The sequence below is a fragment of the Arvicola amphibius genome, chromosome 14 (assembly GCF_903992535.2).
Source record: "Arvicola amphibius chromosome 14, mArvAmp1.2, whole genome shotgun sequence".
Lineage (NCBI taxonomy): Eukaryota > Metazoa > Chordata > Mammalia > Rodentia > Cricetidae > Arvicola > Arvicola amphibius.
This window is the reverse complement of record NC_052060.1, coordinates 14,305,577-14,588,076: the sequence shown is the minus strand read 5'-3', so window position 1 is coordinate 14,588,076 and position 282,500 is coordinate 14,305,577. Positions and strand designations below refer to the sequence as shown.

General features: G+C 43.6%; 6 protein-coding genes and 1 pseudogene across 10 annotated transcripts; 1 reads left to right on the top strand and 6 right to left on the bottom strand.

The window, feature by feature from the left end:
• Nucleotides 1-813: 813 nt before the first annotated feature.
• LOC119801456 lies at nucleotides 814-1,118 on the top strand (annotated as a pseudogene).
• A 57,337-nt stretch (nucleotides 1,119-58,455) lies between these two features.
• Bcas2 (BCAS2 pre-mRNA processing factor) lies at nucleotides 58,456-67,703 on the bottom strand. Its single transcript, XM_038311953.2, has 7 exons — nucleotides 67,564-67,703; nucleotides 67,389-67,481; nucleotides 64,381-64,451; nucleotides 63,741-63,902; nucleotides 61,477-61,527; nucleotides 59,784-59,864; nucleotides 58,456-58,741 (listed from the first exon to the last, which is right to left on the bottom strand). Exons 1-7 carry the CDS (start codon nucleotides 67,654-67,656, stop codon nucleotides 58,615-58,617), a joined length of 678 nt encoding a protein of 225 aa, XP_038167881.1. The 5' UTR covers nucleotides 67,657-67,703; the 3' UTR covers nucleotides 58,456-58,614.
• A 1,366-nt stretch (nucleotides 67,704-69,069) lies between these two features.
• On the bottom strand, nucleotides 69,070-144,889 carry Dennd2c (DENN domain containing 2C). The gene is made up of 19 exons (XM_038312004.1): nucleotides 144,822-144,889; nucleotides 108,396-109,399; nucleotides 107,334-107,464; nucleotides 106,840-106,952; nucleotides 104,389-104,559; nucleotides 100,792-100,888; nucleotides 92,861-92,905; nucleotides 90,443-90,630; nucleotides 87,235-87,344; nucleotides 84,044-84,113; nucleotides 83,170-83,247; nucleotides 81,202-81,342; nucleotides 79,765-79,913; nucleotides 78,608-78,785; nucleotides 76,626-76,667; nucleotides 75,571-75,676; nucleotides 73,453-73,689; nucleotides 72,671-72,757; nucleotides 69,070-71,031 (listed from the first exon to the last, which is right to left on the bottom strand). The coding sequence occupies exons 2-19, from the start codon at nucleotides 109,205-109,207 to the stop codon at nucleotides 71,000-71,002; spliced, it is 2,787 nt and encodes a 928-aa protein (XP_038167932.1). The 5' UTR covers nucleotides 109,208-109,399; nucleotides 144,822-144,889; the 3' UTR covers nucleotides 69,070-70,999.
• Nucleotides 144,890-147,413: 2,524 nt separating this feature from the next.
• Ampd1 (adenosine monophosphate deaminase 1) lies at nucleotides 147,414-174,274 on the bottom strand. Of its 2 annotated transcripts, XM_038311450.2 has the most exons (16): nucleotides 174,238-174,274; nucleotides 172,659-172,670; nucleotides 169,016-169,196; nucleotides 167,003-167,168; nucleotides 161,762-161,927; nucleotides 159,580-159,799; nucleotides 157,870-157,999; nucleotides 155,781-155,975; nucleotides 155,375-155,506; nucleotides 154,274-154,437; nucleotides 151,683-151,809; nucleotides 151,362-151,525; nucleotides 150,502-150,622; nucleotides 148,419-148,592; nucleotides 148,145-148,255; nucleotides 147,414-147,572 (listed from the first exon to the last, which is right to left on the bottom strand). In XM_038311450.2, exons 1-16 carry the CDS (start codon nucleotides 174,257-174,259, stop codon nucleotides 147,414-147,416), a joined length of 2,244 nt encoding a protein of 747 aa, XP_038167378.2. In that variant the 5' UTR covers nucleotides 174,260-174,274. The 2 variants fall into 2 exon arrangements, with proteins under 2 accessions (XP_038167378.2, XP_041910096.1); XM_042054162.1 differs by lacking the exon at nucleotides 172,659-172,670 and having other exon boundaries at nucleotides 174,238-174,259.
• A 7,711-nt stretch (nucleotides 174,275-181,985) lies between these two features.
• Nucleotides 181,986-193,135, bottom strand: Nras (NRAS proto-oncogene, GTPase). The gene is made up of 7 exons (XM_038312133.1): nucleotides 193,004-193,135; nucleotides 192,406-192,533; nucleotides 191,049-191,227; nucleotides 187,363-187,522; nucleotides 186,112-186,235; nucleotides 185,573-185,614; nucleotides 181,986-185,498 (listed from the first exon to the last, which is right to left on the bottom strand). Exons 2-5 carry the CDS (start codon nucleotides 192,514-192,516, stop codon nucleotides 186,116-186,118), a joined length of 570 nt encoding a protein of 189 aa, XP_038168061.1. The 5' UTR covers nucleotides 192,517-192,533; nucleotides 193,004-193,135; the 3' UTR covers nucleotides 181,986-185,498; nucleotides 185,573-185,614; nucleotides 186,112-186,115.
• Nucleotides 193,136-193,258: 123 nt separating this feature from the next.
• On the bottom strand, nucleotides 193,259-234,248 carry Csde1 (cold shock domain containing E1). 3 transcript variants are annotated; one of them, XM_038312130.2, is made up of 20 exons: nucleotides 234,094-234,248; nucleotides 224,773-225,187; nucleotides 213,930-214,128; nucleotides 212,811-212,920; nucleotides 212,324-212,416; nucleotides 211,631-211,728; nucleotides 208,870-208,951; nucleotides 208,415-208,543; nucleotides 208,187-208,312; nucleotides 207,325-207,537; nucleotides 205,413-205,553; nucleotides 205,162-205,326; nucleotides 202,075-202,182; nucleotides 201,257-201,432; nucleotides 200,449-200,561; nucleotides 198,638-198,757; nucleotides 196,682-196,860; nucleotides 196,066-196,229; nucleotides 194,900-195,032; nucleotides 193,259-194,523 (listed from the first exon to the last, which is right to left on the bottom strand). In XM_038312130.2, exons 3-20 carry the CDS (start codon nucleotides 214,126-214,128, stop codon nucleotides 194,476-194,478), a joined length of 2,397 nt encoding a protein of 798 aa, XP_038168058.1. In that variant the 5' UTR covers nucleotides 224,773-225,187; nucleotides 234,094-234,248; the 3' UTR covers nucleotides 193,259-194,475. The 3 variants fall into 3 exon arrangements, with proteins under 3 accessions (XP_038168058.1, XP_038168060.1, XP_038168059.1); XM_038312132.2 differs by lacking the exon at nucleotides 212,324-212,416; XM_038312131.2 differs by lacking the exons at nucleotides 224,773-225,187; nucleotides 234,094-234,248 and adding an exon at nucleotides 223,704-223,769.
• Nucleotides 234,249-248,471: 14,223 nt separating this feature from the next.
• Sike1 (suppressor of IKBKE 1) lies at nucleotides 248,472-260,405 on the bottom strand. Of its 2 annotated transcripts, none has more exons than XM_038311524.1 (5): nucleotides 259,935-260,405; nucleotides 259,646-259,751; nucleotides 258,498-258,640; nucleotides 257,187-257,300; nucleotides 248,472-249,419 (listed from the first exon to the last, which is right to left on the bottom strand). In XM_038311524.1, exons 1-5 carry the CDS (start codon nucleotides 260,091-260,093, stop codon nucleotides 249,315-249,317), a joined length of 627 nt encoding a protein of 208 aa, XP_038167452.1. In that variant the 5' UTR covers nucleotides 260,094-260,405; the 3' UTR covers nucleotides 248,472-249,314. The 2 variants fall into 2 exon arrangements, with proteins under 2 accessions (XP_038167452.1, XP_038167453.1); XM_038311525.2 differs by lacking the exon at nucleotides 248,472-249,419 and adding an exon at nucleotides 254,060-255,381 and having other exon boundaries at nucleotides 259,935-260,392.
• Nucleotides 260,406-282,500: the final 22,095 nt, after the last annotated feature.

Here is a 282,500-nt window from a genome sequence, read left to right as displayed (position 1 = left end):
GGCTACAGCCCATAATAGCAGGGACAGACTGGAGGCAGGTGGCAGGCATGTTTTGCAGATCTGGAAGCTGAGAGCTCACATACCCAAAGAGTGAGCTGGAAACGTCACAAGGCAATTCATCTCAAAGCCTGGCCTCAATGACATACTTCCTCTAGCCAAGGCTGTGCATCACCTAAACCTCCCCTAAACAAGTGTTACCAACTGGGACCAAGTCTTCAAAGTCTTAAGACTATGGGGGAAATTTTTCACTCAAACCATGATAGCACCCTATTCCAAGTGGCCAGTGTCATGAAGCATAAGTAGTGTTAGGAAAATTTTGACTGCGAGGTGGTGGTGGTGCACGCCCTTAATCCCAGTACTCTGGAGGGCAGAAGCAGGCAGATCTTTGAGATCCAGGACAGCCGGTCTACAGAACAAGCTCCAGGACAGCCAGGGCTACACAGAGAAACCTTGTTTCAAAAAAAAAAAAAAAAAAAAAAAAGAGAGAGAAAGAGAGAGGGGGAGAGAGGGAGGGAGGGAGGGAGGGGGAGAAAAAAGGGAGGGAGGGGGGGGAAAAAGGGAAGGAGGGAGGGAAGGAGGGAGGAGGAAGGAAGGTTTTTGACCCTAACAAGATAATAAGCTGTCCGCCCCTTATGTACTTAAAGATGAATGGCCCCACAAGTGGTCCAGGAGATAAGATGCAGCCACTTCTCTCAACTGATATAAAAGCCCCATTTCCCTCTCAGGGTGTGGCTCTCTTTCTGTGGGAGCTCTCCCACTGTCTTTCTGTGCACTGCGTATATTTTTATTAAAACTTATATATCTCTCTCATGCATGAGGCCTGTCTGCTGATCTCTGCAAGCTGCCCTAGGGGGCAGCTCCTCTCCCAGCACCACAGACATCACAGCGTGGGCATGGAGACAGATAGGGACTGCTTAACAAGGTCATCAGAGAGCTGAATGGAAAAGACATTGAGGATGTCACGGCCCAGGGTGTCGGCCAGCTTGCCAGTAGGCCTGCTGGCAGGGCCATGGCTGATTCTGCTGCCCCTGGCGCTGCAGCTCCTGTGGCTGGGTCTGCCCCCCCTGCAGCAGAGAAGTCAGGAATCAGATGACATGGGATTTGGCTTGTTTGATTAAATTCCTGCTCCCATGCAAATAAAGCTTTTTATGTATCTTGAAAGAAAAGAGAACTTATATCTCTCTTTAATTCCACTCCTTGGGCTCATCGTGCCTGCTGCAACACTCACCAGACATGAAAACCATAAGCTGGTGCCATAATGAAGGTTTTCTACAATTGGCTGCTTTCCAAACGAGTCCCATATCTTTGTGCTTTGTAAATTGAGAAAGTAATTATGCATTCTTACACATTTTATAAATTCATTTTATGCAGATTTGAAAACACTGTATGTTTCTGTGGAAACTGTATAAATATCCAGAATTTTATTTGGGTAAATTTTTTTTTGTTTTTGTTTTTCAAGACAGGGTTTCTCTGTAGCCTTGGAGCCGGCCCTGGAACTCTCTGTAGACCAGGCTGACCTCGAATTCAGAGATCTACCTGTCTCTGCCTCCCAAATGCTGGGATTAAAGACATGCACCACCACTGCCTACTTATTTGGGTAAATTTGAGAAGTTTGTGTATACTTTAATTCCAAATTGTTTAATTTAATTTAATTTATTTATCATTTGGGGGGAGATTTCGAGACAGAGTTTCTCAGTAGCTATGGAGCCAGTCCTGGAACTTGCTCTGTTAGACCAGGCTAACCTCAAACTCACAGAGATCCACCTGTCTCTGCCTCCCAAGTGCTGGGATTAAAGGCTGTACCCACCACTGCCTGGCCCAAATTGTTTAATTTTTAAGTAAGAGAAAATATTGTATATTTTGTGGCTTGCTTTCATAACGTGATGTAAATTCTCTTGGCAACAAGCATTAATAATAAAATGTTCTCACAAACCCTGAAATACTGGTATTTCTTCTGTGGTCGGAAAATAGTGACGGAAACTAAAGGCTGGTGACGTAACTATATTGGCAGGATTCCAAGGAGACCCTGTGCCCTCCTGGTAGCTACCAGACTATCCAAACAATGGACCCCAAGAAATTGAAATTTCCATGGAAACTGTAAGCAAGGGGAGGAAAAGGAGGAAGCCTGGTGCTGGCCAGTGGAGGAAAGAAAGGCCTCCCAGGAAGAGATTTCACACAGTTCCGACAATCCGTGGTGGGTAGCCCTACCCAGTGACCAGCTATCCCGTGACCAGCCTGCTTCATTATACATAGTTCTTCCCCTTGTTTTAAAACAAACCTGATGTCAGGACCCTAAAATCGGATTGGGCGAATAACTGGACTGGTGCCCAATGTGGGGCCCCTGAGAAAGCAGGAAGCAGGGGTGGGGTGGAGGGGGGGACACGAGCAGAGAAGGGGCGGGGTCAAACAACAACAACAAAAACCGGATACAGCTCCTTTAAGAGGGCCTGCTGCGCAGGGAGCATTTGAGCAGTGGGCAGGCTAAGAAGAAACAGCAAGCTAAGTGAAAACACCTGCCGCGGTGCAGGCACTAGCTTCGTAGAGCTGGGTGCTTAAATACAGCTCCCAGTTAAACACAGCTTTCAGCCAGGCCAGGGATTAAGGTTCGACTCTGATGGACCCGAGGAGGGGGCAGAGCCAACTGCCAAGGCCAGACAGTGGAGGATCTAGGTGCCACTTAGCAGTTGAAGTTTATGGTTAGAGAGCGCTACAGGTGCACAAGAGATTTTTGAGGAATGCTTGTTTAACTCTGCAAAGATGTGTTGCATTTTTTGTTTAATTATGTAAACCTGTGTTGCTGCTTTACCTTGCCTGACTGAGGCTCCCGATTGGTCTAATAAAAAAGCTGAATGGTCAATAGGGAGAGAGGAGATAGAGGTTGGACTCTGGGCAGGGAGAGTAAACAGGAGAATGAATTTAGGCTCAGGAAGAAAGAGCAAGCTAGCTGGAGAGATGACTCAGCAGTTAAGAGCACTGGCTCCTCTTCCAGAGATCCTGAGTTCAATTACCAGCAGCCACATGATGGTTTACAACCATTTATAATGTGGTCTGATGACCTCTTTTGGCCTGTAGGCAGAAAAAACACTGTATACAAAATAAATAAATCTTAAGAACCCCTGTGTGGTGATACTTTGTTTTTTAAAAAAAGAAAGAAAAAGAGACGCCAGGGAGGCACCAGGGCAGTCACAGAGGAAGCAGGAAAGTAGGGCACACAATAAAAGAAAGGTAAAAAGCCCAGAGGCAAAATGTGGATGAACAGAAACATGTTAAATTAAAAGAGCTAATGGGACAAACCTAAGCGGAGAGCAAGTATTCATAATTAATAATATGTCTCCCTGTTTTTATTTGGGAGCAGGTTGGTGGCCCAAGAAAAATTCAAACTACACAGAACCTCTTTATTTTTCTTCCCAATGGAGCCACATTGAATTAGCCTCCTTTCTTTGATTTGCTCACGCGTCTCTTTAACTGTCCCATTGCAGACTGGAGACAGAGTGCTCATGATGCCAGCCGGGGCATGCGTTCTGAGCCTAACAGCTCGGGCTAATAGTAATATCACAGCCTATGTTAGCCAGTGACTAAAGATTTGTTGAGGCCGTTTCATGGGCAACTCCAGGGGAAGAAGCTGAATACGGAATCTTTAAATCCTGCAAACCTATTGTATACGTGTGGATGTTTTGTCTGGATGTGTGTCTGCTCATCACGTGTGCTCTTGGTGCCTATAGAGAGCAGAAGAGTGTGTCAGGATATCAGCTCCCCTGGAACTGGAGTTACGGATGCTTGTGAGCAGCCCCTAGTTTTAGGAATTCAACCGGGTCCTCTGGCCAGTGCTAATGGCAGCGTCATCTCTCCAAACCCCTCTTCACGGTGAGACAGGACCCCATGTAATTCTGTCTGGCCTGGAATTTGTTCTGTAGACCAGGCTGGCCTCAAACTCACAAGGATTTACCTGCCTTTGACTCTCAATTGCTGGGATTAAAAGCGTGTTCCACTTCCCCTGGGTGAATATAAGATCTTAAAAGATATTACAAGACAGAGATGAATTCATAGAAGCATCAGCTAATTTATGTGTAGAAATTATAGAGATTCCAGGTAATATAAATTACTGGACCATAAGCCAAAGAGATGACATTTTAAAAAGCTTTGGGTGTGCTGGGCGTGGTGGTGCATGCCTTTGGTCTCAGCACTGGTGAGGCAGGGGCGGAGGTGGATCTATGTTAGTTAATTCAAGGCCAGCCTGGTTTACAAAGCAACTTCCAGGACCGCCAGGGTTACACAGAGAAACTCTGTCTTAAAAAAGAAACAGACAAACAAATAAAAAAGCTTTGGGTGAAAATTACCTAGTAAAAACTGGTGGGGTTTTTTTTTTAATGTCTTTATGTAAAGATCACATTAAGAGGGTGTCTTTATATATTTTTATATATTATCTATATCCATTGCTTTTGGGGGGATTCAAGACAAGGTTTCTCTGTAGCTTTGGTGCCTGTCCTGGAACTAGCTCTTATAGACCAGGCTGGCCTCCAACTCACAGAGATCCGCCTGCCTCTGCCTCCCGAGTGCTGGGATTAAAGACTTGTGCCATCACCGCCCAGCCATATCTATTGTCTTAGTTTGAGAAATAGCCTCAATAGGTAGATCAGATTGTTCTCGAGCATGTGATCCTTCTGCCTCAGTGTCCTGCCTTCTGGCGTGACTGGTTATGCGTATTATTAATGTCTCCAGTGATGGGCTGGGGATGTGGCTCAGCTGTTAGAGTGCTTGCCTAGTGCGCATGAACATGCTGGGGCCATCCTCGGGACCAGCACGAGGGCTGAGGTGGCACAGCACTTGGGAGGAGACGCAGAGGACCAACAGTTCAAGGTCATCCTCTGATACCCAGAGAATTTGGGCCTGGCCTCCGACAATCACCTGAAATCTCCAATGCTTCAAATGCTTCGAGGTAGAAGCGAAATGAAAACCGGAGTGCCCCATAAAATCAGTCATTTGGAAAAAACTCATCAGAGCACAAATTGGTTAGACTGTTTAGCAAAATACTAAGCAAGTGTTCCGATGGCAAGAGACATCCCCGGCCCTAATACTAATACTTTTGTTTTTAATTTCAGAGACAGTCTCTTTTGCATTGTTAGGCAGCTAGAGGGCATTAGCAGTTCTGGACGCCGTTAAAGACGGCCCCTTCCCTCGCCCTCAGCTTTGAGCCTCACCCCCTCTTCCTCTGTCAGCACTAGTGTGACAGCTAGTCTTGGGTGTCACCTTGACTACATCTGGATCAGCTGAAACTCAAGCCGCAGGGCACATCTGCAAGGCATTTTTCTTGGCTGAATTCTTTGAAGTGGAAGGCCCGCCTTATTTCCAGAGCTTCTGAGGTCAGAAGACCCACCCTAAATCTGGACTACACCTGCTGGTGGCAGCCCACAGAAGGGGACATGGAGGAAAGAAGCTTTTGCTTTTTATCTGCTTGCCTTTGCTCTCGATGGTTAAGTCATTTATCCTGTAGCTGAAGCGTCCTTTCGCTGCGTTAGAACCAGCTTCAGAATTCCAATGGAGCCTGAACATCAGGCACTCTCTAGGACTTCCCAGGGACCCCAGCACCAGATTAGGATGGCCAAAGGATCGAGCAGTGTCTGGATTATTGTCCCTCCTTATAGCAGATAGTCATTGTTGAACTACTTGGACCACAACCTGTAAGCTGTTTTAACAAGTCCCCTTTAAACATATAGTCAGTCACTCCTGTTCCTTTAGAGAGCCCTGATTAATAAAACCAGAAAGGAAGGATCAACTTTACCTCTAGCGCCTGGCTGGGCGTGGTGACACACGCCTTTAATCCCAGACTCCAGAGGCCTGGGCAAGTGGATGTCAGGGAGTTCCAGGACAGCCAGGTCTATAGAATGACAGTTTATCTCAAAAATAAATAAGTAGCCAGTAATTAGTAAGTGGTGGTGCATGCCTTTAGTCCCAGCACTTGGGAGGCAGAGGCAGACAGATCACAGTTAGACCCTGTCTCAAAAACTAAAGAAACAAATAATTAATAAAATAGGACCTGGTAAGATGGCTCAGCAATTCATAGCCCTTGCTGCCCTTGCAGAGGACCTGAATTTGATTCCCAGCATCCATGTCAAGTTCCCACAAACACCTGCAAGTCCAACTCCAGGGGATCCAACATCTTCTGGCTTCTTGCTACCTCCTGGCACACCCACGTGAACAAGTGAACAAGTGCATACGTAACACTTTAAAATATATATCTGAAGTATGGAAAGATGGTGTCTGGGCTTTGTTCGGGCTCAGTAAGTGAAAGTGGCTTCCTCCTGGTCAGTAGAATCTAAATTCTACTTCTGGCTGCTGTCTCCTCCTTTTAGAGTTAATCCAGCCAGCCCCGTCAATCACCTGGCCAGGAAACTGCCCCCACCCCCAGAAAAGTGATTCATCTGAAGACAGGCTAAGGAGATAGTAGCAATAATTATCTTCTTAATGAGATAATATACCTATCTCCCAGAAGCCCCTCCCCTGATGCAGTCGTTTATATAACTTGACTGCTAAGTCTACCTGTTTTCGGGGAGGGTTTTTGTGTGTGTGGAGGGGGGGAGAGGATCCTGCATGGCACGGTGCCATGTGGAAGTCAGAGGACAATTTGTGGTCCTCTCTTACTGCATGGGTCCCAGGACCGAACTCCGGTCCCTAGGCTCAACGGCAGATGTCTTAAAGCCTTTACCCCCTGAACCATCTCACCGTTCTCCCGAGTCCTCTTTAAAGTTCTTTCATTATGAGACTGAGAGTCCACAAGAGGAAACCCTGATTCCCCCAAAACTGTAACTTTCCAGGAACAGCGAATATCATCTACTCACCCCAGGAAGGGAGAGCACATGGAGGCAAAGGGAAGGGTTCCAGCCACGTCCAGACTGGTGAACCAATCAATTGACTGGGATTACTTACAGGAGCGTGGGTGACTCACAGGCAGCTGCACTGCCAAGAAATTCCATTCCCAGCCATCCTTGCACTTCCATATGCCATAGCACCCCCAAGATATATTCCTTATGCCACAGGATTACCTGAGCCAGGAAGGCGGTGGTGGCGGCGGGGGTAGGAGGGGGAGTGGGGAGGGTAAGGGGGTGGGGAGGGTGGGGTGCGGAGGGAGGGCACTGGAATCTCAGGTGAGGGTCTTAAAAAGGAACTGAGCTTCTTAACCACAACCCTAGACTAAGCTACTGGCCATATTGTGTTGACTTGTTTCATAGCTAGAACTGCAGGCCAATGACTTCTGTAGGTTATTATAATAGTTCCCTTTATTAAAGATGGAGACATCGGCCGGGCGGTGGTGGCGCACGCCTTTAATCCCAGCACTCGGGAGGCAGAGGCAGGCGGATCTCTGTGAGTTCGAGACCAGCCTGGTCTACAAGAGCTAGTTCCAGGATAGGCTTCAAAGCTACAGAGAAACCCTGTCTCGAAAAACCAAAAAAAAAAAAAAAAAAAAAAAAAAAAAAAAAAAAGATGGAGACATCGGATCATACCCAGAGGAAATGGATATACCAGGGATTCATTAAGTTGTCCAAGCTGGTCTTGATTCCTTCCTCCTAGTCTAACTCCTCAAATAGCTTGGACTATAGACACATTGAAAAACCTGCACCTACTTCTTATTTCTGATAGATTATAGGTATTTGCCACCCCTTTGCACATTTAATATTGTAAAAATAAATGTATAGGAAAGTTTCAATAGTGAAACAAATGCTTATATACTTAAACTTTTTTTTTAAAAAAAAAAGCTTAAGGACTGTTTCATTATAATTTGAAAAACAAAACAAAACAAAACAGGGCAGGCAACCTGAAAACCCCAGAAGGGAGATGGAGAAAAACCTTTGTCTTCTAAGATAGGCACGGAGGTCAGAGAAATGCTAGGAAAGCCTGGGCTTTCACAGAAAGGATGCTTAGGCTTTGGGCAAGTATTTGAAAAAGGATTGAAGAGAAGGGAAAGGAAAAGTCACCCTTTTCCGACTTAAGAAAAGTGGACTGGCTGGGTGGAGGAGGCTTCTTTTTTTTTTTTTTTTTTTATTTTTATTTTTTATTTTTTTTTTTATTTTTTTTTTTTTTTTTTTTTTTCGAGACAGGGTTTCTCTGTAGCTTTAGAGCCTGTCCTGGAGCTAGCTCTTGTAGACCAGGCTGGCCTCGAACTCACAGAGATCCGCCTGCCTCTGCCTCCCGAGTGCTGGGATTAAAGGCGTGCGCCACCACCGCCCGGCTCTGGAGGAGGCTTCTTAGGCAGCTGTCTGTTTACCCTTGAACCAGATTCTCAGCTACTAACAGTTTGACGCATTTCCTTCCTCTCAGTCAACAGGTGAGAGACTTAGTTGCCTCTCCTTTTAGCTAGCGATCACCTTTTTTCTTTGCAAAATTAGTGTGTTTAACAAGAATGTAGACATCAGGAACTAAAGGTGACCTCCAAAGGCAAGATAATTCTCCACTTATCAAAGGAACGGGTTTACAGGAAAGGATCAATGGGCTGGGGAGAAGGCTCGGAGGTTAGAGAGCCTACTCTACAAGCACAAGTACATAAGTTCAAATCTCCAGAATCCAAGTAAATATCCAGACATGGCTGTGCCCACCTACAATCCCAGCATAGCAGAGGGAGATACAGAGGTGGGTGATAGAGGGATCCTGAGAGTTGGCTCTCCAACCAGCCTGAGTCCTTCAGTAAGAGACCCTGTCTCAAGACAGTAAGGCAGAGGGTAATAGAGAAGACACCAAGCTGGGTGGTGGGTGGCACACACCTTTGATCCCAGTACTTGGAAGGCAGAGACAGGTTGAGTGCTAGGATTAAAGGCATGCACTACCATCACCCAACCTGAACAACTGTTTTTAGAGACCTCTACTCAGATAAAAATGGGATGCTCTACCACAGAAAATAATTTCAGGACCAGCAGGTTTGAAGCAGAGTTGGAATTTATTTATTATTTTTGTTTTTTTCAAGATAGGGTTTCTCTGTAGCTTTGAAGCCTGTCCTGGAACTAGCTCTTGTAGACCAGGCTGGCCTCGAACTCACAGAGATCCGTCTGCCTCTGCCTCCCGAGTGTTTAGAAGACTTTTTGACAATGATTTAAGTGTGGGGGTTATAAGAATGAGAAGTGATCAAGGAAAGGGTAGGACACCCAAGTAAGAGCCCCCGCCCCATAATAAGTTTCTCTGTTGACACAGTAAGTCATATCAAGTCTAGTGGAAAAAGTATGACAAGTATACTGAGCAATGCAACTTCCGGGTGGGTTCTCCAGTCCCTGAGATTGAGGCCAGAGGAGTCACGCCCCCAAACTAAAGCAGGGAGATTTTATAGATGGTAGGTGAGTGGTGATGGCGTGTCTATCACAAGCTGGGGTTGCACCCAAGTGTGATCAAAAGCTGAGTGCTTAGGTGGCAGCTTCAGGGTGAGAAACTGCAGTCGCCACCGAGAACTCAGAACAGGCTTCTTGATGCCTTTCCTTTGTTTGGATACTCTTTGAGTGTTCAGGGTTTGGAGAGATAGTGTTAATGGGGCTTTCTGGACCATTCGTGGATAAGTTAGAGGCTTCAACCAAACCCCAAGTATGAGTGTGGGCTTTTCAAGAGATTCATACTTAAACAAACAATTGAGTGGCATAAAAACAGACAGGAGGCCCAGTGGAACTGAATAGAAGACCCGGATATCAATCCACACATCTTTGAACACCTGATCTTTGATAAAGAAATAAAAAATATCAAATGGAAAAAAGAAAGCATATTTAACAAGTGGTGCTGGCATAATTGGATATCGACATGTAGAAGAATGAAAATAGACCCGTATCTATCACCATGAACAAAACTCAAGTCCAAATGGATCAAAGACCTCAACATAAAGCCAGCCACACTGAACTTCATAGAAGAGAAAGTGGGAAATACACTTGAACGCATCGGCACAGGGAACCACTTCCTAAATAGAACCCCAGCAGCACAGACAATGAGAGAAACAATTAATAAATGGGACCTCCTGAAACTGAAAAGCTTCTGTAAAGCAAAGGACATGGTCAACAAGACAAAACGACAGCCTACAGAATGGGAAAAGATCTTCACCAACCCCACATTAGACAGACGTCTGATCTCCAAAATATACAAAGAACTCAAGAAATTGGACACCAAAAGATCACATAATCCAATTAAAAAAAAAAAAGAATACAGGCCTAAACAGAGAACTCTCAACAAAGGAATCTAAAGTGGCTGAAAGACACTTAAGGAAATGTTTGACATCCTTAGTCATCAGAGAAATGCAAATCCAAACAACTCTGAGATTCCATCTTACACCTGAAAGAATGGCCAAGATGAAAAACACTGATGACAACTAATGCTGGAGAGGTTGTGAGGTAAAGGGAACACTCCCGCATTGCTGGTGGAAATGCAAGCTGGTACAAGCCCTATGGATATCAGTGGGGCGATTTCTCAGAAAATTAAGAAACAACCTTCCTCAAGACCCAATAATGCCACTTTTGGGCATATATCCAAAGGATGCTCAATCTTGCCACAAGGACATGTGCTCAACTATGTTCATAGCAGTTTTGTTTGTCATAGCCAGAACCTGGAAACAGCCTAAATGCCCCTTGATCAAAGAATGGATAAGGAAAATGTGGTACGTTTACACAATAGAGTACTACACAGCAGAAAAAAATAACGACAGCTTGAATTTTGCAGGAAAATGGATGGAGCTAGAAAACATTATTTTGAGTGAGGTGACCCAGACACAGAAAGACAATTATCACATGCACTCACTCATAGGTGGGTTTTTATTTTATTTATTTATTTATTTATTTATTTTTTATTGATATTTATTGAGCTCTACATTTTTCTCTGATCCCCTCCCTGTCTCTTCCATTCCCCCTTCAACCCTCCCCCAAGGTCCCCATGCTCCCAATTTACTCAGGAGATCTTGTCTTTTTCTATTTTCTACTTCCCATGTAGATTAGCTCTATGTAAGTCTCTCTTAGTGTCCTCATTGTGGTCTAAGTTCTCTAGGATTGTGGTTTGTAGGCTGGCTTTTCCATATGAAGTTGAGTACTGTTCTTTCGAGGTCTTTGAAGAAATTTTGCTGGGATTTTGATGGACATTGCATTGAATCTGTAGATTGCTTTTGGTAAGATTGCCATTTTACTATATTAATTCTGTCTGCCCAAGAGCATGGGAGGTTTTTTCACTTTCTGGTGTCTTCTTCAATTTCTTTCTTCAAAGATTTAAAGTTTTTATCATACAAGGTTTGCTGTTGTAGGGTCTTTTGGTTTTACTGGTATGTGTTGCTCTTTGTGGTGTACTCATCTTTCCCTCTAAGATTGTGGGGATTCTGTTGAATAATCTTCTAGGTGCCAGCAAATCCAAAGCTCAGATGGTTGTTCCTTGTGGTACAGTTAGTGTCACAGTTCTAGTTACCCCATTGGTTATTCCTGTTCCAGGAGGTAGCCCAGTGCTCCTGTGCTTTGGTCTGCTCCCTTGGAGTTTGCTGTCTCAGGCCTACTTTGGCCTAGGCTGCTGGCTTTGATCTGTTTCTGTAAATCTTGGTCCTCCTGCAGAAGTCCCTGGCTTGGAGTTGGACCTGTTGCATTGGCAATTGCTGACTCTGGATCTGGTTGCTGGCTCAGTCCTGTTCTGTCCATGTCCCAGGACTGGGTTTGCTCCTGGCCTCTGCTCCTGGTGGAGCTTGTTCTATCTGTGTCTTAGGTAACTGGTTCAGTCTCACTCCAGTCCTGGTTGCAGACTCTGAGTCAGGTCGTTGGCTCAATCCTGGTCTGCCAGTGTCCCAGGACTGGGTTGGCTCCCAGGGATGGATTTGCTCCTGGCTTCTGCTCCTGGTGGAGCTTGTTTCTTCCAGCTCTGTCTGTCCTAGGAGTCTAGTTCAATTCCACTCCTGTGGAATTTGTTGCCCAAGGCGGAGTTCCTTGCCTCAGGGCAACTTTGGTTTAGGTTACCGGCTTTGACCTGTAAATCCTGGTCTGGATTCCCTCCTGCAGAAGTCCCTGGGTTAGAGTTGGACCTGGAAAGGTTTCTGGTTCTGGTCTGCTGCCTTGGAGGTCCCAGGTTCGGGTGCACCAGGATCCGCTTGCAGAGGACCTGCTTACTCCCTCAGAGGTCTCAGACTCACACTGGGACCCTCAGGGGTTCCAGGTTCCTGCCTATTCCCTTTGATGTCCCAAACCAATGCCTGAACCCACAGAGGACCTGGCTCAGGCCTACCCTCTCTGAGATCCCAGCCTTGTGCCTGGCCCCACCAAGATCTCTGGTTCCTGCCTATTCCCTCAGAGGACCCAGGTTCACTCATGCCCAGGCTGGCAGAGGTCCTGGCTCCGGCCTAGTTCCTAGAAGGTCCTAGACTCTTGCCCAGACCCACTAGGGTGTTGGCTTAGGTCTACTCCCTTGAAGGTCCCGAATTCACATCCGGACCCTCAGCAGTCTCTGGCTCTGACTCACTCAATAAGCGGTTACTACCTTGTACCTGTTCCGGTGGAGATCGCTCACTCTGGATCTGGTCGCTGGCTTAGGACTGGGTTTGCTCCTGGCTTCTGCTCCTGGTGGAGCTTGTTCTCTCTGTGTCTTAGGTAACTGGTTCAGTCTCACTCCAGTCCCGGTCGCAGACTCTGAGTCAGGTCGTTGGCTCAATCCTGGTCTGTCAGTGTCCCAGGACTGGGTTTTCTCCCAGGGCTGGATTTGCTCCTGGCTTCTGCTCCCTCTGGAGCTTGTTTCCTCAGGTTCTCTCTGTCCTAGGTGTCCACAGGTGGTTTTTAAACATAAAGCAAAGAACGGCAGCCTACAAACCACGATCCCAGAGAACCTAGACAATAAGGAGGACACTAAGAGAGACTTACAGAGATATAATCTACGTGGGAAGTATAAAGTAGAAAAAGACAAGATCCCTTGAGTAAATTGGGAGCATGGGGACCTTGGGGGAGGGTTGAAGGGGAGAGGGGACAGACAGGGAGGGGAGCAGAGAAAAATGTAGAGCTCAATAAATATCAATAAAAAAAACAGACCCTCCTAAACAAAACAAAAACAAACAAACAAACAAAAAAGAAACAAACAATTCTGGTGGGTTCTGAAGTTAAATCTCAGTGCAACGCGAGGGAAATTAGAAAAAAATCACAGGTTGCTCCTCAGGTAAGGTGGGTAGAACCACAAAAGACAATCCCCCTGTGTCATGAGTGGGCTATTTCTGAAACACAGACCCACATTTTTGTGTCTTTTCACAATGTCAAAATTATTTGAATAATCAGTTTATAAGCATGGGGGTTTCAGTAGGAACAATTTGCTAGATAATGTTCCCATGTTACCTTGGTAAGCCCAGCAAGGTGAACACAGGCTCTTCCGTTCCAGTGTTAGCTCTTGGGTCATGTAACACACAGTAAGTACATTTACATATGTAAATATGTAGCTCACAGGATCATCACCAAGGATTAAAACAAGAGATGTCAAAATTGGCTGATGAAGGGCAAGAGAGATGGCTCAATGGTTTAGAACACTGGTTGCTCTTCTAAAGGACCCAGGTTCAAGACCCTGTACCACATGGAGGCTCACAACCATCTCTAATTCCAGTTCAGGGCATCTGATACCTTCTTCCGCCCTCCGCAGGCACCAGACATAGACTTGGTGCACAGACATTCATGCATGCAAAGTACTCATAAAATAGAGTAATCTAAAAATAATTTTAAGTTGGCTGATAGAAATGCAAATAGAGTCTGTGTTGATAAGATTACCAATCTGAGCCACGAGGAAGAAAACGGAAAGGTGAAGGTATCTGCTGAGTGTGACAGGTTTGAGAACTGAACTGCAGTGATAAACCCAGTCACATAGGTGGAAGGGCGAGAGCAGGGCCAGACAGATGGACAGACAGTCAAATAGACAGCTGGTCCAGACGGGTGAGCAGGCAACAGAAAGACAGCATTTGGGGAGACTCCATCAACTGCGGGTACAAAGTTGAGCTGAAGCACTGGTGACAGTCAAGAAATCTCTGCCTGTCGGTCCTGCGTGCACAGACCAAATACTCAGATGACAGGTAGTGGAGATGGAGGGACATCTCCATTGCAGGGCTGGGTAGCTGCCGCTTTATGAGACCCAGGTGTGTCTGGTACGTTCTTGGAGCCCCGCTTCTCTAATATGATTTTAACATGCCCATATGTCCGCAACTCTCAGTGCCTGCTGATAAATTCCCAGAGTGTCACTCTGTTCCCAGGAATATGTCGCTATCAGTCTATGCTGCATGGCTGGTTCCAGACAGATTGCGCTGTTTGCGTGTCCTCCCAGATAAACACTCACCCTCCACCCTCAACATGGACTCAAAAGCTACTTGTAAAATGGAGTCTCTCAGAGCAAGGCCAATTCCGGGAAACCACAGCTTGATAGAATACAGAGTAACTTGGGGTGTGGCACAGGCTAATCTCAACAGACACCACGGTTGTAGGGACAGTTAAGATGTATTTTTATCATAAACAAAATTTTATAGTCATGTTTGTGAGATTCTCTGACAATTTCAGATTTTCATCTGGAAAAGAAACAAACTCGTATTTCAGTGTCACACACGTAATTAGGCCCTAAGCATAGTTTGTTGCTATTTTAACATGCTGATTTGAAATTATCTCTTAGATAAGGGGACTATTTTCTCTGTGTAGTGAACCTTAACAGCAAATGTCAATTGTGCTGGAATTCAGGATCCTTAGCTAACGAGAGGTTCCGAGGTGATCGGCTCTTCTCTTCTCATAGCACTTAAAGCTTTTGTTTGTTTGGTTTGTTTGTTAGTTATTTTTATTTATTTATTTATTTTGAGACGGGCTTTCTCTCTGTGTTACAGCTCTGGCTGTCCTTGAGCTTGATTTGTAGACCAGGCTGATCTCGAACTCAGAGATTCACCTGCCTTTAAACATTTAGTTTTGAGAAAGTGTCTCTCTACATAGTCCTGGTTGTCCTGGAACTCACTCTGTAGACCAGGCTGGCCTCGAACTCACAGGGATCTGCTTGCCTCTGCTTCCTAAGTGCTAGAATTAAAGGCGTGCATCACCACCACCTGGCTTTATGTAACATTTAATCATAAAACACTTTGAAATTTTTGTTCATGTTTTAATGTATAGCTTCATATAAGTTTATATACTTCATGTATTCTATACTTTAAGCAAACTATGGATGTCATTTATATGCAGGCATTGTATATTGATTAAAAACAAATCTTGAGTCTGGACTATTAATGTTTAAGTTTCAAAATGCTTTGACTATGATGCCATTTAATTCAAATATTTGTGTTTATTTTTGGTGAGAGAGGGGTATAGGAATCACCCACTACTATTGCATGGGGGTTAATCTGTTAGTTTATATCTAGCAATATTATTTTATGAGACTGTGTACACTTGTGTTCAGGGTATGTATGTTTGCAATCTTCACGTCTTCTTGATGGACTGTTCCCTTAATCACTAGTTTGGGTTTAAGTCTACTTTGTTAGACATTAAGACAGTGACACCTACTTGTTCCCCAGGTCCATGTTCCTCAATACTGTTGTTCTTTAAAAAAATGCTATGAGTCCCAGGCGGCAGCTGTAGGCAAGCAGCAAATGCTATAAAGTCCCAAATGGTGGTAGCAGGCCATGTGGCGGCAGACAGCAGGCCCTGCGAGCAGCCAGTCCCAGGCAGAAATGGCTGCCGGTCCCCGAGCAGTGGCTGGTCCCAGGCAGGGAGACACATGGTGGGTGGGCAGAAGACACAGACAGAGACATGGGTAGACATGACTTACAGAATGAGGCTGAATATTTATTCAAAGGGGTTATGAAGGGGGAAGGGAGGGGAGAGAGAGAGAGAGAGAGAGAGAGAGAGAGAGAGAGAGAGAGAGAGAGAGAGAGAGAGAGAGAGAGAGACTGGGGAAGCTGAGAAGTGGGGAGAGAGGCAGAAGCGAAGCCACCTCTCCAAGAGGAAGATGAAAAAGAGAGAGAGCTCAGGCTGGAAGCTGAAGATCAGCCTGCCTCAGCGGATAGGGAGGGAATGAATGGGCGTGGCTTGTCTCTTAAAGGGACAGGGACCAAAACCATAACAAATACCCTTTTGGATCTGTCCTATTTTGCTGTAACTGTCAACTCAACACAGCCTAAAGTAACCCGAGCAAAGGAGTCTCAACTGCGAGACTGCCAAGATCAGATTGGCCTGTGAGCGTGTATATGGAAGACTCCCTTAATGATTAACGTAGGTGGGCCCAACCCTCTGTAGGCAGCACCATTCCCTGGACAGGTGTCTGAGGCTATATAAGCACGCTCTGAGAATGAGCCTGCAATCAGCATCCTCCACGACTTCTGCCTTCGAGTTCCTCCCCTGCCCTCCCTCAGTGATTGACAGTGACCAGGAAGTATAAGCCAAATAAACCCTTTCCTCCCCTACGTTGCTTGGGTCAGGGTATTTTAGCACAGCAACAGAAAGGAAACTGGATCATAAATTGATTCTAAAGTGGGTTGTTGCTGTGACAGACCTGACCACGTGGCTTTTCAGGTCTTTGGGCTGTTTTGTTGGAGGATTGTGGAGGTATTTGCAACTATAAAAAGGGTGCCTTCCATCCCAGCACAAGGGGCAGCAGAGGCAGGCAGATCTCTGGTCTACAACATGACTTTCAGGATAACAGACCCCCACAGAGAAACCCTGTGCGGTAGTTTGAATATAATTGCCCCTATATACCCAGATGGAGTGGCACTATTAGGAGGTGTGGCCTTGTTGAAGGAAGTGTGTCAATGTGGGGGCGGGCTTTGAGGTCTCTTTTGCTAACCGTCACTCCGTATATCAGCAATAGAAACCCTAACTAAGACACCCTGCCTTGAAAAATCAAAAACAAAGAAAATGTTACTTAAAACATGTCAGAATTTTTAAACTCAAAAGATCTACATTGATTTAATCTTTCTTTTTCTCATTTTAAGCCAAGAGTTTTAAAAGAAAAACCAATTGATTTTAAAAAAATCCACTATTACGTATTTGGATTCTGATTTCTGAGATAACATCATTTTATAGCAATCTAAAGAATTTATTAATATATTTGAGCTGGGAAGTTGTGGCGCAGGCCTTTAATCTCAGCCCTCAGGAGGCAGAAGCAGGGGGATCTCTGAGTTTGAGACCAGCCTGGTCTACAAAGCGAATCCCAAGACAGCCAGGGCTGTTCCACACAGAAATCCCTTCTCAAAAAATAAAAACAAACAAATAAAATATTTGGGGCTGGGGAGAATGTTCAGTGTTTAAGGGCATTTGTTGTTCTTCCTGAGAATGCAGCTCCATTCCCAACGCCCACATGGCAGCTCAGTCATGTTTACAGTGTGCAACCCCAGTTCCAGGATCGGACGCCCTCTTCTGGCATCTTCGGTCACTGCATGTATATAACGCACAGACATACAGATATAGGCAACACGCCCATGACAGAAAATAATAAAAATAATCTTAAAAAAGATTGAAAAAAAAAAAAAGGGCCGGGCGGTGGTGGCGCACACCTTTAATCCCAGCACTTGGGAGGCAGAGGCAGGCGGATCTCTGTGAGTTCGAGACCAGCCTGGTCTACAAGAGCGAGTTCCAGGACAGGCTCCAAAGCTACAGAGAAACCCTGTCTCGAAAATCAAAAACAAAAAAAGGGGGGGGGGCTAACTGCTATATGGTTACCCGACACCCGCATCTCTTGTTTCTTGTGGACACGTGATTTTCAGGCACAACACATTCCAGGAATTTCCACAAGTGTTAGACCTTGGGCCTGCCACTTTAAGATGCTGGTCACACTAGCAGATAAAATCTGCAGCCTGGAAAGCCAGGCTGTTCCTCCCCTGCTGCCTGATTCCTATCTCCTCTGGAGGCTGCTGGAATTCATAAACAGACGTGCTCACTTATCTCTCCCTCTTCAGACCCATAGCTCTGATAATGCTTGCCCCAAAACTGGCTTTGGGCTAGGGCCAGGCTCCACACCCCTTGAGGAGAGCTGGAGAAGGGCGTTCCCCTCTTTGGCTAGCTCCCTCTCTTTCAGTCTTTCAGGTCTGTGTCCTCCCAACCATCCCCACCACGTTATCCATGATAGCCTCTTTTACTTTAACACTCTTTTTAAAAAGGTGTGTGTGTGTGTGTGTGTGTGTGTGTCACATACACATAGGTGCCCACGAAAGCCGGATGGGGGCAATGAATCCCTTGGAGCTGGAGGTACAGCTGGTTGTGAGTCACCTGACGTGCGTGCGTGGGAACTGAACTCAGGTCCTCTGAAAGGGGAGCCGGTGCTCTTAACTGCTGAATTCTTTCTCCAGCTCCCTAAGCTGACACTGTTAATGAAGTTCCTATCTAGGTTATTGTTTTAGACGTCTTTATTTTATGCGCATGACTGTTTGTCTACACGTGTCTGTGCACCCCATGTGTGTCTAGTGCTCAAGGAGGCCAGAGAAAGGTGCCAGATTTCCTGGAACTGGGGGTGTGGAACTGGTGGGTGTGAGTCCCCCCCCCCCCCCATATGGATGCTGGAAACCAAATCCGGGTCTTCTGCAAGAGCAGCAAGCGATTTTAACCATTGCGCCATCTCTTTGCCCCCCCCACCCCAGGTTTTAAAGGGATGCCTATTTTTCCTCAAAGGCCTCACTACACCGCCTCCGACATGAAGTACAGTCTTTTATTATGCTCTCCGGCCTCCAGGTCCACTTCATCAGCCATCACCACTGCTGCCCCGCGCCGGCCCCATGATCGGGGGTCTGTGCCAGCTCCTTTGCGGAATGGGAGGGGCTCTGGTTTCTAACAAGTCTAATGTATCACTCAAAACTCCTCCAGATGGAGCTATGGGGAAAGATCCAGGAAAACGTAACTGCGGCCCTGTGGTGAAGCCCTGCAGCCCCAGCGAGAGAGGGGAGTGTAGATGGACACTGGGGGCCGGAGAGAGAGCGCAGCACAGAAAAAGGAGCCCTTGCTGCTCTTGTAACGGATCTGATTCCATTTCCAGCGGCCATCCAGAACTCTAGTTCATGCCTGGCGTCCTGTTAAACACAGTAACTTGGAAAGTGAAAAAATAAAGATAATCTGATCACCCAAGGCATCAGTAGCTGAAGGTGCCATCTGATCACCCAAGGCATCAGTAGCTGAAGGTGCCATCTGAAGAACAGATACTAACGGCTTCCACTTTCTACCCATCAAAGGAACCCACTTATGAACAAAGACCTCTCTCAGCCCAGGATCTCTGCCAGGCATAGGGTGGATGGGGGTGTTGTATACCACACTGACCCAAGATTAGTTTCTCTTTCAAAAGTTGGGAAAGGGACTGGAGAGATGGCTCAATGGCTAAGAACATGTGCTGCTCTTCCAGAGAACCCGAGCTCAGTTTCCAACACCGTACCAGGCTGATCAACGCCGTATGTAGCTCCAGGGAGCACAGATGCCTCTGGCCTTGGCTGGCACCTGGACTCACAAGACATACCCACAAAAAGACACATGCACACACACATACATGTAACTAAAAGTTATCCTCTGTGGGCTGGGAAAATGGCTCTATAGTTACAAGCACAGCCTGCTCTTCCAGAAAACGCAGGTTCAACTCCCAGCACCCACATGGCAGCTCATGGTAACTCCAGGCCCAGGCAATCTGGTACCCTCACACTGTTATTTATACAAGCAGGTGTAGTAAGAAACATAGACAGATAACTCTCCTCCATCATGCAGGCAAAACACCAATGCACATAAAAATAAATATTAAAAAAAGTTATCCTCTGGTCCGTCACATATGCCACGACATGCATGTGTACAAGTACGCTCATGTGCACACACACGTGCACTAAATAAATGAATTTAGTTAACAAATTTAAATCTGGGGGGCTAGAGAGATGGCTCAGTGGTTAAGAGCACCGCCTGCTCTTCCAAAGGTCCTGAGTTCAATTCCCAGCAACCACATGGTGGCTCACAACCATCTGTAATGAGATCTGGTGCCCTCTTCTGGCCTGCAGGCAGAGTACTGAGAATACTGTATACATAATAAATAAATACATCTTTTTAAAAAATTTAAATCTGCTTTTGTAACAGATAAAGACAACCTGGATACAAGATCTACTTTGCCCAGAAAAGAACCAATCAGTTTGTTTTCTAGTTAGATTTTCACATGTGTTAGCCTTTATTTCATGCCTTCTCTAAGTTGCAAGATTGCCACAAGCACCATGGGGAAATACTTAGATTACTTTTCCTTCCTCCCTCCCTCCCTCCCTCCCTCCCTCCCTCCCTCCCTCTCTCCCTCTCTCTCTCTCTTTCTTTCTTCCTTCCTTTCTGTGTGTGTTGGCTCCATGACTTAGCCAAACTAGAATACATCTATTTCCTTTGCCAATTTTGTTTCCTAATTTCTTTTTATCTCAACTTTTACATGCACGTGTTTGTGTATGTGTATCAGCGTGTAGGGCATTTGAGTGCACCCCGCAGCTCATGTGCAGAGGTCAGAGGACAGCTTTTGAGAGTTGCTTCCTCCTTCCACCATTTGAATCCTGAGACTCAAACTCAGTTCACCATTCTTAGCAGCAAACTTTGAAAAAATAAAATAAAAATAGTCTCAGGGGTTCCAGGTATGGCTCAGGGGCTCAGGGCACTGACTGACCTTGTATGGGGCTCTGGTTTAGTTCCCAGTGTTACAGAAAGCCCACCAGAGATGGCCACTCAGACACAGTTAACAGCCAATTTAGAGTTTTTCTTCTAGTTGATAGGGACCACACTCAGGTACTTGGGACCCAAGTGTAGCCCAGAGAGTTTAAGGCAAGGGGTTTTTAAAGGCCAAAACCACATCCTGGTATCTTGATTGGCATCTGCAGGAAGAGGTTTACACAAGCAGGCAGTTCAGCAGAAGCTAAGGTAAGTTAGTTGGGGCATCTTGATGTTAGGTTTCTCTAACAGAGTTGGGTAATTTTCCAAGGGATTCTCCATCAAGGAGATCAAGTTCTAGTTAAACCCCAAGTGGCATCAGCAAGAATACCAGATGGAGGAACCTCTGCACTCTCTTGCACTGTCACATTGGGCACTTACAGCGGAGGGCTCACAACCACCCACTGATGTGGGATGTGTTGTTCTCATTGGTTGATAAATAAAGCTGCCTTGGCCCATAGCAAGACAGGATAGAGCCAGGCTGGAAACCCAAGCAGAGATACAGGTGAAGAAGAGAGGAGTCTGGAAGATGCCAGCCAGCCACGGAGGAAACGAGGTAATGCCATGGCTACGTGGCAATACATAGATTAATAGAAATGGATTGACTTAAATGTAAGAGCTAGCTAGCAATAAGCCTGAACCATCAGCCAAACATTTATAAATTTTTAAGTTTTTTTTCTTTTTTGTTTATTCATGCATTTTGTGTATATGGGTATTTTCTCTGCATGTACATCTGCGCTGCACACCAGAAGAAAGTGTCAGACAGTTGTGAGCTACCATGTGGGTACTGGGAATTGAACTCAGGACTTTCAGAAGAGCAGCAAGTGCTCTTAAGCACCGAGCCCTCTCTCCAACTCCACATTTATAATTAGTACTAAATCTCTGAGCGATTATTTAGAAACAGCTGCAGGACCAGGTGGGACAGAAGAGCCTCCAGTTACGACCCATAGCTTCAGTTCTTGGGGAGCCAACATCCCCTGCAGCCTTCAGGCATATGTGGTGCACTTTGACCCATACAGGTACACACTTACATAGAATTAAATACAGTTTTTTAAAAAGGAACAAAATTTCAGATAACATCTTCCTCCTGTTGCATGTGCCAAAGGTACATAGCATTATACTGCATATATTACAAGAATATTTTGTTACAAACATAAATTTTGAGTTTAATGATTTCACGAACAGTCACCCTAAACCTAACATTGACCCAAATTTGATCCCCAAGACCCACATAATAAAAGGAGAGGATAGACTCCTCTGAGCCATCTTGGAACCCACACGCACACTGTGGCACATACACACACTCTCATGCACATGCATACAATAGTTAATAAGTAAAAATGTAATGCAAAACAAACCAAACAAATGCACAAAACCACCTGGCAAGATGGGCCAGCAGATAAAGGACTTGTTTCACAGCCTGAAGAACTGAGTTCAGTTGCTGGGCTGCCCAAAAAGTCCGTTGTGGTTTTGAGCATCTCCAATCCCAGCACTCCTATGAGGAAAAGACCGGTGGCCAAGCCTGGCTTGTTAGGGGTGCTCAGCCCCCGGAATGACCTAAACAATTCCTATTGTTATTTGGTGATTCGTGACCAGAAGAAAAGACATATAACAGAGGCAGGCAGATGTCTGAGAGTTTGAGGCTAGCCTGGTCTACAGAGCAGGTTCCAAAACAGTCAGGAGTACACAGAGAAACCCTGTCTTGAAAAACGAGAGAGAGAGAGAGAGAGAGAGAGAGACAGAGAGAGACAGAGAGAGACAGAGAGAGAGACAGAGACAGAGAGACAGAGACAGAGAGAGAGAGAGAGAGAGAGAGAGAGAGAGAGAGAGAGAAGAAAAGAAGGAAGAATGGAAGGAGGGAAGCAAGGAAGGAAAGAAGGAAGGAAGGGAGGAAGGAAAGGAGGGAGGGAGGGAGGGAGGAAATAAACACATAAAATGTGTCTTCGTTTAGTGAGAACCAGTCCTCAACAGGCTAATTAAACAAATAAAACTGCTGCCAGATGGTAGTGGCGCACGCCTTTACTCCCAGCACTCGGGAGGCAGAGGCAGGTGAACCTCTGTGAGTTCAAAGCCAGTCTGGTCTACAAGAGCTAGTTCCATGACAGGCTCCAAAGCTACAGAGAAACCCTATCTCGAAAACAAACAAACAAACAAAACAAAACAAACAACAACAACAACAAAACAAGTAACGGTGCAAAGCAGGAAAAGGAGATGGAATCAATGTGGCTAAGTTGGGAAAATAGAAAGTAAGAGTCCCAGTGCCTTTCTGTGCCTACGAACACCTGACATGGGACCTAGATTTATGCAGAGGTCAGGGATGTGCATAACTGAGCAGTTCTGGTCCAGGATGCAGTCCTGCCCACTCTCACCATCTGTGGTCCAGGATGCAGTCCTGTCCTTTATCACCATTTGTGGTCCAGGATGTCCAGGATGCAGTCCTGCCCATTCTCCCCATCTCTGGTCCAGGATGCAGTCCTGCCCATTCTCCCCATCTCTGGTCCAGGACGCAGTCCTGCCCATTCTCACCATCTCTGGTCCAGGATGCAGTCCTGTCCTTTATCATCGTGTCTGGTGATCTGATATGTTTGTGGAACTGTTTAAATTTTATTTGTAGAAAACAAGTCTCCCATCTGGCTAGCGCCAGAGCGCCCAGACAGTCCTTCTCCCAGTATGAGCCTTCCGGAGAAATTATAATTTCATGGGGCCTATTGTTTTAATCAATTTATCAATTAAACTATCATTGTGTGTGAGAGTGTGTGAACATGTGTGGCAGGCCAAAGGACAGTTTCCAGGAATTGTTTTTCCCCGTTTGTAGGAGGTTCCGGGATGAAATGTGTGCGGGTCAGGCTTGTGTAGCAAGCACTTCTACACGCTGACACACCACACTGGCCCCGAGCACTTCTACCCGCTGACACACCACACTGGCCCCGAGCTCCCTGCTTCAGTATTCTCATAGCCAAACAGAGAAAGAAAACTATCAGCTGAGACTGAGAGAGAATTGGTTCTGGTAGAAAAGAAATCACAAGATTTATGTGGATCACTTGGATTCAGAGCTTGATTGTATTCTGATTATTTTACCTTCTATGCCTTCTCCCACGGGAATTCTTATGTAGAGAGAATATCTTTTTTTTTTTTTTTTGTTTTTCGAGACAGGGTTTCTCTGCAGCTTTAGAGCTAGCTCTTGTAGACCAGGCTGGCCTCGAACTCACAGAGATCTGTCTGCCTCTGCCTCCCGAGTGCTGGGATTAAAGGTGTGCGCTACCACCACCCGGCTAGAGAGAATATCTTAAAATGGATATTTTTAACACACAGAGTAAAAAGTGAAAGACCTATGTAGAAAAGTTTTCTGAATTGATTCTGAAAGGAAAATTGAGATTTCGTCAATTAGCAGGAATAGACTCAGCAGAAATTGTGATATCTTTTACTAATGCTGAAATTTCCTCATTATGGACAGAAAAGGAACATTGGCAAAGAGCATACAATAATTTCTTGGGTTAGATTAGCAACAAATATCCCAAAAAGCAAGAGACTCCAGCTTATAAAAATAACTAATTGAATCCCCTCTCACATAGTAAAAGGAACACCAATTTCTGGAGCCCCTACATTCCATACTGATGCAAATAAATCAGGAAAGGCAGGTTATAAATCGGAAAAAAATATGTAAAGTGCCTCAGAGCCCTTAAGATTCCATTCAAAATTCATAATTCTATGCCACTGTCATGGTATAATTATATTTTTCAGAACCTTTTAATATAGTTACTGACTCTCAATAAGCAGAAAAAGCTGTTTTACATACTACACTAATGAGAAAGGAAAGACAGCTGCAGGGAGACATGAGAACTACTGAATTAACTCAGCCTGTATAGTTTACAGATGTGTTGACTTCAGAATGGAAACAAGAATATGTGTTACATTGGGAAAGAGGTTTTGCTTTTGTTTACACAGGAGAAGACAAACTATGAATACCACCAAGATTGATAAGGATTAGATTTGAACAGTAGAGACCTCTTGATTAGGAGAGGCAGAAGTTTATCAAACAGCTTGGTCATCCAATCCAAACTAATTTATAAGAGTAACAAATGCAGCCGGGCGGTGGTGGCGTACGCCTTTAATCCCAGCACTCGGGAGGCAGAGGCAGGTGGATCTCTGAGTTCGAGGCCAGCCAGGTCTACAAGAGCTAGTTCCAGGACAGGCTCTAGAAACTACAGGGAAACCCTGTCTCGAAAAAAAAAAAAAAAGAGTAACAAATGCCTTTCAATTGATCAGGTATGAAAAAAATTATTAAAAGATAATATTTTTTCTGTTGCTAAAAAGACATTTTGCTTTAACAAAGATATAACCTGCCAGAAAAGGAGTTCTCCAAAGTTAGGGTTGGGGCAGGGTTTTGTTTTTGTCTTTCTGGGAGAATAAAAGCATCCAACTAAAGACTCTAAAGACCAGTGGACAAATGAGACATCTGAAGAAGAAGGACAAATCATCAAGAGAAAATGTTCCAAGAAAAAATGTAAATTGGCCTAAATGGTACAGCACACCACACCTCCAATAGGGTAGAATTTCATAAATCTTCTCAAATGCCTGTTTCTATTTCTCTCCACCAAGATAAAGGGCAAATGACCTTTTTGTGGTCACAATTCAAATAAAATTCAAAACTAGCTTTGGAGTTGGATCATGGCTCTCTCCTTCTCTAAGCTCAAGCATGCTTGTTAAAGGAAAATCCAAAATCGCTGTCTCGTGCCAGAAGAGCCACACAGTATGGAACAGAAAAAAAATAAAGAGACTATTCTATTGCTACTAATCTCATAATCCTTTGGTTTTATTTTCATTCTTTAAAATTTTTCTTAAGATATAAATATCTCAAAATCTGTAAGATTATATATATATATCTTATGCATATATTTATAAAGTATATATATATATATATATACACTTTCTGTTGTGATATTAATGATTATATAGAGTACTTAATCTAGCTTCCTGTACATATTTTCAGGTTTGAGACTGAAGCAAGTAACTAGGAATTAAGTTTGTGTACTTCAGGTGTATTTAACAGATTGTGGTCCTTTAACCTCTTGGAAATCTGCTGCATATGAGATTTAAAATGTTTGACTTTTCTGCAGTGAATTGTGACCATTCCTGATAGTGACTTTTGAGGTCTCCAAAAAGATGATGGGGCCCCACAACAACAAATCTACCTGGACTATAGTAACACCACTAAGCTGACAGACACCATCCAAAGATCAGCTTTGGACTACAAACTGTTCAGTGCAGCTTCAAAGTAGGTACTAACATGGTTCAGTACTGCTTTATATTAATTCAATGGCTGCCCCTTAAGCAACTACTGCGCTAATCAGCAATTGCAATCCCACAACTACCAGCAACAGTTCAGCTGCTCTGGCTGGAGGGAGGTGGAAATTCTGTTCCCTCAGGAACCAGCTCTATCTCTGCAACTAAAGGAAACTTTATTATCTAGATCTCTATCCCTCTATAGAATCCAGGATTCCAAGGCTGGGGTGAAATTCTGCTTGCTCGGAGAAGCTGAAGAGCAAGTAGCTAACCTTCTTCACTAACCCACATCTCACAAAAAGCAGGGCATCCTTCTGCTCAGCCCCCACTTAAGAGCCCTAGCTCTTAACACATGGGTCCTCCCTACCACTTCCTGTCAGCTAGCTGCAGCCTCAGCCTCCTGACCCCAGGTTAATTTATTTAATCAAACAAATATAACATGTCATTGCATCATTAAACAAATATCCCACATCATAAACAAATGTATAACATCTTAAATTAGTATTCCACAACAGTCCAATCTCACAGACTACTCCAGCCAGAACTGCAGATAAGCCCTGCAAATTCCCATCACACAGAGACTGGGCAATAAATGGTATAGCTAGCTCTCCCAGGACTTGATCATTATCTGGATTTTCTCAGTCTCTCAACAATATCATCACCCACAGACAACAGGAAGTAATTTTAAGAACATGACACCCACATTCCTGAGAGGTAGAGTGGGTAGTTTTTGATCATTGATAGGTTATGAATGTTTGTCATTGTTTAGGGGGTTTGTTACAAGTTGTTATTGGTCATGGTCAGGGAGAAAATTAACCAGAGGAGGTTAGATTCAGGGATCTCTTTCTGAAAAGAAAAAAGGGGGATGTGCGAATGATAGGATAAAAGAGTAGATTAGTAAATATACTTTTAGATTAAAGAACAACTATAGTCACAAATATTTTACATTGGTATGGATTTTTGTATATTGATACAAATTTAAGGGTATTTTTTTTATCACAATACACTGTAAGGTATTGCACCCATGCAACACATTTAAAATTATGTAAAGTTCTAGTCCTAAAAGGGCACTATCACAAACTGTTTAGAATAGTTAAGATAACAATCAAACTTGTAGTAAGTATTTAGATGTAAACAGAAATAAGCTTTATTTAGCTTCTTGTGTTTTAGATAGGTAGTCTTCAAATCAGAGAGCTAGAAAATATTGCATTTAAGATGTTTTAATAACATAAGGCTTTTCATGACAGTGAGACATGTCTTCTAGCAGCACCAATCTACTTCAAAAATGGATGACGGGCATCAAGAACCTCCATATGGCGTTTGCTTTCATTGTGGTAAAGTTAGTCACTTGGCAAAAATCTGCCCTTTTTCTTGACTGTCAACACTATGCTGTCCAAACTGGACAAGCAGGACACAAAAGAAGGTGACTACAGAACTTTGCCAAGACAAGGTAGGTCAGTCTTCAAAATTCCTGCCTCACAGAAGTCTGTTAAATATTCTAGACCTGTACAATGAAGGTGGATGCCCCAACGTTGCAGAGGAAGGCTTGAATGACAATCCAGGCAGCCAGCTGTTTCTGTCATTTCTATAGTTTTGGAAGTTGCTTGCCCTGCACTTCCTGCTTATTCAGGTAATATTTTATTCTTCTTGAGTCTGATAAGGGTTGAAGACTAGATAGTTATACCATTTTCTTTGTTACCAAATTCAAAAAAGAAACTTACAAAAGAGATATAAAGTTTATAAGGTTGAGAGACATAAAAGCTTAAGTTGTTTATCTAAGAAAATGCTTTAAGGTCTAAAAGGGTATTTTTAGGTTGTAATGCAAGTTATGATAGGAAGTGGTTTAGGTATAAAACCTTGATCTTACCAAGATGGGATGGACAATAGAGTATCTTCTCTGAATTTGCCAAATACAAATGGACTGGACATTGTAAACGTAATTCTTACTTGATAATTATTCTTATTATGTATACTTTTACCATATTAGAATTAAAACCTTTACTTTTTATTTAGACAATATCTGTTGGGGGCCAGCCTCGACAAGAGTGGAGGAGTGGGAATTTAGAAATATAGTATAGAATACAAAGATGCAAATGAAAATAATAAAATGCAGAAACATGTAGGATAGTATCGGGAGGAAATTTTTCATTGAGTACTTAAAATTCACCCGTGTTTAATTTCCAACTGGTTAATATACTCCTGATCCTAAAACATGCGAGTAAAACAAAAGACTGCATTAACATACAAATGTAGTTAAATGTAGTCACAGGTTACATTCATCTCTCATGCCCTAGACTCGGGCCCTAGACCAAACACTCTGTAGACAAACCACTCCCTGGGTGGAATCCCAAATTATTTCCATAAAGGGAACAGGAACTTAGTTGGATCCTTAGACTTTTGTTTTAGGTAGGAACCAACTACTTCCCTGTTTCAGGAGCAGGAGGTCTGGCAACTAGCCACACCTGTTGACAATAGCCTTGAGAGAGCAGAACTCTGATTCACAACTGGGTGGGACCTTCATTAGAAACACAATAACCTTGAAAGAATTAGAAACAAGTCCCAGACTCTCTGACCTTTGGCCTCTTGGGCCTCCACAAATATCTGATAATTGTTCTTATTTGTATATAGTTTTACTGTGTTGAGTTAAAATCTTTCCTTGTTATTTAGACAAAAAGGGTGAAATGTTGTAGGATATTTCATTGCACTGTGAAACTCCAAGGCTTGTTAATAAAATTAACGTTGGATCAGGGGGTGGAACCAGTGACTAGCTGACAAGAATTATCTGTAAAGAATATGTAGGACTGGGATGATAGAGAGATGCACAGGAAGGAGTAGGGAGGGACTTAACAGTCATTTTTGGTTTGGGACAGATGGAAAGATGCTCTCTTGCTGGGTCTCCTGCCAAAAAGAAGGGTCAGCTGGTTGCTTCTCAGCTTCTCTAATCTAGGAGGTTTTCACCCCAACATCTGACTCCAGAGTCTTTATTGGTAAATAGAACAACTTAGATTAAAAAAAAAAAAAACACAAGGGCAAAAGCAAACATAGTCTTTATCAAAATGTAAGAATGGTCCTAGGCAACACACCAAAATTCTCCTTTGAAACTACTCAAGCCAGCAAATCCCCCTCCCCCAGTTCAAATAACATTCAACACCACTGTCTTCCATGCTCCTACCAGAATGGCCTATTAAGCAGCACTTAAACTGTTCAATTGCTTTTCTAATCCACAGCCCTAAGGCCAATATTCCTCCAAACAAAAGCATGTTCATACTTATCACAACAATACCCCATTTCAGGCACCAACTTCTTTTTTTTAATATTTATTTATTTATTATGTATGCAATATTCTGTCTCTGTGTATGCCTGAAGGCCAGAAGAGGGCACCAGACCTCATTACAGATGGTTGTGAGCCACCATGTGGTTGCTGGGAATTGAACTCAGGACCTTTGGAAGAGCAGGCAATGCTCTTAACCGCTGAGCCATCTCTCCAGCCCCCCAGGCACCAACTTCTATCTTAGGGTTTCTATTTCTGTGAAGAGACACCATGGCCACAGTAACTCTTATAAAGGAAAACATTTAATTGAGTTGACTTACATTTTCAGAGATGTAGTCAGCTGTCATCATGGTGCAGCATGGTAGCATACAGGCAGGCATGGCGTTGGAGCCAAGAGTCCTGTATCTTGATATGCAGGCACCAGGAAGTGGTCTGAGACACTGGGCAGTATCTTGAGTATATATGAGACCTCAAAGCCCACCCACCTCCACAGTGACACACTTTCTCCAACAATACCACACCTACTCTAACAAGGCCACACCTCCTAATAGTGCCACTCCCTATGGGGGCCTTTTGTCCTTATGTACTTAATTATGAAGCAGGGTGATGGTGACACTGAAACAATGGAGCCCATAACCTAAATGTCCTGCCACCTATGATGGCTCATGCCTGTTCCCAGGAACCTGAGGCAGGTTTGTCTTGAGTTTTTTTTTATTTATGTGTATATGTATGTATGTGCATGTGTATATATAAATACATATACATATATACATATGCATGTGTGTGTGTGTTTGAGGGGAGTGTCATGGTGCACATGTGAGAGTCAATAGCCAACCTGTGGGAATCTGTTCTCTCCTTCCACTATGTGGGTTCCGAGGCTCAAAATCACATCATCAGGGTAGGTGGATGCCTTTGCCTCCCTGCCTTGAGTTTGAAGCCAATGCATGTTATATGATGAGGTCTAGTCTACCCCTGGCTATGCACGGTGACAGAGTGAGATTCTATCTTTAAAAAACAAAAGAACTGAAAAAGCACGGGATAAAACCGGACTCCCTGAATATGGCGGACAATGAGGGCTGCTGAGAAACCAAGGACAATGGCACTGGATTTGGCTCCTATTACACATTTTGGCTTTGGGGGAGCCTAGCCTGTTTGGATGCTCACCTTCCTAGACCTGGATGGAGGGGGGAGGAACTTGGACTTCCCATAGGGCAGGGAACCCTTACTGCTCTTCGGACAGGAGAGAGAGGGGGAGTGGAGGGGGGAAGGGGAGGTAAATGGGAGGCGGGGAGGAGGCGGAAATTTTTAATAAAGAAAATAAAGAAAAAAGAAAAAATGAAAAAAATAAAAAATAAAGATAAAATTAAAAAAAGAAAAAAAAAGAAAAAAATTAAATTTCCTTAGGAATCTCACACTAAGGGAAGGAAAACATGAGCCCATGGAGCCAGAAGAAGAACTTCCAGGAAGAGAGCCACATGGTTCTGACGGCTTGTCTCACAGAGAGATCAGCATGCACATTTCCTGAATTTTATATATATAAAATTTTGACAGTGATACAGAAAAAGTAGATACTCTCTAGAACAGCGGCTCTCAACCTGTGGGATGAGACACAGGACCCACGTAAGACTATTGTAAAAAAAACACAGGTATTTACATTATAATTCATAGCAGTAACAAGATTACAGTTATAAAGTAGCAACAAAAATAATTTTATGGTTGAGGGTCACCACAACACGAGGAGCTGTTCTAAAGGGTCACAGCATCAGGAAGGCTGAGAACCTCCACTCTATAACCTTCTCTCCCTGGTATAGCCTGCTGAAACATGGTGGGTTTAGTTCCTAGATTCTTCTTTATCTTCTTGTTGAGTCATGAAAGCCATTTGGATTCATCTTGGGTCAGTTTGCTTCATCAGCTAGAACCTCCCCTGCCCCTGCCAACTGTCCGAAGCTTGAGTTACCATTTGGTCCCATCACTGTGGATTAAGAAAGAATCAGAGGGCTAAGATTGTCAGGAAACTTATTGGCTGGCATTTGATTTTGAACAAAATTTGAGGTGGTCGCTATTGTAATTTGAGCGGCAAAGGGAATACCAAGTGTGTGTGATGAGATAGAGATGGTGCTCAGGTGGGTTAGGGACCGGGTTCTTGTCCTTCGTTCTGTTGCAGCAAAGTCCAGAGATGCTGAGAGGTTGGCTCTGTTTCCAGCTCTGATTTCTTATCTCTCTTTCTTTTATACAACCAAAGATCCCCACTACCCGGAAAGTATACAGGAGGAGACAGCAGAAACTAAACAGCAGCTGGGTGCATCCAGAGCAGGACACCTGAACTGCCTCTCCTCCCTCTGCCTCACCCTAGCTTCTTCTATAAGCCCTGCACAACACACACAGACCAACAAACCACTCACTGGTACCCTGTTTCTGAGACCCAGTCCTGCCACACAGGAACTCTGCATTCTTTCTCTCCAGCTCCCACTTGTAATAAATGCCTTTCTAAACTCGCCCTCCTGTTGCCCATGAAATTTAGTCTTTGAGAGACAAAGGACCTGGAAGCCATTGGCTTTGGTTGCTTTGGTAACTGCTGATTTGTCCAGCATCTTGGCTATCTGAGTTCTGCACACCTAAGATGGTGCTGCAGCCAGCGCAGCCTGGATAGCAGAGACTGGCTGGGGGTGCAGGGATTGAGACAAGGCGGCTTCTTTTCAGGTGGAAGAACAGCAACCTTTATTTTGCCTAGCAACCTTTTATACCTCTACTCCTTCTGTGGTGACCCACCGGCCAGAAAGAACACAAACATCCTTGTCAATTACAGACCACAAGGAAGTTCTGCTGTCCGTTGGGGGGGAGGGGGGCGGGATGAGGGCAGCTGGATCACAACAAGAAGGGAAAGCCTCCATTGTTCTCAAGGACCCCATACAGTCTCTTGATAGCCTCTGGGTTCTCTAGGTTCTCAGTCCCTGGAACGTAACCCTTTGGGGGTCACATATCAAATACTTATACAATTCACAATAGTAGCAGAATTATAGTTATGAAGTAGCAACAAAATAATTTTATGGTTGGTGGTCACCACAACATGAGGAACTGTATTAAAAGGTCCCAGCACTAGGGAGGTCGGGAACCCTGCTCTAGAGTGTCCATGCATGGTGAGTATTTGCAGTCCCAGAACTGGGGAGGGCGAGAGGGATGATCTCTAGGACACACTGGGGAGCTTTGCCCTGACTATACCTCACTTGACTCTAACTGGTGAGTTCTAGGTAAAAATTGATGAGGCCCTGTATGGAAGACGGTGGGTGGAGTTCCCGAGGCTGTCCTCTGATCTCCACACGTATGGACACACATATGTGCACCTGCATACACATGAATATGCACACACGTATTGAAAAAAAAAAAACAACGAAACCCAAAGCTTTGCTTCTGGAATAGAGGCAGATAATCCTCATTTCTTCTGCCCTGTCATAAGTGTAGTCTGGATTTGATTAACTGTTCACAGACACGAAAAACTGTACTGCTTTACTTTATACTCTTCTTTAAATTTGGGTATATTAAGGAAGCCATATAGGTTGCAGTATATTTTAAATCCATCATTAAAAATGTCTGATTTTGCCGGGCGGTGGTGGCGCACGCCTTTAATCCTAGCACTCGGGAGGCAGAGGCAGGTGGATCTCTGTGAGTTTGAGGCCAGCCTGGTCTCGAACAGAACAGGCCCCAAGGCTACAGAGAAACCTTGTCTTGAAAAACAAAACAAAAACAGAAAAAGAGAGAGAGAGAGAGAGAATGAAGAAAGAAGTAAGAATGGATGACAGAGAAGTGTAGGAGGAACAGGAAGAGCAGCAGGAACTCCATAAAAGTAGACTGGATGGACAAACCAGTGTTTTAAGACCCAGCGAAGCAATAGACGAACTTAAGTAAGACCATTAGAAGGTATTTATGCAAGAGTGAAGATTAAAAAACAAAATAGCTATTAAATAAATAACAAAAAAAAGCGTGACAAAGTATATTAGTTTTAAAACTACTTCATCAGACAGTCCTTGTTCCTCAGTGGGGGCACTCGGAACTCTTTCCTTCCCTGGGATGCTCAGTGTACAACTCGGTTGGCAGGGCGGCAGTGATTTGCAGTCCAGTTCAAATCTGGGGAACCTAGTATGTGCTAGCCCAGTGGGCTTTAGAACAGTTACCCTTTGGATTGCGATTCTGGCCCAGCTTTGCTGAGTGGGGTGGCGTGCTTCTCCATTCCCTCCCTAGTGCTCTCTTCAGCTTGCTGCTGACTTGGCAAGGAAGGGTGTGAGCCCTTGCTGACTCGGCAGCAGCCTTGGCATGGAGAATGTCTCCATCTCTCACTGCCACACTGTGGCCTTTCCCACAGAGGCGCGTCTGGTCTCTGGTTCCATCACAGTGCAGCTCTCCCCTTGGAAGTAGTTGTGTGTGTGTGCGTGTGTGTCTGTGTGTGTGTGTGTATGTGTGTGCGCGTGTGTATGTGTGTATATGTGTATATGTGTGTGCGTGTGTATGTGTGTGTATGTGTGTATGCGTGTGTGTGTCTGTGTGTGTGTATGTGTGTGTGTCTGTGTGTGTATATGTGTGTGTGTGTTTGTGGTGGTGTGAGCCATTGTCTGGTGGTTCTCACTGACCTCAGCTGAGCTACCTGCTTAGTTAGATTCAACACCTTTAGTTCTTAGACTTCACTGCACTTATAGATCTGGTCTTTGGTCGTCCTGCTGTTGCTAAGGGCTGGCATGAGTGAGTGGAAGTACTTCTCCGCCAGATTTCATCGATCTCACCAGACCCCTTGATGTGTCTAGGTTTGTAGTCATTTTTTTTTGTTTTGTTTTGTTTTTTGGTTTTTTGGTTTTTCGAGACAGAGTTTCTCTGTGGCTTTTGGAGCCTGTCCTGGAACTAGCTCTTGTAGACCAGGCTGGCCTCGAACTCACAGAGATCTGTCTGCCTCTGCCTCCCGAGTGCTGGGATTAAAGGCGTGCGCCACCACCACCCGGCATGTAGTCATTTCTGCCTGCTTCCCCTGGGAATCTCACTTGCCTTGATGTTTGTTCCAGAGATTACTGCGTATTATTTAGCTGCTTCCTTGGGCTGGATCATCAACTGGGCTTCCGCTCTGCCATTCCACTGCTCCTGGCTTGGAAATCTTGGCTGTTAAATTGTAATACTGCTTCAGGACAGGTAGAGAGAATATAAAAACCTTTGTAATTTCACATCTTAAGGTTTTTATTGTTCTGAAGAGACACCATGACTGCTGTGGCTCTTACAAAGGAAAATATCTAATTGGGTGCCAGGGACCATTGTCCTAAAAAATAAAAAGATAGCAGGGATCATTGTCCTAGGGATGTTTGTGGAGAACCCACCCCACATTCCAACTATCTTGAGAACTATTTGTTTAAGCAACCTGCCCCATACTCCAAGTATCTTGAAAAATGTTTGTTAATGGAATCACATGTTTCATTTTACACCAGGGGTGCTGACTGGTGACCTTTGCTACCCCGGCAAAGTTCCTTCCTACCCCTACCCCCACCCCACGCCAAGTTCCTCATTCAAGGGCTATATAAGCGCTGTAACCATCACCCTAATAAAGAGAGACCTTGACAACAGAATCTTGCTTGGTATCCTTTCTCTCTCCCGCCCATGATTCTTCCAGGTAGCGCCCCTTCAGACCCTGAATAGCTGGACCTGCTGGACGGATACAATTGGGTGGCTTACAGTTTAAGAGGTTTAGTCCATTATAGTCATGGCAAGACATGTTGGTACACAGGCAGATGTGGAACTGGAGAAGGAAGTGAGAGTTCTACATCTTTATCTGCAGGCAACAGGAAGTGAACTGTGTCACTGGACACAGCTGGAGCATAGGAGACCTCAAAGTCGTCCCCCCCACACACACATACGCTTCCTCCAACAGGCCAAACCCACTCCAACATAGTCACACTCCTAATGGTGCCACTCTCTTTGGGGAACATTTTCTTTCAAACCACCACACTGATGGAGGAGTGTCTATGTGTTACTTTCATTGGTTAATAAAGAAACTGCATTGGTCCCTTTAATAGGACAGAAAACTAGGTAGGCGGAGTAGACAGAACAGAATTCTGGGAGAGAGAAGGCAGACGCTTCAGGCAGTTGCCATAGTCAGTTACCATGCTTCTCCTCTCCAAGACAAACGCAGGTTAAGATCTCTCCTGGTAAGCCACCCCTCGTGGTGCTACATAGATTATTAAATATGGGTTAAAGCAAGATGTGAGAATTAGTCAATAAGAGGCTAGAACTAATGGGCCAGGCAGTGTTTAAATGAATACAGTTTTCGTGTAATTATTTGGGTAGAGCTAGCTAGGTGGCGGGACACAGCCCGCCGTTCCATCTACACCACACTCCAGTTCTGGCCCAACTGTCAATCAATCCTTTTCTTCTATGCATTTCTGTTGCTTCATTTCCTTTGAAATACAGAGATGCTAAGTGTGGGGGTTTAAAAGAAAATTGCCCCCAAAGGGAGCTGTGGCTTTGTTAGAGTAGGTATGGCCTTATTGGAGGAAGTGTCACAGTGGAGGTGAGCTTTGAAGTCTCATATATGCTCAAGCTACACTCGGTATCTCAGACCACTTCCTGTTGCCTGTGAGTTAAGATGTAAGAATTCTTCAGCTCCTTCTCTATCACCATGTCTGCCTGCATACTGCCTTGCTTCCCACCATGACAATAATGAACTCAACCTCTGAACTGTAAGCAAGCCACCACAGTAGATGTTTTCCTTTATAAGAGTTCCCTGTTCATGGTATCTCTTCAGAGCAATAGACACCCTAACCAAGACAGAAAGGCAATGGGTTTATGGATGTATACTCCTGGTAATAGTCCCATTTTTTTGGTGTTTTTTGTTGTTTGTTTTTCTTTTCTTTTTTTACTTCTGTGTTGGGTTTGGTCCCCATTGCAATGTTCAGAGGTAGGGCTTTGGGGAAGTGACTGTCATGAGGAGTCTGATCTCATCAGTGAGTTAATCCATTGGTAGAGTCATAATTTGGCAGAAACTAGGAAGTAGGACCTGGCTAGAGGAAGTGTTACCTGAATTGTTAGGGCCAAGGCACATAGATTAATAGAGATTTAATTTTAAGCTAAATTTAAGTTAAAATTTGTTAATTTAAGTTAAAGAAAAAAATTAGCTAGAAACAAGCCTAAGCTAAGGTCAAGCATTCATGATTAATAATGTCTCCATGTCATGATTTGGGAACTGGGGGGATCTAAGAAAGCCTGCTACGTGGCACATGCACTAACATGCCCTAATGTACATGCCCCCCACAGGCATACCATAATTAAAGATAGATATTTTTCCAGACAGTGGTGGCACATGCTTTTAATCCCAGCGCTCGGGAGGCAGAGGCACACAAACCTCGAGGCCAGCCTGGTTTACAGAGCAAGTTCTGGGATAAGCTCCAAAGCTACACAGAGAAAGAACCCCTACTTCTCAAAACACAAAACAAAACCAAGTTTTTTTTTTAAATCCTATTAAATTGGTAGACTGACTATGCTCATTTTTGATATAGAAAACAGAGAAGTAAAAAAATTTGCCCATGTTTGCATAATGACTCAGTGACAACGGATATCTATCTGCAACAAGGGTGTCCCAACACCAGGGAGGAAGAGGGAGGTAGAGTAGAGGACTGGGAGTACCAGGTCAGCTAAGGCTACAGAGTGAGACAATGTCTCTACAGCAAACGCCTTCTGGGAATGTAATTTAAGCACTAGACTTTCTGCTTTTCTTGTAAACGCTTTGGACACCATTATAACAAGTGAACTTATTTATTTCCTTATTTCCTTATTGCTTGTTCCTCTACCGGGGCTTACTCATCTTCCGCCAGTGTTCAACCACCAGTTCTGGGCATTTAGTCACGGCTGACAGAGAGCCAGAGATGGTTTTTAAACCAATGTGGTGCCTTGTTAGATTAATTCTGAAGCACGATTATTTTGGTAGCAGTGTCAAGGATAAGGCAGTAAGGGGAAGAGAGCTTAGAGAAGAGGGCAGAGGGTCTGTCTGTCAGTGGGAGATGAGTTCTGAACTCATGACAAGACGGGGTACGGAAATGGGATCCAGTGGCATTTGCAAAGTAAGTGAATCTGACCTGATGACCTAGTTGGGAGAAATTACTGACTCAGAGAATCTTCAGGGCGTTCAGGTGGAAGTGTCACCTCCCATTGAACAAAAGATGCAGAGAATGAGTCACCGAGGATTGTGGGAATGGACAGCTCAGGTTAGCTGACCAAGACAGAGCCTGAGGACCAGGCCACTCAAGCACGAGTAAAGGAAGAGTGGCCTATAAAATTTCATAGACCGGTAAAACAGGTAAGAAGATCATTAACACGCAGAGTAGAAAGCAATAAACGCAATAAATACAGAAGTACAAAGTTCCGTGGGAGTTCAGAGGGAGAGTTCCACTTAAGAGTTCTGAGTCTCGGTTAACTCATCTGTAAAATCTGGCTGAACTCAATGATCTCTGAAGTCCTTTGTCTCAAAACCTCTTGATCTATTGAGTTTGACCTGTACTCATTAATATGACATCTCATAGGACACAAGGGACAACCTCTTCTCTAAGAAGTCTACACTGCCACACACACACACACACACACACAAACACACACATGTGCTATGGGATAATCCTCTTGTCCACTGTAAAGATTTCTTACTCATATTGGTTTAATAAAACACTGATTGGCCAGTAGCCAGGCAGGAAGTATAGGTGGGGCAACCATACCAGGAGAATTCTGGGAAGAGGAAGACAGAGATGCAGTCACAAGCCAGAGACAGAGGAAACAAGATGAGAATGCCTCACTGAGAAAAGGTACCAAGCTGCGTAGTTAAACATAGACAGGAATTATGGGTTAATTTAAGTTGTAAGAATTAGTTAATAAGCCTGAGCTAATAGGCCAACCAGTTTATAATTAATATAAGCCTCTGTGTGTTTCTTTGGGACTGAACAGCTGCAGGACTGGGCAGGACAGAAACTTCTGTCTACACACATGTAAATACACACACACACACACACACACACCTGAATGCACACATGTACACACGTACACACACACACACACCCTGCTGGAGATGGAGATAACTTATGACAAAGGGATGAATTTGGGGACACAATCTGTGGGTAGTAAATCCAGAGTAGAAGGCCGAGCACTGAGCATACAATGCTCCATGAAGGAGAGACTTGACATAGGCTGAGGTAAGAGAGAAGAGCAGAGGCAAAGTTCTGTGTTTACTTACTGACTGAACTTGAAGGTCTTAGCTGGGAATTCATGAGAAGTTGGGTTTTAGATAGGCTACTTGTTACAGGGTATGTCTTCTGCCTTCCGCCCTGAACTCTGCAGCCCAGAGGCTGGGCTGCCCTTTCCCCGGAGGCTTTTCCCTATGTAATCCAGCCATTTTGATTACCTGCCCCTTTCACCTTTGGCCTCCTGGCTGCTGCACCTGATTCTCCTCTCTCCCTTCTGTAGCACGGATTCTAATTGTTCTTAATAATAAAAACCTGGAGTCAGACATGGGGTGAAAGCTGAGATCAGAGAAACAGTGCAGCCACCCACTAGAAAGACCTTTAACCTCTACTGAATCCTCAGACTAACTGCTGTCTCTACAAAACCTCAGACTGCCACTGAGCTCCTGTAGTACAAATAATAAAAACTCAGAGATAGATATTGAGGTTCAACCTGAAAACCAGAAAAACAAAGCAGTCAAGCCACTAGAGAAGTCGTACCTCTACCAAGGCTGGACAACTGCAGACTAAGCAGACTAAGCCACCTAAACCTCTCTCTCCTCTCATTTTATATTCTAAGCAGACTAAGCCACCTAAACCTCTCTCTCCTCTCATTTTATATTCTAAGCAGACTAAGCCACCTAAACCTCTCTCTCCTCTCATTTTATATTCTCTCTAATGCTGGGATTAAAGGTGTAATTCCCTAGTACTGGGATTAAAGGTATACGCCACCACTGCCTGACCTCTAGTAGTTTAGGTTTGTCCTTCTTATCTTTAGACAAGCTTTATTTATTAAAACATAAATAATATCACTATAAATTCCTGTCTCCCCTTGCCCAGTGCTGGGATTAAAGGTGTGTGATTCTCAAGTACTGGGATTAAAGGTGTGAGCCACAACTGCCCATCTGTTTCTCTTTTAGACTAGATCAAGCTTGTGTAGCCCAGGGTGTCCTTGAACTCACAGAGGTCTGCCTGCCTCTGTCTCCCGAGTATGGGGATTAAATGTGTATGCCACCACTACCTGGCCTCTATGGCTAACTAGTAGTTTAGCTCTGAACTCTGATCCTCTTGATTCCACTTCCCCAGTGCTGGGATAACAGGTAAGTGTCCCAGTTGCTGGCTATTGCTATTATTAGTGTTGGTAGCTGAATCCAGGGCCTTGTGTATACCAGGCAATGCTCCACCACCTAGCTACACGCCTCTTAAAGATTTTGTTTTGTTTTGTTTTGGTTTTGCTTTTATTTAGCCCAACAGGGTCCCATGTAGGCTGGGCTGGCCTTGAACGCTTTCCCTCCTTGGCTTTACTTCTCAAGTATTAGGTTGAGGACCCCCAGCTACCACCTTTTGTTTTTGGTTTGTTTTTTGGTGTTTTTGTTTTTGTTTTGCTTTTGAGACAGGGTCTTTTTACATAATCCTGGCTGTCCTGGAACTCACTAGGTAGAACAGGCTGGTCTGCCTCTGCTCCCAAGTGCTAGGATTGTTAAAGATGTCTGCCTCCAAGCCCCGTAGAAGACACCATTTACAGAAAACACTCAGAAATAAGAATTGTTTGGGTTTTTTTGATTTTTTTTTTTTCCGAGACAGAGTTTCTCTGTGTAGTTTTGGAGTCTGTCCTGGATTTTGCTCTGTAGACCAGGCTGGCCTCGAATTTTCAGAAATCCGCCTGCCTCTGGCTTCCAAGTGCTGGGATTAAAGGCGATGCCACCACCGCTTCTACCACCCCCACCCCACCCCTTATCTCCAGGCAGGAAATCAGAATTGTTAACCACACACGCTTTCCTCTTCAGTGGAAGAGATGCATAAGCCTGTTTTCCATCTAGAAGGCTTTGAATGGAAGGAAGTGTTAATGAATACCTGGTGATCTTTTGCTATTCTGTGGAAGCAGCCTTCACCAGAATCCCCCAAATCCTAAGCAATCCTCTCAGGATTCAATAGAACCCAATCTTTAGGCAATCACAAATCCTTCCTCACTAGGCCTTATTCTTACGTTTAAGGGCACTGGTGCTTCGCCAGAGAGCCGTACTTCCAACTCCGCAAAGGAGTTCCACGCAGTCACAGCCTTTGTTGTGATAATTGTGATGTGGAAGCCTCTTTCCAAAGTTTAAATGTGTAAGAAAAACAGCTGCCTGGTCAGACTCCAGACGCCCAGATGTTTTGGACCCAGCACCGGCTAAGTCATGCTGACCCAAGTTTCATTTTTAACCTCACTCCGATGGGTTCCCTGCCTGCAGGGAACCCCACAACGCTTAGCTACCACAGTTGTTTTTAAATGTGTGTGTTTGACCCACGTCAGAGTATGTGTGTAGAGGTCAGAAGATAACTTGTGGGAGCACGGTCTCTCTTTTCACCTGTGAATTCCAGAAACTGGACTCAGGTTTCCATTCTTGGTGACAACCACCTCACCTTTGAACTAATCCTCAACCCAATAAACCCCCCCAAAAAATTGATTTTATTTTATGTGGATGAATATTCTACCTACATCTTTTTATGTATTCCACATGTGTGCCTGGTGTCCACGAGGTCAGACGAGGGTGTGGGATCTCCCGGGACTGGACTTACACATGGCTGTAAGCTACCATGGAGGTCTGGAAACTGAACCCAGGTCCTCTGAAAGAGCAGCCAGAGAGAGCTCCTAACTGCTGAGCCATCTCTCTAGCCCCCACTTTCCCCAGCTATTTCTAACGCACCAGTGTCTTACTGTTGTTATCCTGGCTGTCGCTTCCAGGTTCCCCACTACTGGCTGGTGTGGGGTTGCCCCTAGATCTGAGGCATTCACGCACCAGTTTCCCTGATCCAGACTAGTCCTCAGCGGAGGAAAGCCACCTTGCTGCCCTCCAGCTGCCTCAGTCTCTGTGAGAGCCAACGTTACATTTTAAGTTTTAATTACTACGCCTAAGAGATCTACAAAACAAAAATGCCTGTTCTGCAAGCCCCTTGCCCAAGGAAAGACAGTTCCTGAAATGCTGGAGGCTGTTGTTTATGGGGGATGACAAGCCACATGTTTTTCACATGTGAACTCCTATACAAGTTCATTTGACACATCTGTACCAGATGTGCTTGATCACATGTGGGCAGGAGGTTCACAGGCAGGAAATATGTCAGGATGTAATGTCAGGATATACACTTGCCCTGACTGGATGTAGGCTGGGAATATGGCAGGATGTCTGCTTGCCCCTGGTGGGACCCGATGGGAAATGCAATGAATATTGGGAAATACAATGAATATTGTGTAGTGAGGAGCAGACAGGCTGCGTTCCTGCCGCCCTGGCTCCTGCACGGCTAGCTTAAAACCCGAAATAACAACACACAAGCAGAGAATTTTCAAAGACAGTTCAGTCACTATCTGCTGTGTCCTTCAGAATGTCTCACAGACTCTTTCTTGAATGAGGAACCCCGAAAAACCATCTCACCTAAAGGCAAGTTCAGCAGTCCTCTCTCTGAGGGTTCTCTGTGTCCAGTTTATGCAACAGTCCAGGCAAGAGCAGTTTCTTGCCCAAATGGCTATCAAACTCCATAAGGAGCCTCTTCGATGCCCATTTTCCTCTTGAAGTAGCTGGTGCTGCCAGGAGCAGATGTGTCTCATTGTCATGAAAAGTCCTAAGTTATTAAGACATTTAAAATGCCATATTCTGTAGTCTTTGGAAGATATGAAGTATGCCTATCTAACTGAAATATATCTCTCTCTATATAGAAAATCTAACTAACATGACTATAAGCTTTACTATTATCGATGATTATCCATTAACAACCTATATTTCTTAATTATACATTACATTTTTAAAATGAACTACACAATCACAATACCTTAATCAGTATCAGAAATACATACAACCTTAAATCTCTATCAATAAAGCAAAATCTATACCAATGCAAATTATTCATATCTATATCATATCCCCCTTTAAATGTAAAAGAACATTTATAAACAATATTTGGGAACATGGGCGCAGTTATTTCTCTCCAAACTGCTTCCTGCTGAATGGGGGTGCTGTTAATCAGATCTTTCATGGTATGACCTGTGTGCCAGGTTCATCTCGGTCATCAGTTGGGTGAAGTAATTTTCTGAAGGTGTTCAGAGCTGCAATCTTTCAGGAGGGCGTGGTCTATCATACCATATTGGGATAGAAACAATCCATAGGGTCTCATTTTCTGTAAAAACAAAAGAAGAAACTCTTTTCCAAAGTATCATATCCTTAGATCCAAATTCTGAAGTCAAGGTATTTTCAAAATGTCTACCTTGGATTAGTTCAGCAGCATTTATAAACAAATATCTTTTAGCAGCTGTTGCTCCTTCCTCAGCATTCAAACAATTCAAAGAGAGCATAATAGTATACAGCATCAAGATTCTTTGTGTATTTTCCATCTTTGTACAGCTTTATTTTAACCTCTATTTCATTTATTTTTACTTTTATTTTTTTATTTTTTGACAAGTTCTCTGTATATCTTTGACCTGGAATAACTCTCCAGACCAGGCTGTCCTTGAACTCTCAGAGATCCACTTGCCTTTGTACTCCAAGTGCTGGGATTAAAGGCGTATGCTACCACACCTAGAACTCACAGAGATCTGTCTGTCTCTGCCTCCCAGGCATTGGGATTAAAGGTGTGTGCTGCCACACCTTGAAGTCACAGAGGTCAATCTACCTCTGCCTCCCAAGTGTTGGGATTAAAGGTGTGTACCACCACAACAAACTACTTCCTTTTTTTTTTCTTTTTCTTTTTTTTTTTTACTTTTAAAAACTTTAACCTTTAGCCTGCATATATTTTTAACACAGTGTAAACCACTTAGACATTTTCTTCGACTTTGAATTTTTCTTTTACTGTATATCTCTCTTTCTGACTACATGAGTCTTTACTTTACCAAACAATATCAGTAGGACTAAAGCCGGGACTTTGGCAGCTAGATCCAGCCCATTCCCTAGCTTTCCAGCCTCATGGCAGAGGTACCACAACTCTTTGGCGGTTCAAGGTCCCTGCCAGCAAGCAAGCTGCAACAGTGTTAAACAACACTCAAAAGCTCCGTAGTCAGGACTGCCTGCTTGAAAGAGTCAGAGTTTGCCCTGGAAGGACGGCCCAGAAAGCCGGCATTTTAAAACGACACAGCTTTTTTCCTGCTACGGCTGAAAACCGAAAAGCATGCAGTTAATTTTCATCAACAGCATTCAAGTGTTTCGTAGCCGAACCTCTTAAAAGAGCTGCAATGTTTTGCAGCTGAAGCTGAGTCAGGAAGCCTCACTTAGATGAGAGTGCTTGCTTGCCAGACCCGAAAAATAGAGCTTTACTCTATTCTTTCCCAAGCTTTCTCAAGCTTTCTGCGGATTCAGTTATCCACGTGGGCGCCATTCTGTAGTGAGGAGCAGACGGGCTGCGTTCCTGCCGCCCTGGCTCCTGCACGGCTAGCTTAAAACCCGAAATAACAACACACAAATTGTATTCTTTTAAACACTGCCTGGCCCATTAATTCCAACCTCTTACTCATCTTGACTAACCCATATCTAATAATCTGTGTAACACCACGAAGTGGTGCCTTACCGGGAAGTTTCTAGCTTACGTCCATCGTGGGCTGGAGCTTCATTGCGTCTGTCTCCCTGAGGAGAGGCATGGCGGTCTGTCTAACTTAGGAAAGGCATAGCATCTGACTGAGCCATCTACCTCACTTCCTTCTTCCTGTTTGTCTATTCCGCCCACCTAAGGGCTGGCCAATCAAATGGGCCAGGCAGTTTCTTTATTAGCCAATGAGAGTCCTCCATCAATATTGGGCTTTCCTTCTTAGGATGCTATAAACTGTGATTCGTGATTCTGGGCCATTTTCTAGGAACCTGGGTATGGACCTGGCCAGAGCCCATCCATGTGGCCTGTGTTTAATTAAACCTTGCTTCAGTTTTTGACTTTAAATTGCAGTGGTGGGGGCTGGAGAGATGGCTCAGTGGTTAAGAGCATTGCCTGTTCTTCCAAAGGTCCTGAGTTCAATTCCCAGCAACCACATGGTGGCTCACAACCATCTGTAATGAGGTCTGGTGCCCTCTTCTGGCCTGCAGACATACACACAGACAGAATATTGTATAATGAATAAATTTAAAAAAAAAATTGCAGTGGTGGTCTTAATCTCAATCAGTGGGATTAACATCCAGTGGATTAACAGTAGCTTAATCCCCAAAAGATCACCATATCTAAGATTGCATATACGCCTTTTTTGCAAGACACATCAGGTTAGATGCGTGTAGAGGAGCAGCTGCAATCAGTCCGTTCCTAATGCAGGCCAATCGAAAGGAAATGATGAACGGGTAACTACAGTTTGGGAGGCTATACCCCTGGTTAGCAGAGCACTTTGCTCGGTATCTGTGTAGCCATCACATGAGGCCACAGTACACTAAGAGGGAGTCTACAACTGAACTCACAAAGCTGGGCACTTCACATAGTCTCATTTAGGGTCAAAAAATGAATTGTGACATAATTTGCTTTTTATCTTTGTACCAAGTTTTGGTTTTGAGACAGGGTCTCACATAGCCTAGGCTGTCCTTGAATTGGCTCTGGGGCTAAAGATGACCTTGAACTTCTCTGATCCCTTGGCCTCTACTTTCTGAGGCCTAGAATTACACTCAGCATCACCATGCCCCGTTAGTGGTGGGTGTGGAACCTAGGCTTTATGCATGCCGGGCAAGCACTCTATTGAGATATGTTTCCAGCCCCCAACTAGCTCAGTGATACACACTTTGCACTTAGCACTCCTTATGGTAAACCACTCACTATAGCAGTAGCAGACAGCACTCACCTCAGGACTCTACTGTCTTTCAGTTTAAACATTCTGTGAAGGCTGACAGGTACACACCTGTCACCCCAGCCACTAAGGCATGAGGACGACAGGTGTGAAGCCAGCCTGGGCTACAAGGAAAACTCCATGAACAAAGTTGTGAGATAAAACAGGCACCAGGTCCTTGCCAGATTACAGGTGGTGGATTTTCAGAGAGAAAGAAGGGGATGAAGCTGGGCGGTGATGGCGCATGCCTTTAATCCCAGCACTTGGGAGGCAGAGGCATGCGGATCTCTGCGAGTTCGAGGCCAGCCTGGTCTACAAGAGCTAGTTCCAGGACAGGCTCTAAAACTACAGTGAAACCCTGTCTCAAAAAACCAAAAAAAAAAAAAAAAAAAAAAAAAAGAAGGGGATGAAAGCAGCACAATTGCTCATCAATATTGCCAGTGTTATTCATTTTTCTTGGTTTCTAAACTGTCCTTCCTTCCAAAACATAAATAGATGTAACTGGAAGAACAAATAACATTCAGTGTTCATGGAAATGATCACGTTTCTTTAATATATATATTATATAATATATAATTATAATATATATATAATACACACACACACACACACACACACACACATATATATATATATTTGAGACAAGGTTTCTCTGACTGTCCTAGAACTCACTATGTAGACCAGGCTTTCCTTGAAATCCAGAGATCCTCCTACCTCCGTCTCCCAAATGCTGGGTTAAAGGCATGCACCCCTATGTCTGGCTTTTATCATCATTTCTAATACTGAAGCAGATGCAATTACATTTTATTCTTACTTGAACGTTGTATAAAAGGAAACATACTGATCGTGCTGGGTCTGTCACTGGCATGCTGCTAAAGAAGAGATTATATTTGATGCTGTAATTGTGTATTCAGCAGTAATGAACCCTAGAAGAAGATAGCAAAGTAATGATCATACTAATTACAATTGATTAGCAACATTAACATAAAAAGATGCTTTCATTGTACTATACTTGTATGCCACAAGTAAGCTCTAACAAGCAGATGGAGAAATGGCCCAGTGGCTAAGCGTGCATAGTGTTCTTAAAGAGGGTGGGAGTTTGGCTGCCAGCACCAATATTGGGTGGCTCATAACTAACTGCCTGTAATTCTAGCTCTTGGGAAATTCGGCGCCCTCTTCTGGACACAACAGGTAACTACACTCACATATGCACATACCCATATGCAGACACGTACATATATTGATATTTTACTTTTGTTTTAATAAATAAACCTTGTCTAAAGATCAGAATGCAAAGCTATCCAATTAGTCAGTCATACAGGCCAGGAAGTGGTGGCACACACCTTTAATCCTAGCAGCCATACTAGATAGCCATAGAAGCCAGATGGTAGTAGTGTACTCCTTTAATCCCAGCACTAGAAAGGAATAAATGGCAAGAGGAGACAGGAGCCCAGGGTCTCAGTCTGCAGTCAGTTGGCAGGACAGGACCTTCCAGCCTTGGTAGTGAAAGACCCCCAGTGTGGGGAGACTCTCACTCAAGTCTCGGGATAACATGACCCCCCTCCCCAGTAACTCACGAGAAACCGTCCTTGCTGCAATCACACGAGGTTTAATGATGAGATGAGACGGGAACCAGTGCACTGGAGCCGAGACTCATAATCCACGCAGGGGAAGAGTTCGACCCCGAGTGACCGGGAGAAGGAGTTTTTAAGGGAAGAGACCACAGCCCAGTGATCTGAAAGGGGCAGCGAGGGTGTCACAGAAAATTCCAAAAATACCAGTGATGATCACAAGGGGGCAACTCCCTGCTTCTCAAGATTACAATCTAACTTTATCTTCAACTAGTTCCTGAAACACAGTCACTGAACCGACTAATCCTAGATTTCTGATTCTTCTCTTCTTCTTTTCCTGCTTAGGTTTGTGGCTATTTTCTTCCTGCTGGAAGTGGGGCAGGGAACCTGGATTTATCCAGGCTTTCTTTGGGGAGACCTGGATTTATCCAGGTCTTTCAGTAGAGGTCAGAACTCTCTAGTGGTTGACTACTTTGCTTTTCTGATCTTTAACTTGAACCCTAATATCTGTCTCTGAGTTTTTATTATTCATGCAACATCTGGTACCCAACTTTTGGGGTACAAATTCACGAAAAAAAGCCGTTTGCCTGTGGCTTTGCAGCTACCAGCCAAGGCTGAAGTCACCACTGGACTGGGGTCACCACTGTATTGCTTAGGTTTTCCTTTCTTCCATCCTGGTGGGCTTTCCCTGAACCCCCTTCTTGGCTTGTTCCCAAACTCGGTATCTGCCTTGAGATCCAGCCAGGAAAGAATTAGTAAAAAGGGAGAGGTTTTCCTCAAACTAAAAAAATGGGAAATACAATTACAATAGAGAAAGTTAGGTCTCTGTATGATTATGTAATGTATGATAACCAACTTAACTGGGATTGATGTACCATTAATTGTCATTTTGACAATCCTTGTTATTGTTTGGATAATCCTCGGTTTATGTATCAAAAGTTGTCTGGTTTATTGCCAAGATACATGCCTTAGGAAAACTTAATAAAACAGATCATTAGATATATCCAAATTCAGACAGAGGAAATTAAAGATGAAACCAATTTCAGCATTGTATTATAAGGTTAGAGAGGAACAGCCTAAAGTATTCGAACAATCAACCTTAATATATCCAGTAACCTTACAGAAATTGCCAGATGACAGAGGCTCTGAAAGAGCTGATTGGACTCCTATGCCAGTGTTAGATGTAAGGAGAGTCATGGAAACAATAGTCTCATACAGCATGCATTCACATTTGTGAAGTAAATGTTAAACTTGTGCCAGTTTGTAATAGAATTATCCCTAAAGACTTGGTTAAAGCTATTTTAGAGCCTGTTCTACAATGACAGTGGAGAACCTGGTTCAGAAAAGAGGCTGACCATTGAGTGAAGACAGAGTAAAGCTAGAGGTATGGCAATCTCCCAAGATCAACTTCTTGGAGAAGGAGATTATGCTACTAAAGAAAGGCAACCTTGCATGGAGGTGGTGGACATTGTAAATATAATTTTTATCTGATAATTGTTCTTATTGTATATAGTTATACTATGTTAGAGTTAAATTTTTTCATTTTTTTATTTTATTAATATTACTGAGCTCTACATTTTTCTTTACTCCCCTCCCTACCTCTTCCCTCCACACTTCAATCCTCCCCCAAGGTCCCCATTGTTGTTCTTTTAAAAAATGCTGCAAGATCCCCGGTGGCAGTAGGCAGCAGAAATGCTGTAGGTCCCAAATGGTAGTAGCGGGCCATGTGGCAGCAGACAGCTGGCCCTGGGAACAGCCAGTCCCAGGCAGAGATGGCTGCCATCCCCGAGCAGTGGCTGGTCCCAGGCAGGGAGACACATGGCCGGCGGGCAGGAAACAGAGACATGGATAGACACAACATGGAGAGTGAGGTTGAAGATTTATTCAGGTTATGAAGGGGGAAGAGAGAAGGGGGGAGAGACAGAGAGAGAGAGAGAGAGAGAGAGAGAGAGAGAGAGAGAGAGAGAGAGAGAAGAGGAGAGAGGAGAGAGACGGGGAAGCCGAGAAGTCGGGAGAGATCCAAGAGGAAGATGGAAAAGAGAGCGAGCTCAGGCTGGAAGCTGAAGATCAGCCTACCTCAGCGGATGGGGGAGGGAGTGGGCGTGGCTTGTCTCTTAAAGGGACCAGGCACCAAAACTATAACACCCATGCTCCCAATTTACTCAGGAGATCTTGTCTTTTTCTACTTTCTATTTCCCATGTAGACTAGATCTATGTAAGTCTCTCTTAGTATCCTTATTGTTGTCTAAGTTTTCTGGGATTGTGGTTTGTAGGCTGACTTTCTTTGCTTTATGTTTAAAAACCACCTATGAGTGAGTACATATGATAATTGTCTTTCTGTGTCTGGGTTACCTCACTCAAAATAATGTCAGTCATCTATAATAATCAAACTTGTAGTTATATTAGGTATGTTTTTAAGGTCATACAGAGATATATTTTAGATAGACAGTCTTCAAATATTTCAGAGACTGACAGAATGTGGCATTAAAGATGTTTTAATAACATAAGACTTTTTATGACTGAGACACGTCTGCTCCTGGCATCAAAAAAGGGTGATGGGTATCAAATAATCTTCATAGGAAGCTTTTATTGTGGCTAAGTTAGCCCCTGGGCAAGAAAGTGCCCTTGCCTCAACTGCTTACAGTATGCTACCCAAACTGGACGAGCAGGACACAAAAGAAGGTGACTGTCAAACTTTGCCAAGACAAGGTAGGCCAGTCCTTCAAAATTCCTGCTTCACAGAAAAGTCTGTCAGATATTCTAGACCTGTACACTGAAGATGAATACCCCAACATTTCAGAGTAAACTTGGGTAACTGTCCAGGCACCCAGCTGTCTCAGCCATTTCTATAGTTTTAGAAGTTGTTGCCGGGCGATGGTGGCGCATGCCTTTAATCCCAGCACTCGGGAGGCAGAGGCAGGCGGATCTCTGTGAGTTCAAGACCATCCTGGTCTACAGAGCTAGTTCCAGGACAGGCTCCAAAGCCACAGAGAAACCCTGTCTCGAAAAATCAAAAAAAAAGAAAAGAAAAATAGAAGTTGTTTGCTCAAGCAACTATGTTTCAGAGTCTGTCTATTTTCATCTACTGGGCTTTAGACCTTTGAATCTGGAGGTTCATGATGGAGAGTTTGTAATACTCCCAGAAAAGGCCACACCCATGTTCAAGATCTCCGAGGCTAAATGACTCACTAGAGCATGGAGACTGTGAATGTAGCAGATCCTGGGTCAAATCACCTTGGGCTGCTCTGGGTTCCCTTTATAGCAACTCACTGTCTACCTCCATGTCTGACCTGATGTTCTGTCAACTATTGGGCAGAACTTTAAAGGCCACACGCTTCCACCAACCCAAAGTCAAGAGTGTCATCAGGTCAGGTCACTACTAACACCTCTCAGGCTTTCCCCACTCCATGAAAACTCAGTTATGTGACGTCCCCACCAAGGCAGGCAGTAAATTCCCTGATTTACGTCTTTGTCTTTGCTCTGTCACTTAAGAAGTTCGCGTTGTCACTTCCTCATTGGGACATTCAAGGCAACTTGAATCCGTGTTTCTGGTCCGTTCTCACTCACCCATGACTCAGAAAAATACTCACTTATTACCTTTGAAGTTAGACCTGTGTTTTACATCAGGAGGTCCTGAAAGTTTTGAAGCTGTCTTGTGCATGAGTTCCTCTCCTCTGCTTCCTCTTTCCTGGAACCCAGAGTCTTCTGGATACTGACATTCTAGATTTGATTCTATTTTTTTATCTTTGCTCTCTTTCCCATTTTGCATTTCAGTTCGATCTTTCAGAAGTCTGCTAAGATTTTTTGTTGTTGTATGTTTGAGACAAGGTGTTAGCTTTAGCCACGTATATGGCAACTGCCTCCAACGTGTTGGGATGATCGGCAAGCCCTTTTTCATCTGTGTTTCTTTTAGACAGTCTTTCTGACATAGAATAGCACAGAGAGTGAAGTCCCCAAGGCCTGACAGGAGACTGCAAAGTTAGCCTGGGAGGTGATGCTCCATGCTCATCAAGTACCTTGTAAGTTGCTCTTTGGAAATATGACTAACAGGTATCTTTGTTACAGGCAGCTGGATGGAATATTTCCTGGGATAGATTAAATATGATCTATATTTCATCATCATAAAAATTAAAACATGTACATTGGTTTTGGAGACAGGGTTTAGGGTTTCTCTGTATAACTCTGGCTATTGTGGAACTTGCTCCACAGACCAGGCTGGCCTCAAACTCACAGATCTGGCTCTGCCTCTCTAGTGCTAGGATTGAAGGCATGTGCCACCACCACGTAGCTAAAACATAAATTTCTACCAAAAAAAAAAGCACATGAGAGAAACAGTTGGCAAACAGTTGATGGTGACTAGGAATGGCTGGGAACTCCTAACATAGGTGCAGAGGCATTGCAGAGTCTGTGTCTGAAGGTGGCCTGTGGCTCATTGTAATAAAAAGAAATCCTCCTCGGGGCTGGAGAGATGGCTCAGAGGTTAAGAGCACTGCCTGCTCTTCCAAAGGTCCTGAGTTCAATTCCCAGCAACCACATGGTGGCTCACAACCATCTGTAATGAGGTCTGGTGCCCTCTTCTGGCCTGCACGCATACACACAGACAGAATATTGTATATGTAATAAATAAATATTTAAAAAAGAAATCCTCCTGATTGGTGATTTAATATGCTGAGATGCAATTTATGATGGTGTGTGTACCAACTACACATAATAAAACAAAAGACATGACCCCAAAAGCCATAGAAACCTGACATAAAAGTCCCTGCCCTTTGTACAATGTGAGTGCTGACCTAAATCTCGGACCCACCTCCTTCTTTAGAAGAGCATTTCTTTTTTTTTTTTTAAATTTATTTATTTATTATGTATACAGTGTTCTGCCTTCATGTTAGAAGAGGGCACCAGATCTCATTATAGATGGTTGTGAGCCACCATGTGGTTGATGGGAATTGAACTCAGGACCTTTGAAAAGCAGCCAGTGCTCTTAACCTCTAAGCCATCTCTCCAGCCCAAAGAGCATTTTTTCTTTCTTTCTTTCTTTCTTTCTTTCTTTCTTTCTTTTTTTCTTTTTTTTTTTGTTTTTTTTTTTTTGGTTTTTGAGACAAGGTTTCCCTGTAGTTTCTAGAGCCTGTCCTGGAACTAGCTCTTGTAAACCAGGCTGGCCTCGAACTCAGAGATCCGCCTGCCTCTGCCTGCCGAGTGCTGGGATTAAAGGCGTGCGCCACCACCACTCGGCTGAGAGCATTCTTTCTTAATATATATTTAAAAAAACTTTACTTACATTTTATATTTTTGAATGTTTGCCTGCAGGTATGTTTGTGTACCACATGGGTACAGAGCCAATGGAGGTCAGAAGGGGCCATCAGATCACCTGGGACCGGAGTTACAGGCAGTTGTGGATGCTAGGGATCGAACCCTGGTCTTCTGGACGAGCAGCCAGAGCTCTTATCTACTGAGCCACCCTCTAGCCCCTTAATAAATATCCTTGTTCTCCTGGCTATTATCCATGTATCTCATCCAGTTCCTTGTTCCTGGGCAGAAGAATCTGGAACCCTTCAGGAGGTTCCCACCGAGCCCTGTTATGATTGCTGCTGCTGGCCTTAAAATCCTGAGTTCAGCACTCGGGAGGCAGAGGCAGGCAGATCTCTGTGAGTTTGAGGCCAGCCTGGTCTACAAGAGCTAGTTCCAGGACAGGCTCTAGAAACTACAGGGAAACCCTGTCTCACAAAACCAAAAAAAAAAAAAAAAAAAAAAATCCTGAGTTCAAGTAATCCACCTGTCTCAGCCTGGTTATCCACTAATTTATGTTTAGTTTGGCATATGTTAAGCAAATGCTCTACCAACAACTACATCCACAACTTCCACACGTCCTTTACAGTTTCCCTTGCGGCATCTTGTTCAGTTGCTTACTCTGGCCTCTAACCTGTGGTGTTCCTTCCTCAGCCTCTGGGGTAGCTGTGACCACAGGCGTATGCCGCCACACTTTGTTTGGTTAAGTTTAATTTCAACGCTGATGTAAAGTTCTGCCACTGAAACAGGGTCTTGCTATATAACTCAAGCTGGCCTCAAAATTGTGATCCTCCTGCCTCAGTTTTCCCAGTGCCAGGGTTTCTTTGTGTAGCCCTGGTTGTACTGGAGCTTACTCTGTAGACCAGACTGACCTCAAACTCCCAAACTGTCTCTGCCTCCTGAGCACTGGGATTAAAGACATGTGCCACCACCCTCCATTGCCCATCTAGAATTCTCTCCTTTCCCTCCCCCCCCCCCGATATTTCTTAGTGATCTTAAGAGAGAACAGCAAGGGCTGGAGAGATGGCTCAGTGGTTAAGAGCACTGGCCGCTCTTCCAAAGGTCCTGAGTTCAATTCCCAACAACCACATGGTGGCTCACAACCATCTGTAATGGGGTCTGGTGCCCTCTTCTGGCCTGCAGGCATACACACAGACAGAATATTGTATACATAATAAATAAATATTTGAAAAAGATAAAATGTTCCTCCCTTTCCTATTAAAAAAAAAAAAGAACAGCTTATGGCTGTAATCACAATAAATTGATGTAGGTGTGTCTTCTATCTATCTGATGATTTCATTGGTTAATTAATAAAGAAACTGCTTGGCCCGATAGTTTAAAACAGGTGGGTGGAATAGACAGAACTGAATGCTGGGAAGAGGGAAGTGGGGGAGACACTTCAGGCAGTCGCCATAGGCAGTCGCCATGCTTCTCCTTTCTGAGATGGACACAGGTTAAGACCTCTCCTGGTAAGCCACCCCTCATGGTGCTATATAAATTACTAAATATGGGTTAAAGCAAGATATGAGAGTTAACCAATAAGAGGCTACAGATAATGGGCCAGGCAGTATTTAAAAGAATACAGTTTCCGTGTAATTATTTTGGGTAAAGCTAGCCGGGTGGTGGGACACAGCCCGCCTTTCCTTCTACAATAAATGGTTTTCTCTCCAGGACCTATTTTAAAGAAAAAGAACAGCTTATATCTGTAATCACAATAAATGGTTTTCTCTCCATATTTCCTGTTTGATTTGTTTCTTCTTTCAAGATGGAGGCTTGTGGCAGCTATCTATCCAGCAATCTTCAGTTTCCCATTAACACTTTAAAGGGGGGACCCAAAAGAGGCTGGACGCCCTGTGAACGTGGATATGGGCCTTTACCCACAGAGTCTTCTCATTGGCCTGACTGTGTCATTCGATTAAGGATACTTGTAAGCTGTGTCCCATTGATTGGCATGCCTCTTCTCTAGAAAAATGCCTGTAAGAATAGTTAGGAGGTGAATTCAGGGCCAGCCCAGGCAACTTAGAGATCATCCCTTCGTCTCTGAGCATAAACAGGAAGTGGGTTGGGGTTATGGCTCAATGCGTGTTCACTTTGGTGTGCTACTTGTGACAGTAACAATGGTATACAACAGAACCACTAGCTTTCCCACCTTGTTTGGTTTGTTAGTCGGCTTCCTGTCGCCCTGATAAGTACCTGAGACAAAAGCTCGTAAGAAGGAGTGCGTTTATTTTGGCTCATAGTTTCCACCACTTCAGTCCACAGCTGGCTCAGTTGATAAGGAAAGTATAGGAGGCTGCTCACCTCACAGATGCCAGGAAGCAAAAAAAGAAAGGGAAGGGGTTATAGCCCTAATATCTCCATCAAGCACATGCCCCTAATGACCTAATGTTTATATACTAGGCCCCGCCCACTAAAGGTTCCACTAACCCCTGAGAGCCAGGGCAATGAACCTCTGACCCGTGGACTTCTGGAGGGAACATTTAAGATTCATGCGCATTCAGACACATTTGCGTCTGGCTCCAGATGTCTACTTCATAATGCAAAATGCATTCAGTTCATCTCCAAGAGTCCCCGGAGTCTTAAGAGTTCCCTTGCTCCAAAGTCCAGGTTCAAAGTTCCCTCCGGCAGTCAGCACTGCCAGTTCTGAGACACTGTGAAAATCAACAGTTACCTACTTCCAAGACACAGCCGCACAGGCTAAACATTCCCATTTCCGACCGCAATAGGAGCCAGAAAGGGAGGATTTGACTAGAATCCTCAGAAACAGAAACTCAGTAGCGCTAACATTAACTCACTGCTCGGTGACTCGTAATGGGGTTCCCCTTGGTGTGACGTGAATTCCCAAGGACTTGGATAGTTGTGCTCCCTGGCTTTGCTGGTAGCAGTCCACACAGCCAGTCTCTGATTCTGCGGCTGCCTCTGTTTCCACGTGGCAGGCATTCTTCCTCTATGGCAATTCTGGCCTGGCTCCCAGCTTCATGCTTCACCACCAGGGGATGATGAGGGATGAGACCCAGTGACAGCGGAGGGCCTCAGCCTTTCCTTTGAAATCTCTAACAACCCCTAACTCTAGCATTCTTCAGCAAAACTGGCAGGATGAGGACAAGAGCAAGTGGCAGTGGCACTCGGGGTTGGGGGTGGGGCTAGTGGACTGGGGCCCATGGCAACCTCGACAGTCTCTGAATGCCGTGGTGACTGAATATGGAGGAAAACCCCAGAGAAACAACTTCCTAGATGACTCAGTGCAACCAGTGCCCAAGGACCTTTCCTAAAGTCTTCTAAACTAATATACTGTGTTTCCACTGAGCCCATGATGGTCTTGCTAACAATGGGAAATCGCTTCCAAGTTTACTACTGTCCTTTTCTAAGCACTTTCTTTGAGACAGGGTCTCACTCTGTAATCTAGGCCGGTCCCTCAAGTGCTGGGACCTCACACTGAGCAACCACACCTAAACTTTTTTTTTTTTTTTTTTTAACTCTTCCTGAATAGCTCTGATCTCTAGTATCTGTGCATTCCTTGGCAGTATTTTTCAACATGCTTTCTGGCCAAACTACAGGGTTTCCCATTATTTCTGCTCCAGTATGTTGTTCCTGATTCTTACTGTAAAAAACAAAACAAAACAAAAAAACGGCTTCAAGGAGTTGGAAACACCTGTAACACTGTTGCCTTGACTTTTGCCTACATTAGTCTGTTACCTTTACACCTCCACAAAGCTGCCCCGGTGGCCTTTGGTCCGGTTCCTAACAGTCCTTATCCCCACCTCAAACTCCGTAAAGATCTTTACAGTGCCGGCTGTGTAAACCCTCATCAGGATTGCTCATGGAGTTCGGCTTCCAGTGTTCTGATCCCCTCTTGATTGCTTTTCCAAAGTCCCCAGTTCCTACCATCAGAATGGTCACTCCATGATCAGGGGTAGGTTTTTATTGTGGATAAGAGAGAATGGCCAGAGGCATTTGGAGGAGTCCAGAGCAGACTAGAGGTGGCCAGGGCCAAGAAAGCTGGATGTGGAAAAATCAGGAGGGTGAGTGGCTGGGGGAGGGAAGCTGGAGGGAGTTTAGGGTAGAGGAGGTGGTGAGGTCAGGACGGGGTTTGATGTGTGTGTAACAAGTATGCATGACTAGGGGGCTGAGGGTAGCTGGGAGCCAGCATGGGCTTTGACATGCAACCTCAGGATATGTCACGAATAGCCGTATGTCTCTTCTGCCAGAGGTAAGGGAAATGACTTTTTCTCCTCCCCCCAACCTCCCCAGGAAGGGTTTCCTCTGTGTATACCTTGCTGTCCTGGAACTCACAAAGATCCGCCTGCCTTTGCTTCCAAGTGCTGGGATTGAAGGTGTGTGCCACCACAGTCCAGCAGAAACTTTTTTTTTTTTTTTGGCTAAACCTGTTTCACAAATCACTGAGGAACGCTGGCTTTTACCTGCCAGAAATCCTTCTACAGTCCAGCTTGATCTAAGTCAAGGCTGTCTTCTGAACATACGCACTGCCCTGTGGAGTTTGGGGAATCAGTTTCCTTTGGCCCTGACACCGTCACAAATCAACTCCAGGGCCTGAACTGTCCATGTTGTCAAGAGGTCACTGCCACCTCAAGCCATAGCTTTCTAGGTGCCACACGGACAAGTCAGGTTGACATCAAAAATGGACTAAAACATTTGCTGATAAAGAAAATGCTTAGGTCCTCTGCTCTTCCCCATTCCAGACAGCATTTTCTTGTGCAGTCCAGCCTAGTTCCTAATTTGGCTGTACTGAACACACCTAGTTATCAGGGCTGCCTTGAACTCGAGGCGAAGTGGATATTGTGGCCATCAATGACCCCTTCATTGACTACAAACACGTGGTGTACACGTTCCAGTACGAGTCTACCCATGGCAAATCCCATAGCAGTCGAAATTCAGACATCAACGGGAAGGCCATCTCCATCCTCCAGCAGTGATGCCACCACCAAATGCCGAGTATGTTGTGGGGTCTACTGGCATCTGTACCACCACGGAGAACAAGGGTGGAGCTTCAAGTGTCACCTCTGCCCCTTGTTTGTAATGGGTGTGAACCAGAAGTAGGACCACTAGCTCAGTGTCAGCAAGGTCTCTTAAACCACTAACAGCTTAGCTCCCCTCCCCCGCCCCACAAAGGTCATCTATAACAATTTTAGTACCAAGAAGGGACTTTCGACTACAGTTCATGCCACCACCACCACTCTGTACTGCAGATGGCCTCTCTGGGAAACACAGGGCTGCCTGAAACATCCTTGCACCCAACGACACTAAGGCTGTGGGCATGGTCATCCCAGACCTAACTGGGAAACTCATTAGTATCGCCTTCCGCGTTCCTACCCACGTGTCCGCTGTGGATTTGACACAGTACCTGAAGTTGCCAAGCATGACAAGAGGCATCCAGGGTTATGCTGAGGAGCAGGCTGCCCGCCACACCTTTAACAGCGATGCCAACTCTTAGAAGCCTTTTTTGTTTTGTTTTGCTTGAGACAGGTTTCTCTGTGCAGCTCTGGTTGTTCTGGACCTCCCTTTCTAGATCAGGCTGGCCTGATCACCTGTTTCTGCCTAAGAGTTGTTTGTTTTGTTGGAGGTACTTAGACCTTGAAGAAATCACAGTACAGAACAGGGGCTGTTTTCTATGATTCAGAGTGGTTTTTCTGAATGGGGTTTTCCATTCATTGCATGACTGGTCACAAGTCGTCCTGGTACACCTGGAGCATCTTGCATGTCAGGCACTGCGAACACTACACAGTAAGGACTGAAGTTGCAGGAGTGCAATGTTTTTCTTTAGAGAACATACAGATCAAAAGGGCTTCGGTATGAGGAACTTGTTTTACAATCAGTAAGTATTTCTGAAGGGGCTGAAGGTTCAGTCCATCAGAGGCCGGCTTCCCCTCTGCTGCCAGAGCCTGGATTACACTCTGGAGTGACCCCCTTTCTCTGATGGTCTAGTGCATCACAGAACACCAGCGGCTGGGGCTGCATCACTTCAGCATCTTCGTCAAGCTCATTTCCTGGTGTGACACTGACTAAGGCTGTGCATCAGGGTGGTGAGCCTCATGGCCTACACGGTCTTCAAGGAGTATGAAGCCCTGAACCACACACCACAGCAAGGAGAGAGAGGAAGACAGAAGCCATCGGTTGCTGAGGAGGTTCTGTCCCAACTCATCCCATAACGCCAAGCACGTCCTGTTTCTATCATAGAACCCCAGAGGGGAGCCCCACACTCATGAGTACCATTAATACAGTTCACTGTACCCACCCACAAAAATGCTTACAACGGTACTTTATTTAACAAAAACATACATTCAAAGTGCCCAGTTTCCCGAACACGTTGGAAGCCTTAAATAAAGCTTCATTACAAAATTTGAAGCCTTAAAAAAAGGACTTCTGCTATAAAATATGACAAGATCATTCTAAAGTCATACTCATTTTGAAAACTCAGATTTTTATAGCTAAAAAAAAAAGCAACGTGTGGCAAACCTTTATTTTGCTAAGACGCACACATATGAAGCAACACAACAGCATACACAGCCCAGGCTCTAAACACCTAAGCATGACAGTGGCTTGGAGGAAGTCCATAGGCCTCAGGTTTGCCGAAGCCTCTTCTCTGCCCTTTCGCCCAAGGTCAGAAGTCTTGGCGGATGTTCTCCTTGTTTGCCTCCCCATGCTGCTGCTTGATTTGATAGATCTCGTTCTCCAGCTGCACAATAGTCCGTTCAATCTCATAGTTCTTACTTACTAAGGATACCCAACTAGGAGAGGGAAAAAAAACCAAAAAGGAGAAGAAAAAAGGAAAAATGACAATGCAAAATTTCCTTCAGCTCATCTTAGACAGTCTCACTCAGGGCACTGGCTTTTTAACTTTCTGTTTAACAATGTGAAGCCCACTTATGGGAGAGCAGCAAAAGGTACACAGGATGTCTGCATTATTTTTATCATAAGTGAATCTACAATTGTCTCATGACAACTTTTCCTTAGGAAATAGCAAAACAGGAGAGAATTCAGACAGAAGAGACAGGAAGGGGTAATGGAAGACGGCATAAGACTAACGGAAAACAGGACAGAGGCTCAGAAAATGGAGGTCAAGATTCCAGAACTGAGAGAAAAACAAACAAAACTCATAGACTCAAGGAGGTCACTATTTCCTGTCAATAATCTCAAGGGCAAATGTAAAAGCGCGAGCCTGAAGAAAAATGTGGACATCCCCCCACCCGACACTGATGGCACTAAAGACGGGAAGAGGGACAAGGGGATGGTGTGGGTGAGGAAGGGGAACGGAGAAAAACAGAATGACACATAAACATCACTAGGTGTAGGGTATTATTTAATTGCTCTTTTTGGAAACGGGGTTTCTCTCACTCTGTAGCCAAGGCTGGCCTTAAACTCAAATCCTTCTTCCTTAATTTCTCACATGCTGGAGTAAGGTGCTCATGGCCATACACAGCTTAGTTAGGCCTTTCTATAAACGATATATGTATGCATATGTAGAAGAATATTTTAAAAATAATATGCATTAGCAGAGATAAACAAATTAAAGCACAAACAAGTTAGGCAAAGTATGGGATTCCCTTCCAACAAGAATACCGGCCTAAGGCTGGGGGCTGAGACTGCACCACTCAGCAGCAGCTCAGCCCTGTCTGCAGTCCCGGCTGCTCTGTGTGGCCTTCCCCAGCAACCGGCAGACACACAAACAACCTTTCTTTGACTCCCGTAGCACCCACATGAATATTACTGTAATCTTAGTTCTTGCTCTTAGATTTAAACCACTTAAGACATGATGAATTATACACTCACTTTGACTCCATTTCTCTCAATTTAGATCCTGCTGTGAGCTGCATGTTTTTTCGTTGCCAGTTTAAATCTTGAATATGTTTCCTGTAAAAATATTTTATACAACCCAATGACATTATAACATGATAAAAACCAACAATTTAATAATAAACAATAATAAACCAACAAAATAATACAAAAAGTATCTTTAAACTCTTCAGGGTTCACATACACAATTATAGGCTAATCCTAGAAACTAACTTTCTGTTAATTAGTTTTCAATTACAAATTTCAGAAAATATGCTTATTGTGGGAGAAAATACAAAATACCAACCAACTCACAAACGTGTGTGCAGATACGAATTCCTCCTTCCACGCACTTTCCCTGGCAATGGCTGTGGGAGTTTCAGTGAGTACTGCACTGCAAATGTCCCCTGTCTAACATGCACACCGGAGCGTAACTGCCACTGAGTGCTAGGGGGTGGAAGCTGGTCCAATTACTGGTGCTCAGAGGCGGACTTCACAGAGGTGTTTGGATTAGAGAGGGCTATCAGAACAGAACTCCAAGAACAGAACACTAGTGGCTTTAGAGACTGGAACACACACATGCAGCCACCTTGTCTCTTATCATGTGATCCTTTGGACCACGCTGGCATCTGTCCCTAATGGGGTTGTCAACAGATACACTCCTTCAGCCTTGGCTCTCCACAACTGTGAGCCAAAATAAAGACCTTCTCTTTCAGACTTATCTAGGTTGTTCCCTGTATGTGCACGTGTGTGCAGAGTGTGCTACCCTGCACTGTCCTAATTCCCAAGGTGTTCTTTCTAGGTTTGCAGATTTATGAGTTACAGAACACAAACACGCTTTCAGGTTTCAAGCTTACTCTTACCTCCACTTCGGTACAGCAAACTCAGTGCCAGATGCTGGCCCCAGCAGATCAGTTAATACATATTAAATGGCTAACTGTTAAATGGTCTATTGTCTAAAACCAAAACCAACTTAAAAATAAAAATTCAAAATGAAGACAATTTCTTGCACTTGTATTATATTCAGAAATATATCACGGTGTATGTGAAGCTCTGTGCTACCCAGCCATTTGGTCCCTCCAATCCAGTCTACCAGCCCTTTGACCAAAGAGCAGACTCTCCGGTGCGGCACGTCCAGTTCTTCCAAGTTCTAACTATGAAGGAGCTCGGCAGCTCTGGCTGGAGGCCAGGCCGATTTCCCAGGCTTCCCTGCCAACTGTTCCACGTGACCTCAGGTACAAACCTCTTAGGCTACAGGTATATGTCCCCTGGGTGTTGTAAGACAGCGTCTTACCATGTAGCCCAGGCTGTGAGCTCTGAGGCACTGGGGCTACAGTTGTGTTCCACATTTCCGGCTCAGTCTATGAACTGTTCAGGGGCTCCCCACCCACTTCTCATAAAACAGCAAGCATTCAGGAAAGAGTAACCCAAGTTTCCCTTCAATACACACGACATATAAACTTTGACTTTTGCTACTCCTTGCTAGCTATCTACCATTTAGAATTTATGAATTTCTATTTCTCAAAGGTAATTATTTTACCTACACCGATAGCAATACACAATTAAAAATTAACTGCTTAACCAAAGTGGATTAGCTATTTACTTTTACAGGACTATAGTCTTAGTGGTTTTCTTCTCCCGCTCTATCAGGGCTCACCTAAATCTTATTCAAATACAAAAAACAACTTACCTTAACTTCTGAAGCTCTTTCTGTGCGTGCTCAATCATATGAACAAGGTTTCTAAGGAAGGAAGAGCACATACACTCTGAAGTCTGGTTAGCACCAATGAAAACTAAACTACCTATTTTATTATACAAAGTTTTTTTTGTTGTTGTTTTGCTAAAAATACTACATCCTGGGATCTCTGTGTCTAGTATGTCAGATAATTCATAAATAAAGCTTGTTTAACCCAGCACTTCACTGACAGCTTGATTCTGGATACCGATGTTAGTAACAAAAGTCAGGGTTTTTCTGTTTAACAGCCCTGGACATTCTGGAACTCACTCTATAGACCAGGCTGGCCTTGAACTCAGAGGTTCACCTGCCTCTGTCTCTCAAGTGCTGAGATTAAAAGAGTGTGCCACCACCACCCATGATGTTACTTCTTAAATTCTCAGGACTTTTGGAGGCGGTGTCCCACTATGCGTATCGGGATGGCCTTGAACCCCTGCACTTGGGAAACCCTCTTGCCTCAGCCTCTGTTCAGGCAGCTGCCAAGTTAAGAAATGTGTCACGAGACGCACATGCCACATCATACCTGCTGACAGCAGATCATCCTCCAGGTGTCCTGGAGCAACCCTGGCTGGGCTGGGCTGCTGGCACTGACCAAGGCTCCTCACCCGTGCTTCCTGGCTTCTACCCTCGGACTTCCTGTTTCCTCTGATGGCTTGTTTCATCACACCGCTGTTCCTCTCCTGCTTTCCCCTCAGCTCCTCACTTTCTGAAGCTTCACCGCACCCCTCATGCTAAAGGGGCCTTTTTAATGCTCTACTCTGCCCTCTGATCATCAAAAAGGATTTTTTCCTTTGTTTGAACTTCCTCCTTGATAACATACGCTTCCTCTGGAAAAGTAACTACTGTGTTGGGAGGAGGGAGAATAAGTGAGTGCTCAACAGAGTGCTGTGAGCGCAAGCAAGGCCCGCAGCAGGCAGGGAAGAGAGAGCACAAGCAGACAGAGTTGAGAAGACAGGCAGACTAGAGCCTCGCTTTCCCCTTGTTCTCCAGTCTCTGTCCGAGGGAAGGTCCCACTACTAGCTGAGGCTGACCTTCAGTTTAGATTCTCGTCTCCACCTCCTACATGCTGGAGTTTCAGTTGAGTCACCATGCTGACTTTCCCCTTGCTGTTTTGACTCCAAATCTCACTTTTGTGCGTGGGTCCGGGTGTTAGGGATCAAACCCACAGCTTGAGTGTGCTGGGTGGGCACTGTGCCGTCACTACCGTCTGACTCCACCATCCCTTTAAAGCCCAGCGTGGCACTCAACTTCTAATCTCTCCAAATGCTTGGGTTAGAGGTACTAAGTCCAGCTTCTACCATCGTTTTTAATGTTTCTCTGTCTCTCTCTCGACAGGGTCTACCCATGTGGACTAGGCTGGCTTGGAACTCACACAGATCTGTCCACCTGCCTCTGCCTCCCAAGTACTGAGCTTATAGACACATAGGCATGAATGCACCACCATACCTGTGCTAAACTGCTGTTCACCACTGCAGCAGGACACAGGCACGTGCACAGCACTGAACAGTCTGTGTTGCTGGCCTGGTTGTGCCACTTTTTAACTTTTTTGAGACAGGGTCTCTCTGTGCAGCTCTGGCTGTCCTGGAGCTCTCTCTGTAGACCAGACTGGCCTCAGACTCTGAGATCTGCCTGCCTGTCTCCCAAGTCCTGGGATTAAAGGTGTGTACCACTACCATCTAGCTTTTTTTTTTTTTTTTTTTTTTTCGGCAAGACTTTACTTTTTTATAGCTCAAGCTGGCTGGGAATTCATGGTGATCCCCCTATCTCAGCCTCCTGAGCATTGCTAGGCTACAGGTGAGGGACCATCCTGACCAGGACTCTAAAGAACACGACACATAAATATGAAAATCAGACTGCATTGTATGGTACTGTCAATCACCCTCCGAGCTCATTTTCTTATACCGTCAGTGAACACGGTTAGTTATGTGAATGAGACTAGCTCAGCACTAGTGAACTATAGGACTCCAGCATCTCACTGGTGGAGCTGACACATTCCCAAGTCAAATCTAGCATAATTGTTGTTGTTGTTGTTATTTTGGATCCAGGGTTTTGCTATATAAGCCTAGGATAACCTCAAGCTCAATATATAAATCAGGCAGGCCCCGACTTTGTGGTAGCCCCCACCTCAGCTTTCCAAGTGCTGGGAAGTACTTAGAATGTATGTACGTAGCACACTTATCAAAAGACACTGAAAACTCAGGAGAACCAACGCTTCTTACTCATTGTACACTTTCCAGGCGTTACACCCGTGCTGTGACATCAGCTCCAGATTCTCGATTCGAACTGCCTGGTGCTCTAACTGGGCCATGGAATTGTTTACACACTCCTGCCATGCAGTGATGTCATTTTTTTGACCCGAGGAAGGGGCTGGAAGTTCATATCTGAAATTATACAACAAATAAATAAACCAACATATCTTGCCAAGCCTTAATCACTCCTTCCACTAGACTCCCCATGGATATACACCTGCTACACGAAGACAAAGAAACCAATTACCGACCCCTACCCACACATGGACAAAAGTGACTGAGGCAGTAAAGAAACCCATTACCCTGGAAACTAATTTACAGATAAAACACAGCTGCATATTGTAACAAAAATATTTCCATAAATATGAACTAGTTAAATAACCTATAACGTCTCAGAGACTCTGATGTCTCTCACCCCTGCTTGTCACCATGATCCATCTTGGGTAAAGTCTGTCTTATGAGCTTTTTAAAAAGTTGCTAAAAATATTATATTTGCTAACATTTTGGTTTAAAAAGGGTGGCAGTCATGTCTACAGCACACAGCACTCTCTTCTCCCCCACTGCCTACACAGATGGACTCCCCCCAACCTCAGCCACCTTCCTCACTCACCGTTTCATGCTAAGTAATTCGATTGGTTGTCGGGCAGCCAGTCTTTCAAATTCATTTCTCATTATGTCCGTCTGGTGCACAAACAACAAATTAGTGCCAGGATCATGCTGAAGATAAAGTTTACTGAGACTTGATACTTTACATTATAATGGATCTTTTTGCTTCTCTCAATTACTATCTCCCCCCCCCCCCCTTTAACTAAGTTTTTTTGAGACAGGGTTTCTTTGTATAGCCCTGGCTGTCCTGGAACTCACTCTGTAGACCAGGCTGGCCTTGAACTCACAAAGATCTGCCTGTCTCTGCCTCCCTAGTGCTGGGATTAAAGGTGTGTGCCACCACCGCTCGGCTTCCCCATCTGTTTTTAAAGAATAGCAATATTTGCACACAAGTATACCACTGCCTACCTGCTAGGAAGTCTGGGACTTGTGCCCTGGCATTCCTTTTTCCTAAATTAGGGGTGGTACCTGGTGAAGAACCCTTGCCAGTTCCCACCACTGAGTTTATAGCAGTCCAGATTTCAGCCCTCTGTCAGCACTAGGCACAACTGCAGGAGTAGCCATGGACTAACTACTTCCCTAACTATTTACCATTGGCTTTCCTCGCAATTCACCCAGGATTTCCAACTGGTAGCTCAGACCATCCTCACCCTTCAGGGTCAGATAAGACTCACTGGCCACTGCAGTACTATAAAATTGGAGAGGATTAGATTTACTAACAGCAGAGAGGGGGGTCTTTGCCTCTTTCTTGGGGAAGAATGTGGTTTCTATGTTAACCAATCAAGTATAGATGGTAAAGGATAAAATCCAACAACTTCAGACAGACCTTCAAAAACATAAGGAACAGTTTGCTGCCTCTGGCCAGAGTCACTGACAGTGCAATAAAGATCTGGGTACCACCTTCATAACTCCTCTTCTCCCTCTGTTCTTAATCCTACTGAATCTGCCAAACATTTCAGGAAGCCTCTGGTGCCGTGGGGTCTGTCTGACAGTGTAAATCTAAATCCCACATGCTCCAGTTTAAAAAAGTAGCTTTGAGTGCGCGGGGAAGTGGCGCAGGCCTTTAATCCCAGCACTGGGGAGGCAGAGGAAGGTGGATCTTTGCAAGTTCAAGGCCACCCTGGTCTACAGAGCTAGTTCCAGGACTGGCTCCTTAGCTACTGAGAAACCTGTCTCGAAAAACAAAATAAACAAAAAAGCAACCCAGCAGCTTCAACAAAATCACACGATGCAACATGTACCAGCACTGCCAGGATCTTGGATCTGGGACTTGATTTCTGAACTAGCCACACTAGTTATAGGACTGCCATGAGGGGTCACAACACATTTAAGGTCCTGAGTTCTAGATGAAGAAGGTATCACAACTAACTCAGCACAGGGAGCCGTCTTGTTCTCAGCTGCAAAGGCCTCTCTCAACCATTAATTAATGTATGACAGCCACTTCCCATCGCATCTCTGTGTAGCCCTGGCTGTCCTGGAACTTGCTCTGTAGACCAGGCTGGCCTCAAACTCAGTGATCTGCCTGCCTCTCTTTCTTAAAAGTGTGCAATGTCATTAATTTTCTATACAGCATTTATCAAAAAATCTCAGACTTTTAAATTTACCTGCCCAGGTCAAACTAGACTCTAAGTTCTGTGAGGAGGTGGACTGTACCCAGTCTGTTAGGCAATATATTCTGTTCAGCGTGCATAGATAGCACTTCTATGAAGAACAGATGCTTCAAAATACAGACACAGGTAAGCACTCGCTGATAGGAGTCCAGTAGTCTAGGAAGAAACAAGAATCCATGTGTGTAAGCCGGGCAGTGGTGCACACCTTTAATCCCAGCGCTCGGAAGGCAGAGAGGTAGGTGGATCTGTGTGTTCGAGGCTAGCCTGGTCTACTGAGCTAGTTCCAGGATGGCTAGGGCTGTTACACAGAGAAACCCTATGTCGAAAAACCAAAGAGAGAGAGAGAGAGAGAGAGAGAGAGAGAGAGAGAGAGAGAGAGAGAGAGAGAGAGAGAGAGAGAGAGAGAGAGAGCGCGCGAGCGAGAGAGCCAACACGTAGGAGGTAGGGACAGGCGGAGCTCTGTGAGTTTGAGGCCAGCCTGGTCTATAAAGGGAGTTCCAGGACAGCCAGGTTATTATTACAAAGAAACCGTGTGTGTGTGTGTGCTCCAAAACAAAACAATTACCAGAGTGAAGAGACCTTACAGAATGAAAGCCTTTGCCAGCTATTTATCTTACATGGGATTAATATCCATAATAAATAGAGACTAGGAAAAACCTAAACATCAAAGGACAAGTACCATAATAAGCAGACAGGCAAATCAGCCAGTTATCACGTTGCATTTTAAAAGGGTAGAAAGTTTGTAACTGATATGTGATTAGGAGCTAAGCGGCATTTTGGTTGCACCTGTCGCATTTAAAATGGTATGCAGTTCGACATGTTTGCTCGGGATTCACACACCCACTAACTACCTGAGTTTTGGTACAAAAATCTCCCTCCAGTGGCTGCAAAGAGTACAAGTAGTTAAGATTATAAATATTAAAATCCCGTGATTCCTACCTGTTTGGAGTGGATGTTGGACAATAAAGGGTAAAGGATGCTTTTGTGAAATCTACTAGGGGCTCTACTAAACATAAAAAACCCAAAATATTAAAAAAACCCAAAATATTTCTTTTTTTTTTTTTTTTTTTTTTTTTTTTTTGGTTTTTCGAGACAAGGTTTCTCTGTGGCTTTAGAGCCTGTCCTGGAACTAGCTCTTGTAGACCAGGCTGGCCTCGAACTCACAGACAAGTCTGTAGAGAGAAATCAATAAAGCATTTCTGGGGTTAATGTAATACGAACCCTGCGGAAAGCTCATCTGGCTATTTTGAACCAACTGTAGGGATCTACATGACATGCAATATGAGCATCAAGTAGCAGTAAACCTGGAAGATGTCCATTTTACACAGCTAAAGCCCTCAATCCGAAATCTAAGTCGGCAGGAAGCCTGGTCGGGGCCCGGGGCTCAGGACACCGCACTTACTTCAAAGGCGGAGTAATCCGGGGCTGTCAGGTAGCTCAGGTAGTTCTTGGTCGGCCGGTACCTGCGCGTTTCCTCCTCCACCAGGGCCGCAGCCTAAGAACGAGAAGAGGCCGGGGTCGCGGCGGGAAAGGGCAGCGTGCCTCGGGCGGCCCCGCTGCACACATCCCGCACTCACCGCTTCCCGCACGCCGGGCGCCTCGTAGCCTTGGTCAAAGTACGGCAGCGCATCCACCACCACCTCCCCGGCTACCAAGCCCGTCCCCGCCATTGCGCGGCACTCGGCTCCACGAGCGCCGCCTGAGTCTGCGCAGGCTCAGTTTCGTTCCACGGCGCCTGCGCCCACAGCTGACGTCATACACGTCGCTGACTCTTCAGGGCGGGCGCGTGCACATTTGGAAATTCTGTATCCGCCGGGCCTTTAGGACTGTGTCGGGTGGGCGAACTCTCACCCACTGACGTTCCTGCAGGCCTGGCACCTTGCCTGTCTTTTCATGGGTACCGTGTGGTTCTTTTTTTTTTTTTTCCCCTGAAGCTCCGACGACAATTTTATTAGCGTTTAAGAGAAAAACAATAGTCAATAGTGCAGGTATGAGGCAAGACATGGGGGAAAGGGAGAGGAAGCCAGGTCTTCCGAGTTAGGCATGGAGGTTAGCAATGCAGATGAGACTTAGCAGCCGCGTAGCAGAAGCGAGAGGGATTTAAGAGGGAGAAAGCACGAAACATTCGGGGCGTGGGGACTTCGCAAGAGTCTGGACTTGACTAAAGGAGAGAAACATATATTTCCCACACCATTTAACCTCCCACCTTCTAAACTGACATAATACTGAACTTCTAGCATTCTTTGCTTTATCCTCATTTTGCAGGCCCTTTAAGAATGTTTTTTTATAGACACTAGAAATGGGAGCCTGTTTCCAATGAAAATAATGAGTCTTCAGATCTAACCACCTTAAAGCCCCATTTCAATCACCAGCGCTGCAAACGCCTCTTCCCTTCCAGGACTGGAATTACATCTACAGGATGCCTCGTTTAAAAAGCTGTCATGTTTTTTGTCTTTAGGGCCTACGTAAAACCTAATCATTTGTCTTTAGAATTTGTGGTAATAGCGATCCTCATTGGCTCCCAAGCCCTTGATTGTTGCTGGTATACATTCTCTGTTAAGTATCTCCCAGACTAAGAGGTAAATGAAAAAAAAAGTGGGACTATATATCCTGCCTAATGTGCATTCAACCAAGGCTCGTTTGTTAAGGGCTTTGGGAAAGCTGCTCTCAGCTATAAGCCTGGTTAGGCTAAGAGGGATATAGGATGTAAATGTGCGGCTTCACAACTTGTGGTTTGATGAGAACTGCCTTTCCTAGACTTAGGTGTGTGAACACTCGGTCCCCAGTTGGTGGCGCTGTTGCGGTGGTTTAGGAGGCGCAGCCTGGCAGAGGCCAGTCAGTCACTAGGGGTAGGAGAGTTTAAAGCCTCACACTGTTTTAAATGCACTGTTTCCAAATTGCTGTTTGAAGACCTGAGCTCTCAGCTCCCCACCCCTGCCTCCATGCCTTTGGCTTGGTGCCATGCTTCCTCACTACGATGGGCTCTTCTCCCGCGGACCTGTCAGCCAAACAAGCTTTCTTCAAGTTGCTTGTTTTATCACTGCAGCAGGAACATAAGTAATACACATCCTAAGTGGATTTAGTTTAAATTCTCCAGGAGATCGGTGGGACTTTTAAAATGTCTTTATTCATTAAAAGATCTGTAAACATTTGATAGAAATCTTGAACAATTCTTTTTACAAACATGTCCAGTATTCACAACATTTTACAAAAACAAAACACAACAAACTCAAGGAAAGGAAGCAGCTTTGGATTGTAAGAAGGTAAGATTCTTATCCCCAATGCACAGTCATGACCAACCACAGCAAACACTCCTATTCCCATCTGATAAACAACCAAAGGTTCCTTCAGGACTGGAGTGTGAGAAGAGAACAGTACCACAGGGGAAAGTGGCACCAGCATTTAAAGACACAGGCCCAGGTCTTTCCCTGGACCCACACTTAGGAACCATATTGCACGGCACCAACCTGCCTGCATTCATTCAGACACGCGTGGACTGGACCGTCAGCCAGCCGTATCCCAGCACAATGTACAACACTTAAGTCTGAGTGAATCGTCTCCATTCTAGGGAACACTGTTACCAAAGCCTAAAGACAACAACTGACATTTGCCACAACAATTATCATCTGTCAATGAAAACCACACCTTCATTGACAAACTCCTTTTTCCCAGGCACTAGTCACACTTTAGATGTTCAGCATCTGGATGATGAAGAGGTATAGGCTTAGGAAATACTGAGTCTAATTAGAACAAAAACTTACAACAACATAGAAATAAAAGTGTGGCAGAGCACACAGCAAGCCCTGGGTTCTATTCCCAGCACCAAAGACAAACAAAGAACAGTGTCTCATCAAGACACCCGGAGCTTGAAGTCTCAACAAAGCTTAGAGGCGGCTCTGGGATACTCCACGGAGAGCTTTAAACATTGCTATAACACTAAAGAGCCCCAGCTTCCATCTGTAGGACTCACTAGCTTTCTCTGTGTTCGTAAGTCAAGTGTTTTTGCTCAGCTCTGTCTGAAGGGCATAACTGGCCAAAGCACTTAACCTTTCGGAACTCCAGTTTCTTGCAAAATATCACGAAGCTGATGGAAGACTTGAATAAAATGACATAGGGAAATGTAGCACAGCGCAGCAAATTGTGAACACCAAAAGCCAACAAACAGGTAGCTTACGTCCTTGAAGGGACATCTTCACATTGGCTCCATTCCACAAAGTCTAAGAATGCTGACAGGTGAGAGGCGACCTACTCTGCAGGACACATGGTCTGATGAAGACCAGCATGCTGTCTGCCTTTTTTAAAGGTACTAACATGAGTGAAATTCTCCAAGATAGGGTCAGGGGGTTATCAACAGTGGAACACTGGAATCCGAAAGCCCAAGCAGCCCCTGGTTAAAGCAGCTCGATGCTCTCCTGACGAGAACCGCATAAGGTGTACCCAATGCTCTCCATTTCTACCGAGTCTCTCTAGCGCCTGGAACTCAGCATTTTTCTCTTAGTCTCATCTCTGCGCTGTTCTCAAAAAATGCAACACCGAGTATTTCCAAGTCTTTTTCTTGTAAAGAACGACTGCTTTCGTAGACTAAGCACAAACTGAGCTTCTTGTAGCCACCAATAACTAAAGAGAAACACCACAGTAAAAATAATTTGGCTAGGCATGGTGATACTTGCCTTTAATCCCAGCACTTGGGAGTCAGAGGCAGGCAGATCTCTGTGAGTTTGAGGCCAGTCTGGTCTATAGAGTGAGGTCCAGGACACCCAGGGCTACATAGACAGACCCTGTCTCAGAAAACAAAACCACCAACCAACCAACCAAACAAACAAAAAGTTCCCAAATTAGAAGCAGAAGAGAGTGCACTGGCTCTCAGGTTGGTCTGTAGCAACAGAGAGTCCTCCTCCGACAGCCTTTCTCCTTTCACAATCTCAAGGACTCTACAGGACTCTTCAATGCGTCCAGACCCTTGGAGACATGCTGTCTTTGGCACTTTCCATTATGTTGAGAATGGAAACACATTCACTTCTTGTGGAGAAATCTCATTTTGCTTCCTGGAAGGAGGAGAAGAGCGTGAGTACCTTGTTTTTTTATTTTAAAATATTTATTTATTTATTTATTATGTATACAATATTCTGACTGCATGTGTGTCTGCAGGCCAGAAGAGGGTGCCAGACCTCATTACAGATGGTTGTGAGCCACCATGTGGTTGCTGGGAATTGAACTCAGGACCTTTGGAAGAGCAGGCAATGCTCTTAACCTCTGAGCCATCTCTCCAGCCCCGTGAGTACCTTGTTTGATCTTTACCCGTTGTACATCTGAGCCAAGTGACTAACAAGCTGGCCACTCAGAACCACTCACTAGCTCAGTGGTCTTGACAAGAGCTGTGGTTGGGAGAAGTGTCCCCCAAATCCTACATGTAAAAGCTTGGAAATGGAACCTTAAGGAGGTGCAGCCCAGAGGGGGGACGGCTGGTCATGAGTGTGCCCTTTCTCATCACTGCTTCCTGGCAGCCATGACACAAACAGCTTCTTCTGCCTTCTACCCACATCTTGCCAAAATGTATTACCATGCCACAGGCCCAAAAGCATCAGGGTCAATCAGCTACGGGCTGAAACTCCCCTAACTAGGAACCAAATAAGCCTCCAGAGTCTAAGGCCTCGTTCTTACCACCTTCAGCGTTCTGTTGCACTAATGGAAAGCGATCAGGTGATGTGTTTAGCCACTAAAAAGCCCATGAGTGTCTAATTGCAGAGGTGGAAAAGAACTCAAGACATAATCTAATACAGGTGGTTTTCACCTCGAACTGTAGTCTCAAATTACCTGGCCCACTCTGGAGATTTCCCAGAGCTCAAGGGAAACTTTTTTTTTTTAAATTTTTATTTTTTGGTTTTTCGAGACAGGGTTTCTCTGCAGCTTTAGAGCCTGTCCTGGAGCTAGCTCTTGTAGACCAGGCTGGTCTCGAACTCACAGAGATCCGTCTGCCTCTGCCTCCCGAGTGCTGGGATTAAAGGCGTGCGCCACCACCGCCGGGCTAAGGGAAACTTTTTTAAAGTCCCTAAAGATTATCATCTGATCGAATCTAGCCCCCAGGTACAGATGAAATCATAACCTGCGGCATTTGCCTGTGGCCTTTCAGCTAGTGAGGGACAGGGTCTAACCAGAGGCACACATGCCAAAGCTCAGAGTGTAAGCCATTGTTTGGATGGACACACCGCTGTTCTCATGTCGTACTGGAATTTAAACATCACAAGGAAATGCAAAATCAGAGTGAGGCACCCTCTCTGCTTCTCAGTCCCCCAGATCGGGTACTTTATAAGTCAGGGGTCGATGGACATCCTAAAATTATATGTAAAATTTATCTGTAAGAAATTTTCTGATAAATAGGACCACTTTTAAAAAAGCATGCCCAAAGGATGTAACCTGGAAAAGCTTCGTGATCATGAAATGGAAAGTTTTACCATAAGGTTAGTTAGGGGTTTCATGAAGGGAGACAGCCCAGGCCCACCCTGCTGGGGAATTCCCAGCATTTGAGGTGACCGGCTTTCTGAAACATCAGGACCCAGGGTCACAGTGTCCAGTCAGTCAGCTAGAGGTCACACTGCTGATTGACTATGAGTCTTCGGGATGAGGTCTGTTGACTGCAAAGGTCTTTTACAGCCATTTATCCAACAGAAGAACAAAGCAACTCACCAAGACTCCGCAAAATTCTATTCACCCCACTGGGTTCCGACTCAGGAATTGTTTCCAAATACTGGAGAGCCCGGACTTCAAATAAACCTATGACGAAGACATAGCGGTGAGACTGTCCAGCACTCCATCCTGACAACCAGTTAGATAAAACCTTCCTTTTCTTTTGCTTTTTGGCGGTGCTGTGGGCAGACTCTGGCCTTTGCACACGCTAGGCATGCTCTACTACTGAGTACTGAGCTATACCCCTTTTTACTTGCTTAATTTGTGTATGTTCATGCCTTTATGTATGTGTATGGGGTTGGCATATGCATACCACAGCACACATGTAGAGGTCAGAGGTCAGGGAGTGGTGTCTGTTCTCTTCTTCCAACACACTGAGCCAGGGATGGAACTCAGGTTGCCTTTACCAGATGACCCATCTCCCTAGCCCTAATCTTGTTCTTACTACCAATGATGTATCAGTGTAGTTAAACAGTACTACAGATAATTCCTGTAGTAACTCAGATGTGCCCTTGTAAGTCTACACATATTCTTTTATTAAGATTTATTTATTTATTATGTATACAACTTTCCTTCCATGTCTGCCTGCATGCCAGAAGAGGACACCAGATCTCATTATAGCTGGCTGTGAGCCAACATGTGGTTGTTGGGAATTGAACTCAGGACCTTTGGAAGAGCGTCGGTGCTCTTAACTTCTGAGACATCTCTCCAGCCCTTGTCTATTAGTCAATCCTTCTAAGTATTCACCAACTAAGAAGATACTGGTTTATGGTAGAACCCACCTTTAACTCCGCTTTGCCGAAGCTCCCGGTCCTGGACAAATCCCGCAAACATCTGTGTCTCCATGAAGAGATCTAGAAAGTGGCGAACACTCCGGGAAGTGTGGGACTTTCGGAATGGCTCCCTCAGGAAAACACGCTCCCCGCGCTCTGTGACAGTCATATTCAGAGAATAATGTCCTACGAGCTCCACAAAAAACCTCACAAATGCTTCAGACACCAGAGAATTGAGGGTCACATCTGTTTGAAAAGGAAAGAAACGAAGAGAAGGATCTATGTTTTGTGAACTCTGACAGTGGTTATGGAAGCCATGTTTAAGAGCCATGGAAACTGAGGATAAACACTGGAGCGTGCATTTCTAGCTTGCTGCACAGCCCGTGCCGTGCGCAAAGCAAATGGCTGCTGTCGCGTCCCAGGCTTTCCTCCCGGTACTCTTACTGCGCCTGGCAGCCTGGCTTCCACACTATGGTTTCACCACTCAAGCAAATGCAGCCTGTTTTCCGACTTGTCCGCTCCTCTCCCTTCTGTGCTGCCTCTGAGCCCCCGTCCTCCCCTGGCCTCCCAATTCCTGTCTTGCCTGTGTCACCGACAATTTGGATTTCTCTTGCCCCTTCTTCCTCCCCTGAGTGTGGTCCCAGGACCACTTCTCTTCTCCAGTCTACGCCTTAAAAAGCTGATTGGCAGCCGGAGCTGGTGGCTCACGTCTGTAATCCTCGCACTTGGGAGATGCAGTCAGGAGGATCAGGAGTTCAAGATCATCCTACATAATATAGCTACACACTATAAAGCTAGACAGTGAGCTTTGAGGCCAGTTTGGGCTGCATGAGATCCTGTCTCAAACAACAGCAGCAGCAGCAGCCAACAAACAAAGCCAGCTGGCACAGAGACAGAGCTGGCTATGCAATTCCAATCTTCATCTCCAGATCAGTATCTCACCCTTTCCACTCTCAGGCTGTCTATGGAGGTCATTATTTGGCTGTCTCATTATTCATTGCCTAATTTATAAAGTGCAGAAATTCCATTTGTCTAGAGGTTACCATATCCAGATCCTTTACAAAACTCGGTAGGCTATGAGCCAATTAAAATAAGATATATCAAAACACAAACGCACTATATTCTTCTACAAATCACTTGCCACTTCAACTTTCTCACCTTCTACTGCACTAAGATTTAATTCTAATAAAAGTAATTTATTGAGTATTAAGTGCATGTCAGGCACTCCACCAGGCACTCTTACAGAGACAACAAATAATCAGACATGCTTCCATTGCTCTCTGTCTGCCTGTCCGTCCACCCATCCATTTCGACTCCAGCACACACCTCTCGCTTTAGGATCTTTTACCTAGGCTGGTCTCAAACTTAGGTTCTCTTCCTACCTCCTGGTGCTGAGACTACAAGAATGAACTACTGTGCCTGGGGAATAATACTTGAGTTTGTGGTTTGTTTTTTTTTTTTTTTTTTTTTTTTTAAAGATGAGGTCTCTCCAGGCTGGCCTGGAACTCACAGTGTAGACCACCTCAGAATACTGGAATTAAAGGCCCATGTTACACACCCTGCCTCAAGCCGATGCTTTACGGCCCCTTTAGGTCTCTTCCCTTCCTCATGATCCATCCCACCAGGAAACAGCTTTGCTTTCCCCTCTGAAATGTTGATGATGACACTGCTTTTCGTTGCTTTGGTTTTTGAGACAGAATCTCATTATGTAGTCTTTGCTGGCCTGGCACTGTGTCGATCAGGCTGGCCTTGAACTCATAGGAATCCAAAGGCTCTGCCTTCTAAGTGCTGAGGTTAAAGGCAAGTGTCACCGTGACCACTGACACCTACTTTATATAGAGTCATGGGAAGGGAAGGGGGAAAGTCAGTAAATACTGGTAAGAAGGGGACTTTTTTTTTTTTTTTTTTTAAAGACAGGACGAAGAACTCAAAGAGACAGACCTATGGGGAGAAAGCAGTCTACAAATGTAACTTTCCAGCAGTCCCGTGGCAGAAGCGGGCAGACTGGGGATCATTAAGGAAGGGCGTGAGAGTCTCGAGACGCGCTCCTTTGGCGCACCGCGAGCCAGTGCTGGACCTGCAGTGTGTGCACTGCCTTCACCTCCACCCTCTGCCCGCCTCCCACACCTTGTGAGAACTGCTGCTCCTGGGCCAGGACTTCGTCTCGGTCTTCCAGAATCTGGGCCAGGGCAGCCTGCAGCTTAGGCGGCAGGATTTCATCCTCATCGGATACCTTGGGGGAAGCACACTGCGTGAGCCTTCGGCAAGCACAGACATGCACAGCTAACAGCCCCCAGCCCCCAGGTGGCTCTGTGGAAACTCTGCCTGACGAGTCATTTGAGATTCTATCATCTACATAGACTCAGAACACACGATGTTCACAGTGTACCGTAACTTTACTTTTAAAAATTACGTGACACCTTATCAAACTCTCAGGGACTTTTTTCTTTTTTACAAATTCTCTCATCTATAAGCTTCATTCTTTGTCTCCAACGCCATCTCCAATAAATGGCAGTTCAAATGTGAGAAGCCAACTGATTTAAAAGAGAAAGATTTGCTTTCCATGCTTAGTTTACACCCAGAGAGCTGCTGTGAGACTCATCGCTGTCTCCCCTCTCCCTTGAGCATCCATCAGAAAGGACCATGTCTTCCCGCCCCAGGATGCCTTGTTAGGATTGCTGTAAACCTTCTCTGAAGCACTGCATAAACACCCACTGCCCTCAGTCTCTGAGACTCCTGTTTAGATCCTAACTGCCTAACCGAGCACAGACTAACAACTCCGGCTAACTGCTCTTCTCTTCCTTCCGTGGCGCTGACTTGGACACGGCAGCTTGTGATCAGATGGGTACTCTACCACTGAGCTGCATCCTCAGCCCAATAAACTTAATTAACCTAGAGGCTTATATGTCAACCCTTCTGGAGTCAAAGGGATGGTTACTTCTTTTGGGAATAACATTTATGCTGTTTCCTCCTTCCTCCTTTGGGGTGGACACCTATAAGTGCAAGCCAAAGTTTTCAGGCCAATCTTGTATGGCTAGCTACAGTGTCAACTTGGAGATGGGTATGAACCAGAAATCCTTTCTGAGTCACTTCTCTAGGCACTTTCGCCTATTTTCTGTCTAATTGCCTACAGAGACACCTATCCTCCCAAGCATTATGTAAGCATCTCCTTTGTCACTCACCTCCTGCAGGAACTTGTCCGCACAGAGATCAACGATCAGCACCTGAGAAATAAAGGAGACGGGCAGGTTCAACCAGAGACATCCACAGACACACCAGGCGCTGCTGCCTCGGGATGGGCGCTCGATTCTTTCAGGCCATGGGAATAGTTTCAAACAAAATCAACTCAAAGCCGCAGTCAATTTAAAAGTTACTCCATGAAAACAACAAATGAGTTGGAAAAAGAAAAAGGTATGCACAATCATATATCCCTCAGCTCTCCCGGTCCATGTGGCGGGGCAGTGGGGAGACAGCCTTTCAGCAAGCGACACTGAACAAGTGGGCAGCTGCACAGAGGGGAAATCCCCAAACATCTCTACACCACACTGCTTGCAAACAAATGAAGTTCTAGGTGGAGTCAGAAAAAAGTCAAACGCAGTGAGATGCCAGGAGGAAGTCTTCCTCTTCATTAAACTAATGTGAAAATGTAAGCAGCTCATGAAAATGCCAGTCACAAAAGAGAAGATTGGCATCTCAACCACATTACAATGAGCAACTCTCCTGCATTAAAAAGTGTCATTTTAGGCTGGGTGTGGTGACGCAAGATACAATACCAGCAGTCTGGAGGCTGTGACAGGACGGTTGCCAAGCCCCAGCCCTGGAGGCGTAGTGAGACCCTGTATCAAAACCAGACACGTGACCTTTACCCTGAAACCCAACAACACCCACTCCCCCACGCCCCGAAAACAAGTTCAGAACATGGTTTTGAAAAATGAAAGGCCAAGCCCCAGGGATGGTGATGTAGCCCAGTTGGCAGAGGGCTTGCCTCGTGGGAACAAAGCCCCCAGTCTGGTCCTCTGCACTGGATGGGTCAGGCCGTATGTCTGGAGCACCAGGACTGGGGACAGCAGGTGGACAGCGGGAAGTTCAAACTCATCCAGGGCTACAAAGTGAATCTGAGGCCAGTCTGGGCTTCCTGAGAGCCTCTCCCTCCAAAAAGGACCTCCAAAAAAAGACACCCCCTCCAAAAAAAAAAAACACACAGAGGCTTTTGGGTTGGGCTGTAGTTCAGGGTTAGAGCAGTCATCTAAGTAAGCACCCTGGATAGAATATGATTTATAATAGATGATATCCAATGGCCAATAAATGTACCTCAAAAGCAACCAGGAAACACAAACTCAACTACAGTGAGATACACACAGCTCCACAGCCACCAGTCTGGACGGCTAAACCACACGACACATGGCGCTGGTGCCGTGCAAGGCAGCAGCTGTTCCCCTGCGCTGATGGGAGAAGCCGAAACTAGTGTTCCCTGAAGAACCTGGATTTGATTTTCTGAAGTGGAAGGTGTGCTCGTCCTAGCACTCAGAACTCGATCTGGAAGCGTATACTCCCAGAGCTCAAGCTGCAGGGATCGAGTGTGATGGATAAAAATATTTACAGCAGGATTACTGATAAAAACCTCAAGTTGGAGGCAGGTGGAACTCTGAGTTCAAGGCCAGCCTTGAATATAGAGCAAGTTCCAGGACAGCCAGGGTTACATAGAGAAAACCTATCTCAAAATAAAATAAAACCTCCTTTTTATGCATAGATGGGTCCACCACTCACTACTGCAAAAAGAGCATTAGATGCAAACGTACCATGGAATTGCTTCCACTTTCAGAAAGATATAGAATATGACAGTGCAATAAATTGTCAATTATTGTATTCTTAAAACATTTAGATTTATTCATTTTTATTTCATGCATATGAGTGTTTTGCTCACACATCTGTCAGTATCATGTGCACCCTGGAACTGGAGCTATGGGGAGCTGTGAATCACCAAGAGGGAACTGGGAATCGAACTGGATCTTTTGCAAGAACAAAAGGTCTTAACTCCTAAGCCATTTCTGAAGCCTACATGATAACATTATATTAATAACAATTCTACCCCTCTTAAAAGACTGTTTGGTTTCCTTCCCCAGTGCACTAGTATCGCCCAAAGGTGCAATGTATTCCCTCTTACCTCTTCAATGGGAAGGTCCTGGAGGTGGGGTAAGGAACAAGACAAGATTCCAATAAGAAATGGAGTAGGGGAGCACACTATGTCAATCATGGACGCTGGTAACACGGGGATGTAGGTGTGCTGCCAGGTGAATGGGTACAGTGTAGCTACCACAGCATGGCCACACTTTGACAGGGTGCTGGATAGAGTAGAAAGCACATGGAACGAAACATTATGCTAAAGAATTACACAGTGACCTCGCTGGTCTTCACAGATCAACAACCCTGTGAATATGTATTAAATGCTAGCAAATTCATCTCAGTCTGGTTCACCATAATTTATCATGCTAAAAAATAAACAAACAAACAAAATCAATGTTTGACAGGTGATGGTGGTTCATTCAGGCCTTTAATCCCAGCATTCAGAAGGCAGAGGCAGGCAGACCTCTGTGACATCAGCCTGGTCTACAGAGTAAGTTCCAAGACAGCCAACGCAACACAGAGAAACCCTGTCTCAAAAAACCAAAAACAACAACAAAACCAAAAAAACCAATGTTCACATAGAAAGGCAATACTGACATTTCTAGAAGATGTGGGGATCTCACTCTGTTGCCCAGGCTGTCCTTGAACTCCTGGGCTCAAGTGATTCTTCTGCCTCCTGAGTAGATGGGACACAAGTGGGACCCATTCAGCCCTGTGAGCTATACCAATTTTTAAAATTTCTTCTTGTTTTGCTGGCTAGTTGGTTGGTTTTCTGTTTGTTTTGAGACAGGGTCTCTGCAGCTGTGGATGGCTCTGCCTCCTGAGTACTGGGATTAAAGGTGTATACCATGACAACTATATAAAGGTGTATACCATGACAACTATATAAAGGTGTATACCATGACAACTATATAAAGGTGTATACCATGACAACTATATAAAGGTGTATACCATGACAAGTAGTCATCTCTGTAATCTTCTCATACAAGTCTTTACAACTTCTGTCTGCTCCATCTGGATGCCGGGGACTGAACCTGGGCTCCTTGTAAGAGTAACAAGTGCTCCAATAATTACTGAGCCAGCTCTCCGGCTCCAGTTCTAGCTATTTTAAATAGAGTCCCATTGTAAAAGACAGAACAAAACAAAAAACGCAAGCTAAACACCACCATGAAGTAACCTATTCCACTAATTTCTTACCTTAGGCTGTTGGCAACAAAGATTACCCTCCGCTCTAAAAGGAGAGAGGCACAGACCCGGATGAGATGACACACACTCAAGCACTTGAAGAGACACTCAAAATCCACGTGTTCCAGCCGCGAATCGAGTGGTCGGCAGAGCTCAACAGACTGAAGCGCAAGAGAAAATCAGAGAGCTGATGTTGGACAGCACCCCTAATGGCCACAGTAACAGAACTTCTTGCTCCTTCGAGTCTGAAAAAGGTCTGCTACTTAGGTCAGGTGTAGTGATCCTAGCACTCAGGAAATAGAAGCAGGTGCATCTCTATGGGTTCAAGGCCGGCCTGGCCTACACAGAGATCCAGGCCAGCCGGAGCAACACAGTGATACCCTGTCTTGAGGGGAAAGTCCACTACAAATAGTTTATGAAATTGCTGCAAAGTTTGGGTAAAATCATTCCATTTGATACATACGTACACACATGATGGAGGACTCTCATTGGTTAATAAACAGCCTTGGATTTTTGATACGGCAGGATTTAGATAGGTGGAATAGACAGAACAGAATGCTGGGAAGAGGGAAGTTAGTCAATCGCCACGCCTCTCCTCTCTGAGCCAGTCGCCATGGAGCCAGCCACCAGGTCAGACATGCTGAATCTTTTCCGGTAAGCCACCACCTTGTAGTGCTACACACATTACTAAATATGGGTTAAAGCAAGATGTGAGGATTAGCCAATAAGAGGCTGAAACTAATAGGTCAGGCAATGTTTAAATGAATACAGTTTCCGTGTAATTATTTCGGGACATAAGCTAGCCAGGAGGCTGGGATTAGGGTGGCAGGAACGCAGCCTGCCGGTCCCGCTGCTCCTTCTACATACACATCTAGCATTTATCACATTTAGACTGCTACTACAGAGGAGCCCAATCTATACCAGGGAAGAAGCCTAGGGCCAAGGATCAACTATCTCACATATTCATTCAGTGTTTCTTAAGAGTTTCAAGGAAATAAAACATATTACCTTGAAAAGGTAAAAGTATTCCTCCCCACATATGGGTTTCTGGAAACCGTGCCTTGCTGTGAGATATTTGTACACTGTGTGAAGATACATTGCCGTGATTGGTTTAATAAAGAGCTAAACGGCCAATAGCTAGACAGGAGGTAGGTGGGACTTCCGGGCAGAGAGAGAGGGGAAGTAGATGAATTGAGGTGTGCAAAGGAGCCAGGAGGAAATAGGAGGTGCAAGATAGAAGAGAGACAACACCGCTTGATAGAATGGATTAATTTAAGTTTTAAGAGCTAGTTGAGAACAAGCCTAAACTACAGGCTGAACTTTCATAATTAATGGTCTGTGTTATTATTTGTGAGCTGGTGTCCTGAAGAAAAATCTGTGTACAGTCCCCAAGTAGTACAAGGCTTGCTTTTAGGTGGCCCCAAACCTCAGTCAGATGAATTAACTTACCCCATCTCCAGCCCCAGGGAGGTAGCTTTTAACTGTGATGGTGCGCCCGGGAGCTGGGAACGGGGCTTCCATGACACTTCGCATGAATGGGTAAACAAGGGCTGGAGACATTTCTCTTCTCTTCTCTACTTCATCCAGGATCTGAACGGGGACACAGACACAAACACAAACAAACAAATCCCATGGTAATTTATTAAGATTTCAGTTCAGAAACATAAAGAAATCCTACTATCAATAAATAACAGCAATAGATTCAAGACCAACAAGCTGTGCAACTGATAAAAGCTCAGAGCACACCCCGAGGCTATCTTTACACCCAGAAGTTATGGGAGTCAACTTATGTTTAGAAACTACTTTTTTAAAAAAAGCATTTTTTCTTCCGTGTGTGTGTGTATGTGTGTGTGTGTGTGTGTGTGTAGATGTGGGTATGCTATGGCTCAAGTGTGAAAGTCAGAAAACCCGTGGGAGCTGTCAGTTCTCTACTTCCACTATGTGGGTCCTGGGGGTCGAACTCTGGTTTCCAGACTTTACCAGTGCTGCCTTTTACAGCGCCTTTACCACTGTGCCATCTCACAACCCTGAAGACCATTTTCACTTCACAAGAGGGTGAAATACACACACACACACACACACACACACACACACACACCACTAACAATGATATACTGCATTTTTCTAGTTGTGTCTAGAAAAAAGCAAGAGGCAAGACATGTTTCAGATATGTTCACCTTTTAAAACTGCTGAGTTTTGGGGCTGGAGAGCTGACTCTGGTTAAGAGCACTTATTACTTATAGAAGCCTGGGTTCAATTCCCAGCACCTACGTGGCAGCCACAACCAGTTGTAACCATACTACCAGGGGATCTGATGCCTTCTTCTGGCCCTCATGGGCAGCAGGCATACATGTTATACACAGACACATATACATGCAAAACACCATACACACAAAATAAACATAAATAAATCTTTAAAAGGAAAATCTCAAACCTGGGAATTTTAGCAAGCCAAAACCATCACAGAGCATCAGTGACAACTTGATCGGGGGTCTCAAGCCTATGGGTTTTTTTTTTTTTTTCATTTTTAAATTCACTGGGGAGATGACTGTGTGTCAGAGACTGTGAGCCAGACCAATAACTCATTGCAATGAACCTTTTGCGGTGGGGCTAACTGGACAAAAGGGTCTATTGTACGTCACACCATTGCTCCCAATACCACTAGGATGAATGAAGAGGTCTTGGAAAGAGAGGAGGTAAGGTTTTTTGTTGTTGTTTGTTTTGCTTTTAATTAAATTTTGGGAGGAAGTCCTTTTGGGGGTTGCTGCAGGGTGAGGGCGGATATGGAAGGACGAGGAGATAAGCAGGATTGGTGTATGATGTGAGATTCCCTAAGAATCAATAAAAGGGGGAGGGGCACACAACTGTCACAGCACAGATACGCAGGCCAGAGGACGACAACATGTGGGGCTCACTTCTCTCCTACCACGTGGGTGTCAAGAATCACATTCAGGTCATCAGCCTACATGGAGCGCGCCTTTACCTGCTGAGCCATTTTGAGAGTCTGAGTCTGCGGTTCTTAACCTACTTGTGGGGTTGTTTTCTCAAAAAGTATGTACAAGCCTATGCCACTCAGTATTCTCCAGTGAAATCACCAGCAACGACAATCACCTCAACCCTAGAAGGTCTCCCCAGCAACGAGTCACCTCAGCCCTAGAAGATTTTCCCAGCAGTGACAGCCACCTTAGCCCTAGCCCACCCCCCAGCAGTGACAGTCACCTCAGCCCTAGAAGGTCCTCCCCAGCAGTGACAGTCACCTCGGCTCTAGAAGGTCGTCCCCCCCCATAGCAGGGACAGTCACTTTGGTCCTAGAAGGTCCCCCCCAGCAGTGACAGCCACCTCGGCTCTAGAAGGTCCCCCCCAGCAGTGACAGTCACCTCAGCCCAAGAAGGTCCTCCAGAGCCCACACTCACTCACCTTTGAGAAAAGATTGAAGCAGCCTAAGCGACTGACCATGCAGTACACCTCAGGGAGACGCTTTCCTTTGCCTTCTGGCTGGAAAAACAAACCAAGAAGAGCAGGGATTTACTCATTTTAACTATTAATTATTTAACAGACCCCCTCCTATGTGGCAGATGCTCGCCCCAAACTTCTAGGCTCAAGCGTGTGCTTTAGACACCAAAGTTGACGGACTACAAGTATGCGCAGGCTTCTTCCAGTGTTGTTGTGTCAGAGCAGGAGGGAGGCTTTCCTCCTCAGGGAGCACATACAGTGGGGAGCACTAAGGAGGAAGGCATGTTTTACTCAGGCTTCTTGCCTAAACAAAAAGGACACCTCAAGCAGGTGGTGACGAGCTGGCTTCTTCCACTGTGCCACACGGACACTCAATCTCTGTGTCGGGGGTTCCTTTCTCTACTGCACAGAAACAGCTCAGTGAAACCCGCAGACTTTCTAAGTCTGACCTTCACCTCGTTCTTGCGATGTGAACTAACATAGCTTCTTTTTTAAAAATTTTATTTTTGTTTTCTGTGTATAGGTGTTTTGCCTGTATGTATGTTTGTGCACCACGTGTGTGCAGTGCCCATGAAGTATCAGAAGAGGGCATAAGATCCCCTGGAACTGGAACCACAGACAGCTGTAAGTCACATTTCCTGTGGATGCTGGGAGTCAAACCTGGGTCTTCTGGAAGACCAACCAGTGTTCTTAACCACTGAGCCATGCCGGGCCTAATGCAGCTTCTTGGATGTGTACATAATTAAGTAGCCCTTAAAGTCATGGAGAGACAGTGCTTCTCAAGTTCCTATTGGCCTTTCCTCTTCCTCAATGGCTCCGGCACCAGTTTGTCACTCACCAAGAGCTTCTTACAGTAACCAAACCACCGACTTCCATCCTCGCCAGTCAACACAAAGGAGAATGTTTCGCTGAAAACAAAGAAACAGCTGCGTAAGACATTACTCACAGAACAGGTAAGAGGAGTCACTCTGCGGTCTAAGAGGAAGCACAACTATTTATTCATTTATTTCACGTCACGTTCCCACAGAGTACCCCAGGCCTTGTCCTGGAGTGAGTGGATACGACGCAAGCTGTGGTATTGCTGTCCCCTTTCACACAGGCAATCAAGCTAGAAAGGATTTTGGCAATGTCATTTCTTCCTTGCAAATTCTTGCGTCTAACTCCGAGAGGCCATATCGAACAGTGATAGAAGAACAACTACACCCTGGGCTGGAGAGACGGCTCACCGGAGAAAGTGCTGGCTGCACAACATGGCCTGGACACCGTCCAACAGTCTGCAGAGCTGGACGCAATAGCATGCATCTGCAATCTTGGCATTCCTACTGTGAGATGGGAGGCAGAGACAGGAGGACCCCAGATTCCTACTGTGAGATGGGAGGCGGAGACAGGAGGACCCCAGCATTCCTACTGTGAGATGGGAGGCAGAGACAGGAGGACCCCAGGAGTTCTAGGGCCAGCTAGCTTGATATAAACCACAGACACTAAGAGAGAGAGCCTATCTTCCAACAAGGCAGAGGCAAGGACTGAACTATGTTGTCCTTTAACGTCCTCACGTGAACATGCATGCCAATTCTCTTCCTCATACATACACAGAGATAAAAAAACCTTACACCCTTTTCATTGTTGTTGTTGGAGACAGGGTTTCTCTTGTAGCCTTGGCTGTCCTGGAACTCACTCTGTAGACCAGACTCACCACCATTGCCCAGCTAGACTATATCCTCAACATATACAAATCAATATGAAAAATATTAACTCCCCATTATAATAGGGGCCAAAAATGAACATCATAGCTGGATGTGGTGGCACACGCCTTTAAACCCAGCACTTGGGAGGCAGAGGCAAGTGGATTTCTGTGAGTTCAAGGCCAGCCTGGTCTACAGAGTGAGTTCTGGGATAGCCAAGGCTACACGGAGAAACCTTGTCTCAACAAAACAAAAATCAATCAAACAACAACAACAACAAAATAAAAAATCACTTACAAAATACCCAAAGAGGATCCCAAAAGAAACTCACTTAATAACCAAAGAACCTCAAATATGAACACTGAATTTGGATGTATCTGTATTCTCCATGTATGAGTGTTCTATTTGCATGCATATCTGTGCAGCACTATGTAGAGCACCCACGGAGACCGAAAGGAGCTTTAGATTCCGAGACTGGACTGTTAGCTGGTTGTGAGCTGCTATACTGCTGGAGTCAAACCCAGGTGCTGTGGAAGAGCAGCCGGTGCTCTTTACCCTAAGCCATCCATGCAGCACTGATGAATCTGCATTCAAATACGGCCAGACGTTAACAGAAAGGAGTATTTACAGTGCTGACTCTGAGCAGTCACACCGCCTTTGCTTTTTATTTACTCTTCTGCGTTTTCTAAGTATTCTAGAACATTCGCAATGCCGGAGGAAGAAGTCAACCTTGGAGCCAGCCAAAAGGAGAGACTGCACCCAGAGCTAGCAGTGCACGTGACGGCACAGGACACCAATGCTAAGAGGTGAAGAGCTGCAATCAGGCTCAGCTGGTTATGGGAGGAGGCGGTTAGGTCGAGGGTGAGGCGGGTCCATAGGACAGTAGCTGAGACTATCATCTGATAGGTCATCAACACATGACATGGTTCAGCTACACAAGCTTTTTTCACCTAAGAGGCATAATTAATAATTATAATTTAGTTTTCTGTGCCTTTTTTTACGTGTATAGATGTTTTGCCCCAATAAGTGTCTGCGCCCCACATCTATGCAGTGCCCAGAGAGGCCAGAAGAGGGCCTAGAGTTACAGCTGAGTGTGGTCGCTGGGAATCCAACCCGGGTCCTCTGGAAGGGCAGCCAGTGCTCTTAACCGCTGAGCCATCTTTTCTGCCCCTTGTCTGTCTGTTTTTCACACAAAGATTCACCGTTTCCCAGCCTGGCCTTCAGCTCTTGGGCCAAGTGAACCTCCTGTCTTAGGACCCCTGAGTAACTGAGAGCACAGACTTATTTTAATATACCCAGATTAAGTGTGAATAACGAAGATACCTATTTACAAAAACAGGATTTGAGGCAAGCTTGGTGGTGCACACCTCTAATCCCAGTGTTCAGGAGGCACAGGCCAGTGGATCTCTGAGTTCAAAGCCACCCTGGTCTTCACATCAAGTTCTGAGACAGGCAGGGATACATTTTCAGTCTCAAAAAAAAAAAAAAAAAAAAAAAAACCCAAAAACAAAAGCAGGATTTGGAAGTGATAATGCTTTTAGAAGCTAAAATTGGTATTTTCCTCTAGATACCTTAATTCCTTTTTAAAGATTTGTTTTTATTATTTTTAAGTGTGTGCATGCACACACACACACACACACAGAGAGAGAGAGAGAGAGAGAGAGAGAGAGAGAGAGAGAGAGAGAGAGAGACAGAGAGAGACAGAGACAGAGACAGAGACAGAATATATGCCCATGGAGAACTGAGGTGTGGGGTCCTTCAGGAGCTGGGATTACAGGCAGCTGTGAGGCACCAGATCATAGGAACTGGGATCTGGGAACTACACTCAGGTCCTCTGCAATAGTAGCACTTGCTCTTCACTACTGAGCCATCCTTCTAGCCCCACGAAACTCTCTAATGCTCAGGTACCCACAGTATCAAGCTGGAGTCTCCCTTTGTACAAAGCCCACAAGGGAGCACAGAATCCAGGCTGGGCCTTCTTCTATCAACTTGGAGGAGAATTAAGATGATGACAGTTGTTCTATTTTGTTTCTAGGTTTAACCCCCAAGGTATAAGTGTAGTCATTGTTATCTCTTTCCCGTTCCCTGTCTGCTTTGGGCCATTTTGCTCTACAGAACCAGTAAACTAAGTAAGGAGATGCACAAACTTGTGTTCTCTTTGACAATGAAACTACTGTTTCCTGAGTGCTCATGGGAAACGTTGTCATTCTGCCCCAGCCCACTCAGCCACTGCGGCTCGAGGTGCTCATGTCCACTCACGGAGACCCACTCCTGACCCTACCCACCCATCACAAACTACGATTCTAGGCACAGGTCCAGCAGACTGAAATCAGAGAAGCTGATTTACCTCTTCAGTTCTGAGGTGGGCACCCAGTTCTTTGAATCAGGAAAACAAAATTTGGGGATGACTTTGAGCCTCTCTTCAGTGTCTTTGGATTGCTTGTAGCTGTGATCACCCTGAAAACAACAGCACAGAACGTCAACCTATGAAAACAGGGAAGAGAAGTCTGGTCTTGGGGAAGCTGGACAGGTCATGCAGAGGTTTCCCCAGCGTGGCTCAGTGCTGCTGGACAGCGGAAGGAGAAAACGGGAGAATCCATGCGTGTGCACCGTGGACAGACGCTGCATACAAAGAATCCCATTGACACAGAAAGGAAGGGTGAAGCCCCTGTGATCTATAGGAGGGAGGCAGTGCTGAAGAGCTTCTCACCCAGAGAAGGACCTAGACTTGGATCTAGACTAGTTTAGAAGGATCTAGACTCAAACTGGTGGGAGTCCAGTGTTTTATGAATCACAGAATTGAAGATAAATAAAAATCCCTTCTACTATATAGCAAAAAAACTAGCCGCTCAAAACATTCTCTGATTAATAATCAAGGATGCTTTAAAAAGGCAGATGAATGTTTTTTAGAAAAGATACTATTTTTAAGTGTTACCCTGTATATAATTATTCCCTTCGCTTTTGCTACCTAATTATAGGCTTGCCACTTCCTGTAAAATTTTAGCATGGAAGACACAAAAGTGTGGTGTAAGCCAGGCATGGTGCTGTCCACCTATAACCCCAGCTCTTGGGAGATGGGGGCAGGAGAGTTAGGAATTCAAAGCCAACCTTGGTTACGTAAGACCCTGCCTCAAAATAACAACAAACAAAAAAAGGTATTGTATTTCAAAATGTAGTCTAAATTTAGTTCAATGAAAAGACATTCAGAATTTGAATAGGTGGGCCTATCTATAAAAACCAGCATAAAAGTATCATTAGTATATTGCTTTTCAGAGAATTAACCAAAGTTCTCTGTACATTTATTTCTTTTAAAAATATGCACCAAGGCTGGAGAGATGGCTCAGCCATTAAAGGCTAGGCTAACAACCAAATATATATATTTGCACCTAAACTATGCCTTTAATCCCAGCACCCAAAAGGCAGAGGAAGGTGGATCCCTGTGAGTTGGAGGCCAGCCTGTTCTACAGTGTGAGTTCTAGGACAGCCAGAGCTACTCAGTGAGACCCTATCTGGAAAAACAAAACAAGACAACAAAATGCACCTATTCTGTGTCACAGGGATGTCCCACTCAGCAGGACAGCATCAGGATGGGGAGTTTAGCTCCCAGAGCAGCTGCCTAGAAATCAGGTGGCCTTGATCCAAGCGCTGGATGTGAAAAAAAGCACCCAACACATTTTGTTAGTTGTAACATGGTGTGTTCACAATCATCTTCAGCCAAGGGTTCCACACCAATCCAGACAGGGCTCGGCTCACCCCCTAATTGATGGGTATCTGAGGCACTAACACAGCAAGCAATTCACCTGGAGGTATTCTTTTTCATTTATTTGTTTTACTTTTAACTGTATGTGTGCCTGTGTATCTTGTGAGGGTATGTGAATATGACTGCAGTTGTCTGTGGAGGCCAGAAGAGGGCACTGGACTGCCATCTGACACCCGTGCTGGGAGCTGACCTCCGGTCTCTGCAAGAGCAGTAGTTGCTTTTAACCACTGAGCCATACTTCCAGCCCTACTGGAGGCATTCTTGATTCATCTGCTGGGGTAAATGCGCCCTCCTCTGGTACTATACCTATCCATTCAAGCTTAGCTTAGCTGTATCTCTCTCTCTCTCTCTCTCTCTCTCTCTCTCTCTCTCTCTCTCTCTCTCTCGTAGGTCTTCTTAACTGGACATGGTAGCACATGTGTGTAATCTTAATACTCGAGAGGCTGAAGCAAAAGGTGATGAGGTTAGAGCCCACCTGAGCTACCTATGGAGTTGAAGGCTCACCTAGACTACAGTGTAAGAATGTTTAAAAAGAGGCCAGGCAAGGTGGTACATGCCTTTATTCCCAGTACTCAGGAGGCAGAGGCAGGTGGATCTCTGTGAGTTCAAGGCCAGCCTGGTCTATAAGAGACAGGCTCCAAAGCTACAGAGAAACCCTGTCTTGAAAAACCAAAAAAAGAATGTTTAAAAGAAAAAAAATCATCTCACCACAAATTGCTGAAAGCACTCCTAGGTGACACTGAAATTTTTCATGAGAAATTTGATTTATACAGTTACTCACTGTTGGGATGTTTCTAAGATTCTCCTCTTCCCTGCCCCTGGATCTTCTTTGAAACACACTCTTCCTACATAGCCCAGGCTGGCCTCTACCTCCTAAGTGCTGGGGTTACAGGCATATCCCCACACTAGCTGAGTTGAGGCCATTTAAAAATGGGAACACAGGCAGGAAACATCTCTTAGGTCCCGAGACAGTGGTGCTTCAGTGACTCTGGAGAAACGTGCAGTTCAGGGTTACGGATCCACAGTCCTAGAGTGACCACGTGCTTACGAGGAACAAGAGGTATTACCTGGCCATGGTGGCTCATGGGCACCATGAGGCATGAGGCAGCCTAGGCTACATAGTGAGTTCCAGGCCAGCCTAGGCTACACAACAAAACTTCATCCCTAAAAACCCGAAGAAGTGATACGGTGCAGGCAACAGAACAGAGAGTGAGTTCGCCCCTAAGGGCCCATCGTAGCCATGCTGAATGTGTAACTCAGAGAATAGGGCTCTTCATGCAATAAATGAGGAAAATCAAGTATAAAATAAATAAATTCATGGGGCCAAGGAGAGGGCTCAGCAGGTAAAGGTATTTACCGCCAAGCCTGATGACTAGAAACCACACGATAGAGAACTAACTCTCATCTCAGATGCAAAGGGACAATAAAAAGTCTTCTCAAACTAGGCAAACAAACAAGAAACCAACAAAACCAAACAGACGAACAAAGAACACCAAATGTAACTAATTAAAATGAAGACCTTTTCCCTTTCATGTGAACCTGCAAAGGGTTTTATTTGCTATTTAATGTCACGCTGCCCAGAGTTCAAGGGGGTCGAGTGCAGAGCTACAGACAGCGCTTCTGTGAGACAGGCAGGATGGGCTTGGTGGCTCCCAGCACCTGGGAAGCTGAGGCAGGAGGATTGCCCATTCAAGGAGAACTTGGGTAAGAGCCTGTTCAATGTTGGTAAACCTGGCAGCGACAACAGTCACCGTGAGGCACAAACAGGAACTCTGGGCGCGTGTTGGCCACCTACCTTGCTGGGGAACTGTTGTATGACCTGGGGGACGTAGTTTGTCCCCGACGCCTTCTTCTGTAGAGAAACCACCACGAAGAGCTCAAACAGCTGCTGCTCCTGCAGTTCGATGAGATCGCGCTCCAGGGTCTGGTAGTGGGGGTTCCTCTTGCAGGGCTGCTGCAGCTGTGCCAAGCGTTTGTGGCGATCTGCAACGAGGTCGCATTTCAGGTTCCTGTGCCCTTCCCTCTAGGCCCATGGTTCTCACAGGGAGAACCCTTTGCAGCCGTGTGCTAGATGAATGCAGCCAAGTCACAAGTACTCCTGCTTGGGCTATGGCATGTGAGAGGGTAGTGCTCGGGAGTCCTATTCCACCTCTAGCAAGCACGAGGACGGACATCTGTGTCCTACCTGATGTACTGCAGACTTACAACACACTCTACGCACATGCTACATGTATTCTTCATGGCCGTGCACCGGGACACAAATAGAACGTCTAGGAAAGATTTCTAGACTGACCATTTTTTCTGGCAATGTTGTAAAGACATAGAAGAGGGGAAGATTTAATAGAAGAATGGAGTCCTACACAGAGATTAAGTACAGGCAGGGCAAATCAAAACCAAAGTCAACCTCACATCAAAAAACCCATCCTTTTCCTTCTCCTTGGCATGGATTACTAATAAGAGATGGCTCAGTGGTTAAGAGCATGTACTGTTCTTCCAGAGGACCTGAGTTTGTTTCCCCACACATCAGGTGGTTCATCACTGCCAGGGACTGCAGCTCCAGGGACACCTGACCCCTCCGGCCTCTGCAGGAACCTGCACTCACATGCACAGACTCCCATGCTGATAACACTTAGCTAAAAATAAAAATATTTGAAATCATTTTTAAAAAACTAAACATGTAGATCTCGAAACAGAAGATCTAACAATAAAGCCAAGAAGCTACAACCACATGATTCTTGACAAAAGAACTAAAATACACACTGGATGAGAAGGTTGGGGGAGACCAGCCTCTTTAAACGATGCTGAGAAATCAGGATACCCATCACCTAAGAAAGGCCGAAGATGGACCCCTGTCACTCCATAAAAACCAACTGGAATGGATCAAAGACCTTAATGTAAGACAGAATGTGAACCTGCTGGGTGAAGTCACAGGGGAAACACTTCCAGATACAGACACAGACGATGACTTTTGAATAGGACACGGGGTTAGGAAGTAAGAGCAAGATGGATAAAGGGGGCTGCAGGAAATTAAAAAGTGTCTGAGCAGCAAAAGAAAAAGTGAAGAGGCAGCCACAGAAGAGAAAAGCTCTGCTGAATTTCACTGGACAGAAGATGAATACCTAGAGCACATAACAACAACAAAATAGATAATAGCTCAACTGCTAAGCAGGCAACAGACCAAACAGACGCTTTTCAAACCAAGAGATACGCGTGGCCAAAAAGTTCGTGAAAGGACACTCTACACCCTTGGCCATCGGAAACAGGCAAATCACAACCACATTGAGACTGTCATCCCCTCCCCACACATGATGACGTTTGCCACTAAACAAGTTACACTGTGGATCAAAATGCTAAGAACTCCAGGAATGGTTCTTGGAAATGCCCAGTTTCGCGGATGTGCTGGGAAAGGGTGGGCTGACCCTCCAAAGGGCTGAGTTCAAGTCAAGACTCATGCGGGTCTTGCTTCTCATTAGCAACGGCAGTAAATTAGTCACCCTTACACCTCAGCGCTGAACCCCGTGACGCTCTCAAGTTTCATCTTTAGTCAGGCTACAGAATCCAAAACCTGGAGCTATTTAGGTCAGTGGAGAAGCACATGGCTATTACTCATGCGATTGGTGCCAGGGCTGCCCTCCGTTCAGCTTTGGTAACTTGTGACTCCGGCTCTGTGTGTTGCTGTGTGTCAGCCAGTTAAACACGAAATAAAACAAAGCCTGCTGTGGCAATCCGTGTGAGGAGGACTCGGAGCTCATGAGGTGCTTGTACAGGAAAAGCCAGAAACGCACGGCTTCTGAGCCCTGCCCTGAACCGCGTCCTGCTCTGGACTAGAAGTACCTACATGTAAACATCATCTCCTTTCTTGATGGTCACACTTGGGTTACTAGAGAAAAGCCAGCTCTTTGGGGCTAAGTGTTTGCTGTGAGGATGACACGCGCTCTTTCGGCTGCTACAAACCGCACGTGTCTGGGCATGCGGAGCTGCCCTGCCCCCTCAGAACCATCCTGGTTTACCTCACTCCTAGGAGAGGTTTGTCATGCTGTCAAACAGCTGAATGTACTACTTAGCTCCGCCGATCTCGGCAGGGTCTGGGAATGAAGCAATGGCCTACAAAGTGAACTCCACATGGGGAAAAACACGCTTAATCACAAGGGCAGGCCTTGCTCCACCCGAAGCCAGCAGCCAGGATCACGGACGGAGCAGCCAGCTGACTCACGCTTTGGCAGGTTCTCGGCATCGCTCTCGTTCCCACTCGCTTCACCTGGAAGAAAGGGAGAGCGGAGAGTTTCCGTTTGTATTGTCCACAACGAGAACAATGGAAAACTGCCACACTCTGGGGCCTCGAGTGAGGGATGAGGGTCGGGTTAGGAAAGGTCAAATTAGCACAGCTGTTGAAAGAGAGGCAAGGCCCAGGAGATCCCCCTTGTCTGCAGAGGATCTGAAACAGGCAGTATTGAATTTTACACTACTATTGGGATTTTTCAGTACTGAGTCTGTAACAGCATTTTTATAAATTAAACACAGTAAAAGATTAATAACTAATGTCAAAATACAGAATTATATTAATACATAAGTAAAAGTAATGTGAATATGGCTCTCCCGGTACTTTAATATTGTACCTAGCCTAGTTTGGGGACGACATCGGAACTGCAGCCTGTGTGCTGGAAGGAAGGGGACGATGAAGGCACTGTGACCGCACTTGGCTATTACGTATGGGAGCCTTGAACACAGCTCTGTGACTCAGTGAAGCTCAGCTGAAGGCTGCGTGCCGGCCGACAGGTGGGCGGCACAGTCTAGCGAGCACACAGGACACAGGCTGATTCACATCCCGGGCAAAGGAGAAGGGCAGATGGCAGCTCCACCATGCTGCTCAGAACAGTGCCCGGCCTCAAGGTTTTCAGACTGTTTCTGGAATTTTCCATTCGATACTTTCACACCTCAGCTGATCACAGAGAGCTGCAGCTACAGAAAGTGTCCCTGGAAGCAGAGGAGGAAATTCGCCTCTACCTCTGTCCATGCCGCAGGGACTCTTCGCTTTAGCTCTAAGATCAGCCGGCCTTCTGGATAATTCTAAATCTAGTTCAGAATGAGGTCTACTTTTTATTCAAATAACTGTCTGCACAGCTTTAAATAAAGTACTAACACTAGGATGAAGAACAAAAATCTGGATACCGTGAATTTAGAGCATGAGATGTGGCCACTGTGAGACAACCGAGAGTCTGGGAAGCGACACGCTGCCTTGGCCATGGTCCCGCTAAACACTGCACCCACACCGCCTGCTCTCTGGCCCTCCAGTCTACAGCAACAGCACTGCTCTGAACTGTTCTTATTTTCCCCACGCACATTTTAGGACTTTTGTGGGTGGGGGGCTACGCTCTTTTCACACGGGAATGTTAGGTGTGTATGTGTCTGTGTGTCTTTTAAAGGGATTGAATGTAGGGGCTGTGCACCCTGGCTACCAACAGAGTGCTCTGGACCTAATTCTGAAAACATACCGAAAAAGAGTTTTTAAAAAGGCGAGGGTCTCAGAGGTAGAGCACTACTCTTACACAGTGTATGCAGCGCCTCAAAAAGGGCTTTGAAATAAGCAAATTAAACACTCCAGTGGGCAGATAGCTCCTGCCCTTAGTCCCGGCACCAGAGAGGCAAAGGCAGTAGATGTCTGTGAACTGGAGGCCAGCCTGATCTACATAAAGAGTTCCAGGCCAGGCAGGGGGCTACATAGTGAGGTTTCTCAGAGAGAGAGAGAGAGAGAGAGAGAGAGGGGCTGGTGAGTTTAATCCTAGAAACCATATTGATAACCAACTCTCAAAAACTGTCCTCTGACCTCTAAATTCACATCAAGGCATTTCAACCTCCCCACACAAAACAACAAACAAAATATAATAAATAGGTTTTTTTTAAAGGAACTTTCTAGATTAGGACTAAAAAATTAAAGCCAACTAAAAACTGCAAAACAAGAGAAAAATCTTTAAATGTATTAGGAAAATCAGAGCCTAACATTCATAGATCAAAAATATTTGTGAATTTGACAATGTACCATTTTGAAATGTAGCCGGGCCTGCTGGCCACACCTGTAACCAGAACTTGAAGGCTGGCACAAGAGGATCAGGTTTAGTAACAGCATCAGCTACGCATAGTGAGTTCAGGACAGCCTGAGCTACGCAGCCTCCTGTTTCAAAGACCAGAAAGAAAACCCTGAAATTTTCTATCTAATAAAAAACTGAGCAAACTCAAAAACTGAAAAATAAATAGGGAAAATATTTGTAAGTGTACTGAAGACACAAGACCTTTTTTCTTCTTTATTGTGTTTTTTAAGACAGCTCTCTCTCTGTAGCCCAGACTAGCATGGAACTTCACTGTGTAGCACAGGCTGGCCTCAGCTTGGAGTAACCCTCCTGCTGCTTCAGCCTTCTGAGTGCTGGGATTACGGATTGTACCACCATGCTCAGCAGCTTAAAACTAAGTTTCTTCCTTATTCTTCTTTTTTCTTTTTTTTTCTTTCTTCCTTTTTTTAAGCAGGGTATCTCTGTTCTCTGTGTAGAATCTATCTCCATTCTAGCCCCAACCTACAGAGATACTCCTGCCTCTGCCTTCTGAGTGCTGGGATTAAAAGTATGCAGCACTATGTTTGGATCAAAACTACGTTTCTTAATATTGGACTAGCTATTACAAATCAAATGGACAAGAGCACACGGGCTAGGAAAATAGCTCAGCTCATAAAGTCCACGCAGCACAAACATGAGGGGGGCTGAGTTTGATCCCCAGAATCCACGTAAAAAGCCAGCTATAGCTGGGCAGTGGTAGCTCACACCTTTAATCCCAGTACTTGGGAGGCAGAGACAGGTGGATCTCTATAAGAGCTAGTTCCAAGACAGCTAGGGCTGTTACACAGGGAAACCCTGTCTCAAAAAATAAAAATTAAAAAAAAAGCAAAAATAAAAAAGGTCAGCTACAGCGGTAAGAGCTCACAGCCTACTTGGAGAGGTCTAGGCCAAGAAACAAGATAGACTGGACCATCTGGCCTCCACATCTATGTGCACAAATGTTCACGCACACAGACGCATACACATATGTACACACACTTGTGGAATGTTACTTTAACTAGGCAAAGATGTGTTGCATTTGTTTCTGCTGCAGAGTATTGCTTGAACTGTGTGAAGGTGTGTTCCATCTGCTTCTGCTGCATTTATTTAATGATGTAAGGATGTGTGCTTAATTATGTAAACATATGTTGCATTTGTTTCACCTTGCCTGCCTAAGGCACCTGATTGTTTTAATAAAAGGCGAACAAGCTATTAGCTAGGTAGAGAAAGGACAGGTGGGGCTGGCGCACAGAGACAATAGACAGGAGGAGAAATCTAGGCTCAGGAAGAACCAGAGATGAGAAGAGAGAACAAGGAAGATGCCCAGGGCAAGTTAGGCAGCTGCCAAGCAGCAGACACGAGCAGCAATAAAAGTAAGATAGAAAGAAAGAAAGGGGGGAGGGAAAGAGGGAAGGAAGGAGGGAGGGAGGGAGGGAGGGAGGGAAAGAAAGAAAGAAAGAAAAGTAAAAAGTCTCGAGGCAAAAAGTAGATAGAGAGAAACAGGTTAAATTAAGTTAAAAGAGCTAGTCAGAAATGAGCCTAAGCTAGGCCAAGCATTCAAAACTAATACTAAGTCTCCACGTCATGATCTGGGAGCTGGTGGCCCAAAGAAAAGAAGAGCACAAGGTAGAAAAAAAGGATAAAAACTTAGGAAAAGGCAATATACAGAAAAGATATATAAATTACTGATAAATATGAAAACTTTCCCAAGTTCATAATGAAAATAAGTAAATTTAAAAAATAAGATAATACATTTTAGGCTGGGCAGTGGTGGTGCATGCTTTTAATCCCAGCACTTGGGAGGCAAAGTCAGGCATATCTCTGTGAGTTCAAGGCCAGCCTAGTCTACAGAGTGAGTTCCAGGACTGCTAGGGCTACACAGAGAAACCCTGTCTCCAAAAAACAAAAACAAAACAAAGCAAAGAAAGGTTAATACATTTTAACCATTAACAAAAAAATTATTAATCTACTTGATGAGGATTACGGGACAGTATGTTCAAATGTTGTTTGTAGAAAGAGGCTATTACCAGCTGTCTGAGACAATTTGGCAATAGCTATAAAAACATTTAATATTAGTTTTTTGATATGGGGTCTCACTCTGTAGCTCAGGCTGTTCTGAAACTCACTACATAACCCAGGGTGGCCTTGAATTCACACAATCCTCTTACCTCAGTCTCTCAACTAGAATTAAAACTAGAATTGTTTTAAGTCCATATATTCTTTGACCCAAGGAGTCTACTACAAGGAACTTAGTTTGTAAGTACAATACACGAAAATAAGTAAAAGAATGAGCACCACAATATTATTTGAATATGTGTATATTTTTATAGACAGTTTGTCTCCAGAGGTTACGTATGTTAGAAACAACTAAAATGTCTACCGACTATATTTTAAAAACTTGAGGTGCTGGGGACAGAATGAGTCTCGCTGATGGGCCCACCACCCACAACAGAGACTTTCATTTCTAGAGCACAAAGTTCAGCAGAGCTTGCCGGGCTCTATGTGTTGATCCTGAAAGAGCTCTGAGGTACATTAATTGTCTTTTTAAAAGGAAAACACAGAATAAAGTCTGAATAACATAAAACTACTTATACAAGAAAAGTCATTAGGGGCTGGAGAGACAGCTCAAGGGTTAAGAGAACTTTCTGCTCTTTCAAAGGCTCCGAGTTTGATCTGACTCCAAGTACCCATGTCAGGTGACTCACAACCACCTATAACTCTAGCTCCAAGGAGCTTACACCCACTTTGGCCTCCTTAGGCACCTGAATATATGTAACACACATACACATAATTAAAAATAATTTTTTTGTTTTGCTTTTGTTTTTTTGAGACAGGGTCTCACTATACAGACTTGGCTGTCCTGGAACTCGCTCTGTAGACCAGGCTGCCCTCAGACTCACAGAGATTCGCCTACCCCTGCCTCTAGAGTGCTGGGATTAAAGGTCTGTGTTACGTCACCCAATTTAAAAATAAAATGTGTTGAGACTCTGCAGGAATATGGAAAGCCCTGGGTTGTCTCTCTGGTTTCAACGCAGGAAACTGTAATGATGAAGCTGAAGAAAGGCAATGTCATTGTGTAACAACTGAGGCTGGAAGTTAAGAAACGCTCGGGCTGGAGGAATCAAGAGCAGAGCGGGCACAGGTAAGCACCAGGCCATCAGGCATTGCTGACGTATGGACAAAGCAGAGGAACAAAAACCTGAGTGCCGTGCTGAGTCAGCTCCTCAGACAGGATCCAAACCTACTCAGAGTGTTGTCTGCACAAAGGAGTTACCAATTTTAGGCTATTGCTAATCAGAATAGCAATTATTTTATGCTTTTTTATACTTAAAAGCCTTCATCTTGTGTGTGGCAGAGGCAGCCAGCCTGGTCTAAACTGTGAGTTCCAGGGCAGCCGGGGCTATGTAGAGACCCTGTCTTTAATATATGCTTAGTCAGTTTCTAGCACCAGTTTTTTCTGTGGGCTCAGGGTTCACACTCAGGCCATCAGGCGTGTGTGACTAGCACTTTTTCCCCCGCTAAGACATTTCCCTGGGCCAGGGCAATACCGACGTTTTGCAAGCACTCATTCTTGCCCCAGCTTCTTGGCATTTTAAATAATTTGCAGCTTAAAGTTTACTTCCTTATCTATAAATCAATAGTATCTGTCACACAGGATTTAGAAAGTCAGTAGTAAAGCATTGGAGCTGGAGAGATGGCTCAGCGGTTAAGAGCACTAGCTGCTTTTCCAGAGGTCCTGAGTTCAATTCCCAGCAACCACATGGTGGCTCACAACCATCTATAATGAGATCTAGTACCCGCTCCTGGTGTGCAGGCACACATGCAGACAGAACACTGTATACATAGTAAATAAATAAATCTTTAAAAAAGTCAATAGCAATGTATTGGAAAGACTCTAACACAATATGTCTGGTACCAGTTTTCATTTTCTGCATCTCGTTCTGAATTCTACTAAGGTGAAACCCTCTGGGGGTGCCTTTGCTGGAGATAAGGAAACACAGAGGAGGCAAATGTCCAAAATTCAGCGTTAACGGGAACATTTAAGAGAGTGTGAGAGAGGAGAGTAAGATCTATGGTCATGGCTCTGGACTCAGATCCACACTTCCTCCTCTGGCTCAGCTTCTTCAGCTGTGAGAAAGGGAAGCCCCTTACCCTTGATGTGGCATTACAAATGAGATGAAATATTCAAACAATTATTTTATTCAATAAATATCAGTTGTTATTGCTAATAACAGCTAAAGGCATTTCATTCCCAGAGGAAAATGAAACATGTCTAAATATTTCTCTTTGCAAATGGGATAACATGGGCTGGGGCTGGGGCTGGGGCAGGCCAGTAGTTAAAGTACTCGTCTTACGAGCAAGAGGACGGGAGTTTGGGTCCCCAGAACCCATGTAAACACCAGGTGGTTGTGACAGACTCTAGCCTCAGAGTGGAGACAGGGACATAGAGCCGTGTGTGTGTGTGTGTGTGTGTGTGTGTGTGTGTGTGCGTGCGTGCGTGTATCCCTCACCTAGTGAGACTATCTGCATCGGAGAGCTCTGGGCTTGATTAAGAGCTCCTGCCTCAAACGAGTAAGGTTTCTACCTTTGATAGCAGAAAATCATCAATCTCGGGCCTTCGCTGGAGCGTTCACATGTACACCCACACACACGAGCACACACGGACACATACACATCACATAGAAAAGAGGAAAAAGAAAAGAAACTTGGAAAACACATTAAACATGGCAACCAGCTCACTGTGTTGTTCTGTATGCAAGACTGGATCAAAACCAGTCTTCACAGTAAGAACAGGGTCTTTGGAACCAGATGATTTTAATTTTACATAAGTTGTTTCAACATAAGAGTCGACTTGTAAAGGAAATTAAGACATTTCTCTTTGTGAATCTGTAAAAATAAGAAACAGTGTCCTCTGGCAGGGCTTGCTCACTTAGGAACTTTCTATCTCTTAGACAGCCGAGCGAAGCTCTCATGAGGCTGTCCTGTAGATGCAGCATTGGAGTTGGACCAGGGTCACACAGTAAGGCGGGCGGAACGCTTCATCTATACCGCATCCCAGCCCTCAGGGGGGTTGTAAGAAATAATGTCTCCCCAGAGAGCCTAGGCTGGCCTGGAACTTCAATCTTCCTGCCTCTGTCTCCCTAGGGCAGGGTTACAAGTGTGCACCACCACACCCAGCCCTTTCCACAGGAGTTTTTAGGAAAACACTTATAATTTGTTGTGACTGTTCCAAGTTTCTTACCTAGGCTAGAGTAAGTTTTATCTAGCCATCTGCATGATAAATTACGGAGGTCCAGAGATGTGGTACAAGTTGGGTACCACATGTCTGTGGTCACGGTGGTGAATGTCTGTACCCTGGCACCTGGGAGGTTAAGGCAAGGGACTCCAAGAGCAAGACTCTATCTCAAAAAAGGACAAACCAGAGAGCAAAGTGGAATTACAAAATAATTACTCAGACTTTAAGAAATTTAGTCTCATTGGCTTACAATTGTTTATTTATTCACACAGTATTTTTTACTTTGAATTAAATCAGAAGGAATTGGAAGATGGCCCTTGAAGAGCCGAGTGTGAATGTGGTGGCTCATGTCTGTACTCCCACAGGCTGGAAGGCTGAGGCAGAAGGCTCATCACAAGTACATGGCCAGTCTGGGATATACAGTGAGTTCCAGGCCAACTGGAACTAGCGAGGGAGACCGTGAGACACTACGTTACAGAACAATGCTCCCTTCAGATGCTCTTATGGTTTGAACGTAGAATGTCCCCAGAAGCTCATGTTTTGAATGCTTGCTCCCAGCTGGCACTATTCAGGGCAGCTGTGGAAACTCGAGGAGGTGGGGTCTGATTGGCAGAAGCAGGATGTGACACCAGCCCTGGCTTCTTCCTTGCTGTTTCCTAGTCTGTTGCCTGCTCCGCCACCATGAACCAACATGATGGACCGAGTCCTCTGAAACTGTGGGCCAAACAAATCTCCCCATCCTTAACTTGTGCCTGCAGCTGGTCACAGCAGCAGGAGACTCACACACACAAACACTACAAACAGACGAGCAAACACGGCTCCTACCTTTGGAGGAGGGTGCTTCTTTTCCAGTGTAAGGCTGTAACTTTACCCTCTTCTTCCCTCTCTTAGATTCAAAAGTATCATTTATTTTCAAAACAAGCTGGAAAAAAAAAGACAAGAAAATGACAAAGCTGATCTAATTACAAAATTACAAAGATGGTGGCCAAAGCCACCACCACGGCTCTCTGCACGACTGGCATTAGTACAGTAAATGTTTTATAATGTAAAATTCTCTTTGAATAATAAAAACCTTAACATTTTTCAATTTTGCACTAAAATGGTCTCATTAGATGAAGTGTGTTCTCAGACTGTCTACAAAGCAGGGAAGGAAACTGCAGGACCCTGTCCTTCCGGAAGAACCCAGCGATTCTGTGTCACTCCATGTCACAACACGCAGGGAATGTGTGCTGCACTCCCTACGGTGATTAAGACTTTGCTCAAGTTTTCGCTTGCTCAGAGCAGGAAGGGAAGCAGTCACCCACTGCAGGGTGGGGCTTCGTTATTTCTGCTCCCAGGAGTTTCTCCCAAGAGGAGACAATCGCGCTGATGGAGATTTTGCCAAAAGGAGTACACTCTTTGCCACTGTGGGCGCAAATTATTTTAGAGAAGTCATAAAATTGGGAGACTCTCAAATTACTCCACACCAAGCTGCTTTCCTCCAACTGCAATCAGATAGTTATTTCTAAATCGTTCTATAGCTATTTCTATTTAGTAAGCATTACTAAGAATTTTTTCCTAATATTGCGGAAGGCAAGTGTGTGGAAGAGAGTCAGAGAGACATATAGACATTTTAAAACAAGAAGCTGGTTAGCTTTTCCATGCATAATTTTCTCTTTTCTTAAGACTCTAAGCTTAAGTAATGGTCTTGCTTTATCACACTGCCTAAATAGACCTGTTAAGAGACACTGTAAGATGAGGAGGGCGCTCATGTTCTCATTTGTCCTTGTAGACTTAGCAATCCTGAGGGCGACAAGCTGAATCAATCCACTACAAGCAAAAGCACGCAAGAAACACGTGCAGGTCTTCACTCTCTAGACGAAATTGCTCTCTTTGAAGATTTCTGTAGCTGCCGTTCAAGTGAAAAATCGCCAGTGTTCTTCAGCGTTGCTTTTATGAAAAAGTAAGCAGGAGACTCCGAAAGAGAAAGGTATTGCTACGGACTACAGAAAAGATTTATGGGAGTAAGCAAGTTTTAGGTGCAGTAACACCTAAGACAGGGTAAATATTAATGTGGACTTACAGAGCAGAATCAAAAGTGTGTCCACATATTTGGAGGAAACAACTGTTCTGGGAACATCAGATTAAGTGGCAACCTAGAATTCTGGCTATGTGCTAGGACGAGGAGCCTACATCGACTTTGCCGCGGTGGCAAACACTGCAGAGCAGCAGAAATGACAGCAGCTGCTTACTTGCCGGCCACAACACCAAAGCACCAGGGAAGGCACTAGCAACCCCAACCCCACACACAGGCTTCCACAGCAGGGAAGGAAGGAAGGGTGGGGACCAGGCATGTGCACGAGATCAGAAGGCAATTTCCCTTCCAGGGAAGCTGCAGTCATCAAAGACAACATAAATGAAAAGTCCCTGAAGATACCAAAAAAAAAAAAAAAATTATTGAATCTGGGATACCTTAAAAGGACTTAAATTTTTTTGTAATATTTATTCTTATTATGTTTAAATGTATGTGTGCAAGCACTTATAGGTTTACACACGTGAGTGCGGCTGCCCGAGGAGGCCAGAAGTGTTAAATCCTCTGTGAACTGCCCAATGTGGGCGCTGGAACGTGAACTTGGGTCGTCTGAATGAGCAAAATGACTCCCAACTGCTGAGCCATCTCTCCAAACCCTTAAGGGATTTACTCTGGAGAGTCATGGGTAGCGCTAAGGGCTTGTTTCTGCCCAGCACTCAGAAGTACACCACCAGTGTGGGGAACGGCGGCAGACACCGACCTACAGTCTCATCAGTGAGCTAGGGAGGCTAAAGCAGGAGGATGGCAGTTCACAGACAGTCCGGGCTACACAGTGAGTGTCTTTAAAACAAAGCAAACCAAAGTCAACACCATTTTCTTTTTCTTCACTTCCCAAAAACCTTTGGGGAAAATTCCATAACACAGGTCTGGGGATATAGCCCGGCGGTGGTGGTGCTCGCCTTTAATCCCAGCACTCGAGACAGAGGCAAGTGGATCTCTGTGAGTTCGAGGACAGTCTGGTCTAGAAAGCGAGTTCCAGGACAGCCAGGGCTACACAGAGAAACCTTGTCATAAAAACACAAAATCCCACCCACAAAAAGTTCAAGGTCATCTTCAGCTACAGACATGAGTTCAAGACCAGCCTGAGATACATGAGACCTTGTCTCAACTTTTTTTTTTTTTTTTTTTTTTTTAGAAAAGAAAGAGTTGGTCCTATCATCTGTTATTAGAAAGTGTATCAGACTTGGCAGTGCATAAAACAGCCCAAACCTGAAGAGGATGAGAAGGAAGCGGAAGCAGGAAACACCACAGGCTCTCCTGCTCAGCTCTCTCTTGCTTGTTCTTTTGAGGTGCAGAGGACAGAAGCCAGGGCCCCACACGGTTAGGACAACTGCTTTAACACTGAGCCACAGACTAGCTCTCCTGGCTCCCGTAACCCTACTGTGCGCTAGCCAGCTGCTCAGGCGGGGCTAGCGATCTCAGGCAGAATCCCTCAGGCTGCATCCTTGCTCTATAGACACAACTTTGCTGCTCTGGAATCACACGGCAGGCTTCAGGGTGCCAGAGCCATCTTCCTGAGGAGAAAGCTCCTGCAGGATGCCTACCCAAAGGCAGGGGCAGGAAACAGACCAGAAGAATTAAATTAATTCTGGAACACACGATTTTCCACGGAACCAATCAGCAGCCCCTAACCAATAAACAGCTGTGACTTTTGTTTAATGTTAAAGTCAGGAAAAATATTTTGATGATCCGATTTCTCCATTATGTTTATTGTCTGCTTCTGTATGTGTCAATCCCAAAACCATCTTAATTAAACGTAGTTTAAAAATATTTTCATGTAACCTCATAAATGTCTCTCCCAAAAGAAGGCATGGCTACAAGTTATCTTTTTAAAATACCCTGCTTGTATTTTTGACGGTCTGGTCAAAATGGCACTGCCTTTCCCCTCCCTTGAGGGCAAGGTTGTTTATTTCGTATGTTTTTTGATAATGTCTAGTACCAAGCTATAGTCTGGTTTTCTTTTTTCCCACCTCTGAATGGACATTTTAATCCTAATAAATGGCATATACTTCATCATTACTGAAAATCTGTAAACTCTGGCACAAGAAATGAATGGGAATAAACAGACCCCCTTTTGTTTGAGTCTGGCATTTCCTTGAGATAGGCAGCCGATTTTCAACAAGAGCCAGGATAACCGAAGTGCGGCTGAAGTTTCTAATCCACAGAGAACGTCAAAAAAAGCCACGTGTGCGATTCCTTGAATGAGTAGAAACTAAATCCAAGCTGCTCTCCAGATCTACTGAAAGCAGGGAAGGTCTAGCCTATTATTCTGCTCGTTGTAATGTTTATTTATTCTCCTCTACTAAGACGCTGGGGTAAAATTTCAAGAATGAATGTACTGGACTCCTCACCCTTGGGAGATTCCTCGCCTTCCTGTTAGCCACTTCTCCAGCTCGGAAAAGCTTCCATTCGGTTAAGGTGACAGGCAAGGTGGTGTCCTTTGTGAGCTTGGACCGCAAGTAAGCTTGAGAGTTCTTCAGGTCCATGGTCTTCTGCTGAAAGAACTGGGGCTTGGGAGGAAGCTAAGACAGGAGACACACTGGTAAGATAAGATCATCTCTGGTAATGTCTATGTCTTCATACGCTTATCTTTCTTTTCTTTCTTTCTTTCTTTCTTTTTTTTTTTTTTTTTTTTTTTTGTTTTTCGAGACAGGGTTTCCCTGTAGTTTCTAGAGCCTTTCCTGGAACTAGCTCTTGTAGACCAGGCTGGCCTCGAACTCAGAGATCCGCCTGCCTCTGCCTGCCGAGTGCTGGGATTAAAGGCGTGCACCACCACCGCCCGGCTTTATCTTTCTTTTAAAGCCATCCCAAACAGGGATTCTGCAATTCCTTCTCGTCTTGTGAGTCGCGTCTTCGTTTTCTAACGCAAACCTCTACCCCTGTGATCCAATCCATTTCCCAAGGGATAACAGTGCCCCATCTCCAACTCAACAGTCCCAATGCTTTCAGGAAATGGGTGGGTAAACTGAGGCCACAGGCTGAGATGAACTTAACACAGAGAGCACTGGGACCAACCGAGCACTGAACAGCTCACGGCCTGTCTAAAGCACAGCTGCTTAAACCGTGGGTTGTTGGCCTGATAGTGTAACTGAATGAGGGGAGACACAAATAAAACTCAGCAACAGGAAAAGGTTTCTGAGCAGCAGCGACCAACAATTGAAATCCACGCCACGCAGAATCTGAGGTCTGAGGTGGTTTTCGGCAGAGCTCATGTGCGCTGCATGGCGTGACCTCACTGCGGCCTGCCTTCAACACACAGCACATGCCTTCTACACTCACACGCTGTCATGTCATACGACAGCACTACACGCTTGGTTCAGATGTGAGACTCCTGCATGTTAGAAACGGCGGTGTTTTCATCTCACACGCTCAGGGTTCTGTCTGTGCAAACACGATGGTTTAATTACAGAAAGTAAAGATTTCCTATTTCCCTGCTCTGTGCCTCAGCACGGGTCAAACTAGCGGATTTTACTGTTAGAATGTTTGATTTTAAAATTGCTATTTGAGTCGATAATTTGAGTTTAACAAAAGTCATTAAATGAAGCTGAGCAGTGGTGTTGCATGTCTTTAATCCCAACACTTGGGAGGTAGAAGTAGGTGGATCTTGGAGTTTGAGGTCAGCCTGATCTACAGAGCAAGTTCCAAGAGAGTCAGGGCTATACAGAGAAACCCTGTCACCCCATCACAAAAAACAAAAAACAAAAAAAAAAAGAAAGAAAAAATTTATTAAATGACGGGACTGGAGAAATGTCTCAATGGCTAAGAGTGTTACTGCTCTTAAGAGGACCTGAGTTGGGCAGCTCTCGACAGTCTGTAACTTGGCTACAAGCAATCAGATCCTGCTGGCATTCAAGGGCACCTGCATTCATGTGCACATACCCACAGGCAGATGGTGCACACCCATATACATAAAAAAAGTAAGCATCATTAAATGAACTTTGGCTTTGGATTGGGACAGAATTTCCAATTTCCAAAACAACCATAACTCTGTCATTCTATACTACACATCAAATATGCTGCAAAGATTCAATCCTTTTCGGGGGGTCTAGGTAGAGGTAGGGTTGAGATGGAGTCTCCCCGTGTAGCCTTGGCTAGTCTGGAGCTCCCTAAAAAACCCAGGCTGACCTCAAATGCACAGGTATCCACCTACCACACACCCAGCCAGGATTCAATTCTTATGTGAAAACAAGCACACCCATCTCATTACTATGCATATTTGCTTTTGTCTTTAATAATGGTAAAATTATATGCTATGTATAAAACTGTTGTAAAATAAATCTCTTTATGATTTACTGTCAGCAAAGGTTTCATCTGTACACCGATTACATACCTATATTATCTGTGGTCATGTGAAATTTCCTGGGTGGATGGGTGTGGTGGCCCAGAAGTTTAACCCCAGCACTCTGGAGGTCAAGGCAGGCGATCTCTGTGAGTTCACGGATAGCCTGGTCTACGTAGTGAGCTCCAGACCAGCTGAGGTTACACAGTGAGACCCTATCTCAAAATACATTTTTCCTTGGGTGAAAAGGGGCTGCCAATAGAAAAGCTTAAGGAGCTCTGATCTAAACTTATTTATATCAAATTATTTTTGAAACACTAAGATTAACCAACCAATAGCAAAAGCAAAGCAATTTTAAAAAGAAGCTTGCATGCCTAATCTCTAAAACAAAACACTCCCACTGACAATAAAATCTACATTTCAGAGCCAAGTAATCTGGGCCCAGGTCAAAGCAGCACAACCTTCCACAGGGCCACCCACACACAGGAGTCTGGAGAGCTCTGCCGTGAAGCCTCTCTTGTACCTTGGGTGTTCTGAAGGCACTCTTAGCAGGCGGCAGCCTCCATGCTGACGGGGATCTCCAAATGGGGAATGGCTGCACTGGAATATCTTCGTAGGGATTTTCCTTGGCTGGATCTTTAAAAACCAGACGAACACTGCTTAGAGGAACACGATCAAGTGGGAACAGTGGCTATCGCTAAAGAGCCAAATGATTTTCTTGACATTTTTGTCGGGGTGTAAGGTTGCTAAGAGCAATGGCATTTTAAGCATATACATCTCTGCAATGTCTGACCAAGCTGAAGAACTGTAGAAACACTATCTACAAATATCTACTTCTCAACTGAGCCATCCGTTACACTAGCTGTAAAACTCATTAATTAATGCTGAATGTTTCTATATTAGAAAACCAAAGTTAAATTAAAACAAGATATGTTTGATTGTAAAGAAAAGCCCACCGTACAATGAGGGGCATCACCAAATGCACAGTAAATTTGACTGCGAAGCACGGACACCTACATATGATATCCTCGTAGATGTTATCCTCAGACTGTGTGTAATAAAGTGCTGAGCCAGCGTTTCTTCCAAGTTCTTCATGAATCTTCCGTGAGTTCCGAAAGTGCTGAATGTCTTCAAATTCAAAGGATTTCCTTAAGAAAGGAGATACATCTTAAGGTTACACCTTCAAAAACTGTGATCTCTAAATGATAAGACAGAAATGGAAAAGACTTGTGTGTAAAATTACAAAAAATGGTCAGGTGTGGTGGTGCATGCCTTTAGTCCCAGCACTAAGGAGGCAGAAAAAAGCAGGTGAATCTCTGTGAGTTCGAGGCCAGCCTGGTCTATACAACTCCAGTGCAGCCAAAGTTATACAGAGAGACCTGTCCTGAAGAACCATAGCTAGCTAGCTAACTAACTAACTAACTAACAAATAGTTTTTACTTTATATGTATGTGTTCTGCCTACATGCATGTCTGAACAACACTTGTGTCCCTGGTGCCCATAGACACCAGAACAGGGTGTCAGGTCTCCTGGAACTGGAGTCACAGACAGTTGTAAGACGCCATGTGAGCGCTGGGAATAAAACCTGGGTCCCCTGGAAGAGCAGTCAGTGCTCTTACCTGCTGAGTCATCTCTTCAGCCCTAATTACTCCCTAATTAAAAGCGAGGCTGAGACCATCATATCCTAAATGAAGTAAGTAACCAGCCTGTTTATCTGAAAGCTCCTTTAGAGGTTGGGCAAGGGGGATAGGACAATCTCTGGCTATGGAATCCACGATGATTTCTAAGTCACTATGTAGCTCAGGCTAGCCTCAAAATATGGTGATCCTCCTGCCTCAGGAGCCTTCCTGGCAATGGAAACACAGTATGCTCCACCCTACCCAGCTTCGGAATTCTTGAAGATGGCACTTGGTGCTCCTAGGTGGTAGAATGTCACCTGTAATCTCCACACTTCTGCTGCCCCTCCACTGCCCCCCATGCTATCAGCAACCCTTTGCTCAACGGAAGGCCTGGACTGAGTTGGGGGGGCAGCTCAAGAACCACAGGTCACAAACCATGGCCTGTAACGGGAAGGCGTACCTCTTGGATCTCCCTCTGATCTTCCCACCGTATGTCTTTGGCTCGGGATCCTGAGAAGAGGCCAAAGCAGCCTCCGCGCAGGGACTCCCCTCACAGTTCCTTTGGTCACAGTTTCTTCCTTTATGTGGCACACCACCAGATTCAGACAAATACCTGAATGTCCTACGGGGTTTGGGCAAAGGATTTATAGAGGGTCCGTACTCTTGCCCCTCGGGTTCACAATAAATATTTTCCAAGCTCTTGGTTATTCCATAAGAACTATCCAGAACTCTGAAACTCGGTTCTTTTCCTGTAGAGTCACAAGGTGCTAAAGCCAAATTTAAGACTTTCTCCGAGGGAAGCGCTTCGATTCTTTTCCACAGTATCTGTGAGGTATAGAAGTTTCCCGGAGGCAACGAAGCCTCTGGGTCCACAGTGACGTCGTTGCGGCTCTCAATCTGCTTGACCCGAGCACACACCCAGTTGGAGTCTGGTCCAGGTTCTGAGGGGTGGGCGTCTTTACACTCTTGCTGTTCACCTTCATGCTCACTGTGACCATGGCTTTTGGCGTCTGCACCCCTGGGGGGTAAAGCCCCATTCTGAGAGTCGCTCCCACCATCACCAGAAGGATGCTTATGAGGAGGAAGCGCTGCGTGGCAGTTATTATACCTCACGCCAAAGTCCTTCGGGTGGGACCTAGCTGCCTTAGTCACACCGTTAGCCCTTCCTTCCCACTGGGAGATCTTCTGTTTGATGTTTCTGCAGTGGCTTCGGGACAAGGTCTGAAGAGCGGACCGGGTAAATCCAGCATCCATGTTCCCGGTGGGGTGCATGACAAGTGACGGACCTCAGAAAGGTGCCATTCATTACACGTTAGCTGGAGAATGCTGTATTCCTTATCTTGTCAGAACAGAAAGGATCCCAGTCATTTCCTCTCATGTTTAACTTGGAGGTATCTTGTTAAAAACAACAATTTTCTTCACTAATCTTTGTTGAAAACAGTTACAACTGTACCGTGAACGATCCTATTAAAATGAGACAGGAATATTAACACAGCCTCATGACTTTAAACTCCACTCAACACTGCCCACCTGGCACTAAATAGTTAATTTACATTGAATTTGTAAAAATAAAAAATGTGCCTGTAATTCAACTCCATAAAGCTAATGCTACTAAGAAAATATTCCTGATACTATTTCTTCAGCTGTCAGCTTTAATACTCTGCTATATTTAATACTTTGCAAAATACATACATTATTCTGTAACGAGTCAATTCTTTTTTTGTGGTACTAGATGTTATAACTTAAAAAATGGTGAGAGACACCATCATGCAACAGTGGGTTTTATTATTGGGGGAAGGGAATCGGAAAGGAGGGATGTGAGGGGGGAGATCAGCAGTGGGGGACAGGGACAGGGACGGAGGCAGATATGCGCACAGAGTACTGGCAAATGCATCCTGCCAGGTGACAGGCCGGCATAACGCCTGAATGCTAACACTAGGGTCTTGTGCTCGCTAGGCAAAGCACTCTTACTGAGCAACATACAGTCAGCTCATAGATCTGTTCTTTATGGAATGCTCTCTTAATGAAACAGGGGCCAGTGTAATATTGCAAAAATCACACATAAGGCTAAGTATGGTGGTGCAGGCCTTTAATTCCAGCATTCAGGAGGTAGAGGACCTCTGTGAGCTTGAGGCCAGCCTGGTCTACATAGTGAGTTCCAGGACAACCAGGGCTACATAGTGAGATCCTGTCTCAAAACCAACCAACCAACCAACCACACAGAAGCAGAACTGCACCTAGTAATTAAAAAGTGTATTTATACGTCTAGACAGGAACCGATTCACAAACACATCGGCAGCTAACTTCCTCCTCCTGTCTTCTGTTACTACGTAGTATCAGCCCATCACCCACCCTTACTGCAGCTGAACTGTTAGCAACACAGGATTTCACACAGACTGCTGAAGAGACGCAACCCAAAGGCACCCATTATCTTGTCCCTGGCAGCATTTCCCACGTCTTGGCCACTGAGCCCTGGACTCAGCTCAGCAGTCACCATTCCCATCCTTCCTTTCCCAGAGGTGGCACCCCCCTCCAGCCCCACAAACCGCTTCCTCAAATGTGAAGGAAGGCTGGCCGAAACTTTTCCTGCCACTAAGCAGAGACCTGCTCTCAAGTTCCCGCTGCACAGTGGTTATAAATAGCATCCATTCAGAACTTCCTGAGGTAGGGTCATCCTTCCTCCTGCTTCATCTGCGTGGCCCTGATTAACAAGCAGGAAACTATCTTAGCCTGGCTCTGCCGGTACAGCTGACCAAGCTGGACTGGTGTACACTGCCCCCCACCCTCCGCCCTCCCCCCACTTTATTCTTGCCATAGAAACCGCTCTTCAGAACTTCCACAACTTTCATTTAAACCATGTCCACAGTTTTTAAAATCACTTTTCCTGCTGTATGTATACTTGGGAGTTCCTTGTGGCATCCCCATACATGCTTATAAGGTACCTGAATCTCCTCCCTCCCTCTACCACTCTTTCTTATTCGACTCCCCTCTCCCCTATTTTAGTTTCATGCCCTTCTTTCCCCCTCTAGTGTCCACATTAAGGAAGTCACGTGACGTTTGTCTTTGTGTTCATTCTGATTTGTGTGCATTCTTACAAGTTTGTAGGAAATTTAGCTTTGCAAGAAAAGAAACTCTGGCCTAATACCAAAATTAATTTTTTTAATTGAGAAATTAAACACATATGGGTGAGAAAAACCATAAAAAGCTCACAGAAGTTGTGTGCGCGCACATGTGCATACTGTGTGTGTGTGTTTATGTGTGTGTGTGTGTGCATATGCGCGTACTTATGCTTGTTTTTGTTTTTTTTTTCCTAAGGCCAAATCTCACTCTGGAGCCCAGACTGGCCTCAAACTAGTCGCAATCCTCCCATCTTGGCCTGCCGAGCGCTGGCTGACTGCACCCAGCAAGAACGCCTGACGGAGCACTGCAGTATGACAGTGCATGACAGTGCATCCAGCTGCCGCTGAGCAAGACTCCAAACACCTTCTGCTTACTACTGACACTTGCGAGTGTCTTTGGCAAGACGGATTTGGCTTCTGAAAGGCTCCATCTTGTTAACAAAGCTTTCCCTGACATTCCCCTGGCCCACATGGGTAAAACTGAGGGGGAGAAAGGGAAAACTTTCAGAGCTACGAAAATCATTTAAACCTGAAAATCTAACTGGCAAAAAATGGCTCAATCTGCAGACTTCCACCCAAATATAAACGACGTATACTTGGTGTTCAGGCGGCAGCAGGCAGCTTAGTTACGGGAGAGAAATCCTGTTTGTTCTCACTGCATTCTGTCAAAAGGTGAACCAAGTTTAGACAGGTTGTAGTGATACATGCCTACAGTCCCAGCACTCGGGCAGAGGCAGGAGGATTGTGAATTTGAGGCCAATCTCTTATGTACAGAAAGAGATCCTGTCTCAAAACCCACAAGTTTTGATGGCTTTCAACCACATTTACAACTGTATGGTAATAAACAACACATTTACGACTGTCCGGTAATACAACAACACCGTTAGAGCAGATTTCACACTTTTTTTCATTTTGCAAAACTGAAGGTTCTGTATTTTTCTTTTTGAGACAGGGTCTCATTGTATAGCCCAGGCTGGCCTAGATAGGGCCTGCAGGTGCAAGCCACCTGGTTTCCAAATCAGTTCATTCCTTTGTAAAATGTCTTGCCTGATATGGTCTCATAAAAAAAAAAAAAGAAGGGAAAAAAAAGAACAAAAAAACCCCATAACTTGTCAAACAAAACTTACCTCAGAAATCCTCTTCCCCATGTCCCATGTCTCCCTTGACCTTCAAACCCCACTCCTGATCCCCCAGACTTCTGTCCTGACCTGCAACCCATAAATGCCTGTCAGTTTTCAAGGTTTCTGCCAACCTTCATCTTCTTAAAAGCTCCCTGAGTGAGGCCACCGTATTCACATTTACCACAGATTGCTTTTGCAAGCTGCTCAGAGAGTTCTCGCAGAAGCACACCTCACAGTTTAAACACGGCGTCTTCTCTTAAAACCACAAGAGCCAAGGCCTTCTGTGCTATGAAAGACCTCTGAAGTCGGGTTAGACTCAAAGGAGAAGGCAGGAACATGGACGGTCCCAGTGGGTGACTGTAGTGGGAGACACAGCGGTGGCCAACAGGACGTTGGGAATGGGAGACACAGCGGTGGCCAGTAGGATGTGAGGAGAGCAGAGATACACAGATTCAGCACTCGGGTTAAAATATGACACAGAATGATTGCAGGGGATTCTAAACCAGGCTTCTTTGCTTTTATTTTCTGTTGTTCTCCAGTGTATTTGTGTTCATCAAATAAATACACCAGGTGCAGCTATCAGCTGAACACGTCACGCATGTTCACCACATTACAGGAACCAATGTGACTCCCGTCAGGTGACAATTTCTCTTTGGACAGGAGAGCACGGATGCTCAGTTTCCCAACACCCCACACAGAGCGAGTTTCTTCAGATCCTTTACGACAACAGAATTAAATGGATGAATTTGCCATAATAATTTAGACCTTTCTTCTTTTCTTATTTTTTGCATGTATACATCCATAGAGTAGAGGCCCGTGGGTGATACCTGGAGTCTTCCTCTACTGTTCTCCACTTCAGAATTTACTGAGGCAGGGTTTCTCACTTGAACTTGGAGCTCACCCCATTCAGCTAGTCTACCAGTTCAGCTAGTCTACCCATTCAGCTAGTCTACCCATTCAGCTAGTCTACCCACTCAGCTAGTCTACCCGCTCAGCTACTCATCTACCCGCTCAGCTAGTCTACCCACCCACTCAGCCAGTCTACCCACCCATTCAGCCAGTCTACCCGTTCAGCTAGTCTACCCATTCAGCTAGTCTACCCATTCAGCTAGTCTACCCACCCATTCAGCTAGTCTACCCATTCAGCTAGTCTACCCACCCATTCAGCTAGCCTAGCATGGTCACTTGTTTCAGGGATCCCGTCTCCGCTTCCCAAGTACTGGATGGCACACCTGCCTAGCATTTACATGGGCACTGGGGACAAGCATTTTATCCTGGAGCCATCTTTAAAACTCCAATTTAGACCATCCTAAAAGTTGACTAAGTGACAAAGAGGCAAAATGGACAATTTTATGATATATAAATTTCACCTCCATTAAAAAGAAACTAAGAGCCAGGCAGGTGGTGGTGGCCCTTTAATTCCAGCACTCTGGCAGAGGCAGGCGGATCTCTGTGAGCTCGAGGCCAGCCTGGTCTACAAAGCAAGTTCCAGGACAGCCAGGGCTGTTACACAGAGGAAACCCTGTCTTGAAAAACTTAGGAAAAGAAAAGGAAGGAAGGAAGGAAGGAAGGAAGGAAGGAAGGAAGGAAGGAAGGAAAGAAAGAAAAGAGAAAGAAAAAGGAGAGTGAAAGATAAAGGAGAGAGAGAGAGACAGACACACAGAGAGAGACAGACAGAGAGAGAGAAGAAACTAATAAAAGCAAGCAGGAAAACTCACTTGCTGCCATGATAGATTGGACTCGCCTTCCTTACACAGTTACAAACCCATACAGAAGAGGATGAATGCTTTCTATATTATATATCAGGCATGCAGGACTGAGACCCCTGAAGCTGGAACTTGCTTTTTCCCTGGTGACATTCTATTACACAGCACCGAGTGAGGAGCCCCACCAGGGTGTGGCAACCTTGCTAAATTGAAGATAAAGAGACTGGAGTCTAAAAGGGCGAAATTAGCAAACAGAACTTTCCAGGCAAAGTTACCCCCCAAAAGAAGGAGGGATCGGGGAAGCACCAGCAATTTACACAGTTTACATAAAGCCTTGGCTAAGAACTGAGCTGCAAATGTGAGGAACCTATGTGGCTGGACAACAACAGCCAATGAGAAAGACCAGCCAGGAGGGCACTGTAAAACTGGCCAGCCAAGTTCACGCAGGCCCAGGAAGTGTTCAAGTTCACTACCAGACAGGGCTGGAGAGATGGCTCAGTGGGTAAGAGCAAACACTCTTCTTGCAGAGGATGCAAGTTCAGCTTCCGGCACCCACGTAGCAATTCAAAAGTACCCGTAACTTTAGCTCTGGGGGAATCCAGTGTCTCTGGCTTCCCTGGAAACTTCATGGACACTAACCATATACATCCTCACATTTCAAAATCAAAGAAATCTTTAAAAAATGGCAAGTTGAAGAGCTGGGCAGTGGTGGTGCATGCCTTCAGGAGGCAGAGGTAGGTGGATCTCTGTGAGTTCAAGGTCAGCCTGGTCTACAGAGAGAGTTCCAGGACAGGTTCCAAAGCTACAGAGAAACCCTGTCTTGAAAAAACAAAACAAAGGCACGTTGAGTCAAATTTGTAGTATTAATGTTGACCATATTCACTGACAACGCATAAAATTTTTAAAAAAGGCAACAGACATGGCAGAGTTAGTGGACAGACTTCAAGTCCGTTATCATAAATCTATTAATTATGTAAAGAAAAAAGTGATATAGCTGAAAAGAGAAGAACAGAAGAAAACAAGGGCCTGGGGCCTCAGACAGTAAACACCTGTCACACAAGCGTGAGGACACGAGCCCAGTCCCTAGCGCTTATGACTTACAAATGAAAGCTGAGCAAGGCAATACATACATGTAATCCCAGCACTGGGCAGGCTGAGCACGGCAGTACATACATGTAATCCCAGCACTGGGCAGTGAGCATGGCAGTGCATACATGTAACCCCAGCAAGGGGCAGGCTGAGCACGGCAGTGCATGCATGTAATCCCAGCACTGGGCAGGCTGAGCACAGCAGTACATACATGTAACCCCAGCAAGGGGCAGGCAGACACAGGAGAATCCCTGGAGATGGTTGGCTGGCTGGTAGCCAGCCTAGGCATATCGGGGAGCTCCAGAGTCAGTGACAGGCCCTGTTTCAAATAATAAGGTTGTGGGGCTGGAGAAAAGGCTCAGTGGTTAAAAGCACTGGCTGCTCTTCTGGGGGACTTGGATTCGATTCCCAGTACCCAGAGGTGATTCACAACCATCTATAACTCCAGTTCCAGGAGATCTGATGCCTTCTTCTGACCTTGAGGGATACCAAGCATACACATAGTATACAAACATACATGTAGACAAAACACTCATACACATACAAAATAGAAATAATTTAAGAAATAAAACAGAGGGTCAGGTGGTGGTAGTGTATGCCTTTAATCCCAGCAGACAGAGGCAGGAAGATCTCTGAGTTCAAAGTCAGCCTGGTAAACAAAGCTCTAGGACATCCAGAGCTACAAAGAAACCCTGTCTTGAAAAAAATAAATAAAAAATAAAAATAAAACAGAAAGCAATAGAGGAAGACGCACACACTGACCTATGGCGTGCATATGCACACATGCGCACACACCACACAGAGTACTTACTGCATTAGTATTAAAGGCAGAAAAACATAAAACCAGCTAAGCACTCAGAGTGTTCAAGAAGGAAGTGGAGAACCGCAGGGATTAGTGCCTAGCTCCTTCTTGGAGGAGAGCAGCCAGCTCACGACTAGATTTAAAGAACGACCTAGGAAAGCAGGCCGGTGGTGGTGCACACCTTTAATCCCAGCACTCGGGAGGCAGAGGCAGACGGATCTCTGTGAGTTTGAGGCCAGCCTGGTCCACAAAAGCTAGTACTAGGACAGGCTCCAAAGCTACAGAGAAACCCTGTCTCAAAAATAAACAAAGAAACAAAAAAATGACCTAGGAAAGATGCGGCAGCACATGCCTTTAACATCAGCTAAAGCCACTCAGAAGGCTGAAATAGTTGAACGCCAGCCTGGGATGCATAAGAGAGAAAAAAATGGAGACCAGATGCAGGGGAGAGGGAAGACAGAAGGAAAGAAGAGAACAAAAGGGAATGCACTAAAAACATGAAGAATGAAGATGGCAGGATAATGCTAAGAAAAAATAAAAATTAGATGTCGTACACTAGTGGACTAGAAGATTCAATTATGTTAAGGCATCAAATTCTCTTAAAATTGATTTCCTAGATTTGAAACCATCCCAATCTGAAACAAGCAGATTTTGTTGCAGAAATCAACACAGTTATTTAACTTTAAACAGTTTAAAAATGTAAAGGAGCTATCATGGCCTAAATGATTGTCAGAAACAGAAGAACAAGTTCAGGGGACAAAACTCAGTGGTTATAGGACATCACTGCAAAGATACAATAGTGGACTAGAGAAGGACTGAGTGGTCAAGAGCACTGGCTGCCCTTCCAAAGGATCCAGGTTCGATTCCAAGCACCCACATGGCTGCTCACAACCATGTGTCTGGCCTCAGCAGGTAACCACACACACACACACACACACACACACACACACAGAGAGAGTGCAGATATACACATTGGCAAAACACCCATACAAATTCAAGTTAAAATTAAGATTTACAAAAAAAAAAAAAAAAGCTACAGCCATCCTGACAATGTGCACTGGTGGACGGACAACAGCACGGTCACTGAGTCTACTGCATGGCTTTTCACAAAGAAGAGAAAAACCTTAAAGCAGGACAAATTCAAAACCCTTGAATTCACACAGCAAACACACGGTTACCCACAGCATTCCAGAAATTAACTTGAAGTACATCATAAACCTAAGCATTAAGAATTAATTAAAGCCATACACTTTAGAAATAAAGGAACAGGAAAAAAATATTTGAAGAAGAAAAAAATTCTTCCCCTTAAATTCAAAGTACTTTATTGCAGCCAATCTTCCGCTCTAAAAGTTGAAAAAGATTTCTTACATTTACTTTTTATTTTTTGGTATTTCAAAACTGGGTTTCTCTATGTAACCCTGGCTGTCCTGGAATTTGCTCTGTAGACCAGGCTGGCCTCAAAACTCAGAAATCCGAGCCGGGCGGTGGTGGCGCATGCCTTTAATCCCAGCACTCGGGAGGCAGAGGCAGACGGATCTCTGTGAGTTCGAGACCAGCCTGGTCTACAAGAGCTAGTTCCAGGACAGGCTCCAAAGCCACAGAGAAACCCTGTCTCAAAAAACAAAAAAAAAAAAAAAAAAAAAAAAAAAAACTCAGAATCCGCCTGCCTCTGCCTCTGATGGCTAGGATTAAAGGTGTGCGCCATGAATGCTCAACATGTTTTTGTTTGTTTGTTTTAATGCATGAACTTAAAAAAAAACAAATTCAAATTAGACTTTAAGAAAATTAAAACCCTTAGCTTATCTAAAGATGTTCACTTGAAAAATGAACTGGCAAACCACAGACTGGCTTATAACACACACACAAACATACTTATACACAAACACACACAGAGCGACACATACACACACTCTCTCTCTCTCTCTCTCTCTCTCTCTCTCTCACACACACACACACACACACATACACACATACACATCTCTTGCACACCTGACTAACATGGGACTACCTGACTACCCTGGAGACCACCTGACTCCCCTGGAGACCACCTGACTATCCTGGAGACCACCTGACTCCCCTGGAGACCACCTGACTAACATGGGACCACCTGACTCCCCTGGAGACCACCTGACTAACGTGGGACCACCTGACTACCCTGGAGACCACCTGACTCCCCTGGAGATCACCTGATGACTTCTGGTAACACCGTCATAACCTCAGTTTTCAGTCTCATAGTTTGGAGAGCAAAGGAAATCAGGGATAGAAGAAGGCTTCACATCTGTAATGAATTCGGGCCCTCGGAAAGAAGTAACTGTGCTAGACAAGGTGTGTTAATTATTCTAAACAACAGTCCCTCTTTAACTCTAAATTCTGCAGAGCCAGCATTATCTTTCAGGAACAGAGATAGTTGGTTGATTCTTCCTCTACACAGCTGGGGTTGAACCCACAGCCTTGGGCCTAAGTGTAAGTTGTAGCTCAGGGCTCCACCTCCAGAAGAACACACACATTCATGACGCTGGTTACCTAAGCTCTTGTTCTTCTTGGGTCGTGGGAAAAGTGGGGAATTGGGTGTAGATGGCTATTATAATAACACTTGTTTTATGTTTAGAGCCAAAGTAACTGTTTATCTGAAGAAAACAGCTGCCAGCTACTTAGCTACTAGAAGGAACACGGCCAAATGGAAAGAGATTGTTGTTGGTGCCTGAGGATGGCATTTCAGGAAAAAGATAAGAGATAAAAATCTCTGGGGGGGGGAGAAAAAAGAAGCAGCCCTCCATTAATTACTTGTGAAAAGCAGCGTGGCATGGTGTGGAGATAATATGCATCCTGTGTCTCCTGTGTGCGGCACTTCCTTGGTCATAGGTGTATCTTAATCTGTTCCTGCCGCGTTGTTCACTGTAATGGAGATAATAGATAAATGACTTTCCCAGAATGAAGAGCAAAGGACCTGGAGCTGGTGGCACCGGGTTCAAATACGAATGTGCTAACCCCGCTTGCCTTTTCCATTCGGTATCCTACACTGTTGTAACAGCACCGAAGTAGGAACCTGAAGAAGGGAATATCTTTGCTGGATAAACAATTCTGAATTGATATTTTCCCTTAATTTTTTGTGTGTATGAGTATTTTGTCTGTATGTCTGCTTCCCACAGAGGTCAGAAGAGGGTGCCAGATCCCCTGGAACTGGAGCCACAGGCAGTTGTGAGCCACGATGAGTGCTAGGATGGGTCCACTTTCTCACTTCTACAAGGGAGTAAGCCTTGTCGGGTCAGTACGTGGAGGACAGAGTGAATCGTATGTAAAGCGTGTACAAAGTATGTGATGATGGCTATTGCATTATTATAGAAAATGGTGACTGTCACATTGTTATAGAAAGTTACCTACACGGTCTGTGGGGCTGAGCCAGCACACGCCTCACTCTTTCCTCTTACAATGACGACATTAATGTATGCCCTTATCCTATTTCTTCAACCCTAATGGCCTACCTGTCCTTTGTCCCAACTCCACTCAGTGTAGTTAGGCTGCTATTCCTAATCAAGCCACAGATTGAAGGCAGCTGCTCTGAACTTATGGGTCGTGACCCTAGGTCGAACGACCTTTTCACAGGGATTACCTAAGATTATCTGCATATCAGATATTTACATTATTTTCATAACATTAGCAAAATTACAGTTATGAAGTATCATCAACAGAATTTTATGGTTGGGGTCCCCACAACACGAAGAACTGTACTAAAGGGTCGCAGCATTAGGAAGGCTGAGAACCACTGGACTAGGGGGTTCCACTGTCTACAACACTTCCCGTGAGCAGCACATTTTTTTAAGAAGTAACCCAAGGTTCTGCTATCGAAACTGAATTAATACCTTCCAATCATCTCCAGTATATGAAATAAATTAATTTAGTGAACTTAATTCCCTCAATTAATATGAGGCAGGCACAGCTCTACTCAATATTAACTCATCTGATCTTTAAGCTGCCTTTCTGTATCATGAGCTTTACATCTCTGGACTTAACCAACCATGGATTGAAAACCCTTGGGGGGGGGGGATGTGTCTGTACTAAGTATTAGAGATGTCTTTTGTCGCTATCCCTGACCCAGCACAGTATAAAAGAGATCTGAGCTGCGCTCCCGCTCTATCAGCTGCTCTGGCCATCCAGAGAGGACTCGCCACATGAGGATGACCACAGGCTGCACTGCACCATTTTATATAAGGATCTTGAGCATCCACAAATCTTGGTATCCATGACATGGTCCTGAAACAACCCCATGATGCTAAGGGATGGTTCTCTTAACGTATTCCTAAAAAATCGAATTGTGTGACCTTTCCTATGACTCAAGGTTCAAGGCATCACTAACATAATAATAACAAAATTGGAAATATACCTAACAAATATTTTTAAATTGGCAAAAGCAGGGTGGAGAAAAGGCACAGCAGTTCAGAGCATGGACGGCTCTTGCAGTAGACTCAAGTTCCTTTGCCAGCACCCACATCAGGTGGCTCACACCACCTGTGAGTCCAGGGCAGGGACTCACTGTCTCTTGGCCTCTGCACACTGCACTCACATGCACATATCTATAGTTAGTCCATCCGTCCGTCTGTCCATACCCCCCCACGCACACACACTTAAAAATAAAGTCTAAACTAAAAAAAATTGGAAAAGCCAACTGTACACAATTTCAAAGCTTTCAAAACACCCCTGCTTTTATAGGTCATACACAAAATAGGGTCACAGTTTTACTCCCTTTAAAGATAGTTTCTAGGACTGGCGAGATGGCTCAGGGGTTAAAAGTGCTTGCCACTACATCTGACCTAAGTGTGCCCTCTGTGAGAGCAGGCACACACGCGTATGTGCACAACACAGCTGCACAAAATAAATCAATACAAACTAGCTCCTGGTTTAAATGGTAAAATTATATATGTACCTATTTCCTGCTGTGGCACCGGTAAGATGCAATTCCTATTCTTTAACACAACCAAGACTTTCAGCTTCTAACTCTGCCCGCTGCCACGTGTGTTCCTCATCTACCCATAGTTTAGGCATACCAAGTTATCTGCAGCTACTACCAGGACAGAGTCACCACTGGCCTCACACACAGTTCAGACACAGCAGATCTGGCTTTCGGCTGAGTAAGTACCCTTAAATTACTGACCCCTCCTAAGTAAATCCTGCTTCCTTATCTAGAGGATGCCTACAGCAATGGCAGCATCAACACTTAGAGCACTCAGTATGAGCCGTGCACAGCTCTCCTCTGCTGGACCAGCAATCTACCACTGAGCGCCTTTCCCAGTCTGCATCAGATTGTTTAACAACAAAGCTAGACATTGCTGGAAGCCTCACTTGCGGATGGGAAAACAGGCACAAAGAGATCATCGCCCTTTCCACAATAGATACAGACTGTTCAAATTTTTATAATGTGTGAGTTTAAATATGAGATATAAATACTGTAAATACTGTGCAGTGCCTAGGATATAAAAAAGAGAGCTTATTAATTCCTTTATCAGGAATTAATTACACATTGTTAAATTTTTGGCTATAGTGGGGACTGAACCTAGGGCTTTGCAAAAGCTAGGCAAACATTCTACCCTGAGCTATACCAACAGCCCTTTAATTTTACAATGTAACATGTATTCCCATATACCCAATAACAGCTATAAAGTGTTTCTGTAAAGCTTACTTAACCAAGTACAAACCAAGCCTGTGCCTCCGTACATATCACCACACTGTGGCTCCCTCCCAAATTTGAATTCTTTTTTGTTTGCTTTGTTTTTTTGAGAAAAGGTTTCTCTGTGTAACAGCTCTGGCTGTCCTGGAATGCACTTTGTAGACCAGGCTGGCCTCGAACTGCCTCCCAAGTGCTGGGATTAGAGGAGAGCGCCACCACCGTCCGGACCCTTGAATTATTCTTTACCGCAAATTGCGTACCTTTTCTGTGAATTCAGGAACCTTAATCCACTGGAGTCTTTCCTGCTAGGGAAAACCAGGGATGAGACAAAAGGGAGGTAGTGTGAACAGTCAGGTAAAGGCTCTTCAGCACTGTCTGACCTAAAGCCACCCCGGACCTCAGGGCGCCACCCGACGCTGCCATGAGGAGATGCGGTACCATTCTGCAGAGAAAGGTGAGCAAAGAACCTGCTTGGGAAGCAGCAGGACGTTAAACCACTCAGCCTGTTCTTCCTTCCTTTTTAAAAATTTTCTATTAAGCATATTTATATTGAAATGTCGGTATATATTATCTAACCTGTAACGCCCCTGGATAACTTTGAGTTACCCAGGTAGCCTGGCACCTGCTATGTAGACCAGACTGGGCTTGAACTCACACAGGTCCACCTGCTTCTGCCAAGTCCTGGGATGATAGGCCTGTGCCATCATTTTCGATAAAGTATACAGAAATATGTCTTGAGGAAAATTCCTCATTGAATTTAGCTAAAAATGTTTTCTAGCAAATGAAAAACAACCAAATCACTGGAGGAAAAAAAAACAAATAAAAGCAAGAGTCAAATTGGCTTAAACTTCTCAAGCTTTTCCATCTCCAAGATTATTACCTGAATAATAAATTTTCAAAGAAGCACAGCGGGGTTTCGGCCTTTTATCTCTCTCCCATCAGAGGGAGCTGCAGTGTAAATAACTGAAACGGCTCCCAAAATGGCAAAGAAACTTCAAAAAAAATGTTAATGAGTGCTTGTAATACATAACATAAACTTCACAGTTATTGTACATGACTTTCAACTGCAGAGTAAGAAAAATGAAGGATGATTTGAAGTGTAAACTTAATGCTTGCCTGGGCCAGACAGGTCTCTGGCGCTTATCATGGGACTGTTTTGAGGATTTTGTTAAATGAAAGAATTTTAAAATGCTAGTTGATAAATGAAAATTCAATTTAGGGGCCGACACATAAGCGAAGGAGTCTAAACAACGCTGTGCGGCTGATAGAGCTGGTGACCCACGTCATTCATACAGCCCTGCCAAGTGATCCTCTTTACTGCTCATCTATTTAGCGGGTACTGGAGGAGGTTCTACGTGCTACAGACCTGATTAGTCCCATCACAATACAATGGTCATTCCTGGTGACACCTTCAAGACACTGAAGAACTCTGGGAAGGAGGAAGTTGATTCCTCCCACTCCTGCCCAGACCACCGAAGCAGCAGGATGTGATCTGCAACCACTGAAAAAGGTACTGAGCCACATGGCTAACATAGATCAGAAAAATGGGTCAATCAAGATGTGAGTTTGCCAATGAGAGGCTAGAGCTAATGGGCCAATCAGCTTTATAAATTATAGAGATCTCTGTGTTATTTCTTTGGGGCTTTCCGGCTGTGGGGTACCGGGCGGGACAGAAACCCAAACAAGCAGGCCTGGCTCCTCATGTTACAGATGGTGAAATGGCTCAGTGGTATGGAGTTCTTCCTGACCTTGCTAGGACCTAAGTGCCTTACAGCCATCTGTGGCTTCAGTTCTAAAGGAGCCTGGCTCCAATCCTGGGGGACTCTACATCCTCTTCTGGCCTCCTTGGGCACCAGGCATGTATACAGTGCTCATATGTGCATGCAGGGAAAATATTCATATATATAGAATAAATCTATAAAAAAATTTAAAGAAAAGTTTGTGATTAGCAAGGTGGTCCAGCAGTAGTGGCCTGAATAAAAATGGCTCCCATAGGACCATAGGGAGTGGCACTCCTAGGAGGTATGGCTTGCTGGAGGATGTACATCCCTAGGGGGTGGGCTCAAGTCACACCCAGTGTGGCTGTCAATTCCTGCTGCGTGGGGATCCAGATATAGAACTCTCAGCTCCCTTTCCATCACCATGTCTGCCTGCGTGCCACTGTGTTCCCTCCATGATGACAATGGAAGCCAGCCCCAATGAAATGTCTTCCTTTATAAGAACTGCCACGGCCACGGTGCCTCTTCACAGCAATAAAACCCTGACCGAGAGACAAGATGGCGGCAGACACTGGAGCACTGCAGTGGTAGGCCTGACCACGCTTTTGTAGGGAGGAATGTGGACCCTGAGACTTTGCAGTTGAATGCTTTTAATGGGGCTTAATGGACCATCCTAGTGGTGCTGAGGGAGACTAGAACTGCAAGGCCTGTGTCAAGAAGTTGAAGAGGGCAACGTTAGTACGTGGCCTAGAGATTACCCTTGTGGAATTTTGGTGGAGGGTGTGGTTGCTTTCCGCCCTTTCCAAAGCATCTGCCTGAGGCTAAAGTGAAGAGGTTTGGATTAATTGCGTTGGCAGAGAAGATTTCAAACCAGCCTAGTATCGACTCTGTCATGTGGTTATGATTAGTGTTGACTCTATTGTAATCTATAAGGAAAAGGAGCAGACTGAGCAAAGAAAGTCACAAAATGTACAATTTGAGAAAAGGGGCACCAGAAAATGGAATGAAGCTAAATCCTGTGTTCAAGAAGACAAGCAAAACCGGGCGTTGGAGGTGCACACCTTTAATCCTAGCACTCGGGAGGCAGAGACAGGCAGACTTCTGTGAGTTCGAGGCCAGCCTGGTCTCCAGAGCGAGTTCCAGGACAGGCTCCAAAACTACAGAGAAACCCTGTCTCCAAAAAAAAAAAAAAAGACAAGCAAATTTTTAAAAATCCTAATGTTAAATGGAACAAAGGGGAGTAGATGTCAGGGCAAAATCCCACCCAGCTAAACTTCCAACTTGTGAAAAGGAATTAAAGAAAAATTTAGAGCTAGGTGTGGTAGTGCACGCCCCTAGTCCCAGGACTCAGGAGACAGAGACAGGCAGATCTCTAAATTCTAGGCCAGTCCGGCCTATAGATCGAATTTCAGGACAGTCAAGCTTAGGCAGTAAAAGAAACCATTGCAAAAAAGAAAGCTGGTGAAAACGTACTTGAACCATCAGGACAGGATCCAGCCCCAACAAGCAGCAGAACTTGCAGCAGAACAAGCAGCTTCGGCCTCAGGGTTCTGCCTTTAGAGTCAAGGATACAAGAAAGGGCCTATGGAATATTCTCCATGACTAAAGAAAGCCACCGAGGTCAGGCACGTGTCAGGGGTTTCCCTACATGGGGGCCTAGAGAGGCCATTGCATGAAGCTGTGAAGGTGAAGCCAGGATTGCCTGGGAACACCAAGATGTTGGAGATAACAGAGTCAGAGGAGAGCTGTTATAATTTAGAAAAGAAACAGCGGAAGGAGTCGCACCATGCAACAGAGCTCACATAGGAGGTTTATTGGAAGAGGAGAGAGAAGAGGCAGAGAAGGGGGCAAAGAGGGAGCAGAGACGGTTAAGAGCAGTGGTTGCTTTTCCAGAAATCCTGAGTTTAATTCCCAGCAACCACATGGTGGCTCACAACCATCTGTAATGAGATCGGATGCCCTCTTCTGGCCTACAAGCATACACGCAGGCAGAACACTATACATAATAAATCTTAAAAAAAAAAAGACTGGTGAGGAGCTATGAACTGCTCTAGTCACCCGCCACCTCTGCTATGAACCTTGGACTCTAACCCTCTGGAACTATAAGCCCCAAGTAAACTCTCTCTTCTATAAGTCGCCTTGATTGTGGTGTTTTATCACAGCAATAAAAAAGTAACTAGTACTAATGAGAATACATCTTAGAATATTTTAGTATAATGAATACCAACATTACTCATTTAAATAATTAGTACAGAAATAATAAGAACCAATTGTCTATATTCACTGTCTGCCACGGAGCAGATGCACAGTTTCGCTCGAGGCTCCCAGTTCCTAGGGAAAGGGCTTGAGAGAGTGCTCAGAGCTTCAGAGCGCTTGCTGCTCTGTCAGGGGAGCTGACTTGGTTCCCTGCACCAGCACAATCACCTGAGCTCTGGCTCCAGGAGACCTGATACCTTCTTCTGGCCCACATGTAGGTGTATGTGTACCTGTGAATTCATGTGTACATACACACACACACACAATCTTTAAAAAGTGTAATGACATGTAAGTATAAGCATGTTACAAGAAAACCCATTAGTTTGTAGGGTAACAACAAGCTTTAAAATAAAAGAGATAATTACCACAGGTTTAGAGGAAGAAAAGTGGCTTTTTATACCTTTGTTATGTGTGTAATGGTTAAAATAAAATGTAATGAATTAATTAAAATGCTGCAGGTCCCCAAGTGGCTGCAGCAGGCAGTGGGTCCCAAGACCACACTGCAGGTCCCCGAAGTGGCAGCAGGCAGCAGGCTTTGAGTCAGGCAGGGATGGTGCAGTTCCCCAAGTGGCTGCAGTGGGCCATGAGGCGCAGTGAGTCCCAGGCAGGGAGCCACGTGGTGGGTGAGAGACGTCAACAGGGCAGCCAGATCCACGAGGAGAGACAGGCAGATGGGTACGCCACAAGACCATACTGTTGGTCACGCAGCAGGCGAGAGGCAGAAGGATAGGTACACCATGCAGAGTGAGGTTGGATATTTATTTAGTGGGTAATGGAGGGGAAAGAGAAAAAGGGGAGACAAGCAGACAGAGAGGCAGAGAGAAAGAAACAGAGAGAAGGGGGGGAGGGAGAGGTGGAGGAGAGGAACCACAGAAGCAGCTACCTCTTTGGAAGAGAGACAGAAAAGGGAGGGACTCAGACAGGAAGCTAAAGATCAGATTGCCTCTGCAGATGGGGGCAGGGAGTGGGTGTGGCTTGTCTCTTAAAGGGACAGGACAGATCATTACATTGTGTACAGGTGTTTTGCCTGCATGCATGTCTGTGCACCATATGTATGCAGTATCTGTAGAGGTCAGAAGAGAGCATTAGGTCCCCTGGGACTGGAGTTACAGATAGTTGTGAGCTTCCACGTGAGTTCAGGGAAATGTACCTGGGTCCTCTGGAAGAGCAGCCAGTGCTCTTAACTGCTAAGCCATCTCTCCTGCCCATTAATGGTATTCAGAAAGACATTCTGCTCAGTCCACATATCATGGAAGCCAGAAAACACAGGAACGGTCATGCTTCATAAGTAACCAGAGTTCTAAGATGGTGACACAGCTCAGCAGCACATGCGTGATGCCGTGGGCGCAACCTCTAGCATTTGTAAAAACAGAAACCAAGGGAAACCCTTCAAAATCTCTGGGAATGTGAGCTGGCTCTTCATCTAACTGCCACTGGGAGATAATTCTGGTTTCCAAAGTTGCGCTGGAACCTAGAGCCTAGTACAAATTTCAGAAATTAGATTCACGGGAAGCCAGAGGGCTTTGTGTGCTGGGAGAAGATGCCCCAAACACTCTTGCCATCCTTGGTCTCTCGCAAATGAAGGGATTTCTTGAGTTACACTACATATTCCATTTGTGATGTGAAATGGTACCAAAAAAAACCCCTCTCATTCATGGAAAATGAGAGACGTATCTCAGAAATAGCAATACGTAGCATGAGACTGCTTAATTTACACAGTGCGCTCTCTAATGGTCAAAATATAAATAGCTCCCAGGATGATTGGCTATTACTCAAATAGAATATTCCACTGTTTTTTCAAGCCATTGAGTTATCTTCTAAGGTTCCTCTTCCTGCTGGTGAGAAAAAAGAAATGCAAAGTACACAGTTTGGTGGTGCACACCCTTAATCCCAGCAGGCAGAGGCAAGGAGATCACTGCAAATTCCAAGACAGACAGACAGCCTACATTGTAAGACCCATCTGAAACGAACAAACAAAAAGTTAAAAGGAATTCAAACTGTCTAAGGCAGACGCCCTATATATACTAATAACACAAGCTAATTCACTGATCAAATCATCTCCCTGGAATAAACAGTAATTGCACTGGATAAAAAGATGCACACAATAAATAAGCCTATAAAGTCAAGTTTTATCAAATACCAGTGTTTTAAAGACATTTAACTAAGTATATCTAAAAAGATACTTTAAAAAGTTCTCCCAAGGTTGTTTTTGTTGTTTTATGTTGGGGGGGGGGTGTTTGTTTTGTTTTGTTGCCACAGGTCTTAGTTTAACCTCCAATCACTCAGTGGCCAAGAATGATCGTGTTCTAAACTCAGGATCCTCTGTGTCTACCTCCCACCAGGCCCAGTTAAACAGACTCCGAGGATCCAAGCCAGGGCTCCAAGTCACCAAAAAATAAAAAATAAATAAAAAGTCTCCCAAACTTTAAATCATTTCCTGCTAATACAACGATACACTGTATTACTCACATTATTTGTTCCTCACTCACAGAGAAAGCTATAAAAGTAGTGTCCTCTTGTGGCAGCAAGCGCTCAGATTAACTCGGCTCATACAACATTTCTGATCAGCAATAAAAACAAGTTACCACTGTCCCATAATTCTCAGTAAAGAAGATATAAACAGAGAAAACCCAAGATTGAGGGGCTGGAGAGATGACTCAGCGGTTAAGAGCACTGACTGTTCTTGTAGAGGACCTGGGTTTGATCCTCAGCACCCACGTGGCGGCTCGTACCATCTGTAATGGGATCTAACGCCCTTTTCTGGTGTGCAGACCCATATGCAGACAGAGCACTCAGATACATAAATACAAGAGTTTTTAAAGAGTTACACCAAAAAAGAGCCGGGCAGTGGTGGCGCACGCCTTCAATCTCAGCACGCAGAGGCAGGCAGAACTTGTGAGTTTGAGGCCAGCCTGGTCTACAAAGTGAGTTCCAAAACAGGCTCCAAAGTTACACAGAGAAACCCTGTCTTGAAAAACCAATGAATGAGTGAATGAATGAATGAATGAATGAATGAATAAAGAGTTATACCATCTCGTAGGTAAGCTAGTTATGTATGGTATCTTCGCTATTGGAGCGCACTGTGTAACTAGGATGTCTCACACTGTAAATTAGGATGTTTTGCTATTTCTAAAATCCACAGGGGCAAGAGTGGTAGGGAACGCCTTCTCTTCTGACGTAGGAATCTGACGGTGGTGATTTTCCCCAGCACACAGCCCTCTGCTCTAGGGTGCATCTTATTTCTGAATCGGTGTTGGTTCTCTTTTTAGCCAAGAAAGCAAAGACTGGGCAAACTGGATGAAAAAGCCCAGGCTGCTGTGCTGAACCACTACCTATGTAATGCTGGTGGCAGACACAACAACACCAGGACTGAACAGGATGTTATGTGCAGCTTTCCTGTCTTCTCAGCAGGGTTCTCCCAGGTCGAAACCCAAACAACAGGAGTCAAACACCCCATATCTGAGAACAGGACACGGCTGACTCTGCAGACATCACTCATGACCCTTCTCAGGGGTGGGCATCAACTGTCATCATCTCAAGGGACAATGGCGAAGCCTTTAAAGGTACAAGGGGGGTGGGGTGGGAGTATGTGCTTGCCCAGAACCCTGGGGAGCAAGAGAAGGGAACCTCACGACAGCCACTCTGTGCTTAACTAGGGTTCCAGAGATATGTAAGCAGGAGGACCTGATGTCTGGCACCTTCCCAGCAGATAAAAACAGCCGGCTCAAGCTGGTTTTTTAAAAATGGAAAATGGTAGGGCTAGCTAGGCAGTGGAGGTGCATGGCTTTAATCCCAGCACTTGGGAAGCAGAGACAAGTGCATCTCTGCGAGTTCAAGACCAGCCTGGTCTACAGAGTGAGTTTTAGGACAGATAGATACATGGATGGACAGATGGACAGACGGATGGACGGACGGACAGACAGACAGACAGAATGAATGAATGCAGTAAGTTAAGAAATAAAAATGGTGGGGCAGCGGCAGTTCTGCTCTTCCAGTCTGGTTCCTAGCTGCTGCACTGAGAGGCTCACAGCTGGCTGTCACTCCAGCTGCAGGGAATCCAATGACCTCTCCGTCTCTGTGACACTCGCACACACAGACACACAGAAATAAAAATAAAATCTTAAGAATGGCTTAGGAAAGCTAGGCACGGTGGCACATACATGTAACCTCAGCACAAAACTGTCTGAGGCAGGAGGATTTCAATTCTAAGGTGACCCAGGGCTACATAGCAAGACAATCTTTTTATTTTTGTTTTAGTTTTGGTTTTCGAGACAGGGTTTCTCTGCAACTTTTGGAGCCTGTCCTGGAACTATCTCTTGCAGACCAGGCTGGCCTTGAGCTCACAGAGATCCGCCTGTCCCTGCCTCCAGAGTGCTGGGATTAAAGGCGTGCACCACCACTGCCTGGCAGCAAGACAATCTTAAAGACAAAATAAAACAAGTGAGCAGGGCCGTGGTGGTGCACGCCTTCAATCTGAGCACCAGGGAGGCAGGGACAGGCAGATCTCTTGAGTTTGAGGCCAGCCTAGTCTCCAAGAGCTAGTTCCAGGAGAGGCTCCAAAGCTACAGAGAAACCCTGCCTCAAACAAAAACATAAACAAACAAACAAACAAATAAATAAATAAATAAATAAATAAATAAAGTAAATAAACAAAACTTGCCTTAGGTAAAACAACCAAATGAAGTTTCAGGAGACAGGAAGTTTTATGAACTACAAGGTGGGAAATTATATACAACGTAACTTTAATACCATAAAGCTTTTAGAATTTCATTACATTAACTCAATATTGGAAAAGATAATTAAACAAATCTTAATCTTTTTATCTAATTACCCTTAAGAAGCTTTCTCTGAAGCCAGCACTAGCTGCCCTGAACTGGAACATGGCCACTTAACACAGCACTAGAAAGCTAACAAAACCCTCACTTCCACTGTGTTGGAAGACTGCAATTTTCCCCAGACACTCCAGAGATACAATTTAGAAAGTTTGAAAAGTCACAGGGTAGGACTGGAGAGATGGCTCGGCAGGTAGAGGTGCTGCTACCAAGCCTGACCACCTGCATCAGAGCCGCTGGCCCCACGGTGGAAGGGAGAAACGGACTCTCCTAGGTCGTCCTCAGACCGCACGCATACCATGGGTGCCCACACAAATAAATAAGTAGATAAAGTGCAACGCTTTTTAAAGTCATAAAGTCACACTAATATTATTTTTAGAAATGTTGAGAGTACTAATGGCCCGGAGACAGCTGTATTCTAGCCGCCTACATAATCACTGGTATATTTTGGTGTTTCCTCCTGGTCTTTTTTTATGAGACTATTTTTATGTAGCTGTAATTAGGATGTACTTATAATTGTATCTTCTTATTTTCCATTTTAAAGCTACATAAAAGGATGACAATTTTTAAGATTTCTGAACTATAGACATAAGGAGTTCACCCCAAAACATGAATCTATATCCATTATAACATGTAAGTTCCTGCCTTGCTCTAAGCTAAAAGCTGGAAGACAGAGTTCACAGTTTTCAACTCACATTCCCAAATTATATGTTCTTTGTATGTTTCATCTCGCTTGGTATGCTGGCTTGGTTTGTTTTTTGTTTTTGTTTTTTGTCAACTTCCATAGACCTAAATATATCTTGGAAGAGGGGCTCTCAATTGAGGAATTTTGTTCACCCAACTGGCTTGTGGGCATGTCTGTAGGTCATTTTCTTGATTAATGATTGATGGATGTGGGAGGATCCAGCCTTCCTGGGCAGGAGGTCCTGGATGAAAAGAAAGGAAGGGAGGGAAGGAGGGAAGAAGGAAAGGAGGGAAGAAGATAGAGAGAGTGGGAAGGAGGGAAGGAGGGAAAGAGGGAGGAAGGAGGAGGGAGGGATGAAGGAAGGGGCCCAGCAAGCCATTAAGCAGCATTCCCCCATGGCTCTTGCCTCTGCTTGAATCCATGTCCTGAATTTTATAGATGATGGACTATGACCAGGATAAACCCCAGATAAACCCTCTCCTCCCCAGGCTGCTTTGGGCCACGGTGTTTATGTCATAGCGACAGAAAGTAAACTAGCACGGTTGGGAAATCAAAGTAACACTTTTTTACTTGGCCATCAGACAAATGTCTCAACTCCCTCAACTTACCATTTAGAACACTAGAAAGACGACTTCCTCTGGGAACCATACCACTAGGTTTGCAATACATCAGACACCTCCAGGTTCACAACATCATTTAGAAACAATCACAGTTATTATTGTTAGTAAAAGCACTTCTCTCCCTGAACAGTGTGGCCCTAAAACCAGCAGATGGAGTGGAGAAGGTAGATCTCTATACCCAACATGCCAGAGAAGGAAAGGCTCTGTGTAGAAGAGATGCTCACCTGCGCAGAAGCAGTGGTACTCCCAGAAAGGATGCTCCAGCTCGGGCTGCTGGAGCTAGAACAGAATGAGAGGATGTACCATGTGGGCTGATAGAAGTGGTGTGTGAGCTGTCAGGGCCAGTGCACGGCAGAACACTGTCAAGTGCATCTCAGCCTCTCAGCCAGTTTTCTATGCGTTAACACACAAAGTCAGCAACCAGCAGCACCCTGACTGGGTATTACACAGCTAGTAAGAAGGATGAGTTAGAGATCCATGTGCCAATATGGAAGGAGACGCAAATACAAGAGGGGAAACCATTTCTCTAGTCGAAATCCTTTTCTATAGACCCTGTTTTAAAGTACACACATGCATCTATCTACTTAACCCCCACCAATACAAACTAGGATGCCATACAGCTAACACCTATCCTTTGTCCAGTCTCCTCTTCTCAAATGGTGGTGGTGAGGGGTAAAGCTCTTGTTTCCCTCAGAGCGAGAAGAGAATGATGACTAGGTGACCCCACTGTGGTCACGTGGCTTTTGCAGCTCAGTACAGTCGGCTGTGACTTAGTTTTATTACCTTTGTGTTAGCACTTTTCACACGACTAGCCATTTCTTAGGTTTACTTACTTTTATTTCATGTGAATGAGCGTTTGCCTGCATGGATGTGTGGACCATGTGCAGCAGTGCCTGTGGAGGCCAGAACTGGGGGTTAGGTCATCCATACAAACCTGTTACCCTGTAGGTGCTGGGAACCAAGCCCAGGTCCTAAGCAAATGCAGGAGTGCTCTAACTGCTGGGGCGCCAGTAGCTGGTGTGGACCCCACGGCTTACTGCTGCTTGACGATGTCCTATCTTGATCTCAGTTCTCCGGCTCCCCTTCACTTCCATTTGTAACGGTTCTCGCTATGTGTTATAGGCATTCCTTATGCCTTTTTCTTTGGGAAATTTTGTGCCGGCCTCTAAGGATGAAAATGTATAAAATGGCAGCCTCTTTAAACAAAAGAGTTCTTTGGAAGAACTCTCTGCCACCGTGGAACCATACAGTGTGACAACTCTGCCTATTCCCACAGAAGTGAACACCAAGCTGCTAGATTTAGATACGTAATATCGCCTTGAAAATAAGGTTCATTGATAGTCAAGATTTATGCGCTCCCAAGGTCTGCTCAGCCTCACAGTCACATTTGTCTCGCCTTGTCTTTGCTTACTTTAAACTTAAGCTATTTGGAAAAACTAAACCAAAAAGAAAAAAACCTACAATATTCTATAATGGAGTGTCTGGTCTTGTGTGTGTGTGTGTGTCCCCAAGAAAGTCCTTTTCCCAAGGCCAGGTATTTAGACAACTCCCACCCCATTCTCTCAGAGCTTGAAGAAAGTTCCTGCTTGCTAAAAAGGGAGCCAAAGCTCTGGCAAGAGGAACTTTTGGCCCTCCATTAACACATGACTGGTGCCTATTAATTTGTCAAGGTCAACGCTGGCTTTCTCAATCCCCAATCACAAGCCACACTCCAGCTCATTTCTCCCTTTCTTCCATTTAATCCTTTGTGCAATTATAGAATATAAAAGGTGTAGCCTTAGCTGGGTGGTGGTGGTGGCAACGGCTGCACATGACGTTAATCCCACCACCCAGGAGGCAGAGACAGGTGGATCTCTGTGAGTCTGAGGCTAACCTGGTCTACAGAGTGAGTTCCAGGACAGGTTCCAAAGCTACAGAGAAACTCTGTCTTGAAAAGAAGGAAGGAAGGAAGGAAGGAAGGAAGGAAGGAAGGAAGGAAGGAAGGAAGGAAGGAAGGAAGGAAGGGAGGGAAGAAAAGTATATCATTTTTTTCAATAAAGGGGCAGTCATCCTGATTCACCCTCAGATCTTGTCTCTCCCCCTCACCGCCAACTCCATACCTTCTCTTTGGGACCTGAACCCCACTGGAGCTAGACTCTGGCAAGTAACCAAGGCTCAGAGAGAACCAACATTCTGCTTCTATTCATGGCTTAGAGTTTACTGTTCTTATATTTCATTAAAAATACAGTACATCTTTCTTTTTTTTAGGATTTATTTTTAATTCTGTGTATGTGTTTGTGTGTTTATGTGGGTATGCACATGCGTGCTGGTGTTCACAGGAGCTAGAGGTGTCAGGCTGCTAAGGAGCTGGAGTCACAGGTAATTGTGAGCCACCTGATGTGGCTGCTGGGAATCGAACTCTGATGTGGTTGGAAGAGCAGAGCGTGCTCCCAACCACTGAGCCGTCTCTCCAGCTCTGGTATGTATCTTCTTTGCAGAGTTTCTTTTGTACAAAATACTATCTGTATGGTTAATTTGTTGTATATAAGAGAGTTTTTCTTTTTTATGTTGTTGATGTATAGAATTCGATTTAATGGTAAAAATGCCAGCATCTACTTTTTTACGTCTCCTGTCCTGCTGATGTGTATATGGACTGTCTGTAGACCTGGCTCATGCTGACAAGCAGGGCTGGGGTAGAGCTCACTTACTTGACTAGCACGTGCCAGACACGCACTGGATTCCTGGCATCACACAATAAGAAGCTGTTATCAACAGTATGTGTGTGTGTGTGTGTGTGTGTGTGTGTGTGTGTGTGTATATATATATATATATATCTTTGATAGACATAATCTTTTTTTGGTATTGTCTAGAATTGCTATGTTATGGGGTGGGTCTATTACTACAACACACTGCCAAGTACTTTTCCAAAGCAGTTGGACCAAATTACACTCTCAGCAGCAAATAGGAATCCAGCTCCTCCTTATCTCCCCACCACTTAAAACTGCTGCCTTTGAGCTCTAGCCCCTCTGGTGACAAAGGCATCTCATGGTTTCCATGTGAACTTCTCAACCTCAGTACACAGCCCTGGCTGGCCTAGAACTTGCAATCTTCCGGCCTCAGTCTCTGAAGTAATTGGTATTACATGAGCATGCCACCACATCTGGCTCAAACTCATTCATTCTGTACTTATGACTCTTCATTGCTATACAAATAGGATTGTTTTTAATTGCTTTTATAAGTCATCACTCTCTGTTGAAATTAGTATCTCATAAATTCCAGAAACACTGCTAATCCAGAACAGGCCAGTTCTCAGGCATTCTGAGTCAGTGTACATGTACCATAGATGGTAACTCAATCACAAAAGTAGACAAAAGACTGGAGAGATCACAGGAGTGTTCAGAATCATGGAAGCCAAGAAGACAGGAAGACCGAGACTTGAGTGTCTGTTGGTCATCAGGACCCGGGCGAGCGGTAAGGAGGATGCTGCCGGCGAGATGGCAGTGAACTAGGGGTGGGTAGGGCCATGAAGCTTGGGAGCAGCAACTGTAGACAATCCTTCAAGGAGTTAACCCAACCCAGCAGCAAGGGGAACAACACAGTGAGGACTGGGAAGGAACACTGGGTGCAGGAGAGCTTTTCTCGTTAGCACAGGAAAGAAGTTATATTTAAACCCGGGTGGGAAGGCGTCAGGAAGGAAAGGGGAAGAAACAAGGATAGAGAACAGAGCCCAGAAGGGAGAGAAGGCAGGGACCGCCAGTGGGACCTGGAGAGGTACGCAGTCACCAGGAGCAGGGCTGCTCTTCCACTGGAGCAGGGGAAAGGACGAGCGAAGGATGAGGGATGCAGGCAGATTTGCAGGCTTAAGGGGTACACGACGAGGAACTTCTAGTAGAGGGCTTTTACTGTTTCCCTGCTTTGAAATAATAAGCACGATTATCTGCCAAGAGGGAAGAGAGGTGGAGAAGCCAAAGGCTTGGAGAGGTGGGAATATCTTAATCAGGTTTCGTGAAAACACAAAGCAAGAGCACATGGGTTCCACTGGCACAGGGGCTTTTGGGGGGGGGCGGAGGGGAGGCAGAGTACAAAGGTTTGAAGCCAGGACTTCACACATGCTACAGAAGTGCTCCACCCCCGAGCTGTAGCCCCAGCCGTACACAGTGCTCCACCCCTGAGCTCCAGCCCCAGCCCTACACAGTGCACCACCCCTTAGCTCCAGCCCTACACCTGAGCTCCAGCCCTGCACAATGCTCCACCTGAGGTCCAGCCCCAGCCCCAGCCCTAGCCCTGCACAGTGCTCCACCCCTGAGCTCAAGCTCCAGCTCCAGCCCTGCATAGTGCTCCACCCCTGAGCTCCAGCTCCAGCCCTGCATAGTGCTCCACCCCTGAGCTCCAGCCCCAGCCATACACAGTGCTCCACCCCTGACCTCCAGCCTGAGCCCAGCACAGTATTCCACCTGAGCTCCAGCCCCAGCCCTGTACAGTGCTCCACCCCTGAGCTCCAGCCCCAGCCATACACAGTGCTCCACCCCTGAGCTCCAGCTTGAGCCCTGCACAGTGCTCCACCCCTGAGCTCCAGCCCTACACAATGTTCCACCCCTGAGCTCCAGCCCCAGCCCTGCAGAGGGCTTTAGTAAAAGCTGGGATCTCCGAGAACATCTGTCAGATTAGAATCTACCAGATAATGGGAAAGCAAGCCAGGGAGCCACGGTCACAGCTGTCACGGGAGAAAAGGTCCTTAAAGACTCATGTCATACAGCTAAGGATTGAGGCAGGGTCCATGCACGTGGCCACAGGGAATAAAATAAAGGTTTTCAAAAGGATGGTGGTGTGATTTCAGTGTAAACTGTCCCCCTATGCTCAAGTTTCGAGCATCCCCAGACCGTGGTGCAGTTTCGAAGACTATGGAAGTTTTAGGAGGTGGAGCCTCAGTGAAGGAAGTGAGTCACTGGAGGCCAGCCTTACGATTTGGTCAGCCTGGCTCAACTTCCTGTCTCCTCTGCTTCCCGAGGGCAGACCTATGTGACACGAGCCTCACACACTGGCAGCCACGCTTTCCAGAGCATGGCGGACTGTATCCCCAAAGACTGGGAGCTAAAATGCCTCACCCACTGCTTCTGGCCTGAGATCTGGTCACAGCAACGAGAAAAGTAACTAACACAGATGACCCGGGCTGGTGACAGCAAACGAGGAGGAAGATGGATAAAGTATGGATATGACGTTTATTTGAAAGTCAGTAAAAGATACAGCGAAAACAAAAATAAGGGAACGACTTCAAGTGGAACATTTGAAAGTTGGGGGAAATCTTATGTTTTTGGAAACTCTAGAGCAGTGGTTCTCAACCTTTCTAATGCTGCGACCCCTTAATATATAGCTCCTCATATTGTGGTGATCCCAACCATAAAATTATTTTGTTGCTACTTCATAACTGTAATTTTGCTACTGTTATGAATCATAATGTGAATATCTGTGTCTTCCAGTGGTCTTGGGTCAAGTGACCCCTGTAAAAGGGTCACAACCCACAGGTTGAGAACCACTGCTTTAGGGGAAGGAGGAAGGAGAGGAGCAAGGGAAAATGTAATACCCAGCATCCATCTTTGGAAGCCCCCTCCCCCTGGGAGTTGCTTTGATCTGGACTTCACCTCCCGGAAAGCCCGCCAAGCAGTGACCCCTCCCCAGGGAAGGTCAGGACCACTCCCACAGGCTATTTAGGCTGCCACCCAGAGAATGAACACGTGGTCTCTGGGTTTTATGTGGTCTCCCTGCTGTCTATTCCTTGCCATGCTTCCCCAGCCATGTGGGGGCGCTGCATTAAACGTGGGCATCTTTTATTGGGTTTAATTTGGTCTGAGTGGAATTATTTGTGTCGGCAGAGAGGCTTGTCTTAAGAATATTCCTAACAGAAAGAACATGCAGGAAAGGGGGAGAAAGGAAGGGCTCGCGAAAGAAAGAGGTACTAAGGACTGGAGACCGGTGATAGTTCTTACAGAAGTGGAAGATGAGAAAAATGTGTGTACCGTGAGACCAAGTTGGTTGATTCTGTTCACATCATATGACCCTGCTATAGTAAAAAGGGAGTTATCTATGATAAGAATTAAAGGCCTGGCTCCCTGAGAATAGCTCAATTGCTTGTTTGTTTACTTTGAGATAGAGCCTGACTGTAGCATCCCAGGCTAACCTTAAACTTCTGAGCCTCCTGTCTCAACCTCAGAATACGACCTTTAAGAGCTGCTCAGCGGTGAGCTATGGTGAGCAGACAGGGGACGGATCCTTAGCTGACGTTGGAGAACATGATTCATAGAGGGGATGAACTATATAATTCTTAAATTCTCTCGGAACCTGGACACAGTAAAAAAGAAAATAAACTTGTACCAAAGATAGGAAAATTACTGACCACCCTTAAATGGGGGAATGCCTTGCTTCTCCTCAAGAGCGCACACAGCATGTCAGGGGAGCCAAGGAGACAAGGACGTGATTAACGGCAAGAGCGGAGTCTGGGCTCAGGGTGGTGGCACACACTCTAACCCAGAGCTCTGGAGGAGGCTGAGGCAAGAGGATGCCTCAGAGTTTAAGGCTAGCCTGGGCTACAGGAGGCCCTGTCTCAAAACAGCAAGTCTGAAGTCTCAGTTCAGGGGCTAAGACAAGAGATGTTTGTGAGAGAAACTGAGTTCTGGGGAAGTGGCAAACACAAAGAGAGGAGGCATTCAACAGCAAAAGGGAAGACGACAGGGGGCGGCTATGATGTGGGGTGGGAGAAGACAGGGCAGCCATGATGTGGGGTGGGAAAAAAATCAAAGGCAAGTTGCGTAAGGGCAGCAAACAGCAGAAGAGAATGCCGCTGTGGTTTTACACACACGCACACACAAGGTTCACAAAACAGTAACTTCCATCACCTTATAAAGAACGGCATATAGTTTAGATCATATATTATCACTGTTTTCAATTCTGACATAAATCACGTAAGAACTAAAATCAGAAAAGATTCACCGTAATGATACAGGCAGCTTCTCCTACCGCCAGTGTGGGAAACACACGGACAATGCTGTGTGCTTATCAGGTTCACTTAGAAGTCCGTTTCATTCTTTTGCATTTAACTGGGTAAGGGTTGAAAACCCCGGCTGAAACAATGAGCTGCCGTAAGTGGTAAAAATAGCAACACGCTCAGTAATGGAAGTTTTTAGTCTCGATACAAAACGATCGTTCTTCAGAGTAAATAAAGAACCAGTCTCAAGAATTTGATGTCTTCCGGAACAAGCCTTCAAATTACCTGCCAATGCCATAGGTGAGGAGCCATTTCTCTTTCAACAGGGTCTCACTGTGTCTCCCTGGTTAGCCTGGAGCTCCCTCTGTGTACTAGACTATCTTTGAAAAAGAGAAGCATCCGCTTCTGATGAGATTAAAGGTAAGCGCCAGCCCTGCCCAGCCTGTATGTATATAAATGTGCCATATGTGTGCAGCGCCCTGGGAGGCCAGAAGAAGGCATCAGACTCCCTGGACTGTGTGTCATGTGGGTGCTGGGAACGGAAGCCAGGTCCTCCACAGCGGCAGCAAGTGTTCTCAACTGCTCAACAATCTCTCCAGCCCCCAAGTGTTTGCGTAACCCCAGTTGGCTGTGAGCTCACTGTAGAGCTGAGGATGACCTAGAACTCCTGACCCTCCTACCTCCACCTACCTCATTCTAGGTGTACAGAGTTTTACCACCACATCCAGCTTATGTGAATCTGGGATCAAACCCAAAGCCTCTATCTAGAAGGCTAGGCAGGCACGCTACCAACTGAGCTACACCCAGTCTCTCCTTGAAAATACTTGAAAGGGCTCTTTAAGAAAAAAAACGGGGGGGGGCGGGGTTAGGGTAAGGCTCAGGCTGGCTAAAAGTCCTATGCAGTTCAGGATGACCTTACATTTCTGATTCCCCGGCTTCCACTTCCCTGGTGCAAAGATTCCGGGCGAGGACCACACCTCGTCTTACGTGACGGTGAAGGCTGGTTGCAGGGCTTCAACCAAGCGACACAGGCCCTCTAGCAACCAGGCTGCACCTCAGCCTGAAAGTTTTTTAACCTCCCATTAAAGCTCGCCTGAATGCTTTATGACAACTGGCGAGCACTCTTCCTGAGTGAGTCTGGGTACCAGTGTCAACCAAGATCCGCATCACCCACCACCGTCATCCTGGGCTCTGGATCCTGCCTGACATCTGCATCTCGTTGCTCTACAGACACTTCAAACTCAACAGGTTCAGAACGGAGACAATTATCATCCCATCCCCCCCAAAATAATAAAGCCAGCCTCTGTGGTCACTGAGTTTTCCAAGCTAAGAAACAAAGTCATTGCCTTTTTTGCTCCTCCGCTAATGGATTCTTGAGCACTCCCCACCCCGTCTTCATGGCTGCCCTCTCCTCTTCCTCCGGATCCTCATCTTCAGTAGCACACTTGGCCTATCTATCTCATCAACCTCCAAGCCTATCTCCCTGCCTTTTGCCTGGCTTCATTCAATCCAGCCACCACAGAGAGCCATCACTGTGTAACCCTGTCTAATTACTGCTGACCCTTCTCTGGCTCTCCACTGTCTCCAGACTGAGTTGCAAAGTCCCCACACAGATTCTCTCCAATAACTAGTGTCAACAGACTCATGCCCCACCCCTGCCAAATCATAGCTTTAAACTATGTATTTGTTAAAAACTCATGTTACTTAAAAAGTATTTTAAAAAACCCTCAATACCATATGCTACAGCGAAAGATTTTGCCAAGCTGAACTTAATCACTCATTTCTTTATTCCAAGTCAGGGGGCCTATACCCCCACACTTACCTAGCAATTGCAGTGATCTAATGGAATAAACAACCGTGCTCTGCAATTTTCTCTTTCTACATTATTTTTAGCCCAACCACCCATCTCTGTACCTCTGACTTTAGTAACCAGAATGCATTTCTCGAACTTACCGTACGTCACAAAGAGCCCTGGCCCTCATCCATACCTTCCCTGAGCTGGGCAAACTCCTAGTCATCCCTCAAAATCAATTCAAATACGGTCCTTGATTCAACCTTTTCTACAGCCCTCCTCCCTACCTCATTGTTTCCCGTCCAATTATATTTATACCTCTATCATAATACTAAAACTACAGTGACTTTATTTATTTATTGTTTGGGAACAGATCTCCCTACTTAGCCCAGGCCAGCCTACAAAATCCCAAGCCAGCCTACAAAATTTCCTGGCTCCTGCCTTAGTCTTCCAGGTGCGAGGACTACAGGTATAACCACCATGACTGGGACATTTCTTCTCCTGCTTCGAACATTTAAGTCATGGTTTGAGAACAGATATTTTAAACTCCTTATTGAAAACAGACACATCTTATATTGCTAAGATAATGCCCTAAGTGGCTGGGAGTTTAAAAACAAGGAGAATCCCATGTCATTCACCAGAAGAAAAAAAAAGTTTTACATACAAAGTATAATTAAATTGTAGCTTGGACATGGACATGCCTCTATAGCTTGTAATACCAGTTTTTCTGTCTGTCCCTCCTCCTCTTCTCCCTCCCACCTTCTCTCTCTCTCTCTCTCTCTCTCTCTCTCTCTCTCTCTCTCTCTCTCTCTCTCTCTCTCTCTCTCTCTCTCTCTTTCTGCCTGTCTGAGATTCATAAAAATTCTGTCTTTTAAATACCTGTTGGATTTCACTGTGTCTTACAGAATTTGAAACTCAATATATAGCAGAGATTGCAGCCTGACACCTCTGCTGCCTGACCTGGTGGCAGGCGGTTACTCATCTTCTCTGTGCCTCTCATGATGACAGCATCCCTCAGTGGTACATTTTGTGAGGACTAAAAAGCTAATACACAAAATAAATTCAGGACGCTGCCTGCGTTGAGCTTTCCAAATGGCTTTCCGGTACTTCCTTAGATCATTCAGCAGAAGGAGCACATACGCTCCCAGGAAGGAGGGCCTCCTTCCCATGCATGCCGACAGTGTAGGTTCTCAACTATGCCTTGACAGTTGCTCAGTAAGTAAAACAAATACAAGGTGTTAGTTAGACCTGTAAGATCAACAAATAAATTTTCAGTAAATTCATTATGCAGAAGATGCTTAAAGCTGGTTTGAAAAATAGTTTTAGACAATCATAGTGGCAAACACTACAATCCTAGCACTCAGATCTAGATAGAATTTACGGCATGTTTGAGGGCAGCCTGAGTTACACAAGGCTGTCTCAGAAACAAAACAAAACAAAAGTTTCAAAACACCGATTTTACCACTGAATTGTTGAAAATGTTTAAATAAAACTCTTTTTCTATAAGTTTTTTTTTTAATTTGAAACGAAACTCACCATAATAGCTTGGGTAGCCTGAAACTTATTATGTAGACCAGGCTGGCCTTGAACTCATAGAGATACACTTCCTCTGCCTCCCATGTGCTAAGATTAAAGGCGTGCGCCATTACACTGGACTAAAGATTTATTTTTATTTACATGTATGTGTGTGTGTATAGATATATACATATGTGTGTGTGTGTGTATATATATATATATATATATATATATATATGGGGCTGGAGAGATGGCTTAGCAGTTAAGAGTACTGCCTGCTCTTCCAAAGGTCCTGAGTTCAATTCCCAGTAACTGAACAGTGGCTCACAACCATCTGTAATGAGATCTGGGGGGCCCTCTTGAGGAAGAGACCTGGTCAGTTGTCCTCATCAACTTAGACCATGAAGCCCAACATGGACAAGTTCAACAGAGCAGCCATATACAGGCTTCAGTATTATTTTATTTTTCATTTTTCAATTTTAATATATATATAAATATATATATATATATGTGAGCATATACTGCATATATGTCTTTGGAAGGCAGAAGAGGATATCAGATCCCATGAAGCTGGAGTTACAGGCAGTTGTATACTACCAGACATGTGTGCCGGAAACTGAGCTCAAGTCCTCTGGAAGAGCATCAAGTGCTTTTAGTCACTGGGTCTTCTCTCCAGCCTCACAAAGAAAACTCTTAAAAGAACACAAAATTATTTACTAGTAATTTCCCCTCAAGTCCTCCACTTAATTCCACTATGGTTTACAGTACTTAAAATCCTTGCCTATACCAAAAGGACCACTACAGACCATTTAAAAGTAATATGATTTCAGCCGGGCAGTGGTGGCGCATGCCTTTAATCCCAGCACTCGGGAGGCAGAGGCAGGCGGATCTCTATGAGTTCAAGGCCAGCCTGGTCTACAAGAGCTAGTTCCAGGACAGGCTCAAAAGCTACAGAGAGACCCTGTCTCGAAAAACCAAATAGTAATAGTGATATGACTTTCAGCTGGGGCTGGGGGTGTGGCTCGGTGGTAGAGTTGTGGTAGTCACAAGACCCTAGATTCAACCTACAAAGCAAGAGAAAAGAAGGGCCAATGAGACAGCTCAGCAGGGAGGAGAGCTTGCCACGGAGCCTGAATTCACACCCCAGAACCCACAGGACAGAAGAAGAAAATTAAGTCTCACGAATTGTTTCCTGCCCTCTAAACATGTGCGCTGTGTATGTGTGCCCTGTGTGCCCACACATATAATGAGTAAATTTAATTAATTCGTTTGTGGGGGGAGGCAATGTGGTGGGATACATCTGGAGGTCAGAGGACAATCTGCAGGAGCTGGTCCTCTCCTTCTACACACCCTGGGGACTGAACTCAGGTCTTCAGACTTGGCGGCAAGTGCCCTCACGCCCCAAGTCATCTCTCTAACCCTATAATAGGAGGAATTTTTTTTTTATTTTGTTTTGTTCTGCACTGTAGTGAAGTCACACGTTTACCCAGGCTGGCCTCAAACTCACCATACAGTCAATGACCTGAGCTTTTGAACCCCAGCGTGCACCTCTCTTATGCTGGGGTGGGAGGTGTGAACCGCCATGCCCAGCGTAAGAAGTACTGGGACTGCGCCCAGGACTCCGTGCATGGTAGGTACATACATCACCAGTAGCTACATCCACATCCCTAATTTTACATTTTAAATTAGAAAAGGAAAGAGGCTGCCTACAGCTCTCCATTAAAAGCACTGATATTTCTGAGTCTAAAAAAAGTCTATTGCCACACTCGACAGACTAATGGAAGGCCATGAGACAATTACTGTAGCTCCTGGTTTCTGCCTTTGAAAGGACTCCAGGCACCTGTAAGTTCCCCCAGTAGAAACCTCCTGGTTACAGCCTGCTATTCCTTTTTTTAATTTCCCATCTCCCCTAAATTTGTACAAGGAAAGGACACAGCCGTCTATAATAAAAACTGTACAAAACCCACAGCTACGTATTAACTGCTTTAGAAGATTCAGCTCTTCCTATAAGCAGCCCCTCAATTTACAAAAACAAATTTAAGTCCTGCTTTGAAGCAATCCTCTCAGCTCACTTGATCAGATATCTTCAACTGTGACAACTTTATCTAAGGCCGAGGAAAAGAGTCTCTCTCTGATTGGTACAAACTTCATGGCGAATGATTCCACAACACTACAGAGATAGTATGCTATTTTCGAAAAGTTCATGACTCAGTTAAGAATAGATCCGCTCTCCAAACAATGGTGATTGTCTGGAAAAGAAGTGTAAATAGCTTATTTACATAGTAGACAGAAGTTAGGACTTATCTAACATACTGTGGGCGAATCAGCAGCTTTGAGATAAAGGTCTACAAGACGCCTACTGTGCGCTAAGCACTTAGTAGTTTCACAGACTATACATGCTCCAGGGTGCATGTGTATCAAACAACGCCTGACGTCTGCAGAACGCGGTCACTCCTCTCCTTTGACCACGAGAACACCCATGGGCGTCCCAGTTTTACACTTAGGGGAAACAAGCTGGGAAAAGTTACCCTGGCGGAGGTGCGACGTTTTGTTTGTGGGCCGGAGCTCCAGAGTGGAGCCTACTGACTCATAATCTAATCATCATCTTCTCTCCTGGATACTCCACAGTTGTACTTCCAGGCCCACTGTTAAATTTTTTACTTAAAAAAAATACTTGACGACTTCCACTATTGAGCCTGTTTTGGAGGCAAAAGCACGCATACACTCTTTACCGCTGTTTCAAGTGCACCGTCCGGGCACGTCCAAGTTCAAGACCGCCTGAAAGGCGCGTTTCCTCCGGGTGGCGAGCGCCCCGGCTCCTCCGCCCGCGCCCCCGACCGCGCCTGCGGCTGCGGCTGCGGCTCGCACGCAGGCTGCCACCCGCCTTCCCTTGGCCCAAAGTGTCCAACTCCCTGGAAACCACGGGCACACGGGACGCCCCAGGGGCAACGCCAACAGCTGAGAGACCGAGGCCCCACCGCCTCACCTCCCGGCCGCATCCCGTCGCCTACCTGCCTGGGCCGCGACACCGACTCCCGCAAGTATCCGATACTCGCATCTGTGGCCTCTGGGATCCAACTCTGGCCTCTTCGTCCCGCCCCCGCAGATTGCAGTCCCCGCCCTCGGACACGCCCCTTCTCGGTCTGGGCACGCCCCACGCCCACCCACAGTCTCCGCCCTTCCCCGGTCTCTGCACCCTGCCCAAAACCCACGCCTGGCGCTCTCTCAGCCCGCCCCCCCCCCTCCAGTGCGCCAGAGTGCTCGTTGGTTCCCTGCTGCGACCTTGGCCCAAGCTTGGCGGAGCCAAAACTCTGTTTCCGGATCTGTTGTCGGACCAACCACACGCGACGGACTCGCACCTCGAGGGAGAGCCTAGTTGTATCAGGAGCAAACAGCACCTCCTTTAAGAAAACCATAAAGCAACTCAGTGAGCAAACATTTCTTGGGAACATTAGTTAGTAGAGAGATGCCAATAACGCACCTGGCCCTGGGTTTGGACTCCCGAGCCGGATGCTTTTGATACCCACTCCCCGTGCCGACCAGGTGGCCACACCCGGCTGAGACTCACGCTTAAGCGCTCCTGACGGCAACACGATCTTGCTCAGGTATGCACATGGCTCTGTGCCTGCTGCAAGAGTAGCCCAGTTTCACTCTGCGAGACTGGGATGAGTGGAGCCTAGTTCCCAGCACTATCTAACCGCCCCACCCATCCCACCCCACCCCATCAGACCTTGTGTCTGGTAACCAAGTTTCCCTAGCTTGTTCACACAGAAGTACCAAAATAGAAGAGTGCCACAGAGAGGTGTTTGATTACACATCACGGATGACTGTCACCAGCCAATTTAGCAAAGACAAAAAAGGCAGCAAGTCCCAATCCGTTGTGAAGTCATGAGGTAGGGACAATAAAAGGATTACTTTCTTTGGTGAGGGAGAAGTAACGACAGTACCTTTTTAAAAAACTCTAGTGAGAAAATAGTGTGAATCTTGTTTGGAATAAATTATAGACACTGGTCTTTCTGAACTTCATCACTCCCTTACCTAAAGTGTATGCCGTCTTTATACATAGATGTGTGTCTTATAGATTATTTTTGATAGCGTCTCACAGTGTAGCCCAGGCTGGCCTGCCTCAAACTTCTTATCTTCCCACCCCTGCTTCCAGAGTGCCAGCACAGGCATGAGCCATCACAACTGACTTTTAATCTAATCGATTTGGAAAGTATCCCAGATAAGTTGTACAAGATGAAATTTGGGACTAAAGCAGTGTTTTTGAAATTCATGTTTTGAACTTTGCATCCAGGAAGGTTCTTTGGCAGAATGAAGGAACCTGGGATTCCAAGGTGAGCAGAATAAATGAATTCCCACGTGTATTCTGTTACCCTCCCATGGGTAGGATGGAGCTGGCTCTGATAGTAACTGTCCTACTACTGTGTAAGTCTGAGAATAATATTCAGTGATTTGTATTATTTTGGTGACTAGGAAGTCAACATAAAATCTGGTTCTTAGCCAATAAACACCACGCAGAATTTTTAACTTCAGAAACCAGGAAGAGGAGTCATACACCACCGCTAGTACAAACACGTCCTAAGGGACACACCTAAGCTCACGGCTACCTGTGCAGAAAGGGAAAACACGCATGAATTTGCTCTCACTACGTTCTGAGATGTCTTGAGGAGTTCCCTTTTCACATATCCTGTCGCCTCAAGGGTGATCAGCTTGAAGGAGAACGAAAACCGTCTTTTCGCTGTTGGAGTCTAAGATGACATCTGATAGTTTGGTCGATAACCACTTTTTTAAATAAACTGAGTGAAATATCAACCTAACCACTAGATGGCAACACAGTTGTGTGTGAACAAAAGGAATCCGGAGGACCTGAGCATCTCCTGACCTGAAGTACCCAGCACCTCCATCCTTGTCTCTCTCCCTCTAGACAGAGCTTCCCTGTGTAGCGCTTTGGCTGTCTTGACATTCACCGTGTAGACCAGGTTTGTTTGAACTCAGAGATCTGCCTGCCTCTGCCTCCAGAGTGCTGGAACTGAAGGCGGGCGCCACCGTTCCTCGCAGGCATCTCCTGCTGACAGTCTCCAGCGAGGATAAATCTTCCCTCAGTACTGCTCACAAATGCTGGTTTTCTAAACTTTCACATAACTGGTCTGACTTTGTGGAAGAAAGCCCCGATGGACTTAAGCTTTGTCAAAGAACTTTTAAATGGATCCAGGTGCCTCAACTGCGTTCTGTTTCTATAGTCCTAAAGCCCACCGTCTCTCAGCATTGGGTCACTGGCTTGTGTCCTTGGCTACCTCTGATAACTCTCCTGCCTGAAAGTCCTGCAGGCTCTGGAGTCACACAACCTTACATCCCCACCGCTGTCCCTCACAAAGGCTATCTTGAGGACTTTATCTAGCTAATTTACATTTGCTCATAATCACCAAAATAGAAATTATATCTACTGTAGAAAGGCATGAAAGGAACTGAGTAGACGAAATATCAGTGAAACACTCAATACAACGCTTGCCTTATTTTAAGAGTAGGGTCGCAATGACTGGTACTACAGGGTCCAGACTCTCAGTGAAAACCCCACTCACAGCGTTATCCAGTTTATTTATTTATTCCGTTGGCTTAAGACCCTCAGCAATTAAGTTGAGTTCATAACACCAAGTTTCATAGCGATAGGCCATGCGAATCTGAGCGACGTTTGTCCTCCGGATGTCATTTCCAACGGGGCCTTCCTCCAGGTAATTGTTGCCCAGAAACTTTGCTTTTTCCTGTAAGACAACGGGAGGAGAAAGTTCAATGTCTCCTTTCCCCACTGGGATAGATGGTGATCACATCCCCCACCGTAATCTTCATGTTACTCATAAACCCAAGGAAAAACAGCGAGCTATTCATTTGGTGCCTCTGTGTGCATGTTCCCTGAGAAATCAAATGTATTATTTCCTGAGAGACATAGCCAGAGGACTGAACTCAGTGGGGGAGGCGCGGGGACTCAAATCAGAGCCTTCCAGGCTCTGCCACTCCCTGAGCTATATCCCCAGCCCAGGATAGTCTTTTCTAGTCCCTGTCATAGCAACTGGCTTGTGCATCAGCTTCTCCTCGTGTATTCATGTATTATTATTTTTTTTTGAGACAGGGTTTCTCAGTTGTTTTGGAGCCTGTCCTGGAACTCACTCTGTAGACCAGGCTGGCCTTGAACTCACAGAGCTCCACCTGCCTCTGCCTCCTGAGTGCTGGGATTAAAGCCGTGCACCACCACCGCCCGGCATGCCTCTAATTTTTCAATGTTTAGATCGCTAGACCCCCCATGCTCAGAAGGGCAGTCAGCTACAATCCGATCTACCTCGTGAGAAATCCCACACTGCAGGACACTGTTCCTGGCCACCTCACACATGTCACAGGTGCTCAGCTTGAAGACTTGCGCAGCAATGGCATATTCTTCCATCAGGGGCTCCTGTAGGTGTTTATGTAAATAAGGAGAGGGGTGCCTTAGTAAAGAAACAGTACACATCCTACGTAAAGAGAAGGAAGAAGTGCCTTGATTGGGCTTTCAGTTCCTGGGTAGGGAGTGATGGCGCCGCAAAACACACTTGCATTGCTCACGCTTCGGCCTGTACCTTGGTGAAATGGAATTGCATCGGGTCGTCGGTTGACAGCGAGATCATCAGGCCTTTCTGGAGGAAATCCAAGAAAGGATTTTTTGCATATTCGAGAAACAGGCTGTTGTTACTTAATGGTGACATGGCGATGGGAATCTGGGCTAAGAAAAACAAGTACTGTAACACAGGACTCTGGAAAGAAAGGAAAAGCGACCATGAGGATGGTGAAAAGGGATAGACCCTAGAAATCTTAAAAGCCCCCATCCCATCAACACATCAAGCTTTAGCTTTCCACAAAGGTGTCTTAAATTCTACAGAGTGGTTATAGTTTGCCTTTTCCTTCCTTCTTTCTTTCCTTCCTTCCTTCTTTCTTTCTTTTTTTCTTTCTTTCCTTTCTTTCTTCTTAATGTGCATTGGTGTTTTGCCTGCACATGTATCTGTATGAAGGTGTCAGATCCCCTGGAACCGAAGTTACAGACAGTTGTGAGCTGCCATGTGGGTGCCGGGACTTGAACCCAGGTCCTCTGGAAGAGCAGCCACTGCTCTTAACCAGGCTGATGGTAGTTTTTCAATGTAAATACTGAAAATTAAATGTTCTGGTATGGCTTCCAGAAGCATTGGACAAAATCAGTTTTGTTTTTTTTTTGTTTTGTTTTTTTTTTTGTTTTTTTTTTTTTTTTTTCGAGACAGGGTTTCTTCTGTAGCTTTTGGAGACAAAATCAGTTCTTTAAACTTGAATATTAAGTTATCAAAGTTAGATGGTCTGATCTAGACAATTACAGTTCAAAAAAGTCTCCCCGAAACCAACTTTTTTTTGGCTACATGAAAGTTATGACTATCACAAGAGACATTTTAAAGCAAGCTTCAACAAGAAACCTGGCAAAAAGTAGCTGCAGGGAAGCCAAGCCAACCTCTGATTTTACCCGCCAGAGTTCTAAGATGGAAGTCGGGAGATGTGTGTTCATTCATCTCCAAGGGCAACTAGCAAGGTAACCTTGAGAGAAACCCGTGGCCGCTCTCCTAGAATGAGCTACCTGAGTAACCCACCCAAATGATTCACGCTCAGTGACCCTCATTTCATAATAAGGGTACTAAAGACTCAGAGTAGCGAAATTGAAGCTGTTCCTTTTCAACTTTGCAAAGTTGGATAACAACCTAGAGAAGAGACAGCAATGGCTGTGGTTTCCGTAGTCCCTCTCATGATTTGAAAATGTCCTGCTCCCTTTGTGCGGTGGGCTGGTTCTCCAAGGAGTTACAGTCTTTCCCACGAGGCAAGCATAGTCCTCACCCCATGTTCCCCATCCTCCTGGGGCTTGAGAACTGCCCTGTCCCCCCTCTCCTGATACCTTGGACTTTTCAACCCTAAAGAGAAAGTACAAAGCATTCAGGCTAACAGACGCTAGCTACTAGCTAGGGAAGACAGAGGCGGAGTGCCTCCTGCTCATCCTTGATTCACTGATGAGCTCAAAATACAGATCATACTGAAAATGGACCGTAATGATTTATTTGTTATGGACTCTAATATAGAATTATTATTACTATTAAGAATATACTCCGGCCTGGCATGGTGGCACATGCCTATAATTCCAGCATTCAGGAGGCAGAGGCAGGAGGATCTCTGTGGGTTTGAGGCCATCCTGGTCTACAGAGTGAGTTCCAGGACAGTCAGGGCTACACAGGTTGAGAAACCCTGTCTCAAAGAAACCAAAGGGGGTGGGGAAGAAAAGACTCTAAGCCAGATGTGGTGGTATTCACCTGTAATCCCAAAGCCCAGCAATCAGAAGCAGAGGCAAGGGGATTAGGAATTCAAAGTCATCTTTAGCTACATAGCAAATTCAAGTCCAGCCTGGGCTACATAAGACCCTGTCTCAAAATTAAATTAAATTTTTTTTTTTAATATTTATTTATTATGTATACAGTATTCCATCTGTGTGTCTGCCTGCAGGCCAGAAGAGGGCGCCAGACCCCATTACAGATGGTTGTGAGCCACCATGTGGTTGCTGGGAATTGAACTCAGGACCTTTGGAAGAGCAGGCAATGCTCTTAACCACTGAGCCATCTCTCCAGCCCCTAAATTAAATTTAAAAAGCTTCGAACTTACCTTTTTTAAATTCAGGCCGTGAGAAATATTGTCTGCTATCATAAAAGCCGTCATGAGGTGAGTGAGCGCTCCCGCCTCCCCACAGTGAGGGCGGAACAGAAATGTGTTCATGCCTCGTTCCCTGTGAAAACGAAAAGGCCATGGGAACCCCAGGTTCTGGGCAGAGAGATGGGATAGGTAACCCCTGGTTCTGGGTAGAGAGATGGACTGTGGGAACCCCAGGTTCTGGGCAGAGAGATGGGCTAGGGAACCCCAGGTTCAGGGCAGAGAGATGGGCTGTGGGAACCCCAGGTTCTGGGCGGAGAGATTTACAGGAAAATCCATTGGCAGAGTTAACACTTGGGAAAGGAACAACCACCAAACAGACCCATCAAAACATAAACTGCAAATCTTCATCATAATTCTTACTAAATACAATCGTTTTTCAAAAAAGAGGCAGCAGAGGCCATGGTGGGACAAGGAGGCAATGGAGAATGAGTACACCTATAGGGACTTCAGTGTCATTGTGCGCCTCCCTGGGTACCAGGCACAACATGGTACACAGACATACATGCAGGCAAAACACTTGTACACATAAAGTAAAAATAGATAAATCCTTAAAAGGAATTAAAAAAAAAAAAGCAAGAGGCAGTGGTACGCATCTGTGACCCCAGGACCCCTAGCTGAGAACCACCAGACACTCAGGTCTAGAATGTAGTATGGCAGAAGTGAGAGGCCTGCCTCAGTAACCTGGCAGAAGGGAACCAACATCTGAAAGCTGCCCTCTGACCCGTCCCCTGGCAGGTGCTCTCCAGCGCTAATACACATAAATACACTCACGCGCAGATGTATCAAAAGGCCCCCACTCCTCCTCTACTTACTTTCTCAGGCTGTTGAGCACTGTGATGTTTGCATACATGTAGTAGGCATAGTAAGTGTAAGATGGGTTGTTCTCCATTGTCCACTCCTCGGGCTTGGGACTCTTGGAGGAAAACATGTGGCCACTGTGTTTGGACTCATCATCCACGCTGTCAAAGCCAGTGATCTGTCAGGAAAGTGAGCCATGGGTTCAGTCCAAGGGCAGAGCTCCTCAGACAGCTCCAAAGGGGAGGTTGATATAAAGATAAGTAGGGAGAGTTGGCAATGGCCAGCAAGGACAACGGGCTCATGAGAGGAGTAAGGGCCCAAAGGGCCATACTTACGTGTTTGAGAAAGACACTGAGGTCCGGGTGAGCTTGGGGGTTGATGGTGGCTTCAAACACTGGAAGGAAGATATTCTCCAGCATCTTTCCAAAGTGTGGCAGGAAATTCTTGGATCGGAACACGTCGCTAAGGGAGAAAGGAAAGGGAACTTAGGAAGAGAGGAAGCATAGCTCCCACTTGTGTGGGAGCCAGAGAACCAACCGTCACGTGTCAGAAAAGGGCCTGGTGTGTTCATCCTGCACCCACTCCCAGACAGTCTCCTTGCACACACATGAAGAGGAGTTTAGGTTGGACTGGGCACTGGACCACATACCCTAGCTCTTCTATAAACTCCTTGTGGCAAGGAAATTCAACTTTTACAACCAAGTCCAGCTATGAGAAATATAATAATTGTGCCACAGGGAGCTCAGCGATCAAACACACGTGTGTCACAAGACAGCAAACAGGAAACGGCTATCAAGAGTTCCTGTCTGGGGAGGGGTATGCGGCTCAGTTGGTAAAGTGCTTGCCTGAAGTGCACAAAGCCTTGGGTTCAATCCCCTGCACCCCACAAACCAGGCAAAAGTGGTGGCGCATGCCTAGAATTTGATAATTTCAACACTCTGGGAGAGTCTGTCTGTCTGTCTGTCTTTCTCTCTCTCTCTCTCTCTCTCTCGCTCTGTCTCTCTTTCTCTCTCTCTCTCTCTCTCTCTCTCTCTCTCTCTCTCTCTCTCACACACACACTTCATCAGTAGTAACAATAAATTATACCACTTTATATGTGCCAGAAACTTTTTTCTTGCTTTTTTTTAAAAAACAAAAACAAACAACAACAACAACAACAACAAAAACCCAGGAATTTTCTGTGTAGCCCTGGCCATCTTGGAGCTCACTCTGTAGACATGGCTGGCCTCGAACTCAGAGATTTGCCTGCCTCTGCTGGAATTAAAGGCTTATGACACTACCATCCAGCACCAGAAACTTTTCTAAATGGCCAAAAATATTAGTTACATTAATCCTCATAACAACTCAGTACATTAGTTCCATTTTTAGGTATTTTCAGAGATCTGAACTCATAATCTAAGCTTCATAGTTGCAGAGCAAACACTTTACCAGCTAAGCCATTTCTCCAGCCCCAGTGAACGAAACCTGGCATTGCCAGAGGGCACATAAGCAGGTTGGCAGAGAGCAGGTAAGTTAGACAAAAGATCAATGATGCTGTGCACAGGAGAGAAACCATTCCTGCAGGCAGGGAGTGACTGCACATACCATGGGAGGGAGGAGACGTCCTTGGTACCACTGCTGACAAACACTCTGGCTACAGAAACAATCAGCCATAAGTGGCAGCAAAGTTTCGGATACAAGATAGCTATAATTGGATTCTGACATGGTGGCACAATTCTGTAATCCCCGCATGCAGGAGACAGAAGCAGGTGGATTAGGAGGAGTTCAAGCCTAGCCTGGGTTATATAGTGAGACCCATTCTCAAAACTGAAAATAAAGAACCAGGGGTGTTGGCGCACACCTAGCACATAGGAGGCAGAGGCAGTAGATCTTTAGAAGTTGGAAGCCATCCTGGTCTACATAGCAAGTTCCAGGCCATCCAGGATATGTAGGGAGATTCTGTATCAAAAATAAAATAAAGCTAGCCTGTGGCACAACAGTAGTGTGTCTGACTCCAAAAATAAAATAAAATTATATGACAGTACAGACAAACTTGTTGAAGAATAAACTGGACACAGAGAAGACCAATTTGTGATGTACACGGTTCTTACTCTAACAGACATGACCAATGTGTGATGTACATGGTTCTTACTTTAGCAAACATGATTGATGTGTGATGTACATGGTTCTTACTCTAACACACATGACCAATTTGTGATGTACATGGTTCTTACTCTAACAGACATGACCAATGAGTGATGTACACAGTTCTTATTCTGACAGACATGACCAATGTGTGATGTACACAGTTCTTACTTTAGCAAACGAGACTGATACTATGTGCATGGTTTTTACTCTAGCTTAGCTCTTAGACTAAGAACTAAGCATTTGCCCCTGGGGAAAATACATACTAGGTCCTTACTTTTAGTTTAAAAATCAAACTAGGCTGGGCGGTGGTGGCGCACGCCTTTAATCCCAGCACTCGGGAGGCAGAGGCAGGCGGATCTCTGAGTTCGAGGCCAGCCTGGTCTACAAGAGCTAGTTCCAGGACAGGCTCTAGAAACTACAGGGAAACCCTGTCTCGAAAAACCAAAATAAATAAATAAATAAATAAATAAATATCAAACTAAATTGGGTGTAGTGGTACATACCTATATAAATCCTGCATTCCTGCATTCAAATGGCAGAAGCAGGAGGATTTCAAATTTTATGTCAGCCTGGGCTACATAGCAAGACCTCATGAGAGAGAGAGAGAGAAAGAGAGAGAGAGAGAGAGAGAGAGAGAGAGAGAGAGAGAGAGAGAGAGATTTTGGAGCTAGTTCCCAGTGTAGCCCCTTCAGCAAAGCTGACATTTATTTAAATTAAATTCTGGTTCAGGTTGAGAGGAGAGGCAGGTGAGAGGACAGACTTGAGAGCCCGCCCTCCTTAGGGCGGCCCAAATACATACTAGATCCTGGGGACTTGGATCATCCATGTCATGTTGGGGCAATAGATGCGGTTGCAGACAAACCAAGAGGAGAGTTTGCTCCACTCATCAGGACTGCGACCATAGATGGACAAGCGGGGCTCCGCATGCTGGTACTTGGCCTCCACCAGGTCTGCACCCACTTCCTGTAAAGGCAAGAGAAAGGTTCAAGGCCAGGAATTCCCACAAGTCCTCCCAGAGGTCTAGACCCGTGGGATGTAGGGAGAGGAAATCTATCCTCAAAAGAGTGGTGGAAGCCGGGCGGTGGTGGCGCACGCCTTTAATCCCAGCACTCGGGAGGCAGAGGCAGGCGGATCTCTGTGAGTTCGAGGCCAGCCTGGTCTATAAGAGCTAGTTCCAGGACAGGCTCTAAAAAAAAAAAAAAAAAAAAAAAAAGCTTCAGAGAAACCCTGTCTCGGAAAAAAAAAAAAAAAGAGCGGTGGAACTGTGAAGGGAGTGAGATGAGAAATATCCAAGATCTAGGGAGTAGAAGGGACTGAGCGAGGACAAAACTGATAAGATGTGACAGAGACCCACGGGGAAAGATCAGGCCAAGGACGATGAGAGAGAGATAGTCATGGGGCCTGCAAGACAAGTACAGCTGTATATACCTCCACGCCGCAGGGCATAACCCCTGACCCCACATGCTTCTCTTGTTCTTTTTTTTTTTTTTAAAGATTTTATTTATTATGTATATAATGTTCTGCATACATGTTTGCCTGCAGGCCTGAAGAGGGCACCAGATCTCATTACAGATGATTGTGAGCCAACATGTAGTTGCCGGGAATTGAACTCAGGACCTCTGAAGAGCAGTCAGTGCTCTTAACCTCTGAGCCATCTCTCCAGCCCTGCTACTCTTGCTTCTTAAAACACAGCACCACAAGGGATACTCTTAGACCTATCCAAACCTCGAAGACCAGGTCCTTAGCCCCTAAATCACATCTTAACCTCTCTACCCTAGAAACACAGGCATTTCCCCAGACACCTTCCTCCCCTCCCCCTCTGCTTTCCTTCCTTCCTTCTTTTCTGTCTTCCCTCCTCTCCTCCCCATTCATGAACCCATACTAAGTATTTTTTACTCACCTTGATGATAGTGGCAAAATATTCCCCTTTAATGTAGTTGTCTGTTTTTAGGTAGAGGTCCCGAAGCTCACTCGCACCCACGGGGTTGTATTTGTCATTGAATTTATCAAAACGTTGGAATGTCTGGCGTCCCTGAATCAGGAAACAAGAGCTGAAGTTTTGATTACGAGTTTCCTGGGCACACAATTCTGGGGATGACCAAGTGAAATGGGGTGGATCTCAAGGGAAGAGGATGGGCTCCAAGAAGGAAGCTCAGTTTGAGCGATAGTGGGTGGACCTCAGAACTCATCAGAGGTGCTTTCGGTCATCACAGTAGCCAAGGTAGTTAAGAGGGCTGTGCTAAGGGAGGGAGGGACTGGGACATCTGGGGTTCTGTGTGAGGAAACTAAGCATTTTCCCAACCTACAGCATGAACATCCAGAGAGTCAACCGTCAGGTCGTAGGGATGCATATTCAATTTAGCAAAAAGTTCCTTCAGGGTCAGATTCTTCTCTTTAGTGCTGTAGACCACTCTGTCGGCATCGATGTGGTAAGATTTCTTAATAAAGCGCAGCAGATGCTTCTGGTTCATGCAGGCGGCTGCATGGATGTGAGTATCTACCTATGTACACATTCAGAGGAAGAAAAACCAGCAATCAGCCTTCTTTCCTCCCCTGTCAGTGGCCACCGTGCCTGCAGATTCCGCCGAGGAGGGAGGAAGGAACAGACGGTGGTGTGAACTGACAGCGGATGGAGGTGGCCCAGTGGTAAAGACCTAATTGCATCCTCTCTGCACCTGTGCAAGACTGTGAGCCGTTTAGCTGGGTGCAGGGATGATGCTTGCCCCTCCCGAGCATCAGCACACCCAATGCGCTTCCGACATATTGAAGCAAAATTCTTATAGCTCATTCTCTACGCCACAAATACAATTAGAAGCAATGTAACTATCATAGCTTTTGTACCCAAAGAAGTTAAGGAAGACGTTAGGAAGCTTGTTGGCTACACTGGCACATGCCAGTAATCCCTGCCACATCCCAGCCCTGGGGAGGAAAAGGCAGGAAATCAGGAGTTTAAAGTTGTCTTCAACTATAAATCCAGTTTGAGCCAAACTGAGCCACATGAGACCCTGCTTCAAAAAGCAAAACCAAACAAAATTAGGTCAGGAAGATGACTCAGCAGGTAAAAGCATTTGCCACCAAGCTTGATGTCCACAGAGAGCTGACTCCTGAAAACTGTCTTGGTACATTGATGATACGGTAAAAACAAAATTTATAACTACAATATTATTTGACTGTTTGAGGCAATTTCATGCAGCCCCAGACTGGCCCTGAGTTAAAATGAGGCTGAAGATGACTCCAAACTCCTGATCCTCCTGCTTTCACCTCCCAAGGACTGGGATTTCAGACATGTAGTCCGTCTATCTATCTATCTATCTATCTATCTATCTATCTATCTATCTATCTATCTATAGACAGACGTTCATTCTGTAAATCAGGCTGGCTTTGAACTCACAGAAATCCACTGTCTCTGCCTCCCCAGTACTGAGATTAAAGATGGGCTGTAGTGGTGGGAGCGGCAGGCTGCATTCCCGCCCGGCTCCCGGCCGCCTGGCTAGCTTATGCCCCAAAATAACAACACACAAATTGTATTCTTTGAAACACTGCCTGGCCCGTTAGTTCTAGCCTCTTTTTGGCTAATTCTCACATCTTGATTAACCCATTTCTAATAATCTGTGTAGTACCACGTGGTGGTGGCTTACCGGGAAAGATTCAGCATGTCTGACCTGGCGGCTGGCTCCATGGCTTCTGTCTCAGAGAGAAGAGGCATGGCCAGTGACTAACTTCCCTTCTTCTTCCCAGCATTCTGTTCTGTCTACTCCACCTATCTAAATCCTGCCCTATCAAAAAGCCAAAGCAGTTTCTTTATTAACCAATGAGAGTCCTCCATCAATGGGCCACCACACTTAGCTTATCACGCCCAATTTATAAAACGAATATTAGCCAGACATGGTGCATGCTGTAATCCCAGCACTCAGGAGGCACAAGCAGGAGGACCGCTGTGGGTTGGAAGGCAGCCTGGTATACATAATGAGTTCCAGGCCAGCCAGGGCTGCACAGCGATCATGTCTCAAAATTCAATAGGTAAGGCCAGAGGAATGGCTCAGCAGTTAAGAGGGCGTATTCCTCTTGCAGAGGACCTGAGTTCAGTTCCCAGCACATTGTAGCTCACAGCTGCTTATAACTCCAGTTCCAGGGGCTCCAATACTGTCTGGACCCTAAGAGTACCTGCACTCATGGCGCCCATCCCTCCCCCCTCCCTTGCCCAAGTACGCACTCACACACGACTTTAAATAAAGTGCCTTTTTCCCCTCTTGGGCAAACATTAGAAGGGCACTTGGAATCTTCTAGATATGCTCTACCTGCCTTCACTAAAGTCCACGCAACCTGCAGCAGCGGTGGGTTCATTGGCAAACAGCTTCTTGTCGTTAAGGGCACCCTGGGTGCGGGTGCACTCACCTTCCTGCAGTTATAAAAGTCCCGGTGGGGGTTGTTCTTCAGTTCCTTCAGCTCATCCATCTCGTTCAGCATCTGATGGACCTGGAACTTGGAGGAGAGGAACTTCAGACGCCGGTGGGTGTAAGTCTTACTGTGGAAAGTCAACACACGGGATTCGTCAGTCTTTCCGGACAGGCAAGGAAACTGATAACAATTTCAAAGTCCCCAGGAGGAAACAGTTGTAGGAAGAAATATGTTTGTTCCTCTACAGTTACCCAGCTTTTCAGCAAAATTGGACACAATACTGAAGAAGGACATGGGAAAGCATTTAAAAATCTATGGGGACCGTGCTGGTCAAAGGTGAGGTCCCCAGCTGTGGAGGCAGTAGACCTGGGCGCCGTCCTGATTCAGCACTGTGTGACACAGAGGTACTTACTCGCCTTCCTCCACTTTCAGATGCTTCAGCTTATTAAACAGTAATTGAAGTATGTCAGGGGAGGGTGGGGATGGGGGGATGGCTCAGTGGTTAGTTAGAAAGACCGGAGTTTGGTTCCCAGAACCACCTCTGGTATCTCACAGCTCCATCTCAGCTCCACCTGTCACCATCAGGCCAGGGGATCTGATGCCTCTGGTCACCATGGAGCCTGCACTCATGTGCACATACCCACACACAGACACTTACATGTACATGCAATTAAAAATAATAGGGGCTGGAGATGTGGCTCAGTGGTTAAGAGCACAGGCTGCTCTTCCAGAGGTCCTGAGTTCAATTCCCAGCAACCACATGGTGGCGGCTCACAACCATCTGTAATGATATCTGGCACCCTCTTCTGGTGTGCGGGCGTACATGGAGGTAGAATGTTGTATATATAATAAATAAATCTTTTTTTAAAAAAAAGAAAAATAATAATAAAATAAGTTGGGCAGTGGTGGTGCACGCCTTTAATCCCAGCACTCGGGAGGCAGAGGTGGGTGAATCCCTGTGAATTATAGGCCAGCCTTGTCGAAAGAATGAGTTCCAGGACAGCCAGAACCACACAGAAAAACTCTGTCTCAAAAAACAAAGCAAAATAATAATGATAGTAATAAAAATCATAAAATCTAAAGGGGAAAAAAGAGTTTATCAGTAGGGCTGTAGCTCAGTTGATAGCTTGAGCTGCCTGTCTGTAAGAAGTCCTGTGTTCCCTCCCCAGCACTGCATAAATTGAGCATGGTGGTGCGAGCCTGTAATCCCGCACTTGGGAGGTGAAGGCAGAAGGATAGAAGTTCAAGGTCAGTCACGACTACAGAGCAAGTTTGATATTAGCCTGGGCCATTTGAAACACTTCAAATAAATAAACAGATAATAGCTAGGATAGATGATAGATAGATAGATAGATAGGTAGATAGATAGATGATAGATAGATAGATAGATAGATAGATAGATAGATGATAGACAGACAGACAGACAGACAGATAGATAGATAGATAGATAGACAGACAGACAGACAGATGATAGATAGATAGATAGATAGATAGATAGATAGATAGATAGATAGATAGGATAGAGAATATATAGATAGATAATAGATAGATAGATAATACAGATAGGAGATAGATGATAGACCGATGCATCGCATATGGCTATTACAAGGAATAAAGGAGTTTAGCGCAATATTTTAACACGGTGATGGCATTTTTCATCCACCAATAACACCGATTGCTGACGGTTAGATCTCAAGTAACACTTACACAGGCCCTTGTGCAATCAGAGCAAGCAAAAAATTCATGTCGTCCAGGAAGTCATCCAGATTTGGGTAAGGGTAGGGCTTAGGCTCCTCTCTGCTGGCTGCTGCTTCATCAGGGTAGACGTAAATCACACCCTCCTTCATCTTGAGGTGATAGCCCAGGTTTGAAGGAAGGTCCTCTGTACGAAAGGGGTCTTCTCCCTTCTTCGGAGGAGGGGTAAAGACTTTTTCAATGAAACACAGGGCAATATATCAGCATATGGGATGAGTGACCATGTAAACATAATCCAAATAAGAAATACTGCAATATCTCGCTAGCCATTTCTTACTTACTTCATCAGTTATAATTATACAACTTTTCCTCTTGACTCTGCCTCCTGAGTGCTGGGACTTAAGGTATGTGCCACCATGCCCAGCCTAACATGTTCTTTATATAAAGCTTATTTTCACACCAATTTTTCCAAAGGACTCAATGGGAAGTATAAAATAACTATGATAATATTTTACCTAGTATAAGAATGTTTTTCAAGTTATTTAGAGGTAGTATTTATGTAATGTAATTAATATACTACTTAAAAATACATTTTTAAATTTATTTTTGAAGCAAGGCTTTATTACATTGCCTTGGTTGGCCTGGCACTTGTTATGTAGACCAGGCTGGCCTCGAACTCACAGAGATCCGCCTGCCTCTGCGTCCCGAGTGCTGGGATCAAAGGCGTGTGCCACCACTTCTTATTTCTATTTGTTCATCTATGTGTTTAGTTAGTTTAGGAGATGGGGTGGGGTTGGATTTTTGAGACTGGGTCTCACAGCCCAAGCTGGTTTCCAACTTGTTCTGTAGATAAGTATGCACATACATAACAAGTATGCACAGCCACAGCACACATGTGCAGGTCAACATCTGTCTGGGGTTGGCATTACACTTCTGTAACCCTAGCATTTGGGAAGTAAAGGCAAATTGATCGGTTTAAGGTCATCCTTGGCTATATAACAAGTTTGAGGCCAATCTGGGCTACATAAGCCCAAAGTAAAACAACAAATTATAAATCTAAATGCCTAAAAATAGGAGTTAATTAAACCAATTGTGATATAATTATACAACAGAAATACTCAAAATGGGTGAAATCTGATTATTAAATTTTGTAATTATATAAAACAGATCTCTTTAGGAAAGTCGGGACGTTCTATTCTTTTTAATTTTTTATTTACTTTTACATTGATTTGTATGTATGAATATATGTGCACGTGTGCCATAGCATGTGGGAAGACAACTCGCGAGAGTCGGTCTTCTCTTCCCACCCGGTGGGTCTGGGGCTCACACTCAGGCCTTTAGGCTCAGCAGAAGGCCTCCTTTAGCCTCTGGGTCATCTCACCAGCCCTGTAGACTCCTATTACAGAGGCAGAGGCAGGTAAGAAATGATGGAACGTGGGCGGCACCCTGAAAGCTTCGGCTGCCTCCAGACGTGGATTCAGAATGAGTAAGCGAGGAGAAAGGCCAGCCAGGGATGCAGAGCAGCCTAGCAACTCAGGGAAGCGCTGTGCTACCCAGAGAGCTGGACAGGCCTCCAACTAAAGCTGAGGGCGCTGTGCAAGCCCGTGAGCCTGAACTTGAGAGGGGAGGACAGGAGGACTAGAGTCAAGGACATCCTCCCTGTGGAGCACGGTTTGAGGCCAACCTGGGTTAACCTGAGGTCCTGTCACAAACAAATACTCCCAATTCATAACAAAGACTAAGGAAAACTTGGTTAAGTGAGCAGAGGAGCCTGAAGAGCCGAGATGCCCTTTGGTGGAGGCAGGTGATCCTGACTGGCTCTGTAGGGAAATGGGGAAGTGAAAGTTTTTTTAATCAGGAAAATAACATGCTTGGATCTGTGTTTTAATAACCAGGATAGATGTGAAGGCGAAGCAAGGGATGGTGAGAATGAACCGTAGCCCAGTAATCAGGACACTTTTATAAGAATTGAAACAAGGAGATACGCGGGCCTAAGTGGATTTGGAACCCGCTAGAGAGAGCAGGTGGAGAGGTATTGTAAGGACAGAATCAGTGATTGACATATGAATCACAGGTCGGGGCCAATGGCAGCGATGATATCTTAAAGCTGGGTCACTGATAATCTAAGAACATTTGTTGAAACTCACATTTAGTAGGTAAGCCAAATGCTTACGTTCATGAGAGAACAAGTTACCTGGATAGAAGCTCTCATTTGCTACCAAGGCTTCACCGTCGATGTTCCTCAGGTACTTGGAGGGAGTCTTGGGGAACCTCTGGAATGACTTCTGCATGTATTTCTCCCGTATACACAATGCCCGATAGAGACCTTTGCAAACCACCTCGAAGTCTTCAACTGTTACCTGCCAAGAAAGTGTCAGCGCTACGCCTGGGAGAAGCTGGAGGTGGTCAGGCTGATCTCTCGTAGTTCCAGCTTTCCTGGGCACTGAACCTCTCCTGCCTGCCTGGCTGCTTTCTTTCTGGACTGGGACCCCAGGATTCTCTCTACCATACCTTACCTGTGATAGGAATCTTTCTTCTGAGTTTTGCATTTGTTTTTGGAGGTTTTTGGTTCCAGGACTCAAGTCCAAGACCAACTAATTACCCTATCACAGAGTCTGCAGACTCCCTGTTTTGTTTTTTACTACATAGTGGTGGTTATCAAAAGAAATTTTTTTAAAAAGTAATTAAAAGAACTGATTGCTTTTTTTTTTTTTTTTTTTTTTTTTTTGGTTTTTTCGAGACAGGGTTTCCCTGTAGTTTCTAGAGCCTGTCCTGGAACTAGCTCTTGTAGACCAGGCTGGCCTCGAACTCAGAGATCCGCCTCTGCCTCCCGAGTGCTGGGATTAAAGGCGTGCGCCACCGCCGCCCGGCAACTGATTGCTTTTTATCACTTTTTTTTTGTCTGTTTTTAACTTACCACACAAAGCAGTGGGTTCATCATGGCGTCTTCCTATGTGTCAATACGCTTCATTCTTGTCCATTTCTTTGCCTGCTGCCCCTCCCATGCTCTTTCTTCCTGCAGTCGCTCCCCTTTATCATCCAGCAAGTCCCCTCTCCCCCCGCTTTCCTATTGCATGTCCTCTATTTCCCCCCCTTTCTTAAGATCTCTTCCCCCATTTCATGGTCCCTTTTCCAATTTCTGGCTTTGTCATACACACAACTTTAAATCAGTTTTTGCATGTGATATATCTGTCTTTCTGAGTCTGGTTTATCTGACGTAACATAATGATTTCTAATTGCATCTATTCTGAAACTGTCCTGATTTTACAGTTGAGTGTGTGTGAGTGTGTGTGTGTGTGTGTGTGTGTGTGTACATATGTTGCAGGTGTGCATGTCCAAGGAGGACATAGGGTATCCTCCCCCATCACTCTCTGACTTCTTCCCTTGAGAGAGGGTCTCTCACTGAACCTAGAGCTAGTCTGGTAGCCAGTGGGACCCAGAGACTGTCTCTGCTCCCCCCAGCACTGGGGTCACAGGCAAGTGAGGCCATGTCCAGCTTTTTACATGGGTGCTGGGGATTTGAACTCAGTTCTTCCTTCTTTCGCTGTAAGTGGTCTTACTGAGCCATACCCAAGACCCTGTGATTTCGTCGTTAAGAAGAACCCATTCTAATGTTGCATGTGTATTCTTCCTTTCACATGATATTTGCATGTTCAAAGTGCAAACCTCTGAAATTGGGAATGATGGCACAAGCCTATAGTTCCAGCATTTAAGAGACTGAGGCTAGAGGGTCACTGTAATTTCAAGGCCAGCCTGATCTACATAGGCATTCCAGGACAGTCAGAACTATATATCAAGGTCTTGTCTCAAAATAAAAAGCCAGGTGGTGGTGGCGCACACCTTTAATCCCAGCACTTGGGAGGCAGAGGCAGGCAGATCTCTGTGAGTTTGAGACCAGCCTGGTCTACAAGAGCTAGTTCCAGGACAGGCTACAAAGTTACAGAGAAACCCTGTCTCAAAAAAAAACCCCAATAAATAAATAAGTAAATAAATAAAACAAAATAAAAAAAATCTAATGTAAACTTCTGAGTGTGGTATCTCAAACTGTCAAACTATATTGATGAGGGTCAGCAGTTGTTGAGTCAGGGTCTCACTTGATAGCTGAGGCTTGACCTCCAACTCCTTATCTTCCTGCCTTAGTGATAAGGTCTTGTGTAGCCAGGCAGGCCTCTGACTTACTATGTAGCTAAGGATAGCCCCACTCTCCTTATCCCCCACCTTTACCACCCAAATGCTGGGGTGATGATAAGTCTGAGACAACATGCCTATCTTTTTGGGGGGGGGGGGAGTGTTTGTAGCTTTGGAACCTGTCTTGAAACCTGATCTGTAGACCAGGCTGGCCTTGAACTCACAAAAGTCCACCTGTCTCTGCCTCCTGAGTGCTGGGATTAAAGGCATGTGCCACCACTGCTTAGCCAACAAGGCTATCTTTTTTTAAAAAAAATGTTTTGAGACGGTGTCTCTCTATGTAGCCCAGGCTGGCCTCAAATTTCTGTCTCATCTTTCCGAGTCCTAGGATTACAGGCATGTAGCCTTATGTCCAGCTTCTTTTCGATGGTCTTAGAAAATTCTGTCTGTCTAGAAAGAGAGCTAATAGAATAAAACTTGGCTTGAGTAGCTGGAAATTCCCTGCCTCACCTGCAGTTTACTGTATTACCAGACCCCAAAGACCTTCTCTTTGGAGATGGCACAAGCATGACCCCAAAGGCTGAGTTACTGATCCTGAGCGGTAAGTCTATTTGAGAGCTCATTTGGAGTCCTACGGGCGAGTGCAGCTGCTGTATACCCTTGACGGAAGAGGGGCGCTCCTCTGTGGCCGGTCCTCTTACACTGAGTGTACACCTTAGGGAATGTGTGCAACACACACATATGGAGCTGGTGAAGAAGGAGGCACCCACCCAGTCAGCCAGATCAACCAATGAACCCTGGCATTCAGCAGGGTGGAAGAAGTCACAGCCAGACAGCCCACGTCCTTTAGTCTGCTTCGAAAGATAGATGCAGAATTGGTGAGCTCCTACTAGCTCGGGTCAGCTGTTTCTGTGGGTATCCCCATCATGGTCTTGACCCCTTTGCTCATATTATCGCTCTTCCCTCTCTACGACTGGACTCCAGGAGCTCAGCCCAGTGCTTAGCTGTGGATCTCTGCATCTGCTTTCATCAGTTGCTGGATGAAGGTTCTATGATGACAATTAAGGTAGTCATCAATCTGCATACAGGGGAAAGGCAGCTAAGGCACCCTCTCCACTATTGCTTAGATTCTTGTTTGTTTGTTTGTTTTGAGTCCGGGTTTCTCCATGTAGCTTTGGAGCATGTCCTGCCACTCACTCTGTAGACCAGACTGGCCTCGAACTCACAGAGATCTACCTGCCCCTGACTCCCAAGTGCTGGAATTAAAGGCGTGCACCACTACCGCCCAGCTTGTTACTTAGATTCTTAGCTGGGGTCTCTGAATGTGGGTGACAGTTGTGTGGCTTGAGCAGTTTGTGGGGTCATTGGCCATGGAGCTAGTATTTATCCCTGATGCATGAACTGGCTCTTTGGAGCCCATTCCCTTTGGAGGGATACCTTACTCAGCCTCGATACAGGGAGGAGGACCTTGTCCTGCTTCAAGTGACAGATTTTGTTGACTCCCCAGGGAGGTCTCACCCTCTCTGAGGAGTGGATGAAAAGTGGGGTAGGGAAAGGTAGAAGGGAATAGAAGAGGAGGGAGAGAGAACTGGGATTGGTATGTAAAATAAAAGATTATTTTAAAAATAAAATAAAATAAAATCTTATGAGTTCAGTTGAAAACGAAAACGAAAGGGGGGGTGTAGATGCTAACTTTAGCCAGAGAGCCTGAAGTAAGTACTCAGTCTGGGGTCAGCTTCCAGTGACCCTTGTTCGACGGCCATCTAGCACTGTGACAGACCAGCGCCCTATCTGCTCCTCACAGGCAAAGGCTCTCATTCACCCTCAGGACCCCAACTCTCAGCACTTCGGCATTCAAAGCCTTAGCAATTGACCTCAATAAGGGGCAATTAAATTGAGTCAATTGCTCATCTGATCCTAAAGGCTGGAGACTTTAGCCCTGAGACAACCTTCCCCATCTCTGTTTGCATTTCAAGGATGCCCCGGTTGGCTACCGAGCACAGTCCCATGGAACACTGCTCAGCAGCTCAGCTATATCCAGCCACTAAGTGAAGCAACAAGACCGGTGGCCCAGGTTTCCGATACGGGGTCTCTCTTGCCTTCCTTCCTTGCCTCTTCTCCCTTCTGTCTGTTCTCATGTCTACCAAGTGCAGAAACACTGACTTTGTCTCCTGATTTTTAAGCCCTTGGAAGTCTGGAGTTTTCCGAATTGTGATTCTCATGTATGTACCATTTAATTAAACATTTCACGTCGGTTCTTTAATGTCTGCACCTGTCCCTGCCATTTACCCAATACCCTGGTTACCATACTGAAGGAGATAAACAAGAATGGCTTGCATTTCAGCATGCTGAGCCTTGTGAGCATCTTAGGCCTTAGCCTGCCTGGGTCAGTTACATGAGAAGGGGGCCCAGTATTTATATTTGGAGCAGAGACTGAGGACCGGATAGCAGCTTCACCGATGGGATGCTGATACTGCAAGTCTGTGTGGCAGAGATTTATTAATCGACCAGCAGAGCCGAGTGTTGGTAACTGGAGTTCAGTAGCCTGTGACATACCAGAATCCATTCCAAGCACCATCTGCTGAGTAGGCAACTGGAACGAACCCAGAGACTTTGTCTGGCCTAAAGACAATGGGCTCGCTAGAATTTCCCTTTCTTTTTAACATTTTTATTATGCATCAATGTTTTGCATGCATATGTGTGTGTGCCACAATCGTGTCCATGGAGGTGAAAGGAAGGTTGAGCAGACAGGTATGAGCCACCATGGGGGTGCTGGAAACTGAACCCAGATCCTCTGTCAGAGCAACAAGAGCTCTCAGCTGCAGAGCCATTCCTTCAGCACCCCCTCCATTAGATTTCCCTTCATTTGTTTGTTTTGGGCATGCGCCACGGTGTGCATGTGGAAGTCAGAGGACCATTGTGGGAGTCGGGTGTCTCCTTCCACCACATGGGGCCTGAGGTTTGAACTCTGGTTTTCAGCCCTGGTGGCAAGTACCTTTCTTTACCTCCTCAGCTATCTTGCGATGCCCTTGTCCCTCATCCCCTCGTCTCTGTCCTACTTAATGACTCAGTCTGCAAGAACAAACTGCTGCACATCGCTGCTCTCTTTGGTCCTTTTGCCCAGTCCGTCCACTGTAGCCTGGGTCACCTACAGCGCTGTAGAGAGCGGCACAGAAGCATGGCAATGACATTCAGCAGTGGTGCTGACTGCAGGGGAAGGTGACAAAGGAGGTACGCCGCACCTAACCTAACAGGAAGGAGGATGGAACACAGCTCTGCAGAACTCAGCATCTCAAGCACGACTCACCCCAGAGGCGTAGTCACCAGTGATCTGCACCCTCTGGAAGTCAGGCACACTCTCGTAGGTCGGGGATGAAGAAATAAACTCTTCGATGTGGGACAGTTTGGTAGAAGATGTTTCGCTTTGTGGAATGGACAAATTAACCGTTTTCCGTCCCTGAAAGCGCCTTTTTCTGGGTTTGCAAGGAACAAACGAAAGGAATTAGCGAGGTCTTTTTGGGGACTTTCATTGTAATAGATGGGTTTCCACTATGCCAGTTTATTTTGAGGCCAAAAAAAAAAAGTCAAAATTGAATATGAATTGTGTGTCAGACAAGATATCACCATAATGGGAGAAGAAAGCGCCAAGCAAATATGACGGCTTCTTTTAGAACCGGGACCTGAGGAAATTCACAAGAAGGTCTTCACCAGGACACCGTTCTTTCCAAACGGTCCGGCAGGAATGGAACAGGCAACCCAGCTATTACAGCGAACACAGGTGATGGCCGCTGTGTCCTGTGTCATTTTACTCAAGTCCCTTAAATTCTGAGCTTCCATCTCCCTGGTGGTTCAGTACCATAGCTTAGAACCACAGTTTAGCACAATTTTGCTCTGGCTCAAGTCTTAAGTCCCTCCCCCGTGTGCTGACCGCGTGCTCACGGGTCTGTGACACTGTTGGGGAGGGGCACACTGAGTGGAGAGGGGTGAGATCACCTAGCAGATGCGTGCTCTTGCTCCGTCATGAATTCCCGTCCCCCAACCACAGGCTTAAGCAACAGGGACAACTGACCGCAGCATGAACACTGTGAGTCCCTTCCACTTGACATTCGTCTGTCCTGGGTATTTTGTCAAACAGCTAGTTGCCTTCCAGGATTTCCATGAGATTTAATGTATACAGAATGGTTTGCACAGTATTAGAAACTTTTTTTTTTTTTTTTTTTTTTTTTTTTTTTTTTTTTTTTTTTTTTAGAGCCTGTCCTGGAACTAGCTCTTGTAGACCAGGCTGGCAGTATTAGAAACTTTATTAATACTGTTCTCTTTCTTTCTTTCTTTCTTTCTTTCTTTCTTTCTTTCTTTCTTTCTTTCTTTCTTTCTTTCTTCCTTCCTTCCTTCCTTCCTTCCTTTCTTTCTTTTGTGTGTGTGTGTGTGGGGGGGGGTTGAGACAGGGTTTCTCTGTGTAGCCCTGGCTGTCCTGCAACTTTGTCTGTAGACCAGGCTGACTTTGAACTCAGAGATCTGCTTGCCTCTGCCTCCCTAGTGCTAGGCTTAAAGGCATGGACCACCATGTCAGACTGATACTGTTTTCTTATATAGGCAAAAAAAATTTTTTTTTTAGTTTCTACTTTGAAGAGACACAAGCCTCTGGTGAGATCCTTTAGCGGACCCAAAATGAGACAATTTGCTGTTCCTCCCTTAAAGGTAAAGAACCGAGGGAAAGACAGAAGGATGAGTCCAGCAGGATGGGGAGGGCTGAAAGGTTCGAGGACTGTGTGGTAAGAGCTCTCGGGAGTGCTAGAAAGAAGGGGAAAGAATTCTTTTTCATGAAAGCTCTCTGGTAACTCCTGGGGGAAGGGTAGCATGCATGACAGGTGTAGCATGGGCAGGGGTGACGTGTCCCTCCAAGGACACGGTGCCCTCAGGCTGGCTGGAGAGGGGGTCACACCAGAGAGCACTGCTGGTGACTAGGGGTCATGTCTGAAGATGAAGGCATTTGCCTTCCGGTTCACTCGCTAGCTATGTCTATGTCGAGAGGCTTTGCCGCAGCTGTCAGCCCACTTGGGAGGCTTCTGCCCTCTGCCTGGGGTACAGAAAGGCTTTATTTAGCTTGAGGAGATGTAGATGAGGGTGGGGGACCCCACTGCTTTCTTCTTGTGTCGTTGGTATCTCACCCTAACCTAGGCAATAAGGAGGAGGAAGGACTTGGAAGCCTAGCAGAGGCCTTCCTTTCTGTGACCTGCGTTCAGACCGACCTGTGTTCAGAACCTGCGTTCAGGACCTGCCGTTTCTCCCCAGCTGCGGCACCACCGCCTTAAGCTCTTACCTCCTGCCATCCGTGGATAGGGTCAGGTTCTCCATGTGGAAGATGTGGGCTTGCATCTCACGGAGGGAAATCGGGCAGATCTCATCGACGTCGAAGGGGGAGATCTCATGCCGGCCTCCCTCATCTTTGACTTCAGAGGCAAAGACTTTTTCAGCAAAGCTACGCATTGCATCATCAATTTCTACAAGAGGTTTTTTTTTTCACGTATTAGTTGACATTCTTATCAAAAAACCATCCAGGAGTTGCTGGATATCAGGCACAAGGATTAGGATAAATTGTGTGGGCCTCGTGGCTGTGCTGATCTCCAGCCTGCTCCAGCAGGCCTGCTCCCACTTTAGTGGATCTCTGTGTATGGAGCACATTCCTGGGGGGCCCTAAAGATGCAGCTAGCCTCTTATGAGACAAACTCTTAATATGAGATTACTTGTTCCTGGCAGAGCTAAGTTTGATTTCAAAGCCATCACACAACACAGTCCTTCCCATTGGATTGTCTGGGTCTTCCTGGTCATTCTAAAGACTGCCGATCCCCTGGAGCTTATGGCTGAGAAATCAGCAGATATAGGAATGTGGCCTCTAGGGCCCTTCAGAGGGAAGTTTCTCTCATACGACCACCTCTATTATTCAAGACTGACAACTGTGATATGTGGCATGTGGAGAAAGGAACTGTCAAACTTAGGCCTATGTGGTGGGGTCCATTCTGTGGGCAGGACCTTTGACAACGGGTGACTTGGAAAGCCAACCCACTGTTACACACTAAGTTTCCCCATTCTATTCTCTGCCTCGCCCCCGTATCTGTGTGTGTTTGTGTGTGTGTGTGTGTGTGTGTGAGAGAGAGAGAGAGAGAGAGAGAGAGAGAGAGAGAGAGAGAGAGAGAGAGAGAGAGAAAACGAGCTTTGGGTGTCAGTTTTCTCCTTCCTCCATGTGGGTAGGTTCCAGGAATTGAACTCAGCATAAGTTTTCCTATTTTTTGTTTTTTGAGACAATGTTTCTCCGTGTACCTTTGGATCCTGTCCTGGCACTCACTCTGTAGACCAGGCTGGCCTCGAACTTATGGAGAACCACCTGCCTCTGCCTCCCAAGTGCTGGGATTAGAGGCGTGCGCCATCACTGCCTGGCTAAAGTTTTCCCATTCTTGAAGTGAAGAAGCAAGGATGACCTCTACCCAGTTTCATCATTTGGGGCAGGGATGGCCGTCAGGCTCTGTTTTTGCTGAGTCCCACTGTCTTCTCCACGTGCCCAGCTCACACCTCCTTAGCACCCGCACACCTGTAAGAGCCTCTGGGGCTTCTGGGGAGCAGTGACAAGAGGGCAAGTAGCTAGTCACTGGAGCAGTCCTGGCGCAGAAACCTGCTGTGGAGATGGCAGCACAAACTGCACAGAGAGAGCGACCCTCTGTTGCCAGCGTCTCTGCAGGCTTCCAAGAGGTGATTATTTTCAATCTGATTTCATGGTATAACTTCTGCCCTGTGCTTATCAACTCCTTCACACACCTCCCCCCTGTTTGTTTCCTTGTGTTAAGTGGGGGCACCAGTACCAACCCAGCCTCACTTGCAAGGCTGCTGTGGCATAACCAGTGGGATATGTGTGTGGAAACCCCTCCCGGAAAACAAAGCAGCAGGTTAAACTGAATGAGGTCATTTGGCAGCGGCGGGCAAGCACACGGCTAGCTTTGGGCCACGGAGGATGATATGAAGTTATGACTGCATGAGGTGAAGCATGCATTAGCAACGATGGTGAGTGACTCATAACTGTCAGGTAAGCTAGTTTCAAATCCTGGCTGGCGAAGGCGGAGTTAACAGGGCAGACCGTGTGGCTTGAACCTCGAGTGCCTGATTGCCTTGGTAAACACAAACACGTCCAGAAACCGAGAATGTTTGGATGCTATTAGTGGTCCTCTGGCAAGCACAGCAGTCCGGCGAGACAATGGAACAGCGAGTAGATGGATGGTGATGGAGAACGCTGCCCCAGCCCACCACCAGCCCATCCCTACAAACAGTGCCGCTCCTCCCAGAGCATCACAGGCTCTCAAAGCCAAGTGGCAGGCAGAGGTTAGAAAGGCTTCATGCACCAGAACGGCAAATGGAAATAGACCAGTCGGTTACGATGATGAGGATGAGGGTGAGGACGCCATCATGGCTTGTCAAGCTCAGGAAGGACAGTGTGGAATTGATGCCAGAAACCAAATCCCATCTGGTGACGCTCTTCTAGAACAGTGTTTGTTATCTGGGACTGTTTGTATCCATTTGTCTCATATATATATATATATATATATATATATATATATATATATATATATATATATATTAGAGTATAGCTTTACTAAGGTTGTATCTCTCTAAAGCACTACGACAGTTGAAAGTAAACATTATAATCTCAAGTACATGATGACCAAAAAAATGATATGGTTGATATTTGGTTCTGCAGACTCCAAGCAAGCACAGCTGAAATTTGATCTCTATTCGAGAGCGCTGCCTTTCCAACTACTTCGGGGCATGGTGGTGACTATATGGGGAGGAAAAAAATGGAACTAATATTTTAAAAGTAAGTAGATAAAATGTGATGACAACCCAAATCAGGAAGGAGAAGCAATCTCCTCAGGTTTCTACAGATAATCGCTGACTCCTTCTGAGCATGTGTGAGATCTGAGGGGCGGTATCCTGGGAACAGGACATCTATATAGCACAAATAGGAAGAAGACAGGTAAAATGGCAAAGGAAGGCACTAGATTAAAGTGAGAAAGGGTCCATGACATATGGGTAGCTTTGGGCAAGCCACATAGTTCCCAGGAGCCTCATGGTTCATCATCATAAAGGGAGATACCAAGTTAATAACAAGTCAACCCCAGAATGCTGCTCTGAAGATCAGACATGACATGTTTAAAATCTGCAGGGTGCTCTCCCTAACATTTGGGATTACTAATGCAGGAAGTACACGACTCGACAAAAAGATCACCATGCTTGCTTCTACACCCGACAGATCCAGAAACCCAGGCTTATTTTCCAGCAGAGTTTATTCATGTGTGGGGAGGCCAGCTTGCAGGTTTCCTGCCTCCCCGTCTCATCTTACAGAGGAACTTGGAGGCAGAACTACATCCATCAGCAAAAGAACAGCAGAATCTGAGACAGGGTGGGACACATAACAAAAGCTAGTTTTATCTAAAATCAGGTTTTATCTGGCCAAAAAATTCACAACAATTTTTTTGTTGTTGTTGCACTAGAGTTGAGGATCATCTAAGGCAAGGTTTAGTGGACTCTGTTGACTCCTCTGTATGCTTTATTTTGAGGTAGAAAACAAGCAACTTGGGGGGTATTCTTTGTTTGTGTCTTGTTGTATTTTAAGACAAGGTCTCCCTCTGTAGGCCAGGGTGGTCTTGAACTTTCCATCCTCAGCCTCCTGAGTGCTGAGGTTACAGGTGTTCACCATCATATCAGGCTCATTTCCTTTGGGGGGAAAATAGTGGGTTTTGTGTTTTGGAAATCCATGAAGGTTGTTCGCTAACTACAGCTATTATGGCGCTACTGGCCTTTGGTGGTTCCATCTACAAACACTGCTGAGAAATAAGCCCCATTGTGAGTTAAAGAAACACTGTCATTTCTTTTATGGATACTTGCAAACGGCAGGAAAAATAGTCCAAGATACTCACGTTTTCCTTGACCTGTGTAGAGTAAAGCAAAACAAGATGTAACATATGAACATCTCTGAGCACTCGGTGTGACAGTGAGCCCAGGCTTTGGGAAACAGCGTGTAGGCTGTTGCAGAAAGGGGTGGGACAAAGTGCTCTTCTAGTTCATCTTCTGGTCTCTTGCTGCGTGCTGCCCAAGGGTATCATGGGATACATAAGGTCGCTATATACTTTCATCCCCTTCTTTACTGACATAGGGCTTTAAGCACACATTAATACTCTTTTAAAAAGTCCTTCTTTGGGGGGGGACGGTGGGGCTGGGGTTTGAACCTGGGGCCTTGTGCATGCTATGTCAAGATCACACTCCATGCCAGGCGGTGGTGGCGCACGCCTTTAATCCCAGCACTCGGGAGGCAGAGGCAGGCGGATCTCTGTGAGTTCGAGACCAGCCTGGTCTACAAGAGCTAGTTCCAGGACAGGCTCCAAAGCCACAGAGAAACTCTGTCTCGAAAAAACAAAAAAAAAAAAAAAAAAAAAAAAAAAAAAAAAAAAAGATCACACTCCACTACTAACCCACATTCCTAGCCCCTAAAGGTATTTTTTTTTTTTGGTAAGGTGGAAATTTAAAAGAAAACAAAATAAAGGAACCTGATGAAGAGGACTAGGAGCGCTCCATCAGTGCTGGAAGTAGGTAAACGAACCAGCTCATTGGTAAGCCGGCTGGTAGCACCCACTGAACCACCATTTCTCAAGCCCAGGTTCCTGGAGATATTCTTTACACACGGAGAAGGTTTTAGATGTATAAGGTCAGGAAGATATTTATGCATATAAAATATGGTAAAAAAAAAATAAACCCAGATTAAGAAAGCTGAAATATCATACAGCAATTTCCAAAGCTTTTAGAAAGTGTTTGGAATGAATACATAATAAGTCACATTTTAAGAGTAGGCTAAAGCACTCTCCTGTCCAAAGACTATCTACACTTACTGGCATAACACAAATGTGCCTGCTTTCTTAAAGGCATCTTTACTTTTACATAGGACAGGCTATTTGAGAGGCTGAATCCCAAAATGTTGAGTGGGTCCTGGAACCATTGACAAGACTATGTGACTTTGAAAGCTACTGTTTTCTATTTTTCCTAAGTGAGTGTTTATTACTTTGACTTTTGATGTAATTATTCTCTTTACTTCGCATCCCTTTCATAGTGAAACATACATACAACTGATTTCTTTTTAAAGAAATCCTTCTGAGTGTGTGTGGATTGTAGCGCACTGGAACACTCTGGGTTAAGGTTTCTGCCGTGCTCAGGATCTTTCGAACACTCTAGACAACCCTTCTAGGGTCTGTGAAAGCATAGCTTTTGCTCAGAGTAATCGAGTCGATGGCTCTGCTTTCTAAGGGACTCAAAGGCATAGTTTGAGAAAACAACCCTCCTCCCACAACCAGAAAGAAAGCAAACCGGAAAATGCTTTGCCTCTCCGTAACGTGTACATCTAGAGCATTATGGACCCTAAATAAAGAAGCTGACACGGCAGTTAAAGGAATGGTTGCACAAGGGGAAGAAATCCCCGAGTTCTCCGCATACTTTCTGCACACCTACCTGTAAGTTTGAACAGAGGCATTGTGGATGGGATCCTTGATTCTAGGCGAGCACAGCAGAAGAAGGAGAGAGGGACTGTGGGGGTGGCTGACGGGCACTTTGAAATACTGAGACACTCATTTTATTATTTTGTTTTGCCCCCTGTAATCTGACCCTTCCCTGCTAAAAGGAGAGATGAGCTTCAGACCTATTTATAGCCTTGGGCCACGACAGTGACAAACAGGTGAAGCCTCCAGTCTTTATCTCGGGATTTGAGAAAAGGTAGCTGTAGTGGCCACAAATCAAATTTCAACCCCCACCAGACAACATGCTGGCTCATCAAGTAGGGCTTTCTTACACAATGTGACCCTGCATCTATTTTTGACCCCACTTACATCAGTCTGCTGGGCTTCTGAAAAGAGGTGTATAGCATCAGTAGAGCTTTCTGTATTTGGTGAATGTCCTGGAATGTTCATCAAGTCCTCAGCACTCACTCTCTCTCTCTCTCTCTCTCTCACACACACACACAAAGTTACACATCACTCTCTCTCACACACACATTTATCACACACACAAAGTTACACATCACTCTCTCTCACACACACACACACACACACCTTTGCTAGCTATGTGGACTCATTATTTGAAAGGCTACCTGGGACTGACCTGCGCAGTAGCAAACAGCGAGCAAGAGAGATAAAGAAAGCTCCTACTGAAATTCTAAGACACTATTTAGAGCTGGGCATGAGGGAATACACATGCACTCAGGAAGGAGAGGCAGGAGGATCCGAAGTTCATGGTCAGCCTTACTGAAATACCATCTCAAGAACAAAGTTTCTGAGTAGCATCAGGGTCTAGCGAGTGCTATGAAGGAAACAAAACATGGATTTCTAATGGTGAAATGGCTCACTCTGTGACTTAGGGCAGAAGTAGCTCACACTTTGGTGCCTAGAAAAAAATGGGGGCTAGAGTTGGCTTCGAGGTTCAGAGCAATTTTCGGATCCTCAGGCAAGTTTTATTTATGAAAATGCAAGTCAAATGCCACTACACAGTTCTCTCCTGTGGAGTGAGCTCCAAGAATGGGACTGACTCAGGTTGGCGGCTTGTTGAGCCCCCTCACCGGCCCTCTGAACTGTTACTACTGCAGAGTTCAGACAGTGCACACATTTCAATGACTCCATGCACGAATGGCATAGTGCACTCAGATCACCTACTCCTCTCTCAACAACAGCGGGGGCCCGGCCGGAGAGACGGCTAGCTGACTAAGAGTGTCTGCAGAGGACCTACGTTTGACCACCAGCACCCACAGTAGATGGCTCACAACTCCCTACAACTCCAGCTCCAGCCCTGACACCCTCTTATGGCCTCTTGGGGTGCACACACTCGTGTATACACAGAGTCTCAGTGCTGACTAGACAATGTTCTACCACTGAACTATACCTGTAGCCCCAGCATTGATTTTGATTTGTTCTCACATGAAGGCCAGGACAACCTCCAACTCTTTCTCCTCCTTCCTCAGCCTCCTAAGCTATGTGCCACCAGTTTGGGTTCCATTGTTTTTCAGAACGGAATGACAAGAGCAATAGCTTGCTCGCCATATTTACGGCTTCTGCTCCAACAGACTGAAAACAGTTCTTAAGACAGGGTGTTTGGAGGTCAGGCTTGTCGGTACACTTGTTATCCCAGCACTTAAGAGGCTAAAGCAGGGCTATGAGGAGCATCAGACCAGCCAGGGCTACATGGTAAGATCCTATCTCAAAGGAAGAAACAAATAAAAAGGAATGAACAAACGAAGTGTGTTCTAGTGGTCAAGCCTGTAATTCAATCTACTTAAGAACTGAGGCAGGAGGATTATAAACTCAAGGCCTGCCTGCACTATAGAACTAGTCCTAAGGAAGTCTGGGTAACTTAGTAAAATGCTCAGATAGATCAGACTCCCAAGAGATTCTGGGGGTCAGATAAAAAGGAGAGAGCCAGAGAAGATGGGAGGCCCCTCAGATTGCCACTCAGTACAGGTCTAACACAGGAAAGAATAACGGAAGGGCTGAGTAGGTAGGAAGAGCCCCTGACTCCAACCAGGTCACATGAGAAATTCCCCAGAAAAAGTGTTCCCATTACAGGACTCCTACAGAAAGCGGACTTGGCCTACTGCTGGCACACATTCTGTTGAGCAATGATTGTGGGGTACAGAGGGCAGAGAGAGAGACATAGTCTCAGACGTAGATGAAAAGATGAAGCAACCAGAAGCTGTCAGCCAGCTATGCTCCTCCAAACCAGCTTCGGGGATGGCTAGGCACTTTAGCAGCACTTGCTGCTCTTCCCGAGGATCAGTTTGGTTCCCAGCACCTATACCGGGTGGCTCATTACACCTGCAGTAACAACTCAAAGGGATCCATTACCTTTTGCTGGCTTTTGTGGGCAGACACACATGTGGTATTCACACACACACACACACACACACACACACACCACAAACACACACACAAAATAACCATCTTGGGGGCTGGAGAGACAGCTCCGTGGTTAAAAAACACTGGCTGCCAGAAACTGGAAACAATCTACATGCTCCTCAACCAAAGAATGGATAAAGAAAATGTGGTACATTTACACAATGGAGTACTACTCAGCAGTAAAAAATGACATCTTGAAATTTGCCGGCAAAAGGATGGATCTAGAAAGAAACATATTGAAGGAGGTAACCCAGATCCAGAAAGACAAATATAATATGTACTCACTCCTAAGTGGCTTTTAGACATAAAACAAAGAAACACCAGCCTACAGTCCACAACCCTAGAGAACCTAGACAACAAAGAGGACCCTAAGAGAGACATAATACATGGATCTACATAGGAGAAAAAGACAAGATCTCCTGAGGAAATTGGGAGTGTGGGGGTCATGGGAGAGGGTAAAAGAGGAGAGGATAGGAGGGGAGGGGAGCAAAGAAAAATGTATAGTTCAATAAAAACAATAAAATTTTAAAAAGAAAGTGATTAAACCAGAAAAAAGAAAAGAAAAGCAAATGAGCATGGAAATGGATTAAAGGACCAGTCACCCAGTATATCCAAAAGTGTTTCTAAACAGGAAAATAAGACAAAAGTAAACAAACAAACAACCATCACTGGCTGCTTTCTCAGAAGACCTAGGTTCAATTCCTAGCACCACATGATGGCTCACAATGGTTTATAACTCCTGTCCCAGATGATCCAACTGCCTCTTCTGGCACCAAGCATGCATATGGTGTGCATATATACAAACAGGCAAAACACACATACATAAAATCAACTTTAAAAATGAGTAAGAAAATGTAAAATCAAAGCAAACTGCAGATGGGCGCATTTCAAGAGAATGTCTCCTTTTGCAAACCAACGGGATGCAGGTTAGAAATGTCTTATGCAGGTTAGAATACATCTTTTTTTAAAAAAAGAGATGTATTGAGTGTTTTATCTGCATATCCATATGTGTACCAGGTGTGGCGTACGGTGCCTTTGGAAGCCCTGGAACTGGAGTTATAGGAGGTTGTGAGCTGCCATGTGGGTGCTGGGAATCAAATCTGGGTCCTCTGCAAAGCAACAAGTACTCTCAATTACTGAGCTGTCTTTGTTGTTATTACTCTGCCTGGCCTCAAACTCACACATCTGCCTTCCATGCCTGGTTTAAAAGACAAAAACAACAACAAAGCAGCTGGGCAATGGTGGTGGCGCACGCCTTCAAATTCTAGCACTCAAGAGGCAGAGGCAGGTGGATCTCTGTGAGTTCGAAGCCAGCCTGATCTACAAAGTGGGTTCTAGGACATCCAGGGCTTTTACACAGAGAAACCCTGTCTCAAAAAAAAAAAAACAAAAACCATGTAACCCAGGTTGGTCTTGAACTCACTATGTAGCCAATTAACTTCCAATCCTCTTGCCTCCGCCTACCAAGTGATGGGATTTACAGGTGTATGTCATTGCACGCATCCAGCTACATTAGAAATCTGTGACTTTAATCCCAGCGTTTGGGAGACAAGGGAAGGAGGATGCCATAAAGTTTCTAAAACTGTATCACTTTTGTAAGTTTTTATTATTTTTTACTTAAAATCTTTTTTGTCTTGTTTTTTTTTTTTTTTTTTTTTTTTTTTTTTTTTTTTCAAGACAGGGTTTCTCTGTATAACAATCCTCCTGGCTGTTCTGGAACTTGCTTTGTAGACCAGGCTGGCTTTGAACTCAGAGATTCACCTGCCTCTGCCTCCCAAGTGCTGGGATTAAAGGCGTGCACCACCACTGCCCATTTTATTTTATTTTATTTTATTTTATTTTTGTTTTTCAAGACAGGGTTTCTCTGTAGCTTTGGAGCCTGTCCTGGAACTAGCTCTTGTAGACCAGGCTGGTCTCGAACTCACAGAGATCCGCCTGCCTCTGCCTCCTGAGTGCTGGGATTAAAGGCGTGCGCCACCACCGCCCGGCCATTTTATTTATTTTTTAAGACAGAGTCTCACTCTGTAACAGCTTAGATATTTTTCTTTTTTACACAAAAGGATTCAAAGGCATATTTCAGGAATCTGCTTTTTTGAGACAGGATCTCACTATGCAGCCCAGGCTGGCATCAAACTCAGTCCTCAGTCTCTCAAGTGCTAGGATTAGGTGTGATGACCATGCCCAATTTTATTTATTTATTTATTATGTATACAATATTCTGTCTGTCTGTGAAATACCTCAACTATATCATAGGACCATAGATTGTTTAGAACATCATACTGGAGTCCAAATAATAAAATCACATTTTTTCTTCCCCTTTCTGTATTTTTCCCCACCCCTTTTATCTCCTTGAACTTTGGATCCTCCTGCCTCACCTCTGAAGTGCTGGGATTACAGGTGATTGCCACCACATCCCACACAAACGGATGGCCCAGCTGTTAGATGCCAGCACTGGCTCCGACACGTTAGCAGCCGTCTCCTGTGACTTGTCTTCTGACCCTCACATACAGTCACACGCCCTCCTACACACACATACAATAAAATATCGTACTGTTCAAGTCTTTCACTTAGAGGCGCTTGTTTGTGAGATAAGGCTCTGGAAGCAGATGACACTCTGCAGGTGTGAACATACTGTTTGGGAGTCTGAAAAGTTCATGATCAGACAGTTTGGTAAGGGCCTTTTGCTGCATCGTAACATTGCAGGATTGCATGAGAAAGAGGCCAAACTGGTGGGGCTACCTCACTTTCTAACAACCTGTTCTGTCAGTAGCAAGTCCAATTTCTCAACACCCTACTCACACCCTTGAGAAGGGCATTAATTGCTGCTGGAGATGGTGCCCTATAACCCAGTTAGCTCCTATTAGGTTTTACCTCTTAAGAGAGTCCACCATCCCAATACCAGTTACCTTGGGAACCAAGCCTTGGGGCTATAAACCATACCACTATCCAGGCCCCTCGGTAGTGTCCAATATGTCTGGTCTGAGTCATTCATCACTGTGGGGACTAAAGGGTGTGCAGTGAAGAGCAGCCGCTCCAAAAAGCCAAAAAGGAAAACCATGGCAGTGAAGTTAGAATGCATTTGGGGCATCGTGGACAGTTCCCAGTATCCTGAAAACGCAGAGGGGACTGGGGCTACATGAAGACAGGAGCTCCAACCAGAGGCTAAGGAAGTTGGGCCCTTTGGAAATAGTTTACAAATTACAATGAAGAAACTTGTTTTGGGTATCTGTTCCCAGTGGAATGTGGGGATTTCTGGCACGCTGCCGTGTGTCCAGAGCGCAGAGCCTAGGCATAAGACAGGCCATGACAGAAAGCTGCAGCACGCTCTCCTGGAACGGGAACACTTGGTTAGGGCTCTGCCTATGCTTCCCAGCAGGGCCCAAATGCTGTGGTCAGAGAGGAACACAGGCTTCGCTAACTTGGCTCATAGGCCATGCTAGGGTTTCATTTTTGAACTTTAATGTTAAATGTCAAACTCCTCAAATTTTACAGGCAAAACATGCATACATTTTCAAGATCTCTTGACCTATCTTTCAAGATGTCTTTAAATTCTGTCTCCTGTGGACTTAAAAAACATCTAGATCAGGCACGTTTGGCCTGAGCTGTGAAGGTGGAGAACTGATTTTATGCATACCAAACTGTTTAAAATGTGAGGCTTTTCTTTCAGACTTAACTACCATACACAATCCACACGTCTCGAGGGCCTACAGAAAACGCTAATACCACCAATTCTGTCACATCCACGGTGGCCATTTTGGAAGAACGCTTTTCCTAGACTGGGCAAGACCTCAGTCTCCTATCTTTAAAAGCTCTGACAGCTGCTAGCTTCCAACCACATCTGCCCCCGTCAGGCATGTAGCTGTCTCTATCTTTAGAAGCCGTTAAGAACACTTTCACCCACAAAGGTTCCTACACAGCAGCGGCAGCTGAACTTGTGCTTGCTAAGCAAAGACTAGATTCTGCCATTCGGGTTAAGAAGTAACCAGTTCCCATTACCAAATGGGTTAAAATGATGATAGATGTATGAAGTAGTCCGTGTGACGTCATCAGTACTGTAGGCCAGCTCACTGACCCAGCCATTTCAGCTCATTTTGACATTGAAAAGCACACTTGTTATCTATTTTGGTACATTCTTCATTTTGGTTTTTCATTTAGTGAGGTAAAGGACCATGTGTTATTGCTTGGTTATTCTAAAAGCATTACAAAGCCTTTTTAGGCAGTTTTGCAAAAATGACCACACAGGGCCTCGTTTCATGTATTTATGGGTATCAAGTAACTCACGCAGCTACACTGGCCTTTGGATGACCTGTACTGTTTGTTTGAGGTGAAACCCACACGACAGAGCTGCAGAGCGGAACCTTAGCTTCCTTAGGTGGGCGTTCACTGTCAGTCTAAAACATCCTTACCTTGAGTGGTCCTGCTTAGCCATAGTTTGTTACTTAAACTTTTCTCCTCTTTCCTTTACCTCCCCAGTGCTAGGATTATAAATGTGTGCCTCCTTACCTGGCTCAACAGTGGTGTGCCTCTTATTCATGAATGAGAGTATGACAGATAGTTTTGAATAATCCCCCCCAGGCAAATCAAACCTTGACTTATTTTATATACAACCAAATATATGGTTGTATATGTGGTATACAACCCAAGTCTCCCCACGGATGCATACAATTGCAGGGAGCAATACACAAACTTTTTTTTTTTTTTTTTTTTTGGTTTTTCGAGACAGGGTTTCTCTGTGGCTTTGGAACCTGTCCTGGAACTAGCTCTTGTAGACCAGGCTGGTCTCGAACTCACAGAGATCCGCCTGCCTCTGCCTCCCGAGTGCTGGGATTAAAGGCGTGCGCCACCACCGCCCGGCAGCAATACACAAACTTTAACCTGTATGCATACTGTTTCTTCTTGGACAGATATACATAAGCACGTTTAGATTATAGAGTGGACACATTAAGAACTTGCCAGCTCACACAATAAACTAGTATTGTGTTGCTACACTGCTCTCATGTTGGACCTTTAGGTAAACCGTGTGACTGATCCATACAATGAGACAAGGGACCCCAGAACAGGTACTGAACAGTGTGGCTGTGTGGTGTGAAAGGGTAGAGCAGGACCCTGTCAAACTTCACTATGCTACTTTAACACAATGGGGCCCTGGAGTAACAAAACCACAGAAAGAGAAGTCTCAGTGAAGAACCGAGGAGATCACTTATTGCATTGAGATCAAATGAACTTGAGTCTCCCCAACACTGTTCAAATGGCACATCAATATCTTAAATTAAAATACATTTTCTATATATATTAAGGACCCTTTGAGGAAAATACAGGTAAGCAAAGAACTTCCAGTTTTTTTATTTTTTTTAAAATTATTTAACAAGGAAAACAGTCAATCAAGATTTTAAAAATTAGAATGGATTAATTTACAATATAACAGTCAACTTAAAGTATCAGCCCCTTCACTTAGGCCACGGGGCCAACAGTTCTCATTGGAACAGCAGGTGTGCACAGTTGATGTTCTGACCTTTATTTGACAGCACGGAAATACAAAAGTCATACAACTTCCACCCCCCCCCTTCTCTCCAGAGTTCAAATACTTGCTGAGAGCAGTACTTAGACTTTTAAAACCCAGTTGTATTTTTAAAATATCTACAACTAATCTCATGAGAACACTCTTAAAACAATTCTTATAAAAAAAAAAACCCACCTTAAAATAAATTTGTGGCACATCAGACAGCTTAAAGAAATAGCAAAAATAAAAACTGTTTAAGAATTATCATATCTCTCTCTCTCTTTTTCAGAAACCACCCAGGCAAATGTTTTCCATCGTTAGCTCTGCTTCTCATGCCCAGCGGAGATGGGGTATGAGGAGGAACGCACATCTCCGATCCTTGGTGGGAGCTACCAGCTGAGGTTTACCACTAAACGCAAAGGAAGACAAGACTAAGCTCACACATTCTAAAATGGGGAAAACAGACATTTCTCTTTATAAGTTTGCGTCTATCTTCATATTCAAGTCATGAAAAAGTTCACAGCAGTTAAAAGGCTGATTCTACGGGTGGCTGGCTAAATAAAACCAACCCACAACCACTCCATACACAGCACTCTTACAGGAAGACCAGTAAACACAGTACTGCGTTACCAACTCACATACTTTACATGCTGGAGCATAGAGCATTTAACAGGTTTACAAGACTAGGTATCAGAGCTCTTAGAACGCTTCATTTTTCATACTCTCCAATGTGTGAACAAAGCTCAAAATAACTAACTGCCTTAAAGGAATATGTTCATTTGTGACAGCTGGCCAGGCACTTAAATTCAGGAAGGGGCTTTACAGTTTTGAGGTACACCGGAACTATCTTTAGAAATCACACATTCTAAATCCACTTTTTGATACCACACCAATTCAACTTAGCTTTTAAGTTTGTCATTGTTGTGCCAAAATTCATACCCCGTGGAACATTAGCTACTAAGAGCATCTGAAGCCTTAGTTGGCTCCACTTGTATACTTCTGTGCTCAGGACATACTGGAGACCAACTACAGACATAACATATGAGGGATATGGTCAAAAGAAGCAAAGAGGAGTAACTTTCTCCCTACCTGGACACTTCAGTTTAACAGACTTTCTAGATATACATCACCAGTCACGCAGACACATTAAAACAAAACAAGCTGAGGCGATGACCTCAGCAACTGCGGAAGGATGACTGAGCAATGTTCTGAAAGGCAGCGTTTAGGAACACAAACCTCATGTGAATGGTCCCAGCATTAGCACTGAGGAGCACATAGTATGGGGAATTTGCTTAACAATTCACATTAGAATGTAAAGGATCAGGAAGGTGTGGTGAAACATGCCTGTAATCCCAGCACTTGGAAGGCTGAGCAAAGAGGACTGCTGTGAGTTTGAGGCCAGCTAGAACTATACAGCAAGGTCCTGTCACAAACAAAAGAGCCCCAAGGTTCTCAGTAGGTTTTTGGGTATTACAAGAACAGAAAAGAAAATGGCCATTTTGGAATTCATTTCATTTTTTTGCAATCAAGGTATCCAATTTTACTTTTCATTAGAATTATTGGGCTGAGTTTTAAGTTTTAAGTATTACCATGAAAAACAAAACCCACCAATGAATTACCAGGGCATTACCTGCAAATGGGAATACCAAGCCCCTGTACACCGACCGTTTATGGTATTTTCATTGTTTTCTAAAACAGCAAAGGATATCTCTTGATTTGAATGAACGCATCAGCTTTTATTATTTGGCAAACTAACTTATCGACATGTTTTAAATAAATACTTTTAAAAAGCTATCTAAAGAAGAGTTACATGACAGCAGAGAGAGATGGAGGTATGAACTCTGGCTTTAGTTTCCATTTGGCTAAAAATAAGGATCTGAAAATGTAAAGACTTCTGAGCTTACTCCACTGCACACTAAGTATTTCCAGTCCTTGTACAGGACCACACTTTCATCCTTGTAGCGATAACAGCAGGCATCAGGCAAAAATCTATAAGCAGAAGTAATGGGCAGGGAGCAAATATAGGTGAATTTTTTTCTCTGTGATGCTAACTGGCTTGTTCAAGTTTTGAAACCATGACCCTGGTCCATTAGCACCATGATTTATTCAACTGAAAGAATTATTCAAGACCCTGTGGGATGCTTGAACTACTATAGGATGAGGGAAGGGGGCAGTGAGAAGGGGACTAAGGGCAGCTCTATCTATCTATCTATCTATCTATCTATCTATCTATCTATCTATCTATCTATCTATCTATATATGCCAAGAAGAAATGATGCAACAAAGATATAGTCTGTCTGCTAATAAACTATATTTGAGGTTGGAAGAATCATTGATGATAGCTATAAAGTAATAACATACCAGTTTGTATAGTATTTGACTAACTACAGATGGAGAGTTTCCTGGTATGACCCAAATTTGGTTATAATGGAAGTTCATTGAATGCTAGAATATCAGTAAACAAGAAGAAATTACAAATATTTATAGGTAGTAACCTACCAAAAAATATTAGATAAAAATTAAGTGAAGTTATTCATAATTGTTTCAGTATCATCTTTCTCTTGGGAGAATCCCAAACAGGGAAACTATCTTTATGGACACAGACATGGCATCTGCCATCAGGTGGACACACCTTTCCCTCAACGGTAGATGGCTCAGTCACTTTCCTATACAATGGTTCTTGAAATATTCATCCCACTTACAAATGGCAAAGGAAGCCTACAGACCACTGTTAGGAAAAGGCACTTTGTTGTGAAGGTTGGGTTCAATCTCATGCAGCTAAAAGACTAGGACGGACTCATCAGTACACACGTTTGCTTTAGGAACTCAGGGCAGATGCCAGTTTTTAGAATATAGCTGATCACAGTACAAATCCAATCAGCAACATTAGTTATATTCACGGGGAAACAGTAATTTATGACATTTTCCCCACAAACTAACATGGCCAAGTTCAACAGTTAGGGGAAGGGGGAAAAAAATTCACCAGCAGTTGCTACCATAGAGCTTAAGAGACTGTTGTCAACAGAATTGCATGTCTATAGTTTAGTTCTCTTTATCGAAGTGTAAATTGCTTTTCAGAGGACAAACCCGGTTGGCAGAGGTGTGTGTGTTTCTAAGGAGGAAAAGCCAGGTCAGAACACTACTGGGGAGTAACGGGTAAATTTCTCTGGTTGGACAGCCGAGTGAGGAGGTAGTTACTCTGAGGAGGTCTCAGGTTAGATGGCTGTGCTCATCTACTGAGTCAGGGAAGCAGAGGCAGAGCTTCGATGAGATGCAGAGAGCAGAAGAAACATGTCTCCTCCAGGGATGTCAGAACCAGGGTATCAGTGCAGCTGAAACAGATGGAATGGATGAGAAACAGGGCAAGAAACTAAATATGAATCAAAGTATTCTAAACTTGTCTTACCTTGAACGTGGCTCTTTTCTGATGTCAGAAATTTCAAAGGGTCTAGAAAAGAACACAGTGACATTTATTTTCTATATTGTGAATCTTCAACCTCTTATCCATTCCACAAACATGGTATATTCAGGTCTCAAATTCCTAATACTATAAATAGGAAACTGTCTGTAGAATAAATGTTGAAAGAATAAATCAGACCTTAGAACTCTTTGAAAGGGTGCCATTAGGGAAATTATTTTTTAAATGTGTGTGTGTGTGTGTGTGTGTGATGTATGCTGGTGCCAGAGAAAGGGAACTAGATTCCAGAGTCACAGTAGGCTGTGAGCTACATAACACAGATGCTGGGAAAGGAATGGGGGCCTCTGGAAAGACAGTAAGTATCTCTAGCCACTGAACCATGTCTCCAGTTCCCAGGAGAGTTATTTTCTAGCTACAAATATGTGGAAATTCTCATTTAATTTGCCAAAGACAGTAGCACTCACACTGTTTGGAAGAGTCTACTGTTAAACAGGAGACAGAGTTATGAGGAGAGAACATAAACTCACCTTTCTACATTACCACACAGGGCAACCCCATACAACCTTGAGTGCCATCATCATTGCTATTGAGCTTTTTCATTCGGTACTGGCGTATCTCCCTTACTAGTGTGTAAAAGGCATCTTCTACACCCTATTGAAAGAAAAAAAAAGAAAACAAAGAAAAAACTGCCACGGTCCAAACTGTAAGCTCTCACACTTCTTTGTGTGTATTCAAATACTAAACCAATAGTCGATAAATTAGGGTGACTTAGTGTCACCTGAATAGAAATGGCCCCCATAGACTCATTTGTTTGACTGCTTGGCCCACAGGGAGTAGCACTATTAGGAGATGTGGCCTTGTTGGAGTAGCTGTAGCCTTGGAGGAATTGTGTCACTGCTGAGGTGGGCTTTGAGATCTTACATGCACACAGTCTCCTTCTGCTGCCTGCAGATCCTTCTCTAGGAACCTGCCTGGTCTCCATGTCCCGCCATGATAATGGATTGAACTTCTGAACTATAAATCAGTCCCAATTAAATGCTATCCTTTCTATGGGTTGCTGTGTCATGGTGTCTCTTCACAGTAACAGAAACCCTAAATCAGACAACTAGGAAGAAGACACTTAAGTCCAGCATTCCTAGGGGATCACGGTGATAGGCTGATTAAAGAAATGGCAAGTTTGCAAAGCAAACAAACAATACAAAGATGGTTCGGACATCCCTGGAGGAGACGTGTTTCTTCTGCTCTCTGCATCTCATCGATGTGTGTGTGTTTCTAAAGAGGAAAAGCCAGGTCAGAACACTACTGGGGAGTAACAGGTAAATTTCTCTGGTTGGACAGCCGAGTGAGGAGGTAGTTACTCTGAGGAGGTCTCAGGTTAGATGGCTGTGCTCATCTACTGAGTCAGGGAAGCAGAATGAAAAGGGCAATGCAGGGGCACACAACAGACCATAATTACCAAATATGAGAATTCCCTTCAGTAAGGTTAACCCTCAATAGTGGGGAATGCTGATAGAAAATGCTTATAAGTATGTTTAATTGAAGTTCTTCACTAGAAAGAGTTGAGCCTGTTAACACAGAATAAAACTACTACAGAACAGAGTTCATGGACAAGGGGAGTGGCAGATGGACACAGAAAATTAACAAAAACCCAAAACCAACCAAGCAAAACCCATCAGAAACCCATTACAAAGAACATGGACTATATACCTCTACCACACTTGACCAACCAAACCTCTCTGCTTAAACAAGCACTCATACAGCTCATATCTCTAGCATACCTGTCGGGTCTTGGCTGAGGTTTCAATGAATGGAATTCCATAGCTCTTGGCCAGCTCATGGGCTTGCTTTGTGTCAACTGTCCTTGTTGGCAAATCACACTTGTTCCCTACCAGCACCATAGGCACATCATCAGAGTCTTTTACTCGCTTAATCTGCTCCCTACAACAGAGAATACAGTAGTAGATCATTAAAAAAAAAAAAGCTTTCTGGGAGGAATAACCTGGTAGGGCAAGAAAAGACGGCAAGTCCTTTTAGCTTTTATTACCCAGCTTACAAATTCTGAACACTTATGATACAGCTATAGACCTATAAGCTAAGGATGTCAGTTTAGATTTGGTGTAGAATCTGTAACAAGACTGTGTCTACCAATTTACTTCCTAGATATGGCTGGCTCTTGTATCCCGACACATGTCCTGAATAGACTCCTAGATTTTTCCAAAGAGCTTGGCTCTGGATTGCATTGGAAACCACAAACAATCTAAGATTAGAAGTATAAAAAGTAGAGTTTATAGATTCTAAATGACTTAAAAATTTTTAACTTAGGGGCTTGAGAGATGGCTCAGAGGTTAAGAGCATTGCCTGCTCTTCCAAAGGTCCTAAGTTCAATTCCCAGCAACCACATGGTGGCTCACAACCACCATGTAATGAGTAATGAGGTCTGGTGCCCTCTTCTGGCCTTCAGGCATACACACAGACAGAATATTGTATACATAATAAATAAATATTTTAAAAAAAATTTTAACTTATACCTTAATTTGTGTGTGTGTGTGTGTGTGTGTGTCATGGCATGCACGGGGAGGTCAGGACAGCCCTGGGAAGTTGGTCCTGGGGAATCAAACTCAGGTTGTCAGGCTTGGCAGCAGGTACCTTTGTCCACTGAGCCATCTTGCTGGCCCCTAAGTAACTTTTGAAGCTTCCTTTACACACTATTTAATGGAAGATAACCGAGTCATTCTTTAAGATGGCTGGTGCCCTAATTACTTTCCTCAAACAAAATTATAGCTGGAAGCCCAAGATATGTAACACCAAGAAATCCAGATTTACTCTTAATAAATGTGTTGCATGCAGGCATGTGCACAGAGCAGGAACTATCAAAGATAGCCCCCCTCCCCCTTTAAGATAGGGTTTTTCTGTGTAGATCAGGTTGGCCTTGGACTCAGGGGTCCACCTACCTCTGCCTCCTGAGCGTTGGATTAAAGTTGTGTGCTAACACACCTGGCAAAGACAGCCTTCTTTTCGGTGCCACATACAATATAGCACCTGGTACATTCTAGAAGTCATTGTTTGAGATTCTCTTGACAAAGAACTTTTTGTGGTAATAGGAACTGGTGCTCAACATGATAGCCACTACTCAGCTGCTTCTGTAGGCAAGAAGTAATTCTCCAGCTGTGTGTAGATGTTAGGTACCTAGGCCTGGACACGGCTGTCACACTGCTCAGCACTACTCTAGACTCGACCCTTGGATCTCAGTCACACGCCCCAACTCCATCCTACTGGATGGAGAATGGCTTTGGTGTAATGTCAGAATCCTTTGCCACCCCACAGCCCAATCCCCAAACCAAACTAAACTAAACGGACACTAACACGGGCACTGGAAGTGCACGCCTTTAATCCCAGCACACAAGAGGACGCAGAGGCAGAAGCAGGCAGATCTCTGAGTTCAAGGCCAACCTAGACAACAAGCCAAGTTCCAGCTAGGGTTGTTAGACAGAGAAACCCTATCTTAAAACAACAAACAAAAACACAAAACAAAACAACAAACAAACCCTTAAACAAAGACCACCCCCTCCCCCAAGAAAAAAACCAACAAACCAGGATCTTACTGTGTAGCTCAGGTTGGCAAAAACTTACCACCTAGAACAGGGTAGCCTTCAACTCTCAATCCTCTTGCCTTGACTTCCCAAGTACCACCATGCCCAGTGTTAGTTGCTAGGTTAAGGATATTGCAAACCAGCTTAAACACTTGGAGCATGTCCCTATTGGTCACTGCTGTCCCTACATTATTCAACCTTCTGTGAGGATCAGACACAATTTCTTCTCAATGTCAGTGTACATCTTCTAAGCAAGTGACTTATTCTCAGCATACACAACCTGACTAGACAGCTATCATGTCTGCAGTGTCTGATGATCACTGAAGTATCACGCTATTACAGAATAAGCTCACTGACTTTCCTCTTCATTTATTCTTAAGCCTATATCTAAACTAGCATTATTTTGCTATACTACACACATGCCACATGCAAATGTGGAGGTCAGAGGATGGGTCTTTCCTTTGACCATGTGGGTCCTGGGACTAAACTCAGTCATCAGGCTTGGTGGCAAGTTCCCTTACCACCTAGGCCATCTACCTGATCCCAAGTGCTCAGTCAGCAATAAAGTCACCCCTCGGGAACCAAAGATAATTAGTTTCAAGATTTTGTTACCTCCATAAAGAACATCAAACACGGAGGAAACAAGGAAATAAGTCAGGATTTAAGAGTGTAGGCAGACTTACAAAGTGTGTACTATGGGCCAAGCACTCTTCTGAGTGTTTATTGTTTACTCTTGGCAATTTTCTATAGGAGGTATCATTTTACTATTATTTTTTCTCAAGGTTTAGGTTTGTTTTGTGTGTGTTTTTGCAGCATGTATGTCAATGCACCATGTGTGCCTGGTGCTCACAGACCAGGGCAGGACACCAGATGCCCTGTAGCTAGAGTAACAGATGCTTTTGGGTGTCCTATGTGGGTGCTGCTAATTGAACCTGGATTCTCTGAAAGAGTAGTCAGTGCTCTTAACCCTTGATCTGTTTCTCTAACTACGAAAGAAGTATTCTTATGTCATAATAAATTCAGAAACTGAAACACATAGATTTAGTGTTTCATCCTAAAGTTAAAACTTTATATAAAACTTACTTATCTAATTAATAACAGACTCAAGCTTCAGCCTTGACAAGACATAATACTGTTCTAAGAGAGGCCTGTTTTTTTTTTTTTTTGGGGGGGGGGGCGGGGGTCTAGATCTGCTACTAAGGAAAAAGAAAACCACAATTCCAAAAATCCAACAAAGTACTTCTGAACTCTGACTCTGTAAAGTAAGAATCCTGGCTAGGCATGATGGTATATCTATCACCTGTAATACTAGCACTCGAGAGGCTGAGGCAGGATTGTAAATTCAACGCAAGCTTGGGAAACATAGTAACATCCTGTCTCAAAAATAGAAAATGAATAAATAAAGATGTCTTAAGAACTCTTAGGGCCCATCCACCTTTGTGTCTCTCCTCTGCTCCTCAGGAGCACCTTCACTTGCATAGGATAAGTATACTAACAGTATGTTATACACAGGAACTTTTACTTTCAGTGATAACCAGATTCTCTTTCTTTCTTTCCTTTAATACTGGGAATGGAAACTGGGGTCTCACACATGCTAGGCAAGTACTTTACCACTGAGCTCTAGCTCCAGACCTTAGTCCCAATCCTCAATATCACACAAGCCAACAGTAATTTTCCCTGTAAGGAAAAGGTATGGATGTTGTCAGTGAACTAGCTCAGTCGGTGGGCAAAGGCGCCTACTGCTAAGCCAGAATCCCAGGACCCTCATGACACAATGTCCCTACCGCCATAAATATTCACACATTTTAAAAGTTGTGTTCCCTCACTCAGAACACATGTAAAATCTTACTTTTAGAAAATAATATTCCCAGTACCTGTAAAGGTTAATATCTGCAAATGACTTGCTATTGTTGATGGCAAAAACGCAGAGGAATCCTTCGCCTGTCCTCATGTATTGGTCTCTCATGGCACTGTACTCCTCTTGTCCTGCTGTGTCCAGTATGTCCAACAGACAAGTCTCACCATCAATTACCACTTGTTTTCGGTAAGAATCCTAGGAATGTGAAAGGGTGTGGAGGTGGGGCTTGGAGAAGCTCAATCTTTATTTAAAACCAGAGGAATGCAATTACCAAAGATAAACAAGCATGACTACGTGACATACCCTCAAAGTGCTAACAGGTAGCATAACCCTCCCGCCCCACACACACATTGTGTGTGTGTGTGTGTGGAGACAGAGGCAGGTGAATGAGTATCAGTAAGCTCAGGCCAGCCAGGGTAGCACAGTGAGACCTGTCTCAAAAACAAAACAAAACAAAACCCAAAGCCAGCCTGGCTGGCCTATGAAGTTAAGAACAAAAAGAAACAAATCATTAATAAAAACAACTAGCTCCAGAAACTTCTGATATGCTTTTATGGTAATAATCTTACTTTTATTATATAATATTCCCATTATTTGAAAGGTCTTATCTGTGGTGCTGGAAATGTGCTTATATATTGTTCCATGCTTATATATTAATATTATATATTATTAATATTATATATTAATATATGAATATATTAAAATGTAGCCTCGGTAGATACCCCCCTGTATGGTAGAATTTACACATGAAAAAAATTCTTTGTACACAGGGTCTCAATTGCAGTTCAGGCAAGTCTTGAACTTCAAACCTCCTCCCTCAATCTCTTGAATGCTAAGCTTTACAGACATGTACACCAGAGCCCAGTAAAGTTGTGGAAATTTAACATCATGAAGCCTAAGACTCATGGAGATTTAGGTGATTTTTCTCAATATTCTATAACTAAATTGCAGAGATAGAATTCCTAGGCACAATAACTCAAAATCTCAACTTTTTACCCCAACTCAGTTTGGACTAGCTCAAGAATGAAAACTGGACTCTCCAGAACTGAGTTTTCTATTTCTGCTGTATGATCTCCTACATCTTTTCCCTTGTAACCTATTTAACAGTTGCAAATACATGAAGAAATGGAACGAACTCCACACTGTATTTGCAGGTTTACAAACTGCTAAAAACTGTATACCTTTAAAAAGGTAAGCCTTTGGTAAGCATTAACTCGTTTCTACAAACTCTTCAATATTTGTTTTTGGAATACAGTATCTCAAACACCTCTTGTTTTCTCTCCACTTTACTTTCAAAGAATACGAGAGGATATATATGTAAGAGAAAGCAAAAAGTGGGAGGAGCCAGGGCCAGGCAGTGGATTGGGCCTCACCTCTATGGTGGGATCATATTCATCCACAAAATGGTTCTGGATTAACTGGATTGTCAAAGCACTTTTCCCAACACCACCTGCTCCAACCACCACCAGTTTGTACTCAGTCATTTCACACCAGCAAGAACCTGTAGGAAAGCAGTAATTACGATTAAACTAGCAAGCCAAACCTACAGCACTTCAACGGTTTCTATGAGTTACTAAAGTCAGTTTCAAAGGCATCCGTTCAATACACGTGGCCTTGCACTTAAGTTCTCAAAGTGATCCAAACACAAAAACACTTGCAGGTAAGTGCCGCCAGTTTCAAGGATTTTAAGACCCGCGTCTACTTTTCAATCGTACTCGGCCCCGCCCTCAACCTTCGGGAAAGGAAACCCCCTTCCTATTCTCTTGCAAATCTAAGCTCTGGGGTCCGCCTGGCACAACCACTTCCCGAAACTCCCCTTTCCGGCTTCCAAGATCACCCCACGGACAGCAGCAGCCTGCCAGGGTCCCCCACCCAGGCCTTTGTCTCCAGCTCGCCGAGTCTCCGCTCTTCCAGCACACGCCAACCAACTGCACGCCGTGGAGCCCGATGCTACTCAGACTGGAGCCTTACCTCAAGCTCCGCTGACCCCGCTTCAGGAGGTTCTCGGACCTCAACCTGCAAAACTGTTGGAGACCCCGAAACCGCCATGAACAGCCCCCACCCGGGAGCGGCACTTCCGGCCCCACCCGCTACGTAATCAGTAAGCGCCCAGAGCGCCCAAGTCCCCGCCCTGGCCACGTGGGCCTGCGACCTAGGAGTCTTGTGGCTGGCCGCACCCAGTCCCGTCCCTCCCACCCCGGTTTCAATAATGAAAGCACTGGGTGCTAGTGTCTCAAAAATCAGTAAAACTTTATTCGCTTCCATTCTTTCGCCATTAACAGAAAAACGGAGAAAGCAAAAATGTTTTGTGTTTACAAAGATAAATGGCCTCTTTACCCAGAGATCAAATACTCAAATGACAACGGGGAAGATGAAAGTGCCCTCCCCCACAACCCCTGAGCTGACTCTTGTCACCTTTAGACAAAAAGCCTTCACTCCACTAGCCAGAGACCCTGTTTGGGGCCAATTCAAGACGAGGGCCAAGAAATCAGGCCAATCCATTCCCGTGATACAAAGTTGAACAGAAGCTGCACCAAGGATCAAGTGCCTGTATTCAACAGGACATTGGATCCAGGGGGCTACTTATAAAAAAAACAAGATTCATTTCAGGCACAACTTTTTTATTTTTTTGTTTTGTTTTGAAATCAGTAAAAGAAACTGGGTCCTAGAAGCTGCAGTGATCTAAGCAGCAGCAATTTTGTGCATTCGTCTTTTGTTTAAATACGTTTAAATTATCACACTGCTGGCACACTTCATTTGCATGAAATTCTGCACCATACATACTAATTGTAGTAAAGTTATTTACCCCCCCTACCCCATCCCAGGAAAAAAAAACTATTCTGGAAGATAATTTTCACTGAAATGTAATCAAACTCGTTAAGTGGATTGTGACAAGATTATAAATGATATGAAAATAACATTTTAACATTTGGCCATCAACTTAAGAAAATCGTTTGCTATATAAATTTTTGCAATTTTTAAAGGTAATATAGTCTACCTTCATATGGTCCTCAGAATTAAAGCATAATGAACAGGAAGGAAAAGGAGAAGAATGCGGCTGAGCTAAGTAATGAAGGTAGAGCATACTGACTGGAGTGCAGAACTTCATAGGGCCAACAAGGTAACAGTCTGTTCATTACACAGGCCAAGTGGAATTGCAATTACCAGTTGCGTTAAATGCACCAAATAAAGCTCCTAAATTGATACTATAAGGCGCCACCTTAAGTTTCCCAGGCTGCAACTGTGCATAATTTTAAAATGGTTTCTTAAATTTATTTATTTTTTTAAACATAACACGAGGAAGGTGTTAAAACTGGTGTAATAGCTCAATAGAATAAGTATTCCAGATTTTAGGAGGGATGAAGAGAAAGATATTCAGAACCCTTCACCAGAATCCCCCCAAGTTGACCATAGTGGATTAATGATGTGCTTTGTGGGTGTGGTTAGTCAATGACACCAGCTTGACGGATCTTTCTTTCTGCACCAAATCCCTGTGAAGAAATAAAACAGCTAATGATTTGAGTGTATAACAATCACAAGACATAATCCTAACAAAATATGAAAATACTATTTTAAATTTTTATATCTACTACAATTTCTCTCCTAAGAGTAAAAAACTTATGGAGTAGGCCTGAAAGCAAGAAATGTGATTCTTGGTGTGATAGCATACACCTGTAATCCTACCATGGGTAAAGCAAAGGTAGAGTGGGGAGTTTAAGGCCACTTATCTGCATATGCCCCTTCCTCAAAAAGAAAAAAAAAAAAAAAAGGATCTTACACAAAGTATCTATTAGGGATGAATCAATGTGTCTGGGAACCCTAACTAGTAATAAGCTGACCTCCCTCGAATCCCCAAAGAAATCATACCATGGAGTTATCTGGCCCCCTCGGCTGACGAAGAACCATTAGACGAGGAGCGCTAGCATCATCCAGGGTGATATTCTTCAAGCGATTGACCAATCGATCAGGTCGAGGAGCTGCAACAGCTTTGGGGCCTTCACTGTAAGTGTGAAAGTGAGAAAAACCAATTGCTGGGAAGAAGGCAATCATCTGGAAGGTGTCCTACCCAAATGACTCACTTTTAACGAGGGGGACTCTTGACTCAACTTGACAGCTAGCAAGACAAGACAGACAAGTTTGGTTTTATAATAACTTTTCCCAGCTCAGCTGCAACCAGACAAATGCTGTGAAGAATTGTTTCAGTGAGACCCTAGACTTGTCTGCAGAAAGACTAATTACATAGATAACATAAAACAAGGTAACATGGAAAATCTTTAAAAGTCTAACATTAACAGTTCTAGATTCCTACCTTTAAAAGGAACAATGTTGAGGCTACAAATCCTAATAGCATGAACCATGATGACTAAGGTATAAAAATTAGACATTTAAGTAGCACAAGGCCTAGAAATAACTTGACAGAAAATAGTTAATTAGCTGAATTTCTTAAAAACAAGAATTATGGGGCTGGAGAGATGGCTCAGTGGTTAAGAGCGCTGCTTGCTCTTCCAAAGGTCCTGAGTTCAATTCCCAGCAACCACATGGTGGCTCACAAACATCTGTAATAAGATTGGTGCCCTCTTCTGGCCTGCAGGTATGCATGTAGACAGAATACTGAGAATACTGTATACATAATTAATAAATAAATCTTTAAAAAAAAGAATTATATAACCTTCTAATATTGAAGACCAGCACATTCAGTGCTAAAACATTACAGTACCCAAGTGTGTTCTCAGGTCAGGTCTGTAAGACTCAAGGTCATACAATGAATACTAAAGGTAGAAAAATGGACATGGCAGATGGCATGTGTAAGCAAGCTCAAAGTTAGTCATGAATATATAAAGTTGAGACCTGTCTCAAGCCAATGACTAAGGTAAAAAAGATAATATTAGATAGAGGTAAAAGTGGAATATACCTAATAAACCCAAACAGACAGATTGGAAAAGGCAAGAAATCTGGCAAAGTACATACTATTAAACAAATTAGGGGAATAAACTCAGCACAGTTACTAATCCAACCACAGTAAATAAACTCACCAGACTCGCCAAACATTACAGGCACTGCATTTCCCAGTACGCTGATTAAGAATCACTGAGAATTCCACCTCATCTCCTGCCTGTAGCTCAATGCCATCCTGAACTTCTTTCACGTGAAAAAAGAGCTTCTTGCTATCTCCTACTTCATAGTTAATAAAGCCAAACTAGAATAAGAAAACACACATACACAAAATTTACAATGGAGAAGACATACTAGAGAAAGGAAAACACTTCTTTTTTGAAAGGTAAAGCTAACTTTAATTAATTATAAAACATGGCATTAATACTGATGAGCCAAATTCAGCTGGGTGTATTGTAGAATTCATGAGTTACAACTTTGAAATGATTGTCATTCATCTTATTACAAGCATGACTAAGATAGTCCTCAGAGAGTGACAGCAATTATTAATAATCACTCTTATTTTCTCCTTGCTAATAATGCTGTCACTTTTCCTCCCTGTCTTCCTCCCAAAACAATAAAGTCCAAATAAAAACTACATGAGTCAGGCACCAGTCAGGCACTTAAGAGCGCCATGAGATGAGGGAAGGAGGCGTTTCTTTATCAACATATCAAAGGATAGCTGCAGATCCAGAGGCATAGTTAGCATTTACTTACCTGATCTTTCACACACTCCACAGTGGCCCTACGAAGGGGTGTGATGTTGTAGGCCATAGTTTGTGCATTTTGGCCAAGGACACACAACTGGAACTTAACACTCTCCCCTTTCTGTAGGCAATCTCCTTTGTTGGCCATCCCAACTATGCCAAATGGATACACTTCACCTTTCATATCCCCTGTAAACAAAGTGGCATAAAGTCTAAGTATACACACTAAAAATGCATTTTGGAACCTTTTAATTTTTTAAACGTGAAAAGTTTTGCCTTAAAACTTAACAGGAATCTTAAATGTTAAAGATTAACATGGAAGCAGATGACAAAACAAAAACAAACCTTAAAAGCTCAAGTGATGAACTTCTAAAATGCATTATGAACCAACCAGCCAAAAATACTGACCAGGTGGCAAACTAGCAAAGCATAGGTAAAGCAATATACAAATCTGACATCCAGAATTCTTTGTTATGATCCAGGCTCCTTTCTCTTAGACGTTATAAAAAAGGCTCTTTGATCATCTGCTCCAAGCCCCCTATCCCTGTTCTATACAATAACAAAAAGTGACCTAAAGACCAAGGCAAGAGATTAACTCATTAACTCAGCATTTAGACAAAGTCAATGAGTTAACATCAGAAATATGCAAACTTCAGAGCTAGAAATGCCTAGCAAACCTATTGATAATTATAAAGTAAGATTTATATTATTTTAGTACCTAAAACACACAGGACCCAAATATTTGAAATAATTCCAGCAGACTAATTAGTGAAGAGGTACAATCATTTATTAACATTTCTATGGGTCATAATTTTCATAGACTCTCCTAAGGCTAAAGATACTGTTGCCTTTTTAAAGATGAAGAAACTGAACTAAAAGTTAAAAGTACCATTTAAAAAAAAAAAAAAAAAAAAAAAAAAAAAACCTGGGCAGTCGTGGTGCATGCCTTAATCCAAGCACCTGGGAGGCAGAGGCAGGGAGACCTCTGTGAGTCTAAGGCAGGCCAGCTTCGTCTACAGATAGCTATGACTATCCCACAGAGAAATCCTTTCTCAAACTCCCACCCCAAAAAGACAACTGATAGAGGGTGCATGTTAAAGTTAGTAGCCCACATATCCTTTGTCAGACAGAACATTATTGGGGTCACAAAGACAACTCCTATTTGGAGGGTTATGATGGGGGAGAGAAAATGCAACAGGGGAGTTTCATGTAAAACAGACTAAGAACCTCATATATAAAGCACTGGCCATCAAGGTTCTTTTCTTTCTATACATGGACTGTTCACCTTTATTTTACATTCTTTCTGACTTACAGATGATACATACAAGGATTTCTTCTCTTTATGAGAAAAGTCATTTGAGTGAAATGTTCAACTACTCCATCATTATTTAACCCTATTATCCTAATTATGCACCATTCCCTACTATTTCTATTAGACTTAGTTGATGCACACTTTTAAAATAAAATTGGCCTTTCTGTGTGGTGGTGATTAGGAAAAAATAAAAACCAAAATTTTGACTGCTTAAAGATGGGGAGAATATTACAGAAGTAAAAAGTGGAGAGAGTCAAGTGGTGGATACCTGGGTGCTAAGAAACAGCACTTCAGGAAGTGAAGTATCCATAAAACTGAATAAAACTGAATGGGCACCAACCTAAATGACTAGTAGATTAAATAAAAGTGGATCATCACCATTCAACATTAAATATTCAGCACAGTAGTCATTTGTTCAGTTCAATCCAGGCTGACCTCATTTTCAAGGAGTATAAGAATAAAATTAAGCATGGAAAGGGAGACCTTTCTAAATTGAGCGAGAGAGCGAGAGCAAGATGAGAGAGAGAGAGAGAGAGAGAGAGAGAGAGAGAGAGAGAGAGAGAACAAATGCAATGAACCCTATCCAATATTTAAATGTTGTTAAGTGCTCATGAGAAGGCATGGAAGATTTCACTGTGTCATGGATGTGCTTACCTTCCTCCACAATCTCAATCATTCCTTGGTACTCAATCTGTGTTGGATCAACACCTCTCAGAGGACGAATGACTTTACCAGAGTAGATGGTGGGATTAGCTTCCTCAGTAATGCCATTCACTACAAAACAAATGCACACGTAATTTTCACTCAGCCATTTTAAACTCTATCTGATGGAAGAAAAGTGGGAAAAAATACAAGTCTAATGTGCATACAAGGTGAATGTTTTTTATTTAGATTTTCAAGGATTTTAATTTTTTTTTCTAATTATATATTATGTATCTCTGCAATGACTGTAGTACCTGATGCTATAAGAGGGCAATAGATCTCCTGAAGCTGGTTTATAGAGAACTGAGGGCTACATAGGATAGGAGCTGGGAATATAGGTCCCTTGAAAGAACATACATCAGTATGCATGCAGCTTCCAACCAGTGAATCATCTTTCCATCCCATTTTTCCCCTCCTCCACAATGATCTCATTATGTAGTTCAGGCTGACTTAGAACTCAAGATCTTACCCAGTTGAGATTATAGGTGCAAATTACCATCAACTAGTTAGCTGACTAAATTCTTAAAACTGAAACAGGGAATCTGAAGCCAGTTCTATATCTTGAATAATTATTTAACCATAAATGTTTCTAAAATGTCATTAACAATGCCTAAGCTTAGTAAATAGCTCAATCTGTCAGATATCACAAATACTCCTATTTATACACATCTTCTGAGCCTGGCATAGTGGTACACACCTTTAAACCCAGCACTCAGAAGGCAAAAGCAGCTGGATCTCGAATTCCAGGACAGTCAGGGTTACACAGAGAAACCCTGCCTTGTAAAAATCAACCAACCAACCAATAGATATTCTTGTTCTTGTCACTTCTATTTTCTACCCACAAAATTTTTTTTGTGGTAGAAAAAAAAAAAGAAAAGAAAAGCATAAACGACCAGGACCTGTCTGCTTTCCCTCACAACAATATCTCTAGTGCATCAAACACACTGCATACTTAGGTATCTGTGGAATCAAAATGGATGGTCTTAGCTGTCCTATCTCTAGGTTTCAAGGTCAAGTATTATTTGGGGAATTTAAATAAAGTCAAAATGGAGTTTAGGCTGTGTGAAAATAGGAGATGCCAGAGCTGTCCTTAAGTGCTACACCCTGGGTTTCATCCCTAACACAGAAATCACTCTGCCAAACCAAAGACTCTAAACAGTTCAAATGGCCTTCATTTACACATTTAAACCTACATGCTCCAAAGCAGTCTATCAGGAGAATGCCTATTTTCCTAACAGCAAAGATGTATTTATATAAAGAATATATATTTCTGGGATTTAAAAACAAAATAGGAGGGAGCCTTAAAAAAATAAAGATATCCAAAACAATTCCTAAAAATTATCAGAAATGCATAATTCCCCATCCCACTCCAAAATCAGATGTGAGCCCGGTAGGTGGCACACACACTAACAAGGCAAAGCCAGCGGTTCTCTTGAGTTTGATGCCAGTCTGATCAACACAGGCAGTTCTAGGTCAGCCAAGGTTTCAGAGTGAAAGACCCTGTTTTAAACTGCTACAGCAGCCTTCTAATTCAAAGTGCCATCTCTTAAATGTTACCTAAACCACAAAAACTTGCAAAAATAAACTGTCACGTCTAGCATTCAGAAACCCAAGGTAGGGATAAGAACATGGATCTCTGACAAACAGCTAAGGAGATGATCTGAGCACCAGAGAGTGAATGTTGTAGGCCTTATCCTCCTTTCTCACCGTATTTACTGTCTTTCAGTGAAAGCACAGGATGAATAGGAATCACAATTCATTACCTGAGTGAGTCTTGTTTACTTTCTCAGCACTGACTTTATTGCCTTTGCCTTTGGACAAGCTGTATTCAACCATATCTCCCAGTTCCAGGCTATCAACATCACCAGAGAATTCACTAAAGGGAAAGGAAAATAAAGTGACATTAAAGGAGGCCATCAGTACTAAAACAACAGCAGCAGGCAGCTTTACTCTTTTCAGTGGAGCCCTGGCTGTCCTGGAACTCACTCTGTAGACCAGGCTAGCCCCGAACTCACAGAGATCCACCTGCCTCTGCCTCCCTCCCTAGTGCTGGGATTAAAAACCACCCAGCAGCCTTTACTCTAATAGCCATAACTGCTTATACTGGACACAGTTTTAAGGTACTGATTCATTAAATCCTTAGACAAAAACAAACAAAAAAACCTCAACCTATTAAAATGAGGTACCTTACATCTCTAGCTTACGATAATGAAAAGAAACAAAGAAGTTAATTCATTTGATGGAAGTAAAACATATTTAAGTGGCAGAACCTGAATAGAAACTAAACTATCTAGTTCTGGTCCAACTATAGTTTACACTATATACTATAACTGTGTATATCAAATCACATCATTCTCATACCAATATTTATAACAAAACTGTATTCTTTTATTGAAGAAGAAATTATAAAAAAGGCAGGTAAGTCTATTTCTATATACATCTTGCCATAATTACAAATAGAAAAACTGAGTCTCAAAAACTACAATTACCAAAAAGTATCAACTGATTAAATTTTAGAAACTCTAATGCAAAAGAATAGAAATAGCATGCTGCCCAAAAGGCATTCCTTACCTATAATGGAAAAATATTTCCTTATCATGATTAGCTGTTTCAATAAATCCAAAATTATCTTTCAGAGTTGCCACATAACCTAAGAGCCTTTTGGAGTTAGAATTACGACCTAAAAGTCTCACACAAGTTGCAATTTGCTGTCCAGGCCTCTGTTTGTCACTAATACTAAATTCAACCTAAAGAGAGAGAGAGGGAGGGAGAGAGAGAGAGAGAGAGAGAGAGAGAGAGAGGGGGGGGGGGGGGGGAGGGAGAGATGCTCATTAGTATCATTGTCATGTCCATGTCAAGTTCTGTAATTCTAAAATCAAAATCTAAAACAACCCCAACTATGCTTTTTACTCCAGATCTCTTTTGTAATTACTTTAATAGAGTAATTTGCAGAAAAACACTCAATGCTTTATGAAAACTGACTTGAGGCAGAGTTTTTTCCTCAATGTCTACTCTTACTGTCTCCAAAAGAAGGCTGTCTGAAAAGGCAAGCAGTATAAAGCTCTGGCATGATTTAAACTGGGACTATTTCAGTAAGTACTTTAAGTTTTCTTGTGGACATATTTAAACTGTATCCAATGGCTGTCACCTTGCCTACTGAGTGCTAGAATTACAGGTGTATGCACCACACCTGTCTCTAAAAATAGCTCATATTTAAAAACCTAGTATTCAGTATGTTTTAAGCTCACAAGACTCTGTTTTAATTATACATTAAACCTTTCAAGTACAAAAATGTTTAGCCAAACTTAACGAAATGTAAAGCATCCATCAGGGTTTATGATCAACCACGAACTTTTCTTCAAATAAGAATTATAAATTAATTATCTTGCCTTATCTCCTATCTGAGGAGAAGTAGATCCTTCCACATCCTTGGCTTGAAAAGCAATAGTCAGTTTCACCCCACAGTCATCATAAGCAATAATGCCATCTTCCGCCTCCTAAAAAATATAAAATACAAATAAATATCCTTAAGAACACTAACAAATTATAACAAAAAAAAATGGAAGAACTAACTACAGAACTTAGAAACCCTTAACACAAAGAACTGGCAGAGCGATAGGAATTTATTCCAGGACTCTCAAAATAATACAAGATAAAACACATGAATAAAAGATATGACTGTCTTTGTCTACAGCTGCCTCAATCTACTTATATCACTGAGCCTTTTTACTCTTATCAAAAATTAAGTCGAATAGGTCATTTTCATGCTGCAAAAATTTTCTCTTGGCTGGAACTTAGGCTTCTCATAAAGAAGACTCTTTAATATTCATAAGTAGCAGCTGGGTGGTGGCGGTGCATGTCTTTAATACCAGCACTAAGGAGGCAAAGGCAGGCAGATCTGTGAGTTCGAGGCCAGCCTGGTCTACAAGAGCTAGTTCCAGGACAGGCTCCAAAGCTACAGAGAAACCCTGTCTTGAAAAACCATACCAAACCAAACACAACAAACTAGCACAAATTAGTATTTCAACACTAACAATTTTTACACACATATATTTTTATATATAACCTGTAAACAAACTATATCATTTTTGTGGTTTAACACCATTTCTCTAAGAATAATGTCAACATCATTAATTTGTCTTCCCTACAGTAGCACAATTAGTAAAAACCCAGAGACAGATGTTGGGGTGCAAGCTGAAGATGAGAAAAGCAAAGCAGACAAATCACTAGGGAGTTCCTATCAAGGCTCAAACAAACAAAGGGGTGAACCTGTCCTTTGACTAACTGTAAAACTGCAAAGCTCTCCACCAAACCTCCGACTGCAGAATGAAACCCTGAGCTGTTTCTGCTTATATATTACAATATATATAATAATATATTATATTATATAGTGCTGGGATTAAAGGCTTACGCCACCACTCAGCCTCTTTGGCTAACTAGTGAGGCTATTGGGTATATGCCACCATTGCCTGGACTGTACGGCTGCCTGGTGTGGCTAACTTTGTACTCCAATCTTTATTTGTTAAAACACAAATAAAACATCACCATATTTCCCTTTTTAGTCTACAATAAAAAAGACTAAGTAATATAAGGAAACTATATAAATACAATAACTATGCAATATATACAGGCAATAAGTACATCAGCAATGTCTAATTCATTTTTATTAGACAAATTCAGAGAAAATACTTCATTATCCATCCTATCTTGGTTAGTCCAAAGTCTTGTACATAATTTACTTTCTATCATAACTTGTATTACCACCCAAACCTATTTTTTTTGATATCTCTCAACCTTAAACACTATACACTTCTTTAGTGAATTTCTTTTTTGAGTCTCATAAAGAAGGAAAACTCTTTAAATTATTTTAGTCTTCAATTACGCCAAAGACCCAAAAAGGAAATATTAACTGAGTAATCAGGAAGTGCAAGCGACTTCCAAAAAAATGTGAGAAATGACAGAAACCGCTGACTGCCTAGACACCTTAAATTTCACCTCACTGCTATTCCATAATCAAAACCAGTTCACTTATGTTCTTCTGCAATTCGCATTCTTTATAAGTATTTATACATTAATTTCTTAAACATGAGCTATTTACCAGATAAGCAATTTGAATTAGAGAAACTATTTCCAGGTACCAGGAAGTCTTAAGGTTAAAAATAAACCACAGTACCAAACCAGTACAATGCCCCCTTGGTAACTATTTTAAAATGATTTCTTTTCCGGTATCTCTTTCATGTACCTTATAATTGACTACCTCATTTAAAGCTATAATAATAGCATCATGGTCCTAGAGTACATGACTGTCATTACCTAATTGACAATCTTCAAGTATACACCAAAGTTCATCACTGAACTTGGCAATCAATGCTCTTCTCTCAACCAAATCTACACACAATCTACCTTCTTCAAATGAGTTATCTGCTGCTTTCTAAAGAAAACCTCCCTGCCCCCTTTTTCTTTTCTTTTTTTCTTTTTTGGTTTTTTCGAGACAGGGTTTCCCTGTAGTTTTCTAGAGCCTGTCCTGGAACTAGCTCTTGTAGACCAGGCTGGCCTCGAACTCAGAGATCCGCCTGCCTCTGCCTCCCGAGTGCTGGGATTAAAGGCTTGCGCCACCACCGCCCGGCCCCCTTTTTCTTATCTACACCTTTTTTTCTGCCAGAAATGCACTTTATTCTATCTCCACATATTAAATGCAAATACCTTAACAAAACCATTCCAGACCTTCCAAGTTATTTTTCAGAGTACTCTTAGGAACTTGCTTTTGTACTTATGGGAGGAGGGAGGCTGTTGGGACTATAGAAAACTTTACACTTCTTAAGAATCATTCTGGACAACTCTCAACATATTTGTGAAAGCAGAATTTAGACTTCTGTATAATCAAGACACTTGTTAATAAATGACAATGGGAATACAAACACATGAATATGATATACACAGTTTGGAAACTTCTGATGAGTAGTTCTTAAATGAAGCAGTTTTGCCTCCCACAGTTCATTTAGCAATTCATGGAGACATTTTGTCTGGTATACTAGGAAGAAACTAGAACACTACTAAAACATCCCACCTGCAAAATGTTGATGCTGAAGCTAAGAAATGGTAATATTACAGATATTTTAAAAACCAAGTTTGTCTGAATGCTCTAAATAGCTGAGAATGAACTCCTGATATTCCAGTCTCTACCTGACAAATGTTAGAATCCTAGGCCAGTACCATCATGGCTCGTGTGTAGAGACTTTTAAAAAGAAGATAATCTTAGGCGGGTGGTAGTGCACACACCTTTAATCCCAGAACTCAGGAGGCAGACTCTGTGAGTTCGAGGCCAGCCTCGGCTACAAGAGCTAGTTCCAGACACAGAGAAACCCATCTTCCCCCTCTCCAAAAAGGGGACAATGTTTTATTAAGTGGACTGCATTGAATTTGTTTCTAAGCAAAGATAGAAGACATACAAACCAACTGGATCACATAACACTTGCCTTGTCTTTGCCTTTATTTGGGCTTGTGGTTTTAGGATTGGAGAAAGTGGCTTCTTTTTCTACAGTGCCCAGAAAACGATGATCTGAATGGGAATGGAATGAAACCGTGCCCTTGGGAAGTTTTTTAATCCTAATAGCATGATTTCTTTGGGCAGAGAGCATATCCTACAAATAAAAGAAAAACTAACTTTAAAATTACAGAAAAGACAGCAGAAAACCAACCCTAGACACCTTCCCCAACAACTACTTACAGGAACCACAGTAAATTCTACTTCATCTGCAATGTGGAGCTGATTCCCATCTAGAATCTCACTGAAGTGGAAGAACATACGAGCATCACGATCCACACACTTGATGAAACCAAAACCATCTCTCATGGCAGCAATCACACCCTGAAACCCAAATAACAATTTTACTGGTTATGCAGTTTGTCAGAAACAAAATTTCAGAATCACCATCAAGTTTAATTTATTCCTTCAAAAAACCAATATGAATATTATATCAGTTTGGGATTTTTTCATTTATATATAAACTAATTTCAGCATATTATTTTTTCTTTAAAATACTATCTTTTTATAAACCCCACATCAAATCTGGGTTACTGATCTACACAATGGAGCCTGCCCAACCTTCAAAAGAGTATTTTAACCCTTATAATTTTGAGAATTTCCGGGTGCCACTCTGTGACAAATGTACATTATAAGATTATGAAATAACTATACATACACCCTATTTCATAAAATAGCCAAATGACAATGTAACGTAAAAATTTCAAATATTTACTGATATACGTCATGAATGACAAAAGCAATCTTTTACTATTTTAAAATCTTGTATAAATTTAGACACAGAAAGAACTTAAGATGTAAAGAACAAAATGTATTATTTTGTTTCTTCCTCGTGTTTTCTTTTTTCCTATATAAAACGCAGGCTTTGTGTACCACTGTATCCACAGAACTTGGAACATGCAAGGCACTCGCTCATATTTACTAAAATAACATGAATTTTTATCCATCAATTAATTGCACATTGATTATTTATGCAGAAACAGATAAATACTACCTTAGAATATGATATGAAAACTTTGATATTTAATCCTTATCAAACTCCTAATGGTAACCAGGATATATACTTTATAGCATAAAGCATAAAAGAGATTCCAACCGAGAAACCTAAATTTGGAAAGAGGGCTTAATGTTCATGTGTAGGACTCAGGTTTGATCCCAGGGATTTACACAGCAATTTACAACCACCTGTAACTCCAATTCCAGGAAATCTGATGCCCTCTTCTGTCCTCTATATGTACCAGGCACATACAGTACATACATACATACACACATACATGCAAGAAAAACTCTCATACACATAAAACAAGTTATAAAAAAAAAAAGGCAAGGGCCAGGACTGTGGAGACATATACATTTAATCCTAGTACTAGGGAGGCAGAGGCAGGTAGAGCTATGTAAGTTCAAGGCCTACCTGGTCTACAGTTTCAGGACTCTAGAGAAATCTTGTCTTAATAAATAAGGAACTTACAAAAACTATGTTTTTATTGACAACACTGAGACATGCTACTGATGTTATGATCCCAAACAATACTAATTACAAACTATCTGCGAAAAGTCAGTCCACAGAATGTTTTTAAGATATACTTGGGTAACATTGTCAGGCACACACCATTCCTAGACATATATTTATTAAAAAGAATATATAAACATTATCATAAGAGAAACAAGCTCTATTTAGCATTGTTTAACCTAGTGCTTACTAAACATCACAGAGGAAATCTTAAGAAAATATACTTCTTGAAGTCTTATTCATATTATATTAGCAATCATTCACATTTCCAATCTAAACTTAATTTATATACATTTCTAAGATAACTAAGAGTAAGAAAAAGACCCAGACTAATTCATGTATAATTCTTAACTACTTAATAAGGTAGTTATTAGCTCACACTCGTTCCTCTAACAACTTACAGGAACTGGCTCTCTCCTTTCATCACATGCATACTGTGGCTTGAACGTGGGCTGTCACACTTGGAAGCAAGCACCTTTATTCGCTATATCATCAGCCTAAGAGGTTCCCAGCTAATACTGTCAATCAAAATCCATCACTAAACCCTCAATGTTAGACAACAACCCAAAAATACTAAACACTTACCATTTCTCTGGCTTCATTAGTGAACTGAAATGTATTTGATAGAACCTCTATGTTGGTTGCTCGTTCTAATTTGTCACGTCGGTCTGTTGAAATATTAAACCTAACATGGTCACCTTCCAGCAGGGTCACTTTGGATTTTGTGTCTTTGTCTCCAAAGGGAAGTTCTTTAGGAATCACAAAGTCAACTTTGATTCGTCCTGGCAATGGGTCATTCTGATGAGAAGGAAAAACGATTTTAGCTGGAGATTTCTCATCCTTTTTAGCTCTAAGTCAAACAAGAAGAACACATGGTAAATAGCTTGTAATATAGTACCCTGAAGGAAAAAAACTGCTGACAATATGAAGCCCAATAACAAAGTTTCATGGTCTAAGGTCCCATAACAACCATAAAATTAAACACTGCAGTTAAGACTGCACTACGATACCAAGGAATGTTTGGGTAAAACACTTTTTAGCCTTTTATAGCCACATTTGCCCAGCAATGACACCTCTCACTCTACCTCCCAACAAATTAACAAATGGCTTTTAGAGGGGTAAATGGAGAAGAAGCAAATGCAGTCCAATATAATATTGTAAGGACCTTTGTTAATCACTCAGAAAAAAACCACACCCATCAGTATGTCATTTATTAGTTTGTCTTTTCTTTCTGTAGCACTTGGGGACTCGGTGCATGATAAGACAGCCCCTCTGCCATTGAGCGATAGCCTTAGAATCTATTTAGGTTTTTACTTTTTTATACTTCCCTACACAAAATTTACCAAGCAGACTACAATTTTAGGGCAATACTAAATTACTATAAATATATAGTAAATACTATACTACTGACTGGTCACTGAAGAGTCTTCCAATAAAGACAACTCACCTGGTTTTTACTGGGTACTTTTGGGATAACTTTGGTTACAGTTCCTTCAAAATGTTCAATACTAATATCTTCGAAAATGACTGTCCCTTGAGGCAATAGTCTGACATCTGTTGCAACTTCTTTACCCTAAATCAAGAGGGTGGAATGGGCAGGGGGTCACATAATTTTAAGTGCTTCCTAATTAATAGTAAAAGGCCCATGATCAAGTTAGTGAATGAACCATCTTACATTTCTGTCCTTGATTGTGAATTCCACATCATCTCCAGGCTGTAAGGTTTCTAGGTCACCTTTAAATTCACTATAGTGAAAGAATATCTCTTTTACCACATCACCTCTTTCAATAAAGCCAAACGCCTCCTAAAGCAAAAAGCAGCCCCCAAACACATGAACATTAATTACCAATCAATATACAAATGCATGATAACAACTTAAAAAAAAATCAGTAAACTTTATCATAAGATTATAGTATAGTTCAAATAGTATAACTTGGTAAAGTCTACCTTTACTAGAACTTAGAGAACTAGCAATCAAGAAGTTTATAAAATTCAGTTAAAGTTAATGAGGAATAAATCTTAAACTGGAAGACAGGAACACCAAGTGGGTTCGGGTTTGTAGTACAAAGCTTAAAAGCAGTTCAAAAACAAAACAGCAAATCTAAAACTGTCAACTTTATCAACATTTACCTTCATGGCACAAACTACTCCTTGACAGCGAGCTTGTTTCTTTTTCAAAAGCATAATGTTACGAGCACTTACAGCACCAGTGCTGGAGAAGAGAGAGAAATCAAAACGGGTGTATTATTTGAGTTGGTTACAAACTAGTGAGTCAAAAAAAAAAAAAAAAAAACCAAAAAAAAAAAAAAACCATTTTTCTAAGTCTTAAATTTTCTGTTACTATTAAAAAGATATTTAAGGTTTATGATATCTGACACTTCTATATGGAAAAAAAAACTGCTCAAGCTCTACATCTAACTCAAAATTCATGGGATTTTTTTCATGAATTTGTGAAGTATTTTTTTTAAACTTAAAAATACAACTTTTACTTGGGTATGTGATGTGCTACTCTACTTGGCAATCCTAACAGAAGAACTGAAACAAAGACAAACTTGAATACCATCAAAGGTGAAAACTCTAGTTTTATAGCCAGGTAAGCATGACAATATCAGTAAGTGATAAATTTAGTAGCTATTCCTTAATCTTTTCTGGTTTTTTTTTTTTTTTTTTTTTTTTTGAGACGGTTTCTCCACGTAGCCCTCCCTGGCTGTCCTAGAACTGACTATGTAGACCAGGCTGGCCTCAAAGAGATCATCCTATCTCTGTCACCTGAGTGCTGGGATTAAAGGCACATACCACTAACTTGTTCATGACCTCCAAGAGACAGGACACTTTGCCATATTTTGAAAATGATATTCACCCTATTAAAGAACTGAAAACACACTGGCCGGTGGTGGCGCATGCCTTTAATCCCAGCACTCGGGAGGCAGAGGCAGGCAGATCTCTGTGAGTTCAAGGCCAACCTGGCCTACAAGAACTAGTTCCAGGACAGGCTCCAATGCTACAGAGAAACCCTGTCGCATAAAAACCAAAAAATAAAATAAAATAAAAAAATTAATAACAAAAAAAGAACTGAAAACACCACATGTTGCTACACTGCCCAAATCTCTGAACAAAACAATAGCAATATAAACTCAAGTTAATTTCAAAGATAGAATAAATTGTTTAAGACACAATAGTATCGCTGGGGGGTCAATGTCGTAATAGAAGAGCAACTATCTAAATTGAGACAAGTAACTGAAGTAATGTTTTTTTGAGGACTAAATGAAGGGCTGGAGAAATTGCTCAGAAGTTAAAAGTGCTTGCTGCTTCTTTCAGAGGGCATGGGATTAATACCTAGCACCCATGTGGGGCATGGATGTGGCTCACAACCACCTGTAAACTCCAGTCAGGAGTTGCCTTCTTCTGGCTTCATGAGGCACTGTATGCATGCAGTACACACACATACACATTAAATAAATATCCAGACATGGTGGTGCTCATCTTTAATCCTAGCACTCAGGAAGCAGAGGCAGGAGGATGTGTGTGAGTTTGAGGCCAGCCTAGTCTACATAGTGTGTTCCACAAGAAACAAAGGACCCATTCTCAAATATGAAAGTACTAGGCAAAAAAAAAATTATTTAGTACAAATCTTTGACATAGATAAATTATTAATGATAAAATTATCAGTGGCCCTTCTGAAACTCTCCCATGGCATATCCATTCTTTGGTATTGTACTTCATATTTAATTAAGATGCTTGGTCTAAAATTAATAATAGAAAACCACAACCCAGTTTCCATTTTTAGCATTCTAACAACTATGATCCATATAGTGTTCAATTACTCCTTCTTAGTCTACCATCTGCCTCTTAAACCAGATAAGAAAGAAATAGCATCTAGTTTCTGACCCCATGTACTTTGACATTCATATCCAAATCCCTGGCTGATCTTTATCTTCCATTCTAACTTAAGTCACTACTAGTCTAGAGCATCCAAGAGCCTACTATCTCTAGCACTTACACAACCCTAATAATCTATTTCCTCCAATTCTTTCAAGGATCATGAAGCTTATCTCATATGCCTACAATCCAACCAACACAGCTAATTCAAACTTCTAGCCATTTCCCCCAAATTGTCATATATATCTCTGATCACAGTTTTCCTCATTTTTTATGACTTTTCATTGTTCTCTCAAAACTAATCTTAAGTATTGGCTTGTCTTCAAAAATCTTCACTGAGTAGGTAGTTCCCTGAAAATGACAATGCTTTGAGCCAGAAGGTAGCTATCTGCCTTTAATCCTACAACTCAGGAGGCAGAAACAGGTAGATCTCTGTAAGTTCAAGGCCAGCCTGGTCTATAGTGTGAGTTCCAGGTCAGGCTCCAAAGCTACAGAGAAAACCTGACTCCAAAACCAAAAAAAAAAAAAAAAAAAAAAAAAAAAAAAAAAAAAACCAACCAACCAACCAACCAAACAAAAAACCACCCCAAAAGTTGAGAGTATTTAACTTGTAAAACTATTGTTATCTGAGGATGGAGGAAAACAAGACAATTGGAGGAATAAATCATAACTGTAAATAAAAAAAGAATGTTTCAATTACCTTTATATTCTAATGCTTGGTTACAGAATATTTAAAGACCTTTAAGGCTTCAGGTGCTGAATAAAAATCTTCAAAGTACCCAGGTTTGACAGACACTTAAATCATTTTAGATTTCTCCTATCTCCTCAAATTTAGGTATTTAAAATAGGATCTAACATTGTTCAGCCTGGTCTAGAACCCCTGATCCTGCCTGCCTCTACTTCCCAAGTGTTAGGACTATCAAGAGGGCACACCATCACACCTGGCTCTCACTTCAAATTTAATGTAAACCAAAAAGTCATTTAGGTTAGGAAAACATTGACGAGAACTTACTGTTTATTGTTATCAATTACAAAGTTAATTTTATCTCCAGTTTCCAGCTGAACATTCCCTTCCACGTCTTCAGAGGTGTAAGTCAGATAAAACACTTCCTGTGAATTAACAAATTATTATTATTATCCCAGCAGGATGCGTGTTCACTGTACAATGTGATTTACTTAAATACTTCTTACACTGGCATTTTAAAGCCAAAGTTCTTAAAATTATATGACAGTTGTCTTATTCATAAACACACTTCCCCCTCCATGGTGCTGATGACTTCTGAGTCCACAGCTAAGCAGCAATCCAAGTTCAAAAAGCTTACACACGTGGAAGCATTTGCCCAAAGACTGTAGTTACATTTCAAAAAAAACCAATTTTTACATAAGGCATTCCAAATAAAAAAAACTGGAGTTAGTGCTTAAAAGGAACCAGTATAAACCCCCACTCCCCACCAAAAAGTGATTTAAAGGAGCATTTTACCTTAATGTTCTAACTAAGGTCACACTTGGGCAAGCTAACACACTTGGAAGTCCTATGGATTTTTTCTTTAAAAATAATTTTATTATGCTGCACTTGAAGCCTCTTAAAACCAACTTTAAAAATGATTTTAGCAACTAGCTTACGTTTTCTACTTTGAATTTTAAAGTACGCTTATAGATCACATGATGGATCAGGCAAAGGTTTAAGAAAAATACACAAGTTTACCCCATTACGTTCGTAGCATACACTCCCTGTTGGACTCTGACCCGGGGCAGCTGGAGATTTACTCTCTAAGTTGTGAGGAACAGCGCACACAACCTACCAGTCAAAAAAAAAAAAATTTCCATTGCTAATCATTTCAGGAGCAGCACTGCAATATAAAATGAGTTCTAAAATCCTCTATACTATACACAGGGATGCATTTTAATATGATCCACAAGAGGATGTCATGCTGCCAAGTTTCAAACTTACAGTATACAAATTGACTGTAAGTAAAGACATAGGGTTATATATAAAACCCAAATGAGTCTTGACCATGTTTTTATTTCAAGTCAAGAAACGCCTGTGCTTCTGATCTAATTTTAAATTATCTTTATATACTAGAGCTCTCTCTTCGTGCAAACTGAGGAGGCAGGGGACAATCTTCCTTTCTAATGTGAAAGATATGCAAATATGGGGCCCTAAGGAAACACAAAATATCAAAGTCACTAACTTGTCCATTCATTCGTTCTTCAGGATGTATTTCTGGTTTTATCTTCACCAATTTAATAGCAATAGGTTTCCCAGTCCGCCGGTCAGATGATACTTCAAATTCAACATCATCTAAAATAAAGAATGTGTTATGTTTGTTGGACTATGCTCGAAAAATGGCATTCTGCTTCTGAATTCTACTTTAAAGTATGAGCTGCCTTAGACCATTGGTTCTCAAAGCGTGGTTCCTAGGCCAGAAGCATCAACATTACCTGGGCGCTTAGGAGACATGCAAATTCTTGAGCCTCACTTCAGACCTAGGCAAAGACAAACTCTGGGGATCAAGTACAGCAATATGTATTTTAGCCAGCCTTCCAAGGGACTGATACACACGAGCATTTCAGAGTCACTGCCTTAGACCGAGAGAATCAGTCCTAGTTTCCATGGCATTTGGACACATTACAAATGAGATAATACAAGATTACAATATTTGGAAACTTATTTTAACTTCTCTATACTTCAGCTTCCTTATCTATAAAATAAGAATAATTTCTAACACACAAGACTGATTAGAGGATTAAACAAAATAATGCAAAATAGCACGAATCTTCAGTACCCAGTACACCAAATCTTCATGTTAGTCATTGTTTAAAGATTTTTCACAAAGATTTTTTTTTATGTGTATGAGAGTTCTGCCTGCATGTACACATATAGACTACTGAATTTTGTGCCTGTTGCCCAGAGGCCAGAAGAAACCATCAGATCCCCTGGAACTGGAATATGAGCTGAGGTGGGGGTGCTAGAAACTAAATGCAGGTCCTGTGTAAGAGCAGAAAGTAGTCATAACTGCTGTGGCCTTTCCAGCCTGACCTTTTTTTTTTTTTTTTTTAAAGAAACAGAAACCATGTAACTTCATCCCTTTAAATCTTCCAAGTATCTACAGTAAAAAATACTCAAATATCTTTTTACCAGTAAAGTCTTCCAGATCTCAAAAAGACACTACCACAATAAAAATTAGGATATACGTTTCAGTAAGCACAACTAAAATGTTCCATCTTCTGTGGCTTATAACACACTGGAAAGCTGCGTCAGAAACTAGCATACATGCAATAGTGCATTAAAAGATGAGCTAACAGGTTACCTCCTACTTTTAAATCCTGGAGGTTGCCATTATATTGTGAGCAGTGGAAGAAAAGTCTGGCTTGCCGTTCTGAACACTGAATAAATCCGTAGGAGGTCAACAGTTTCTCAATAACCCCAGTTTCGCGCAGTGCTGCAGAAGTACCATTGGGGTACCCATTGTGTCCATTGTTGTGGAGAAGGTTTGGATCAAAGCTCATCTGTTTTAAAAAGAAAACAAAACCACAAACAAAACAAACAAGCCACTCAATATATACAGATCTGTCCATAATATCCATAGCATTCTAAATCTGATTAAAAGATCTTTTCCTTTTATAGAAAGGTTAAAAAAAAAAAAGTTAAAAGATTTTTTAAAAAATTTAACTTATAGACTTTTACTACTGAAATATTTAGTTAACATTTCAGAAGAAACTTATTTTAAGTAATTGCTGTCACAAATTCTCACTTATAAAAAAAAATCAAACAATTTCTTCAGCTTAATACTAAGGTAAAGCAACGATATTAACTTTAATATTAACTTTCAATTTCTGAAACAATTATAGAACAAAAGAATCAACATAAAAAAACCTGGTTACCTAAAATTTATTAACACCTATGTTTATATTAAAGTAGGTATCTTCACACTAGTAAACCATGCAGGTTGAATTCATAGTTAGTAGAGATTAACACAATAAAATAAACTTTCTATTCTATGATTTATTCAAACTAAAAAAAAATGTGGCACAATGCATGCTCAAGTCCTTGCAAAAAAAAAAATAATTGAAAAAATTGACTCAAAAACTCTAATAAAAAAATCCCCAGCCAAGAGTTGTCTAACAATGTTAATTCCTAAGCACTCAAGACCTTTTCCCTACTAAGAAACCAAGCAGTACCCAGACACTAACGACATTTCTAAATAATGTCATCTGTTTCTATAATCAATTCTATGATCTGATAAAGTAAAAAAAAAACATTCTTCAGTGAAAAACAGAGCAACTACAATACAATGGAATCTGCTTAGGTCAAATACCTTGGGTATTTCATAAATCATAAAATTATAAGTTTAAAAGAAGAATAAAAATGGAAAAAAGAACCTAGTAAAGGCTAGCTGAGTAATTTAGCACAGAAGCACCATCTCCAAGTCTTTACACTCGGTTTTAGAAAGTCCCTTTCACTGAAATTATGACAAGCATTTTCGCTTACATGAAAACACGGAACTAAAAGGCTATATCTTCAAATGAGCAAAATTCTTTTTTATTTTATGTGCATGATGAGCATTTTGCCTGCAGCATATCTATGCACCACATACCGCCTACTGTTCATGACGAGCACTGGATCCCCTGGAAACAGACAATGGGAGTACTAGGAATCAAACCTGGGTACTCAGAACAGCCAGCACTCTTAACCACTGAGCCGTCACTCCAGCACCAAAGACCAAATTGTTGCAAGATAAACAGTTAAACTGGGTCTTGCTGGAGCATGCCTTTAATCCCAGCACTCAGAAGGCAGACACAGGTAATCTAAGTTCCAGGCCACTCTGGTCTATAGAGTTCTAGGATAGGTAGGGCTACACAGAAATCCTGTTTCAAGCTCAAACACTCAAAAACACAAACACACACACACGATAAACAGTTAAAATAATATGTGGTACTTAAAATACGCAAATCAAAGCCCACCTATTAGTAATTAAGTTCTATTTTCTTTACACAGCCATTGTTCTGAAGTGTATCAACTCAATTTTCACAAAAGTCCATAAAAATAATATACTATGCCCATTTTACCAAGGATGAAACAGAATCACTTGCCAAAAATCCTCTGGTAGAAGACTCAAAGTTCTCTTTAAAGAAGGCTTTAAGTTCTCTCCAACAAAAGCCACTTGGCAATTCAATTAAAGCACAAGAATCAGATTAAGTGAAAATAGGTTCTGAAATCCTCCACTTCCAACAAGTTCTAAGCAAGCAGTATTAATGTTTCCGACCCTTAGACTTTGTTTGAACTGCAGCCTAAACTAAGTTACCTTTGAAATTCAAAGTGAACGAAATGATTAGAAAGTTATAGTGAGTCTGTAGGCACTTCAACAAGACCACGCAGCCCTCATAAGCCATGCTTAACAGGATGCACAACAAACTGCATCACTCCTTTCCTGACTTACAGATCTCTGGTAAATGGGGTTCCGCTTTTGTTTTTTTGTCCCAGATGAGGTAGAAGACAAGGGTAAAGAAAGTGAAGGAGGGGCTGCAGGAGGAGGTTGAGGATCTGATGACAAGGTAAATACGTTCTCCATAACAAACAGCTGTGGCAACATAGCATAATGTTAACAAGTATGATCAGTACAAAAAGGTTACACTGAAAAGTATTCTCAGATACATTAAACAGTTATCATCCTATGGTCTACATAGTTTTGAAAATGTCATAAGACTCTAGTGGCAGCCAGGCAGTGGAGGTCCATGCCTTTAATTCTAGTGCTTCTTTAATCAGAAGGTGGATTTGAAAAAACAAAAAAACAAAACAAACAAACAAAAAAAACCAAAAACAAAAAACAAAGAAGGTGGATCTGTGAGCTTGATGTCAGTCTGGCCTACAGAGCGAGGTCTACAGAGCGAGCTCCAAGACAGCTAGCTAGAGGTACACAAAAAACCCTGTGTTGGAAAAAAATTCAATGGAAAATAGATAAAAATGCTGCAATTACATTTCTGCCTGAGATAAAAATTAGTTCCTATAAGCTCTCTGTATTTACAGATCAGCCCTCATTAAGCTGATGTATCAGTTAAATTTCACAGATATTCTGAAAATTAAACTACAACTCACTAGGCTGACAGTGAAGTCCTTATTTCTTTATTAATTTGCTCTCAGCATACAACAGTTTAAATATACCCAACTGAATGACCCTACACATTCAGTTATCCAGAGAACTCCACAGCAGAGGCAATTTCTGCAGAAACTTATATGGAAGGTAAGGTAAGCACATGGGAGTTGACATTTCTATTCCCAGTACTAGCTATTCAACCTCATTATGAAAGAAAGGACTACTTAATGAGATCTAATGAGTATGTCAGGCTTATATTAGCTGCAATAAAACATACTACATATATAATATCCCTGTGATATCAATTCATAATAATAGGATGAAGTTTAAAACAAAACAGAAAAGCCAAGCATGGTGGTTCATGTGTATAATCCTAACATTTGACAGCATAAAGCAGGAAGACTGAGTTGAAGGCCTGCACAAACTATAGTGAAATCCTGTTTTACAAAAGAAGGTAAAATAGCACAAACAAAAACAATCCTCCAAAAACAGTGGTTTTCAAGCTGTGGGTCACAACCCCTGGGGGACGGGGTCAGCAATCCTTTCACAGGGGTCACCTAAAACCATTACACTTATGAAATAGCAATGAAAATAGTTTTATGGTTGTGGTCACCATAACACGAGGAACTAACTGTATTAAAGGGTCACAGAAGAGAACCAGTGCTCCCAAACAAAGCAAATACTTAAACCAAGCATGGTAATACATTATTTTAATCCCAGCACCTAGTAAGTAAAGACTTGCTACCAAAAAATTTAGAAACAAAAAATAATCAAGAAATACTTGCCCACAAAACAAAATGCATATACAAACCATACTTATCTGTGAAGATAACAGGAATCTGCATAAACAGTAACCTATTTTCATAATACTTCTCATGTTTATTTTATGTACTCTTCCAAGACAATGACAGTATAATAATACAATTTATAAATACACTTCCATAGGCTTCTTACTGACATATAATATAATCAAATTAATTTGAGGACCATTATTCTAGGCTACCGACTTAGATCTTGAATTACAAAGTTCTATTTCTTTATAGTAAGATCTTAATCTTATCACATGGTCCTTAGAAAGACTTACTTAGTAGCAAGATATCGGGATTCACGCTATACTGTTCTTTGATCTTCTCTCTAAATCTCCACTGACCTGTGCTCTTTTCTGTAGCCTTTAACCACTTTAGGGACTGTTTAATCCCTTGCAGGAAAACATATACTCAACTTTATTTAGTTTTCTATGTTTTAAACCAGTCTCGTAATATAGTTCTAGTTGGCCTTGTACTATGTAGCATAGGCTAGACTTGAAATAGCAATCTTTCCGCCTTAATCTTCTGAGTGCTGAAAATACAAATTTTGGAAATGTTTTAATTTTTTTCAAAGAACTCCTAATAATTTGAGTAAACTATATACTTTTAATGTAATTACACTTAATTCTTCACCAACATTGCCAAAAACCTATTCCCAGCACTTGGAAGGAGACAAGAGGATCTGTGAGTTCAAAGACAATCTGGTCCACATAGCTAGCTTGGAGAGGGAAGGGAGGATGAAGTAAACAAAATGGAATAGTCACTTATGTAATGCAAAGTGCTCAGAAAGAATGAAAAAAAAACCAAAAAGGGGGGGGGGGGTGACATCACAATTTCTGAATTTGAAATCAATTTTTAAAAACTCAAAAGGCCTTTGATTTTTGTATGTGCAAAATTTTATACTCATCTGAAGGAAATATGCAGTTAATTTCACAGAGATATTAAAGAATTTAAGTAAATCTGTAGAATAAAATTACCAGAACATGACTTTGAGAACTATGACTTTTTGTTCAGCTAAATCCCTGGAGTCTAAACAGTGGATGCCACACGTGTAGACACTCACTTGTTTGAACTATTAAAAAGTTCTACAATAGCCGGGCGATGGTGGCGCACGCCTTTAATCCCAGCACTCGGGAGGCAGAGGCAGGTGGATCTCTGTGAGTTCGAGACCAGCCTGGTCTACAAGAGCTAGTTCCAGGACAGGCTCCAAAGCCACAGAGAAACCCTGTCTCGAAAAACGGGAAAAAAAAAAAAAAAAAAAAGTTCTACAACAAATGAACAAATCAATGAATTTTGAAGACTTTGAGAAAATTTAAGCTTTGTCAATGATTAAAAAACCTCTGACAGAGACACTTAAGGAAATGCTCGACATCCTTAGTCAACAGAGAAATGCAAATCAAAACAACTCTGAGATCCCATCTTACACCTGTAAGAATGGCCAAGATCAAAAACACTGATGACAACTTATGCTGGAGAGGTTGTGGGGAAAAGGGAACACTCCTGCATTGCTGGTAGGAATGCAAGCTGGTACAACACCTTTGGATGTTAGTGTGGTGATTTCTCAGAAAATTAGGAAACAGCCTTTCTCAAGACCCAGCAATACCACTTTTGGGTATATATCCAAAGGATGCTCAATTGTGCCACAAGGACATGAGCTCAACTATGTTCACAGCAGCTTTGTTTGTCATAGTCAGAACCTGGAAACAACCTTAATGCCCCTCGATCGAAGAATGGATAAGGAAAATGTGGTACATTTACACAATGGAGTATTACACAGCAGAAAAAAATAAGGACATCTTGAAATTTGCAGGAAAATGGATGGAGCTAGAAAACATTATTTTGAGTGAAGTAACCCAGATACAGAAAGACAATTATCACATGTACTCACTCATAGGTGATTTTAAAACATAAAGCAAAGAAGCCAGCCTACAAACCACAATCCCAGAGAACTTAGACAACAATGCGGACACTAAGAGAGACTTACATAGATCTAATCTACATGGGAAGTAGAAAGTAGAAAAAGACAAGATCTCCTGAGTAAACTGGGAGCATTGAAGGGGGGAGGGGGGAGAAGCAGGGAGGGGACAGAGAAAAATGTAGAGCTCAATAAATATCAATAAAAAAAAAAAAACCTCTGACAGTCAGACTTTGGTGACTCATGACATTAATCCCAGCACCTGGGAAGCAGAGGCAGTCAGACAGCTGAGTTTGAGACCAGCCTGGTCCACAAGTTCCAGGACAGCAGGGTTACACAGAGAAATTTTGCCTCAAAAACAAAACAAAATAAAGCCCTCTGATAGAGCTAACACATTCATATACTCTCATGGTAATAAACTGGTGTAAGCTTTTTGATACCCACTTTGGTAGCATTTATCAAAATGGGGAGATAGGGTTGGGTTACAGTTTTATACTATCATACACAGGTTCTACACTTAGCTCTGATGCAAGTTTAATAATGGTCATGCAGGTATCAGAAAAGATATGTAAATCAGGCGTAGTGGCACAGACCTTTAATCTCAGCACTAAGAAGCAAAGGTAGATGATTTATGAGTTGGAGATCAGCTGGGTCTACACAGCAAAGTTCCAGATCAGTCAGGAACACCTGTAAAAGGAAGGGAGGGAGGCGGGAAGAAGGGAGGGAGGATGGATAGATGGATACACAGAGCTAGGTGTGATGATACATGACTGCAATCTTAGCACTTGGGAGATGGATGCAGCTATTTAAGGCCATCCTCACCTACATATTCAGTTTGTGATTAGTCTGAGCTATACGAGACATTGCCCAAAAATTTTATGCTGTTAAAAAAAATTATACTGGGAGTGGTGAGTTGTTCCAGTGGTTAAGAAAGAGTGCTTGCTGCTCTTGAGGACTCAGGTTCAATTTATAGCACGCACATATCAGCTCACAACCATCTATAACTCTAGTTCCAGGAGATCTGAAATCCTCGTCTAACATTCTTAGACACCAGGCACACGTGGTACACACATATATATGCAGGCAAACTTCTTGCACATGAAATAAAGACGCCACAATGAAAAGAGCCTAAAAACTAGCAAAAATTAAAACAGAATCCAAATCTGACTCCATGGCTCATACTTTTTAAACATTTTTATTTTTGCACGAGTGTCTTACTGAATGTATATGTGTACCATTTGAGTGCCTAGTTTCCGAGGGAGTCCCAAGGAGTTTTAGGACTTTCTAAAACTGGAGCATCCACACTACAGCTAACAATTATCTGTTAACTCCAGTTCCAGGGGATCTAACATCCACACAGACACAGATGCAGGCAAAACACCAATGCATACACTTTCTCAACAAACCACATCAGGGAAATCTGTTTTTCCCTTTTAGTTCCTGTAGAATGCATTTATTCCAAAACCAACCAACCAACCACAACAACAGCAACACACCAAGCAAAAACCCTGTAACCACTATATGCCTGTAATCAAGAACTTGGGAAGCAGAGGCAATCAGCTTAAGGTCATCCTCACTAGTTGGAGACCAGCCTGGGCTACTTGAGACCTTCTTAAAACAACAAAACCAACCAAATAAAACATTAATACCTTTTGTAAAATTATTTTAAAAATCTATTTGTGTCTATGTGGGTATGCCACAAATGTTTGCACTGGGTCACCATGAGTCGACCACCTAAAGTGGATGCTAGGAAACAAAGTGTCCTCTGAAGCAGCTATAAACAGTCTTAACCTCTAAGCATCGCTTTATCACCCTTTGGTGCCCTTTGCTGATTAGCCTGTTCACGATTTACAGAGGTCAAGCTTAAATTTAAAGTTTGTACTCTTTTATTGTTCTAAACTCATGACCATCTCAAGATGTTGGGACAGTTCAAAGAGCTGCTTCAACATAAAAGTTTAGATTAAGTATTTTGCTAGCATAATTGCTCATTATTAGGTGTCTTTAAGAAAAATAGGGCGTAATAGAATCTGAAACACATACCTGGTTACCTTCCTAAAAATCAGACTGTTAAATTTCATAGAAGTTGTTATCAGAACTCCATTTCCCATATAACTAATATGATATCAGTTTTCAAATGTCCTTGCTAATGCCTTATTTTTACCTACTGGTTCCTTTGTTTTCACTATTAATGGAGAATAAGCCACATGTTGTGCTGACTGTGCCTTTAGTTTCAGGTCACAGTCTCCATTTATTTTATTGTCATGCCCCTAGCAGTTAACAAGTTATCCTGTCACCATCTCAGCCATTAAAAGCTTCAATTTTCTCTTGATATTACTGCTATTGTTGTTTTTTGAGACAGGGTTTCTCTATGTAACAATCCTGGCTGTTCTGGAACTCACTTTGTAGACCAGGCTGGCCTCGAATTCACTGAGATCCATCTGCATCTGCCTCCCAAGTGTTGGAATTAAAGGCGTGCGCCACCACTGCCCAGCGCTATTATTTTGAATATGAAAATTATCTTAAAAAACAAACAAAACAGGATTTTCTATATTTGTTTTTCTTTTGTCATCTTTAGACTGTTTTAATCAAATGATTCAAACTAATTCATGTGTATTTTCACTCGCCCCCAAAATCTCTATCCAAGCCTTTTGTTTTTTGCTGTCTATGTTTACTCAAATTCTTTTTTAAAAAATTTTTATTATGGTTTTCATGTTCTACTAGCACGCATGTGTATATGTGTGTGTGTGTGTGTGTGTGTGTGTATATGCGCTAAAAGAGGGCACCAGATCTCATGATAGATGGTTGTGAGCCACCATGTGGTTGCTGGGAATTGAACTCAGGACCTTTAAGCCATCTCTCCATTCCTTGTATTTACTCATACTTATATATGTACTACTCTTTATAAATTAAGTCCTAGGACAGCCAGGGCTACACAGAGAAACATTGTCTGGAAAAACCAAACCACAACAAAAACATCCACTAGGCGTCCCAAAGACAAATCAAGTCTGTAAATGAACAGTTAAACCCATTGCTTCACTGTATGCTAACCTAAAAGTTAAAATTAACAATACCCAAGGGGTGCTATTACATTACCCAATGTTTCCTTAACCACACTTCATCTAAGCCTTTTACAAGTACACAATCAGAACATGCTTTATAGCAAATGTCTACCTGAGTTTTATCTTGTTTGCAAATGTGTGCATGTAGCTCAATTTTTAATTAATAAGGGCTACATAAGGTATATTTCTCTATGTACTGAAAATGTTCATGTAGCAATATTCAGAATACAAAGATTAGATCAAGGGCTGGAGAGATGGCTCAGAGATTAAGAGCATTGCCTGCTCTTCCAAAGGTCCTGAGTTCAATTCCCAGCAACCACATGGTGGCTCATAACCATCTGTAATTGGGTCTGGTGCCCTCTTCTGGCCTGCAGGCATACACACAGACAGAATATTGTATATACATAATAAATAAATATTTTTTAAAAAAGATTAGATTAAGCTGTAGCAAATGAAAATTTTAATCTACATCTACCTCTGTAATTCAGATCAGTGAACTAAAATGGGAAAATGAAAAAAAAAGTCTTTCACAAAATCACCCTGCATCCTTAAGATACAGTCTTGCTGCTACCCATGTTGTCTTCAATTTTGGGGATCAGGTCTTCCTTAGTCTGCCAAGAAACTGATCCCACTCAGACTCTTCCTTTAGTTTATAAGAAGCTCCAGTTTGTGGTAGGCATCTCCACCCAGTCCAACAGAACAAACAACAGCCTAAACTTACTCTTTAAAATCAGACGAAGAAGAAAAAGACAGAAGACATGCTAGAACGAATAAAATACGTGAAAGCTGGTCATGGAGATAAATTTATCACTAAAGAGTAGTCATCAATTAAGTAATACAGAGCTCGGCCGGTGGTGGCGCACACCTTTAATCCCAGCACTCGGGAGGCAGAAGCAGTTTTGAGACCAGCATGGTCTACAGAGCTAGTTCCAGGACAGGCTCCAAAGCTAGAGAAACCCTGTCTCAAAAAACCAAAAAAAAAAAAAAAAAAAAAAAAAGTAATACAGGAGCTAGGGTGGTATGGTCACGCCTTTAATCCCAGCACTCAGGAGGCAGAGTTAGATGGATCTCTGAGTTCAAGGTCAATCTGGTATACAGAGCAAGTTCTAGGACAGCCAGGACTACACAGAGAAACGCTGTCTTGGAAAAAAGAAATAGAAAAGAAACATATCTATGGTGTGGGGAGGGGGAGGCAGCTAAGAGCACTTACTTGCTGCTCTTGCTAAGAACGTAGGAACTCAAGTTCCAGGGAATCCAACGTCTCTTCTGGCCTCTGAAGGATCTTGTAAGCACATAGTACATAAACATACACTCAGACACCAACAGACAGACACATACACACAATAAAAAGAAACTGCTCAACAATAGGCCTGTGTGCTTCTTGAAATAAGACAAATTATTTCCATTCAACTTCATTTGCAACATTGTAAAATATGGCTGTCAACTTTTTGAAATCATTTTCTTCTGTGCTTCTTCCTATGTGGCTGTGTTGCTGTTCTTTAATGATTTCTTCACAGTATTTCTCCTTTACCACTTATAAACTAATGGTCCCTTCTTAATTCTAAGAATTTGCATTTTAGAGACCCTAGAAACTAAGAACTCTGTTCTCCCTAGGTTTATCTTCACACTGAACCTGTTATAAGACTCACTGACCATTAGAACCCTACTGTCTGCCTGTTTCTCCATCTATACAGCCTGTCTTAAATATACATTTGCTCTCAGCAGATGTTCTCATCTTCAAGTTATCTCTCAAATGAATCTAAAGGAATCAGCTATCTTACCTTTGAAAAGCAAAATTCATTAAAGCTGTTAATAGTCATCCAACAGCTCTCATTCATATAGAACAGAGTCAATATACTATACTGTACCTTTCACAACCTGGATCCAAAAAGCTCTGTCCAGTTATATGACACCCCACAAAACTGTACTCTCTAGTCTGTGTGTAACTGGACTGCTCAATACAGTTCTATGCTCACAATCTGAGAACTGTTACTTCTGTACTCTAGCGGAAGAATCCTTTCTCTTGACAAAGCTCTGCTTTGTCCACACACCTCCCTCTGAGAACTGCCCCTTATAGTCTCAGCACGTAGTACCTTTTCTTTTAGTCTAATTCAACAGTGATATTTTGCAACAAAATGCTTTAATTCAAGTCCGTGAACGCTTTATTCACTACCATACTCCAGCATGAGCAATTAGCAACAATACACTAAGTATGTAAACTATCCATAAACTACCATGTCGAGCTTATATATTCTTAACCAATGAAAATACAAACCTACCTCGCAGTGATAATCAAATATTGCACTTTCAGTAGTATTTGCTGACTTTTCTTTTGCAGCACAAGTTCCAAAGGTTGAAAGTTGCTAGATCTTTTTTCAAAAAAAAAAAAAAAAAAAAAAAAAAAAAGAGAGAGCGAGAGGAAATGATCTATCAAGCTAATAAAGAATACAACTGCTGCTGCACCGGGCAATCTCACAGTACAGCACTGAAGAAAACAAAGACTACTAGCAGCGTTGGGAAGTGCTCTTTCAAAGCTGTTGAGTAGGCACAAACTTCTTGTTTCAGATCAAGTGTTGTGTCTTCAACTTGTGTACTCTTCTTTGGTGTTGCTGGTTGTTCCGGGTCTGTTCTTTGCCTGATCTGAACTTGAAGCAGCAGTTTCAGGTGGTAAAGTCTGTTCCGTTACACTTCATACTGGAGACAGAAACAAAGACAAAGTACAGCTAGTAGAGAACCGGGGGGAAGACGGTTGGCGGCTTAGAATCACTGTCCCATGATGCAGGTAATTTGGAGAGTTCAAGTGAGGACTGCCTACATCCTCTGCCAAGGCTCCAAATTATTCCAAAGTCCTGCTAACTCCCACCCTTGACCACCTGCAAATTACACAACATAGTATTCAGTTAGGACAAGCATCTTACAGAAACCCAGTAGTATGTTAGGTTTTAGGAAAACATAACACAACTCACCATTGGAGTTTACACTGGAGATAACTAGAGCACAGGACGCAAAATTTAGCTGTTAAGCTGGGTGCTACATGCCACATACTATCCTAGAAATTACACTGCTTTCACCACTGTAGGAACAGCAAAGCAGCATGCTGAGCACAGACTAAGATAGGGAATCTGAACAGAATCTGGAAAGCTAAAATAAACAACTAAGTATCCTATACATAAACATCATCTAAAAAAAGTCTAAATAGCCACAAAATTCTAAGTTCTTGGAAATCAGGAACATTGCAGTATTATATGACTTCTCTTCAAGAACCTTATTAGCTGGGCAGTGGTGGCGCACGCCTTTAATCCCAGCACTAGGGAGGCAGAGGCAGACGGATCTCTGTGAGTTAAGAGACCAGCCTGGTCTACAAAAGCTAGTTCCAAGACAGGCTCCAAAACTACAGAGAAACCTTGTCTTGCCATCTGATTGTTCATCACGAGTTATATTTATTTATTTATTTTTGATTTTTCGAGACAAGATTTCTCTGGAGTCCTGACTATTCTGGAACTTAATCTGTAGACCAGGCTGGCCTAGAACTCACAGAGATCCACCTGTCTCTGCCCCCCGAGTACTGGGATTAAAGGCGTGCGCCACCACCATCCGGCTTAAAATAATACTTTCATTTGAAAACTACCACAAGCAAGAATGGTGCCAGGATGGTGCTGGTAAGAGTTTATTTGGTGCTCAAGTTTGATAACCTGAGTTCAATCCCTGGGACCCAACGAAGGAGAACAGAACCAGGCAGTGGTGGTACATGCTTTTAATCCCAGAACCTGGAAGGCAGAGGCAGATGAATCTCTGAGTTCCATGTCAGCCTGGTCTACAGAGCAAGTTCCAAGACAGCCAGAGCAACAGAGAAACACTAGTTCGACACCCCCCCCCCAAAAGAAAAGTGGATGGAGCAAAAAACCCGAAAGTTGTCTTCTGATCCCCATACCTATACCTTAGCACAGTGATAACCAACATACACTAATTAAGAAAAGAATGACTATAAGGTGACCTGGAAGTGGTGGGACATGCCCACAATTCCAGGACAGCCAGGACTATACAGAGACCCTGTCTCATACAAACAAAAACTATTACTACATTTATTTGCTGGAGGGGGTTGTCATTGTGTGTGGGGAATTGTGTGTGTGTGTGTTTGTGTGTGTGTGTGGTATAGGTCAGACAACCAGAAGCCAGCTCTCCTCCCAACATGTGGGTTATATGATCAAACTCAGGTTAGGTTTAGCAGCAGGTGCCCCTTAACCACCTAAACATGATCTCCTGAGTTTCACCTTTTGCTCTGAGAAGGGATGAAGTCTGGCCTGAAGCCCACTATGTAGTACTAGATGGCCATTACTTTCCTGCTTTCACCCCCACATGCTAGGTTTATATAGTCATAGACTGTGTTTCGTTTTCTAGCTGCCCAGAACTGAATAATCACAGAAAATATATTAATTCCAATACTACTTGGCCTATTAGCTCAGGCTTCTTATTAACTAACTCTCATATCTTAAATTAACCCATTTCTATTAATCTGTGCATGACCGTGAGGCTGTGGCCCAAGGGTCCGGTGTTTGTCTCCTAGGACAGCTACACAGTGTCTCCTTCTCTCCTCTCTCTCTCTCTCTCTCTCTCTCTCTCTCTCTCTCTCTCTCTCTCTCCTCTCTCTCTCTCCCTCCCTCTCCCCCTCTCCTCTCCTCTCTCCCTCTCCCTCTATCTCCTGCCTGGCAGTACCCTGCCAAGCCATTGGCCAAAATAGCTTCACTCATCAACCAACAAAAGCAACACATGCACAGAAGGACATCCCACATCATCTGCCAACACCTATCTATGCCTTTTATTCCTCTTTTTTCTCCCGGTGGTACTGGGGATTGACTGAATCTAGCCCTTTAGGCACATTAGTCATTCTACCACCAAGCTATGTCTCAGCTCCATTCATTGCCTCTTAGCCTTAATCTCCCCTAAGACAGACAGAAGAATCAAGTGCCACCTTCAATCTTTTTGGTACCAAATCATTTCTGAAGCTTATGTCAATGTTTATGCATCCTGTTCTTCTAATTATATTTCAAACTTCTGAGAGGCACTTAACCCACTGCTGCTTAACTACATCAGCAATTAATATAACAAAATGAGAGCTAACCCACAACAGACAAAATGACCTCAAAATTCAAGTAAAAATAGTTCTAACAATATTAGGCCTTAATTATGGAATCAAAAATTATCTCATCTTCAAAAGAAAAGCAAATTTGGCATGCAGATTTATCTTTTTTTTGGTTTTGTTTTGTTTTTCGAGACAGGGTTTCTCTGTGGCTTTAGAGCCTGTCCTGGAACTAGCTCTTGTAGACCAGGCTGGTCTCGAACTCACAGAGATCCGCCTGCCTCTGCCTCCCGAGTGCTGGGATTAAAGGCGAGCGCCACCATCGCCCGGCTGCAGATTTATCTTAACACCTTATAATTACTTATAGAGCCAGATGGTGGTGGCGCACGCCTTTAATCCCAGCAGAGGAAGACAGATCTCTGTGGGTTCAAGACCAGCTTGATCTACAGAGTGAGTTCCAGGACAGGCTCCAAAGCTACATAGAGAAACCCTGCCTTGAAAAACCAAAAAGATTTAAATATTTATATATTATAGAACCCCAAAACTGAAAATTAGGAATACTTTTGAGGAAGGCAATGAGACAGTTAGCAGTACTTGTTAAGAGCACTGGCTGCACTTCCAGTCAGAGGATCCATGTTCTATTTATTCCCAGCACACACAGTGGCTCACAATGGCCTATAACTTATAACTACAGTTCCAGGGAATCACACTCTCTCCTAACTCTATGAGCAAGAGGCACACATGTGGTATAGAGACATACATTCAAACAAAGCATACACACACACACTCTGGTTTTTTTTTGAGACAGGGTTTCCTGGAACTCACTCTGTAGACCAGGCTGGCCTCAAACTCACAGAGATCCACCTGGCTCTGCTCCCAAGTGCTGGAATTAAAAAAAAGGTGTTACCACTACCTAGCCTCATAAAACAATTTTTCAAATTTAAAAGCTACAGCAGGAGTTGGGGATACCGAGTTATGATTGTCAGCAACCAAACCTCCAAAGCAAAAACGAATAAACTACAACAAAATCACTTGTATTACTGGGAAAAAAAAAAAAAGGTAGCGGCATACACCTTTAATCTCAGCACTTGGGAGGCAGCGGCAGATGAAATTTCTGAGTTCAAAGCAAGCCTCGTCTATAGATCAAGTTCTAGGGCAGCCAGGTATACAGAGAAACCCTGTCTCAAAAACAATGTCTTTAAATCTGAACTAAATCAATTCAATCTAGGGTGATGAATCATGTCAATAACTAATAGCCAAAGACTTCTACAATCTACACCTGGAGGCACTGCAGAGTTCATCTTGAATAAGACCAAGTAGTATACATTAAGCACAAACTTACAACAAACAAGAATTGAGTAGATAAAATAGTATCTTCTTATTTATAATATCTATAGGTAACCAAGTCTGAAGAACTCATAGTTTATTGGTCAAGCATTTATATAAAATTGGCTAGCTACTACAAATAATATCATTCATCAGTGGTGTTAACACTTTTAATTCTCTGAAAACAAATTCATCTCCCTTTATCCCTCCAAAGCTAGACACTTAAGAGCAGGGATCAAATGAAGAGTCTATTTGTTAATAAATATTCAACTCTTTCCCCCATTGTTCCACAGGAAAATAGTAGCACTATTTATCAATATTATAAAATGTTATTTTAGGAGTTAAAACTTTTTTTGTTGTTTTTTGTTTTTCGAGACGGGGTTTCGCTGTAGTAAAACTAGCTCCTGTAGACGAGGCTTGCCTCGAACTCACAGAGATCAGCCTCCCTCTGCCTCCCAAGTGCTGGGATTAAAGGCGTGCGCCACCACTTCCTGGCTAAAACTAATTCTTTTACTTGAACTAAATCATTATTCTGAATCGCACCTGCCTTAAAATAATCAACACCTGTCCTATTATTTCCCGCAACTGTATTATCTCAAACGTTTAGCAGAAATTAATATAGGCTGAAGGATTTTTTTTTAAGACAGGGGTTTCTCTGCTCTTGTAGACCAGGCTGGCCTCAAATTCAGAGATCTGCCTCCCTCTGCCTCCCAAGTGATGGGATTAAGCCTGTGCCACTGCGCCCACTCAGTTTATAATTTTGACAAATTACTCTGAGTATATGGCAGTATATACTTGGATAAAATGAAAGACTAAACCAGTGTGTAGAGCATCTCCTAACCCACTTCCTGAAGGAAGTACCTCTTTTCTTTTTTTTTGGTTTTTCGAGACAGGGTTTCTCTGCAGCTTTTTTAGAGCCTGTCCTGGAACTAGCTCTTGTAGACCAGGCTGGCCTTGAACTCAGAGATCCGCCTGCCTCTGCCTCCCGAGTGCTGGGATTAAAGGCATGCGCCACCACCGCCCGGCTAGCACCTCTTTTTTTTAAGAGGAGAAAACAAAGATCCAAATTGGTTACAATCTTCTCGGCCAGACATTTCATTGAATATCATACTTAGAACATTTTCCTGAGGTGTGTGATTATGAATAAAATCCTTGCCTTCACAGTTCAAAGCTGTGATGCATTAGCTGCTTTTAACTTCAAATACATCACATATAACATAAGCACACAAGCTCTAATTTGTTTTGACCCTTTGTTTTCTTCCTCCTATGTGTTTTGTGGTGTTGAGAACTGAACTCACAATCTTACTTGTGCTAGGCAAAAGCTTTGCTCATGAGTTATACCTCTACTCCCTTAAATTTTGGAACTAAGATTAATGATAAACCTTAGATCAAACAATATAATCTAAATCGTTGGGCATGGTTTTTCATGCCTTTGAACCTGACTCTTGTTGGACAGAGGCAGGTGGATCTGAGATCAAGGCCAGCCTGGTCTACAGAGTGGGTTCCAAGACAAAAACCCTGTCTTGAAAAGCCCAACTGTCTTATGGTGGGGCAAGCCTTTATTCCCAGCATTCAGGAAGCAGAGGCAAGCAGATCTCTGTGACTTTGAGGTCGGCCTGGTCTACAGAGTTCCAGGACAGACAGGGTTAAACCAAAACAAACAAAAAACCCCCAAAACTGAAAGTGACTAAGTCATCATCTACTGGGGGAACTAAAAAAAACCCTGATATTGATTCAACTATCCTTTAGTATATATTTAGTAGTAACAACTGTGCTGAGTTGTTAATGACCTGGATACTAGGACACTTAAAATTATTTATCTAGCATGTAACTGCTATTAAATACAACAGTCAGGGTGGGAAGCTGAAGAAATTATTATCCAACAAATCTTACTCAATGCTACATCTTATGTTTGAGACAGTGTCTCATATGGCCTAAGTGCTTTCCTGCCTTCCTTCCCAAGTGCTGGCATTACAGGCTTATGCCTCTACACTCAGTTTTATTTTGTGTTGGGGACTGAACCCAGGACTTGAGCATACCAGTCAAACACTAAACTATATCCCCAGTATCTGATACATTTTTAATTTAAAATTTTCTTGAAATAAAGTAAAAAAAAACCAAAAAACTTGGCTTATATAACTTAATTATATTCAGAATGTTAATATTCACAGAAGCGGGTGGATCTCTCTGAATTGAGGCCAGACTTGTTTACAATGAGACCCTGTCTCGGAATAAGATTCAAGAAGAAAAACACGCCTTTAATCCCAGCACTTGGGAGGCAGAGGCAGGTGGATCTCTGTGAGTTTGAGGCCAGCCTGGTCTACAAGAGCTAGTTGCAGAACAGGCTCCAAAGCTACAGAGAAACCGTGTCTTGAAAAACCTAAACAAACAAACAAATAAATAAACAAACACAAACCAAGAGAACACAAGTACTCCCAACACAACAGTTTCACCAAGTAAATCATTCCCATTAACTAAGTTTTTGTAGTGTTAATGTAACCACTGTGAAAAGTTCTGAATTTATTGTTTTGTGAAAACAGCTTTCCCTATGTAGCCCGTGATGGTTTCCGGCTCAATATCCTGCTCTCTAAGCGTCCCAAGTGCAGGAACAAAGTTTGGGCAAAAAAAATCTCAAAATGGTTTTCCTTTTGTTTTTAGAAAAGAAAGCTTCAAAGGCTCAGCAATTCTTTGTGTCTTACAAAATATCAACATTTCTACTTGATTTTGCAACACAGTCCTAATTATTTTACTACTCAAATTCACCCAAAAGTAATTTCCATCTACTTTATTGTAAAAAGTATAGCTGTCATAGCAATATGAATATACTTAGTGCCACTGAACTATACTTCAAAAACGGTCAAAACTAAGGTTTATGTTAGATAAAAAAGGGATGACTGAGGGGCTACTTGAAGGTAGGGGGAGAAAATGGGTAAAAGAAAGTCAGTTTTCACAATTTTCATTTATTGGAAATTTACCACAATTCTCAATCACACCTTTAAAGGTTACACTTAAGTCAAAACTTACTTATAAAACAAGAAAACCTATCTTCTGTACTTCAAATACTTTGCTTTTCAACTCAGCTGCTATAAATACTCATCTTGATGGTTACATCCAGGGCAGCTGCACAAATCAACCTACCACTTTTTAAAAAAAATTTCAGCTCTAAGACTAAAAAGAAACAAAGATAAATATTATACCTAATTTTTTTGTTTCTTCAGTTTTTTTCTAGACACAGTCTGTGTAGCCTTGGCTGTCTTGAAACAGCTGTCTATAACTTTGTAGACCAGGCTGGCCTTGAATTTAAGAGATCTGCCTGTCTCTGCCTCCCAAGTGCTGGGCTCAAAGATGTGTGTTATCACCTAAATCTTAGGACGTGTATACACAGGGGTGTTTGGCTACTTATATACTTAATCCTCTTATCCACATTAATAACTATACTGCCACTCACTGAGTTTGCATTCTAGTACCTCAAAATAAAAAATGAGCACCAGGCATGGTGGTGCATGCCATTAATCCTAGCACTTGGGAGGCAGAGACAGGCAGATCTTTGACTTCAAGGCCTGCCTGGTCTACAAAGTGAATTCTAAAGCTACACAGTGAGACTCTATCTCAAAAAAGAAAAAAAAAAAAGAAAAGAAAGAAGGAAGGAAGGAAGGAAGGAAGGAGGCAGAGAAAGAGAGGCAGGGAGGAGAGAGGGAGAGAGAGAGAGAGAGAGAGGGAGGGAGGGAGGGAGAGAGAAAGAGAGAGAGGGCACACCGAGTATTTTGGTAGCTTGAATTAATGTCCTATAATTTGGAACTTTTTTAAAAAGTAGGTTAGAGCAAACAGTCCAGAGGTGGAGGCTGGACAGTCAGTTCAAAGCCAATGCACACTATATAGTTCAAGGCCAGCTTGAACTGCATAACCCGTCTCAATAAACAAAAGAAAAACAAACTTGGCAGCTCTGTGAAATACAAGTTCAAGTTCACAGTAGCCTAACAGAATGTAATTGTCCAAATTCAACTACCACCGTTGAGCATCCTTAGTCCCTTTCTGCCTGCCCCTCAAATTGCTTAACTAGCACTATCTTTCTGCCCATTTTAGTTGCAAAATAAGTGTCCTAATAATGTTCAAATTGATTTTTGGAGTGCGGAGTGTGTTTTAGGGAATACTCTCCGGTCACCTGTGAGTCCAGTTAGAGACCAGCCACACAGGTGTTTCTAAGGGAAACTCTTTTAAAGCAAAAGACCCGTAGCACTAAGATTTCGTACTGCCCCCACAGTCAATGATAAAATCCTCCCATTTTATCTCCGACTAGTGTTCTAAAACTGCACACACGACAAAGCCAAGCCGTTCATTGCACAACGTAGGCCAGCGCTTGCACCATGTAGGGAGAGCATCACGGAACTCTCATAACGCATGCCATTTACCCCCAGACAGAACGGCAGTAGACACGTGCCTAGACTGGGACCCCGCTCCCCTTCAAATGTCAAGGGGCAAAGTTAGGAGTGGAGACACAGCAGTGAGTGACTATGAGTAAAGATGCCAGTTCTGTCGCGCTAGGGTCAGATACGGCTGGGGAAAGAGGTGTCCCTAAGCACTTTCCCTAGAAGGAACGGGGTCTCGACCCACACACAAAGAAGGCGCCAATGCCGCACTGCGCTCTGGTAGTCGTAGTCATATCCCCAAAGCAAGTGACGGCCAAGAAAGACAAGATCCTGAAAAAAGTAGGCCCTTCTCCCCGGTCTTTTCCAAATGCACACAAAGGACCGCGCCACCACCCCCTTGCCCCTCCCGCCGGGACTTGTAGTTCCCTTTCTCCCAGCCAAGCCGCAGAGGGGGAAGAAGACTGACTACAGCTCCCGGCAGTCCCCGCGCTCAAGCCCCGCACCCTCTGCCTCCATCTTGGCTGCGGCCGGAGCCTCCATTTTCGCTCCCCCCCCCCCACTTCAGTCACAACCACTACCACCACCACAACCACGCGCGTCTCCGGGCCTCAACTCCTCACCAAGGCTCCGGGGCCTGCCATGAGGCCCGGACGGTTGAACCGGGGACGAATGAGGAAGCCTGAATAGGAACTCACACAGAGCGCTCCTCTACCCGGAATTCCAAGAGTGCCCACCTTGACTCAGAAGTCTCACCCCTTAGTCAGGGTTTCCTCACCTGTCCTTAGTCTGGCTTCTTGCTAACCCCCATTGGACACTGAGGTCGTACTCACCCCAACAGCTCAGCGCCCCCTCTCCAGCGCCGCCATAAGCAGCACGGCCCGGTACGTAGGAATAAATCTCGCTTCTCTCGCGAGAGTTGCAGGCTCCGAGCGCGTGCACGGGAAAGTAGGGGGCGTGCTCTCAGTACGCTTGCGCGCAAGGGCTGAGTGACGCTAGCGAGTGACCAGCTTTTATCCACGAGCGAGATGGTAACTGTTCTTTTATAGTCTCACTCCTGAGTACTGCCAGGAGCAATCTCGGCGTTTACTGACTCCGCTGGGACGCTGTGGGCGGAGTGGCAAATGACTTTAGGCGTCTCTGGGCTTCGGGAGCCCGAATGTTTTAGGCAGGAAGGCTCGAGTAAACCTTGAACAGGAACAGTTTTGAGGGCATATCCGGAAATGTCATGAAAAAAGAATTTCACTTTTCCTCAACAAATATCCGGGAGTCCTCAAATCACAGCTTCTCTTTAGTCACCGGACAGTCTGTCTCCTAACTCCTACATTAGAATGGACTTCATTGGTTTAGAGGCAAGTAATATATAAATTTTAACTGAGACCTTTTGTCTTACAGAAACTACATTGCTTGCAACAGACAAAAATGAGCAAGGCTAGCCAGGCAGTGGTGGCGCACTCTTTCAGTCCCAACCCTCAAGAAGCAAAGCAGGCAGATCTCTGAGTTCGAGTCCAGCCTGGGTTACAGAACTAGTTCCAGGACAGCCAGAGCTACACAGAGAAACCCAGTCTCGAGGAAAAAACAAAACAAAACAAAAGTTAAAAAAAAAAACAAAAAAAAACGAAAACTCCAAGCCACTGTAATAACTGTCCTTTTCAATTACCAGAAGATATTTGTAGTATGCCAGGCTGAATAAATATTTAACCGGCTGAAATCAGGATAAAAGGGATTGTTCATCTGATTGAAGTAGAGGAGTGTGATGGTTAAATCTGAATACTGCAAACATCAGTAGGTTTCAGATAATAAAGAATCCTCTAGTAAAAGAAGTACTTTATACAGGTTCAGTGGCTATCTTACTGGTTTTTGCTTATTGGTTGATTGTTTTTTTTTTTTTTTTTTGACAAACGGTTTCTCTTGTGTAGCCCTGGCTGTCCTGGAATTTGATCTGTAGACCAGGCCTATTTGGAACTCAGAGATGACCTGCCTGTCTCCCTGGATTAAAGGTGTACAACACCACCCACCCAGCCTTTTTTTTTTTTTTTTAGAGACATAGACCTGGCTGTCCTGGAACTCACTATGTAAACCATGCTGGCCTAGAGCTCAAAGAGATCTGCCTGCCTCTGCCTCCAAGTGCTGAGATTACGTCCCTGCACAACTATCTTTTTGTATGTGGCTACCATATTCTATGCATATAATAAACGTAGCCTTTCTATTTTTCTATTTACCATTAATTATTAGAGCAAAATTATCACACCTTCAGTTTTATTCAATGTCTTGTCTGTTTGATTGTTGGAATTATACAGCAATAAGGAAAATGGAATGCTAGGTTCTTTGGTACGTGTTTGTAATCCTAGCTACCTGGGAGACCAAAGTAGCAGTATGAAAAATGGGAGACCGCCGGGCGATGGTGGCGCACGCCTTTAATCCCAGCACTCGGGAGGCAGAGGCAGGCGGATTTCTGTGAGTTCGAGACCAGCCTGGTCTACAAGAGCTAGTTCCAGGACAGGCTTCAAAGCCACAGAGAAACCCTGTCTCGAAAAACCAAAAAAAAAAAAAAAAAAGAAAAAAAAAGAAAAATGGGAGACCAAGCTGGGCGGTGGTGGCGCACACCTTTAATCCCAGCACTCGGAGGGCAGAGGCGGGTGGGTCTCTGTGAGTTCAAGGCCAGCCTGGTCTACAGAGCAAGTGCCAGGACAGGCTCAAAAGCTACAGAGAAACCCTGTCTAGAAAAAAACAAAGAGAGAGAGAGAGAGAGAGGAGGGAGGGAGGGAAGGACGGAGGAAGAAAGAAAATTGGAAAACCAGGGTGGACAATTTAGTGAGAACTTGCCTCAAGATAGATAGATAGATAGATAGATATGGATAAGAGTCAGTGTACACCTTTAATCCCAACATTAGGTAAAGGCGGGTGGATCTCTGTGAGTTCAGGAAGAACCTACATAGTTTCAGAACAGCCAGAGCAGCCTGGTGGTGGTGGCACATGTCTCCTCCTTTAATCCCAGCACTTGGCAAACAGAGGCAGGCGGATTTCTAAATTAGAGGCCTACAAAGTGAGTTCCAGGACAGTTAGGAGTACACAGAGAAACCCTGTCTTGAAAAACCAAAAAAAAAAAAGAAAAGAAAAAAAAAAAAGAACAGCCAGGGCAATATATATAGAGACCCTTTCTAAAAATGAATAAATAAATTAAGAGACTGAGTTGACTCCTCTCTGCTCCTATCAGCATATCTTTTCTATCAGCATATCTGCTCCTATCAGCATATCTTTTCTTTTTTCTTTTAAAGATTTATTTATTATGTATACAACATTCTGCCTCCATGTATGCCCGCACGCCAGAGGAGGGCGCCAGATCTCAGTACAGATGGTTCTGAGCCACCATGTGGTTGCTGGGAATTGAACTCAGGACCTCTGGAAGAGCAGCCAGTGCTCTTAACCTCTCAGCCATCCCTCCAGCCCAGCATATCTTTTCTATAGAAATAATAAAAACAAGAGAAGAAAAAAAGTTGATATGCCTTGATGGTTCTAGGTTCACACAAAAAGGAAAAAGAAAAATGGATATGGTCCTGTTCTCAAAGAACTTTCAGTTCTTAGACATTCACAAAACAAATATAAATGTGCAAGTATGATAAAGGAAAGATGCACAGTATTTGAATAACCTCCAGTTATGAGCAAATCAACTGGAGATATAAGAGGAGGCAGTATTTTCTGTTGGAAAATTTCTTCATCTCTGTTACTGTTGGTGCAGTTCCATCCATTCCACTGTGAGAACCAAAGTTACATTTAAAGTTTAAATTACTGAGCTCCAGAGATGCCGTAGTGGTTAAGAGCACTGGCTGCTCTTCCAGGGGACCTAGATTCAATTCCCAGCATCTACATGGCAGCTCACAACTGTCTGTAACTCCAGTTCCAGGGGATCCAAACCCCTTTACACAGACATATAGCCAGGCAAAACACCAATGCACATAAAATAAAAAAATAATTTTGGCGGATCTCTGTGAGTTCGAGACCAGCCTGGTCTACAAGAGCTAGTTCCAGGACAGGCTCCAAAGCCACAGAGAAACCCTGTCTCGAAAAACCAAAAAAAAAAAAAAAAAAAAAAAAAAAATAAACTGGGCGGTGGTAGCACACGCTTTTAATCCCAGCACTTGGGAGTCAAAAGCAGGTGGATCTGTGTGAGGCCAACCTGGTCTGCAAAAACTAGTTCCAGGACAGGCTCAAAAGCTACAGAGAAACCCTGTCTCAAAAACAAACAAACAAACAAACAAAGGTTTTATTACTAAGCCTAAGAGATCCATAAAACAAAAATGCCTCTGATCTGCAAGCCTCTTGGCCAGGGGCAGACAGTTCCTGAAATGCTAGAGGCTGTTGTTTATGGGGGATAACAAGCCACACGTTTTTCACTCCCATAAAAAATTTTGCTAGTACCCATCTGCACTGGAAGCACTTGATCACATGTGGGTGAGAGGTTCATAGGCAGGAAATGAGTGTCAGAAGGTACGCTTGTCCCTAATTGGACCTGATGGGAAATACCTAAGCAGCTACAACCTGACTGGGGCCATTTTTCTGGGGAACCAAAGATGGACCTAGCCAAAGTCCATCTACCTGGCCAGTATTTAATTAAAGCTTGCTTCAAATTTGGCTTTAAATTATGGTAGTTTTATTCTAGAGACTTATGGGATTAACACCACCTCAGTGCCCTCTTTGATGTCTTGCTGTACTTTCCAAAGTACAGATAGTCACTCTATTATAATTATTGGTTTGTACCACATAGTGATAGGTACTTCAGGACAGGACTGCTGCCAGTCATTTTACATCCCTGGTTGCTGACTGTGTCTGACCTAGACATCTTTGAAAGGTTTGAAGGAATAGTACTGGGCAGCTGTTCATTGGATAGCAGGGAAGGTGTTAGAAATTGGGAGCTGAGCTGGGCAGTGGTGGCTTTAATCCTAGCACTCAGGAGGCAGAGGCAGGCAGATCTCTGTGAGTTTGAGGTTCAAGGTCAGCCTGGTCTGCAGAGCTAATTCCAGGAAAGGCTCCAAAAGCTACAGAGAAACCCTGTCTTGAAAAACAAAACAAAACAAAAACAAAAAACAAAAAACAAAAAAAAAGAAAGAAAAAAAGTAAAAAGAAAAAAATAGTATATCTCCTATTCAACCAAGATTCAAGGCCAGGCGGTGGTAATCCACACCTTTAATCCCAGCACCTGGAGGGCAGGACAGGCAGATCTCTGTGAGTTCGAGGCCAGTTTGGTCTACAGAGCAAGTTCCAGGAGAGGCTCCAAAGTTACAGAGAAACCCTGTCTCCAAAAGCAAAACAAAAAAGAAAAAATAAATTCGGAGCTGGGTACAGTGGTGTATGCTTCTAATCCCAGGACTCCAGATCTGGAGGATCAGAGTTCAAGGCTACATAACAAATTTCAAGCACGCCAAAGAGTATGTGAGACTCTCTTTCTCTGTGTCTCTGTCTCTGTCTGTCTGTCTGTCTCACACACACACACACACACACACACACTAAACAAATCAAACCCAATACCCTGCTAGAAAAGTATAGAATGTGAGCATTTCAAAATAGTTGTTTTGTTTTATTTATTTATTTATTTTGGTTTTTCGAGACAGGGTTTCTCTGTGGCTTTGGAGCCTGTCCTGGAACTAGCTCTTGTAGACCAAGCTGACCTCGAACTTACAGAGATCTGCCTGCCTCTGCCTCCCGAGTGCTGGAATTAAAGGTGTGTGCCATCACCGCCCGGCATTTGCCTATTTCTTAAATACAGATATTTTGTCCTTTCCTTGGTTACACAGTTTAGGAATTCTCATCTAATGTTACAAAAGAAACAACTTGGGCTCTTGTGCTAGAAGCAAGGTCTTGTGAAACTGAACTAAAAGAATTAGGTCTGGAAGCACACATTTAGAAACATCACAGCAAAGGGAAATGTTAACCATAATAGTGGCGCTGTATCTGTCGGTGTAATTCACGTGGATAAAATAAGATGTTTTTGTGATTTCTAGAGTTACAGGAGGCTTTACGCCTTAAATGGCCACTTCTCCTTATTCTGACCATGCCCCAGTTTCTCTATCAATTTATATTTAACACAAAGTGTAAGTACACCTAGACCCAGAGGTGTAAGTTCTGAGGCGGAAGGATTGTGGGTTACAGAACAATACCTTATCTCAGAGGGGTGGTAGTGGGGCATCTTTGCCACAAGATCATGATACTTACTCAGGCCTAAGGACAGCCTGAGCTATATTTAAGTTCAGGGCAGCCTGGTCTGCTACAGACTAAGACTGTCTCAAAAGCAAAAACAAGCAAAAAAATAAAAAGAATCAAAAGAAAAAAGTAAGAGTAATATGATTTGAAATTTTAAATGATTTATTATTTCTACAGTTATAACACAGAAATGAAAGTATCTTTCCTAGCCAGATCACTATATTTTAAGATAATGATTTTTTTCAAAGGTGAATTTTGAAGTCAACTGAAAAAATAACAATTTTTTATTATTTCTTAAACAATATACATTGAAGATGAAACTTGGAAAATCATCTGTACAATGGAGTAATCATGAATTTAGGGGAGATATTTTGTCTAAGGAGGGAACAACGCTCAGGAAAAAAATGGATTAATTGCTTTTCTTATTTATCAGACTTATTTTTATGTTCTCAGAAACTTAGACAAGGAAACTGGCCCTGGCCCTTGCTTTTTGTCCCTGCAGTTAAGCACCTTAGCTCTGGGATCTGAAAATTAAAAGTAATTTGCTTTATAAGAGCCAAACACACCAACAACACAATTGCTTACATGTGTAGATGAATTCTTTTATAAATTAAAAAAGTATGTATTGGTGTTGTCCCTGCATATGTATGTTTTTGAACCATGCATGCATGATGGCCAAAGAGGACTAGAGAGGAATCATAACCCCTGAACCTGGCCCCGTGTGGGCAGAACCTGAGTCCAGCAGGTGCTCTCAACTACTGAGCCATCTCTTCAGCCCCTGTAGGTTTTCTTTGATTGTTTGAGACTGAGTCTCTCTTTGTAGCCCTCTGTATCCTGGAACAGCCTGGCCTGACTCAAACTCACAAAATCCACCTACTTCTGCCCCCAGGTGCTGTGATAAAAGGTAGCATGCCTTCCACCTGGCTTATAGGTGTTCTTGAGTATAGCAGGCGCTTTGGTTTTTGGTCAGTTTTCCATCAAATGAGAAAAATTAAGTCAGTGGGGCTAAACTCTTATTTTTTCATATAAAGTTTAAGCTACTCAACCTTTTAAGGACTTTTGCTGGGACAGTATGTCATTCTGACATGGGTAAGTTAAAAAGTGGAGTTCTTTTGTGACACCGTGGTGCTAGAGGATGGAAAAGAGGTCCACACCCACGGTTTCAGACACTAGAGGAAACTAGAGGAAAATGTTCCCTAAGCCAATTGAGACTGTCAGTGGTACACACCAGTACACACCAGGAAGACATCCCACCACCAGGGAGGCTGAAGCCGGAAGACCAGGAAGTCAACGACAGCCTCATCTTCATTCTGGGTTTGAGACCAGACTGAGCCCGGAAGACTCTGTTTCAAAAGAAGTGAGAAACTGGGTGTGGTCACGCATGCTGTTAGTCCCAGCACTTAGGAGGCAGAAGCACATCTCTGTAAGCTCCAAGTCAGCCTGGTTTACAGGCTAGCCAAGGCTACATCATGAGAAGAAACAAAAACAATAAAATTGATGTAAGTAATTATACTTTTGTTCTAGAACACTACAATCCAATTTTTTTTTTTTTTTTTTTTTTTTTTGGTTTTCGAGACAGGGTTTCTCTGCAGCTTTTTAAGAGCCTGGCCTGGAACTAGCTCTTGTAGACCAGGCTGGCCTCGAACTCACAGAGATCCCCCTGCCTCTGCCTCCCGAGTGCTGGGATTAAAGGCGTGTGCCACCACCGCCCGGCTCAATCCAAATATTTTTATTCCTTAATATACCGCCGCCACTGCCCAACCTAACATATTAATTACAAGTCATATTGATAGTAACATAGTAAGAATGACACTCTCCGGGCAGTGGTGGTGCACGCCTTTAATCCCAGCGCTCAGGTAGCAGAGACAGGCGGATTTCTGAGTGTGAGGCCAGCCTGGTCTACGTAGTGAGTTCCAGGACAGCCATGGCTACACAGAAACTCTGGAAAAACAAAAAAGAACAAACAAAGAATGATGCTAATATGAAAATATTAACCAAATGTGATACAGTATACCTGTAATGCTAACACTTGGGGAGCTAAGGCGGGAAGATCTGGCATTCAAGGCCAGCCTAAGTGACAAAGCTACCCAAGGGTACAAAACGAGACTCTGTCTCAAATAACAAAAATAATAACGTAAATAACACTGAGGGAGAAAGAACACAAAACCTCAGCATTGTACTTAAAGGAAGGCTTATGTGAATGCACACACCGTTAACACCTTTAGTCACTGTGAGATTATAGCTCAGAGAGCCAATTAACCTGAAGGAGGGTGGGATAAAACCTTGTTTCTATTTATCTGTTTGGTGTCTGTGTGTGCCCCTCAGCTCCTGCTAGGGGACCCAGACTCATGTTGAAATCACTGGAGCTACCGTTAGAGCATTTGTGAGTCACCTAAAGCAGGGGCAGTACTGAAAAGTGCAGAGTACTGAACCTGGGTCCTCTGGGAGAGCAGGGGGTGCTCTTAACTGTGGAGCCATCTAGCTGCCCTTTATACACACACACACACACACACACAAAGTATCAGTGTATCATATATTACTATAACATTTGTTCTACATATTATAGATTTTATTATATATTATTTTACCATATAGTACATTTGTTATAAATATATTGCCATATATTAATATAATAATGTATCATGTATATATGTGTGTATTAATATATGTATGTGTGTATACAAACACATATATGTGCGTGTGTATATACACATACATTTAGATACACATATATATGTGTATATACACACGCACATATATAGTTTGGGGTTGTTTTTTAGACAGGCTCTCTGCGAATAGTCCTAGATGTGTGAAACTCACTTTATAGACCAGGCTGTCCTCGAATTCACAGACATCCTCCTGCCTCTGCCTCCAGAGAACTGGGATTAAGGTGTATGCTCCCACAGCCAGGTCTAACATATTTTTAACTAAGCTCATCTTAGATCCTGACAAAACCCAGCTGTACTTATAATAAACTGTCTACAGGCTCTACATGATGTACACCCCATCTAAGTCTCTAGGGCCCTTGTTCACTGTGGTTTGGTTCTACTACCATTTTGACCTTCCCAGCACTGCAAGTGCATTCCTGCTTCAGAAACCTTGGTTTTGCTGTTGCCCGGCCTTACCTGTCACTTACCTGTCCTGTTCTCATCATTCAGGACTCAGCACGGTTGCCACCGGCTCACTGTTTACAACCTGCACTCTGCGCAATGGTATTTATTGCCTTCAGTGAACATATTACTATCCAAAATTAACATATCTGAGACTTTGTTTATTGTCCACCTTCATGAACTACAGCACAAAGCTCAGCTTTCTGTGTGGTTCATCACTACATCCTTAAAGATCATTTTCATCAGTGACTTTCATATATAGTAAATAATGTTAACAGGATGGATAACATGTTTTCCTGAATCTAAGGTTGTATCGATGATGTGACACTATTTATGGGTGATCAATAAGTATGTTGCCAGTTTTCACCTGATAATGGTGCATGCCTTTAATCACTTTAAGCACTCAGGAGGCAGAGGCAGGTGGATCTCGCCAAGTTCCGAGGCCAGTCTGGTCTCCAGAGTGAGTTCCAAAGCAGGCAGAGAAACCCATAGAGCAAATTAGCTGGTTCCATAACCTCCTATTCTCTTGGCTCCTACCTGTCACCAGTCCTCTGATTATGCTGTTTCATTTCTTCTGGTGACAGACCACCAGCACTCCAGTTACCAACAATCAGGTCATGGACCCTTCTGACATAGGTGATGGGTTCCTCAAGGTTTACACTGACACCTCTCCATTAAAAAAAATATGATGGGGGAGATGTTGGAAGATGTTGCCGGCTGGTCGAAGGTTGCAGCCTTCCCATGCCTAGCAGCTTATCTTCACAGCATGGAACTCCCTCCCTCCAACAAAGCTTCCTACCCTCATCTGGATCGGAGAATGTCCCTTATCTGAAAGCTGTTTCTAAACCAGAAGTCTGTTTCATCTTTAGCTTGACCCTTGGTACAGATCTTGTTGCTAGGGACTCTGATATGAGACTCTGCTGCCACATACTAAGCTTCTATTAGGAGCATGCCACTTAATGCAAATGAGGGTTTGTCCCCAGGCTCCCCAATCCTATATATTTTTATATTCTAGAATAAAATTGAGCTGATTCACAGAAATTTGTCTTCTAGAGGGCTGTCTCCATTCATGTTCATGGGTCACCAAAACTTTCTGTCACCCATTGCTTCTTTCCTGTCTTGCCCTAGTGGCCAACGGGTTTGATTCCTAGCACCTACATAGAGGCTCACAACTGTCTGTAACTCCAGTTCCAAGGTACCTGACACCCTCTTCTGACCACTCTGGGTACTGGTCACTTATGGTGAATAGACATATATGTATGCAAACACAGACACACTTAAACTGAAATGAAAAAAAAATTTAAGCCAAAAAAGTCTATTTTTTTCAAGACCAACAGATTAGGAAAGTAACTACATATAAAAAACAATGTATTAGAAAAATGAATATATAACAGTTAATATACACTACTAAGAAAAAGCCAAACAAAGAAAAAATGGAGGAAATACTTAAATGTCTATTTTAAAAAGCAAACAATATAGGCAAGTAAACACAGGAAACTATACAAATCTTTATCAGAAATCAGGAATGCATTTGTTTTGAGGTAGTTTTAGACTTTCAGAGGACTCAGTTTTGGGAACAGGAAGTTCCCAGGAACACTTCAACCAGCTACTCCTATATGCCTTTACATAACAAAAGAAAGGTTTTTTTTTCAAAGTTAGGCAATTAACCTTCCATAACAATATAAGTCAACAATGAGAATAGCCTGGGGTTCACCAGTCTTTTCTTTAATGCCCACCTTCTCTCTCAGGATCGTCTTTATTCACAGTCCTCAGTCGATGGTAGTTCCTCAGTTTCTTCTATTCTTGTCTTTATTTTTTTAGATGTATTTTGTTTCTAAATATGTGTGTGTATGAGTGTGTCTTTACATGCACACTGCACATGAGTGTGGTTGCTCATGGAAGCCAGAGGTGTCAGATCCCTTGGAGCTGGAATTACAATTAATTGTGAGCCGCCTAATACGTGTGTTGGGAACCAAACTTGAGTCCTTTTCAAAAGCAACATGTGCTCTTAACAGCTGAGTGATCTTTCTAGGCCTCTGTCTCTAGTTCTTTGGAAGAATGTCAGTCATCTATTTTGTCAATGTCTCCCAATTTTGGTTTGTCTGATAGTTCCTCTTGATGAGACAGAGATTCTATATGATAGTTCTATCCCACATGACCGTTGGTCTGTTAGGCCACACATGGGAAAGTGACTGTGTTACAAAGGAGCTGAACAATTCCCACTGCCTAGTGATGTCACAAGGTAGTGAAGTTGTAGGGAGGTGCATTAATCCTGTCTTTATGGTGATGCTGGTGTAGATAAACCTGCAATGCTGGTCCTGTAAGAGCACAGCAATGCAATTATGTAAAGTGCATAACTGATAATGAAAAGAAATGCCTGTTACCAGTCATGTAGTAATCTGCACTTTTGAACACTAGCATACTCATATTTATACAAAGCTTACTGTAAGCTAGTATGCCCTGTTGCATGAACAGCAGCTTCATACTTGTTTTTCCTTTCTCTCAACTGTATTGAGAAGCTACAATAAGTTGTTATCAGAGTTCTGGCAAAAACCCCAGCTTCTGAGAGTCCCTCCAAACTGGTCTCTCACACCAGTCCCAGAAAGCCACTTAGAGATGAGCAGGCAGTGGATTTAAGTGCTTACAACCCAAGTCCAAGGACCTGATGTCCAATCCCCAGAACCCACATAAAAAAAGACAGATGAGGTACCAGCACATCTTTAACCCCAGCTCTTCTGTGGTGAGTTGGGAGGAGGGGACAGGAGAAACCTTGGAGTCACAGGAGGAAACAAGAGACGCTGCGGCTGACAAGGTGGAAGACAAGCACCTAAGGCTGTCCTCTGACCTCCACATGTGCATCATGGCACATAGTGCCTGCTGCCCTCCCACACAAGTACACATACACTCAAAAGAATTTATTTATTTTTTTTTTGCCTGTATATTCCTATGGCTTCTTAGAGTCCTCTGGGCTGTGACTGAGGAGACAAACCATGCAGGAAACAGTCTTTAAATTTAAAAACATGATTTTTTAAGACAGGTATCACTATGCAGCCACCATGCCCTGTAGTTGGATTTTTATGTCCCAACAGCCAGCTCTCAAATAACCACGTGGAGACTTCTTATCAATTATGAAAGCTTGGCCAATAGCGTATGCTTGTCCCACTAGCTCTTATAATTTAAATTAACCTAATTCTATTCATCTATGTATTACAATGTGACTCCCAACATTTATCTGTTCTCCCGGATGTTTTGCTCCTTCTCTGTGTAGCTGGCAACTCCTCCTCCTTCCCAGCATTCTTTCTGCCCTGAAAATCATTCCTACCTATTGGCCATTCAGCTTTTTATTAAACCAATCAAAGTGACACATCTTCACAGAGTACAAAATGATTATTCCACAACATTTCCTTTTTGTCTAAATAAAAAGATAAGGTTTTAACTCTAACATAGTAAAACTATAAACAATAAGAATAATTATCAGGTAAGAATTACATTTACAATGTCCAGTCCATTTATATTTGGTGTGAAAATACTCCATTATGTATTCTATCTGGATGAGTCCAAAGCTTTGTACCTAATTTGTCTTCTATCATAACTAATGAAAACTATGACTATCTAGTTTTCAACTCAATTAAAAACCCCAAGAAAGATATAACATTACCTTAGTTAAAAAAAGAAGTAGAGAACAAGCAACTTCCAAAACTAAAAGAAACAACAGAAACAGCTGGCTGTCTGGACAGTTGGCCAAGTTTCCTCGCAAAGTTGGGGCATCCGTGTTTGGTCTACAAGCCTAGAATATCTGACAGATTATTCTGTGAAGTAGAGATTTTTAAAGGACCACCCTGTCTTGACAAAGTTCAGCAGTCACTTTTCTTTGTGTCCTGCTGGTCCAGTTTGGATAGCATACTGTCAGCAGTTGAGTAAGGGCAGTTTCTTGCCCAAATGGCTAGCTTTTGTCATAAAGAAAGCAAACTCCATATGGAGGTTCTTCAATGCCCAACATCCTTTTTTAAAGTATATTGGTGCTGCCAGGAACAGATGTGTCTCATTGTCAAGAAAAGCCTTGTGCTATTAAAACATTTTAAATACTGTATTCTGTAGATCTCTGAAGTATTTGAAGACTACTTGTCTATCTAAAATGTATCTGTTTGATTTGGAAGACATACCTAGTGTGACTACAAGTCTAATTGTTATAGGAGACTAACTAGTAACCTGAATTACTTTATCATCCTAAATAGTTTGTTATGAGAACTTTCAAGGACTAGAAATTTACATTACATTGTTAAATGAACTGCATAGGTACAATATCTTAAACAAGAATAGAAACACATACACATATATATAACAAAAATAACCTCAAATTTGTAGAATATATATACAGTATAACAATAATAACCTTAAATTTGTATCAATACACAAAAATTCATACTGATGTAAAATATTTAAGACTAGTAATTGCTTTTTTAGTTTAAAAGTAGATTCAATAACCTGCCCTTTTATCCTATTATTCCTATACCCTCATTTTCTTTCAGAACAAGATTTCTGAATCTAATCTCCTTTGCTTAGTTTTCTCCCTGACTATGACCAACAACTACTTGCAAATAATATTCTCTAAATGATGATAATCATCCATAATCCATGGAACAAACAAAAACCACCCACCCTACCTCTTGGGAATATGGGTGTTGTGTTCTTAAAATTAGTTCCTGTTGTCTGGGATGATGGCATCTTCAGGGGACTCGAAAAAATTGAAATAATGAACAAATCCTGGGAGAGTTAGCTGTTGTCCAGTCTCGGTGTGATGGGAATATGCAGGGCTTATCTGAAGTCCTGTCTGGAGTAGTCTATGAGGCTGGACTATCTTGGCTAATCATTTTCATGTTGTTTGAGCAGTCTATAGTCCAAAGCTGATCTTTGTGTGGTTTGTCAGCTTAATGGCATTACCACAATCCAGGTGGAATTGTTGTTCTGTGATATGGGATGTCTTTCTGTATATGTATTGCTTTTATTGGTTGATGAATAAGGCTGTTATGGCCAATAGCTTAGCAGAGTAAAGCCAGATGGGAAATCTGAATAGAGATATATGTAGAGAATAGATGGAGTCAAGGAGATGCCAACCAACCATGGAGGAAACAAGATATGCAGTAAATGAGGTAATGCCATGGCCACATGGTCAAATAAAGATTAATAAAAATGGGTTAATTTAATGTAAGAGCTAGCTAGAAATACGCCTGAGCCATTGGCTGAACAATGTTGTAATTAATAAAGCTTTTGTGTGATTATTTGGGTCTGGATGTCTGGGAAAAGAAAGAGCAGTCTCTGTTTAAAGTTCTGGTGCCCCATCATCCTTCTGGAGACTTCAAAGGTTGCTGTTAGGCATAGTCATGGTTCACTGCAGAAAACAAACATTTAAGTGTCGTATGCAGCAGATCTTGGAGAGGTTAAAGGGCTACAGTTTGTTATGTACATCTGGTGTACACAAACTTAATTCTTAGTTTCCCGCTTTAGATTCAAGCCTGGAATCACAAACAGGAAGTAAGATGAAGCCTATTTCTAGAATTAGTACTTGATATGATCATTAATATGGCAGAAAGTTTAAACAAATATAATAATCATAAATTTTGAGGAAACCTTAAATTTTAAGGAGTCAAAATAAAACCAAAGGATTATGAGATTAGTGGCAATAAAATGGTCTTTTAATTTTGATTTTTCCTCTGTCCTATATCAGATGACTCTTCTGACATGAGACATTAGAGATTTTAGATTTTTTTCTTTAACAAGCATGCTTAGCTTTAGAGAAAGAGAGTCACACTGCAGCTTCAAAGCCAGCTTTAAATTTTAATTGAATCGGGACTATAAAAAGACTATTTGTCTTATATGTCTGTAGAGAACAGCAGAAACAAATATATGGGAAAATTTATTAAATTTTATTTTTGCGGTATGGTGTTGGGTTTACCTGGGTCCGTGGAAGGAAGACTCAGAGACACCTTAAGAATGAATTTAGTGTCAGGCAGGGGTAGCACATGCTTTAAATCCCAGCACTCAGGAGGCAGAGGCAGGCAGCTCTCTGTGAGTTCGAGGCCGACCTGGTCTATGAGGGCTAGTTCCAGGAGAGATAGGACTGTTACACAGAGAAACCCTGTCTATAAAAAAAGAAAAAAACAAAACAAAATAACCTATTTTGGCTGTGGGGGGATTCAGTTTGTAAGGACTGAAATGCTTTTTCTTTGCCCAATGGATTTTTTTGTTTGTTTTGGTTTTATGAGATAAGGTTTTTCTGTGTAGCCTTGGAGCCTGTCCTGGGACTCACTCCATACACCAGGCTGGTTTTGAACGGACAGAGAACTGCCTGCCTCTACCTCCAGAATGCTGTGCTTACAGGCGTGCACCACCACCGCCTGGCTAGCCCAGTGCATTCTTATTGTTCTCTATATTTATATTTAAATAAGTTGATTTCCATATCCTCAAAACAACCCAATTGAGCTTCCAAAGAGACTATTTGAAGTGCAAATTTTCGATAAGGAGGGAATGGGGAGGTTTCTGGGCTTCCCTAAATTTTGCATATGCTTTGTATCCTTGGGAAACTCTCAAACAAGATTTTCATAGGGCATGAAGAGAAATAAAAAGGTATCTGTTAAATAGAAGGTGGATTAGGGTTATGTGCTAGCACTCGAGAGCCAGGCCGTGTAGCCCAGGGGGATGCTCCCACATTTTATCCTGTTGGAAGTGTGATATAGCAATAGGCCAATTTACTCTTTTTCTTGGGACTTTTTAATGAAGGAATTGTCCTTTTTCTTCAGATGTCTCATTTGTCCAGTGGGCCTCAGATTCCTTAGGTTGATGCCTTCATTATCCTGGAAAGACAAAAACAAAACCCTGTCCCAACCCTAACTTTGGGACGTTTCCATTTTTCTCAAATTATATCTGATCAAATAAAAGTCATGTGCTAGTCTCCCCCCCCCCCAGGTGTTTCACTGTAGTTTTAGAGCATGGCCTGGAACTAGCTCTTGTAGACCAGGCTGGCCTCGAACTCACAGAGATCCACCTGCCTTCTCATTAGCATTTAAAAAATTAAAGTTAATAAAGCGTTGTGTAATCTATCAGGGGGTCTTTATTACCCCTTTTGTTTATTAAGCATATCTTTTGAAGTGCAGTTAAATCTTTCTATAACTTGTCCTGTAGGATTGTGTGGTATACCTGTAATATGCTTTCTTTATGTTGTAATATGTGAAATACGGTTTCATTACTAGAGATATATATTGGAGAACTGTCAGTCTTAATTTATATGGGTATTCCCATAATGGCCATAACTGGTAGTCACTCTTGTATGGTAACTGATAAACTCAAGTTGCTTTTCTAATTACCGTGGGCCACTCCTCTGTAGTTTCAACATGATGTGCTACGGTAGGTTCTGATCTAAATTCCTCTGTCTGTGTGTGAATATTTTGTTTTCAAGACATGGTTTCTCTGTGTAACAGCCCTAGCTGTCCTGGAGCTTGCTTTGTAGACCAGGCTGGCCTCGAACTCAGAGATTTACCTGCCTCTGCCTCCCAAGTGCTGGCACCAAAGCCACAGAGAAACCCTGTCTCGAAAAACCAAAAAAAAAAAAAAAAAAAAAAAAAAAACAAAAAAAAAACACAAACATGGCCGGGCGGTGGTGGTGCACGCCTTTAATCCCAGCACTCGGGAGGCAGAGGCAGGCGGATCTCTGTGAGTTCGAGGCCAGCCTGGTCTACAAGAGCTCGTTCCAGGGCAGGCTCTAAAAAAGCTGCAGAGAAATCCTGTCTTGAAAAAACCAAACAAAAAAAAAATAAAATAAAACAAAACATGAATTACCAATCTAGATAGGTCGGTATTCATTTATTTTATTTTCAGTTTTAAACCATTCATTGTGGAACCATACAGAGTCCTAACTCCGTACATTGTAATATCTCCATTCTCTCTCTCTCTCTCTCTCTCTCTCTCTCTCTCTCTCTCTGTTTGATTTTTTGAGACAGTATTTCTGTGTAGCTTTGGAGCCTGTCCTGGAACGAGCTCTTGTAGACCAGGCTGGCCTCGAACTCACAGAGATCCGCCTGCCTCTGCCTCCAGAGTGCTATTTCCCATTCTTAATATGGGAAAGTTTTTGTTGTTTTGGTTTTTGTTTTAAATAAAACCTAATTCTCCCCTTATGAATTCCCAGGTGCCTCACCAGAGCGGATGACTTTTTAGTCTCTTCACAGCAGTGACTATCTCAATGGCAGAGCTGTGCAGGGAGGCGGGGGGTGGAGGTGACCAGTCAGCCAGGCTAGTTTGGGTGCGTGGGTGGCAATGGGCTGCTTCTGTTCGGACTGAGGGCAACTGCAGCTGCTAGATGTAGCTGTTGGCGGAGGGAGTGCAATGGTGGCAGCAATAGAAGCCCAAGTCGTGTGAACAGGTGTGGCTGGCAGCAGGCGGCTGTGACAGCCCGAGACTGCTGCAGGAAGATTGCAGTGGGAGAAACTCGCTACTCCCACGCTTGGAGGGAGGGTAGGAAAAGCCACCCAAGCAGTGTCTGCAGTGGAGGTGGGGGTGGGTGGAGGTGGTATAGCTTTGTTGCTGTGTGCCATGCATTGGATGCCACCTGAAGCGTTTATCTAGTTATTATTTTTATCAGTTAAAAACTCGGGGTCTATCAGGGAAAAAACCTGTTTTATCAGATAATCTGGGAAGACACTATTGTTGGGGATTATTACTTTCAGGTGTGTAACTTTTGTTTACGCTGCATTTGTTTAACTCTGTGAAGCCATGTTACTGCCTGTCTAAAACACCTGATGGTCCTAATAAAGAGACGAACGGCCAATAGTGAGGCAGGAGCAAGGACAGGCGGGGCTGGCAGGCAGAATAAATCTGAGTAGACTGTACATAGAAGGAGAAATCTGAGAGGAAGGAGAACGAGGAGCAAGAAAACAAGGAGAGGAGGACATCAGGGGCCAGCCAACCATACAGCAATACAGCTATACAGCAATACAGCAATACAGCAATACAGCTATACAGCAAGCCACAGAGAAAGAAGTAAAGAAAGGTGTACAAAAATAGAGAAAGATAAAAACCCAGAAGCAAAAGGTAGTCAGGATAATTTCAGTTCAGAAAAGCTGGCAAGAAACAAGCCAAGCTAAGGCCAGGCATCCATAACTAAGAATAAGCCTCCGTGTGTGATTTAATTGGGAGCTGGGTGGTGGGCCCCTCAAAAAGGCAAAAGGGTAAAATATCACACAACACACCATGGTAAGATGGCACCCTGTAGAGGAACACACCCATTTCCCTCCACAGTAAGAACATTCATAAGCACAGCATTCTAGGAAACACGCAGCAACACATTCCTGTTTGTTGATTCAACTAAATTGAATTCATGGTATTTCCCAATACACAGGCTATGGTGTTTCTCTTGCCCTTGTTTAATAAGAACAGATCAAAACCCGTGTGCTCCACAAAATATTTGGCATCTAAAGGCACTTTAACTTGGTGCTTAAGAAATGCACTGAGGAGTGCCTGGGTGTGAATCTTGGCTCTACTTTGGACAGACAACCTTCTAGTGTGTGAGGAACTGTAGAGCTGAGATGGAGATTCTGTGTCAGTATCTGATGCAGGAAAGCTTGTAGCAGAACTTATAATCATTACAGAACTATCCAGACTTCCCTTCTGCAGCTGTTTTCTAGGTCTCCTCCTAGCCCCCCCTCTGTCAACTGCTGGAATTCTCAAGTACAACAGTCCTTCCTGTGTCCTCCACATACTTATTTCAGATTTACCATAACTATACGCACAACATTTTGTTTTGCATTTTGAAACAGAGGCTCTCGTAGCCCAGGTTGCTTTTGAACTTTTTATGGAGCAAAGAATGATTGTGGATTCCTGATTTTCCTGCCTTTGCCTTTAGTTTTGGGATTAGAAGCACGTGCCACCAAGCCTAGTTTCGCTGGTGCTGAGTGTCAAGGCCAGTGCTCTGTGAATGGCAGGCAGGCACACCAGCCATGACATCTCCACTCCATGCATACTTGCTCAACTCCCTTTGCCGTGCTTTTCAAAGTCTTGGTCTGTTTCCCCCAACTCATATGACTCCCAGTGAAGTCTAGGCCTTGCACAGACCAGGAACTTGTTTGTTGTGTGTGTGTGGGAGGTCAGAGGATAACTTGGAGGAGTCAGTTTTCTCCTTCCACCGTATGGGTTCTGGGGATTGAACTCAGGCCATTGCCTCGTGTCAGGCGCCCTTCCCTGCTGAGTCATCTCTCTGGCTCTAACAGACATATTTTTCAATTAGTACTGTCATCTTCTGAGATGATTATTAAAATGTAAATTCCAGACTCTATCCATAAATTTCTGTTTCAGTAGGTGAGTGAACAACATTTTAAGGAACATGGAACTAGATTTCAGTGATAAATTATGCATATGGTACTTCTGCAATGAATACCTTACTAATTTGTTATTTGCAGGGTTATACTGAGAATATATTGTACTAACTGCAAATTGCTTATGAAATCTATGACAAGGTTGTTATATATGTGAAAAAGACCTCTCTACACTTCTTCCCCCCCCCCCCCTTAAGACAGTGTTTCTCTGCTGTATATAGATCTGATCTGGAACTTGCTCTGTAGCCCAGGCTGGCCTTGAACTCAGAGATCCTCCTGCTCTGCCTCCTGAGTGCTGGGATTAAAGGTGTGTACAACTGCCCAGTCCCTCTACACTTCTTTTTTGTTTGTTTTGTCTTTTTTTTTTTTTTTTTTCGAGACAGGGTTTCTCTGTGAAACAGCCCTGGCTGTCTTGGAACTAACTCTTGTAGACCAGGCTGGCCTCGAACCCACAGAGATCTGCCTGCCTCCCGAGTGCTGAGATTTTGTTTTGGTTTTTCAAGATAGGGTTTCTCTGTGACTTTGGAGCCTGGACCTTGTAAACCAGGCTGGCCTTGAACTCACAGAAATCCACCTGCCTCTGCTTCTGAAGTGCTGGGATTAAAGGCGTGTGCCATCACTGCCTGGCCCTCTACACTTCTTAGACTCATTACTCAGTAAAATTAGCAAATCTTCCCAAAAGACTTGTTTATTAGCAAAGATAATTTCATACACTAAATTCTTCCATCCACTGCGAGGGACATTAACATCTTCACACACAGTGAAGAGCATTCCTTCTCCATTCAATACACTAGCTCTATATTAACTTAATAGCATTAACACCAGACAGAATGTGTATGACACAGGGCACTGAAAGCTCAGTATATTCCCAGGGCTAAAAGGAAGAGATTCTTCTGGTGGACAAGATGTACAGAGGAAACATAAGGCAGATACACTGCTGAAGCAGACTCTACTAACACTACCCTTTTCAATGGAATCTGATTGACAGCTGTCCCGTGTAGAGGATACCTGCTCCTGATGGGCTTGTGGAGTACACTTTGGGCACTTAGGGCACACTGCAAGGCCTACAGCTGGAGCTGTCCACAGCTCTAAGTCAATAGGTACTAATGGGATCAGATGGACTCAAAACATTCTGGATACAAAAGAAGGTTTATGATATATAAAACATTAGATCTTTTTTAATACCACCTTTCTCATGTGGTATGGGGCTGAGCTGTCACAAATATTGACAGGGTTAAGATTTTTCAGTCTCTTTGGGCAAACAAATAGCATAGAAGAAATTATGTATAAATTCGAGCAAACCAGGACAAGAGAAGACCCACAAGGGAACTAGCAGAGCCTCCATGCGGCCGGATCTTAGTGCTGTTCTCAACTGCCCGCGTGGCACCAGGAATGTAGTAACTTTCTGTCGGTGATAAAAGTGTTTCCATGTAGAAACCAAACATCTAAGACAGCAGACCACTCCCGCCAGCGTGAGCCAGCCAAGCAGAGCCGTTCTTCACCGCCACAGCCAGATCAATTCAACAGTGGGTACAGTGCCTGCAAACTATGATGTGTTCTTCATAGTCGGCAATCTACCTAAGCTGAAGATTCCTTAGTCAAACAAAATGGGAAACTGACTACTTGATCAAATAAATAAAAGGTACTTTTGGCATTTAAATTAGTGCTCACATGGGACCGCACTAGACAGGGCAGGTCCAAGTTCCTCAGCACTCTCTGTGTGATTCTGGGGAGGAGGAGAAACAATCCAAACCCAGATGACTTGATTTCAAGTATACTTCCCAGGGATTAGGAATAGATTCTCTCAAATTAAGAGTAAAGACACCCAACCACGAGGTGCCAGCTCCTAGCACCAGAGAGAATCCAAACTCCACAGATGAGTGGCTCAACTCAGAGGGGCTGCCAGTCCGCTTCTGGGAATCATGTCACTTTTGTAAGTGGAAAAAGAAAATAAAATTTGGTTTATGCCAAACATGTACTTTAAAAAAGTTCGATCTCTTAAAAATTCTTAGAAGTCAATTTTATAACCCTATATAAAATAAAATCACTGGCTTATAATAAAACGTTCAGATTTCAGAGATGTGAAAACAAACATGAACTGAAAACAACAGTTTATATAAATTCAGGTCCCAGAGTCAAAACTAAATGTAGTCTCTGACAAAGGAATGGGAGACGCCTCTGTGTTCACTAATACACCCCACACTGTTCTGTGGACAATGACTAGCCAACTCAAACCTCTAATCAACACTAAGTCAAGTCTGTGGCAGGACTCTTGAAGGGACAAGTCCTACGGAGAGGTCGTCACTTCTCTCCTGGATGGACCATCTGCAGCCTGCGTTCAGAAGTTCAGTTATTTGATGGGCTGAGAAGTAGGATCCACAAAACTTTCCTTTCCGACCTGAAGAGACTCACTGCTGATGGATAATAATTCTCGAAGTTCCTTATTTTCAAGCTGGGGAAAAAAGATAGTTTCTGTATTTTAAAAGCTAAACTGTATCAGAACATATTATTTAGGGCCAGAAGGAAGAAAAGTATTTTTACAGTTTTAAATGATTAAAAAAATATATTTTTGAGACAGAGTCTCACTAAATAGACTTTGCTGGCCTAGAATTTGATATGTAGATCAGGCTGGCCTTAAACTCACAGATATCTATCTGCTTGTCTCTGCCTCCTGAGTAGAGATTAGAGGCATGCACCACCACACCTAGATCTTAAACAATTACAACCTTTTTTCCCCCCTGGGCAGTGGTGGGGCATGCCTTTAATCCCAGTACTCAGGAGGTGGATCTCTGGGAGTTTGAGGCCAGTCTGGTCTACAGAGTGAGTTTCAGGACAGTGAGAAACCCTGTCTTGAAAGACCAAAAACATTTTTTTCCTTTTTAATATATATGGGTTTTTGCCTGCAAGTATGTCTGTGTGCCACGTGAATACCCTAGAAAGTCAGAAGAGGACACTGGATACCCTGGGTCTAGGGTTACCTAAATTGTGAGTCACCATGTGGGTGCTGGGAATTGAACCCAGGGCCTCTGTAAGAGCAACAAGCGCTCCTAACTCCATAATTCAGCTAGTACTTTTGGTACTCGACACCTATCACTTCCTTTAATTTCTATCTAGATAGGCCACCTTACACTCCATCTTTACCATCTCTGTAGAAAATTCTCTTTTATTTTGAGATGGGGTCTGATGTCATGGAGGCTGGCTTGGAACTCCTGATCCTTCTGCTTCTGTCTAAGTGCTAGAATTACAGGTGTGTGCCATCACGCCCAGCTCTTTGCAGGACAAACTGACAAACTACATTTCTAGTTCCACCAAAAGGTTGAAGAGCATGATCTACAAACCCTCCATCATATAAACTGCTTCTCTCAGGACTCTGGAGTCAGGTTTACTTATGTGTATGTGTGTTTTGCTTGCACCTATGTATGCGTACCATCTGAGTGTCAGAAGAGGGCATCAGCTCCCTGGACCTGGAGTTTTGGATGGTTGTGAACCACCATGTGGCTGCTGGGAACTGGGTCCTCTGCAAGAGCAGTAAGAGCTCTTGACTGCTGAGCCCTCTCTTCAGCCTCAGTCTTCTGAATCTCTCCTGTAACATTTACATACCATTCCCACGCTGTCCTTCCTTCACGAGGTTTCGACGGGGACCTTCTCTTTTTCTGTTTGGTCCCACAACAGCAGTTGAAATAAGCAGTCAAACCTGAAGGTTTTACCGAATGAGCTCTGTCCCAAACCCCACAACTGACATTTTCATTGATTGCTGTTGACTCCACTTTTTTATTTTCCAGAAAAGGATACCCTTTTAAATCATTAGGACACAGAGAACATCAACACTGTTAATATTATTGCTAGCACAATACTACTGAGGCAACACAGGAGATTGATAAGGAAAATTTTGCATTTTAGGCCAGACCAGGCCACATTCTGAGATAGCTCCCTTCCTCTTTTGAGACTTTTTTTTTTTTCGAGACAGGGTTTCTCTGTGTAGCTTTGGAGCCTGTCCTGCAACTAGTTCTTGTAGACCAGGCTGGCCTCAAACTCACAGAGATCCGCCTGCCTCTGCCTCCTGAGTGCTGGGATTAAAGGCGTGCGCCACCACCGCCTGGCTTGAGACATTCTTGTATAAAGGAAAATATTAATACACTGTAGTGAGAGTATAGTGGTGACGTAGTGTGAGATCTATAAGACCGGTGTAAAAATGGTAAATCAACAAAACAAATAAAAGAGGAAAAGAAGGCTGACCTTAACACAGCAGCCCCTTACCTCTAGTTGCGCCAGTTTCTCCTGAATCTTACAGAACTGGCTGTCATCCACCTCAACTGCTTTCCTCATCACTTCCCCCATTTCACAGATTCGATCAATCTGACTTTCAATTTCCTGTGGAAACAAGATGAAAGAAAAAAAATAGGTTTCAGTTATGAAGACCACAAAAGGCATGTGCGTTGTGAATTTTACGTCTATTAAAAACCTTGCAGAAATAAACTGGGAGGAGTTTGTTTAGTAGCTGTTACAGAAGTTACACTTCAATTACACTATACTTTGAGTCATAATAATATTAATCTGTGGTATTTTAAATAATTTCCATTTTTCAAAAGATCAGTGATAGCCATGTGCCAGGAGTTGTGGCATACCACATCTGTAATCCTAGACCTTGGGAGGCTGAGGCTTTAATTAGGAGTTAAAATGCCAGCCTGTAGCAAATGGGCCCTAGGCACAAGAAAAACAAAAACAAAACAGACAATAACCCAAATATTTAGAGATTAAAAACATCCAACTATTTAAAGCATCCCAGTTTCCTAAAACTTGTAAGTCAGTAAAATGCACCCGATGGAATGGAAGGTGAGACACACGGCCTCTCCCACTGTAGTAAACAGCAGCTTCCGATGTCAGAACTGTAGATTAGGATACATAACTCATGCAAATATGTAACAAGGAAGCACCCTACAAACTGAAAAATAGCTACTGGGTTTCCAAATTAAATAGTAAGTAATTAAAATATAGGAACAGCCATTAAAAAAAAAAAAAAACTAGATCCAGGACAGGCTCTAAAAAAAAAAAAAAAAAAAAAAAAAAAAAAAAAAAAAAAAAAAAAAAAAAAAAAGCTGCAGAGAAACCCTGTCTTGAAAAACCAAAAAAAAACTAGATTCCCCACGCCCCTAACAACGTATTTTGAGTAATTTAATGACGTTAGTGAGCGCTTGCTATGTGGAAGATGTGGAAACTGAACTCATGCCCCCATAACTACAAAACTTAGGGCTTGGTAGGATACACAGGTAATAACCAGCCAACTATTCGCTGAATGCCTTCAATGCTAGCTGTCATCATGCTTGCTATCTAGCCTGCTATGTCGCCCAGGCTGGCCTAGAACCTTTCCTGTCTCAGTGGTGCGGGAGGTGATGCTGCTCAAAAGGATGTGAAGCCCCGATCCCTTTTCATTCCTATCTTCACAAAGCCTCCGGCACACAGAGTGACTATGAAACCCACGAAAGAGGAACATGCTTTTCTGCAAACAAAACAGCAACCTCAAGGTTTCGGTTTGTTTTATTCGGGATTTATTTATCAGTGTGTTCTTACTGCAGAGTGAGACTGGTGAGCTCTCAGAACCGGTTCGGTATCCACTGCTTTTTTAGCCACCATTAACTGCAACATCTGTTTCCGGTACTTGCTCATGATGAGTTCCAAAGCATCCTGGTGTTCCTCCAAGGAAACCCACAGCTCTGACAAAAAAAGCAAACATCTGGGCAATGACGTCTATAGCAGGTCTCAAGGCAAACCTCCTAATAGCTGGGGTTTGCTGAGACTCCACGGGATCCTGTGACTCCAAAGTTGGGGATCGATATGCAAGCCCACAGAAGTGGGTGACGTCACCTGAAAAACGCTCTGGGTGGTAGAGTTTTGTAGCAGTAACATGGGGTATGTAATCACAAAACACGGATTTGAATTCAGTTTTTTAATTTACTTGCTTAAGATTCAGAAGCAAAACAAGCCCATTATAAAAATGATTACACCTTGTTGATTTGAGTGCCAACACCACAGTGTAGATGTGAAGTCAGAGAACAACCTCCAGGAGCCGATTCTCTCCTTACACCACATGGGTCCTCAGGCCTGGCTCTTCAGGCCTCCTGGCTGGGGCCATGACCTGATGGGCCATCTTGCTGCACCTGTGAACCTGTTTCTTAATTGTGTTGTGTAAATACTTGGGTTGCTGACTTCAAAACGATGACAGGGGAATATAGTGGAAAGGAAGATGTAAAAAGGTCTCGGAAGGACAACTGCCATACTGTTGTCATTACCAACCCTAAGAATGGATATTTTGGAGACAAAGTTCTAGCCTTCTGTCTTGCACAGGAACATAAAACAAAACACCAAACCAAAAAACCCCCAATCGTAACTTTAGTGTTCACTCTAATTAACATTGAAATATTACATTTTAAGACTCTAACTTTAGTTATATGAGCCTTCATCTGGTATGTACCCCGCCCCAAGACATCTAACTCAACTCTACTAAACGACTCTTTCAAAGTCATCAGAAGACTTAAAAAAGAATAATCGAATAGATTTTACTGTTACCACATGACCCTCTTAAGCGCTGACCCTAAATATAGACATGAGATAGGCACGCTTGTGAACTGTTCAAGCCCTTGTAAAAGAACGTCCAAAGTATTATCAGACACGAAAAAAAAAAAATCCTACCCAAACGCACACACAGAGGCCCGACTAACCTCTGTTTTCCTGCTGTAAGTCTCTAATCTGGGTATTCTCTTGGGACAGCAGAATGTGAGGTTTATATTTAGACATGTCCTTCACGTCGGGTGCATCCTCTTGATACTGGACAGACAGATAGATTAAGCCTTTGTAAACACAGGCAGGTGCTGCTGAGGCGGCAGCAGTCCCACCCATCGCACAGGAAGCTCTCACGCCCGCCCTGCCCTCCAGACCAGGATAAATCAGACAGCGACCCCACCCACCCGCTCCCCGCCGCGCCCACCCCAGGGCGCGGCCCGGCCCGACCTGCTCGGGTAGCACGGCGCCCGCCTCCCGCATCGCCGCCACCCGCCGGTGCAGCGCGGCCGACTGGTCCACCAGGGACTCGGCCGCCGCATCGTGCTCGCGCAGACGCTCCAGCAGCGTCTTGGCGTCTGTCATGATCTTCTCGATCGTGCAGCTCATAGTGGCCGAGGACGCCCGCCGGGCCCGCTAGCCTCAGCGATTCGCTCAACCCTTCCCTAGCTTGCGACCAGCACGACTCGCGTCACTTCCGGGCACACTTTAAAGGCGCCTCGGCAGCACGGTCGGCGCCTGCGCAGTCGTGGATTCGCGACAGCCTCTCTTGGGTGGAGTAGCAGAGGTCGGCTCGGTGCCACGTCCTTGTTCTTCACCGTGTTACAGCTGTTCCGGTCTCAGTTCTCCTTTTCTTCTGGTTTTGATTGATGTGGTTTGTTGTTTAGCCGTGGGATTTCAACAAGTTGATGAAGCGAACATCTCCAACAAAGTGATAAAATACACTGAAGCTCTCACTTCCGCCTCCCTTCTTTCTGTCCTTCCTCTTCCCATCCCCCTTTCCCTTCTTACTCTCCTCCCCCGCTTTGCTCTCGTCTTCTTCCCTCCCCCTCTTCCCCTTCCCTTAAAAGGTGAACAGTGGGCTGGAGAGATGGCTCAGAGGTTAAGAGCATTGCCTGCTCTTCCAAAGGTCCTGAGTTCAATTCCCAGCAACCACATGGTGGCTCACAACCATCTGTAATGGGGTCTGGTGTCCTCTTCTGGCCTGCAGGCATACACGCAGACAGAATATTGTATACAAAATAAATAAATATTTAAAAAAAAAAAAAAAAAAGGTGAACAGTGACTGAGGACTGCCCCCAAGAGGCTGTCCTCTGACCGCCACATACACAACTGCACCTGTGTATTCTAATAGGCACAGTCTCTCACGCATGCACACACAAATGGGAAAGCGTTGCTTAATGAAGTGTGGAGAAGTCTCTTGCCTTGAGGAAGGAATCTGCCCTTCCACAGCACCGTGGCTGGAGGAGAATTCTTGGATAAAGTACAGGCAGAAATTCTAGGAAAATAGAATAATAGTAATGTTTTGTCTCCGTCCTCCGCCGCCCCCCCCCCCCCCCCCGTGTTATCTCGAGTTCAGCAGTGAAATTTACAAACGTGATGTTAGCTATATTTTGAGATTTGGGAGGGTGCCTATTGCAAAATTTTTACACTTGTAAAAATGTGTGAAGAGGTTGCCTCTGGGAAAATGAGTTCATGAATAATTTTCATACAGAAGGAAGAGAACTTTCAAGAAGCAATAATAGTCTCGAATAAGTTTGCAACAAAGAATAGGATACATTTGTATATATTTTGTAGGGAGCATTTCCCAGTGTTCTTAGAAATACTTGCGGAGTGGACAGCTCCCTTGAAGTCATACGGAATGAGGGCTTAGAACATGTGAGTTGGATATTAAGGGATAAAGATCCCCTCGGTTCTGGAGTTGGGGGAACACTTGATGGTCATGCAAGTAGCCTAAAAAACCTTAATGAAGGCATGAACGCATAGTTTAGGACATTTGAAAGGGCGGAGATGAGGACAGGTTTTTTGTTTGTTTGTTTGTTTTGGTTTTTGGCTTTTAGAGACAGGGTTTCTCTGCAGCTTTAGAGCCTGTCTGGAACTCACTCTGAAGACCAGATTGGCCTCGAACTCACAGAGATCTGCTTTCCGAGTGCTGGGATTAAAGGTGTGCACTATCACCGCTTGTCTGGGGACAGGTTTTCAGTTTGCCAACAGTATAGGCCTGAAGGTGAGGAATAAGAGACTTTCCTTGATGCCAACTGCAACGTATGATAATATCAAACTTGAGGACAGGCTAGTTGATTTGTTTCTTATGTATTTGGCACTATATTTCTATTTGTGGTTGTACCTGTTGGACTCTTTGCCTTGTTTCAAGGATTCGGTGTGTGTGTGTGCGTGCACACACACACACACACACACAATGTTTTGGGATGCTGTAAGTGCCTTAAGATTAGATTAGATTTATTATTGTAGAGCTCTGAGACTGTAAGCAAAACTCCTGAAGAGTGCACTTTCCAGGTGGTATTGGACTCAGGAATGTGAGACCTCGGGATATAATGACACGTAGCTGAGGTGGCGGTTCCCTTATCTAGTAGAACACACCCACGAGCTGTCACTCTCTAGTGGATAGAAGAAAAAAACAGTGTGGACTCCAGACCATCTTTTGTTAGTTTTTGTTGTCTTGGATGGCCATAAATATGAGTGCAGAAGGCAGGGGACTTGTGGGAATAAGTGGGGACAAAGCCAGAGAGGTATGCTAAATTTTTAATTCAGTATACAATATAAACAGACAGGTGGGTGATGATGGTGCACACATTTAATCCCAGCACTCCAGCCTGGTTTACAGAGTGAGTTCCATGACAGCCAAAGCTACAAAGAGAAACCCTCTCTCTCTCTCTCTCTCTCTCTCTCTCTCTCTATATATATATATATATATATATATATATATATATATATATATATACATATATATATGTATATATATACATATATATAATTACAACAACAAAACAAACAAAACCCAATACAAACAACAATTTCCATGAACAGACAAATTACACTTTTAATAAATTGGAAAATTGCATTGAATAAGTTTATTTGCTTACTTTATTCTTCTATAAAACCTTTTGGCGCCAGCAAGAGGGCTTAACTTAGAAGCGCTTGCCTGAGTTCTATTGCACTCATAAGGATGCACTCATAAGTTGTCCTCTGTCCCCAAACCCCTATAAATCAATAAATGATAAAAAAAATAAGATGAGTGAGATTGCTCAGCAGATAGAGGTTCTTGTTCACAGGCTGACGACCTGAGTTTGAATCCTGGATCCTACAAGTTGGTAGGAGAGAAACCATGCCCAAGAGTTTTTCTTTGACCTCCATGCATCCACCTGCACTAACTATCTCTCCTTCTCCCTCCTTCTCTCTTCCATTAATTAAATAAACAAACACACTTGACGGAATTGTGACCTGCTTATGTACATGTGGGGCATACTGGCAGGGTTATGACTTCAGTTTTACTATTCCCATGTGGCTCATCAGCGGCTGTGTAGTTAAATTCCACTTCTGGACTGTTGCCAGTGTTTCTGCAAGGTTTCAAGCCTGTCAGTATTTTTAGTAAAAGTTAAGGAATGTCAAGTGATTCCTACACAATGTGAGCATTTTGGGTATCGTTTTTTTTAACATCTCCCCCCCCACCTTTAAAAAGTAAAAGTAAAGGAGGGATTTTCTGGTGGGTTTGACTATGTGTCGTCTTTATTAAATAGAATAAAAGCAGGGCTGGTGAGGAGTCTCAGAGGATGAAGGCTCTTGCTCCTTAGCCTGACAACCTGAATTCAATCCTGCGATCTATGTGACTGGAGAGAACTTCGGCAAACTGTCCTCCAACCTCAGCATGCACTTTGTGGCATCTGTATCCCCCAACATGTGTTTGGACAGAAAATGATGGTAGAGATATCGGGCGCTTAAAAAAAAAACCTCACACTGGCTCAGAACTGAGAGATAGATAGTTATTTATTTAGGGGGAAAACGTACAAACCAGGATTCTCTGCTTGAACAGCGGATGGAGATGAGATCCAAAACAACCCAAAGGAGCAAAACAGGAACCAGGGGGATGAGAGAAGGGGCTTGACATGCTTCTGCATCCAAGTAAAAAGTCTATGAGGCCACGCCCCAGTAGGCGGTAGTTACTAGCTTTAAACCTTCCTGCAGCAAGAAAATAAATGTAAACATTAATAAAACTTAAAAATAGAAAAGTAGCATCAAAACTTAAATTGAGTGTATGCACCCAAAGCAACAAAGTACCTTTAAAATTGTTATTATTATCATTACTATTATTAATATAATTATTATTGTTAGTTTCTCTGTATAGCCTTGGCTGTCCTGGAACTCACTCTGTAGATCACGCTGGCCTCAAACTCACAGAGCTCTGCCTGCCTCTGCCTCTCACATGCTGGAATTAAAGGTGTGTGCCACCACCCCCTTTTCTTTTCAGTTTTAAATTTTATGTCTATGAATGTTTTGTCTACATGCATGTATGTGTACCATGGGCATGCAGTACCATCAGAGCCAGAAGAGGGCGTCAGATTCACCTGGAGCTGGAGTCGCTGATAGTTGTGAGCTACGATATGGTGCTAGGAACTGAATCCAAGTCCTCTGGAACAGCAGCAAGTGGTCTTGACAGCTAAGACAGCCTTCCATTCCCTAAAGTATCTTTTCTCATCATCACCCTCATCATCATCATCCTCGTCATCACCATCACAGCAATACTGGCTACTCTTTGGCTGTTTTCAGTGTTTTAGGCATGTGGTAAACAGCCAGGGTTGGTATCAGATTGAAGATTACTGTGCACTGTTCTCTTGGTTTTTTTTTTTTTTTTTTTTTTTTTTTTTTTTTTTTTTTGGTTTTTCGAGACAGGGTTTCTCTGTGGCTTTGGAGCCTGTCCTGGAACTAGCTCTTGTAGACCAGGCTGGTCTCAAACTCACAGAGATCCGCCTGCCTCTGCCTCCCGAGTGCTGGGATTAAAGGCATGCGCCACCACCGCCTGGCTGTGCACTGTTCTCTTAAGATCATCTTTCTTTTGTGAATCTTGGCTTCCTAAGTTCTTCAAATATATTTTCCATCTCTCTCTCTCTCTCTTTTGAAAATATTTCTCTTTGAAATATCAAGAGGAGGCTGTTGTCCCCACCTTCATGTTCCCCTGGCTGTTCTGGAACTCACTCTGTGGATGGAGTCTTATGATGCTTGGCCTTAGCTTGACTTATTTCTAGCCAGCTTTTCTTAAGTTGTCCTGTCTACCTTTTGCTTCTGGGCTTTTATCTTTCTATATACCTTTCTTTACGTCTTACTTTGTGGGTTGCTGTGTAGCTGGGTGGCTGGCTCCTTATGTCCTCTTCTCCTTTTTCTTTTGCTCCTCAATCTCCTCTTCCCAGATTTCCCCCCCATCTATTCTCTGTGCCTGCCAGCCCCACCTATCCTTTCTCCTGTCTTATTATTAGCTGTTCTGCTTTTTATTAGATCAATCAGGTGTTTTAACACAGCTTCAAGTAAAGTGAAGTGAAGTAACACAGCTTCAGAGTTAAACAAATGCAACATAAAAGAATGCAACACATCTTTGCATCGTTAAATAAATATTCCACAGCATAAACAGATGTAACACATCTTTAACTAATATTTCATAACAGTAGACCTCAAATTCACAGAGATCCTCCTGCCTCTGCCTCCTGAAAGCTTGGATTAAGTGTGTGTGCCACCATGCCCAGCAGATTTTTTTCTTCCTCTTACAGTTTCAGGAAATAATACATTTTTTTTTCCTGCATTCTACCCTGATGTATTCTTTTTTTTTAAAAAAAATTTATTTGTTATGTATACAATATTCTGTATGTGTGTATGCCTGCAGGCCAGAAGAGGGCACCAGACCCTATTACAGATGGTTGTGAGCCACCATGTGGTTGCTGGGAATTGAACTCAGGACCTTTGGAAGAGCAGGCAATGCTCTTAACCTCTGAGCCATCTCTCCAGCCCTGATGTATTCTTTTATTTATGACCATGATCCATTTAAAGCCCAACTCAAATATTCTTATTTTTTTAAAACCTCAATTCAAACATCTTTCATCAGAGAAAGCTTTTGTAACCCCACTGTGATCATCTTAATTATCAACTGACAAAATCTAAAAAAATCCAGGGAGTCCCAAGGAGGGTGATCTAGTTCAGTTTGGCCCACTGACATGTCTGTGAGGAAGTATCTTTGAATGTATTTATTGAGTTGGGAAGAATCACCCACTGTGGGTAGCATCATTTCCTAGGCAGGGACTCCTGAACTGTATAAAAGTGGAGGAAGGAGGGGCTGAAAAGAAGACTCAGAGGTTAAGAGCAAGGGCCACTCTTGCAGAGGACCTGAGTTCAACTTCTAGTGTACACATCTGTATAACCATCTGTAACTCCAGTTCTAGGGGATCCAATGTCATCTTCTGGCCTCTATGGGCACCAGGCACACAGGTGATAAACAGGCATACAGACATGCATGCAAGCCAAAATACGCATACACACAAATTTAAAAATTAAAAAAGAAGAGGAGAGAAGGTAGTGAACTGAGCACCAGCAAGTGCATGTGTATTACTTGTCTCTCCGCTCTTGAGTGTGGATGTGACTAGCTGCTTCCAAGACCCTGCTGCTTTGACTTCCCTGCTATAATGGGCTGTGGTCCAACTGTGTGCTAAACTAAACCTTTCCCCGTGTCGCTCTTGTCAGGGTATTTTATCACAGTACCAGGAAACAAAACCCCGACACCCTCAGTTCCGTTTAATTCCTTTATTGCAAACTGTCATGAATTGTGCTTTTTAGAATGCTTATTTCATTTATAATTACATTTTTTTTACTGGGATGGTTATGAGGTTAATTTTCCACATGAGATAACGATTTCCACGAAAGTAGAAACAGTGCAATACAACAGAGGTTGTACTACCATTGATCTCTAGCACCTACAGTATGCCTGGAAAGTAGTAGACACTCAATTAACATTGCCCCAGAATGGATTGTCGTCTCTGGGCCTTCTAAGTAAATGCCTGTAGCTTGAATTCGAAAGTGCCTTGTTGCCGGGTGGTGGTGGCGCACGCCTTTAATCCCAGCACTCGGGAGGCAGAGGCAGGCGGATCTCTGTGAGTTCGAGGCCAGCCTGGTCTACAAGAGCTAGTTCCAGGACAGGCTCTAAAAAAGCTGCAGAGAAACCCTGTCTCGAAAAACCAAAAAAAAAAAAAAAAAAAAAAAAAAAAAAAAAAAAAAAAAAGAAAGTGCCTTGTTTTGGAGGTAATTCACGTGAGTCCAATAGGTGTGGTAGAGGGTGCTGCTTAACATCTTGGCTTGGGTCAACAGGTAGAACTACGAAAGAGGAAAACCCAGCTGCCATTGTTAATGGTTGGAGTGGAGGATCATTCACTTCAAGGCTATGTATTGCCTACACAATGGCTAGGAAAACTGAAAGATCAAGTTCACAACAAAAATTTCTGAGACCCAAAGGAATATTCAAAATCTTTTTAGATTTTGTTCAGTAAGAACTTTCCAGCCACCATTCTCGTGCTCAGTGTTCAAGCACATGCGCAGTGCCCACTCCCAAACTTTATGTGCAATTGTGTCTAGAGCGATGGGCAGTTTGCAAAGCTTTTGTCCCTGGACAGGATTGGGGGTGGTGACGTCGATCGGCTGAACTTAAGTCATAGGCCAGTGTTTCAACCGGAAGGGAGGAGAGATAAAATTCTATAGGAAAGTAGGGCCATACTGTATAAGAATAATAGATAGGGAAATTTTTATGAAAATAGTCAAAAGATCTGATACTGAGTAGATAAAGTGAATAATGTCAGCTATAAACATTTATTGTGGGAAATACCAATGATTTCTTTGGCTCAGTCCTTATGAGTCTTTGTTTCTATGGTGGTGATCCCACTGCACCCTGTGTAGTATATATGTATACATGTTCTATGGTGGTGATTCCACTCCACCCTGTGTAGTATACATGTATACATGTTTTACTTCTCACCCTGAAAGGAACTAGGTTTTATTTATCTTTGCATTCCTTTAGTAACCAATAAAACTCTTTGTTTATTGTCAAGTGGGAAGGGCTTCGGGCTAGACATTAATATCTGTTGTTAAGAGCCTACTGTTGAGAAATGCTCTGCATGTTCTACTAAGTTACATTTTTCCGTGGATCTTTCTATTCTAAATATTGTGATATGAAAAATTTTGAAAAAACAAAAAAGAGAAGTTTTAAACTAGTGTTCATATTCTATATATGACAAAGACATTCTTGATGTCCACAATTCTTTAATCTTGAATTCTGAAGGTTAAATAATTGTGGATTTTCTAAGTCACTTCCTCACTGCATTTTCGTTTCCACAGTCACAAGGGAACAGATTCATGTTAATTGACCCTGAAACAACTGTTTACCCTGCCTCGCTCTCCCGTGCCTTCACTCTTTATCATATGTTTTTCTATTAGACTAAAGAGAACAGATTGGGTTTTTAACTTGAATTCTTAGTGTTTAGCTTCAGCTTGATAAAAATACTTAAATGTGTGTACCAAGTGAAAAATGAGGTTGCTAAAGGTTAATGCCTTAATGCTTTTAATAACTATCAGCAGCACGCCTGTGTCTCGTCAGAGTGCCTCTCACCCGCTGTGGCAGGAGCCAGAAGTGCTCCTAGAGAGAGTCCGTTGATTCAGTTAAAAAAAGGAACAGTCAAGGCAAGCGTTCGTCTCCGTAGATAATTTTGAAATGCCCATTCAGACTCTGGCATTAGAATAAATAAAAGTGCTTGGTCGTTATAAACAGTGCATTCAAAATGTGAGCATTCCCCCTGAGACGCCGAGCCTAGGCTGATCCAGCCGTGCCCATCACACAAAGCAAGCTGTCAGTGCCCCCAAAGGAAGGCTCCCAGCTGTGCAAAGACACAAAAAGAAAGAGAGAATGCTGCCTGAACCAGGAATCACGTGCATTTCTACACCATTCTGCCAAACACACAATTGACTAGGGAACGCAATGAGACGGCAGTATTAACCAGCTTTCTATAAAGTATACAAAATATCTCACAGTCTAAAAACGAAGATGAGATTTCTAAAATGTCAGAATCCCAAATGCCCGTACCTGTGGAGGTCAGAGGGTGTGTTGGGTTCCCTGGAACTGGAGTCGCAGATGGGCGTTAGATGCCAGGTGGATACTGGGGACTGGACCCCGGTACTCTGCCAGGGCAGCGAGTATTTTTGACAGCTGAGCTGTTGCTACATCCTTGTTAAGTGCTTATATACTTTTGAGTGTTGTTTTGAAAAAGGTTTCAGGCAGTACTCATTTTCCTAATTTTATAGATGGAAAAACTGTACTGCGATTACATTAGAAAATTTACTAGCCAGGTGGTGCTGGTGCACACTTTTAATCCCAGCATTCGGGTGGCAGAGACAGGCAGATCTCTGTGAGTTCGAGGCCAGCCTGGTCTACGGAGCTAGTTCCAGGACAAGTGATGGTTAAAAATCCTTTTTTTAGAGCCGGGTGGTGGTGGTGGCGCACGCCTTTAATCCCAGCACTCGGGAGGCAGAGGCAGGCGGATCTCTGTGAGTTCGAGGCCAGCCTGGTCTACAAGAGCTAGTTCCAGGACAGGCTCTAAAAAAGCTGCAGAGAAACCCTGTCTTGAAAAACCAAAAAAAGAAAAAAAAAATCTTTTTTTTTTAAAAATGTGTGTGTGTAGGTTGTAACAATGGCTCCATGATTAAAACACGTATTGCTAATACAGAGGACCCTGGTTAGGTTCCCAGCACTAACATGGTGGCTCACAACTTTCCGTAACTACAGTTCCTGGAGATTTGATGCCTTCTTCTAACTTCTACAGTCAATAGGCATGTATGTGGTGCACACACATACACACAGGCAAAACACTCATACACGTAACAAAAAACCTCCAAAACCCTTTTGTGAAGGTGTGTGTGTGTGTGTGTGTGTGTGTGTGTGTGTGTGTGTGCTGTGTGGAGCATGCCACCATGCATGTGAGGTGGTTAGAAGTCAGGTTTGTGGAGTATGTTCTTTTCTCCCATCCCTATCTAGGTCCATGGAGCACAAACCAGGTTGTGAGGGTTGCAAGACAAAGTCTTTTACCCACTGACCATCCGGCTTGCTCCACCTCATTCTTTGGTGCAGTGTTGTTTACTGGCCCCATTGCTCATGAATTGGCTAAACTGTCTGGCCACAGTTCCCCTTATAGGGACCACCGTGCTGGCTTCATTGAATACTGGGGATCTGAGTTTAGGTCATAGTTCTAGTCTTCACGCTGATTTTATTGATATGTTAGGAATATATATATATATATATATGTAAAAAACCACTAGCTCAATTTCATTAAGATGTCATCTCGTGTTACTTAGAAGCCATAGTCTTTTGAGTCATTTTGAAAATTAAGAGAGTTTTTGGGGGTGGGGACATAACCTGTTGATAGAGCACGTGCCTAGTATGTTTGAGGCCCTGGATTGTATCCCTACTACTACAAAAGCCACTTCCCCCAATAACAACAGCAATGTTCCAGTGAGCATAAATCCAACAAAATAACCCTTAATATTTCAAAAACTATTATGTGCTAGTTAGGTTTTTGCGAGTCATCTGGGAAGAGGGAACCTCAGTTGAGAAAATGCCTGCATCAGCTTTGACTGTAGACAAGTAAATGGTGGCAGTTTTTTCTTTTTTTTCTTTTGGTTGTTGTTGTTAATGATTGATGTGAGAGGGTCCAGATCACAACGAATGGTGTCATCACTGGGCAGATGGTCCTGGTTTATAAAAAAGCAAGTCAGTAAGCAGTACCCCTCAATGGTCTCTGCTTCAGTTCCTGCCTCCCGACTCTTGCCCCTTTTCAGTCTCTGCCCTGAGTTTCCTCAATGTAGACTGGAATTGAGATATGTAAGCCAAATTAACCCTTCCCTCCCCAAGCTGCTTTTGGCCAAGAAAATTTGGACAAAGTAGTTATCAACAGGTAGAAACATCCTTGACATTTTCCATTGATTATTCTGAAAAGTCTTTATTATTTTAATGTAGTAGGAACAAGATGAAGTGAAGAGGAAGAGGCTGGTGAGGCGGCTCAGTAGGCAACAGTGGTTCTCATCACCCTGAAGACCAGAGTTTGATTCCTGGACCTCAAGATGAGAGGAGAGAACGAATTCCGACATAGGGGCTCATGCTGTGGCAAGCACACACTCACACTCCAACAAGAATAATAAATAAAATGAAAGATTAAAGAAGAGGAAAATATTTCAGAAGATGTGTTGTGGATTCAACAAGCTTTTATTGATTATTATTTATACATAAGTTTCTGTAGTAAGTGCCAGGGAAATAAAGATGATCTCCTTTAGAAAATATACATAACTCATTAGTTTAGACAAACGTAAATGGAGACAATTGCATAAACAGATTGCCAACTGCTAGTGTTCAGTTGTTCTCCGCTAAAACTAGGGTAAATAGACCTTGAGTTCCAGATGGGAGAGCTGGGTCATGAACTCCTTAACTGAGTGTTGCTTCTAGGGTGTTAGAGCAGCTCAGCTGGTTGTCACAGTGACCATTTTTCCTCATTCATGCATATATGTTGTGGACTATTACTTTAACTAGGCAAAGATGTGTTACATTTGTTTATGCCGCAGAATATTACTTTAACTGTGTAAAGGCATGTAACATTTGCTTATGCTGTATTTGTTTAACTATGTAAGATATGCTGCTGTTTCACCTTGCCTGCCTAAGGCACCTGAATCATTTAATAAAAGGTTGAACGGCCAATAGCTAGGCAGGAGAAGGATAGGAGGGGCTGGCAGGCAGAAAATAATTAGGAGGAGAAATCTAGGCTTGAGGTAGAAAAAGAAGAAGAGAACAAGGGAGAAAGAGAGGGAGACACATGGGGCCAGCTAACCAACTACATGGAGTAGGACATACAGAAAGAAAGAAAGGTAAAAAGCCCAGAGGCAAAATGTAGATGAAGAGAAACAGGTTAAGTTATAAGAGCTAGCAAGAAACGAGTATAAGATAAGGCCGACCATTGATAACTAATATTAAGTATCTGTGTCATAACTTGGGAGCTGGTTGACCCAAAAGAAAAAGCCTGGTACACATCTATTCCTTTTTACAACTTTGAGCTCACCATGAGGCAGGCCCTGTAGGTCCTGGAAACTCAGTCAGTCATGAAGAAGATAGAAACCAAGAGACTGATGAAATAACAATGAAAAAAAGAACAAGATTTGATCTCCAACTATACATTGGAGCTTATCTCTTTTTTTAAAAAAATTAAAAATAACATTTATTTATGTGTTGTGCGCATCTGTACATCATGGTGTGTGTTGGACACGGAGGACAGAAGATAACTTGTAGGAGCTGGTTCTGTCTTCTACTATGAGGACTCTGGGGATTAAATTCAGTTATCTGGCTTGGCAGCAAGTGTCTTTACCAGTTGAGCCGTCTCATGCCTTTTTCTTACTCTCTGTTTACAGACTGGTCCCTTAAGCCAGCCAACTGTGATAGATAATGAACTTAAAAAAATAGCTCCAGCCGGGCGGTGGTGGCGCACGCCTTTAATCCCAGCACTCGGGAGGCAGAGGCAGGCGGATCTCTGTGAGTTCGAGGCCAGCCTGGTCTACAAGAGCTAGGTCCAGGACAGGCTCTAAAAAAAAAGCTGCAGAGAAACCCTGTCTTGAAAAACTAAAAAAAAAAAAAAATAGCTCCAAGGTCACACTAAGCTGGTGATCTGTCTCTACTGCTGCATGGCTAGAACTTGCATCTCCTTATTATCCCATGTGTTCTGAGCTACACTGCAATATTTTCCCTTACCTTAAAATATGAATGCCCTTAACCTTGTATGGTATTAAACTTTGGGGGAAAATGATCACAGTAGTGAAGCTTATTTTCTCACTCATTACTAAAACTTGGTAGCATTCTCAAATCCAAGCAAATAACTTTCTTATTTGTTGTTTTGGTTTTTCAAGACAAAGTTTCTCTGTGTATCTCTAGCTGTCCAGGAATTCACTTTGTCGACCAGGCTGTCCTTGAACTCACAGAGATCTGCCTGTCTCTACCTCCTGAGTGCTGGGATTAAAGGTGTGCATCATTACTGCCCAGCTATAGCAGACAAAATTTTATAACTGGAAATTTAGTTTTGTTTTCTAGTATATACACAATAATTTTGCTGTGTAATCTCATGAGAAATGTGTCTTTCTGTTTTTTATCTTAGAAATACATCTTAGACTAAGAAATATATCTTTTAGGTTTTCTTTAACTTTAATTGGAAATTAGCCGCGTAGAAAACAAGGTCTTCAGAGTGGCTTGATTAAGTAGGGAATCCCATTTTTGTTACTCACATATGTAGACAAGCAGCCAGAAATGCAGCATTTCACATATTGCATAAAAAAGTTCTGTCAAATTATTATTCTTGTATAAAAGAACTCAGACAGACTGCTGGACATTTATGCCAAAAGAAACATTGTGGGTTTCCAGAAAACAACAACAAAATAACTTAAATACTCATGTAATTAGGAGAAGCAGCTTCTAACAGGCTATTGCTTGCCCAAATCTTGTTCTTTGTTTAAATTCTGTGTGACAAGCTTTTTATTAATGATTGGTGGTTTCTGTTGCATTAATGAGGTTGATAATGGTTAATTACTAAAGTGGAATAAACAGCTCAGACTCAGATTAAGATTGGAAAGCCAATTACATAGAAATGATCCAGCTGTATTTAATATGTTTTCCTTTCACTATTAAAAACCTCCGATATGTTTTAAAACACTCAAGGAAAAACCCAGCTAAATCACTTTAACTCTGATTCATAGTGTTTTGTTTAGGATCGGGAGCTGCATCTAGTTTTGTTTTCAAGTCCATTGAAATAACTTTGAAACAAAATGGAATCTGCTTGAGTTGAACAAAAGGTGAACCAGTATTGTTAGATACGTCCTTTCTGGTTACTTAATATGAGCTGTCTACAAAGCCTGGCTCATCAAAAAAAAAAAAAAATCAACTAAGATTCATAAAATATAAAATTAGCCATTTAAAAAGTGTCTTTATTTTTATTATGTGTATGAGTGTTTGCCATGTATGGGTGTTTTGCCTGTTTTTATTATGCATGTGCATACTTGGAGCCCTTGCAGGCCAGAAGAAGGCTCCCCTTCAACTGGAGTTACAGATGGTTATGAGTTGCCATGTGGGTGTTGTGAATCCAATCTGGCCAGTTTCTTTCTATCCAAAGATGGTTTCCATCTTTTGAATTGTGTTGTTCAGAACATGTAGTATCTGTTTTAAGCTTTTTTGGTTATATTTCTAGGAGTGGAACTGCTTGATCATAGAGAGATTCTATGTTTAGTTGTTTGAGGCACCTCCAAAATGCTTTTGAACATTTTACATTCCTATCAGTAACACCGAGCTTGTAATTTCTCTGCATGCTGTTCCACACGTCTTTGTTCTTTCCGGTATGCACATCCTATGGGCTATAAGGTCGCACTTCACCGTAGTTTTGATCTACATTCCCCTAGTTGCTAGTGGTATTGAGCATATTCTTATGTGTGTGCATTTTTCCATTTGTATATCTTTAGAGAGATATTTATGAAAGTTCTGTAACCCTGTTATGCAAATTAGGTTGTCTTGGGGCTGGAGAGATGGCTTAGAAGTTAAGAGCATTGGCTGCTCTTTAAGAGGAACCAGGTTTGATCTGCAGCACCCACACCAGGTGGCTCACAACTGTCTGTAACTCCAGCTCTGGAGGATCTGACACCCTCTTCTAGTTCTTTCTGGCACTGGGTGAATGTGGCTCTCATACACATAGATAAAAATAAATAAAAATCTTTTTTTTTTATTTTTTTGAGACAGGGTTTCTCTGTGGCTTTGGAGCCTGTCCTGGAACTAGCTCTTGTAGACCAGGCTGGCCTCGAACTCACAGAGATCCGCCTGCCTCTGCCTCCCGAGTGCTGGGATTAAAGGCGTGCACCACCACCGCCCGGCTTAAAAATCTTAAAGAAAAATTAGATTGTCTTTGTTGTTGACAGTTCTTTAATATTCTGGATACTATTATTTGCAAATATTCTCTTAGTACCTATATTGTCTCTTCTCTTTATCATACTTTTATGTGTTTTGGTTTTTAATTTTTGTTTTTATATTACGTATTATTATCATTATTTTACTTTCTTTGTATGCGTGAGTTCAGATATGTGTGTGCCACGGTGTGCTTGTGGAGGCCAAAGGACAACTTTTGCAGTTAATTCTCCTTCTGTGTGCTGTGAGGATCTAATTTAGGTCGTCAGCCTTGCAGGTCAAGTGCTTTTACCAGATAAGCCATCTTTCTGGCCTAGTCTTTCAGTTTTGATGACACTCATTCTCTCTATTGCTTACCTTTGTTGTTCACGTTTTAGTTGTATAACCAAGAAACAATGTGCACATACAAGAGCACCTTTGTGTTTTCTCCTAAGAGGGCCATGGTTTAGCTCTTATTTTTGAGAACTATGAGGTGAGCTCCAACCTTGTTTTTTTGTCCTTGAACTATGTTAAAGCAACTCTTTCTCTGGTGAGTGGTCTTGGAATACCTGTGCAAATCGGTTCAGTCTCATTCTGGGGGAGACTCTCTTAGTCACTTGCCTGATGCTGTGGCAAAACACCATGACCAAAGCAACTCAGAAATAAAGTATTTGAGTAGGGCTTACAGTTTCAGAGGTTCAGAGTTTGTGGTGGGAGAGAAAAGGCATGGTGGCAGGAACTGCTGAGAGGCCACATTTTGATCTATAAGCAAGAGGCAGAGGCCTCAAAACTCACCCCAGTGACACACCTCCTCCAACAAGGCCACACCTCCGAATCCTTCCCAAATGGTTCTACTAACTGGAAACCAAGTATTCAAACATAGGAGCCTATGGGGCTCATTCACTTTCAAACTACCACAGGCAGAAGGAAGAGTTTGTTTTAGTTTTCAGTTTAAGAAGAGATACAGTCCATCATGATGAGGAAGGCATGGGGGCAGGCTGTGAACAGCCGTTCACACCTTGTCTACAGTCTGGGTGTTGACTCTACTCAGTTTGTGCTGTGTCTAGTATTATTGGTTGATCTTCCTTTTAGTTTAAGTAGAGGCTTTTCAATCAATCTTGTTTGTCTTTTCAAACAACCATTTTTATTTTACTGATCTTTTGTATTTTTTATTTGGCTTCCATTTCATTAATTCTAGCTCTTTTTATTCTTTCTTCCCATCTACTAGTCTTGGGTTTGCTTTATTCTTGCTTTCCTTCCTTCTTTCCCTTCTTTCTTCCTTTCTGCCAGCCTGGAACTCACTGTGTGAACTAAGTTGCCCTTGAAATCACAGAGATCTGCCTGACTTTGTCTCCTGAGTTCTGGGATTAAATGCATGAGCCACCATGCAAGACTTTGTTTTTGCTTTTTTAAGAAGTTGGGCTGCATTTCTGCATTATTTGTTTGAGATCTCTCTGATTTTTGAATATAAGCACCTGTTTCTGTAAACGTTCCTCTTGGATTGTGTCCCACAGACTGTGGAAAGTGGTAATTTCATTTGGTTCTAGAAAGTTCTACGTTCACTAATTTTTTCCCATCAGAATATGTTGTTATAGTTTCATATATTTGATTCTCTTGCTGTTGAATTTTAATTTTTCTTCTGATTATTATCTGATATTATTATTATTATTTTTTGGTTTTTCGAGACAGGGTTTCTCTGTAGCTTTGGAGCCTGTCCTGGAACTAGCTCTTGTAGACCAGGCTGGTCTCAAACTCACAGAGATCTGCCTGCCTCTGCCTCCTGAGTGCTGGGATTAAAGGCGTGCGCTACTGCCGCCCGGCTATCTGATATTATTATTAATATCTGATAAGATATAATGAATTCTTCCAATTATTTTGTATTTATAATGATTCATTTTATGGTTTAGAATGTATTTGTGATGGCTTTCTGGTTGGCAACTTGGCTATATCTGGAATTAACTAAAATCCAAAATGGAAGGACACACCTGTGAGGGTTTAGTTTGAAGTAGGAAGATCTGCTTCTAGTCCAGATCTTGAGGCGGGAAGACATTAATCTAGACCACACTTTCTGCTGGAAGCCTAAGTAAGGACATAAAGAAGGAAGCTTTTGCTCTTTGAAAGAAAGGCTCCACTGGATCATGGCAAAAGGGAACCTCAGTCTTTGAATCAGTTTCCAGATGTGATCTAGTTTGCAGACCCAGAACCCTTTGAATGAAAGGGACAACCAGGTTCCTCTAAGGAAGGACCTTGATAAAACACCTAAAAGTTTTACAGTTAGTCTCTCTCCAGTCTTTCCCCAGAAGGACCTATGGCCTTTTACAACTGTACATTGGGAGAAAGGAAACAAACAGACTTTCCAGGGTCTATTAGATGCTGGTTCTGAATTGATACAGATTCCAGAAGAGCCCAAGAAACACTGTGATCCTCCAGTTAAAGTAGGGGCTTATGAAGGTCAGGTGATTAATGGCGTTTTGGTTAGTCTGAGTCACAGTAGGTCCAGTGGGTCCCCGACTCATCCTGTGTTTACTTCTCCAGTCCTGGAATGTATAATGGGACAGATACACTTAGACGTTGGCAGAATTCTCACACTGGTTCCCTCACATGTGGAGTGAGGGCTCTTCTGATGAAAATGCTAAGTGGAAGCCTTTAGAATTACCTCTGCCAAAGAAAATACTGAATCCAAAGCACTTTTGCATCCTTGGTGGAACTGCAGAAATTGGTATGTCTTGAAAGATGCAGGGGTGGTGGTTACTACCACATATCCCTTTAACTCTTCTATCTGGCCAGCACAGCGCAGAAGACAAATGGATTGTGGAGAATGACAGTCAACTATCGGAAACTCAGTCAGGTAGCCACTCCAATTGCAGCTGCTGTACCAGATGTGGCGTCCTTACTTGAGCACATTACCTCATCTCCTGGTACACAGAATACAACTATTGACTTAGCAAATTCCTTTATCTTAGTACCTGTCCACAAGGACCACCAGAAGCAACCAACTTTCAGTTGGCCAGGTCAGCAGTTTACCTTTGCAGTTTTGCCTCAGGGATGTATTAACACTCCGGCCCTGTATCCTTAGTTAGAAGGGATCTCCACCATCTGTCTCTTTCATAAAATGTCACACTGGTGCACTATATTGATGACATTATGCTGATTGGACCAAGCGAGCAAGAGGTAGCAACCACTTTGGACTCATCGCCAACACTCATGTACATCAGAGGATGGGAAATAAACCCAACCAAAATTCAAGGACCCTCTACCTCAGTGAAATTCTGAGGAGTCCAGTGGTACGGACTGTGCAGAGACATTTCTTCTAATGTGAAGGGCTAAGTTATTGCACCTGGCCACTCCCACCAAGAAAGACGCACAACATTTAGTGGACCTGCGTGAATTCTAAAGCTAGCAATTTCTTACTTGGGTGTGTTACTTCGGCCCATATACTAAGTAACTGGGAGAGCTGCTAGCTTTGTGTGGGGCCTGGAACAGGAAAAAGCTCTTCAGCAGGTCCAGGCTGCTGTGCAAGCTGCTCTACCACTTGGACCACATGATTCAGCAGACCTGATGGTACTTGAGGTGTCAGAGGCAGATAGGGATGCTGTTTGGAGCCTTTGGCAGGCCCCTGTTGGTGAATCAGAGAGATCACAGGGATTTTGGAGCAAGGCTCTGCCTTCATCTGCAGACAGCTATTCTCCCTTTGAAAGACAGCTTTTGGCCTGTTATTGGTCCTTAGTGGAAACTGAATGTTTTACAATGGGCCACTAAATTACCATGTGACCTATGCTGCCCATCATGAGCTGGGTGTTATCTGACTCATTAAATAAAAAAAAACAGAATGTGCACAGTGGCAATCTATTATCAAACGAAAGTGGTATATATGTGATTGGGCCTGAGCAGGTCCGGAAGGCACAAGTAAGTTACGTGAAGAAGTAGCCCAGATGCCTATGGTTTCTACTCCCATTACAATGTTGTCTGTTGCCACTTATGCACCTATATCCCCCTGGGGTGTTCTCTATGATCGGTTGACTGAGGAAGAGAAGATTAGGTGTGGTTTGACTGATGGTTCTGCACACTATGCTGAAGTCCCAGAAGTGGACAGCTGCAATCCCTTTCTGCAACAACCCTGGAGGATACTGGCAAAGGGACATCTTCACAGGGGTCTGAACTTTGGGCGGTACACATGGTCATACACTTCGTTTGGAAGGATAAATGGCCAGATGTGCAGTTGTTCACTGATCCACAACTGGAGCCAGTGGATTGGCTGGACAGTCAGGGACTTGGAAAGAGCACGATTGGAAAATTGGTTCTCACATCTGGGGAAGAAGTATGTGGATAGATCTCTCCAAATGGTCGAATGATGTGAAGATACTGTGTCCCATGTAAATGCCCATCAAAAGTGACTTCAGCTGAGAAGCTCATGAATCAAGTAGATAGGATGACCCGTTCTGTGGACAGTCAGCCTCTTTCCCCAATCATTCCGGTCATTGCCCAATGGGCCCATGGACAAAGTGGCCATCTTGGCAGAGATGAAGTCATGCATGGGCTCGACAACATGGACTTCTGCTCACCATGGCTGACCTGGCTACAACTGCTGCTGAGTGCCAGATCCGCCAACAGCTCAGCCCCTGGTAGGGCTCCATTCCCTGCGGTGACCAGCCAGGATCTTGGTATCAGGTTGACTACATTGGACCACTTCTTCCGTGGAAAGGACAATATTTTGTTCTCGCTGGAGTAGATATTTATTTTGGATATGGATGTGCCTTTCTTGTATGTAATGCTTCTGCCAAAAGCACCACTCATGGATTTATAGAATGTCTGATCCACTGACATGGTATCCACTCAGTATTGCTTCTGACCAGGGAACTCACTTCACAGCCAGGGAAATGTGATAATCATGGAATCCACTGGTCTTCCTGTGTTCCCCACCATCCTGAAGCAGCTGGCCCGACAGAAGGGTGGGACAGCCTTTTGGAGACACAGTTACAGCACAAATTAGGTGGCAGAAGCCTGGAGGGCTGAGGCCCTGGATCTCCAGAAGGTGGGATATGTTTTGAATCAATGTCCAATATATGGTGTGGTTTCTCCAATAGCCGGGATCCTTGGGTCCAGGAATCAAGGGGTGGAAAAGGGAATCCTTCCACTCACTATCACCCCTAGTGACCCACTAGGAAACTTTGGCTTCCTGTTCCCATGACCATAGAAGTTTTGGTTTCAGAGCAGGGAGTGCTCCTGCCAGGAGCCACAACAAACTTTCCATTGACTTTCAAGCCAACAGGCTAGGGAAGGATTAACAGTGTTAGGAGGGGTAATTGGTCCAGATTACCATGGGGAAATTGGATTGCTTCTCTGCAGTGGAAGGAAGATTACGTCTGGAATGCGGGCGATTCCATCCTTACTGGACAGAAAGAAGATGATGATTCACCTTTTCCTCCCAGGCTTATAGTTTATCTGATGTTTGCGTGTGGGTGGGTGGTGGGTGGGATGGGAATAGAGAGTCATTTTCTCTCTTAAGTCCAAACAGGCCAGACCAGAAAGGACTGTTGGTATGCTAAGCCTGCCCTACTTTTCCAGCCAGAGCCCTTGTGCTACTGTGGCTGCTGCTGGGATGGAAGCCTGCCAGCGTTGACTCTGTAGGACCTACAGTGTGGCAGGTGTAGTAGCTGCCCTCAAACTGTCTGTGCCTACTAAGCCTGTGGACTAGTGGGTTGGGCACCTGCTTGCAGCAGAGGTGTGCTGCCACGGGGCCTGTGGGTGTGAGAGATGCCAGAGCCGCAGCTTTATGTCACCATGCATCCCTGGAACTCTGCTAGTGTAGATTGTAGTCAGCATAAAGCAGAGCCGGAATAGGGGTGAGGCAAGGCCTGGGCACTCAGTGGGCTTGCTGCCCTAGGCCTAAGGTTTCTTATCTTGGTTCTGTTTTGGATGCGCACAACCGGTGTCCCTCTTCCCTTCTCGGAGGCGAGGACCAGTTTCCTGCTGAAGGCACCTCTGCTTCCCTATTCAGTGTCCCCACGCTTCTCACTGTGTGGACTTAGCTAAGGCTGTCACTCTGTGTCCAAGTCACAAGCACGTTGGTTCTCAGGGTGGACGATCACTTCACCAATCTCAGAGAGTAGAGGCCTTTGGGGCTTGGGGATGTCAAAATCACAGGGGTTTCTGTTGCCTGCCAGGCACAGTTTGACTCTGAGAGACTCTCTGAAGATGGTTGCCCACTGTGGGACAGAGAAAGCCAGGATGTGTGTGTGTGTGTGATTGTGTGTAGGGGTCCGCATCTGTCTCTATTGCACAGATCACTGACGTCTTGTTGGTTTTGTTGTTTTTTGAGATAGGATCTTTTGTGTTAGGCCAGACCCCAGCTTGCCATCCTTTCGTCTCAGTCTCCCACATGCTGGGATTACAGACTCAAACGCCATCCTGCAGTGTAGGCAGCTGGCACGCTGCATAAGGCTCTCCTTTTGCATGGTGGCAGGGACCCTCTTCTCTCCTGTTTCCCTTCGAACCTTGTTGTTCCCTATGGTTTTCACCTGGCCCCTAACTATCCCCATTTGACTGTCACACTCCCGAGGCTTCCCTTACCACTCACGCCGTACAGCTGTGTGCTTCCTCCGTGTGTCATTCGAGACTCTTCGGCTTTGGTGCCCAGTGTCTCCAACCTGCCATTTTAACCAGTCTCTCTGGTAATACAACTTTATCTGTATGATTACTCAAGCTTTCCAGGTGGACCTAGATATAAGAACTCCTGCAGGGCAGTGGTGGCGCACACCTTTAATCCCAGCACTCGGGAGGTAGAGGCAGGCGGATCTCTGCGAGCTCGAGGCCAGTCTGGTCTACAAGAGCTAGTTCCAGGACAGGATCCAAAGCTACAGAGAAACCCTGTCTCCGGAAAAAAATAAATAAAGAGAAAAGAGCTCCCTTGGACATATTTCCCAACAGTTCCAGTGCCCAATCTTCAGCCGCTCATTTCCAGTCAGGCTCTGATCACTCTTAGAGTGTTAACCCCACCCCTGCAGAAAACCTCAGGGAAGAGGAGCCCTAGGGTCCCACTTACATTCTGCAGGCGTGGCTCTGCTTGGGCTCACCTCAAGTTTTGTTACATATGATAAGAGAGCATGAGGTACTAGGTATATACCTTCTTGCTGTGTAGGGATCGAGTCAAGAGCAAATCATGGCTGTTCAAGTCACAGGAAATCACAGAGAAGCAGGCCCAGGCGCTGTGTGCCAAACATGTCTTCAGCTGTTCCATCCGGATATTGTTGTTGTTTGTTTAGCTTTTGTAGACCAGGTTGGCCTCGAACTCACATAAATCCACCTGCCTCTGCCTTCCGAGTGCTGGGATTAAAGGTGTGCGCCACCACCGCTGGGCTTTTCCTTATATTTGTTAGGTCTCAAACCTGGAACAAGCTAACTAAGGTGCCTATTAACATATAAAAGCAGACCTGACCTCCAAGTTTTCCCAGCATCCCTCAGACTCTACCTGTTACAGGGTCCTTCTTGTTGGCATTTCCTGCCTTTTACCCTGCAATCTCCTGACCAGGGGCTGGGCTGCCCTTCTCCCAGATGCTCTTCCTATACAATGCAATCAGTTTGACTCTTTTACCCTTTTGCGAAAACTTTTTGGCCTCTTGGTCTCCTGCTCTCCTATCTATCTCTCCTAACAAGGCCTGACTCAATCTGGTCACGATCACTCTGGACCCTTCCAATGCCTCTGGCTATGCTCTCCCTTTTATCTACAATAAATCTTCTCCTCCACCATACCTAGGAGCAGTCATGTCCCCCCCCCTCCTTCCTTCCCTCCCTCCCTCCCTCCCTCCTTCCCTCTCTCCCTCCCTTCTTTTCTTTTTCTTTTGTTCAATATTGGGGCTATAAAGAGCAAGACCCTACTATAGTTGGATAACTTTTGTCTCTTTCTCCTGAAAGCTGTTCTAACTAGCATGTTACAGCTACATGTTGCAGAATTCAGTAAGAACTTTTCTCCCTACATCATCCTTAGCTTCCCCTAGGGCTCCACAGCATTGCGCATCTTCTCCATGAGT

Coding starts and splice junctions, on each gene's coding strand:
- Sike1 (XM_038311524.1), bottom strand. CDS start 260,093: ATGAGCTGCACGATCGAGAAGATCATGACAGACGCCAAGACGCTGCTG. Junction 257,301..258,497: donor CTCACCAGTCTCACTCTGCA/GTAAGAACACAC, acceptor TTGTTTCCACAG/GAAATTGAAAGTCAGATTGA. Junction 249,420..257,186: donor AGAAACTGGCGCAACTAGAG/GTAAGGGGCTGC, acceptor TTGTCTTTCCAG/GATAATGAAGGCATCAACCT.
- Bcas2 (XM_038311953.2), bottom strand. CDS start 67,656: ATGGCGGGGACGGGCTTGGTAGCCGGGGAGGTGGTGGTGGATGCGCTG. Junction 67,482..67,563: donor CGCCCGGCGTGCGGGAAGCG/GTGAGTGCGGGA, acceptor TCTCGTTCTTAG/GCTGCGGCCCTGGTGGAGGA. Junction 58,742..59,783: donor TTGAGAGAAATGGAGTCAAA/GTGAGTGTATAA, acceptor TCCCTCTCCTAG/TTGGGTATCCTTAGTAAGTA.
- Ampd1 (XM_038311450.2), bottom strand. CDS start 174,259: ATGCCTCTGTTCAAACTTACAG. Junction 158,000..159,579: donor CTGATTGCACAAGGGCCTGT/GTAAGTGTTACT, acceptor GACTTTCCACAG/TAAGACTTACACCCACCGGC. Junction 147,573..148,144: donor AGTGTGGGATTTCTCACGAG/GTAGATCGGATT, acceptor GTTGTCTTACAG/GAAAAAGCAAAGTTTCTGGG.
- Dennd2c (XM_038312004.1), bottom strand. CDS start 109,207: ATGCACCCCACCGGGAACATGGATGCTGGATTTACCCGGTCCGCTCTT. Junction 81,343..83,169: donor GCTTCAATCTTTTCTCAAAG/GTGAGTGAGTGT, acceptor GTCCCCGTTCAG/ATCCTGGATGAAGTAGAGAA. Junction 76,668..78,607: donor AGGACCTTCCCATTGAAGAG/GTAAGAGGGAAT, acceptor TTTATTTCTCAG/GTGCTGATCGTTGATCTCTG.
- Csde1 (XM_038312130.2), bottom strand. CDS start 214,128: ATGAGCTTTGATCCAAACCTTCTCCACAACAATGGACACAATGGGTAC. Junction 202,183..205,161: donor CAAATAAAGGCAAAGACAAG/GCAAGTGTTATG, acceptor TATATTTTTTAG/GAGGCGGAAGATGGCATTAT. Junction 195,033..196,065: donor TGTAATGTTTGGCGAGTCTG/GTGAGTTTATTT, acceptor TCACACTTACAG/TGAAGGCCCCAAAGCTGTTG.
- Nras (XM_038312133.1), bottom strand. CDS start 192,516: ATGACTGAGTACAAACTGGTGGTGGTTGGAGCAGGTGGTGTTGGGAAA. Junction 191,228..192,405: donor AATATGATCCCACCATAGAG/GTGAGGCCCAAT, acceptor TCACATTCCTAG/GATTCTTACCGAAAACAAGT. Junction 187,523..191,048: donor GCAGATATTAACCTTTACAG/GTACTGGGAATA, acceptor TCTCTGTTGTAG/GGAGCAGATTAAGCGAGTAA.